The 226,930-nt window shown below is 41.1% G+C and overlaps 21 protein-coding genes across 36 annotated transcripts in view; 15 read left to right on the top strand and 6 right to left on the bottom strand.

Moving 5' to 3' along the window:
• Positions 1-19,087: 19,087 nt before the first annotated feature.
• LOC112564058 (low-density lipoprotein receptor-related protein 2-like) lies at positions 19,088-39,015 on the bottom strand. Its single transcript, XM_025238626.1, has 22 exons — positions 38,812-39,015; positions 37,653-37,766; positions 37,183-37,299; positions 31,619-31,735; positions 29,848-29,961; positions 29,273-29,392; positions 28,784-28,894; positions 28,128-28,272; positions 27,212-27,357; positions 26,197-26,313; positions 25,259-25,372; positions 24,683-24,799; positions 24,193-24,303; positions 23,710-23,861; positions 22,674-22,857; positions 22,360-22,473; positions 21,773-21,889; positions 21,392-21,508; positions 20,773-20,889; positions 20,333-20,446; positions 19,822-19,932; positions 19,088-19,394 (listed from the first exon to the last, which is right to left on the bottom strand). The coding sequence occupies exons 1-22, from the start codon at positions 38,924-38,926 to the stop codon at positions 19,240-19,242; spliced, it is 2,739 nt and encodes a 912-aa protein (XP_025094411.1). The 5' UTR covers positions 38,927-39,015; the 3' UTR covers positions 19,088-19,239.
• Positions 39,016-39,547: 532 nt separating this feature from the next.
• Positions 39,548-44,524, bottom strand: LOC112564557 (very low-density lipoprotein receptor-like). The gene is made up of 8 exons (XM_025239446.1): positions 44,320-44,524; positions 43,138-43,251; positions 42,712-42,828; positions 42,322-42,438; positions 41,216-41,329; positions 40,972-41,085; positions 40,506-40,616; positions 39,548-39,861 (listed from the first exon to the last, which is right to left on the bottom strand). The coding sequence occupies exons 1-8, from the start codon at positions 44,432-44,434 to the stop codon at positions 39,707-39,709; spliced, it is 957 nt and encodes a 318-aa protein (XP_025095231.1). The 5' UTR covers positions 44,435-44,524; the 3' UTR covers positions 39,548-39,706.
• An 893-nt stretch (positions 44,525-45,417) lies between these two features.
• On the bottom strand, positions 45,418-53,866 carry LOC112564057 (sortilin-related receptor-like). The gene is made up of 14 exons (XM_025238625.1): positions 53,644-53,866; positions 53,329-53,442; positions 52,836-52,952; positions 52,460-52,648; positions 51,937-52,053; positions 51,206-51,316; positions 49,408-49,611; positions 48,930-49,043; positions 48,213-48,329; positions 47,789-47,905; positions 47,314-47,430; positions 46,770-46,886; positions 46,293-46,402; positions 45,418-45,740 (listed from the first exon to the last, which is right to left on the bottom strand). The coding sequence occupies exons 1-14, from the start codon at positions 53,756-53,758 to the stop codon at positions 45,705-45,707; spliced, it is 1,695 nt and encodes a 564-aa protein (XP_025094410.1). The 5' UTR covers positions 53,759-53,866; the 3' UTR covers positions 45,418-45,704.
• A 655-nt stretch (positions 53,867-54,521) lies between these two features.
• Positions 54,522-66,983, top strand: LOC112564055 (low-density lipoprotein receptor-related protein 2-like). The gene is made up of 19 exons (XM_025238622.1): positions 54,522-54,718; positions 55,279-55,395; positions 55,636-55,752; positions 56,149-56,264; positions 56,557-56,676; positions 56,996-57,112; positions 57,377-57,410; positions 59,784-59,900; positions 60,149-60,265; positions 60,945-61,007; positions 61,367-61,471; positions 61,752-61,868; positions 62,358-62,502; positions 64,792-64,829; positions 65,136-65,258; positions 65,429-65,545; positions 65,655-65,771; positions 65,999-66,106; positions 66,672-66,983. The coding sequence occupies exons 1-19, from the start codon at positions 54,607-54,609 to the stop codon at positions 66,812-66,814; spliced, it is 2,043 nt and encodes a 680-aa protein (XP_025094407.1). The 5' UTR covers positions 54,522-54,606; the 3' UTR covers positions 66,815-66,983.
• LOC112564558 (low-density lipoprotein receptor-related protein 8-like) lies at positions 59,417-62,708 on the top strand. Its single transcript, XM_025239447.1, has 8 exons — positions 59,417-59,604; positions 59,784-59,900; positions 60,149-60,265; positions 60,945-61,060; positions 61,351-61,471; positions 61,752-61,868; positions 61,970-62,089; positions 62,358-62,708. Exons 4-8 carry the CDS (start codon positions 61,046-61,048, stop codon positions 62,504-62,506), a joined length of 522 nt encoding a protein of 173 aa, XP_025095232.1. The 5' UTR covers positions 59,417-59,604; positions 59,784-59,900; positions 60,149-60,265; positions 60,945-61,045; the 3' UTR covers positions 62,507-62,708.
• A 363-nt stretch (positions 66,984-67,346) lies between the features above and the next one.
• LOC112563675 (low-density lipoprotein receptor-related protein 8-like) lies at positions 67,347-71,062 on the top strand. Its single transcript, XM_025237908.1, has 8 exons — positions 67,347-67,559; positions 68,029-68,140; positions 68,365-68,481; positions 68,885-69,001; positions 69,153-69,269; positions 69,588-69,701; positions 69,958-70,068; positions 70,638-71,062. Exons 3-8 carry the CDS (start codon positions 68,442-68,444, stop codon positions 70,784-70,786), a joined length of 648 nt encoding a protein of 215 aa, XP_025093693.1. The 5' UTR covers positions 67,347-67,559; positions 68,029-68,140; positions 68,365-68,441; the 3' UTR covers positions 70,787-71,062.
• A 595-nt stretch (positions 71,063-71,657) lies between these two features.
• On the top strand, positions 71,658-75,144 carry LOC112563670 (low-density lipoprotein receptor-like). Of its 2 annotated transcripts, XM_025237893.1 has the most exons (8): positions 71,660-71,876; positions 72,120-72,233; positions 72,679-72,795; positions 72,973-73,089; positions 73,320-73,439; positions 73,823-73,936; positions 74,415-74,525; positions 74,810-75,144. In XM_025237893.1, the coding sequence occupies exons 1-8, from the start codon at positions 71,762-71,764 to the stop codon at positions 74,956-74,958; spliced, it is 957 nt and encodes a 318-aa protein (XP_025093678.1). In that variant the 5' UTR covers positions 71,660-71,761; the 3' UTR covers positions 74,959-75,144. The 2 variants fall into 2 exon arrangements, with proteins under 2 accessions (XP_025093679.1, XP_025093678.1); XM_025237894.1 differs by lacking the exon at positions 73,320-73,439 and having other exon boundaries at positions 71,658-71,876.
• A 456-nt stretch (positions 75,145-75,600) lies between these two features.
• Positions 75,601-79,111, top strand: LOC112563673 (very low-density lipoprotein receptor-like). 3 transcript variants are annotated; one of them, XM_025237905.1, is made up of 8 exons: positions 75,607-76,046; positions 76,392-76,505; positions 76,706-76,822; positions 76,999-77,115; positions 77,434-77,544; positions 77,870-77,982; positions 78,420-78,530; positions 78,791-79,111. In XM_025237905.1, exons 1-8 carry the CDS (start codon positions 75,968-75,970, stop codon positions 78,824-78,826), a joined length of 798 nt encoding a protein of 265 aa, XP_025093690.1. In that variant the 5' UTR covers positions 75,607-75,967; the 3' UTR covers positions 78,827-79,111. The 3 variants fall into 3 exon arrangements, with proteins under 3 accessions (XP_025093691.1, XP_025093690.1, XP_025093689.1); XM_025237904.1 differs by having other exon boundaries at positions 75,624-76,046; positions 77,431-77,544; XM_025237906.1 differs by lacking the exon at positions 77,434-77,544 and having other exon boundaries at positions 75,601-76,046.
• Positions 79,112-79,712: 601 nt separating this feature from the next.
• LOC112563672 (very low-density lipoprotein receptor-like) lies at positions 79,713-82,912 on the top strand. The gene is made up of 7 exons (XM_025237903.1): positions 79,713-79,913; positions 80,057-80,170; positions 80,452-80,568; positions 80,747-80,869; positions 81,105-81,221; positions 81,529-81,636; positions 82,402-82,912. Exons 1-7 carry the CDS (start codon positions 79,805-79,807, stop codon positions 82,548-82,550), a joined length of 837 nt encoding a protein of 278 aa, XP_025093688.1. The 5' UTR covers positions 79,713-79,804; the 3' UTR covers positions 82,551-82,912.
• Positions 82,913-83,694: 782 nt separating this feature from the next.
• Positions 83,695-86,886, top strand: LOC112563674 (very low-density lipoprotein receptor-like). The gene is made up of 7 exons (XM_025237907.1): positions 83,695-83,859; positions 84,233-84,346; positions 84,623-84,739; positions 85,033-85,149; positions 85,632-85,748; positions 86,113-86,229; positions 86,684-86,886. Exons 1-7 carry the CDS (start codon positions 83,745-83,747, stop codon positions 86,737-86,739), a joined length of 753 nt encoding a protein of 250 aa, XP_025093692.1. The 5' UTR covers positions 83,695-83,744; the 3' UTR covers positions 86,740-86,886.
• A 1,292-nt stretch (positions 86,887-88,178) lies between these two features.
• Positions 88,179-92,366, top strand: LOC112564054 (very low-density lipoprotein receptor-like). Its single transcript, XM_025238621.1, has 7 exons — positions 88,179-88,290; positions 89,254-89,370; positions 89,734-89,850; positions 90,444-90,554; positions 91,068-91,184; positions 91,545-91,655; positions 91,961-92,366. Exons 1-7 carry the CDS (start codon positions 88,179-88,181, stop codon positions 92,107-92,109), a joined length of 834 nt encoding a protein of 277 aa, XP_025094406.1. The 3' UTR covers positions 92,110-92,366.
• A 353-nt stretch (positions 92,367-92,719) lies between these two features.
• Positions 92,720-95,523, bottom strand: LOC112564053 (low-density lipoprotein receptor-like). The gene is made up of 3 exons (XM_025238620.1): positions 95,406-95,523; positions 93,543-93,659; positions 92,720-93,088 (listed from the first exon to the last, which is right to left on the bottom strand). The coding sequence occupies exons 1-3, from the start codon at positions 95,521-95,523 to the stop codon at positions 92,937-92,939; spliced, it is 387 nt and encodes a 128-aa protein (XP_025094405.1). The 3' UTR covers positions 92,720-92,936.
• A 1,109-nt stretch (positions 95,524-96,632) lies between these two features.
• On the top strand, positions 96,633-103,307 carry LOC112563669 (alpha-aminoadipic semialdehyde synthase, mitochondrial-like). Its single transcript, XM_025237891.1, has 12 exons — positions 96,633-96,857; positions 97,465-97,594; positions 98,033-98,143; positions 98,687-98,795; positions 99,242-99,318; positions 99,493-99,556; positions 100,162-100,335; positions 100,811-100,906; positions 101,489-101,598; positions 101,863-101,951; positions 102,206-102,400; positions 102,732-103,307. The coding sequence occupies exons 1-12, from the start codon at positions 96,773-96,775 to the stop codon at positions 102,845-102,847; spliced, it is 1,356 nt and encodes a 451-aa protein (XP_025093676.1). The 5' UTR covers positions 96,633-96,772; the 3' UTR covers positions 102,848-103,307.
• Positions 103,308-104,029: 722 nt separating this feature from the next.
• On the top strand, positions 104,030-108,092 carry LOC112564052 (very low-density lipoprotein receptor-like). Its single transcript, XM_025238619.1, has 8 exons — positions 104,030-104,048; positions 104,336-104,401; positions 104,741-104,854; positions 105,213-105,329; positions 105,947-106,063; positions 107,019-107,138; positions 107,239-107,349; positions 107,873-108,092. Exons 1-8 carry the CDS (start codon positions 104,030-104,032, stop codon positions 108,076-108,078), a joined length of 870 nt encoding a protein of 289 aa, XP_025094404.1. The 3' UTR covers positions 108,079-108,092.
• A 1,045-nt stretch (positions 108,093-109,137) lies between these two features.
• Positions 109,138-117,179, top strand: LOC112563671 (alpha-aminoadipic semialdehyde synthase, mitochondrial-like). Of its 7 annotated transcripts, none has more exons than XM_025237899.1 (12): positions 109,138-109,219; positions 110,276-110,461; positions 110,805-110,915; positions 112,264-112,372; positions 112,825-112,901; positions 113,101-113,164; positions 113,725-113,898; positions 114,199-114,294; positions 115,060-115,170; positions 115,446-115,534; positions 115,971-116,165; positions 116,496-117,179. In XM_025237899.1, the coding sequence occupies exons 2-9, from the start codon at positions 110,451-110,453 to the stop codon at positions 115,138-115,140; spliced, it is 723 nt and encodes a 240-aa protein (XP_025093684.1). In that variant the 5' UTR covers positions 109,138-109,219; positions 110,276-110,450; the 3' UTR covers positions 115,141-115,170; positions 115,446-115,534; positions 115,971-116,165; positions 116,496-117,179. The 7 variants fall into 7 exon arrangements, with proteins under 7 accessions (XP_025093684.1, XP_025093680.1, XP_025093681.1 ...); XM_025237895.1 differs by having other exon boundaries at positions 109,147-109,344; positions 110,276-110,405; XM_025237896.1 differs by having other exon boundaries at positions 109,147-109,344; positions 110,276-110,405; positions 115,446-115,580.
• Positions 117,180-117,367: 188 nt separating this feature from the next.
• On the bottom strand, positions 117,368-132,120 carry LOC112564048 (neural Wiskott-Aldrich syndrome protein-like). Its single transcript, XM_025238613.1, is given in 13 exon segments — positions 117,368-118,958; positions 121,996-122,107; positions 124,811-125,322; positions 126,871-127,045; positions 127,286-127,328; positions 127,641-127,692; positions 127,695-127,820; positions 128,193-128,240; positions 128,454-128,510; positions 128,513-128,552; positions 128,974-129,060; positions 130,498-130,638; positions 131,912-132,120. Coding segments are annotated over 13 exon segments (1,551 nt in total). The 5' UTR covers positions 132,008-132,120; the 3' UTR covers positions 117,368-118,896.
• A 552-nt stretch (positions 132,121-132,672) lies between these two features.
• Positions 132,673-164,688, top strand: LOC112564268 (NUAK family SNF1-like kinase 2). Its single transcript, XM_025238966.1, has 7 exons — positions 132,673-133,338; positions 142,593-142,713; positions 153,869-154,020; positions 154,377-154,442; positions 154,705-154,824; positions 159,275-159,407; positions 160,910-164,688. Exons 1-7 carry the CDS (start codon positions 133,108-133,110, stop codon positions 162,418-162,420), a joined length of 2,334 nt encoding a protein of 777 aa, XP_025094751.1. The 5' UTR covers positions 132,673-133,107; the 3' UTR covers positions 162,421-164,688.
• Positions 164,689-181,799: 17,111 nt separating this feature from the next.
• On the bottom strand, positions 181,800-190,187 carry LOC112565236. Of its 2 annotated transcripts, none has more exons than XM_025240592.1 (3): positions 190,140-190,187; positions 182,648-182,811; positions 181,800-182,298 (listed from the first exon to the last, which is right to left on the bottom strand). In XM_025240592.1, the coding sequence occupies exons 1-3, from the start codon at positions 190,153-190,155 to the stop codon at positions 181,894-181,896; spliced, it is 585 nt and encodes a 194-aa protein (XP_025096377.1). In that variant the 5' UTR covers positions 190,156-190,187; the 3' UTR covers positions 181,800-181,893. The 2 variants fall into 2 exon arrangements, with proteins under 2 accessions (XP_025096377.1, XP_025096376.1); XM_025240591.1 differs by lacking the exon at positions 190,140-190,187 and adding an exon at positions 183,292-183,722.
• A 118-nt stretch (positions 190,188-190,305) lies between these two features.
• LOC112565234 (N-acyl-phosphatidylethanolamine-hydrolyzing phospholipase D-like) lies at positions 190,306-199,133 on the top strand. 6 transcript variants are annotated; one of them, XM_025240588.1, is made up of 8 exons: positions 190,306-190,449; positions 190,808-190,992; positions 192,836-192,916; positions 194,245-194,486; positions 195,107-195,595; positions 196,210-196,358; positions 196,962-197,076; positions 197,596-199,133. In XM_025240588.1, exons 4-8 carry the CDS (start codon positions 194,277-194,279, stop codon positions 197,725-197,727), a joined length of 1,095 nt encoding a protein of 364 aa, XP_025096373.1. In that variant the 5' UTR covers positions 190,306-190,449; positions 190,808-190,992; positions 192,836-192,916; positions 194,245-194,276; the 3' UTR covers positions 197,728-199,133. The 6 variants fall into 6 exon arrangements, with proteins under 6 accessions (XP_025096373.1, XP_025096370.1, XP_025096369.1 ...); XM_025240585.1 differs by having other exon boundaries at positions 194,192-194,486; XM_025240584.1 differs by lacking the exons at positions 190,306-190,449; positions 190,808-190,992 and adding an exon at positions 191,922-192,482 and having other exon boundaries at positions 194,192-194,486.
• A 2,000-nt stretch (positions 199,134-201,133) lies between these two features.
• LOC112565237 (ras-like GTP-binding protein RHO) lies at positions 201,134-214,519 on the top strand. The gene is made up of 4 exons (XM_025240593.1): positions 201,134-201,279; positions 202,660-202,830; positions 206,750-207,128; positions 210,659-214,519. Exons 2-4 carry the CDS (start codon positions 202,675-202,677, stop codon positions 211,084-211,086), a joined length of 963 nt encoding a protein of 320 aa, XP_025096378.1. The 5' UTR covers positions 201,134-201,279; positions 202,660-202,674; the 3' UTR covers positions 211,087-214,519.
• Positions 214,520-218,002: 3,483 nt separating this feature from the next.
• Positions 218,003-226,930, top strand: part of LOC112565206 (forkhead box protein D3-like) — an 18,974-nt gene continuing 10,046 nt past the window's right edge. Inside the window, 3 exon segments of the mRNA XM_025240536.1 lie at positions 218,003-220,442; positions 220,445-220,555; positions 220,558-221,074. Coding sequence (XP_025096321.1) covers positions 219,344-220,442; positions 220,445-220,555; positions 220,558-221,074 — 1,727 coding nt within the window. The 5' untranslated portion in view covers positions 218,003-219,343.

Here is a 226,930-nt window from a genome sequence, read left to right as displayed (position 1 = left end):
TGCTGAACTTGGCTGAACTTGGCTGAACTTGGCTGAACTTGGCTGAACTTGGCTGAACTTGGCTGAACTTGGCTGAACTTGGCTGAACTTGGCTGAACTTGGCTGAACTTGGCTGAACTTGGCTGAACTTGGCTGAACTTGGCTGAACTTGGCTGAACTTGGCTGAACTTGGCTGAACTTGGCTGAACTTGGCTGAAACTTGGCTGAACTTGGCTGAACTTGGCTGAACTTGGCTGAACTTGGCTGAACTTGGCTGAACTTGGCTGAACTTGGCTGAACTTGGCTGAACTTGGCTGAACTTGGCTGAACTTGGCTGAACTTGGCTGAACTTGGCTGAACTTGGCTGAACTTGGCTGAACTTGGCTGAACTTGGCTGAACTTGGCTGAACTTGGCTGAACTTGGCTGAACTTGGCTGAACTTGGCTGAACTTGGCTGAACTTGGCTGAACTTGGCTGAACTTGGCTGAACTTGGCTGAACTTGGCTGAACTTGGCTGAACTTGGCTGAACTTGGCTGAACTTGGCTGAACTTGGCTGAACTTGGCTGAACTTGGCTGAACTTGGCTGAACTTGGCTGAACTTGGCTGAACTTGGCTGAACTTGGCTGAACTTGGCTGAACTTGGCTGAACTTGGCTGAACTTGGCTGAACTTGGCTGAACTTGGCTGAACTTGGCTGAACTTGGCTGAACTTGGCTGAACTTGGCTGAACTTGGCTGAACTTGGCTGAACTTGGCTGAACTTGGCTGAACTTGGCTGAACTTGGCTGAACTTGGCTGAACTTGGCTGAACTTGGCTGAACTTGGCTGAACTTGGCTGAACTTGGCTGAACTTGGCTGAACTTGGCTGAACTTGGCTGAACTTGGCTGAACTTGGCTGAACTTGGCTGAACTTGGCTGAACTTGGCTGAACTTGGCTGAACTTGGCTGAACTTGGCTGAACTTGGCTGAACTTGGCTGAACTTGGCTGAACTTGGCTGAACTTGGCTGAACTTGGCTGAACTTGGCTGAACTTGGCTGAACTTGGCTGAACTTGGCTGAACTTGGCTGAACTTGGCTGAACTTGGCTGAACTTGGCTGAACTTGGCTGAACTTGGCTGAACTTGGCTGAACTTGGCTGAACTTGGCTGAACTTGGCTGAACTTGGCTGAACTTGCTGAACTTGGCTGAACTTGGCTGAACTTGGCTGAACTTGGCTGAACTTGGCTGAACTTGGCTGAACTTGGCTGAACTTGGCTGAACTTGGCTGAACTTGGCTGAACTTGGCTGAACTTGGCTGAACTTGGCTGAACTTGGCTGAACTTGGCTGAACTTGGCTGAACTTGGCTGAACTTGGCTGAACTTGGCTGAACTTGGCTGAACTTGGCTGAACTTGCTGAACTTGGCTGAACTTGGCTGAACTTGGCTGAACTTGGCTGAACTTGGCTGAACTTGGCTGAACTTGGCTGAACTTGGCTGAACTTGGCTGAACTTGGCTGAACTTGGCTGAACTTGGCTGAACTTGGCTGAACTTGGCTGAACTTGGCTGAACTTGGCTGAACTTGGCTGAACTTGGCTGAACTTGGCTGAACTTGGCTGAACTTGGCTGAACTTGGCTGAACTTGGCTGAACTTGCTGAACTTGGCTGAACTTGGCTGAACTTGGCTGAACTTGGCTGAACTTGGCTGAACTTGGCTGAACTTGGCTGAACTTGGCTGAACTTGGCTGAACTTGGCTGAACTTGGCTGAACTTGGCTGAACTTGGCTGAACTTGGCTGAACTTGGCTGAACTTGGCTGAACTTGGCTGAACTTGGCTGAACTTGGCTGAACTTGGCTGAACTTGGCTGAACTTGGCTGAACTTGGCTGAACTTGGCTGAACTTGGCTGAACTTGGCTGAACTTGGCTGAACTTGGCTGAACTTGGCTGAACTTGGCTGAACTTGGCTGAACTTGGCTGAACTTGGCTGAACTTGGCTGAACTTGGCTGAACTTGGCTGAACTTGGCTGAACTTGGCTGAACTTGGCTGAACTTGGCTGAACTTGGCTGAACTTGGCTGAACTTGGCTGAACTTGGCTGAACTTGGCTGAACTTGGCTGAACTTGGCTGAACTTGGCTGAACTTGGCTGAACTTGGCTGAACTTGGCTGAACTTGGCTGAACTTGGCTGAACTTGGCTGAACTTGGCTGAACTTGGCTGAACTTGGCTGAACTTGGCTGAACTTGGCTGAACTTGGCTGAACTTGGCTGAACTTGGCTGAACTTGGCTGAAACTTGGCTGAACTTGGCTGAACTTGGCTGAACTTGGCTGAACTTGGCTGAACTTGGCTGAACTTGGCTGAACTTGGCTGAACTTGGCTGAACTTGGCTGAACTTGGCTGAACTTGGCTGAACTTGGCTGAACTTGGCTGAACTTGGCTGAACTTGGCTGAACTTGGCTGAACTTGGCTGAACTGGCTGAACTTGGCTGAACTTGGCTGAACTTGGCTGAACTTGGCTGAACTTGGCTGAACTTGGCTGAACTTGGCTGAACTTGGCTGAACTTGGCTGAACTTGGCTGAACTTGGCTGAACTTGGCTGAACTTGGCTGAACTTGGCTGAACTTGGCTGAACTTGGCTGAACTTGGCTGAACTTGGCTGAACTTGGCTGAACTTGGCTGAACTTGGCTGAACTTGGCTGAACTTGGCTGAACTTGGCTGAACTTGGCTGAACTTGGCTGAACTTGGCTGAACTTGGCTGAACTTGGCTGAACTTGGCTGAACTTGGCTGAAACTTGGCTGAACTTGGCTGAACTTGGCTGAACTTGGCTGAACTTGGCTGAACTTGGCTGAACTTGGCTGAACTTGGCTGAACTTGGCTGAACTTGGCTGAACTTGGCTGAACTTGGCTGAACTTGGCTGAACTTGGCTGAACTTGGCTGAACTTGGCTGAACTTGGCTGAACTTGGCTGAACTTGGCTGAACTTGGCTGAACTTGGCTGAACTTGGCTGAACTTGGCTGAACTTGGCTGAACTTGGCTGAACTTGGCTGAACTTGGCTGAACTTGGCTGAACTTGGCTGAACTTGGCTGAACTTGGCTGAACTTGGCTGAACTTGGCTGAACTTGGCTGAACTTGGCTGAACTTGGCTGAACTTGGCTGAACTTGGCTGAACTTGGCTGAACTTGGCTGAACTTGGCTGAACTTGGCTGAACTTGGCTGAACTTGGCTGAACTTGGCTGAACTTGGCTGAACTTGGCTGAACTTGGCTGAACTTGGCTGAACTTGGCTGAACTTGGCTGAACTTGGCTGAACTTGGCTGAACTTGGCTGAACTTGGCTGAACTTGGCTGAACTTGGCTGAACTTGGCTGAACTTGGCTGAACTTGGCTGAACTTGGCTGAACTTGGCTGAACTTGGCTGAACTTGGCTGAAACTTGGCTGAACTTGGCTGAACTTGGCTGAACTTGGCTGAACTTGGCTGAACTTGGCTGAACTTGGCTGAACTTGGCTGAACTTGGCTGAACTTGGCTGAACTTGGCTGAACTTGGCTGAACTTGGCTGAACTTGGCTGAACTTGGCTGAACTTGGCTGAACTTGGCTGAACTTGGCTGAACTTGGCTGAACTTGGCTGAACTTGGCTGAACTTGGCTGAACTTGGCTGAACTTGGCTGAACTTGGCTGAACTTGGCTGAACTTGGCTGAACTTGGCTGAACTTGGCTGAACTTGGCTGAACTTGGCTGAACTTGGCTGAACTTGGCTGAACTTGGCTGAACTTGGCTGAACTTGGCTGAACTTGGCTGAACTTGGCTGAACTTGGCTGAACTTGGCTGAACTTGGCTGAACTTGGCTGAACTTGGCTGAACTTGGCTGAACTTGGCTGAACTTGGCTGAACTTGGCTGAACTTGGCTGAACTTGGCTGAACTTGGCTGAACTTGGCTGAACTTGCTGAACTTGGCTGAAACTTGGCTGAACTTGCTGAACTTGGCTGAACTTGGCTGAACTTGGCTGAACTTGGCTGAACTTGGCTGAACTTGGCTGAACTTGGCTGAACTTGGCTGAACTTGGCTGAACTTGGCTGAACTTGGCTGAACTTGGCTGAACTTGGCTGAACTTGGCTGAACTTGGCTGAACTTGGCTGAACTTGGCTGAACTTGGCTGAACTTGGCTGAACTTGGCTGAACTTGCTGAACTTGGCTGAACTTGGCTGAACTTGGCTGAACTTGGCTGAACTTGGCTGAACTTGGCTGAACTTGGCTGAACTTGGCTGAACTTGCTGAACTTGGCTGAACTTGGCTGAACTTGGCTGAACTTGGCTGAACTTGGCTGAACTTGGCTGAACTTGGCTGAACTTGGCTGAACTTGGCTGAACTTGGCTGAACTTGGCTGAACTTGGCTGAACTTGGCTGAACTTGGCTGAACTTGGCTGAACTTGGCTGAACTTGGCTGAACTTGGCTGAACTTGGCTGAACTTGGCTGAACTTGGCTGAACTTGGCTGAACTTGGCTGAACTTGGCTGAACTTGGCTGAACTTGGCTGAACTTGGCTGAACTTGGCTGAACTTGGCTGAACTTGGCTGAACTTGGCTGAACTTGGCTGAACTTGGCTGAACTTGGCTGAACTTGGCTGAACTTGGCTGAACTTGGCTGAACTTGGCTGAACTTGGCTGAACTTGGCTGAACTTGGCTGAACTTGGCTGAACTTGGCTGAACTTGGCTGAACTTGGCTGAACTTGCTGAACTTGGCTGAACTTGGCTGAACTTGGCTGAACTTGGCTGAACTTGGCTGAACTTGGCTGAACTTGGCTGAACTTGGCTGAACTTGGCTGAACTTGGCTGAACTTGGCTGAACTTGGCTGAACTTGGCTGAACTTGGCTGAACTTGGCTGAACTTGGCTGAACTTGGCTGAACTTGGCTGAACTTGGCTGAACTTGGCTGAACTTGGCTGAACTTGGCTGAACTTGGCTGAACTTGGCTGAACTTGGCTGAACTTGGCTGAACTTGGCTGAAACTTGGCTGAACTTGGCTGAACTTGGCTGAACTTGGCTGAACTTGGCTGAACTTGGCTGAACTTGGCTGAACTTGGCTGAACTTGGCTGAACTTGGCTGAACTTGGCTGAACTTGGCTGAACTTGGCTGAACTTGGCTGAACTTGGCTGAACTTGGCTGAACTTGGCTGAACTTGGCTGAACTTGGCTGAACTTGGCTGAACTTGGCTGAACTTGGCTGAACTTGGCTGAACTTGGCTGAACTTGGCTGAACTTGGCTGAACTTGGCTGAACTTGGCTGAACTTGGCTGAACTTGGCTGAACTTGGCTGAACTTGGCTGAACTTGGCTGAACTTGGCTGAACTTGGCTGAACTTGGCTGAACTTGGCTGAACTTGGCTGAACTTGGCTGAACTTGGCTGAACTTGGCTGAACTTGGCTGAACTTGGCTGAACTTGGCTGAACTTGGCTGAACTTGGCTGAACTTGGCTGAACTTGGCTGAACTTGGCTGAACTTGGCTGAACTTGGCTGAACTTGGCTGAACTTGGCTGAACTTGGCTGAACTTGGCTGAACTTGGCTGAACTTGGCTGAACTTGGCTGAACTTGGCTGAACTTGGCTGAACTTGGCTGAACTTGGCTGAACTTGGCTGAACTTGGCTGAACTTGGCTGAACTTGGCTGAACTTGGCTGAACTTGGCTGAACTTGGCTGAACTTGGCTGAACTTGGCTGAACTTGGCTGAACTTGGCTGAACTTGGCTGAACTTGGCTGAACTTGGCTGAACTTGGCTGAACTTGGCTGAACTTGGCTGAACTTGGCTGAACTTGGCTGAACTTGGCTGAACTTGGCTGAACTTGGCTGAACTTGGCTGAACTTGGCTGAACTTGGCTGAACTTGGCTGAACTTGGCTGAACTTGGCTGAACTTGGCTGAACTTGGCTGAACTTGGCTGAACTTGGCTGAACTTGGCTGAACTTGGCTGAACTTGGCTGAACTTGGCTGAACTTGGCTGAACTTGGCTGAACTTGGCTGAACTTGGCTGAACTTGGCTGAACTTGGCTGAACTTGGCTGAACTTGGCTGAACTTGGCTGAACTTGGCTGAACTTGGCTGAACTTGGCTGAACTTGGCTGAACTTGGCTGAACTTGGCTGAACTTGGCTGAACTTGGCTGAACTTGGCTGAACTTGGCTGAACTTGGCTGAACTTGGCTGAACTTGGCTGAACTTGGCTGAACTTGGCTGAACTTGGCTGAACTTGGCTGAACTTGGCTGAACTTGGCTGAACTTGGCTGAACTTGGCTGAACTTGGCTGAACTTGGCTGAACTTGGCTGAACTTGGCTGAACTTGGCTGAACTTGGCTGAACTTGGCTGAACTTGGCTGAACTTGGCTGAACTTGGCTGAACTTGGCTGAACTTGGCTGAACTTGGCTGAACTTGGCTGAACTTGGCTGAACTTGGCTGAACTTGGCTGAACTTGCTGAACTTGCTGAACTTGGCTGAACTTGGCTGAACTTGGCTGAACTTGGCTGAACTTGGCTGAACTTGGCTGAACTTGGCTGAACTTGGCTGAACTTGGCTGAACTTGGCTGAACTTGGCTGAACTTGGCTGAACTTGGCTGAACTTGGCTGAACTTGGCTGAACTTGGCTGAACTTGGCTGAACTTGGCTGAACTTGGCTGAACTTGGCTGAACTTGGCTGAACTTGGCTGAACTTGGCTGAACTTGGCTGAACTTGGCTGAACTTGGCTGAACTTGGCTGAACTTGGCTGAACTTGGCTGAACTTGGCTGAACTTGGCTGAACTTGGCTGAACTTGGCTGAACTTGGCTGAACTTGGCTGCTGAACTTGGCTGAACTTGGCTGAACTTGGCTGAACTTGGCTGAACTTGGCTGAACTTGGCTGAACTTGGCTGAACTTGGCTGAACTTGGCTGAACTTGAACTTGGCTGAACTTGGCTGAACTTGGCTGAACTTGGCTGAACTTGGCTGAACTTGGCTGAACTTGGCTGAACTTGGCTGAACTTGGCTGAACTTGGCTGAACTTGGCTGAACTTGGCTGAACTTGGCTGAACTTGCCTGAACTTGGCTGAATGGCTGAACTTGGCTGAACTTGGGCTGAACTTGGCTGAACTTGGCTGAACTTGGCTGAACTTGGCTGAACTTGGCTGAACTTGGCTGAACTTGGCTGAACTTGGCTGAACTTGGCTGAACTTGGCTGAACTTGAACTTGGCTGAACTTGGCTGAACTTGGCTGAACTTGGCTGAACTTGGCTGAACTTGGCTGAACTTGGCTGAACTTGGCTGAACTTGGCTGAACTTGGCTGAACTTGGCTGAACTTGGCTGAACTTGGCTGAACTTGGCTGAACTTGGCTGAACTTGGCTGAACTTGGCTGAACTTGGCTGAACTTGGCTGAACTTGGCTGAACTTGGCTGAACTTGGCTGAACTTGGCTGAACTTGGCTGAACTTGGCTGAACTTGGCTGAACTTGGCTGAACTTGGCTGAACTTGGCTGAACTTGGCTGAACTTGGCTGAACTTGGCTGAACTTGGCTGAACTTGGCTGAACTTGGCTGAACTTGGCTGAACTTGGCTGAACTTGGCTGAACTTGGCTGAACTTGGCTGAACTTGCTGAAAACTTGGCTGAACTTGGCTGAACTTGGCTGAACTTGGCTGAACTTGGCTGAACTTGGCTCTGGCTGAACTTGGCTGAACTTGGCTGAACTTGGCTGAACTTGGCTGAACTTGGCTGAACTTGGCTGAACTTGGCTGAACTTGGCTGAACTTGGCTGAAACTGGCTGAACTTGGCTGAACTTGGCTGAACTGAACTTGGCTGAACTTGGAACTGAACTTGGCTGAACTTGGCTGGCTGAACTTGGCTGAACTTGGCTGAACTTGGCTGAACTTTGGCTGAACTTGGCTGAACTTGGCTGGCTGAACTTGGCTGAACTTGGCTGAACTTGGCTGAACTTGGCTGCTGAACTTGGCTGAACTTGGCTGAACTTGGCTGAACTTGGCTGAACTTGGCTGAACTTGGCTGAACTTGGCTGAACTTGGCTGAACTTTGGCTGAACTTGGCTGAACTTGGCTTGAACTTGGCTGAACTTGCTGAACTTGGCTGAACTTGGCTGAACTTGGCTGAACTTGGCTGAACTTGGCTGAACTTGGCTGAACTTGGCTGAACTTGGCTGAACTTGGCTGAACTTGGCTGAACTTGGCTGGAACTTGGCTGAACTGGCTGAACTTGGCTTGAACTTGGCTGAACTTGGCTGAACTTGGCTGAACTTGGCTGAACTTGGCTGAACTTGAAGCTGAACCTGAACTTGGCTGAACTTGGCTGAACTTGGCTGAACTTGCTGAACTTGGCTGAACTTGGCTGAACTTGGCTGAACTTGGCTGAACTTGGCTGAACTTGGCTGGCTGAACTTGGCTGAACTTGGCTGAACTTGGCTGAACTTGGCTGAACTTGGCTGAACTTGGCTGAAACTTGGCTGAACTTGTGCTGAACTTGGCTGAACTTGGCTGAACTTGGCTGAACTTGGCTGAACTTGGCTGAACTTGGCTGAACTTTGGCTGAACTTGGTGAACTGAACTTGGCTGAACTTGGCTGAACTTGGCTGAACTTGGCTGAACTTGGCTGAACTTGGCTGAACTTGGCTGAACTGGCTGAACTTTGGCTGAACTTGGCTGAACTTGGCTGAACTTGGCTGAACTTGGCTGAACTTGGCTGAACTTGGCTGAACTGGCTGAACTTGGCTGAAACTTGGGCTGAACTTGGCTGAACTTGGCTGAACTTGGCTGAACTTGGCTGAACTTGGCTGAACTTGCTGAACTTGGCTGAACTTGCTGAACTTGCTGAACTTGGCTGAACTTGGCTGAACTTGGCTGAACTTGGCTGAACTTGGCTGAACTTGGCTGAACTTGGCTGAACTTGGCTGAACTTGGCTGAACTTGGCTGAACTTGGCTGAACTTGGCTGAACTTGGCTGAACTTGGCTGAACTTGGCTGAACTTGGCTGAACTTTGGCTGAACTTGGCTGAACTTGGCTGAAGGCTGAACTTGGCTGAACTTGGCTGAACTTGGCTGAACTTGCTGAACTTGGCTGAACTTGGCTGAACTTGGCTGAACTTGGCTGAACTTGGCTGAACTTGCTGAACTGTGGCTGAACTTGGCTGAACTTGGCTGAACTTGGCTTGAACTTGGCTGAACTTGGCTGAACTTGGCTGAACTTGGCTGAACTTGGCTGAACTTGGCTGAACTTGGCTGAACTTGCTGAACTTGGCCTGAACTTGGCTGAACTTGGCTGAACTTGGCTGAACTTGGCTGAACTTGGCTGAACTTGGCTGAACTTGGCTGAACTTGGCTGAACTTGGCTGAACTTGGCTGAACTTGGCTGAACTTGGCTGAAACTTGGCTGAACTTGGCTGAACTTGGCTGAACTTGAACTTGGCTGAACTTGGCTGAACTTGGCTGAACTTGGCTGAACTTGCTGAACTTGGCGTAACTTGGCTGAACTTGGCTGAACTTGGCTGAACTTGGCTGAACTTGGCTGAACTTGGCTGAACTTGGCTGAACTGGCTGAACTTGGCTGAACTTGGCTGAACTTAACTGCTGAACTTGGCTGAACTTGGCTGAACTTGGCTGAACTTGGCTGAACTTGGCTGAACTTGGCTGAACTTGGCTGAACTTGGCTGAACTTGGCTGAACTTGGCTGAAACTTGGCTGAACTTGGCTGAACTTGGCTGAACTTGGCTGAACTGGAACTCTGAACTTGGCTGAACTTGGCTGAACTTGGCTGAACTTGAACTTGGCTGAACTTGCTGAACTTGGTGAACTGGCTGAACTTGGCTGAACTTGGCTGAACTTGGAACTGAAACCTTGGCTGAACTTGGCTGAACTTGGCTGAACTTGGCTGAACTTGGCTTGAACTTGGCTGAAACTTGTCTGGAACTTGGAACTGAACTTGGCTGAACTTGGCCTGAACTTGGCTGAACTGGCTGAACTTGGCTGAACTTGGCTGAACCTGGCTGAACTTGGCTAACTTGCTTGGCTGAACTTGGCCTGAACTTGGCTGAACTTGGCTGAACTTGGCTGAACTTAACTTGGCTGAACTTGGCTGAACTTGGCTGAACTTGGCTGAACTTGGCTGAACTTGGCTAACTTGGAACTTGGCTGAACTTGGCTGAACTTGGCTGAACTTGGCTGAACTTGGCTGAACTTGGCTGAACTTGGTGAACTTGTGAAATGTGGCTGAACTTGGCTGAACTCTGAACTTGTGAACTTGGCTGAAACTTGGCTGAACAACTCTGAACTTGGGAACTTGGCTGAGACTAACTACTTGAACTTGGCTGGCTGAACTTGGCTGAACTTGGCTGAACTTGGCGAACTTGCTGAACTTGGCATGAACTTGGCTGAACTTGGCTTGAACTTGGCTGACTTGGCTGAACTTGGCTGAACTTGGCTGAACGGCTGAACTTGCTGAACTTGACTTGGCTGAACTTGGCTGAACTTGGCTGAACTTGGCTGAACTTGGCTGAAACTTGCTGAACTTGGCTGAACTTGGCTGAACTTGGCTGAACTTGGCTGAACTGGCTGACTTGGCTGAACTTGGCTGAACTGGCTGAACTGAACTTGCTAACTCTGAACTTGTTTGAACTTGGGCTGAACTTGGCTGAACTTGGCTGAACTTGGCTGAACTTGGCTGAACTTGGCTGAACTTGGCTGAACTTGGAACTGGCTGAACTTGCTGAACTTGGCTGAACTTGGCTGAACTTGGCTGAATTGGCTGAACTTGGCTGAACTTGGCTGAACTTGCTAACTTGCTGAACTTGGCTGGCGAAACTTGGCTGACTTGGCTGAACTTGGCTGAACTTGGCTGAACTGGCTGAACTTGGCTGGCTAAGGCTGAACTTGGCTGAACTTGGGCTGAACTTGGCTGAACTTGGCTGAACTGCTGAACTTGGCTGACTGCTGAACTTGGCTGAACTTGGCTGAACTTGCTGCTTGGCTAACTTGGCTGAACTTGGCTGAACTGGCTGAACTTGGCTGCTGAAAAGCTGGGCTGAACTTGGCTCTGCTGAACTGGCTGAACTTGGCTGAACGGCTAACTTGGAACTCGACTGAACTTCGCTGAACATTGGCTGCTTCGAACTTTGGAACTCGCTAACTTGGCTGAACTTGCTGAACTTCGTGAAACTTCGCCTGGCCAGAACTTGGCTGGCAACTGGCTGAACTGGCTGAACTGGAACCGAACTTGATGGCTGAACTTGGCGCTCTGAACTTGCTGAACTGGCTGAACTTGCCTGACACTTGGCTGAACTGCTGAACTTGGCTTGACACTTGGTCTGAAACTTTGGCTGAACTTCGCTGAACTTGGCTGGAACTTCGCTCTGAACTTGGCCTGAACTGAACTCGCTGAACTTCGAATTGGCTGAACTTGGCTACTTCGGAAACTGCTGAACTGGGCTCTGTGGTGAAACTTGCTTGGCTGAACTGCTTGGCGAACTTTGGCTGAACTTGGCTTGAACTGAACTGAATTGGCGAACTCAAACTATGGCCTGCTGGGCTGACATTCTTAGTTTGGTAACTTGGCTAACTTGGCATGAATGACGTAATACTGTCTGAACTTATAAGAAAACTTGGCTGATCTTGGCTGACTTTGGCTGACTGTGAAGCTGGCTGAACTTCGCTGAACTTCGCTGGAACGTTCGCTGAAACTTCGCTGAACTTCGCTGAACTTCGCTGATTGGCTGAGCACCGAACTTGGCTGAACTCCTGAAAACTCGCAACTTCGCTGAACTTCGCTGAACTTCCTGAACTTCGCTGAACTTCTTCGATCTGAACTTCGCTTCGAATTCGTGAATCACTCTCCGCTGACACTTAGCTACTTTCGAACTGGTGCTTGAACTTCGCTGAACTTCGTCTGAACTTCGCATTGAACTTCGCTGAACTGATCGCGAACTTCGAAGTCTTCCGCTGAACATTCGCGTGAAAACTTTCGCTGAACTTCACTGAACTTCGCTGAACTGAACTTCGCTGAACTAACGTTATCGCTGAACTTCTGAACTTCGCTGAACAATCTTCCTGAACTTTGGCTGAACTTCGCTAGCTGACTGCCTGAACCCTAACATCGAAAACTTCGCTGAGTAACTTCGGAACACTGGCTGAACTTCGGCTAAACAACTGAGACCACTGAACTAACTTCGTGATCTGAACTTCGCTTTCGCTGAACTTCGCTAACTCGCTAACCTTCGCGCTGAACTTCGCTCTTCTGCTGAACTTGGGCTGACTGAACTTCGCTGAACTTCGCGAACTTCGCTTGAACTCGCTGAACTTCGCTGAACTTCGCTAACTTCGGAACTTCGCTGAACGTTAGCTTAAACTTCGAACTTTTGAAACACTTCGGCTGAACTTCGCTTCCGCTGAGACTTCGCCTGAACTTCGCTGACTTCCTGCTGAACTTCGCTGGGGAACTCGGGAACTTCGTGAAGCTAAATGTAAACACTTCGAACGAATTCCGCACGAATCTTCGCTTCGGTTCTGAAATGCACTTCGTCACTGCATACTTGTCGCCCTGACTTTCGCTGCGCTGAACTTCGCGCTTAAAACCCTTCGCCGGACTTCGCTGCAACCTTCGCGCGACTGAACTTCGACACTTCCCCTGAACTTCCCCTCGCTGAACTTCGCTGAACTCACCGCTGACTTGTCTGTGAACTTCGCTGCATTTCGAAGCTATGCTGAAAAGCCTACGTGAACTTCGGCTTGAACTGCTGAACTTCCGTCTGAACGCGGCTGGAACTTCGACTGAACTCTCAGCTGAACTCGTACTGACCTTGCCGCGGAAAGTGCTCGCTTGAATCGTTCGATCCTGAACTTGCCGTTCTTAAGAAACTTGCGGATCTGAGACTGAACTTCGCAATGGCTTTGGCTCCTGAAACTGAACTCGAAACTGGCAGCTTCAAAGAAGCCTAACTCAACCATTGAACAGACTACAACTATAAGACACCCCCTGTGAACTGCGCACGCTGACCTTGAAATAACTTAAGAGCGATATCCATGGACTGACCTTTATGGCCGGCTTGACACTTGGTGAACTGCCTGACCGCTCCTGAGCATACTTCGCACTGAACTAGGAACTGAACCTGGCCCTTGGCACTGTAACTTGCACTGAAAAAACTAGTGACGCTACGTTCATTTCTCTTGATCGCTGAAACTTCGGAACTTAGCTGAGAACTATCGCTCCGAACCTTCCGACGTTGACTCCAGCCTAACTTCGCTGAACTCCTCGCTGAACTCACAGGCATCTAATTGCGCTCGAATTCGCTGCATCGCTACCATTCACCTATGCGCGACTTCGCTAATGCATGCACACTTCAATGTTCATGCTGAAGACACACCAACTTCGGCATGACACTTCCCTGAGCACCAACACCAACTCCCCCTGAACGGCAAAAGATCCACTCAGAACCTTGCGCTTAACTTGCCTGACCCTGGATCACAACCGACGCTAGGCAGCAACTTCGAATAACTTCGCTGATACTTTCAAATAACTCGTGCCAGATATCCTCGCCGAACTATCGCATCAACCTAGCAATTCACAATACCTAAACAATTCTATTACACATCATCACCCTATCTTATCGATCATCATTAATCAACCCACTCCCATATATTCATATCAACCCACTCACAACAATTTACCTACACCATGTCGAGCCATCACTCATCAACCACTTATCAAGTAAGCATCATAACTATCGACATCAACAACATCAACACTCACAACACGTATAGATCATCAACTCATCTAATCAATTATCACATAACAATCTCATCATCATACAACCAACCATCACGATCACATCAGCCATCAACATTCATTCCACTATGCACAACTTAATCAACCAGTATCAACAAACACACACAGCAACGGTCAGCATTACCATCTCACCATCAAAGCCTCATTCACCAGCAATAACATCATTAACTATGACATCACATAATGTATCTAACAATCCACCACTCAACCGAACAATCCATCGATTGACATCATCTCACACTCAACTCATACTATCATCAACCAATCAACATCTATCATCACATAACTCAATCACCACTCAACTCAACTAACCCCAAGATCACCATCCCCTCCAGCCACACCATTCATCATGACATTCAGATTCCACACGCCATCAATACAGAACAGCAATGTGATCATCATCACACCCTTCAACATCCATCATCATGAATCATGACAACACAATTATCAAAACAATCAACCTTCAACAGCAACAACATGATCATCAAGAATAGTCAACTCACAGCTATGTATATGTATTTTCTATCAAAGTCAGCATCTTAACCACAACATCATCAATCTTTTGCATCAATTATCAATTTGCATGTATGGAGGGTCGCTATCAAGCATCATGACACACAACCATCCTATCACTCTCATCAACAACCACACACTTAACAACAATGACAACATTATTAACAAGTAACAATTCTATCAGCTCCGCTTTTCTTGGCAATGTCGCAGCTGGTCTGCTTGTTCTTGCTCTACTCCACAATTTCTATCATAGGACGACCGACACTGTGGCATTATGTAGTAGTCACAGCTTTACTTCTAATCCGTCATTTCGCCTTCTTTCCTACATGAGATCACATCACTACAGTGGCGGTCCATGTTGCAACCACAAAGATAGCAAAAAATAAAAAATAAAATCACCTACAATATCCATCATACAGTCGGACAGAAATGTAATCACATCATCAACACATGCCTTCACAATGATCTCGCAAATAAAAGAGGAATAACAATCCGAAGTCACCTACAGTGTAAACACTTCAAAAGGTGGTAAGCCTCGTCAAATCAGAAATAACAAGTAGGAAACAACTATACAATCATCAATCAATAGCAGTGAGTGTACACACATCTCACATCCAGTCCTCAGTAAACACAAAACAAGCCCACGCATGCAATTCCTGTAGAGATGCATAAACACATAGGCAGCCTCACGAGCAAACAAGAGGCAATCCAGTTCTTTAATGAAATGTGAACACCTACTCATCATCAAGATTAAAATCAATATAACGGTTGGGAACAGCACAACTTTCCTGGATTTAAAACAAAATGGAGTAGCTATGGGGACGATAATCCCCACACTCAGACCTACAAGCTCTTCCAAAAAGCAACACTCAGGGATAAGGTGAAGGAACCAGGGAAAGAAAGACAATGAATACTAGTAGAGACAGAGGCTAATGCCCTTACTAGACTTGCTGGAGCTGGAGGACCGGGAATAAAATGTAAAATTAACCATAAACATCAACAGATAAGACCGTGACTCCTCAAAGACAATCCTTCCACACAAGAACTGTTTAACAAGACAGACACCCTGCAATCTCTTCGGGGTCACCCTTGTCCACGGACAACCAGACGGGCAGAATAGATGATGGTAAGATGATGGCAAGTAGATGATAGCAGATGATATGGTAGTTGATGGTAGATGAGGCAAGATGGCAAATGTATTTTTAAGCTGTTCATGTCACAGTCATAACAACAACACAAACCCTCTGCCCCAATACACGGTCAAACACCAAAATAACTTACAGAGAGAAACTCAAAGCTAACTATACCAATCTCGCAATTCTTAGCTCTCGCCAATACAATGAAAAGTTTCTTCATATTGTCCTCACGTCTGTCTAACTTGCTGATTTAGAAGAATGGATAAGTGGTCATGGAACTATGTCTCCGATGACTAGTGGTCAAATTAAATAAATAAAAATAATAAAAAATTGAATTAAGAAAAATAGAAGTAAAGTCGAAATAACACTACAATTCTCGTCATCTGCAGTCCCGATGTAGGACACTCTCACACGATAACCTCAGCGCCATGGAATGCCTTCCCTCCACCCAATCACTGCCAGGCACGTGCCGGCTGTCTCACTAGCACCAATACATCCAAACACACTACTGCAATTTTCCATGGAAACAACAAATGCAGTAACACTCCAAACCCGCCAGGCACATTCGTGAACGTCGACAGATGCTCGATTCCCCCGACGACGACAGGGAGGAAACTCAGGACTACCCGGATCGGTTCGAGCTACCATCTCCTCGGTGACATCACCCGGGGGTGGTCCGGTGTAGGAAGAAGCTCCAGACACGTGGCAGACGTTTCCGAGATACCACACCGGCCAGACCCTGAACAGTGAGGGCTGACGAGGCAGACCACCTGACTGCTGACGAGCAGACACACCTGACTGGCTGACGAGGCAGACGACCACACCTGACTGCTGACGAGGCAGAAACACACCTGACTTGCTGACGAGGCAGACACACCTGACCTGCTGACGAGCAGAACAACCTGACTGCTGAGATACACTTCAGTAGCCCCAACCGCAAGGTGCGACGTCAGCTCCCCGGCCTGACGACGCATTCACTTCAATAACCAGCCACAGTCGGTGCTGACTGGTGTGGGCTGCGATGACACTCTTTCCAATCGTCGTTCCTTTCCTCTCATTCATCTCCTTGTCTGGGTAATCCCTCTCCCGGTAAATTCCTGAAATGCTACTTTGCTAATGAATAATTCATATTGAACTTTATCACTATACAATAACAAACCACAACTCCTCTCCATTATCATCACATTATACACACCGTGGGTCGTGTAAGGTAAAAGGCTGTCAGGCTCCTCCTGTAATCCAGGCGTAGTGTTTCTTTTTACCCAACCACCCCTCCCCCTAAATAAAACCCCCTTCCTGCGCTGCTTCGCAAACTAAAGTCCGAAAGCCCACCACTAATAATATGAGTAGCCGCACTCCCACTGCTGACTAATTTAGTCTACAACCATCGCTCAATACCTCACCGTGAATTTTTTTTATTGAACTTAAGAATTTTTCTCATGAAACAATTAACAATACCTTTGCCGTGACATCAGAATTGTAATATTCATGGACATATATAAAACAAATTTGTTTACCTTGTACACGGCATACGGAACTAATGCACAGACTCCCTTCTGTATTCACACCGTTGACAGGTAGGACCAAGCTGTCTCGGCGGCTGTGTTTGGAATGTCACTCAGTGTTCACGTGAGCGACAAACGTGGAGGTGAGCTGTCCGTCTCTAGGTCCACGTGTCGTCAGCATGTGCCTCTAACGGGGTGTTACGAATTCACGCCTTCATGTTCTTTTATTCTCACGCGGGACACACACAAAGAAGAAAAAAATTGTTAGCCTCCACACTGTTTTAAATTGTTTATTTAATTGTGTTGAAATTTTTGTTATCTTTATGGAGATGCAGTCCTGAGGAAACTTTTGTTGTACAAGTAAATCATTCTGGAAAAGGAAGGCATGCAACTAGTTGACTTTTTCTGTTCATTTATTCCCCTAGTGCTTTTCGTCTACATGTCCTGACGGCTGTTTCTGGTTGAAAGATGAAAGTTAGTTACCCAGATAAACGATGTTTTTAATTATAATTTATAGTTTTGATAATCGGATCGGTTATTAGCAGTGAAGGTGTGGGATAACCGTCACCGACAACCCAGGTTCTTAGTTTACACACACACACACATCAGCACACAAAACAAAGAATACAATATAGACAGAAACGGGAGACAGACGCAGAGTTAAATAGATCATTAAACGATTTTGTTTCGCTGAAATCTTAGGAGGATTCTTCACAGCATAGATAAGTTTTCTTTCGAATGGGAAACAAAAGCGAAATCGGATTGGTTCAGGTCTTTAATTTCGCAGACATGAACTGTTAAAGTATTGTGGTCAAAATAAACATGATTTCGTCGTCAAGACGTCAACTCCCGGAGCGAACAGCCAACAGACTGTTTAAGGCATGCGGGGCTTAATCGTGTATCTTCAACTATATAATAATTTGCTGGAAAATGCAGTATTATGTGAGCTGTTTCTATAAAACTTTCGTAAACCTAGGCTTTTACAACACTATAATTTGTTCATACCACACTAGTTGTCCCAGACCCACCACTACCACCGCGACTTCATTCCAAATACATTCACGCATCAGTCACTCATATCTCTGTCTTTCTCTTTATTAAATATTAATAATCAGATTTGTAAAACAAATAATTTGTGTGGAGGTGATGTCAATGCGCTGAGCACAAACAAACAAACAAACAAACAAACAAACAAACAAACAAACAAACAAACAAACAAACAAACAAACAAACTTTGGTGTAAAATATAATTATACCAGTCTCTTTGATAAGGTTTTCAAAGGTCCACCGGAATTAAAATGTTGTTCGATTACTTAGCTAAGCTACTAAAATAATACTCAAGCTAATAACCTGAGCTTTTTGACTATGTGCATAGACGCCACACTAAACATCTCATTCAAACTGGCAGAAGGATAAACTAATCAAAGGGACGTAAAAACGTAAAAAAAGGTTTTGCTTATCTCCCATCCTTCAGTGTTTCGCTTGTTACCTGATCCGCAGTGAAAAATTATTTTCTCAATATATGTAATCAAGTCTGTAAAAAAAGATAGAAGAAATTAATGTTTACTCAATTATTGAAATTGTTTATTTTATTTAATCTGTCAGTTTTTGTTTTCTTTAGCAAGATAATTTATTCACCACGATGACCTCTCATACAAATTTCAGTTCTTTTTCCCTTTGTTCTCTCTATCAGTACACTGTACGATTACCAACACCACACCTTGATCACCACGACAGCCTCTACTATCCACCCCACTACACAAATTATGACAATGTTTTGAAAACCTCTTTGTTTTTGTCAGTGAATTTTTACTTTATTGAAAGAAAGCGGTTTGAGCAGAATGAAGGAAGGAGCTTGTTTACATCTGTCATAATGTTCAATCCCTTCCAGTCACATGACGAATTATTTACTAACTGTATTGAAGGAGCGCTCAATACCATTTCATATTTTCAATCGTTCATTTCAACAAGAGACAACAATGAGTGTAACAGATAAGAAGAGGAGAAGGTGACGAAGTGAAATAAATAGAATAATACAGTATAATACTCTTTCAACCGCTGAATCATCCTCCAGGTCGGGCAAACAAAATGCACAAGTTAATAAAGTTCAACTCATAAATAGATCTCTTACGTAATCAATCAATTAATCAATCAATCAATCACAGGCAACAAATGAGAACAAGAGTAAGGCAACTTTAATCGCGAGGTGACAAAGCAAGGTAAGTAGGAAAACATGAAAGTGCTTTCTGCCAAGTCGTGATTACCAGAGCCCTGACAACGCTTTGTTTATTGAGAATAAGTGTCAGTGGAATGGAACTGCCCTCAGCTTAGTCTTCTGGGTTTTCCAAGCAGAGGTCGCAGAACCTGCGGCAGAACTTGAAGCCGAGGTCGTCGTCGAGGCAGATGGCGTGGGTCGTGTCGTTCATCAACGCACAGCCTCGCTGAGTCATCCGGTCGCTGCAGACGCTTGGGTGCAGAGTAGCTGATGATTTGATAATACGAAACAAACAAAAAATAAATTAGAGAACCTAAGGTTTAAGAGAATAATGGAAATAAATAAGAAAAGAATAAAAGATTAGATGGAAGGATAAGCTGAGGTCATATTGCTTTGCGTTTTGATGGACTAAAAGTGAACCCCGACACCAAAGAGTTTCAATGATGTCACTTGACAAGACATGGAGGTCTTTGTGTACCTCACGAGAGCAGTGTTTAAAGACTGTTTTACATCCTGAAATTTAAAGCGCAAACGATTCATATCATCAGTTCCTATCACTCAAACCTACATTGGCATTTAACTTGGCTTTTCCTCCATGAGGATCATTAAAATAAGGAGAGTGACTTGACATCACATGAGCTAACATGACCTTTAGGATGACACCCTGAGTACTACTGTGTCACGTGATACTCACGGCAGCCAAGCTCGTCAGAAAAATCCTCGCAGTCATCACCGTTGTCACATCGCCAGTTGATGTCAATACACCGTCCGTTGAGGCACTGGAAGTGAGTTGCCGGATTGCATTCTGTATGGACAGGTGTGAACGGCTTAAACAATAATAATGTGGCTTAAATAATAATAACTGATGATATTTTGCTTGTAAATGTTTAGTTTTGAAGCGAAGTAAACAGATTCCCATCCCCTACAAATCGAGACAGCTTTTCCATTTGAGACTGAGTAGATAACGGCATTCGAGCCTCAAAGCAACCTCTGTCTGGTTCGATACCCGTGTTGAGCAACGTACTTTTCCTCAGCTGTGCAATAGGCACGGGAATACTTTCATACAGACATACAGGCTAATACAGTGTAGAAGGAAGATAAAAACATTCATACGGAAATAGAGACGAAAACACACACAAGCGCGTGCACACACACACAGAGGCGGGTTGAGGCCGCTTGAGTACAGTTCAACATGCTATACCTACCACAGTGCTGCTCATCACTTCGATCACCACAGTCATTATTACCATCACAACGAAAGCCAATGGGAACGCACTTAGACTGGTCAGCGCACTGGAACTGATCTTGTCTGCACGACCCTGTAGACAAACACGCGATTTCATGCACCAAGCGCACCAATAATTGTTACTTAGTGAGACGATTTTGGGGCTAAGGATTGTCAAAATTCTTTACTAACAATGTTTATCCTACCTTTACTAACAATATTTATCCTATCTTTAATAACAACCGAATGACTCTTGAGTTGGTGGAACAGGTCTTTAAATTCAGAACATACTACTAGTGAGTCTGAGAGACCAACAGAGAGAGAGAGACAAGAAAAGAGAAAGATGGGTAAAATGGGTATTGTAAGATGAGAAAAATTATACGCTTTATAGCAGCTCGCTATGGTCTTATTAACACTCACCACAGTGCTCCTCGTCACTTCTGTCACCACAGTCGTTATCCCCGTCACACTCCCAGGTAGCAGGGATACACCTGTTGCCATTGGCGCACTGGAACTGGTCCAGTCTACACGTGCCGCCTGGTTTAGTTCATGTACACAACGCACATAATAATATTAGTGGGAAGGGAGTTTTTTTAAATTAATGAGTGGCACAATGTCTGGGAGAGACAGTATAAAAAAAAAACTTCATTAAATGTAGACTTTGAGAGCGATTAATGATTAGAGAACAACCAACCATTACCTTTACATTATGGCTTTTGATTAATTTCTTTATACCTAGCGTTGCTAAACTGTCATATGTCGACGATCAGACTTTTTCTATGGCCTTCAATGAATTAAAAACAGTTAAAATTAGAACAGCGAGGGTGTGCTCTTCCCGAAAGAAATTGAACATTAAAAACAATTTTCTTTCTTTATTATAGGGTGGAAGATGGCGGTTGAAAACTAAAGATAGCGCTTGGTTTTGCTACCTGTATCTGCAAATTTGAAAGGAATTTTATTTTCAATTTGGGCTTGGGCTTTAAAGCAAAAATATCCGGATAATAAGACAGTATACAAGGGCAGCAACTGTACAACCTACCACAGTTGCTTTCGTCCCATCCGCTGCGACAGTCGTCAGAACCGTCACACAGCCACGACTCCTCGATACACCTGTGGGTGTCACACTGCACCTGGCCAGGTCTACAGGTGGTCAGGTCTGCAGAAAGCAGAAGTTACAGCATTATTAGTGAGACAGCTAAAACACTCTGCCTTATCTGTATGGCTGAAGCCTAGACTACATGTAAAGTTGTCTTACTTACCTGTTGGAATTGTAGCAACACAGCTTTCATTTAGGTTCGAAATACAAACTTCATGTCTGAAAAGCCTAGATAAGTTGCATAAATACTCAAACATTTACTAAGAGGATGATTACACGAAAACAGAAGAAAATAAGAAAAAGTAAACTTGGAAAAGCACTCACGGCAATCAACTTCATCGCTGTTATCTAAACAATCGTTGTCTGTGTCGCAAACGTAGGACCGGGGAACACAGTTGCCGTTTTTGCACTGAAACTTGCTATCGCCTCTGCACTTGCAATCTACAAATAGATATGTAACAATGTAAAAATATATATTCTAAAAATACGTTTCCAATTAAAAAAAAATGTTTTTTAAAGTGACCTTAAAATAAATTAAAATAGACTTTATTCCAGAACCTTGGAAGTTTCCCGGAAAGGACACCTACAAGGGAATTTACCAACCAAGAGCATCTTTTTTTAAAAAGGGCATTTAAAATAATTTTCAATTTTCTTGATTCCAGACTCTTTAAGGGTCCCCAAAAGTGACACATACAATGGAATTTAACAACAGTCAACGGGTTAAAGTTTGCTTGGCGGTACCGGGATAAGGCTGAGAGAGTGTAAGTAAAACACTCCAGCTAGGTCAATGTATGATGGGGATAGAAGGAATGCAGAAAGACAAACATAAAAGCACGCAGTTTGCAGACATAATGGCTGATAGTGATGGTCTGGAAGTACAGAGTCTGTCTGGAAGACAAACAGTCACTGACCACATTCTGCTTCGTCGGATCCGTCGGCGCAGTCGGCTTGAGTGTCGCACGTCCACATTGAAGGAAGACATTCACCGGAAGTGCACAAGAACTGGTGTTCGCCACAGGTTGTTGCTGCAACAGTAGTCACGGTCATTGAGCTGGTGATATACACTGAGACACATCATAGATACAGACTGGAGGTATACACTGAGAATACATTGTACTTACAGAATGACGATATACAATATACAGTTCATCTACGGTTCTCTGTATACCAGCTGCTTGGTGCTTTTCATGAAAGTAAAGGTCATAAAAGACAAGAGCGCCCTCACCTTGTCGTTTCGCCATCTCGCTTCGTTTCTGTGCAAACTCTAATTTACTCTTGTGATATTTGACTGCCTGTGTGACTGTCAGCACCAGGCACACCAACAACACAAACTTCAACATGGCTGCAGTTTTACACTTTTGACGAGAGTTCTGAAGCGAAATTCTGAAGGAAGCCTTATACAAGATAAATTAGAATGTTGTTATCTTGGCATTAAGACGACTCTTTTATATTCTTGTTTTTACGTGACCTGATGGACCAGTTAAAATCCGACTGTGTGTTATCTCAAAGGATGGCATTTTTTAAAATGAAGACTTTTACATAGAAAAAGCACTTGCAGAGACCAATGCTGTTTAAACTGATATTTTTACAGTATTGAATCACAAAGAAAAGTAAGACAGGCTAACTGACGGCAGTGCTTACACGTGTACCCTCAAATATCCCGACATAGATGTATGTACATGTACATCAGTTTTAGGATACATTGATGTCTTTTGTAATTTTTATTGAAATATTAGACAGCGTACTCTTTGTGTTTTGCACGTAGTCATTACATTTTAACCTGTAACATGTTACTGTATCAGTATAATCTCTCACAGAAACTGTAATTCTTTCATCTACCTGTCATTATACCGAAACCACAACCAACATCACCTTTACGACAACGGTAATTCAACAACTGCGGTGGCAATCATTAACATCCTCCTCCCCCGGACGATCATCAGAACAATGTTTTCACGAAATCTTTCTTTGTCAACCCTTTTTATTTGGAAGAAAATGGTTGGAGCAGATGTCAGGAAGCATGTATATACCCTGACCCTTCAGAGGTCATTGGAAAGGCAATCATCATCATCATCATCTGAGTCATTAAATAGAGAATCCACTCTATTGGCACGCAGTTTTTATTCACAGAAAGACAACTGGCCGACAACTGAGGACAGAACACAGGTCACAGCGTGTCTTCACTTTCTTAAAATTCCAGACAACTCATGCTAAAAGAGGGACAAAGAGCGACTCAGAGTAAGCTCACTGCTGTGAGTCTAGTCCTCCTCGGTTTCCAAACACAGGTCGCAGAACCTGCGACAGAACTTGAAGCCGAGCTCATGGTCCAGACAGATGGGGTGCATCGTGTCGTTCATCAGGGTACACCCTCGCTTAGTCATGTGATCGTTGCAGACACTGGGGTGTAGGGTTGCTGGTGTTTGAAAGATGTAAGAGATAAGAATGTAAAGGTGAATTAAAATAAATAAGAATACTTAAGTCTTGAAAAGAAAAAGTGCAAAAAGGAAAAATAGAATTCCAACAATGTATAATTAATAAAAACAGTGATAAACCAATTTACCTTCAAAAAAGAGAAAAGAGTAAATGCAATAAATAAAACTTCAGTAAACATAAAGACTTTTGTTAAAAATGATGAAGATGGACAATAAAAGGAATGGAGCATGACTTCGCATGAATTTTTACCACCTGGTCGAATGTGGCTCCAGGTAAACTCCTGGTTTATTCATGAGTCACGTGTTACTTACGACAACCGAGTTCATCCGAAGAATCGCCGCAGTCATCGTCGTGGTCGCATCGAAATTCGATCCGAATGCACCCTCCGTTGGCGCACGCAAAATGGGTTTCAGGATTACATACTGTACAAACAATTGTATTAAAATAAAAATAACATAACATTCTCAGATAATGTAAGGCCTTTTTAGTATACATTGATAATATTTTGATAGTTGGTTTTTAATACAATTTTAAGCGCGGTAAGCTCCATTTGCTAAATCTGCTTATGATTTCGAGGCTATAAGAAAGTAGTCGGAACCCGAAGGAACGGTCACAAGCTGGTTGATACCCGTGTGACGCAGCTGACTTTCTAAAGGTCTGGAATGGGTATATAGCTTTTAAGGAAAGTAGGGTGGTAGGGAGATAAGAAGGGATATACCCTTACATAGAATTAGGTCCCCAAGAGATTGAAGGGCGCGGGATAAACCTTTTCTTTCATCACGATGTGCTACAAACACTCACCACAGTGCAGCTCATCACTTTTATCACCACAGTCGTTATCTCCATCACACTCCCAGTTAGCGGATATGCACTTAATCCCATCCGCACACTGGAACTGGTCTTCTCTGCACGTGCCTCCTGTTGGTGCAACATGGCGTTTTAATGAATGCCTTACACGTATCTAATCATTTCAATTTTGTTTGTACAACTTATTGCAAAATAAGGCATAGCTTTTTAACAAAGCTATTTTTAGTTAATAGTGCAGCAAGTCTTTAGCTGCTCAAGTGTAAAAAACAAGTCACCTCTATAATTTTGTTTCAAAAAACATGTAATCATTACATGGTGCGTGCCTTTAATGTGTTGTACAAGCAGATGCCGCTGCAAGTATAATTTCTTGCAAGGAGGTATTATATATCTACAAGACATATTTTGAAAGGATTTTGTCGAATCTTTCTTTAATTGGTTGATCACCTCTGTGACTTTAGAAAACACTGAGCCTTAAAGTGACTCAGAGACAGCAACAAATACAGGATATATATATAGATAGAGTAATTAAAAATATTGGTTTATAATAGCCCACCATGATGACACACTCACCACATGACTCATCACTTCTGTCACCACAGTCATCATCCCCATCACATAACCAGCCAGCAGGGATGCACTTAATGCCATCCGCGCACTGAAAACTGGTCGTTCGGCACGTGCCACCTGCACAATGAAACATGACTAAAGTGCATCTACAAACCCTCACTATTCGGGGGGGGGGGGGGGGCGACATTCTAAAGACCTCCTCTTTAAGTGGGAAAATCCGATGTAACAAGCGTTATATTATATAGTTTTCAGGATTATAAAGCCATTTCCCACACTGCTGTCTATCCGCCTTCTATGTTCGCCGCTCGTAATCAGCGTTCGCCGTGAATACAATATCATGTTGGCAAACATATGCCGCAAACGGAAGTGCATACAGTACATTCCCATTGTGGTAAAGTCTATTCTCATCCGCTGATGAATAAATATATTGTACACACTGTATTTTCTTTCGTTTTTGACTATTCTTTTTAATAAAAAACAAGGCTCTACACAGTTGAGCTTTCGTCCCATCCGTTTACGCCACAGTCGTCGAGACCATCAACACACAGAACTACATCGAACTCCCTCTACCCCCTGTAGTTGTCACACTGTGTGATTTCACAAGAAGCTGGCCAGGTCTACAGGTGAAAGCCAGGATCTGCAGGTACGAAAGCAGAAGGTAGAGGGACTAAGGATCGATTGGAGGGATTGCAAAGCCAGATGGCACTTAAAAATATCTTACTTATCTGTTGGAGTAAAGTCTAGCTGACATGTAAAGTTCTCGTATTTACTGTCGAAATTTTAGCAACATAACTTTTCTATCCGGTAAACCAAATTTACAATAAAAAAGCTTAAATATTTTTAAAGGTGGGCTAGCTAATATGCACAATAGTTAAAAATAGAAACAATTAGAACAATATAAGACGAAAACAGAATAAAATATTAAACAGGTAATCACTCACGGCAATCAACTTCATCGCTGTTATCACCACAGTCGTTTTCCGCATCGCAAATGAAGGACCGGGAAACACATTTGCCATTTTTGCAATGAAACTTGTGTTCGCCTCTGCAAATGCAATCTAGAAATAGATGTTTAAAGGTATGAAAATATATACTCTAAGAATGCATTCTGGTTACAGAGAACAGGTTTGTTTTCAAAAGTAGCGTTAAAGTAATTTGCAAGAGTCTCGATACCAGAACCATAAGGGTTCCAGACAGTGCACCACACAAGGGAATTTAACATTAGTCAAGGGGTTAAAGTTTTATTAGGATTGGTTTATAAGATCATAGATACCGACTGAGTTTGAGATCAACTAAAAAAGTAAGAGACCTAGATGAATTTTTGGATATATGATTATAAAGAAAGCATAAAAACGAAAACATGTAGTCTGCATCTTACAACTCATTGCTGTCAGTTTTGTGTGGGTAGAAGTCACAACAACTACAACAACAGTCACTGACCACAATTCCGCTTCGTCAGACCGTCGATGCAGAGTCGCTTGAGTGTCGCACGTCCACATTGAAGGAAGACATTTCACCGGAAGTGCCAAGAACTGCGTTCTCGCCACAAATGCGTGCTGCAAACATGCAGTCAAAATAAAAATTTATGATTTAAACACCTTTTATCTGCGCTGACTTTTCATTCCGAATATCTATGGAACACTTAACAATCGTGTGTTAAAATCATTCATTATCATCAATCAATCATCATCACAACAATTGTTAGAGAATTTTCCACCAGAAAGCGAGTCTAATGACCCTCAAGAACAGAACAGCGCACGAACAATCACAGCATTACAATTTTCGAACTAAGAAAAGAATAAAGACAGAGAATAAGAAGTGTAGAGAGTGAGAAAAGGAGAAGACTGTTAGCTTTTGACGAAATACAGTGACAGTCTACAGCTCTCCGTGAAGCAGCTGCTTCTTGACCTTTAAGAAAGCTAAGGGTCACGAAGACAAGAGCTCGTATCGTCTCACCTTGTCGTTTCGTCATCAAACTTCGTTTCTGTGCAAACTTGTTTACTCTTGTGGTATTTGACTGCCCTGTGTGCACTGCCAGCACCAGGCACACCAACAACCACAGAAACTTCAACATGGTTCCTGCCTTACACAAAGAGAATTTTCTGAGATGAAATGCTTGAGAAAGATAGCCTTAGCTACCAGACGAGTAGAATGCTGTTACATCTGAGCGTTAAGGCGACCTTTTATAGTCTATGCTGGGATTTTTTGTGTAGCCTGCCATATCTAGATGCCCTGATTTTGACAACTTGTACTTCATGTGTATGAAAGATTGTGCTTCTAGATGAAAAGTATTCACTATATTAACAAGATCAGATGACGAAAATGGATTCTACTCCTATAGCCAAATACCTTTGGTCTCGAATTCGTGTTTGTTTGCGGGACCCGTTGCGCTGTCTTGCATTGTTTGTGTAAAACATAAGTGAAAGGAAATAGTATATCCATGTGATTATGCAACTGTTCAAGATCGTGCCCGACACACTCAATTTTGGAAAATCATGAAACCCTTTTTTGCCTGTTACTCTCTCATATACATCATCTCATCCAGCATCGTCATCATAACAATATTTGATTAATAACTTTTGTTTGGTTATTGGTATAAGAATAGGTGAGTTTGTAGATCGGGAAGACAGTTTGCATCATCATCATCGTCGTCGTCGATCTCTCAAACATTTTGATTTGCCAAAAAACGAGGAAAAAAAAAGATTATTTTAATCGTTTTATTCACTAAACGATGTACAAGACAAAGGGATGTAAGTGCGAAAACATATCATTACTGACGATTTATGACTTTTGTAAAACCCCGGACATCTCGTTCACAAAGAGGAACTAACAACAAATGAGGTTAAGGAAACTGCCCTCGAATTATTTCTACTCGTTTTCCAAACACAGGTCACAGAACTTGCGGCAGAACTTGAAGCCGAGGTCACTGTCCAGACAGATGGGGTTCATCGTGTCGTTCATCAGCGCACACCCTCGCTTAGTCATGTGATCGTTGCAGACGCTTGGGTGAAGTGTTGCTGATGTTTGAAAGATGCAGGAAATTAAAAATAAAAGGTGAATTAAAGTAAATATTAATACTTAAATCTTTTAAGAAAAAGTGCAAAAAGAAAAAGAGAATTACTCAAAATAAAAAAGTAAATAAATTAAGGAAGCGATAAACCCATTTACCTTTAAAGAGAGTAAAAATAAATCCACGACTGTAGAGAAAGGTGAAGAAACATAATACATTTATACATATTTTTCTGTTCTCTAATGTTTACTGTTATTTTATTTAATTTTTTGTTTTGCAATGGTTCACAGAAGATCAGAGGTAAGATAGTGTCAGAGATTAGTAATGATTAGTATTGTAAGACTTTACTCGAACAGGTGATTTTTAACTAGCCATGGCTAGGTCGTGTTAGTAGTTATCATCTTAATCATCAAAAGCGCATGACTTCGCGGGAACGTCCATGACCTGTGCATTAACCACCTGACGGAATGAGGCTTCAGAACAGCTCCTGGTTCATTAATGGGTTACGAGTTACTTACGACAACCGAGTTCATCCGAAAAATCGCCGCAGTCATCGTCGTGGTCACATCGAAATTCGATGCGAACACATCTTCCGTTGGCGCATGCAAACTGGGTTTCAGGATTACATACTGTACAAAAAATTGTATTAAGTACAATTAAAATAAAATAAAATAACATTGTGTGATAATTTAAGGCCTTTTTTCTTATAAATTAATTATATTTTGATAGTTGGTTTATATACGATTTTAAGCGCGGTAAGCTCCATTTACTGAATCTCCTTACGATCTCGAGGTTAGAAGAAAGGTGTCGGAACCCGAAGGAACGGTCACAAGCTGGTCGATACCCGTGTGACGCAGCCGACTTTCTACGGTATGGAATGGGTATATACTTTTTGAGGACAGTTAGGTACTAGAGAGATGACACTCTTATATAGAATTAGGTCCCAACAAAATTGAAGGGCGTGGTATAAACCTTTTCTTACATCACGATGTGCTACAAACACCCACCACAGTGCTGCTCATCACTTTCATCACCACAGTCGTTATCTCCATCACACTCCCAGTTCGCGGATATGCACTTAATCCCATCCGCACACTGGAACTGGTCTTCTCTGCACGTGCCTCCTGCTGGTGAAACATGGCGTTTTAATGAATGCTCTACACGGATCTAATCATTTGGATTTTGTTACTACATCTTATTGCAAAATATGGCATAGCTTTTTATTTTACAGTGCAGCAAGTCTTTAGCTAGCTGCTCAGATGTAAAATAAGTCACCTCTAAAACTTTCTTGCAGAGAAGATGTCATCATTACACGGTGCATGTCTTTAATAATGATTTTTGCAAGGAAATGTCTCTGCAAGTATAATTTCCTGCAAGGAGGTATTTGATATCTACACAAAATTTTGAGAGGATTTTGCCAACTTTCTATTGAAGGCTTAAAAAGCATACCGCCAGCATACCACTTCAAAGCATACCGCCAGAGACAGTAGCAAAAAAGAGATATAAAAAGGTCGAGAGAGAGGGAAAGAACAGTGAAAATTATTGGTTTATAGCAGCCCACCATGGCAAAACAAACACTCACCACATATCTCATCACTTCCGTCACCACAATCAGCATAGCCATCACATAACCAGCCAGCAGGGATGCACTTACTCCCATCCGCGCACTGAAACTGGTCGTGTCTGCACGTGCCACCTGCAGAATAAGCTCGCGATTATATGCCTAAAGTGCACTAAGCTTGTTTATATATATACATATAGTTTATATATATAATTTTGTATACTCCCTGCTTTGTCAGGAATGCAGCTTAGGTGTGTAGGCGAGCTTGTGTCGTTAAGGTAAAAATCAAGCAAGTTGAAATAAACATTGGTCAAGGGAGATCACTCTAGCGAAATGACAAAAAGCGCAGACGACACTGGCTGACATGATTACAAGTGTGTGTTTAGAAAAGAAGTTCAGAAGTCACCGAGGAAAAATTCATTCCTCGCCTAGGCAAGGTAACGTCCGTAAACCTATTCGGTTGTTTTTTTCTACTTCTATGTTTTATTTTTGGCTTTGTTAACGATTTAATGTGGGAAGAAATCTGTGAAGCGATAAGACACAGTTGGCTCAGTGAACTGGTGCGTGAGATCGAGACAGTTGAGTGTAGCGCGAACGAGAAGGAAATACTATAGATAAAGAATTAATACACGTGAATTTCGTAGGAATTATCTAGGGAGAGAAATAAGGAGTTTGCTGCAAGCCAGGCGTGTATGGTGTTGGTGAGAGGCACTGACACCGTCTGAACTGATCAACAGTAGATCTAGACATCGTTTCTCAACAAGGATTGTCTCCCCAACACAAGTCAGTCTGTCGGCCCCCAGCTGCTGTCGTGGGCTCATTGGAAGATTCGTTTGGAATTACCAAGTATCAGGTGCCAATGTGTTTTCCAAATGGAATACCTTCGGAGAGAAAGATTCAGGGCGGAAGGATACTCCTAGGCCACAAACACAGCGTAAGGAGAAGTAACCTTCGTTCGTTGAATTCATCCGCCAGTTGAACCGCAGACCTGTGAGTCACTTTATATATTTTAGGTTTTAAATAAATCTTTAGGATGCCATTTTCTCAAACTCTCGCAGTAAAGGTTGACTCATCATTACAAGTTCTCAATGTTTATCATCAATAAGTATCTAGAAGCAGAAGTCAATGTGCTTCAGGAATAAGGCCTGCAGTATGTGGGTGGTTGAATATTCTCTGGTTTTCATTTTAGGACCAGGGTATTTTTCGCTCAAGGCTTTCACATCGAATCTTTGTGTGTCTGTCTTCTTCATGTCGCCGATGTCTAAGTATCTGTAGCTTAAATCCGAGTGCAAGTGTTTCCCCTTTAAGGTTACTGCCGAATGTAGAAATAATGCCCAATGACCGGGTTATTAACTTCTCGGATCATAAGCCTCTGAACATTAATCCCTACCGATGTTTCGCAAGACAGGTAACCCTCTATTTCCGTGACGTTGCAAACATTGATCAATTAATGCCTCATCAAAATTAATCATGATTTATTAACATCTAATTAAAGTTATTAATCAAACATCAAAGACTGGCTGCGGACTTCAGTGGCTCAGTAAGCAGTTAGAAATATCTCGGTCCAATCTGTAGTCTTCATTAAAAGAAACGATTCAAAATAATGACCTGTTTTTTTTATTTCCCTTTTTCATTCGGGTGAAGGTTTGAAAATTAATGATAAAAAAGCGCTCAGCTCTATTAGCACTACCAGCAAGATTGAGATTAATTTCATATTCAAATCGGGCCTGCCTTTAACAACTCAACAGGACGAACATACAACGGCGGTAACTTTACAGCCTACACTACCTACCACAGTTGCTTTCGTCCCATCCGTTACGACAGTCGTCAGAACCATCACACAGAGCCGACGCATCGATACACCTGTAGTTGTCACATTGCACCTGGCCAGGTCTACAGGTGGCAAGGTCTGCAAAAAGCAGGAGGCATAGGAATATTGGAGGGATTTCAAAGCCATATGACACTTAAAAATATCTCCCCCATCTGTTGGAGTAAAGTCAAAATGACACGTTAAACTCTCTTATTTACCTGTCGCAATTGTCAATGAAATTGTGTAAATGTTTTTAAAAATGGGCTAGCTAATATGCACAATTATTAAAATAGAAATAATTAGAGCATGATAAGACGAAAACAAAATAAAATATTAAACATAGGGAATCACTCACGGCAATCAACTTCATCGCTGTTATCACCACAATCGTTGTCTGCATCGCAAATGAAGGACCGGGAAACACATTGCCGATTTTTGCAATGAAACTTGTGTTCGCCTCTGCAAATGCAATCTAGAAATAGATGTTTAAAGGTATGAAATATATATTCTAAGAATGCAATCTGCTTATAGAGAATAGGTTTGTTTTCAAAAGTAGCGTCAAAATAATTTGCAAGAGTCTCGATACCAGAACCATAAGGGTTCCAGACGGTGACACAAACAAGGGAATTTAACATTAGTCAAGGGGTTAAAGTTTATTAGATGGTTTATAAGGATAAGACTGAGTTTGAGATACTAAAGTTAAATGAACGTATGATGGTATAATATAAGGAAAAGCATAAAAGCATGTAGTCTGTATATACAATTTGCTGTCAGTTGTGTGGTAGAGTACACAACAACAACAGTCACTGACCACATTCCGCTTCGTCAGACCCGTCGATGCAGTCGGCTTGAGTGTCGCACGTCCACATTGAAGGAAGACATTCACCGGAAGTGCACAAGAACTGGTTCTCGCCACAAATGCGTGCTGCAACATGCAGTAAAAATAAAAATTTATGATTTAAACACCTTTTATGTGCTCTGACTTTTCAGTCCGAATATCTATGGAACACTTAACAGTCGTGTGTTAAAAATCATCATCATCATCATCCGTCAAACCTCTTCGCAACAATTGTCAGAGCATTTTCCACCAGAAAGCGAGTCTAATGACCCTCAACAACAGAACAGCGCACGAACAATCACAGCATTACTATTTGCAAGCTAATAAAAAAAAAAGATAGAGAATATGTAGTGTAGAGAGTGAGAAAAGGGGACGACTGTTAGCTATTGATGAAATACAGTGACAGTCTTCAGCTCTCCGAGAAGCAGCTGCTTCTTGACCTTTAAGAAAGCTAAGGGTCACGAAGACAAGAGCTCGCTCACCTTGTCGTTTCGTCATCAAACTTCGTTTCTGTGCAAACTGTAGTTTACTCTTGTGGTATTTGACTGCCTGTGTGACTGCCAGCACGAGGCACACCAACAACACAAACTTCAACATGATTCCTGCCTTACACAAAAGTGAATTTTCTGAGAGACGAAATGCTTGAGAAAGATAGCCTTATACCAGACGAGTAGAATGCTGTTATCTGAGCGTTAAGGCGACTTATATAGTCCTTTATTTTTTGTGTAGCCTGCCATATCTAGATGCCCTGATTTTGACAACTTGTACTTCATTGTCTGAAAAATAGTGTTTGTAGATGAAAAGTATTCACATCATTAAGCAAGATCAGAAGACGACAATGGATCTTATAGCCAAATACCTTTTCGTCTCGAATTTTGTGTTTGTTTGCCCGTCAGCTGCTTTTCATAATATTAGGAGTAAATCATACTAAAAGGAAATAGCATGTCATGTAAACTGTTCAGGTCTTGCCTGACAAATGACTCTTTTCTCAATTTTTGAAAATATCAAACCCATTTCCCTGTTGCCTCTCCATCACTATCAATCCTCATTAGCATCGTCATCATAACAATATTTTGATTAATAACTTTTGTTTGGTTATTGGAAGGAAGTGGTTTGAAGATCGGGAAGACAGTTTGCATCATCATCATCGTCGTCGTCGTCGATGATCTCTAAAACATTTTGATTGGCCAAAAAACGAGGGAAAAAATAAAGATTATTTCAATCGTTTTATTCACCAAACGATGTACAAGACGAAAGGATGTCAGTGCGAAAACGTCTCATTACTGACGATTTATGACTTTTTCGGACGTTCGGACATCTCGTGCACAAAGAGGAACTAACAGCAAATGAGGTTAAGATAAATGCCCTCGAATTATTTCTACTCGTTTTCCAAACACAGGTCACAGAACTTGCGGCAGAACTTGAAGCCGAGGTCACTGTCCAGACAGATGGGGTGCATCGTGTCGTTCATCAGCGCACACCCTCGCTTAGTCATGTGATCGTTGCAGACGCTTGGGTGAAGTGTTGCTGATGTTTCAAAGATTCAGGAAATAAGAAAATGAAAAGTGAATGAAAATAAATAATAATAATAAATCTTTAAAAGAAAAACTGCAAAAAGGAAAAAGAGAATTTCACAAAATAAAAAAGTAAATAAAGAAGCGATAAACCCATTTACCTTTAAGACAGTAAAAGTAAATACAATACTGTAAAGAAAGGTGAAGAAACAAAATATATATTTTTTCTGTTCTTGTATGTTTACCAGTTATTTTATTTTATTTTTTTTTACGTTTTTGTTTTGCAATAGTTCACGAAAGATCAAAGGTAAGAAAGAGTCAGAGATTAGTAATGATAAGCATTGTAAGATTTTACTCAAGCTGGTGATATTATTTCGCGCCATGGCTAGGTCGTGTTAGTAGTTATCATCTTAATCGTTGTTATCAAACTGTAAAATTAAAGCAAAGAAAGAATAAATCCTATGTATTTTAACTTGACATAATTTTGACTTTTTTTTTCATTCTAAAACTTCTGTAAACATAAAGAGTTCTGTTAAAAATGATGAAGATGGACACTAAAAGAAAATGGGCATGACTTCGCATGAACTTCTATCACCTGTCCATGAACCATCTGACCGAATGTGGCTTCAGCACAGCTTCTGGTTTATTCATTGCTCACGTGTTACTTACGACAACCGAGTTCATCCGAAGAATCGCCGCAGTCATCGCCATGGTCGCATCGAAATTCGATGTGAATACACCCTCCGTTGGCGCACGCAAAATGGGTTTCAGGATTACATTCTGTACAAATTGTATTAAGTACAATTAAAAATAAAAATAACATAACATGCTGTGATAATAGAAGATATTTTTTCTTATAAATTGATTATATTTTGATTGTTGGTTTATATACGATTTTAAGCGCGGTAAGCTCCATTTACTCTCTTTATGATCTCGAGGCTAGAAGAAAGGTGTCGGATGCCGAAGGAACGGTCACATGCGATACCCGTGTGTCACAGCTGACTTTTTAATGTGTAGAAGGGATAGTTTGCTTCTTGAGGAAAGTAGGGTGCTATGGAGATGAGAAGGCATATACCCTTACACAGAATTAGGTCCCCAAGAGATTGACGGGCGCAGGGCGAACCTTTTTCTTACATCACGATGTGCTACAAACACTCACCACAGTGCTGCTCATCACTTTTATCACCACAGTCGTCATATCCATCACACTCAAAGTTAGCGAACATGCACTTTCCATTCGCACACTGGAAATAGTCTGGTCTGCACGTGCCTCCTGTTGATGAAACATGGTGCTTTAATAAATTCCGTAGGTGTATCTAATCTTTTGGATTTTGTTACTACAACTTATTGCAAAATATGGCATCGCTTTTTAGCAAAGCTATTTTTATTTTACAGTGCAGCAAGTCTTTAACTAGCTGCTCAGAGGTAAAATAAGTCACCTCTATAATTTTCTTATTCAAAAAGATGTCATATGTACATGGTGCATGCCTTTAATAATGTGTTGTGCAAGCAGATGCCGCTGCAAGTATAATTTCCTGCAAGGAGGTACTATATATCTACACGACATTTTGAGAGGATTTGGTCGAATCTTTCTTTAATTTGTTGAACTCCTCTGTCACTTTAGAAAACACTGAGCCTTAAAGTGACTCAGAGACAACAACAAATACAGGATATATATCTAGAGAGAGAGAGAGCAATGGAAAATATTGGTTTATAATAGCGTACCATGATGACACAAACACTCACCACATAACTCGTCACTTCTGTCTCCACAGTCATCATCGCCATCACATTGCCAGCCACCAGGGATGCACTTAATGCCATCAGCGCACTGAAATTCGTCCTTTCTGCACGTGCCACCTGCAGAATGCACATGCTTTAAGTGAAAATCCGCGAAGTAGCAGCGTTATATTTTATTTATTTATATATATATTTACGGATTTATAAATCATCCCCACTCTCCTTTAAATATCAGGCAATAGTGTGTCGTGTACAATATAATGTTGGCAAACATGTGCAAACGGAAGTGGCATACATTGTGGCGTTTCCATTGCGTAAAGTACTGTACTCATCCGTATTTTATTTCAATTTAATATTCTTTTAATATGTCTGAACTAACATTGTACATATATTTTATTGTTTTAAAATTTTTAGTAAAGCTAATTAAATTCACAAATTTTATATAAATATCTATATATCTGTATACCCCCAAATCCCGCGATTAGATATATACAAAATTAGATATATTTTTTAAAAAAACATGATAAAGTGAAGCCGCTAATAAGTGAAGCGTGATATAACCAAGGATTATTGTATATATATATAGTTTATATGTATAATTTTATCTCCTCTTTGCTAACAAAATTACAATCCTTGCCAATAATGTTTATATTTGCTTTAAGCCAGAAGTTTAGATTCCGTTTTATTTTATAGTTTAGCTTTTAAATAAATCTTTAGAAATGTAATGCTATAAAACTCTCGCAGTAGACGAGTCATCATTACAAACTGTATGTGTTTGTCATTAGTATATATATATATAAAGACACAATTCAATGTACTTGGTCGACGTGCATTCTTTTCTAAAACATATGATTTAAAGACACGACCCGTTTTTTCCGTTTTCAGTGGGGTGGAGAAAGTTTGAAAATTAATGATAATAAAAAAGCGCTTTGCTCTTTTAGCGCTACCAACAAGTTTGAGATTAATTTCATATTCGTCTCTGGTCTGCAACACAACAAGACGAACATACAACGGCGGTAACTTTACAGCCTACACTACCTACCACAGTTGCTTTCGTCCCAACCGTTACGACAGTCGTCAGACCCGTCACACACAGACGACGCATCGATACACCTGTAGTTGTCACACTGCACCTGGCCAGGTCTACAGGTGACCAGGTCTGCAGAAAGCAGGAGGTAGAGGATCATTCGACGGATTTAAAAGCAAGATGACATTTAAAAATATCTCCCTTATCTTTTGGAGTAAAGTCTAGATGACATGTAAAGTTCTCTTACTTACCTGTTAGAATTATAGCAACACAGCTTTTTTAAAACTGGGTCAGCAGAATTCACAATGAATTTGTTTGAATGTTTTAAAAAATGGGCTAGATAGTATGTAATATGATTAAAATAGAAACAATTAGAGCATGATAAGACGAAAATAGAGTAAAATATTAAACATAGGGAATCACTCACGGCAATCAACTTCATCGCTGTTATCACCACAATCATTGTCTACATCGCAAATGAAGGACCGGGGAACACAGTTGCCGTTTTTGCATTGAAATTTTTGTTCACCACTGCAAGTGCAATCTGCAAATAGATGTTTAAAGGTAATCAAATATATACTCTAAGAATGCATTCTGGTTACAGAGAACAGGATTTTCTTTCAAAAGTAGTGTTAAAATAATTTGCAATAGCCTGGATGCCAGACCCTTTAAGGGTGCCGGAAAACGACACCTACAAGGGAATTTAACGACAGTCAAAGGGTTTAACTAAACTAGGTGGTTTATTGTGTAAGGACTAAGAGATTTTGAGATCTTCAAGTTAGATGAACGTATGATTGGTGGTATGGGAAAAAGGCATAAAAACACGCTATTCGCAGACATAATATGCTGATAGTGATGGCCTGGAAGTATAGACAAGAGTGCACAACAGTCACTGACCACATTCTGCTTCGTCAGACCCGTCGATGCAGTCGGCTTGAGTGTCACACGTCCACATTAAAGGAAGACATTCACCGGAAGTGCACAAGAACTGGTTCTCGCCACAAATGCGTGCTGCAACATGCAGTAAAAATCAGAAAATATGATTTAAGCATCTTATTCTGCGCTAGTTTTCCATTATCATCATCAGCATTAGCATCAGTATCACATTTTTTCATCTGGCAGCGAGCCTCATGACCTTCAACAATAGAACAGCGCACGAACAATCACAGCATTACAATTTGCAAGCTAAAAAAAGAGAAAATTAGTGAAGCAGAAATGTACGGAGTTAGAAAAGGAGAAGACTACCAGCCATTGACGAAACTTAATTATCAATTTATGCACTTGTAACGAGCAGCATTAGGGCCGAGGTAGGTCGCACTGACCAGAGATGATAAAAGGAAGACAATGGAAGGTGAGACACACTGAACTTCTCGCAATCTTCGGTGCCTTGGCCAGCTTTGGCAGATAGAAATATTCCGTCAACAGAAGTCTTGTGAGATCAACACGCTAACGGTCATTGTAACCTGAGCTTCCTGGAGATAGCTGATGTCAGTCATGTCAGACTGGCCTGATGTCATTCATGTCAGACTGGCCTGATGTCAGTCATGTCAGACTGGCCGGATGTCAGTCATGTCAGACTGGCCTGATGTCAGTCATGTCAGACTGGCCGGATGTCAGTCATGTCAGACTGGCCGGATGTCAGTCATGTCAGACTGGCCGGATGTCAGTCATGTCAGATTGGCCTGTATTGCACGAAAAGCTTGTTGTGAAAGCTCGACATCAAATCTTTGTGAAGCAGCTGCAGGGAGGTAATCAGAGTGTGCAGTGGACACTGCCATGAGTAGATCTCAAATCTAAGTAATGGCAAGAGGGCGCAGAGGTAACAGTAGAAATAAAATGTCCAGAAAAAGACTGGAAGTTGCGCAGACAAAGAATTCATCACAAGAACGTAGTAAATATCCTAACAGATGTATTAATGAACATTAGACACAAAACTTCAAGCAGATCAACGAGCAAAGGGACATCACTCTCCATACAGCAACTACAACTCTCCAAGAAGCAGCTGCTTCTTGACCTTTAAGAAGGCTAAGGGTCACGAAGACAAGAGCTCCCTCACCTTGTCGTTTCGTCATCAAGCTTCGTTTCTGTGCAAACTGTAGTTTACTCTTGTGGTATTTGACTGCCTGTGTGACTGTCAGCACGAGGCACACCAACAACACAAACTTCAACATGATTCCTGCCTTACACAAAAGTGAATTTTCTGAGACGAAATGCTTGAGAAAGATAGCGTTATACCAGACGAGTACAATGCTGTTATCTGAGCGTTAAGGCGACTTTTATAGTCTGTATTTTTTGTGTAGCTTGCCATATCTAGATGTCCTGATTTTGACAGCTTGTATTTCATTGTCTGAAAGATAGTGTTTGTAGATGAAAAGTATTCACATCATTAAGCAAGATCAGAAGAAAATTGGTCTTATAGACAAGTACTTATTCGTCTCGAATTTTGTGTTTGTTTGCCCGTCATCTGCTTTGCATAATATTATGAGTAAAATATGCTAAAAGGAAATAGTATGCCATGTAAACTGTTCAGGTCTTGCCCGAAAAATGACTCGAACTTTGAAAATATGAAACCCCTTTGCCTGTTGCCTCTCTATCACTATCATTCCTCATCAGCATCGTCATCATAACAATAATATTTTGATTAATAACTTTTGTTTGGTTATTGGAAGGAAGTGGTTTAAAGATCGGGAAGACAGTTTGCATCATTATCATCATCATTATCATCATCGTCGTCGTCGTCGTCGTCGATCTCTAAAACATTTTGATTTGCCAAAAAACGAGGAACAAAAAAAATATTTCAATCGTTTTATTCACCAAACGATGTACAAGACAAAGGGATGTAAGTGCGAAAACGTCTCATTACTGACGATTTATGACTTTTTCAGAAGCCCGAACATCTCATGCACAAAGAGGAACTAACAACAAGTGAGGTTAAGAAAAATGCCCTCGAATTATTTCTCCTCGTTTTCCAAACACAGGTCACAGAACTTGCGGCAGAACTTGAAGCCGAGGTCACTGTCAAGACAGATGGGGTGCATCGTGTCGTTCATCAGCGCACACCCTCGCTTAGTCATGTGGTCGCTGCAGACACTGGGGTGTAGGGTTGCTGATGTTTCAAAGATGCAGAAAATAAAAAATAAAAGGTGAATTAAAGTAAATAATAATACTTAAATCTTAAAGAAAAAGTGCAAAAAGAGAAAGAGAATTCCACAAAATAAGAAAGTAAATAAATTAAAAAGCGATAAACCCATTTACCTTCAAAGAGAGTAAAAATAAATCCACGACTGTAAGGAAAGGTGAAGAAACAATACATGAACATGTACACATATTTTTCTGTTCTCTTATGTTTACCGGTTATTTTATTTGTTTTGCAATGGTTCAGAGAAGATCAGGGTTAAGAAAGTGTCAGAGATTAGTAATGATTAGTATTGTAAGATTTTACTCGAACAGGTGATATTTAACTAGCCATGGCTTAGTCGTGTTAGTAGTTATCATCTTAATCGTTGTTATCAAACTGTAAAATTGAAGCAAAGAAAGAATAAATCCTAGGTATTTTAACATGACATAATTTTGATTTTTTGTTCTAAAACATCAGTCAACATAAAGAGTTTTGTTAAAAATGACGAAGACAGACAACAATAGGAAAAGGGCGGGACTTCGCGTGAACGTCTATGACCTGTGCATTAACCACCTGACCGAATGTGGCTCCAGCTAAACTCCTGGTTTATTCATGGGTCACGTGTTACTTACGACAACCGAGTTCATCCGAAGAATCGCCGCAGTCATCGCCATGGTCGCATCGAAATTCGATTTGAATACACCCTCCGTTGGCGCATGCAAAATGGGTTGTAGGATTACATACTGTACAAACAATTGTATTATGTACAATTAAAAATAAAATAACATGCTGTGATAATGGAAAGCCTCATTTGTTAGAAATTGATTATATTTTGATTGTAGGTTTGTATACGATTTTAAGCGGTAAGCTCCATTTATTGAATCTGCTTATGATCTCGAGGTTAAAAGAAAAGTGTTGGAATTTGAAGGAACGGTCACAAGCGATACCTGTGTGACGCAGCAGACTTTCTAAGGTATGGAATGGGTATATACTTTTTGAGGAAAGTTAGGTACTAGAGAGATGACACTCTTATAGAATTAGGTCCCAAAAAGATTGAAGGGTGCAGGGTGAACATCACGATGTGCTACAAACACTCACCACAGTGCTGCTCATCACTTTTATCACCACAGTGGTCATATCCATCACACTCAAAGTTAGCGAATATGCACTTCCCATTCGCACACTGGAAATAGTCTGGTCTGCACGTGCCTCCTGTTGGTGAAACATGGTGCTTTAATAAATGACTCAGAGACAGCAACAAATACTGGGTGTATATATATATAGATAGAGTAATCAAAAATATTGGTTTATAATAGCGTACCATGATGACACAAACACTCACCACATAACTCGTCACTTCTGTCACCACAGTCATCATCCCCATCACATTGCCAGCCACCAGGGATGCACTTAATGCCATCCGCGCACTGAAACTCGTCGTGTCTGCACGTGCCACCTGCACAATGAACATGCTTTAAGACCATCTAATTTCTCACCTATCGTGAGGGCTACGGTGTAAAGACCCCTCCTTTAAGTGAAAATCCGTGAAGTAGCAGTGTTATATATTATGTATATATTAAGGATTTATAAATCATCCCCACACTGCTGTAAATATCAGGCAATAGTGTGCCGTGTACAATATCATGTTGGCAAACATGCGCAAACGGAAGTGGCATACAGAACTGCGTTTATATTGTGTAAAGTACTGTAATGACCAGCTGTACACATTATTTTATTTCTATTTAAATTTTAATGTTCTTTTAATATGTCAGAATTGACATTGTATATATATTTTATTGTCTTAAATTTTTTAGGTAGAGATAATTAAGTTCACAAATTTTATATAAACATCTATATATCTGTATACCCCTAAATCCCGCGATATAGTGAAAACTCCACTATACATAATTAGATATATTTAAAAAACCACGATAAAGTGAAACCGCAATAAATGAAGCGTTATATAAGCAATGATGCATATAAATATATAGCGTGTATATGTATCAATTTATATACTCTTTCCCAACAAAATTACAATCCTTACCAATATTGCTCATATTTGCTTTAAGCCAGACGTTTAGATTCCGTTTTATTTTATATTTTAGGTTTTAAATAAATCTTTAGAAATATAATGCTATACAACACTCGGAGAAGATGAGTCATCATTACAAGCTGTATGTGTTTGTCAATAGTATGTATCTTGAAACATAACTCATTGTGCTTGGTCAACGTGCATTCTTTTCTAAAACAAATGATTTAAAGACAGGAGCCGTTTGTTCTTGTTCAATGGGGTGGGAAAGTATTGAAAACTAATGATAATAAAAAAGCGCTCAGCTCTTTTAGCGCTGCCAGCAAGTTTGAGATTAATTTCATATTCGTCTCGGGTCTGCCTTTAACAACACAAGATGAACATTCAACGGCGATAACTTTGCAGTCTACACTACCTACCGCAGTTTCTTTCGTCCCATCCGTTACGACAGTCGTCAGAACCATCACACACAGACGACGCATCGATACACCTGTGGTTGTCACACTGCACCTGGCCAGGTCTACAGGTGACCAGGTCTGCAGAAAGCAGGAGGTAGAGGATCATTGGAGGGATTTCAAAGCCAGATGGCACTTAAAAATATCTCCCTTATCTGTTGGAGTAAAGTCTAGATAACATGTAAAACTCTCTTATTTACCTTTTTCTTTTACTGTGTAAACAGAATTCACAATAAACTTGTATAAATATTTTTAAAAAGGGACTAGGTAATATGAAAAATTATTGAAATAGAGATAATTAAAGCATGATAAGACGAAAACAGAGTAAAATATTAAACATAGGGAATCACTCACGGCAATCAACTTCATCGCTGTTATCACCACAATCGTTGTCTGCATCGCAAATGAAGGACCGGGGAACACAGTTGCCGTTTTTGCATTGAAATTTTTGTTCGCCCCTGCAAGTGCAATCTACAAATAGACGGTTAAAGGTGTGAAAATATATACTCTAGGAATGCATTCTGGTTACAGTGAACAGGTTTTTCTTTCAAAAGTAGCGTTAAAATAATTTGCAATAGCCTGGATCCCAGACCCTTGAAGGTGCTCCAAAATGACACCCACAAGGTAATGTAATAGAACTCAGAGAGTTTGAGAACCTTAAGTTATGTAGACGTATGATTGTTGGATTGAAAAAAAGGAACGCATAAAAACACGCTATTCGCAGACTTAATATGCTGATAGTGATGGTCTGGAAGTATAGAGTACACAACAGTCACTGACCACATTCTGCTTCGTCGGATCCGTCAGCGCAGTCGGCTTGAGTGTCGCACGTCCACATTGAAGGAAGACATTCACCGGAAGTGCACAAGAACTGGTTCTCGCCGCAAATTCGTGCTGCAACATGCAGTAAAAATAAACAAATAGGATTTAAGCTTCTTATTCTGCGCTGAAATTTCATCATCAATCATCATCAATCATCAATCATCATCAATCATCATCCTCATCATCATTCCATTTTTCACCTGGCAGCGAGCCTCATGACCTTCAACAATAGAACAGCTCACGAACAATCACAGCATTACAATTTGCAAACTAAAAAAAGAGAAAACTAGTGAAGGAGAAATGTACAGAGTGAGAAAAGAAGACGACTACCAGCTATTGATGAAACTTATTTAATTTATGCACTTGTAACGAGCAGCATTACGGCCGAGGTAGGTCGCACTGACCTGTAAAGATAAAAGGAAGACAATGGAAAGTTAGACACTAAACAGATGTTGCGAATGCCATTAGAAGGAATCTTCGATAAGTCAGTAAAGTTCTGCATCCACAAATATCTGAAAGTTATGATGACATTTGTATGGAAGCTCATCTCGCAATATTCGGTGCCTTGGTCCAACTTTGGCAGATAGAAATATTCCATCAACACAAGTCTTGTGAGATCAACACGCTAACGGTCATTGTAACCTGAGCTTCCTGGAGATAGCTGATGTCAGTCATGTCAGGCTGGCCTGATGTCAGTCATGTCCGACTGGCCTGTATTGTACCAAAAGCTTGCTGTGACAGCTCGACAGCAGGTGCAGGGAGGTAATCAGAGTGTAGGTGCAGGGAGGTAATCAGAGTGTGCAGTTGACAGTGCCATGTGTAGATCTCAAATCTAAGTAATGGCAAATGGCGCAGAGGTAACAGTAGAAATAAAATGGCCCAGAAAAAGACTGAAAGTTGCGCAGACACAGGAATCCTCACAAGAACGTAGTAAATATCGTAACAGATATATTAATGAACATTAGACACAAAACTTCACGCAGATCAACGAGCAAATATGAAAGTAGGGGAGAGCAGTCAGCCTTTAGCCAGTAAGACAAAGGGACATCACTCTCCATACAGCAACTACAGCTCTCCGCGAAGCAGCTGCGTCTTGACCTTTAAGGAAGCTAAGGGTCACGAAGACAAGAGCTCGCTCACCTTGTCGTTTTACCATCAAACTTCGTTTCTGTGCAAACTGTAGTTTACTCTTGTGGTATTTGACTGCCTGTGTGACTGCCAGCACCAGGCACACCAACAACACAAACTTCAACATGATTCCTGCCTTACACAAAAGTGAATTTTCTGAGAGACGAAATGCTTGAGAAAGATAGCCTTATACCAGACGAGTAGAATGGTGTTATCTGAGCGTTAAGGTGAATTTTATAGCCTGTATTTTTTGTGTCGCCTAGGTGCCCTGATTTTGACATGTACAGCATTGTCTGACAGGTGCGTTTCTAAATAAAAAGTATTCATATCATGAAGATCAGAAGAAGACCGTGAGTCTTATAGCCAAATACTTTTTCATCTCGAATGTTGTTTTTGTTGCACTTCAGCTGCTTTGCATAATATCAAGTGTAAAACATACTAAAAGAAAGTATAGTCTGTCAAACTCAGGGCTTTTTTTTGTCCAGTAGGAAGACATCCTGACCTCATTCGCATTACATAGCCGAAATATGAACTTTAATCTGTTTGTAACATGTACAAAAGTACTTTATGATTTTAAATTTTTACATTTTTAGCACCTGTTGTCGATAAACACATGAATTCCAAGTCCTGTTTGAAAGTTAAAAAGCACTGACTCGAGTTATTTCCCTTGATCGTTGTGGGCAAAATGTCCTTAGCTGACCTCAAGGTTCAGACCATTTGTTGTCGTAAATAGAATTTATTTTTCTTTTAAGGTTGTGTACCATACTTGAATTTTTTTCTGTAACCTTTAATGTTAACTTAAAGTGTTAGTTTCGCAACTTCGATGCAAACCAAATTTTCCGTTGACCTATTACGTTGCTAAGCATCCATAACAACCCCTTTCCCCAATAATAGCCCGCAATACACCTACCACAACCTAGTACAAATATTTTGATTTATTTTTTTTGTTCGGTTATTGTAAGGAGGTGGTTTGAACATCGAGAAGGATGCTTGTTCAGGTCCCGATGCTTTATCGTCATCGTCGTCGTCGTCATCCTCCCCCTCCTCCTCCTCATCATCATCATCCAGCCATCAATCGATCAATCTATCAAACATTTTTATTAGCCAATAAACCAGAAAAAAGTGTTAGTTTATTCATGACGTCACCAAGCGATGTACAAGGCAAAGTGAGGTGAGTTCGATTCTTGTTTCTTCCCATTCACGACTTTTTTTAAAGCCCGGACAATTCATGCACAAGGATGGACTCACAGCAAGTCAGATTAAGATAAGTGCTTTCAAATTATTCCTCCTCGTTTCCACGCACAGTTCGCAGAACTTGCGGCAGTACTTGAAGCCGAGGTCGTCGTCCAGACAGATGGCGTGCATCGTGTCGTTCATCAACGCACAGCCTCGCTTAGTCATGTGGTCACGACACACACTTGGGTGCAGAGTTGCTGATATTTCAATGATGCGGAAAAAAAGTAACAGAAAAGATAAATTATAGAACTTAAAAGATTAAAGGAAAAAAAATAAATAAAGGGGACCCTAAGTCTCTATACTATTATACTCTCATATCTTTACGGGATTGTAGAGAACGGTGCAAAATATAAAATATGTTTTGCTTCTGGTGTCTTTTGTTTTATCTTTGTTTTTTTTTAAAGTTTTGTAACAGGTTAGAGTAAGATATGGTAAAAGTTCACGTCAAGTCAGAGGTTAGGTATTGTCATTAGAAGATGTAAAGATTGCAGGTGAGTAGGTGTTCTTACGCATAGTCATTTTAGTTGTTGTTGTCAGTCTGTAAAACCAAAGCAAACAAAACTAAAGCCCTTGGTATGTTTCTTGCGTTAATTCAAACATTCTGCTACTTCAACAAGTGAGTAAACATGCGGACTGAGCTTACGATATGAGTAGGACTGGCGTGAGAGAAACAAGTTGGCATGATGACACAGAAATTACACCCACGGAAATGACCTTTCGCACAACTTCGTGCGTCACGTGCTACTTACGGCAGCAAGTTCATCAGAAGAATCACTGCAGTCATCCTCACTGTCACATCGCCAGTCGAGACTAATACATCTTCCATTGGTGCACTTGAACTGGGTTTCAGGATCGCATACTGAATGAACAGGTCAAAAACAGCTTCAGCTAAAATATCAAGATCACCCAGAACATATTTTTATAACATTTATTATATTTGGTTTGTTACTTTGTACAGTTTTGAAGCGCAGTGAAAGAGAAAATGGTCTGAGCACAAAAGTTCCATTTTCAGGCTTCATGTATGGTGGAGATATTAAAGCAACCGGTTTCGGACTGAAATGGACTCGGAGATGTAATCTCATCAATCTGAGGTTGTGAACGAATGGACTGAAATAAAGGTCGAATCGACCTTGACGAGAGAGTAGTCATGCGATCAAACAGAGACAGGATAAGAGAGGGGATGGAGAGAGAGAAACTTGGCGTGAGGTCATTCTATAAATACTCACCACAGTCCCGCTCATCGCTTTCATCATCACAGTGCCTACCGCCATCACACTTCCAGGATGCAGGGATGCACTTCGACCCATCCACGCACTGGAATTGGTCTTCTCTGCACGTGCCGTCTGAAGGTTGAACATGTGATGTCATCCACAGCGCACCAAATAAACGGTCCTAAGTACACCTGGTCATCATGCTTTTATGCTTTTTTTGTAATATCCGACAATCTTCTTGAACAAAATTTCATCCTACCTTTCAGCAACTAGCTGTCACTCCCACTTTCCCGCAAACAAAAATAAGTCATTAATGCAATTTTCCCGCATCCCTGGTGTATTTCCGTAAGCAGATGTCGCCACAAGTATTAACTACTTCATGTACAAGGATATACGCAGGGAGACTAGGTCAGCATAAAATGTTTGATAGGAGTTTGCCAGCGTGTTGATCACATCGGTCATCTTCTACTATCCTTAAGTGACAGCAACATAGAGTGAGTAAGGGGAAGAGAGAGAGAGAGAGACAAGACGAAAGACATCTTTGTTTTATTAAACTCACGACAGTGCGCTTCGTCACTTCCGTCAGCACAGTCATCATCATTATCACATTCCCAATGAATGGGGATGCACTTTGACCCATCAGCGCACGGGAACCGATCCTGCCTGCACGTGCCACCTGCAGATTGAACACGTGATTTCATCTCACACACACACACACATCAAACAAACTAAAAGGTCAGACAGCTTTTTAACGACATCAGAAACGTGAAGAACGAAACACAACCATGACGTCATAGCTATCGAAATCTCGGATTGGCCACGACGTTCAGTGACGTCAGACGTCAATATTTATATTGGTCCTCTTCTCATTTCGTCTTTAAAAATTAATTTAAAATATCTCCGACAATAATTAGTGTGTGATAAACTAATTATTGCACTGCCAATAAACCATTTTGTGATAATTTCATGTTTCTGGCTGGTCTTTAACAGTCAGCTGACACATGCGCACTGCAGCTGGTAACTTAGCAACCTACCACAGTCACTCTCGTCCCATCCATCATCACAGTCGTAGTCGTTATCACACACCCACGACTCATGGATACACCTGTATGTGTCACATTGCACCTGGTCGGGTTCACAGGTGACTGGTTCTGTAAAGAGCGGTACGTAATCAGTTCAAAAGTTATTTGATGATGTGAGGAACATTTACCTACTTCTTTGGTGAGACTGCATGATATTTCTCTTATTCACCTGTTGAAATTATGGTAGTAAGACTTCTCGCTTAAAATAATCCGACAAAATAATTTAAAATTCAAAATAAAATAGTTCGTCTTTTAACAGGGACTAGCTTGCTGAGAAGTATTTAAGTTGTACCTGGACAAAAAGTTTCGTGATTAAACAAAAAAAAAAAAAAAAAAAAAGAAGGAAATTTGAGATACGCCCATTGGAAACACTCACCGCAGTCAGCTTCGTCACTGTTATCGCCACAATCGTTGTACCTGTCGCAAACGGCGCCCCGGGGAACACAATTGCCGTTTGCGCACTGAAACTTGTATTCACCTCTGCAAACGCAGTCTGGAAAAATATGATAAACAATATGAAAACATTGTATCCTAAACTGAACGGCGATCTCCAGGTGTGAACAACAGGTACCACATGGGAGACGTAGGGGAGACGGAGAGACGAATACAACTACAGACGATAAAATGAACATGCACACACAAAAAGCGAGATATTGGAAGATGAGGACTTTCTGTGGAGGACCAGCCAGCGATGTATTTAGGACATACGCCGTACATATCTGTTTATGAATTGGAATGCATACATGTATGGATGAATTATGTGTGCATGTATGTCAAAAAGTTATTAGGCCCTCTGTATGTGTGTGTGTTTTATGCTCCACTTATTGTAAAAAGAATGTAAAAAATTCCTGGTTAAAAACTGGGTTGCGAGAGCGTTCCTTATCTTGTGTTCGTGCACAAGAGCTCATGAATGTAACGACCCTTTAGAAACCCAAGAGATTATTTAAAGTATGAAGGAGAAATACAACTTTCTCCCCAAACTATTAAAAAAAGTGGCGGGGGTCATAGAAAGAGACGAACACATACCAGCGCTCGAAGATGATTTTAATCATTAAAGCTGAACTAGAACTGTGATAATTATCATCACACTGACCACATTCCTTTTCGTCGGACCCGTCAGCACAGTCGGCTTGTGTGTCGCACGTCCACTCCGATAGGATGCACTCACCGGAAGTGCACAAGAACTGGTTCTCACCACAGATTCTTGCTGTAATACCCACACAACGGAATTTAGCTGGCATCAAACGTTATGCAACAGATTAAGTAAGAAAAGTGAACAAATAATGAAGGAAAAAAAGAAGGAAAAAATACAGTAACAGAAGCCAAAGGGCAAAGATAATTTATTAAGAATTGTCTTCGCTTATACTTTATTGTATGAAGGTCTTCAAACACTGTCACCTACAAACTAACTTTCCAAGTGAAAAACTGAAACAGTATAGTTCGAGAAGCTATGCGTTCATACAAGCTGAGCAGCTTGCAGTTTCAATAGTTGAAAACTTCGTTTTTTTCCCTCAAACAGTCGCCGCGTGATTTCCAGAAAGTGAAAGGTCAGAGGACAAGAGCTCGCTCACCTTGTCGTTTCGTCATTAAGCTTCGTTTCTGTGCAAACTGTAGTTTACTCTTGTGGTATTTGACTGCCTGTGTGACTGTCAGCACCAGGCACACCAACAACACAAACTTCAACATGATTCTGGACTTGCGCTTCTTCCAGAACAAATCACTGACAAAAGGCTGTAAGCAAGATGTGGTTATCTTACCAAGATGGCTTCTAGCTTACCTTGATGTAATTTTAAAAATCTCAAATGGCCTAATTTTTTTATAGCATTTGGATACTGCAGATTGCATTATCTTATAAAAGTCAGTATTAACTGGAGAGCCATGTGATTTAAAAGACAGAAAACAAGGGAAATACATGTAATGTCTGCCGGTGAGAGACATTTTAGGTCTTGAACCTTCCTTTTTGTGTTGATATAAACTCAATAGAAACCACTTTTCAGACAGAGAGAACCAAACAAATCTCTTTGTATTATAACAATACATGATTATCTTTGTTCTGGAGAAATTTAAAGCTTTGAGAAACCTAACTTTCTGTTAACCCCCAATTATATTCAATTATATGCGATCGAGACGACTGTTTTTTTAAATGTTCTCAAATATTGCCTCACGAGGGCGACAGAATGTTTGTCTACCAAATAAGAGAATCGAACCTCGCTGTGTATGTGTTTTATTCCAAGTAAACAGGCTTTGCTGCTCACCAGGGAGGGAGTGGTAGCTGCAGTTTGAGACAAAGTACTCGAGCAAGAATTTGTAAGAAAGCTTTGTTTTAGCTTTTCTACAGGCCCCTGAAAATGTTAACAGCACCACAAGTCTCGACCCAATCCACTTTGGATCCACAAGCAGTCCCACCTCAGTCTTTATTCATCCCTCGCTTCCTTTCAAGATCCACTCAGTTCCACAGTAACGGAAATCTTTGAGAAATCTGAGCAGACCAAACTTAGGATATTAATTACAAAATTAATGAATTAGTTTAAATCTATGAAGGTAACGTGTGATAGACATTCCGTTTTCCTTCTTTCCTCACTATTATCCTCACAGTCATCTACATCAACACCGGTAGCTCCATCATTATCATTAAGGTCACACAACCATTTCAATTTTACAATATCTTTCACTGAAGTCCCTGACTTACATGTGGAGTATGAAAAGGATGATTGCAGCTATGGTGGCTTGTAGATGAGTGGTATTTGTAATGTGTTTATATTTTATTTCTAATATTTATTGTTGTTATGGTCAAACTGGCGTTGTTCACAAAAAGTTCTCTGAAAAACCTTGCACACTTTTCTCCTCGAAATTACCCAGAAAGACATTCCTTCAATAAATATGACATGGCATTGAATGAAGGTTAATTTATCGAAATCATAAAAATTGTTGGTCGACCCGTCTCGTTGTCAGAAACCAAGGGAAACGAGCCACGAGAGTTTCAGTCAGGCAGGCAGAGGTCGCAGAACTTGCGGCAGTACTTGAAGCCGAGGTCGTCGTCCAGGCAGATAGGAAGTGACGTCTCGTTCATCAGCAGACAACCCCGCATTGACATCCGGTCGCTGCACGTGCTTGGATGCAGTGTTGCTGGAGACGACAATAAAATCTAGTAAACCTTCGGAGGGTTCCGCTGATCACCATCGCAATGACAATTGTTAAAACAGATTTTCCTAGCAGAGAGAGAGAGAGAAAAAAAACCAGAAAGATGGAGTTTGGGTAAAACTTGAACATTAGACCCCAGAGTGAACTATGACCTTTCCGTGAACTATAAACCGTCACCATTGTCAGTAGAACAATTTGAGAAGCAATCACGTGTCACTTGCTACTTACGGCATCCGAGTTCGTCAGAAGCATCGAAGCAGTCGGCGTCGTTGTCACACCTCCAGTCGATGTTAATGCACTGGCCGTTGTTGCACCGGAACTCGGTGGTTGGGTCACATTCTGGTCAGGCGGGTCAAAGGTCACAGATTTTTAAATTGCGACTACATATAAAGGAAGGTACCCGCAACCCGACCTGATCTTCACTGACATATTATCAACCCATTAAAAGGAGAAGGCTTGCGAATCTTATTTATTATCAATGTGATCCTCATCATCCTTAATGTAACCGTTGTTATTGCTGTAACAATGGAATAGGGTTATTTCGCGAAAATATTCTCAATATATTCACAAACATACAAATTAGGTAGGTCACAGATAGGCGTGCACACACCTAGAATAAAAAATAAAATAAAAGGAAAGTAGTCCAGGGACACTACGGTGGTAGGGGAGTGTAAGAACCCTCACTTTGTGAGATTCAACCTTTTTGTAAGACATCTTCCTCGCTGAGCTACCTTCCCCTGACATTTAAAGAGTAAGGTGCCAACTCTATAGCAGGAGAAAGTCGCTGCTTCATACGGGTATCGAACCGACGAGTGTGCATGTCTTCCGGTCCGGATACTGAATCTTTAACCATTAGTCTACCCGCTTCTGAAAGACTATGAGGAGAGAGAGATATATAAGCACGGACACAATGGCAGACACGTGGAAATAATCAGAAGATAAGACTTGAGGTTACCCACGGCAGTTCTGTTCGTCGCTTCCATCAGGACAGTCCACAGCGATATCACATTCGTACACAGCAGGGATACAATGAGACCCATCGGCGCACTGGAACTGGTCCTCTCTGCACGTGCTGCCTGCAGGTTCAACGGGTACACACACCAATAATAACAACAATAACAACAATGTGCGATACATAATAATGTTCAAGAAGGAACATGTCCTCTGCGCTTAAGACAAGTAAGAGACATAGACAGAATAGGAAGGATGGAAGGAGAAACAACTATGCAGACAAGTGATATAAGACAAACATAGAAGACACAAAGAAGAAAATCAGGGAAAAACAGTAAGGATGGAAAGGGTCATAAATATGGAAGACAAGTAAGTCAATTGACTATAATCACAACTATCGACAGCTATGTTAATTGATGTAAGAGTACTGCTCGTGGAACAGAGTATGTCAGACCTATACTTAGCCTTTAACTCCAACATAACTGTATGCTAGACCTATACTTAGCCCACTACAGGGTCTTCACCACCTACCACAGTTTTTCTCATCCACGGCGTCGTTACAGTCGATTTCCCCATCACACAGCCACGATTCCTCGATACACCTGTTGTCACACTGCACCTGGCCAGGTCTGCAGGTGGTCAGTCTGAAAACATTAGTGTGAGCCCACGTTTGACTAGACTGTAAAGGTAGACACAGTCGTCGAAGGAAGTCTAATTTACCTGAGTGTATTTGAGCGAAAAATTGCCCTGTACAAGGTACGATACTGTAGTCCATCAATTTTCGCAGTAAACAGTACGCTAAGGATTTGACCCAAGTCAACCAGTTCTCAATCTTCATGAATATAGCAACTACAGATTTTTTAACCGATCCACAGATGGAGTCGTCGAGGAGACTTGCAACACTCACCGCAGTCGATTTCGTCACTGTTATCGCCACAATCGTTGTCCAAATCACAAACGAAAGATGCTGGAATGCAGTGTCCGTTGTGGCACTGGAACTTGCGATCACCTCTACAAACACACTCTGAAAGACAGTTTGGTATCTTGAAACATTAGTGTCCATAGCAACAGATTATATCACAGAGTTAGATAACGTTGCCCATAGGAATATAGTGCTGTGCAAGTGTACTTTATAGGATAATGGGATTGATATTACAGTTAGCAGTTAGAAAGGGAGTGAGATAGAGAAAAAATAGAGAATGTGTGAGTCTCTGTATTACTAGAGGGAGACACAACTAGAAAGTTTCGTATGAAGCCTTAAATGGACCAAGAGGACAAAGCTCAAACGGCTATTGGTGTTTATCATTAGATAATGAACAGTTAACTTGTTAAAATCGTGAAATAAATAAACAAACAAAGGTAGCAATGAGGAACTAGGGAGGACCCCAGTAGTCACTCACCACATTCCTTTTCGTCAGACCCGTCAGCGCAGTCGGCCTGTGTGTCGCACGTCCACTCCGATAGAATGCACTCACCGGAAGTGCACAAGAACTGGTTCTCACCGCAGATTGTCGCTACAACATATGAGTAAATAAAAAACAAACTCACAAATTTCTTTTTTTAAAGATATTTTCTACTAATAACCTGTTTAGATTGTTGAGGAAGTGTCCACGATTTTGTTTACTGTTCCTGTTCTTCACCAGAAAAATTTAAAATTCAGACCTACTTCATGGCCTTCAAGAAAGTAATGGGTTAGAAAGCCCAAGCTCGCTCACCTTGTCGTTTCACCATCAAGCTTCGTTTCTGTGCAAACTGTAGTTTACTCTTGTGGTATTTGACTGCCTGTGTGACTGTCAGCACGAGGCACACCAACAACACAAACTTCAACATGACAACAGTCTTACTCTCTCTCTCTGAAGTACAGAAGAGTTGAACTGAGTGATTGACTCGCCTTTAACAGACTTAAACGACTACAGTATGGTTATCTTGGACTTTAAATAAAAGTTTTTAACTCTTGTGTGACACAAGTTTTGTATAGCCTTCGACAACACATAGTGGGTTATCTCTGCTGGTTAGTTGTAGAGGGCGTACTTCATCAAGAGGATAATCTTTTCAATTTTATTTGAATTTTCTTTGATACATCTTTTTGTGTGACAGATATTCCTGATTTGTCCTAGCGACTAGGCAATGGCCAAGGGTTGGAGCTAAGATTGACATTTCTTTATCTTCCAGCAAAATGTTTTTTTTTGACACAAACATATATCTATATATATAATATACTTGCATACAAAAAAGGCAAAGAAAAAGGTCAACCCCGACCATTTGAGGTGATTGGGGTGTAAAGTGCTAGAGATTTCACTTTCTCGGGGCAGCTTTACGTGGGGTTAGTTCAAATTTCATTTTTTTGCACACTGTCATTGCTGTGTTTCCGTGCCATGGTGTACATGTCTGTGTGGCTGTACACACACTGTACTGTAAGATACCAGTCACTCTGCTTGCTGTCTACAGGTTTCCCCGGGTATAAATAGTTGAACATCTCCGAAAAAAACCTCTAGATAGATAACCCAAGACTAAGTTTTTTTTAAATTTTGGCCCCAGGGACACCACGTGACACTAGAAGCAGGACTATAAGAGTGGCGCCATCTTGACAAGATTACCTCAGTTGACTCTTATCGTAGTTCCACTCATCGTCACACTTTCCATCAGACTTTCCAGGGAGTTGTTTCCCTCCAGCAGTCATGCTCAAGTTTATTGTCGCCCTCGTGGTGGCGTTGGCTGTCACGGAGGCAGTGAAGTTACATCCAAGCAAAATTAAATTCGCCAGGAAACAAGCTTTAACCAAACGGCAAGGTAAGATAACTCTGTCACCATGTTATGCAGCAGTTGTCTGACATTCGGCATGAATGCTCGACTGTCTTATCTTGTGAACACAAACACTTGTATCTAATGTCTAATCTGACAACAGCATTGACACAAATTGGTTAGGAACTAAAAGATTTAAAAATGAAGGCTCTTTAACCTTCAATAAATAATAAAGGCTATGACAAAGAGTCTTATACGCAGCCGTTAGGCAGTGAATATGAGTGGTTCACTGTATCTAGGACACGGAATGTGAACGTCAGAAACCAACCCTTCCTGTATCATTTACTTTCCATGTTATTCAGGCACCCATTCTATATATATAATTATATCCATGTGAGACCAATGCCTTTGACATTTGCTTTAGTTTTCAGCAATAATTGTAGAACGATTCCTGTATTTAATACTTATTGTTCCGCCATGATGATTTTTGCTGGCATTTCTCTTCGATTTGGCTTGTCGGCGTGATTTTCTCTGCAGTTTAAAAATTTATTGGACAAAGTGAATTGTGAAGATTGTTGACTAGCTTCCTGTGTGACATGTCATGACAGCTGGGACAACTTGTGCCGAAAACCAGTTTATGTGTGAGTCCGGGGAGTGCATCCTAGCGGAGTGGGCGTGCGACACTCAAGCCGACTGTTCTGATGGGTCCGACGAAAAAGACTGTCGTAAGTAACTAAGTCTGCATTGTTGTTGATGATATTATGTATTCAATATTTAAGATTGTCATGAGGTTTTTTAAAAAAAAATAATACACATTACTTGAATGTGAATGAAACAAAACAAACTCCTCTACTTACCCGATTGATTGGCGGTTAGAAGCTTCTCAGCAATGAAAGGGTTAAAACGATCATCTACAACTGCTTAACATTCACTACACTTCAAATTCTTATTATCATTTTTTATAGAATGCATGTGCAGAGGTGAGCACAAGTTTCAATGCAGTAACGGTAAATGTGTTCCGACGTCCTTCATCTGCGATGCGTTTGACGATTGCGGCGATGGAAGCGACGAGGTGGACTGCCGTGAGTCTTTTCTAACGTTTGATAATATTTAAATCTCTTGAAGCAAACTGCAGCATTTTGTCCGTTTTCAATTTTTAAGTAAACATAATGTATTTAACTCTATACCACGTGTGCTTATCATCACTTGTCTCAACAACACATTCAGGCACGTGACAGGACCTGCTTTTATTAATAGAAAAATGTTTCAAAATCAATAAATCTTAATTCAAAAAAAAATAAATAAATTAACCAGTTTTAAGTACTTCGTTCACTTTCTTGCACACAGGGTGATCTCAGCGGATTTAGCTTTATTTAACTGATTCATCTTATATTGAATATTATTAGAAGACATTGGAAGACAGACGTCCTGCCTTGTCCACTAAAAACCAAGATGTCCATTGTCTTTCTGACCTGCAGACATGAACACCTGTAGACCTGGGCAGGTGCAGTGTGACAGCCACAGGTGTATCGAGGAACACTACTTGTGTGATGGCTTCAACGACTGCGGCACTGGCTGGGATGAAAGGACTGTGGTTTGTGATATGGTTTGTTGGTCCACTTCTTTGTCTGACTGGTTATAAAATCCCTTGTTTGCGAGGTGTAATGATGTCCTGGTGAGCTCGTGCTATAATTTGTGTGTCTGACAAGTTATGATGCTTTTTAAAAGCTCGTTTGGTATTATCAAGATATTCGCGTGTCAGAACATGGTAAATAGTCTGAAATTTTTTCAATCTCTACATGAGACAGAGGTCAGACGATTTACTCACCAATCTGTAAAGTTTCATCAAATATCTGAGTATGATAAAATTTTCTCATTATATGCAGAAGCTACTGCCTGCAGACCCTGGCAAGTTAACTGTCCTGGCACCACCATTTGCATCGACCCCACGTGGAAGTGTGATGGCGACAACGACTGTGGCAACGGATGGGACGAGAGCGACTGTGGTGAGTTCAGTGTCCCTGTCCTAACTTGTTCTGGTCACGAGGGTCGCTCGTCAGTCGGGTGTGTTGTAAAGTATGTGGTAACCCCAGATATGGTTGGTTTACATGTAAAAGACATGTAACATCAGCCAGCCATGTTTTAATATCATAAAATACTGGTAATATCGGGTATAACACTCCCAAGATGCTGTATAACGCCGCCGAGATACGTTTGGTTGCCAACATTTTATCTTAATGTTGCAATCAACAGCCTTGCATCATCTTTGCTTAAGAACAAACACTTAGTTCAGACGATGAAAAAAAAATCTTCCGACTTTTGCAGAATCGTGCCCCAGAGAAGGTTACGTGCTATGTGCTGGCTCCACCAAGTGTGTGCACGAAACCTGGTTCTGCGACGGGTGGGCACACTGTCCGGGTGGATATGATGAGGCCAACTGTGGTGAGTTGCAGTCAGCCTCAAGTTCCAACCCCACCCACTCTTTTCTCACTTTTTATCACTATTTACAGGACTTTTCTTTCTTTCTTCTCACAACTTTCCTTTTAACTTCTCTTTTCCTCTACCTCGTTCTGATAATGACGAAGTTGGCGTATAAAATTGCTTAAATTTTATTACTAATGTCCGTCTGTGTGTTTGTTTATGTTTGTCCTAAAAAAAAAAAGACATCTAGGGATATGACAGTGAACTCTGACCTCTTTCCTACAGAACCAAAAAGATGCAACGAGACTACAGAGTTCACGTGCGACAACGGGGAGTGCATTCCTCTGATATTCCGTTGTGACCATGGCCACGACTGTGATGACGCGTCTGACGAAGCCTTGTGTCGTACGTATCCTGTCACGTGATGGTATCCTTTGATAGTGACGTCCCTTTGGTCCACCATGTTAACTTCCATCATCAAATTTCTCTGTAATTATGAAGTAGTTAAAGGAGTTAATGGTAATTTTTTTTTACTAGAAGTAATCAAACTTTTCGGTTTGGTTTTTAGTGATTTTCTTTTCTAAGAAACGCTACGTTGTAGGTCCTTCTAAGTTCATTCTTTCCGTCTTTCGATTTAGTTCCCTTCAATTCAAGTTATAACATCTTGTCCACATTCCTAGAGACTTGTAATAAGCATTGTAATAAGATATATTTGTCCATGTTTCCCAGCTGACCTCCCCCCTACCACGTGTCGTAACCGGATGACGTTGCGGGGTGCGTGGTGATGAACGACACCATCACTCCTATCTGTCTGGACGACGAGCTGGGCTTCAAGTACTGCCGCCATTACTGCAACCTGTGTCTACCCGGCGAGTGAGACCCCGGGTGTGGGAGCAACAACTTGTTTCACGGTCTCGCTCCTTCAAATCTTTCGATCTCCTTTATGAAGGAGCACAGACACACCTGACTACAGACATCGTGAAATATTTGTGGGACTGGATAGGGAGACTGTCTGCTGTCATCTTGATTGTCGTTTAAATGTCATCAGAAAAATGTTTGCATATTTGACTAATCTGTGGAATAAAAAGACATAACTGTTAGACTGCTTTCCTCGGTTTCGAACGTGAAGGATGTTTGAATTTTGTTAAAAATAATAAAGTATTTGGAAACAGCTGTTAGTTGGCGAGCTGGTGGTTAAAGAACTGCAGCAGTGACAGAGGGAGGATGATATGAACTCAACATGACATCACATTGACATGACATGAACTATTGAAGTCAAAATATTAAGATGACTTCAATGCCTTACCGTTGTAAATACATTAATACGCATATGTACACATACTTGTATACTTGTATACAAATACAGACATACCAACATACAGATGTGAATCATATACTGCTCAAAACACTGGAAAACCCAGTTGTCTAATCCATCATTGTTTAGTACCAATAAACATAGACAATAACATTAAATCAAAATATTTCTTTATTTAGGAAACATTATCAGCCAAATTCATTGAAACAAGTCACTTTAAGGAGAAGTTGAGCTTGGACTGACATAACCCATGTTATTAAAATTTAGAAAAGAAATATCAGAGGAAAAGAATGTGTGTCCACCAGTGGCCTGAATGCAGGAAGGCACCGTTGTCTCATGCATTGAACCAATTTTTTCAGTCCTCTGAGGAATAGCCTGCAACTCTTGCTGAAAAAACTGATTGAGGTCGACTGGTGGGGGGCTGAGTGGTTTGCTAAGTTGCTGGCCAGGACATCCCACAGACCTCAATGGAATTCAGATGTGGGGAACAGGTCGGTCAGTTCATTTGGTGGACTTGGTGCAGCTACAAGAAGTCACTGACGACCCTGGTTGTATGAAGTCTGGAATTGTCGTTAGTCTTCTGTTGTTTTATGAAGTATATAAACAAACATAAATACATGTATGCAGAAATTATACACGAATATAAGTCATCCTTGATCACAAAATGAGGTTGTCTACCTGTCTGTCAGTTTGTCTGTATGCCCATCTATTCTTCTGTCCATCCGTCTGCCTGCCTGCCGACCTGTGTGTCTGTGCTCATCTGCTACACTGTCATTGCTGTGTATCCGTGCCATGGTGTACACACCTCTGTGTGGCTGTACACGCACTGTACTGTAAGATACCAGTCTCTCTGCTTGCTGTCTACAGCTTTCCTCGGGTATAAATATTTCAAACAATATCTCCGAAAATAAACTCTAAGATAATCCAGAAACATTTTAAATTTAGGGCACAAGAAACACCACGTGACACTAGAAGCAGGACTATAAGAGTGGCGCCATCTTGACAAGATTACTCCAGTTATCGTAGTTCCACTCATCGTCACACTTTCCATCAGACTTTCCAGGGAGTTGTGTCCCTCCAGTAGTCATGCTCAAGTTTGTTGTCTCCCTCGTGGTGGTGTTGGCTGTCACGGAGGCAGTGAAGTTACATCCCAGCAAAATTAAATTTGCCAGGAAACGAGCTTTAACCAAACGACAAGGTAAGATAACTCTGTCACCATGTTTATGCAGCAGTTGTCTGACATTTGGTTTGTGATCTTTTCGACATTTTTCTATGATTTTGCTTGTCGCCGTTCTTTTTCTTTAAACTTTAAAAAAGGGAAGACATAGGGAACTGTGAAGATTGTTGACTAGCTTCCTGTGTGACATGTCATGACAGCTGGGACAACTTGTGCCGAAAACCAGTTCTTGTGCACTTCCGGTGAGTGCATCCTAGCGGAGTGGGCGTGCGACACACAAGCCGACTGTGAGGATGGGTCCGACGAAAAAGACTGTCGTAAGTAACTAAGTCTACATTGTTGTTGTTGTTGTTGTTGTTATTATGTATTGTATTCTTTTATCTTAAGGTTCTTGGACCTTCCTAAAATAGTGCACACTACTTGAATGTGAAGTAAAAACGAACTTAACCAACTTCCACTAACTTATTTTTCTTTTTCTTTTTACCGTAAACGTTTCGGTCAATCGACTACAACTGCTTAACATCGAATGCACTTCAAGATCCTTATCATAACATTTTTTTTCTAGAATGCATGTGTAGAGGTGAGCACAAGTTTCAGTGTGATAACGGTAAATGTATCTCAACGTCCTTTGTCTGCGATGCTCATGACGACTGTGGCGATGGAAGCGAAGAGGTGGACTGCCGTGAGTCTTTTCTAGAGCTTCATAATATTTAACTCTCTTGATCCTAGCTGTGGTATGTTGGCCATTTCATTTATTCCCAGTTTACTTTTATTTCACACTACAATCTCTGCTAAAATTTTGTCTTTGTTTACATTTTTCTGTTAGCTAAAAGACAGTCTGGCAGAAGCTTGAATGTATTTCAGTGTTGAAATATGATCCACTGAGACCACATGGTCTATATTTGAATATATGAGTGATATGAATATATGTGATCTGAAGATTGATGTGATATATATATAATCTGATCAGAACATCTATAAGATTTACTTACCAGTCTGCCAAGTGAGAATAATTTGGACTTTTTTTTCTAACTTCTGTAGAAGCTTCTAAATAAAGTTCAAGTCTGTAGGGATGTATTTCAAAAACTACAAGACATGCAAAGCTCTGCTGAAGTCGCTGTTACAAACACTACTTACACATCCTGAGCTCTCCAGCGTAGGAGAGTAATTTTCTTCTGCTTTTCTAATGACAGGGGAGCATGCCGATGCTTGAAGGCTTAAATTGGAAAATTAAGCGTAATTATGTAATCATACCTTGGCAATAATTATTTTAAAATGAACTAAACCCGATCATAAAGAAAAAAATGTTGCACTCGTGTTGCCCTTTAAAGCTAATTTCTTGTTTTCTTTCTGGTCTGCAGACTTGAGAACCTGTAAACCCGGGCAGGTGCGATGTGACAACCACAAGTGCATCGATGACCACCGTGTGTGATGGCTTCAACGACTGTAACACTGGCTTGGGATGAGAGGGATTGTGGTTGGTGGCCTTGTCGTTGTCCAGTTAAAACGATGTGTTGACAGCATCATCACTGTTCCTAGTCCCATACACTGTCTAGTTACAATGCTGTCAGAGTTTGTTAGTCGGATACATTGTGTGACAGACTGTGATGGCATCAAGCTGACACAGTGTCCAAGTGCTAATTTTTCGTTGATGCTGCTCCTTTTTTTTTTTACTTCTTTTTAAACCCTAACCCTGTCAAACTGCAGTTTGCACTAAAAGTGTTCATCAAATATCTGAGTGTGACCAGTTTCTTTCATTATACGCAGACCCCAATGCCTGCAGATCCTGGCAAGTACTTTGCCCGGGCACCACCATTTGCATCGACGCCACGTGGACGGTGTGATGGCGACGACGACTGTGGTAACGGATGGGACGAGAGCAACTGTGGTGAGTTGAATGTCCCTAGGCATGTCATCTACCTGGGTTGTTCATCAGCCAGGTGTGTTGTAACACCAGTAGTATGCGGTAATTCCAGATTTGTATGTTGTGATACAAGCTGCAACACTCGAAAGATGTAGTTATCGTCATCGAGATATCTTTCAACGCCAACTGTTTTATGATAATCTGTTCATCATTACTCTATCATCCTCTTTGCTTAATTACAAACATTGGTATAGCTCACTCTTAGTCAACAAAGACAAACAACTTCCGGTCTTGTGTCCCACAGAAACCTGCCCCAGGGTGGGTTACGTCCTTTGCGCTGGCACCACGAAGTGTATTCCCTCGGACTGGGTCTGCGATGGCTGGGCACACTGCCCCGGGGGTACTGATGAGGAGAACTGTGGTGAGTAGAGGTCAGGCTTTAAGTTCCAGACGAGGTTCTGTGGTTCAGTTCTCACTGAGTCTGGTCCTCTTTCTCACTGAGTCTGGTCCTCTTTCTCACAGGACCCAAAAGGATGCAACGCAACTGCAGAGCACACGTGTCCCAACGGAAAGTGCATCCCCTGAGTCACGTGTGTGACCATGGCGACGACTGTGATGACGCTTCAGACGAAAGTGGATGTCGTAAGTATCCCATCATGCGCACACTTGTGAATACCAAAAACACAAAATTTTATAGAAGTTAAGAGTAACTTTTTTAAACCACAAATATACAAACTTTTCGTTTTGTTTTTTTTTAAAGAAACGCTACCTTGTTGGTCTCTTTATTTCTTTTCTAACTTCTCTCCCAAGCTCTTGTTGATGCTGAGCTTGATGAGCTGTACAATGACATGTAATAAGTATTTGATGAGCTGTACTTTGACATGTAAGTATATTTGTCCATGTTTGCCAGCTGACCTCCACCCTACCACGTGTCGTAACCGGATGACGTTGCAGGGGTGCGTGGTGATGAACGACACCATCACTCCTATCTGTCTGGACGACGAGCTGGGCTTCAAGTACTGCCGCCATTACTGCAACCTGTGTCTACCCGGCGAGTGAGACCCCGAGTGTGGGAGCAACAACTTATTTCTTCCATCTCCTTCGTGAAGGAGCACAGACAAACCTGACTACAGACATCGTGAAATATTTGTGGGACTGGATAGGGAGACCATCTGCTGTCGTCTTGACAGCCTTTTACACAATAGAAAAATGCTTTGCATATTCTGGCTAATTTCTGAAATAAAATTATATATGTGTTAGATTTATTTTCTTTAAAGGGAAGGATGTTTCGAGTTTTGTTAAAAATAATCAAGTATTTGGAAAACTGATACTAGTTGTATTTAGTTGGTGGTAAAAACGTTGTTAACTGAACTGTCTCAAAAACTGCAGCACAGTGACAGAGGGAGGATGATATGATACATCACATTGACATGATATGAATTATTGAAGTCAACGTAAAGAGATGACCACAATGGCATGATATAAGCTCACTGCAATGAGACCAGGACAATAACATGACAAAACAGAGAAACAAAAAATTCCAGTTAATCTCGCGATGACGACAATTCTGAAAGCAGGCGACGAGAATGTAAAAAAAGAAAAACAAAAACAAAACAAAAAACAACACCCACCACCCAACCAACCAACCAACCAACCAACCAACCAACCAACCAACCAACCAAACAACCAACCAAAACAAACAAACAAACAAACAAACAAACAAACAAACAAACAAACAAACAAACAAACAAACAAAATACGGAAAGTATCATTATAGCAAAATTTGGATAAGAAAGATAATGTGTATGTAACAAGTATTACACGATTTCGGAGGAGAAAAATCAACAGAATACTGTAGACCTCATGCTATCTGCAGTGTCAGACGGGGTCACAAGCTGTCCAGGATCATCAGACGTGACTTTTCAGGACTGGAATAGAATAAGAGATAAAAAGGTTTGAAGAGGTGAAAAACTGAGCCGCATGCCCCTGGCCCCTGGACTGTCTGCAGGTTTCCTTCTCCCATGATGTTGATTATCCAGTTTCCATGGCAAATAATACAACTTATCACCATAGTGATGCTATTTTTGATTATGCAAGGTCCGGGGCGAGACTTTCTCATATACAGCCATCAGGTAGTTTTCATATGAACATCTAAATCCCACACACGAACAGAATGAAATAGGGCTACAGTGGTGAAGACTGTCATCTCAAAAACTCCTCGTGTCCTCCTGACTATCGCCTCCTTCATGATTCCAGTCACAGTCGACTGCGCATGCTCACCACGCCTGATTTTTTATTTTAGTTTTGCTTTATATTTTGTTTCTGGCAATAGTGGTTATTCTAATCGTAATAAAATTGCAGAGAATTTTGTCAATTAATTTATTTTTTGAACGTCTAAATTTCTTTTTGTTCAAGGGACAATGACACCAACAAAGTCCTCTCCCATCCTGTCGTTCTTCTCGCCAATGTCTTATTGCTCCACAGCCGAAAACCTCTAAGTTCTCAAAAGATAGGCACAAACTTTAAATAAAATACTTAGATAAAATGCTTGGTTTCCAGACTATAAATAAATCAGGTCATACATGTCTGCACAGTCGCAATCAGAAGTATCAGAGTTTGTGAGATAGCCGCCCAGACTTTGTGTGGCAGGTACATGTTCATAAGGTAACAGAAGACAGTTGACAGGAGCAGCCATGATGAAGTTAGTTCTCCTTTGTGTTGCCGGCCTGGCCGTCACAGGGGCTTTTAAAATGAAGAAGAGCAGAGACCTGGACAAGAAACCAGAGTTTGTCAGACGCCAAGCGACAACAAGTGAGTGACCTTCCTTCCTTCCAACAGAGAGGATGTCGTGAGGGTGTAGTGGCTATGGTCTGTGTGTGTGTGTGTGTGTGTGTGACAAAAGCTATATAGAGCAGGTGGACTAATTAGTTACACATACATGAATCAGAGTAGCATTTTTATTTTTTTTTTAATAGATTTTTGTGTTGTTTCCAACTGACTTTTTTCTCTCTCACACCCACCTTGAAGGAAGGGTTCGTAACTGTACACACTCCTACTGGCACAAGATGAATGATTACTGGGCAACATTATATCCAACCCAGAGCTCACCTTAGTCTATCTACCTGTCAGGAGTCTTTGTTTCATGTGGAACCCGCCAATCTGTCAGGTTGCCTATCAGTAAATCAATCTTTTATTTACCAATTAACTCCATTACCTACATCCTTCCATGTCCTTGTTTATTAACTACCGACTTCCCGTTGTTTGCAGCTGCACCCTGCCCCGATGGCAAGTTTCACTGTCCGTCAGGCGAGTGCATAATGATGGACTGGACTTGCGATAACCAGTTCGACTGCTTCGATGGGCGCCGACGAGCGTGACTGTCGTGAGTAGGTCAAGAGGTCACATCACTGAGCAGGCTGCTAGGTGATGCTCCTCTTCCAGTTCTCGCAGGTCAAACCAAAAAACCAACGAGCCTGACTATCTGATCTATCAATTAGTTAAATACTCTTATCCACCAGGACTAGGATGTTTTAAAGGCTTCATAAAGAATTGCAGGCAAATAAAGGAAAAGACAAAAAACATAAATAAAGATAAAAATAATTAACAGAAAAAAACAACAATAAGAAGAAAGAAAATAAAGAGAACCTTCTTTTGTTTTCTTGTTTGTTCTTTTCTTCTTTATCTCCAGCGTGTGAGTGTGGCGGCGAGCACCAGTTCAAGTGTCACAGCGGCCCGTGTATCCCCGCCAAACACGTCTGCGACGGTGACGACGACTGCGGTGACAACAGCGACGAGACCGACTGTGTTATAGGTTTGAGCTGAATTTTTTACATCTTCACATTTCATTTTAAGCAGTTGTTTATTTACCACTTTAAAGAGAACAATACCTAATAATGTACACAGCTTATTAAATCTGATTCCAGCACCCACTTACTTTATGTTTATATCTTGTTGATGGCTCCTCTTTGATGTTGCCGACAGACCCAGGCACCTGTGGCACTGGCCAGGTGCAGTGCGACAACTACAAGTGCGTGGAGGTGACATGGGTGTGCGACGGGGACGATGACTGCGGCGACGGGTGGGACGAGCGGGACTGCGGTGAGCGATGATGAAGAGGGTACAATATCTGTGAAGTAACTGGAAACACAAACATATTGATATTAAATGTTATTTGATGCTGATGCTGATGCTGATGATTTATCTGCAGGAGGAACGTGCAATTCCTACATGTTTCACTGCGCTGCAGGTGATCGGTGTGTGCCCTCCAGCTACAGGTGTGACATGATCAGGGACTGTCCTGACGGAAGTGACGAACTGAACTGTGGTGAGTGACCATGGCCTCGTCACGATCTGCTTGCCTCTGTTTCCCATGCGTGACTATATTATGTTGTGATAAATAATTGTGTGTGCAGTGCATGTGTGTTGTGTGTGTGAGTGTGTGTGTGTGTGTGAGTGTGTGTGTGTGCAATTGTGTGTGTGTGTGTGTGTGAGTGTGTGTGTGTGTGTGTGTGGCACACTATCATTCCTGTCCTGTGTCCTGTCTGTGAGCAGAGTGCGATGCCACCCACTGGCAGTGCGGCACCGGACGGTGTATCTTCCACACATGGCGGTGCGACGGTGCTGACGACTGTGGCGATAACTCTGACGAAGTTAACTGCCGTAAGTGTAATAAGGTTCTTACATTTTACAAGCTCAGTTTTAAGTTGCATTCTCATTATATTCCTTGAAGATATTCTCCCCTTACTTTTTTCATTAAAAAAAAACTTTTATTCCCACTATCTTCCACAGATTTTCTTCTCAAATCTCGGATCTTTTTCATTCTTTTATTTTTAAGTTAAAATATCCATTTTTATTATTTTTTCCATAATTCTACTTTCATCTTTGCTTTTAATTCATGTTCTATATAAAATGTTGATCTTATATTTTCTCTGATTAAAAAAAAAGTTTTCGTCTTAGTCTTCCTTTATTAAGACATGTTGTGCTTTAACGTTCTCTTCTTTAATTATTTTGAATTTGTTTCAAATTTTCCTTTCGATTTTTTTTTTTTTATTTTCTCACTCAAAATCTACTTAACATCTTTTAACTGCTTTTGTTCCGGTGTTTTCTTTCAAGACTCACATAACGTTTCGTGTTCTCAATTCTCGTTAAGTTACTGTTATTTTCAAACACTTCGCCTGAAGTTTGGGCAACCGGAAGTTGCATCACTTACTTTGTTATCACACAGCCACTATCCACCCCGCCCACTGCATCGACCATCTCTCCATCCGCGACTGCATCCTTCTGAACGAGACGACGAGGCCAATCTGTCTGCACGACGAGCACGGCTTCAAGTTCTGCCGCAAGTTCTGCAACCACTGCCAGGACTAGAGCGGTTGTCTCCCTTCGTCATCTCCATATTGCAGGACAACTACAGATGTTTGTGACAGTGAAGGCCGTGGTGGCATGAAAAAAGACCGTAGTTTCCAGCCTGTAGACTGCCTTGAGTTGCTCATTAAAACTCAAATGTTTAGTCCGTAGCTACAGTCGCGAAAAAAAATTGTTTGGGCTTTTTTTTAAGTTAAAGATGCGTGCGTGTGAAGATTGAGTGTGTGTGTGTGTGAGTGAGAGAGAGAGAGAGAGAGAATGTCTGTTTGTGGCCTCAAATTATTACTGATAACGTTTGACCATAGTGCAAAGTGAGACAATCACTATGACCATAGCGCAAAGGGAGAGAAGCGCTAACCAGGTGAGTCATGAGCACGCTCCGAAATGTTACTCAGCTGAACGAGCTGAAAAACAGACCGAAAGACAGACAGACACGAAGAAAATTCAAAAATTAAATGAGATAACTAAAATTCTAAACAAAAAATACAGGTCACACTTTACACCACGTGACACACTCGGTATATAAGAGCCCAACCGTTCTCGCAAGCAAACATTTGGCACATGTCAAGGGACAGAACTACAAGTTCCCCCTCCCTTTTGGTCACTTTAGGAAGAAACGAAGATTAACTATCATGCTGAAGGTGTGTATTTCTTCTTTTTCTGGTGCTGACAGTCACAGGAGCGGTGGAATCTCGCAAGGACAAAATAAAGCGCACCCTACAGCTTGGTCTGAAGACTAAAAGACAAGGTGAGAGAACCGTTTCTTTATCGCTCCCCTTGAAGAGAAAACTCATGTGTTTGACAACGAACGAGATGTTATAGACCGAGGTTACAACAACCCGACTGGTCACTCTTGTAAACAGGTGTCACACCCAGAGAGAGAAGGGTGTCAGAGCCGAAATACGAACCCTCTACACCCGACTCTCACTGTCGTGATGACAGACGCTTTAGCCACTGCGCCACCAACTGCACCCAACGCTCACAACGGACGAATGAAACGTGTGCACGCAGATTTTACTGTCCATAGACTTGTCCTGTGGCGTTTCAAACCTTAGTGAAGTTGTGTATGGATACAGAACAATTAAAAGTCATGTCAAAGCTTCATCATCTTCTTCTTACTTAATTTCTTTTTCTTTTCCTTTTATCTTTCTTTCCTTCCTTTCTTCCATTAACAGTTTTTTAACAAAATTTTTTGGCCTTCTGTCACACCATCGCAGCAAGAATCTGTGGTGAGAACCAGTTTATGTGCACTTCCGGTGAGTGCATCCTAGCGGAGTGGACGTGCGACACTCAAGCCGACTGTGGACGGGTCCGATGAATCAGATTGCAGTAAGTGCTGCTGACCACGGCGTTAAAAACATCCAGCTTCAGACACGCTTTGCACATCACCCTTACATCTCCCTTCTCTGCTGATCGCACACCTGATTCACGAGCTCATGTGATTCCATTACTGCGACTGTAATGTAGTTTGCCCCTCCTCCCAGGTAATTGTACACGGGGAGGGGTGAAAGTTCACCTCCATGACTACAATACTTTTTCTGTCATTTTGCCAGAGTGCATTTGCAGGGGAGAGCACAAGTTTCAATGCCCCAACGGTAGGTGCGTGCCCTCGTCTTTCATCTGTGATAATATGGACGACTGCGGCGATAATAGCGACGAAGCAGACTGCCGTGAGTGTTTCTCTTCATTTAAAATTCGTTTCTGTTTCACTTTTGCATCGTAACCCATTATCTAGTCCAGTTTGGTAAGTTTTACTTTTCTAGGCGTAAACATCGAAAGTGTTTTGTCTTTTTCAAGAAACTATCTTTGTTGACGTCTATGTGTTATCTCCTCTTTGGGAACTGGGGAATCAATCTTTATATTGTTACCTGCTTACACGAGTCATGGTCTTCTGCCATCAGGACTCTTTTTCTTTGTTTCTCTCTCCTGGCAAAGAGGAGAATATCCTTTTCGCTCTTGTCTCTTTTTTTTCTCGCGTTCGCTTTTTCTCTTTTCACTCTATTCCTCTCTCCCATTAAATTTTATTAATTCTCTCTCTTTCATTTTTTTGCTTTTCTTTCTTCTTGCTTACAGACTTGACCACCTGTAGACCCGGCCAGGTGCAGTGCGACAATTTTAAATGCATTCCGGAGCAATGGCTGTGCGACTTTTTTGACGACTGTGGCACTGGCTGGGACGAGAGAAACTGCGGTACGTGGTCTGTCGTCGCTGAGGGTTGACTGTCCAATGTTAGTCCAATGAATTGCTGCAATGATGATGATGATGATGATGATGGTGGTGGTGGTGCTGGTGGTGCTGGTGCTGCTGCTGCTGCTGATGATGATGATGATGCGTTCTGCAGACTATGGAGCATGCAGATGGTGGCAAGTCAAGTGCGACAACTCTGTGTGCATTGACGAACATTGGGTGTGTGACGGGGTAGATGACTGCGGTACCGGGTGGGACGAGAGCAACTGCGGTGAGTTGTGACGTCACTGATGTAGGTTGTGCTGGTCTGACTTGACAGTCGCTGTGTACGTATGGTCGGATGGGTGGATGGAGGAAAAAAAAAACTCCGGCATATGATTTACAGATTTATACATTCTTGGCGATTGATGGAGGAATCAAAGACAGTAATATAGCTTACAAAAATAGATAGTATTGGATGGACCGATGGATGGCTTTGTCCAAATCTGCATGTCGAGGTTTTTATTTTTTGATGTGTTTTCTCGGAGCCATGTCAGCACATCCAGAGCCAACAAACCATTCTCTTCAGATATATTTTTCCCCATTTCAGGGACATGCAGAGGGGACCACATCCTCTGTACCAACTCGACCCATTGCATTCCCTCTAACTGGTGGTGCGATGGCTGGCCTAACTGTGCCGACGGAAGTGACGAGCAGAACTGTGGTGAGTTACCTCCCCCCTCAACTGAATTTCTGAGATTGCAAGGTTACTAAGTCTCTCTCACTACATAATTTCAATCCATCCTTGGAAGTTTGTTTGTTTTTTTTTTAGTGCAGAATGCTTATTGTCATTTGTAAATGCCAAGCTCCCCGCTTCACACGACTGTCGCTAAAATGATAATAATAATTACAATATTATAATAGGATAATTATCAACATCAGTGTGAAGACCATTTATGTTCTGTTATTTCTGTTCCAAGAGTGCAACACTACCACCCACTTCCTGTGCACCAACGGCCAGTGTGTGCCCGAGTATTTTAGGTGCGATGACAACATCGACTGTAACGACGCATCCGACGAAACTGGTTGTCGTAAGTAGCACGCGCTGCTCTCTTTCTGCTTAAGTCGAGGTCAGGAGGTTAAAGGTTCTGTTTTCCCTGACGTCCTTGTGCAAAAGTTTTCTGAGCAGAAATTCCATAGTTGTCTTACATAAGTATGTCAGCTGTTCTTGACACAAATGTTACAAAATTGTTGGAGGAGTTGGAGGAGTCAGACCACAAGCTCTTACTCAGCGGTTATAGCTTGAGGAGGACGATGAAGATTAAAATGAGGACATGATGACTCGAGTGTAATCACGAGAGAAGCGGACGATGATGCCTCCAATGAAAGATATTGAAATTTATGAAATCTAATTAAAAACATCAATGGATATATTTACATACGTTTTGAGTCTGTTATGTTCCTCCATTTTTTTTGTCCTTTTTTTTTCCTTATTTCTTCTTGCTTTAACTCATTTCCATCCGTAATAGTTGTTAGTATCACATTTCAGACTTGTGTATAAATATTTTTTCCTACATACTCTTTATTTTATCTCTCGTTTTGTATGTCTTAAAGCCCATCATGGACAGAGTGATGGTAAAAGTTTGCTTTCTTCCCTTAGCTCCTCTGCATCCAAGTGTCTGCAGGGACCGAATGACAATCCACGGGTGTTGGTTGATGAACGACACATCGACCCCCGTCTGCCTCGACGACGACCTGGGCTTCAAGTACTGTCGCAAGTTCTGTGACCTTTGCTCCCCTGATGAATGAGAGACTTTCAGGGTAAAACAGGTGGATAGCCTCATTCTACACTTTCCTAAAATCATCGTCCCTTCGCGAACGACCATGAATGGCATTGAAAATGTAAAAGGTTGGAATTCTGCGAGGAGCTTATTTCGGACTAACAATTCCTTGCTTTTGTTCTCCATGAATTTTTCATGCTTCAGATGATCTGATGAATCTTCTTTCTGGTAATTTATCTGATTTATTATAAAGAAAATTATTTTGGCTTCCAAAAAGAAGATTAAATTTTGCTTAACTACGGAACTCACGGTTGTAATATATTTTCTATTGAAAGTGAACATGAGCTACTGGTGTCACTGCGCGTGTTTATTTACATGAATATACGAGACAAAAGAAGCAGAATCTTGCTTTAAAGTATCAAAAGAAATTCAAAAAACAATATATAGAGATAAACCGCCAGTGACATTTTTAGTGGGACAGTCTTATAGAGCCTGGAAATAGAGAAGGTAGATGCAGAGTTACACCTGGGTGCGGATATTGCAGGGGACAGGTCACAGTCAGATGATTTTTAGTGGGACAAGAAAATCTTGTCTGTCACGTGTGTGAATTTATAAGGCAACAGAGCCTCTACACACACACATAAAATCACACATTAACTCATGTTTTTACAAACCTTTTTTTAAGTGAAAGTCTAAGCTTTTCTTTTTGCCAGGAAGCCAAACATTTTTTCGAACTGTTACTCCGTGTGATTACTGAACACGCGGCAACAAACGACATGCTAAAGGATTCACTGTAAAAGGAGATAACACTGAGACCATTGTCTAAGGTCTATCAAGAAATGTTAATCAGGTCACGAGGACACAGCGTGACACACAATGAGTATCAGAGAGAAACCATGTTACACAGACAGCGACAGCTGGCAACCCGTGCGCAAAGGTCTTTCTATCAGTCCTTCCACTCCACTCTCTCCTTCATTCTAGGAAGACATTTAAACAAGGAGACATGTTGAGGTTTGCAATCCTCCTGTTTCTGGTGGTGACAGTCACAGAGGCAGACATAAACTATAAGAACAAAGTTAAACGAGATTTGAACCCTGGCACAATGAGGAAACGACAAGGTGAGTCGAACATGTCTTTCATCACTCCTTCCTACCTATAAAGGAAAAACAAAAGAGTGTTTAATGTAACACATGAACTTATTTTATAGGTGAACGTGTTGAAAGAAGGTATAAAATGGAAAGCATGTGATTCCCTCATGTGAGCATGCAGGTAAACAACAGTACAGATATAGAGCAAGGCAGTTAAAATATTTTCGTTGAAACCAATACCTTGCTGTGTGACCTTTGACATCCACTTTACAGTCACAACCTGTGGTGAGAACCAGTTCATGTGCAAGTCCGGGGAGTGCATCCTGGCGGAGTGGACGTGCGACACTCAAGCCGACTGTCAGGACGGATCTGACGAACAGGAATGTGGTCAGTGACAGGTGTTACTGTAACATCGGACTTTACCCAACATTTTATTATGAAACAATTAATACAGCTGTTTAAAATAGATATATAGAAGAACATCAATCTCGAGTTATTTGACACAAGACAAACAAGACAAATCTCACACATGCACTGTTTAAAATTTAAATTCTGACAAATTAATTTTTATTTTTATTGTTGTGTGCTGCTGGCATCAAATAACTTTTATCATGAACATTTTGGCTTATTGCAACAATTTTTTGAAAGTTTTTTTTGGTATCTTGGTGAACATTTTTTAAAACATTTACAATGTGTGTGATATTTGAAAATAGTTAACTGTCGTAACTTTTTTTTTTTGCAGCGTGTGTAAGGAGAATACAAATTTTATTCCTCTGTCAGATAGTTTCAATCACAGGATGCTTCTAACAATTAATTAACAATTTTTTTGTAGAGTGTGTGTGCAGAGGTGAACACAAGTTTCAGTGCCAGAATGGTAAATGTGTTCCGTCGTCCTTCATCTGCGATTCGGATAACGACTGCGGAGATATGAGCGACGAGACTGACTGCCGTGAGTGTTTTCTTGAAAATTATTTTGATAAATGTATTTTGATGATGATGATTGTCTCAATGTACAGAGTATACAGTAACTGTGAAGTAAAAACGATGTTAGGTGTGTCTCAACATCTTTCATCATCCACATGTCTTGTCTGCTATAACCTCCTGTCACAATGTCACGTGGCTGCAGACTTGGTCACGTGCAGACCTGGGATGCATCGATGCGACGAATTCAGGTGCATCAACGAATGGGACATCTGTGATGGTGTCGACGACTGCCGTGACGGTTGGGACGAGAGCAACTGCGGTAAGTTTTACTTGTTTGGTTTATTTGACTCTTGGCGCCTCGTTTTGAAACTCCAGCTCGTGACCTCTTGTTCCAGTTTTACACCTTGGTATTAGTCTTTGTATCTTTTGTACTGTTAATCACACTTTTAATTTAATTTGATTCTAAGGTGTGTCACATATGTAGCTCACTGTAATATGGAAGTTAAACCATGTGAGTTATTCCCCTCACACCACATTCCCTGGTTGCAGACGACACAGTCTGCAGACCGTATCAAGTGCAGTGCCCCAACACCACCATCTGCATCGACCCCACGTGGCTGTGTGACGGCGACAACGACTGTCGCAACGGATGGGACGAGAGCAACTGCGGTAGGTTGTAGTGTCATCCGTCTCGCTCTGGTGAATGGATGGCTTCATGGCTGGACTTGCTGATGGACCTCATACTGTTGAAAAATTTTGTGCCATGTTTTGAAGATTTTCCCTGAGAACGTAGCTCCATTGCCAATCAGATGAACATAAATATGTAAATTAAGCCACGTGGTAGGATGAAAGGAAGACAGAAATGTCCATTTGTCTCTCTTCTCGTTTGGTTACTTGCCATGTCTTGCAGCTCAGACATTGACATTCTGACCTCGTCTTCCGTGTCAGCTTGTATTTATTAAATTCTCTTTGGACTAGAATTTCTGCAATTGTTAAATTATTTACATTTATTTTTTTGTTAAGAGATTTTTTGTCTTTCTTTCTCTCTGCAGACACGTGCAACGACGGTTACATTCACTGCGCCAACTCGACCAAATGTATCCCTGATGACTGGAGGTGTGACGGTTGGGCCAACTGTCCCGATGGTAGCGACGAGCAGAACTGCGGTGAGTAGCATTCACCCCCCGTGATCCGATGTGATGTCAATGCCACACTCCCCTTGTCTCTCTTTCTCTCCCCTTTTCTCCCCTCCTTCTGTATTACCTCCCTTCAATTTTCTCCTCCTTCCCTCTCCGTTACCTACATTTCTGTAGTTCTGCTCTCTCTTCTTGTGTGGATGGACGCATAGTCCACGTGCAGCATAATATCAGACAGACTCAATCGTAAACATTATTTAAGAATAAACAGCTGAGACAATGGCCACTATAGACATGGGCACCTGTAATTATTGTCTGCATTGTGTCTCACCTGTAATTATTGCCTGCTTTGTGTCTCACCTGTAATTATTGTCCTGCATTGTGTCTCACCTGTAATTATTGCCTGCATTCTATCGTCACACCTGTAATCATTGCCTGCATTGTGTCTCACCTGTAACTATTGCCTGCATTGTGTCGCACCTGCAATAATCATCACTGGGCCTCGCAGTGTGCAACACCACCACACACTTCCTGTGCACCAGCGGCCAGTGCATTCGCGGTGACTACAGGTGTGACGGCAACAACGACTGCAGCGATGGCTCCGACGAAGTTGGCTGCCGTAAGTAACACTAGCTGACCTCTCTATCAGCAGGATAAATTAAAAGTTATGTTTGGCGGAAATTCTCGCCAAGAAATTCTACAATAAAACTACGCTCAACTATCTAAAACTGAAGATGAAAGGAAGATTAAAAGAAAAACTAAAGTGAAATTTAAAACATTGTTGTCTGTGTGTGTGGGATGGTTTTTGTTGCTGTTTGCATAAACTTTGTTTCTCTTTATTTTTCATTCGTAAATCCCTACTACTTGTGCTTGTATAGTGTTAAATCTCTTTATCTCCTCAAGCTCCGCCGCACCCCAGCGTCTGTAGCGACCACCTGTCAGTGCGAGGGTGTCTTCAGATGAACGACACGTCCACCCCCATCTGTCTTGACGATGACCTCGGGTTCAAATATTGCCGCAAGTTCTGTAACCTCTGCTTATCTGACGAATAAGTAGTAGAGCCATCTTGGATTCTGTTCCTGAAAATATTTGGCCTTCCGGTGCAAGAGCACACAAGATTACATTTGAAGAGGCCGAAGACTCACTCTACACGTGTATTTTCTCTTGTTACTCAATGTATAGGTAGAAGTTTTGCCATCATCCGTAACATCACGAATAAAAATTCTCAAAATCTTTTAGTGAAATGTTGTGAATTTTTTAAATGACATTTAATTACTAACTTCGTTAATTTATACTGCAGTGTCTGAATGTTGTCTTTCGCAGTTTAATTATTCAATTCACGAAGTCCTATGTTAATAGAAAAAGTTATTTATCCGCATTTTAATTACTAAATTTATTTACTTACATAATTATTAAAATCATTTAAAAAAATTCTGAATGGTCTTAACAGATTGAAGAGATTTTTCTCGACTATCACGACAATTATGGAGCCAAACACTTGTACACATACGCGACCACGAATACACACACACACACATACAGCCCAGTGAAGCTTTCATGATTCAGATAAGAACATGACACTTATCTTTCTCCTTACATCTGACAGGTTTATCAGAAATTTGTTTTTTCACCCCTCCCCTCTACTCTTTTCAGCATGCTCAGTTCTGACGACGAGAAATCCCTAATTCGAGACCCGCTTGGGTCTAGACACAGTGAACCACTTTTCATTGCTTTCGTGACTAGTGGATAATGGAATCCTTTACACTTTTGGTCTACCATGTGTATTTCTGGCAGTGCTAGGACTTTTTCAGCAACCATAAAAATATAAGCAATTAAAACACAAGAATTCCTCGTGATGTGTAAAGCTAGATGTCAAGTATGTCTGGTTGAGAGACTACACAAGACGATAAGGTCACGAGAGAAGATGTGCTGACAAAACAAGGAATTAAAAAAGTTGTCCAGATAACAACAGTGGACACGCCTGACATCAGACTATCACACAGCATACCGGGTATCAACCTGTAGACAAATATTTAAATCAGAGAGGATGTGGCGGTGTGCATGGCTTATGGTGTTCTGACAGCCACAGCAGCGGTCCACGACTACAGAACCAAAGTTAAGCGCGAACTAAGACGACAGGGTAAGTTCAAAGGTTTATTTGCACTCCACCATTGGAGTTCAAAGGGCAACAGGTGCAGGGTTCAGAAAATACGCTTTGAACATGCACAGAATAGACAAACTGCAGGACAGGAAGATGTGTTTTCAGTTCGGTTTGCCAAGGAAAGCGGGACTGATGGGCAGCCTTGACCCCAGTCGCCTATCACGTGAATGTTGGTTTGTACTTCCATGCACACAGACGCTCACACAGGAAATACAATCTACACACAGTCGTCCACATATGCAGACAGATGAATTCCCTCTTTATTTTTATTTTTCCTTTTTATTCGTCCATGCTTTATTTCTACATGATAAATTTAACCTGTAGCGAGAATCTGTGGTGAGAACCAGTTCTTGTGCACTTCCGGTGAGTGCATTCTATCGGAGTGGACGTGCGACACACAAGCCGACTGTGCTGACGGGTCTGATGAGCAGGAATGTGGTCAGTGACTGTTAATGTACTCTTGTTGTCTAACATGTTTGATTAGTTGAATTAACTGTCAGTGAGGAATGTCAGATGGATATTTTTCATCTGAAATTCCTGTGGCAGTAATGTATTTCAATTTCCTATAACTTTGGCTTTGGCATGCACTACAGAAGGAACTGCAATGATGATGATGATGATGATGATGATGATTCCAGAGTGCAGGTGTCGAGGCGAGAACAGGTATCAGTGTCACAACGGTAAATGCGTGCCTGCCGCCTTCGTCTGCGACGTGGACGACGACTGCGGCGATAACAGTGACGAAATCGACTGCCGTGAGTGTTTCCTCTCCTGGTTTGTCTAGTGTGTGACATGATTTGGTCATCACAGGGTCAACTGTCACCGCGCATGTACAATACTTTGGTGTGAAGCAATGGTGGACAGTTGTTTGACCTGCCAGCGATTGGCTGTAATTATGTCACGTGACCAGCATCCTCTCTTGCTCTTGCAGACTACGTCACGTGCCGGCCCGAACAGGTGCAGTGCGACAACTTCAAGTGCATCAATCCGTGGGACCTGTGCGATGGTGTTGACGACTGTCGTAATGGATGGGACGAGAGAGACTGCGGTAGGCTGTAAGATAATGTGTCATCATCATCATCATCATCATCATCATCATCATCAGCAGCAGCAGCAGCAGCAGCAGCAGAAGTTCTTGTAGATGATGTGACCTGTAAGAAACATAATTTTTATACAACAAATGTTGGTATTTGTGGCTATCGCCATCGTTGTCAATCCTGCATGAGAACTGCTTTATCTGTTGTCATTGTCCTCGTTGTCATGTGGTGGGTGTAAGATGAAAATCTCGCAAAATAAAGTCTGTAGCTGTCGTTAGCGCTGTCGTTAGCGCTGTCGTTAGCTGTCCGTTAACTTCTGTTTGTAGCAGGCGGCTGCAGACCTTGGCAGGTGGCCTGCGGCAACTCCGTGTGCATCGACCCCACGTGGATGTGTGACGGCGACGACGACTGCGGCGATGGATGGGACGAGAGTGACTGCGGTAGGCTGCAGTACCTCTGATGTAGGTTGTGCAGGTCTGACATGTCACTTGTCACTGTCACAGGCAGCCTTGGCCTGACAGCTTGTCATGTCACTGGCACGGAAGGGGGACCCTTCTACCCACTGATTGACCTAACATATCTTTCTTTGCTTACATGTAACTTCTTAGTTGACTTTTGTAGACACATGTATCATTTTATTATGTTGGCTCTTAGGGTTTGGGAATAACCGTCTTATAACTGTTTCACCTCTTTCTCTCTTGTCTATGTTTGTGTGTGCGTGTATGTGTTTCTTTCCATGGCACTGTCAATCTGCTCACCCATCAGCCACCTGCAGAGAGGAGTACATCCTGTGCGGTACTGGCACCCGCTGCATCCCTGCTACCTGGAGGTGTGACGGGTGGCCTGACTGTGCAGATGGAAGTGACGAACACGGTGTGGTTAGTAGTCTGAACATCTTTTCTCTATATCTCGTTCAAGTACTTAAGCTGAAACATGCCAAAACCGGAAACTGTTCTGTAAATAGCCTCGTTCTAGAAGTTAATTGAAAAAAAAATCGTCTGCAAGCCATCCAGATACAGATACATGGTTTGTGCTATGGAACAAATGCAGGTTTGCTAGTTTCGCAAATATCTATATGCGTGTAAATGTGTATGTTTACTTGTCTGCATGTGTACACGGACTAGAATAAAAGAAACCCTACGGAAATATTTTCTCATCGGTGTGAAGGCACATGTTACGAAGAAAAATGAATAACTTGAAAAACATAAAACTTACAGAACCTAGTTGACAGAACTGTCGCACGGGGTTTTATCCCAACAGACAAGCATTTTCAACTGTAATGAAAGCGTGTGTTGTCTCGCCGCTTGTCCATCAGTGTGTAACACCACCACTCACTTCCTGTGTAACAACGGCCAGTGCGTCCGCATGGACTTCCGGTGTGACGATGGCGACGATTGCGAGGACGCGTCTGATGAAATGGACTGTCGTAAGTAACCCTGCGATGTTTTCACTTTGGATAACCTAAAGGTCGATAGGTTAAGGGTCATATATATCTTCAATTTGCTTTGTTCTGACTTATCCTTGTCCTGTCTTTGTTTCACATCATTTAGTTAATCGTTGTTACTCTTTTGTTTTTCTGTTTGACGTCTCTGTTTTTTCTGATCCGTTCTTCTTTCTCTTGTCTTGAAACACAATGATTACAATAAGAAAGCCAGAAGAATATTAAAATGGCTTTATTTCCCTTAGCTACTCTGCACCCAAGCGTGTGCAACGACCGAATGACTATGCGAGGGTGCGTGCTGATGAACGACACGTCGACCCCCATCTGTCTCGACGACGACCTCGGCTTCAAACTCTGCCGCAAGTTCTGTGACCTTTGCTCTCCTGATGAATAAAACTGACAGCCCATTAAACTCCATGATCGAGACTGAGTGAATTTTTTTTTTTTGGCAAAGTCGGTCTGGAAAATGTTCACCGCTGTCTCAAACATTCTCAGACGAGTGGAAGGGATAGGCGTCCTGGCGTCCCTAGTCACGTGATTGCGAATAAAACCGGTTTCTTTCTTAATCTGTGTGGTTTCGTTATGGTTTGGAGTGCAACAGCTTGGTGGGTGGTAGTTCTTTGCTCATTCTGATGGTGGTACCAGTTACACTAGTGTCCGCAAGTGTCGAAACAAAATCCTTCAGTGTCTCCAGGGACACAATACAATTCAAAGCAACAAAGCAGGTAGAGGTTGATGTTTTTCCATGTCGCCTAGCATTTTTACCTACTCTTGCGAAATTCTGCATGCTGGCAGACCTCAGCTTATCAAAAGGTACAGAATAAGCAAGAAAACACATCAAAGATAAAAAATTCGAGACAGGGTTTTTTTTCAACTTAGCGACCCATCCTAAAAAAAGACAAGAGCAAATGTCACGTGGGGTGGGTGAACATAACAACACAACACGATTTTCTCAAACCTACACAACACAGCTCAAATGTTTTACACAGGATTCACATTATCATTAGTGTCAATGCTTCCAGATGGTTGGAGTCTCTATGAGGCAGTGGGAATAGGGAGAAAGTCTGAACATAGATGTTACAACAGATAATAATTATATTGTTCCGACATTGTTACCAGGTCAGGCCAAACCGGTGCGTGGTATCTCGTGCAGATAAGACAAAATGGATTTTACTTTAGATAATATATTTCAGAAATTTCTCGAGGAAAGGTCGCTAAAACGATTCCGTCTGTCGATTTAGAAATCTACAAGAGCAGCCATGTTGAAGTTGGTTTGTCTTGTTCTTGCTGTTCTGGTTGTCACAAAGGCAATCAAACTAAAGAAAAATAAAGATCTGACCAAGAAGCCAGAGTTTGTGAGGCGCCAAGGTGAGTGAACCTACCTGAGCACTGTCAGAAGACGGGACAGCAATTACTAAATTCGTCTGTTATTTTGTTGTTGTTTGTTTGTTTTTTGTTTTTGTTTTTTTTTTTTTACTTCAGCATGTTTGACTTTGAGTTTCATTTTGCAGCCTCGACATGTGGCGATGGCAGGTTCGAGTGCACGTCCGGTGAATGCATCATGTTGGACTGGACGTGCGACAATCAGTTCGACTGCTTCGATGGATCTGACGAGCGGGATTGCCGTGAGTACTCGGGACTTGAGGTTTTCATTGAGAATATACCCACCCTGTCAGTCCCTGTCTACACCCTGATCCTCCTTCTGTACATCCTTGACATCTTCGTCTCACTTTACCATCCATGTATTGTACTCGATGTTATCTCTAAAGTATTTTGCGTGCGAGCGAACGACCAAACGAATGAACAAAAGAAAGAATGATAGTTATAGAACACCAAGTCTTCATCTGCGCCATCGGGTGTGAAATTGGTTGCTATAGTAACTTGAGCACGTGCATTTTGTGAGCAGCATGCGAATGTTCTGGCGAGCATCAGTTCAAGTGTCGCAATGGTCCTTGTATTCCCGTCTCCTTCCTTTGCGACTACGATGACAATTGTGGCGACGGCAGCGATGAAACTAACTGCGGTGAGTGTTTGAAAACAACTCTTCACATCTTCCCTCTGTTTCTCTAGGTTAAATTAACAGGTTAGATTTTTAAAACTATAAGGTATACAATTAAAAATATCTCTAATACTAAATTGGAGATCCCACGATGCCTATGGACATTAATTTTGTTAGGCTCTTTGTTTCGATCTGTCTTCAGACCACGCCTCATGTGGACCAGACCAGATCCAGTGTGACAACATGAAGTGTATATACGAGACCTGGTTGTGTGATGGCGACGACGACTGCCGTAACGGGTTGGACGAAAGTGATGAGCAGTGCGGTAAGTTGACAAAATGCACATGTGGCGGAGACAAAGTCTTGCAAAGCTGCCATTGTTCTCAGGAAGATGTCATTGCAAACCTCGGAAAGAAATCGTCGTTCTTCTAATAAAGATTAAAAATTTTCTTTCTCTCTGTCTCTTACACACACACACATTAATTGAGCCAGACTTTGGGGAAATGTTCGCTGCTCACCAGACTGAAGTTTCCGTAGGTAAAGGTGTGTCTGGCCTACAGGTGGGACGTGCAACTCGCAGCAGTTCCAATGTGCTGACGGCTCGCGCTGCATCCCCATCCACATGAAGTGTAACGGCGACCGCAACTGTGCCGACGGCAGCGACGAGGCTGACTGTGGTAAGCGCCTTCAGCTTCTCCATCTTCACCTCTTGAAGACAGCAGACTACCAACTTTGCTTGTCCCTCTCTCTCCTTGTATTTGAATAACAATAGGATAACTGAAATCATATGTTAATTAGGTGGGTCATGATACAAAAGTGACGTCACACGTTTGAACTTTACCTGTGCCTGGTAACCTTGTGCACGTACATCTTGAAAATTGAAGTCAGATGCAGATCTTTCGCTGAACTTTATCCAGTCTTCAGAAAGGAATTATGCCTGTAACATTATATTAACACCTTGATGCCCGCTGGCTGTGCGTGCAGTGTGCAATGATGACCAGTTTAAATGTGCTGGCGGTCGCTGTATCCCGGGTTCGTGGCACTGCGACGGCGACAACGACTGCGGCGATTATTCGGATGAAATCGGTTGTCGTAAGTCCACTTAATTCTCGTGTCTTCTCTCCAGCCCACTTTGACCTTCTTTAATGTGGGGCCTCGGTCTTGTGAAAATATACCCAAATAATTGTTTTCGTTTGCTCCGATTACCTTAATTTACCACCAGCTTATATGGGTCTCTCCTTGCTTAATTATTAATTTATTGCAATCTGTTTCTTTAAACATTTCTTTGCAATCATTATTTTCTTTTTCTAAAGTATGGGATACTTTATGCCATGTTGATTTTTGATAAGACAGTATTTTTCAAGTGATATGAGGATTGTGTCTTAATGTACCATCTGAAAAACGTGTTATACATTTTATTCAAACTTTTCCTTTATTTTGTTTTGTTGTTGTTGTTTACTCAAATATCAAATATATGTTTCTAGTTTCTTTTTCATACTCTCTTTTCTTACCTTTCTTTTCTCCTTATCTTTCTGTCCTTTCTTGACTCCCTTTTCCTACTTGGTAAGATTATCTTATAACACTATCCTTATTAATATAATGTATCGTATAAAATTATGCTAATATTTATAATTATAATAATTTCAATATTTACAATCATAATACAATAATAACAACACAAAAATTGTATTTTTCATAATTTATTTTTATTTCTTCCCTCAAAGTGGATACTTTCGTTCTTCTTGACGAAGAACTGGTCATAACTTCTATATCTGGTCATAACTTTCTGTCGCTGACACACAAATATATCCGAGAATCATTAGCACATGCTAAGGTTGACTGATTGTGTGTCTCTAGCCACCCTCCACCCGAGTGTTTGTAGTGACATCATGTCCATCCGCGACTGCGTGCTCATGAACGAGACGGCGAAGCCCATCTGTGAACACGGCGAGCTCGGCTTCAAGTACTGCCGCAAGTTCTGCGACCTCTGCCAGAGCCAGGAATGAAGGGGGACAACCAGGGGAAGAGTTGTCTTTCTTAGTCGTCGTTGATGATTTTGAGAAGGATAAGTGTTTTCACCTAAAAGCGAGTTTGCGCTGTGTGATGATGGAGACCTGGGGTGTATGGAGGGGGAGGCGATGAGAGAGGTTAGCAGGTAGATGTTAATGTAGACCAGCGTGTTATACTCGTTACACGAAGACCTAGTCTTTATTTTTTTTATCCTGTCTGGATATTGGATCGAAATTTTTTAGAACTTGGGATTTGTAAAGTCGATCTGGAAAATATCATCTGCTATGTTAAGCTGTTTGTATCGTGTTGATGAATTATTTTGTATATGGAGAGTGATAATAAACTGTTTCTCGTTTAATCCGCGTTTCTTTTGAACGATGACGTGTCAGTTAGGAGATGACTGGGGTAGTGTGATGATGAGATGACTGGGGAAGTGTGATGGTGTCTGTAGTGGTCAGATGTTGTTGTCGTGGTAGAACGACGTGTGTTGCTGCTGGTGGTGGTACAATGTTGCTGATGGTTGGGAACTCTGTGTTTTTAAAGACTGGACTCGTTATGTACAAGACCTGCTCGCTATCACACAAAATAAGCATGAGGGGCGGACAAGAGGATGTAAACAGAACTAATGATGGTCATAAAACTATACGTAGACACATGCACTCACACGAATTTCAATATCTCACAAAGGTGACAAAAGCCCTGTACTTCTGGTATAGTGTGCATGTTAGGCAGTAGAAGTCTTTAATACAGAAGAATGAAAGAAGAGGAAAGTAAATATTCTAGGAAAACATCTGGCAGTACGAAAGACACATCAAGACCAGCATGTGGCAACCAACGATTGTTAGCAGACTGATCTGCAACTGGACATCAAGAACACATTACATATACACATATTTTTTCCACTGATGTTCACGGGTCAGCTGACCTCTGACGAAACAACTGAATGGGTGTGTACCCCCGCAAATTTTGAACTCTGAAACGATCCTTGCATCTAAAGATAATAGAATGTCAACTGTCGCAATAGTAAAAACAAAAAAAAAAACTTGTGTATATGGGTCAGCAAACGGTACAAAAAAATTTTAAATATAAAATAAATGTAAGTTGCCAAGATAACATCATTTTACTGGATATAAGCGTGTTTTCTTTCAAGGTTCTTTCAGAGACACCTCTAAACAGTTAAAACAGCAGTCATGCCGAAATCTGTTTTTCTTCTCTTTCTCCTGCTGGCAGTTACAGAAGCAGTGAAGCATCACAAAAGCAAAATTCAGCGGTTGAAGAAACAGGACTTGATGGCAAAAAGACAAAGTAAGTATAACTCTTGCTTTCGCCGTCCTTCTGTGTGTGATAACTCTAAAACGAAATTTCAAAAACTTTCTTTCTCCTAAATTAGTTAAGTAGACACACTGAGTACGTACGTAAATCACATCGTCGAACTATTACTTGCTACCCAACAGTTGATCATTTGTCAGCACATTCTTAACTTTAATTTCTTATATGAAAATAGATTTTTATGTCTATTTTTTCAATTCGTTTACAACTCTCCTTCTGCAGTGGACCGCGTGTTGTCTCCTTAAATCTCTCTTTCCCCGTTGTCTGGAATTTTCTTTCTTATTCATTGTTTACAACTATAGTTGTCCACTTGCTAGACAGTCACATATTTTAATATGCACTTTTGCAGCTGCAACCTGTGAAGCAGGTTCATTCGCATGCACTTCCGGTGAGTGCATTGACCAGGCCTGGACGTGCGACACGGAGCCCGACTGTGCCGACGGGTCTGACGAAAAAATTTGCCGTGAGTAGCCGCCCCTAAGGTGGAGCCAGCATACAGAAAATCACTTGACAACTCAAACAATCCCAGACTATCTCGATGATTAATATTAAAATATATAAATTGGTGTTTGTTTATTTATTTATATAGAGAAGTCATCGTTATATATGTTTATTGAGAGAATCTGAGAACATGTATATACAGTATATATCTAACATTTATAATTATATGGCATATAAAATGTTAGCTGTTGTCCTTTGTACACCCTCCCAAAGTCTTTATTCTTACTTTTTTTTTTAGAGTGCGTGTGCAGAGGAGAACACAAGTTTAAATGCAATAATGGACATTGTATTGCCGCGAGTTACGTGTGTGATCAAGAAGACGATTGTGAGGACAACAGCGATGAACTCAACTGCCGTGAGCATTTCGCCGACTTAGTCAAATTTTTATCCTTCTGTGTCATTTTTCCGAATCTGTTAGATTCTCATTTTGTGTCCTTAACATTTGTTAGCTGTGGTGGACATGTGGGAGTGGGAGTGGGAGTGGGACGTGACAGGGGTGGTATTACTTCTCCATGATATTTTACTGAAAAAGAAACCATTTTTGTTTATTTGAAATGTTTTCATAAAATCAGGAAATGAAGGTAATGATGAGTTTGTAATGAAATCCGGATTAAAGACATACAAAATATTATTTCCTGCCATCTGTAGACCTAAGGACCTGTAGACCTGACCAGGTGCAATGCGCCAACGACAGGTGCATCCACGACACCTGGCTGTGTGATGGCGACGACGACTGTGGCGATGGCTGGGACGAGAGTAACTGCGGTAGGTGATACACGTCATCGACAGTAGGTCGGACAGGCTAGGTTTACTTGGTTTACTAGGTTGTACTGTTAGTATGCTATGTTTACTTTGTCCAACAAGCTGTACTGTTGGTATTCTAGGTTTATTTGGTGTGATAAGTTGTTCTGATCGTATTCTAGGTTGAATACTTAGACTGATATAGTGTAAACTAGTGTTCTAGTTCTGTCTTATATCGTACAGTAAGTATTCAAGGTTTAGTTGGTCTCATATGTACCATTAGAAAAAAAAGTTTAGTTGGTATGGAATGTTACTGTTACTATTCATCTTTTTTATTGGTCTGTACACTGTAATTTTAGTGTTCTTGTGTCGGTTGGTGTGAACGTTTGTAATGTTAGTGTAGTGTAGTTGTGTGATAGATGGAATACTATTTGTTTTTTTATATAACTGTTCGTGTGTGTGTACGTGTGTGTGTGTGTGTGTGTGTGTTTTTGCACGGCTTGCAGGAATCTCGTGTAGCGAGGACAGCTTCCAGTGCACTAATGTCACTCGATGTGTCCTGACCGACTATTTGTGTGATGGCGACGATGACTGCGGCGACGGGAGCGATGAGCTGGACTGTGGTGGGTATCTGTAATCTTTAGTTCTCAGTCTGCCTCCCGCCTTATTACAAAACAAATTAGTCTCTCCATGTGTCTTTATATAAATATACAAGTCTAGACTATGGCGTCCTCTATATATATATATATGTGTGTGTGTGTTGGTGTGTTATCATGCGTGTTGTGTCTGCATGTGTGTGGATGCGTGTGTTTGGATTCCTTTCCCTTTGCCACCACTTATCGACGATTTTCTTCCTCTCTCAACTTCATTGTTGTTTTTCTTTTTTCTTTCTCTTTTCTGTATTCGCGTTTCTCGTCACGTGATCCTTCTGTATTGTTTACCTCTTGACGCTAATGGTGATGCATCTTTTTTGTTCCGCATGATGAGACCATGAGTGCAACACCACCGACAACTTTCTGTGCACCAACGGCAAGTGCATTCCCATTGCATGGCGGTGCGACAGCGACGACGACTGTAGCGACTCGTCCGACGAGCTTGACTGTCGTAAGTAGCTTGTGACAAGCTTGTGACCAGCAAAACTGTCTAGCACACATCATACCACAAGATTATTGCCCATTCGGCTGTCATAAAAGCTCACATCCTGTGCGATAATGATTGTGCAGTGATGAGGTTTATGATGACTGAAGTCTGTGATGATGATAACGAAAAGTAGTTGAGAGGAAGATGCCTCAATGCAGGCAGCTGCTGCTTACGAAAAAAATCCCTCAGATAACCTCTTACCTACTACACACGACCACAAACAACAAACAGGAAAATGATGAAACAATTTTTAATAGAAATAAGACTGAGAGTTACAAGGTTCTTTTTACTTTTACACTCACATTCTTCAAATCCAGCGATTCATGTATCGTAGTTTCCGATTTTACTTACTCGTGATCAAATTGAAGAATTATTTAACATAAAGACTGGAATAATTCTAAATTATTGTTTCTTCCAGCTACTTTGCACCCAGGCGGGTGTAGCGATGTCCTGACTCTGCGAGGTGTGCACTGATGAACGATACCTCTGACCCCATCTGCCTCGACTTTGACCTCAGCTCCAAGTACTGCCGCAAGTTCTGCAAAACCTGCACGGAGGATACAGAAAACTGAAAAATACTGAGACTACGCAGTGGTTAAATAAATTTTACTTATTTTAAAATTTTATTTCTTTGTTTTTTTCTTTCTTATTCCGAGAACTACGAAATTTTCACGCAACAATGCCAACAAATTGATGACTTTCCTCTATCTTAATTTCGTATCTTCTGTCGATTAATTGTTATCTAAGCAATGATCAAAAATAAAATCATTTTCGTCTTCTACAGAGTCCATCGAAATAAAAGTCTTGGTGACATTTTCTTTCTTTCCTTCTTGTTTTTCATGAGCGGATGTAACGAAAGTTGACTTTGGCAGACATATAAGCATCTTCGAAAGAAATGTCGATCCTGGGGGTAGTGTTATGGTGTCTGTAGTGGTAGGATGGTAACATCAGACATTTAGAAAATGGGAGGGGAGACTCTCCTAGCAAGGTGCCTGTAGGAGTAATGACATGCACGATCACTGTCTAGAACAACTTACTCTCTTTCCAATTTTTTACCTCCAATGATAAACAGATTTTTATAATTACTGGGTGAGGAGGGGAAGTTTTTCAGCAACAGGTCCGGTCAGGTCTCGAACCACCGACCCTCACCTCCATAACCAAGTGCAGTAACGACAGTTATGGATCCTACCAAAACGATGACCAGAATCCAAACTGAATGCTTTAAATGAGAGATAGAACGAAGAAGATACTAAAAATTTAATACGCCTAGAACCCACGCCATCATGCAGCTTCTTGGGAAAAAGTGAAGATAAGAAGCGAAACTTTGGACTTCTGCAGTGATCGAGGCCATCTTGTCGGAAGTAGGGAATGCAGGGTCAGGAACTGGACACAGTCATGATGACATGGCAATGTCTACGAGCGAATGAAAATACAGAGGGCAGCAATTAGTCTTTATATGTAACTAATGATAGGTCCAGTTTTAGTTGTTTCCACCGGTCAAATAATAGACGATCTTTGACAGCCATTGATAATTATTTGGTTGACCAAAGACTCATCTCAGACTTGGACTATCTGGAGTCCGCCAAGATATCATCCTGGATCTTTGTTTTTTTCTGCAACTGTTTTTCTGACATCGCTGTTTGGCTGAAAATCTGTCGGCTGGCATAAAGTGTTCAAAAAATGGTAACAAGTCCAAAATTTTAAAAAGAATTCAATCCTCTGAGAGATAATAGCCATGCATTGTTCTGAGACTGCTAAAAACTGTCAGGTCAAGACAGCACGTGACTTCAGACGTATAAAGGAGAAAATACTTTTCTTAAGATAACCATATTTTCGATAAGTCTCATTGGGGGTAGGCAAACATATCTGTTATATTTTCTACTCAAGGCAAGAAGTCGATCCGAGTAGCAGTCATGCTGAAAGTTGTGTTAGTTGTTTTGCTGGTCCTGTCACTCACAGAAGCGGTCAAATTAAAGAAGCAGAAGAATCAAGTGAGGAAACGACATGTTGTTGAAAAACGACAAGGTGAGTGACATCTTACCTTGTGCACACTTACCTGTACAAAATAGTGACTTCACAGTTGTACACATACACATAATTAACATATGGTCAGATTCTGCCATTTGCTGAGGTCTTCACAATATAAACATATCCATGTACAATCGTGATGTCTGTATTGTTGACCATCTTCTGTGTTTGTGGATGTTTGGAGGTGTACATCTCCAGAAAGGAAGGGAGATTTTCGCACATATTTTAGGGGAAGTAGTATCGTATACCAGCTTCACCCAATCATCATTAAAAAATGTTGTCCTTCACTGGAACTTTAAGAATGCCATTAAAAACCAGTAACCTGGACATGTTAGGATCTACTTGTCACATGAAAATATTTTATATTAGCTTTTTATTGCTTATTCAAAAGATTATGCTGTTAGAGATAAGTAAACAGGGTTATTCAAGACGAATGCAGTGTACATGAGGTCAGTTCATGACATGTGTTCAGATAAAGAAGCATGATACTAGCTCAGACACCACGAAAAGGTCAAAGGTCATTCTAACTTCGGAGCACTGTATGTATCAGAGCATAGATGGTTACAACGCCGTGTTCAAGTTTGTTTAAAACTTTGCTAAAAACCTTTGGGATGGGGTCCAGAACCATGTGGCAAGTCAGCAGGGACAGATGGTAGAAGTCTTCATTGTACCCAAAATTAAGAGATGGTATCAGGAGAAGGTCCGCCATTAACATAGTGTACCCTGGAGAAGGTGAATCACAAGCAGCGTTTCATTATTTGTAACACCATTAAGACTGTAATGTCTTTTTATTTACCTTTCAACCTTAAATACCTCTTTCACACAATATAGTTACCTACAATGAACCACTCCTCTTTTTTTGTTTCTTTCTACCGATTTTCTATTTTATATTATTTATCGAACAGATGGTCATTATGATCTTTCGATGTTCTTGTGAACACTTTCATTGCTGTTGTGTAGACGGCGCTACCTGCGGTGAGGGCAACTTCCAGTGCGCCTCCGGTGACTGCATCCCCCGGGACTGGACATGTGACACGCAGTTCGACTGTTACGACGGCTCGGACGAGAGGGATTGCCGTAAGTAGCCGAGGGTAATGCTTACCTTTGTTATCATTTGATGATGTTCATGAACTGTGTTTCTAAAGTGTTCACTCCTTCTCAATCACACCAGATCGAACAAGAAATAAATAAATCACAGGACGCTAAGAAATGATTATTAAAACTATCAAATAATCTCTGACCGGTTGTCATGACTAAAACACTAAAGTATATGTGCGTGTTTGCGTGTGTGTGTGTGTGAAGGGGGTGAGGGTGAGGGTGCGTGCGCGTGCCTACTGTGACGTAATGCAGTCATAACATCACAGTTACTGGAATGCCACACTTTCCACCCCACAACCCTTGACCCTCGTCCTCAAAGGTCACAAACGTTTTCCTTTGCAGAGTGCGAATGTCTCGGCGAGCATCAGTTCAAGTGTCGTAACGGTCCCTGCATTCCCGCCACCCACATCTGCGACGCTGAGGATGATTGTGGCGACAACAGCGACGAAACCGACTGCCGTGAGCACGTCATCCTCATTCCTGTCTTTGATAATTCAGACCTATAGAGTTAATAATTTGGCTTGTTGAGTATTTAGATATTTGGCGTTGTTGATCTACTTAGCTGAGCTTTAAAAAAAAAATAGAAATTTAACTGGACTTCTGGAGATAGCTAATTAATTAAGAATTTTTCATACCTAGTTATTTAATTAAGCTTTCTTAATATTTAGATAGTTAATTTGGATTGTTTAGATAGATACCTGCGCTTTTTAATACTTAGACATTCGGGCTTGATTAGATTGCTAATTTGTCTTGCGATAATTGAAATTATTTTCACAGACAAGGAAGTCAGGTTTAGGTCTTTGAAATATCAGTGCAAAAACGATCCATTATTGAAATATATTAAAATACAATCCGTCTCGGATCTTTAAGGCTTAATTATTCAATTCCCCCCCCCTTTTGTAGCCTAACCATCCTTTAGTTTATCTTACTTACCTCTGTTAAGGAAAGCTCAGACTTTCAGTATGATCAGTTGCATTTTTAGAGATTTTCACCTGCTGTTAGAGAGTTTACCTTATTTAAAATAATTGTCTCTCTCTACTTATAGACTTGGTGACCTGTGCATCAGGACCAGGTGCAGTGCGACAACTACAAGTGTATCCCCGCCAGCTGGGTGTGTGATGGCGACAACGACTGTGGAACTGGCTTTGATGAGAGCAATTGCGGTAAGATGAAATGAAGGAACGATATCTCTTCATAATGAATGAGTCAATCCCAAAAGTATATTTAAAGTAATAAAATAAACTATTTTTAAATGATGGATTGTCGTCGTGCAGCATTCAATTCAAGCTGAGAGAAAAGAAAACCAGTTAATATTTAGACATAAATGTAAATTGTATCTAACCAAAAAAAACACACCAAAGCTGTGTTGAGTGACAGACTTTACAACTTTTCCTCCCGTCAAAGTAAAGACCACCGATGCTAATTCGTGTCTCCGTGGAATTTCTTGTTGTAACTCTCTTCAGGCAAGAGCAATCCATTGGATGGTCTTGTCTCTAATGCCTGCATGTCACTAGCTGCCATTGTGAAACACTCTATGGCATCATAAGGTGCCGTGTCGCGGGCCGCTTCACCGCAAAAGAATGAGCCTTACCATTACATAGAGACACAAGTCGGGAAACTGAATTGAAATCGAAAAAAAGAAGCATTGTCAACAAACGACTTTCTTTGACCTACAGGGAACACCTGTAATTCGGAACAGTTCCAGTGCGCCGACCACTCGCGATGTATCCCGTCCACCTGGAAGTGCGACGGCGGCGCTGACTGTGCCGACGGAAGTGACGAAGAAGGCTGTTGTAAGTACCAGTAACTGTCGTGAGTACCGTAAGCTGATTTGATTCTGCACACAGAGACATCAACTGTTCCTTCTTCTCTCTCTTATATTTCCTGTGGATTTTTATTTCTCCAACCTTTCACTTGTTATTGTACAAGTCTAGCATCTACGTGTGCTTTATCATCGTCAGGGGAAACGTAAACAATATACACATTCTCTCGTCTGCCTATCAATATACAATACTCTTTGACATTGTCGGTGTGTGTTTGTGAGAGAGAGAGAGTCTATGTTTCTCTGAGCGCCTTTATACAAGGTTTACGTGGATGTGTCAAAGTGTTCCAAGCATTGCTCCACCCTGATTAACACCCTGCGCTTCTTGCAGCATGTGACAACAGTACCCAGTTCACGTGCCGTAACGGCCAGTGCATCCCAATCGCCTGGCAATGTGATGGCGACAACGACTGCGGCGACCTTTCTGACGAAACAGGCTGTCGTATGTCACATCTTTTACTGGAGATTATTTTTTAAACTAAATAAGTGCACATGTAAGCCATATCTCTAAAACCCTTCAAATATCTGTCACAATTCTTCAAATATATAACACTTCTCTTTAAGTATATGTCATTTCCTTCCGATATATTGTTATTAAATGCGTGATCCCTCCATTTAAATATGTGTCTTGTTCCTTCAAACATATGACACCCCACTTCATGTAGATGATGCACCTCTTCAAACAATCTCAGCTCGTTATCTCTCGCCACTCTTTTCATCCTATTTTGCTGTTTTGTTGTCCTTTAGCCACTCTGCACCCGAGCGTTTGCAGCGACATGATGCCCCTGCGAGACTGCGCGCTGATGAACGAGACAGCGACCCCTATCTGTGAACACAATGAACTCGGCTTCAAGTACTGCCGCAAGTTCTGCAACCTCTGCCTGAGCGAACTCTGAAGCAAGGGTTGTCTTTATGTACCCGCCTTTTGAAGCTTGTCCTCTTGAACTCGCCATAAAATGTTGTCTACTGTTAGTACTCGATTCGTTTACATCAGAGAGAAAGTTGAGAGGTTTACAACAAGGGGGTGGACTGCCTCATTCTATGTTTCTTAACAGTCGGTAATCTGTGTCGAAGGACCTATTGGGGGGCTTGACTATGGAAATTAATTGACAATCACCTCGAGAAATAAATGGTTTTATTTTCAACAATTAAATAACTTGCATGTTTTAATTAACAATTGAGTGTTTGTAGCTTACACTGCTGTTGACATGTGGACTCATAGCTGAGTCCGCCCCGCAGGTCCTACTACCTCTGAGGTACTTGTCTTTTGTTATACCTTCGGTCAGCAGCTGTTGCCTCATGCCGTATTTACATCAGATCATATATTAGCTTCGTTCCACTCATAAAGATTTTTGTAAATTTGAGTGGACAGAGTTGTTGGCAGGTAAATAGAATTCAAAAGCTCGTACCTCGTCAACCGGAACAGCTTTTGTTAAACTTTTTTTTTCAAAATTTAAAATAACTTTGCACTTGCTAATCTTAGACAATGACAAGAAAGCACACAGATAAGCTTACATCACCATCTTTAATTCAACACAACAAAGCAGGCTTTAATACATCTACGATCTCCGACGAGTTCTCCACCCCAAGAGCACATTATTTTCTTATCATTTACAAAGGATGAACTGTCATTTGAAAACCTCTTGGCGAAAACGCTCGTTCGTCGGGTGGCATCAACTTACGACATCGCAGATGACTTGTGCCAGTGGGAGGGCGCGTGTTCTTATCGGCCGCTGCCGGCTTTTACGGCGTCGCAGTTGGCTTGCACCTCGTCCCAGCCGTTGCCGCAGTCGTCGTCGCGGTCGCACATGTACTCCCTCTCGATGCAGATGTTGTTGGAGCACTTCACCTCGCCTCCGGAGCAGATGGCGATGTCTGCAAAGAACGAGATGGAAAAATGTACAGACAGAAGAGAGACTTGATCCTTTGTAGACCGTCTCGGCCACGTGTTGGGCTTCTTCTGGTCACGATCCGTGACAAGCAAATGTCATCGTCATCGTCGTCGTCGTCGTCGTCGTCGTCAAAGTCAGAGAGTGTATGTCGTGTTTTTATGTCATTATCATTTTGTGTCTTCGCTCAACAATGAGCGAGATCTTTCTGCTCCTAAAGTCATCCCCTTCATTGGCAACAACAGCGGCATAGCTGTTTCATTTACTCTTGACCACGGGAGCATCATGTTCTCTCCTTTTCTCTCGGTTGTTTGCTCTTCCCCGAGATCTGTTGAACGTCGGGCAGTCTGTTGTTTTTGGAACAGGAATATCGAGATAACATTCGACATTAAAACAGAGTTTCTGGACCTCTGCAGACTTCAGAGACACTGCTTACTCACCGCAATGAACCTCGTCGGCTTTGTCACTGCAGTCGTTGTCACCATCACAGAGATACTCGGAGGGAATACAGGTTCCATCGCCGCATTTGACTTGGTGGTTACCAGAACAGTCCGTTGCTGCAACCATAATTATATACACACCGTACATATTTCAAACCTTCTCCCATCCCCTTTTTTTTCTTATTTTCTTGTGAACACACTCGAAAAGAGTGTGTCGTCAGGTTAATCTGTTCATTACTGGCAAGCCTTGGGGCATGTGACCTCGTATAATTTTTTTTTTTATCTTTAGGGACTATCACAAACGCCATCTGCTTTAGTTTCCATGTTTCATGACGTAGGAGCAGCACCGTACTTCCAGAAGAGAACAAAACCGAAGTGTACCAAGTTTACAGAAACGAAACTCGATGATTGGAAACGTTATACATAATTTGAACTAATAAGTAGATCACGAAAAGCTGGTTCATATCTTCAAGACTCGCTGCGATTTTCTCGCCGGTATAATAATGTAAGAGACTTGGTATACTCTGTTAGAATGCTATAGACTCTACCATCCTTAGTATCTACATACTTACATGTTATTTGAACAATATCATCGGAGGCACGAGATTGAAAACGTGATCACGTAATCTTACGGTTGGTGGGTAAAGTGTTAAGGACCGTACATAAAGCTGATTTTGTTTGTTTGTTTGTTTGTTTGTTTGTTTGTTTGTTTGTTTGTTTGTTTGTTTGTTTGTAAGCTGTGCCATTTCCTCTCCTTTGCTGCCTTTCTAACCGTCTTAGTTTGCGCTCAGTCGACCGTTGATGCTGGAGCTCTATCTGCTTCAGTGTCGGGATTGCTTAGAGGCAAAGACCGTTCTCACCTGCAGTGTCTAGAGAAAACTAGTCACTTGGGGATTAACATCTACTCACGACAGTCGATTTCATCGCTCCATCAAACAGTCATTGTCGGTGTCACACGTCCACTCCTCCTGGATGCACCTCCATTTTTGCAGGTAAATTCCGAGTCTTCGCATTGTCCGGCAGCCCGAACTGGCAAAAAAAACAACCCCAAAACATGAAATCTCTCACACCCACACACACAAACTTGCATACGCATATATATATATACACACACCACCTGCCTAGCTATCTAACCTGTTTTAAAGAAGCTTTTTTTGTTTGTTTTCGGGAGCATTTCCGCAAGTCCAAACACCGCAAAGCAGGCAAAAAGCATCAGGAGATTTCTGCTCGCCATCATGAAAGCTCAGTGGGAGATACCTTGTACTCAGCAAAGCTATCTGTAAATCCCGGGAGGACCCTCGCGGCCCTTTAATACCAAGCATGAGACCTCCACCAGGCTGGACATTACCCTAGAGGTCACAAGAATGTCACGACTCTCCACAAAAATATACAAAATGCTTATCTTTAAGCAAGTGGTTGATCTGACGATTACCTATCTTCTAGGTCAAACGCAAAAAAAAAAAAACCCAAAAAACTTAACTTGTGGAGTAGTTCGTCCATTTCTGGGGTATACAGAGGTTGCTATTAATAACATTGATACATCACGCACTTTAAGATAGGAGTAGTCATATGGAGAAGGGGGAGCAGACGAGAAAGGATGAGGAATTAGAAAGAAGAAAGAGGAAAAGGGAGAAAAATAAAAACAATTAAAACTATGCGGCATAATTAACGAAAAACAAGTAAATAGCAATAATAAATATTAATGAAATAAAAGTATACAGCAGGAAATAAGCATTAATGAAAGTAGAGACCGTCTAGGTGCGATGCTGTAAAAGCCCTGTCATCGAAATGCCTGAGGCCTTAATTGTTTGTACAGATAAGTTTTTTGGTACATTATACACTGCATAGTTACATTGTGCCCACCCAATTCCCCAATACACTCCATGTGTTTACCAATGCAGTATGGCCATTTTACCAACCCTTTCTCGCAGCTGTAAGGTGGCATAGTCTGGTCTAGTTCGGCAATGTGACCAGGTGTCATGATCTCAACTTTCGCCTTTCAAAGTAGGAGCGCGTGAAGACAACATTTCTCAGGCTATTTAGAAGGCACAAATCTTGTAAATTATCCGTATCGAGGCGTTATGTAGTTAGTGGTTAAAACACTCGCTTGTCGCCACTGCAATGAGAAACTCAGGGTTCACATCTCGTCTGGCGACACTCTGTACGTGACACATGTCCACAGGGGTTGGGGGTTTTCCCAGGGTACTACAGTTTCCTCCCCCGGCCCTCCCCTCCCCCAATAGTGCGAAAATCACCTCAAGGTGGAAGCACTTTCCTACTAAATAAACCAACCAATTAGCCATATCCCAATCCTTTTGCGGATCGACATTCATGACGCAGATGAGGGCCGTCAGGTGCTGGAACTGGGCGGCTGTGGATAAGCTGCAAGGCTGTGTCACCTGCACTGACTGGAAAAGATAACAAGCGATGGAGAGGGGTAGTGTGTATGTGCACATGTATAGGATAGGCCTAGTTATTCTTACTTTTGTTTTGTCTCTTACATCAAGTCATATTCCGAGTGCAGTGTCACTTGACCTATTAGAAAATTCTTATTTTTATAGTGGCTCAAGATGAACTCCTCTCCCTTTGTGGTTTCTTTGAATGGTTAAGAGATGAGTCTCATTAGCACCGTTAGAGCAATGTATACAAGTTCGTGGTTAGAGCCACACCAGACTTCTACGGTAGAAGTATATGGGTAGATCACAAACTTGCATTACTGGACTGCTTGCGGACGATGTAACTACTAAAAAGAGGCTGTTGTATATAAAGCTTCCGGTTTAGTCACATTCATTATGTTAGGCTCGCCAAGACTAACAGCGGAACTTCGACGGCAGACGGACAGCAGTCCACCTGTACACGTCTGTGGTTAGATCGAGGTGGGATCGGATAGTATGTTAAAAAAACTCAACAACTACCCCATATAAAAAGTCTACATGACAGGTTATAATGAAATACAACCCTTGTCAGGAAAGTCCTTGTAAGAAAACGCCATAAGTATTTAGCTGAGAAGACGCAGAAGATTTATGTGATCAGTGGATACCCGACGGCCATTAATCCACTGACATGGGACATCACTCTTGTGTACGTTACGATGTCCCCCCTCCCTCCCTTTGGTGGTCTGAGTGAGAGAAAAAAAATAATAAAAAAATAAAAAGCCTGCGTTTGTGTGTGTGTTTGTCTCATGATAAGACCGTTCGGTAACACTGTTTTTTCACTGGACGTCTATCAGCATGGCTGTGTTGATTTTAGGAGCTGGTCGTGTCTCAGGCCCTGTATTTGAATATTTTCACAGGAAAGGCATTTCATTTTCTGTAGGTTAGTGTTTTTAATTACTTCTTATGCAAATATGCCATTGACTATAACTTTTGTATGCTTGAACATCTCGTGAGAGCTATAGGGACTGGCTTTAATTGTCGCTAGATATAATTGACATTTTAAAATACTTTGTATGATTTTTTTTTATATTTTGAATTAGTGGGATCGAATAATAAAATATGTTCAGAATTGTAATAACATCAGCATCCTGATTTCTTTGCCTCGGTCCGGCATACCATATGCTTATGGTCTATTACTTGACCAAACCATGACAGTGAGTGGCTTTCGGGGTCCCTGTAGGTTACCAATATATGGTTCTCTGCAGTGGACATAAATATGAGCTTCACATTCAGTCAATGAAAATAGTTTTATAGGTGAAAAGTATTGAGAACTTTATATATACAGATTTCCCATTATCACTCCTCTTCAAATGTTCAAATTCATTAATAGATTGTGGATTAAGAAAAAAAGAGCCATATTTTATAAGAAAACAGGGGAATTACGTCTCATTGTACTTTTGGCACTTTAAGATGAGTGATTTAAATTATATCTTTTTTATAGCCATTATACTATGTGTATGGTATTTGAAATAAACTCACAATTTCAGTTTCAGCTATTCAAAAGGAGCTCAACTCTGTAAAGAGCAGTTATGCGAGTGCACAGTGCTACAATCTGAATTTACCCAAAGATGTTGCACAGCTACCTTCCCTGATTGCACTACACAAAGTGGTATTACAGTAAGTGCTTTATTCAAGAAGCTCATATGAAGAATATGAAATACAATTAACTTGCTATAATGTGTAACCAATGAGCTTCAAAAATGTTTTTTTTTAATTAAAAAAGTGTAAATTAAGAAAAATGATCACACAATTTTGGTGTCATATTTTGGGTGTAAAATTCCTTACATTGCATAATTATTTTCGGTAAGAAAAAAACTTATTTAAATATTAGCTTCTTTCTCTTAAATATTTTAAACATTTGAAACTACAATATATTGTCTTACATCTTTCCAACAACTTCAGTTTATTGATCTATATGCATTTAAAGGGGACTATCTCGTGTACAGTTGTTGAAAATAATCCAGTGACAAAATGATCAAGCTTGTTCTTCCTCCTGTTTAACAGTAAAAACTGTGTCCATTAGTGCATTACTAAAATATTTTTCCTCTGTTCAAGTCTTTTGCCAGCTGACTTACTGCCTCTTGTCGCTCAGTCCTGCCTTGAGGCCAGATGCTCTCTGGTGTCTTGTAGCTATTTGCCAGAAGGGGTTCAAGAGCTACATCAAAGGTAAACAGGGTTAGCAGGATCTACATGTATAGTTCAATTTTGTGGATTTAGTACCAATTTTGGAAAAATAAGCATGTGAAGGCCAGAGTCTGTATGCAGACATTTGTATATGCATAAACACAAATGCAGATATACATATGGCTGTATGACTCATAAAAATAGGAATGAAGAAATTTGAAATCTTCAAAATAATAGTGTTAAGTTTTGATTTCCCATTCCCACTTCTCCCAAAACAAAAATATACAAAGTATGTGGGCAGTGTTAAGAGCTAAATCTATGAAAGTACAGAAGCTAACAATTTCTATCTAGATGTTGATTGTGAAAATTTAGAAATATATCTAACCTAAGGTGATGAGTACTACCTATGATAGAAAACTGGTATAGTCTGCTAACAGACTTGAAAAAAAACTCATGGTAAATTATCCCCATATAGTTAACTGTATCACATTGTATCAACTGTATACTGGAAAGTTTATAATTTTAGACAGACATTTCTTATATATATAAGATTCTGTCTTTTGAGTATGCTTTCTGCTATCTAAGGGTGGTAGATGCTGGCATCATATTTCTGTGTGAATGTGGTCTTGACCCTGGGATCGATCACATGCTGGCCAAGCAAGCAATACAAGATGTCAAGGACAGAGGGGGAGAGGTAAGGTCAGCAGATCCTGCTAGTATTTCCTGAACATTTCTGCACACCTCTGAACTGCGAAGTGGTAATTTTAATAATTTGATTTTAAGAATCTTGTCAGCTGCTGCATCCATGATGTCTCCTTCAATTACTTTTACACACTTGATATAGAATAGAGCTAATAATATGCAGTCTTTTGCTGGAACACCCATGTTTCATCTGACATTGGATGTCTCCAAGAACTGTTTCACTCCAAACAAAATAATTATTCTATTTTTTAACAATGCATAGACACAGAGGCCTGCACACAGATGCACATACAGTCTGCTTTATGCACTCACACACTTTAACACCAATGTATGCACAGTCTAGATGTTTAGAGATACGTACATTCAAATTTTTCATGTGAGAGTGTTTGCAAGTTTCTCTCTCATTGTTTGCGTCCTTTTGTTTTCTGTTTTCTTTAGGTAACCTCATTTATCTCATGGTGTGGTGGGCTACCTGCCCCTGAGTGTAGCAATAATGTTCTGAAGTATAAATTCAGGTTCGTTCAAAATATTAAATATTGAAATAAAATATACATCCTATAATTATCATTTGAGTACATGACCTACATCAGTACTTATAAAAAAAAAAATAAACATAAAGATCTCTGATGTGACAGTAATAAATTAAGACTATCAGGTTTAATAATAGAATAATGTTCTTGTTGTTGCAGCTGGCACCCAAAGGGAGCGCTTAAGTTATACCAGCGCAGTGCTGGATACCTGGAAAATGGAAAGGTCACATTGTCTTTGCATGCTTGCATATCTGGTTTCTTGTCGAAATGATAGATAATAAAACATGAGAAGATATTTTATTTCTTAGCTATAAAACTTTCGGAAGTTTTAAAGAATTTCTATAATTTTGTGAATCTAAAAACTGCTAACATTAACAGCATAAGTGCAAGACCACAACAGTTGTAATCTCTTATCGTGAAATATCTTCAGAACATACATTATAAAGGGAAATATTCCAGTCACTACTAGATTTTTATATTAACTTTGAGTAGCATTAGTGCTGTGTTGAAGAATCAAACATTAAAATACCTTATCTGTTCTTCTTCATACAGTAAACATTTGTGAGTAAAATTGAATCACAGACACTTAGCTTCTTTTAGTAGGAAAACTTTAAAGAAGGATCCCATCAGAACCTAGGTACCTAGACACAAAGTTTAGAGAGATTGTGTGTGTGCGTACTATGTAAAAGTGTTTTATGACTAGTTACATGTGTGCTTCCCATTATTTGTGCAAGTTTAGGATGCACGTTTTTTTTCACAGCCTTTAAAGAATGAAATCTAAGCCAGAGTATTTTGTAAAACAAAATTAGTTCTGACATTTTGTTACAGGTCATTCATGTTTCAGGTGAAGATGTATTATATAAGGCTCATCCTATAGACTTGGATGCAATCCTCCCCGGTATAAAGTTTGAAGGTTTTCCTAATAAATTTCTCTATCGATATTTGTCTGCTTATGGACTACAGTCTTGCAAGAATTTTGCACGTGGAACTGTACGATATGAGGTATTTTTTTTTTAAATTTAAACTAGTAAAAATGTTAGTAAACCCTTTCAAAATCCGTTTGTTTTCATAAATCCAAGCAATCTTTAAGTTCTGTACAGAGGTCTGTCTTTAAACAATGTAACATAGAGATGAATGCCAAACAAAGTGAATGAGATGTTAAACTGTAAGACCAGAACCAGCTGAGACTTATTGCTAAGATTGTAACTTGTAATTGCAAACACACACACTTGTCTACACGGTTTATGTAGGCATGGATAAAGTTGCCTGCCTTTGCTTGGCTGTTTCCCAATTTTCCTGCATGCAATAATCTGAGACTGCAATTATACATCTTCAGCGAGTTTTTTATCTGTACCTGTGTACGTGAATGCCAACTGCTAAAGCAAATGTTTTATATATATATATAGAAGTGATCTCTGTCATTGTGTAACAACTGTGTAGAGGCCTGAATTTACTGCTCTTATGTCCTCCTCTGCAGGGATTTAGCAACGCCATGCTTGCCTTGGTGCAGACTGACTTGTTTAGTGACATCGCGGTTCCTCAGCTTCAACCTGATGCTCCAGATATCACATGGGTAGTTTCCTCTTGCTGTCATTGTTGGTCATCACTTGCTTTATGCTGTATACTTGTAGCTTATGCTTACTACTGTTTGTTTCTGTTAAGCTATACACAACCAGGAAAACAGATGCAGAGACGAAACTTAGTGATGGACACATTAGGAATAAATCTCAGAAGTGAGGTCTCTGTAGATGCCATGGTTAAAAGCACAGAGCTTATTTACAACAGAGTGCTCTGTACATGCTTTAATATTCCTTTAAAATGAGATTTATTTTGAAAACTGATGGACAGCATTAGTTAAATCCACTTACACAGTGAACTGATATGGTACTTATCCTGTATTTAAAGGAGGGAAAAACAAAGGGAATTTGAGGTACATGAGTCACTTGACACCAGACCAGAATACCTATACAGTGCAATGTTACTTCTCCTGCACTTGAAATATAAGAGAAAGGGGGTGGGGGCATTATTGTGCTGCAGGTTATACAAAAAAAATAAAAACCTTCGTTGCTATGTCTGTTTTTATAGCCTTTGTATTAAACACTTTATCTTACTGTTCATGGCACCTAACGGCTCATCTGTCCTTTTCATTCACCAGAGGGAATTTCTCAGCTGGCTAGCAAGAGGGTCATATGATGACAAAGAACTGGAAAGTGTACTGCTTTCAAGAGTGGGCAACTCTCACAGCAGGCTGGACACTCTGAAAGAGTGAGCAATACAGCTAAAGAAGAAATGTACTGTTGTTTACGAGTAAAATCATGAACATTTTTAGTGCAGCAGATTAAGTGATTAATTAGTTTACTAGGAATAAACCAAACTTCAGTGAAATGTTTTTTAATTGACTATGGTAGTTATTATATTTCCCTTGAAAGTGCTTTCTGCACCCTTGAGAAAAGACAACTTGTAGCATTCATTGAGTTTTTTTTTTTTTTTGGTTTGCTTTGCCTTGTTTGTCATTTTTTTTATCTATAGGTTGGGTCTGTTGTCGGACACAAAAGTTGACAAGAAAGGAACACCAATTGATACTCTATGTCATTATCTACAGCAGAAGTTGAGTTATGGTGAGGTTACTGCAAAGAATAAGGAAAACTATTTTTGCTGTCCTATTGTATGCAAAGTTTGAATAATGATGAGACTGACCCTAAATCAGTGGAAAAATTCATACTCTTCTTTTACTACCAGAAATTATAGAATGTATATGATCTGATCATCTATACTCAGGCAAGTTTTGAATGGCTACAGTAACAAAATTCCACAGATTTGTTAGAGCACTGAATACTATTATCTCATTTTCTCGTGGATTGTTTCCTTGCAGCTCCAGGTGAGCGAGATATGGTGATCATGGTTAATGAGCTACAGAGTGAGTTTCCACGACAGTCTGATTCTGCCCACCAACAACAGGAAGTAACAACTGTGAGTCTCTTGGAATATGGAGACATTGATGGCCACTCTGCCATGGCTAAAACTGTGGGGTATCCTTCAGCTCTTGCTGTAGAAATGATTCTGAATGGTAAGAAAGCATTGCACAAAGAAATAGAGATTGTGTGCAAGTGCATAGACATCAATATAACTTCTATGGAACTATGAGGTTTTGCTTGCCACCTTTGCATCATAAATTTATTTTGCTAATGCAAAATGTTAAAGGCATACTGAAAATTATGCTTTTTTATAAATAACTTTTGGATTATTTTGCCTTGTTCTCACAGGTGATTCCACAGTAGCCAAGTCTGAATATCTAGACTTGAAAAATTAGCATAAGATGAGTTGTTATGAACAGGAAAACTCTCTTTTAATTAAACATATCATTAATTATCCCTTAAGTATACTTTGTGTTACTGCAGGTGAGATTCATGCAAAAGGGGTAATAATACCCACCATGGAGGATGTCTACAAGCCTGTTTTGTCCAGATTGCAGCAGCTAGGGATCATGGCAAAAGTATCCACTTCCTCAAAGTAAATGAAACTAAAATGATTTGACATTACTTGCAGCTTAGCCTGTAATTTCTCATTTTCAGGAAAAAAATGCAATCAGATTTTCTTTTTAATTTCCATTACTCAGTGCATTGATTTGGGTTTTCTTTAACTCCCCAGTAAAGGCTTAAAAATATAGAAATTTCATCCCATTGTGTCAGTGCATATATTTTAACAGACAGCAGCTACCACTGATTTCTTGCATATTTTTGTGTTTTAAATTCCTTAAATGCAACACTTTTGATATGTCTCCCATATATGTCATACAGTACACACACCAGCCTTTTTGTGCGATGCAGAAAGTATTACAATTGCATTCAAATTTGCAATTACATGTATTATGAGAACAGTTTGTTGAAACAAGGAAGTTATTTTATTGATTTCCAGAATCTTGCATATCTTTATTTAAGGACCAGTCTGAATAAAAGTGTGCTATCATTATTGTCTTCCTTTGGTTGCTTTGTTTTATTAAAATTGAATGCAGTCTCATTCTATAATTGTGTATTGTATATGATGTGCATTTCATTGTTAAGTTTAAGTTTGTTTTATGCTATCCATTCTCTGACGTCACTGAGACACTAATAACATTCGCTTGAAGGTAATTGTATGTGTGCATTGTTCAAACAAATAAGCTGGCAAGTGTTCTGAAACTTTTGCACAGATTGAGCAACTGTCATAACCTTTAATCATTTTATAGTGTTCCAGAAATAGCCACAGCCTAAGTTTACAGAGTACATTAAAAGGCTAAAACATTATATATAAAACTTTTTCATGAATTGTACAGACAAAACAAAATTGCTTAAAATCTGGTAAAGAGTAGGATCAGTTTGAATCTCGTCTATTATCATGTCTGTTCAAGTGGGAAAAAGCTGAACGTTTTACAGGATGTTGTGTTTAATAAGAGAAAATATACAGGGGACTCTCCTCCTCAATTTACATCAACTCGACACCAGTGTCAGCTGATGCAATCATATGGTTGGACATTGCTCATATAGCCATCTTGATGTTTATCACTAAAATATATCACTAATCCAACACCACCGATTACTTGAGTTCAAATCCTAACAATGACCGCCACTTTCCTGTCCCTCGCTGACGTCACACAGCAGCCACAGCCTTTACTATACCTTTAAGTGTATACTGGGATCAGTCATCTTCATCAAACAGGATGACATCAAAAGTTGCAAGTTATCGTCTACTAGGGTATCGATCTTCTCGATTGCTATATAACATATCATACAAACTAATGATACACATATAAAATCATCAGATATACTTCTCTAATCACGAACGGGCAAAAATCAGGCCAAGAAATCTAGGACTTTATATTTTAAAAATAATGGTCTGTAGAGTTCCTAAAGATAACTGTCCAGAGCTGCAAAAGTATTATCTGCATATTGCATTCGTTCTTGGGGGGTGAAGAAGCAGTCATGGTGAAGCTACCAATTATCCTGATGGTACTAACTGTTTACAGTGGTAGCAGTGCAGGGCAAAATTCCTCGTCAAGCCAGAGAGCGCATTTTCGCCGCCAAACGTCAAGGTACGTGGCATTTTATGTGATGTTTACATTATTACTACGATTGGGATACAAGCAAGGTGACCGATTTGGTAAAAAAAAAAAAAAAGCCATGTGCACCAAGAACTCATCAATTTTCTGGGTGGTCCAGTGATCTATAAAGTGACGATCGGTTGTCCTGAGTTCAGATTTCGTCTTGGGCACTCTATTCTTTCTGTGCACGTGTCACCTGTTTACAAGACTAGTGCTTTCTATACAACCTTAGTTGCTGGCTAGGATAATCCTTTATTTTCTTCTCTGTGATAGGCTATCAAAATGTTTACCTTGATCCTTTTTTTTAAATTTTATTTCTATGCTTTTCAGATACAACATGCCGGCAAACCCAGTTCCAGTGCGCTAACGGGATATGCATTGCGCTACGATGGAAGTGCGACAACGACAATGATTGTGGGGATGATTCCGATGAAGAAAATTGTCGTTCGTGTTTTTTCATTGTTATTTTTGGGTATTAATCAGAAGGGTTTGTAGTGCACGGATAGACCTAGTTAAGCAAATGCTTCCAATCTCAGTTTTTCAATACTACAACGATATCCCTCTCTTGGTCTGCGTCTGGAGCTGAAAAATGTCGGTATTGTGTGTGTGTGTGTCTTGAACGGAAATATTATTAATTCTCACAGAATTGTAACGTCTTTATTTTTACTGCACAGCTCTTAGCTATATGTGCGCTGATGGTAAGTTAGTTTTACTTATCGTCCTACTAGTCTGTAATTTTAATGCCAGTCTAAGAATATCCAACGCTTAATGACAATTCTCACCACCTCCCCTAACATTTCAGCCTCCGAATGTGTTGGTGAACACGTGTTCAAGTGTCATAACGCCCGTTGCATCCCCTTGGATTTTCAGTGCGATGGTGACAACGACTGCCATGATAACTCCGACGAAACAGGCTGTGGTGAGGGATTCAACAGTTTTGTTTATTTGTTTCAGAATCACTCTTCTTTCTTTTGCCTCTGTAGCTACTATAAGCTATATATCGCTGAAACCTACCTGTATATAATGCATGCTTATTATAACTATTTGCAGGCTGGTGTTTGTTGTGTTAGGTTACTTTTACTTTTTTTACATATCACATGATACATAACATGCGACAGCTCAGTGCTTTTCCTGGTGAGCAGGGGTGGAGGAAGGGGAGGGGTTAAAAGCGGGTGCACAGCCCCAGACAAGCCTCGAACCAAGAACCTTCTGCTCTCCGATCAAGCGCAAGAGAGGTTGCCCTGCTGACCTGATGCGCACTAAAAGTATAGAACAAACCCCGCCTGTCCTGACCTCGTGCCTCGATGGTTACAATTTATGATGCCTCAGTTTGCAATTAAAGCCAAGGAATTAGGCTTTTTGTCTGTAGTCGCCATGTGCGATTATTATCTTTTTTCTGTGAAGTGACCGAGCGACCACCATGCACCACATGTGCCTTTTTGTGCATGTCGAGGGCTGGGCCTGCGTTTTTTCTTTCTTTCTTTTTTGCCACTAAGCATGTTTCAGCTGATGATGATCCTGTCATGTTACACGCAGAAAAGAGGGTGTGTCCACCCGGCGAGGTGGCGTGTAACAATTTCGTCTGCATCAAGGACACCTGGGTGTGCGACGGCAACAACGACTGTGGGGATTTTTCTGACGAGCTTCACTGCAGTAAGTTCTCCACAAAATGCCACTATGTCTTTCTTCTCTTTATCTTTCTGACTCAGCAAACTGCAATTCATTCCTGACCCTCTATGCCCCTTCACTAAATTTAAACAGCCCTATGCATGCGTGCATTTCACTTCTTCCAGCTGCATTAAGGCCTCCTTAATTAGAGATGGTGGGTGGGTGCGTGGGATTGGTTTTTTTACGCCGAATCAGCAACTAAGACTATCTCACGACAATGCAGCCAGTCCTGTAATCATTAACTCCGCGTTTCCCAACCTTTTACTTATGACCCCCAGAAAAAAAAGGGTACGTCCTTCGCCCCCCCCCCCACCTCCTTAGCCAACTAGAGGGTCTGAGGGACTTGGAAGGTGAAAAGACGTCTCTAAATTTAATAATTTAATTTTTCAAACATTGGCAATAATGTTTTCACTTGATCAATACTCAAATATGGACCCCCTGTCACTCATTCAATTAAGAAAGACTTTCGCAGAGTCTTAACCCGGTTCTGGAATTTCCTTTTCATGTTCAAATATATTAACCACGCTTAGCCGAACCAAGTTTGCTAGCAAAATTAGCAACATAAGTGTATGCGTGATCTGAGTATAATTTCATTTTACAATGCAAGCTAATTTCACTAATACCGATATGAGATATGAGAAACTTTATAAAAATAAAAAAAAACTGCCCTCGCGCCCCACAGGTTGAGAACCTCGGCCTTTAACTGGACACGTTGTCGGTTGAGTGGCTATGTTTGGCACATTTTTTTTTCTTTCATAACACGGACATAAAATCTTTGTCAAACATAGTCACCTACTTCACAATATGTGGTGGGTCGTGAAGGCCTTAATGTTAAGATTCTAAAATCGACATTTAAGCACTACTCTGCAATTGTGGCCTGCAGCTACCTCGATCAACTAGGAGATTGCGGAAGTTACGTCAGAATCTATTTTTACTGCAGGCGGCACGTGCAGCTCTGAACATTTCCGGTGCGCCGACGGCTCTCGTTGCATCGACGCTGGCTGGAGGTGCGACGGCGACGATGATTGCAGCGATGCAAGCGACGAACTGACTGCCTGTGGTAGGTAATAAGCAACACATTAAGTGTCTGTCGTCCCACTCACCTCACGTTTCCAGGTGACGCGTTCTGCTCTGACTCGCCTGATATTTTGTCCCCATAGAGTGCAACGCGACCACCCACTTCCGGTGCCAGAACGGACGCTGCATTCCACGACGCTGGAAGTGTGACCGTTACAACGACTGTGGCGATGCTTCTGACGAAACTGGCTGTCGTAAGTGTCATGCAGCACGCGCACACACACGCACACACGGTCTCTAAACCTAAACAACGACGCTAAATCTGATTAAACGTCTTTGGGCAAACTCAGTCCATTGGGGATACGATCTGTAAACTCTCCATCCGAGCTGATCTTTAAAAAAATGTTAATGAGCGTTCTTATCTCATTCCCTTTAAATGCCTCTTTGATGCACTCGCTTTCTAAAATTTACGCTTAATTTTATGTTAGGAAAGGAAACACGACTTCTCTCTCAGCCATGTTGCCAGTATCCCCACTGATCATAACCTTGCCTTACACATCTCACTGAGGTTTCCCTTCTTCATTTTAGCTCTGTATCGTTTCTGGGTTTTTGTAATTGATTTAAACATATTGGATTTATTAGACGGCTCGAGAGTGCACAAAATAACACCTTCAGTAAATGATTCAGAAACGTGTCACATCCGTGAACACTATACTCAGCATCACGCTCAAATAAGTCCAGAATCCAATGACATGCCTTTTTTTTTTCTTTTTTCAGCAACACTACATCCAAGTCAGTGTTATGATGTGTTCTTGACATCAGAATGCGCGCTGCTGAACAGCACCTACCCACCCATCTGTCTGGATCACGTGATGAGCTACAAGTTTTGTCGCAACTTTTGCGGACATTGCGAGGGCAGCGCAGACGACCTGACCTGGCCTTTTCGTGGTCCTCTGCTAGGACTGGGGTTCTTGCGTCCTTGAACTCTCCCATGCGGTCTTCACCTGTGCCACTCAAAATCTGATGACATTTACTTATTACCTGTGTTTGCAACTGTCAACATTTTTTTTTAATGACATTAACATTTCTTTCTTTCGGTTAACTTTCAAATCATTTGTGTGTGTGTGGACTACGGTTGTGCCATGACTGTTACCCCCATGCTCATGTCCCCAGACCCAGTATCTGTATTTGATGAGAAACATTGTAACACCAGGTGTGTGACACAAAGGCAGCCAAAATATATTTAGCTGCAGATAGCTCGTCTTACTCGATGTCAGAAAGTGAAAGTGTACCTTACCTGTGTTATATCACTGCATACTACCTGGTCTATTAATAAATGTGCATTATCTCTGTCTTAGAGTGGGAAAGCAATGGCTGAGGAGAGAAATGTAACTAGAAACATTGATCATTTCTGAAGACTGTTACAGTTAAATTTACATCTCAAAACCGCCCCAATAGATAAAAAGGGAATATTTAACATTTCCAGAAAAAGTATTCGTACTTATCTGGAAAGTACAGCTTCTGAAACCAGATGTTCTGTGACATAATTCTACATCTTGAAATGTAGATCCATAGTTCAAGTACAAATTGTAGTCTATATTAAAACCTTACCTCTGGCTTAAATCTCTTTTTAAATTTGTTGTTATTGATAAAGTCTTTATATCCAATCTTACCAGATCATTGTACCAGCTCAGATGTACTAAAAATCAGATATATTAATAAATGTTCACCATGACCCCCTTCTCACGTTGTTTACATCTGCCTTCTATTGGGAATTTCCCATTTTTTGTAGGGGGGATGGGCATTTCTTTCAAATCTATGTGAATTTACACATAAAGCAAGAACTGTACTGCATTGTTAGCTCAACACATACATTACAAAGTGTAATTCATTTCTGTCATTCTAACGCATTTATGAACACGAAATAAATCACAGCCACGTCCTTCCATCGGTTCATTACAGCATGAATCTGTAGCCCTTTACGCATCCGTGATTAAAAGTAACAAAGGGTACATCATACCCTTGCCCCCCTCTGTTGTAATAGCATCGACCGTTCTATGACGTAGCCCGGCCGTGACCCTACAAGAAAGTTGTGTCTGGCTGTTAGTCTCACAAAACTGTTCGGTAAAACTGTTTTTTTCACTTTAGCTGGGCGTCTATCACTATGGCTGTGTTGATTTTAGGAGCTGGTCGTGTCTCAGGCCCTGTATTTGAATATTTTCACAAGAAAGGCATTCCGTTTTCTGTCGGTCAGTAAAAAAAAATACTCAACATTATTTTGTAAACAATGTTTATAACTTTGTTTACTGCGATGTGCTTGAACATTTTATGAGAGTTGGACCCCGGCTTTTCTCCTGCCGCGTATACCGTAATTTTTTTTTTAATCTATTGGGCACACCAGTATGTATATTAGCTGCACGCACTTTAAATTTTTATAAATCTCAACTTTTTTCCACAAATAATTAGCCGCACAGATTTATAAGCCGCAAATATTTACAACTTGAAAGCTGCATCGTCATCATTTCGCTTCCAGCATGGTGAGGGCGAGGGCTTCAGCAGCTGATCTGGATGCTTCAACTGCAGTATACGGTGTTGATTTTAAAGTGTGAACTGTTAACAGTGTAACAACGTAAACAGATAATTAACACTTCAACATGGAGCTCATCGAAAAATTAATCGGAATCAGAAAAATCAGGAAAAATCCACAAACAGTTATAAGCCCAATATATATCGCTATTTAAGCCACAGGGTTTAAAGCTGGTGTAAAAAGAAAAAGTCGGGACTTATGATCAGAAATGTATGGTAATTGACATTTTAAAATACTGCATTTATTATATCATTATTTCAAATGATCGAGTGGGATCGAATAATTAAATACGTTTTGCTTTGTATAGCATCCTTGTCTCTTTGCGTTCCCTGCTCCAGCGGACCATCGACTTGTGCTGCATTCAGTCAATGAAAAATAGATATGAAAATATATAACTGTTTGGTTTTACGGGTGTAAAATGCTGATTATTAGTGGGAGAATAACTTTATACAAACAGATTTCCCATTATCACTCCTCTTCAAATGTCCAAACTCCTTAATTGTGGATTGAGAAAAGAGTCACATTTTGTAACAAAAACAGTGCAATCATGTCTCATCGTATGTTATGTACTTTAAATAAATTTACAATTTCAGTTTCAGCTATTCAAAAGGAGCTTAACGCTGTAAAGAGCAGATATGCAAGTGCACAGTGCTACAATCTGAATTTACCCAAGGATGTTGCACAGCTGCCTTCCCTGATTGCACAACACAAAGTAGTATTAGAGTAAGTTCTTTAATGCAGAAGCTCATGTGAAGAATATGGAATACAATGTGGATGGAGTAAGCATCAACAAAGTTTTTTTTAATAATTAAAAAGTGTAAATTTAAAATAGTGCACACACCTTTGTTGACATCTTGGGTGTAAGGCTTCTTATTAAATTGTACTTCAAATATTAGCTTCTTTGTCTTAAATATGTTACACATTTAATGGTAACTACAATATTGTCCAAGTCTTACATCTTTCCAACAACTTCAGTTTATAGATCTGAATGCATTTAAGGGGAACTATCTTCATGTACAGTTGAAAATAATGCAGTGACATAATGAGCCTTTTCTTCCTCCAGCTTAACAGTAAACACTGTGTCCATTAGTGCTTTACTTAATTATTTTTCCTGTGTTCAAGTATTCTGCCAGCTGGCTTACTGCCTCTTGTCGCTCATACCTGCCTTGAGGTCAGATGCTCTATGGTGTCTTGTAATGATGTGCCAGAAGAGATTCAAGAGCTACATCACAGGTAAAAAGGGTTAACAGCATCTACATGTAGTTTTTTGTGGTTGTATTGCTAGCTTTAGGAAAAATAAGCATGTGAGGGCCAGAGTAACTTTGTGTACAGACATTTGGATGGGACATGCACATGCATAAACACTTATGAAAATGTACATATGGCTGTTCAACTATAAATCTGAGAACAAAGAAATTTAATAGTGGTAAACTTTTGACTTCCCCTAACCCCTTCTCTCAAAAAAAAAAAAGTATATACTGTGTGGGCAGTGTTAAGAGCTAAATCTATCGAAGCTAGCAATTTGCATCTAGACATACATTGTATCCAATCTTGTAGGTTACCCTAAGGTTATGAGTACTACCTATGACAGAAAACTGATAATGGATTTGGAAAAAAAACCTCTTGGTAAATTATCCTTAAATGATATTAGTCTCCTATCTCACTGGCAACAACATGCACAAACCAATCTGAATAAGCTAACAGAGAACGCAGAGAAAACTGACTAAGTGATGAGAATCAACAACAAGCAGGAGCTGCCAATCCAACATCAAGGAGAAAACATCCTGGAAACAGACTGCTTCACGTATTTTGGGAGCATTGTCAACAAGGACGGTGGAGCGGATGATGACATCAAAAGCCACATCAACAAGGCCAGGCATGATTTCAATAACCTACCCCTCATCTGGAACTCCCAAGCATTATCCTTCAGCAGTAAGACCCGCATCTTCAACACCAAAGTGAAGGCAGTCCTCCTGTATGGTTCTGAAACCTGGAGAGTAACAAATAACAAGCTCCAGGCCTTTACCAACCGATGCCTACAGCATATTCTGGGAATAAGATAGCCTGAAAAGATCTCCAACAACAGCCTGTGGAAAAGAACCAACCAGAATGCCACTAGCCAAGACATCAAAAAATGCAAATGGCACTGGATGGGACACACCCTGTGCAAACCAGCTGACATCATTGCCAAGCAGGCATTTTACTGGAATCCTCAGGGGATGAGGAGAGTTGGGAGACCAAAGCAGACTTGGAAAAGAACAGTAGAGAGCGAGGCAAAGGACATAGGAATCACAAAGACCCAAAACTGGGTCTGCTGGCAAGGTATTGTTGCGGCCCTATGTTCCTCGAGGAGCAACAAGGACTGAACTAAATTATCCCCATATTGTAACTGTATCAAAAATGGAAAGTATATAATTTTGAACAGACATTTCTTATGTATAAAATTCTGGCTTTTGATTATAAATACAAAAATGTTCTTAAACAATTTGCACTAACCAAAATAAAGGAAGCAGTTGATGTACTAGAATTTCTGCAACACAGTTCTAGATAACTGAGTAGGACTTTGTTTCTTCCATTTAAGGGTGGTAGATGTTGGCATCACATTTCTGTGTGAATGTGGTCTTGACCCTGGGATCGACCACATGCTGGCCAAGCAAGCAGTACAAGATGTCAAGGACAGAGGGGGACAGGTAAGGTCAGCAGATCCTGCTAGCATTACCTGAACATTTCTGCACACCTGTTAACTGCAGTGGTAATTTTATTCCTTTGATTTCTTAACTGATTATTTTGACAATCTTGTCAGCTGCTGCATCCATGAAGTCTCCTTCAATTACCTTTACACACTTTGTATGGAACTAGCTGACAATTTGCAGTCTTTTGCTGGGACACTCAGGTTTTATCTGACATGGGATGTCTCCGAGAACTGTTTCACTCCAAAAGTAAAATTATTATCCTCCTGTTTTTGAAAATGCATGGACTCGGAGGCCTGTACACAGATACACATACAGTCTGCTTTATGCACTCACACACTTTAACAGCACCAATGTGTGCACAGTTTAGAGGTTTAGAGGATACATGTGTTCAAATGTGAGAGTGTTTGCAAGTTCCTCTCTTATTATTTGTGTCTTTTTGTTTTCTTTAGGTAACCTCATTTACCTCATGGTGTGGTGGGCTACCTGCTCCTGAGTGCAGCAATAATGTTCTGAAGTATAAATTCAGGTTTGTTCAAAACATTAAATATTGAAATAAAATATACATCATATAATTATCATTTGGGTACATGACCTACATCAGTATATATAAAAAAAACATAAACATAAAAATCTCTGATTGACAGTAATAAATTAAGACTATCAGGTTTAATAATAAAATTATATAGTCAAAGCATTTAGTAACATAAATCATGTTCTTGTTGCAGCTGGTATCCAAAGTTAGCACTTCAGATATGCCATCAAAGTGCTGGATACTTGGAAAATGAAAAGGTCAGATCATCTTTGCATGCTTGCATATCTGTCTTCTTGTAGATAATAAAACAAGGAAAGATATCTTGTTTCTCAGCCATAAGCCTTTTGAAAGGTTTAGAGAATTTTTAGTTTTGTAAATTAAAAAAAAAAGGACTAACATTTTCAGCATCTTCAGAGCATGCATTATAAAGGGAAATATTCCAGAATCTACTAGCTTTTTATATAAATGTTTGCTAGCATTTGTGCTATGTTCAAGAATACAAACATTAAAATACTTAATTTGTTCTTCTTCATACAGTAAACACTTATGAGTAAAATTGAATCACAGACACTTAGATTATTTTCTGTTAATAGGAAAACTTTGAAGAAGGTGCGCATCAGAGCCTAGGTACCTAGACACACAAAGTTTAGACAAGAGAATGTGTGTGTGTGCATGCTATGTAAAAGTGTTTTATCAGTGGTAGCATTTGTGCTTCCCATTAATTGTGCAAGTTTAGGACACACGTTTTTTTCACAGCCTTTGAAATTTAAGCCAGAGTATTTTGTAAAACAAAAATAGTTCTGACATTTTGTTACAGGTCATTCTTGTTTCAGGTGAAGATGTATTATATAAGGCTCATCCTATAGACTTGGATGCAGTCCTCCCCGGTATAAAGTTTGAAGGTTTTCCTAATAAATTTCTCTATCAATATTTGTCTGCTTATGGACTACAATCTTGCAAGAATTTTGCACGTGGAACTGTACGATATGAGGTATTTCTTTTAAAATTTAAACATTTATTAGGAAAATGTTAAAAGTACTGTACAAAGGATGCCTTTAAACAATGTAACATTAAGGTGAATGCCAAACAAGGTGAATGAGATGCAAAACTGTAATCTTGGACACTGGAAGACATCTTCAGCTTAGGTTCTATATATGTACCTGTATACATGCATGAGCACTGCTAAAGCAAATGTTTTATATGTATATACATGTCCACAAGTCATCGCTCTCATTCTGTAACACCTGTGTACATGTGTGACTTCAACTGCTCTCATGTCTTACTCTGGCAGGGATTTAGCAATGCCATGCTTGCCTTGATACAGACTGACTTGTTTAATGACATCGCAGTTCCTCAGCTTCAACCCGATGCTCCAGACATCACATGGGTAGTCCTCTTGCTGTCATTGCTGGTCATCACTTGCTTTAGCTTTCTCTTGCCATTGTTTGTTTGTGTTAAATTTTACTCAACTAGGAAAACAGATGTAGAAACAAAGCTTAGCGATAGGCACACTAGAATTAAGTCTCAAAAGTGATATCACTTTAGATGTGATGGTTAATAGCATATAGAGCTTGTTTACAATCAATGTCAAGTACCTCATTATAAATATATATAAATAATAAATCAATTTCAGATTTAAGACTTCCTTTAAAATGATATCCACTTTCTTCCTTTACAAACTGATGGACAGCATTACTTAAATCTACTTAAACAGTGAAGTGATATGGTGCTTCTCCTGTAATTCAAAGTAGGGAAAAGCAAAGGGGATTAGAGGCCGTTACATGAGTCACTTGAGAGTGGACCAGAACCCCTGTTCCTAGCAGTGGTACTTCTCCTGAACTTAAAATAAGAGAAAGGGGAGAATAATCGCTCATGCTGGGGCGAGCAGGATATAAAAAAAAAATTTTAAACCTATGGTGCTAAGTCACCCTCTCCAAGGTCACTTGCCCAGCCCAAACACCTGGCCAAGGGGCAGGGAAACACAGTTCTGTCGGCAGTACATGTTGTCTTAGGCAAACATTCCTGCTACCATGTATTATTTGCACTTTCAGATGAGTGATTTAAGTTATATATATTTTCACAACCTTTATATTAAACACTTTATCTTACTGTTCATGGCACCAAAGTCTCATCTGTCCTTTTCATTCACCAGAGGGAATTTCTCAGCTGGCTAGCAAGAGGGTCATATGATGACAAAGAACTCGGAAAGTGTACTGCTTTCAAGAGTGGATAACTCTCAGAGCAGGCTGGACACACTGAAAGAGTGAGCAATACAGCTGAACAAGAAATGTACTGTTGTTTATGAGTAAAATCACGAACAGTTTTAGTGCAGGAGATTAAGTAATTAGTTTACTAGGAATAAACCAAACTTCAGTGAAATGTTTTTTATTAACTATGGTAGTTTTTATATTTCCCTAGAAAGTGACTTTACACCCTTGAGAATGGATAATTTGTAGCATTCTTTGAGATTTTTCTTTCTCTGAGGTTTTGTTGGGTTTTTTTAGGTTTGTTTTGCCTTGTTTGTCTTCTTATCTATAGGTTGGGTCTTTTGTCAGACACAAAAGTTGACAAGAGAGGGACTCCAATTGATACTCTATGTCATTATCTACTGCAAAAGTTGAATTATGGTGAGGTTACTGCAAAGAATAAGGAAAACTACTTTGTTGTCCAATGGTATGCAAAGTTTGAGTGATGATGAGACTGACCCTAAATCAGTGGAAAATTCAAACTTCTTTTTTTTTTTTTTAAACCAGAAGATTTGTATGTGATCTGATCACCCATACTTAAATATTGCTGTGAAGGATTGTAAAAGGGTTGAATATTGAAGTCGTAGTATTGTAAAAGTATTCCTAGAAAGGCTAAGTTACAATCAGTGAATAGGGATTTTTCCTGGTATTAGAGCAAAATCATCTATGCTAGAATATGAAACACCTTACACACACACATATATACATGCATACACATAGGCAGGTTTTGAGTGGCTACTGGAAAATTAAAATGCCACAGATTTGTTATAGTACTGAATGCTTGCATCTCATTTTCTTGTGGATCGTTTCCTTGCAGCTCCAGGTGAGCGAGATATGGTGATCATGGTTCATGAGCTACAGAGTGAGTTTCCACAACAGTCTGATTCTGCCCAGCAACAACAGGAAGTAACAACTGTGAGTCTCTTGGAATATGGAGACATTGATGGCCACTCTGCCATGGCTAAAACTGTGGGGTATCCTTCAGCTCTTGCTGTAGAAATGATTCTGAATGGTAAGAAAGCATTGCACAAAGAAAAAGATATTGTGTGCAGTGCATAGACATCAATATAACTTCTATGGAACTATGAGGTTTTGCTTGCCACCTTTGCATCATAAATTTATTTTGCTAATGCAAAATGTTAAAGGCATGCTGAGAATTCTTATGCTTTTTTTTTATTTTTAATGAGTAAGTTTTGGAGTATTTTGCCGCCTCCTCACAACTAATTCCTAGGTAGTCTGAATATCTAGACTTGAAAAATTAGCACGATATCGATTGTTGTGAACAGAAGAACCATTTTTTAATATATCTTTTATGTCTCTAATTTTGCTTGTTTAACCGCAGGTGAGATTCATACAAAAGGGGTAATAATACCCACCATGGAGGATGTCTACAAGCCTGTTTTGTCCAGACTGCAGCAGCTAGGGATCGTGGCAAAAGTATCCACTTCCTTAAAGTAAAAGAAGTTAAAATGATTTGACATTGCTTACAGCTTAGCCTGTAATTTCTCATTTGTAAGGCAAAATGCAATCAGACTTAAAAATTCCCATTATTCAGTGCATGGATTTGGCTTTTCTTTAACTACTCAGAAAAAGGATTTGTACTTATTTGGAAAATACAGCTTCTGAAAGCATAATTCAAAACCTTAAAATGTAGATACATAGTCAAATAAAAATTGTAGCATGTATTATAACCTTATTACTGGCTTAAAACTGCTTAAATGTGTTGTTATAGTCTTTGAATGCAATCTTATCAGGTCAGCTCAGTGCACCCACCCCACATCTCCACTTGCACTTTTGTTTTTGCTAAGTTCTATATTTGCATTTAAGTGAATGTATGGATTGATCAGATGATAGATGTGTTGACTTTTTTCAATTTACCTTGTACTTTTGATTGCATAAACTGATTGGATGAACAAAAGTGTTTGAGGGGTTTTTTTTGGTAAATGCCATAAGCCATTGGGAGGAGGAGGTAGCTATGTATATAATTATTGTTATTGTAGAACAATAAACTGGAAGCATAAAGCCAGTTTTGTATGTTAGATGCCATTATTTTAGAGCAAATGTTCTTTGGAAACTAATGTCAGAAGAACAGACTGGATTGCATGGAGGAGTGTTCTGGCAGATCGGCCCCACTTGCTCCAGGTCTGGCTGGTGGAATGACGGTTGTTTGTAAAATCTTGATGTGGACACGTGCACACATTTTGCAGACACAACTGCAGTGAAAAGATAATTTATTCAGATTGTTAAACTGAGACAATAACTGCACAATACAGCTACATATTACATAGCAAACAGTCAGCAAAACACAGTTCTTGCTTTACATAAGTGGATAACCTGGAAACTTCTATATAAAGTCATTTGTACACTGAATTTTCCTGTATCGACTTCCTTTGCCTAAATAACAAAGGCATACACAAATACCTTTATGCATCATCAAATGTACTCAAACGCAGGTTATTAGGTGTATTAAACTACACCATGTTTGCAGACACAGGGACACTAAGAAATGATTCTCAGCTCTCATCTGTTTCACCATGAACCCTGCTCACATTTATATTACATCTGCTTTGTGCATAAGGAATTTCGCATTTGTTAGAGGGTACAGGGGTGCACATTTCTTTCAAATCTGTGAATTTACCTAAAGCAAGAACTGTAACTGCATTAGCTTAACACAGACATTACCTGTGGCATGAAATCAACAGTTCAACTGGTGGGCAGTTAATCCCCACATCCTACTCCTTGCAACATTTCTGATGCACATCTACATTTGTCTTCAACGACTTGAAATCACTTTATTATTATTGTTCTTTAATACTGTTTTACATTGTGGGTTGCAGAATAGTATCGTATGGCACAAACACTGACCACATTCTCATTCCCTAAAGCAGGTTTCTCTGCAGGTATGATCCTATAGCCTGCACTGTCAGTGCTGCTAACCTACTGAACTTTTGGCAATAGTCATTTTCCCTAGCAGAAGATCTGAATATAAGAGGATTTTATACACATATATGTAGCAAGAACATTTACAAAAGAAAATGCCAAGCAGCATAGTTCAAATTTTCTCACAGCAACAATATAAATAACCACAGCAGACGTTCTATTTTTTTTTTAATTGACCTGACTGCAGCTACTGCTCATTAACTTACTCAACTGTGTAAATGGTAATATTTGCAAAAATGCTTATGCATGCATATAAGCCCAACTTCTTGTGACTCTTTCACCAACAGCCGATGCAGAAGAATCTTAAATTACAGAAGTGACAGGATGAGATTTTAAGAGTGCCATCTAAGAAAAAAGTTTAAAGGTGCCATGCTGCATAGGATTCCATTGTCTGTTATGGAAAACTGTTTAATGCCAACGTGTAACTGCTCTTTAGCGAAGATGCAGCAGTGACAGCTGTACGAATGGCATGCTTGAGAAAGTAAAATCTATGTGTGCACACCCACAAGGGCAGTGTGAGGAAACTGGGCAATTTGACACTGTTCTTTACAGATTCTAATGTCACTTGCATCTCACCCCATCTCACCACCCCTTTTACAAAATGTTTGACAGTGCACAAAACTGTTGCTTTGACAGTTTAATATTTAGTTTCACCATAAATATTAGAACAGTAAGATCAAGATTGGAGGGAAGAAAAGGAGTCAAAGCAGCTAAGATAAACTTGAGAACCCTTCAAGAGAAAATGACAGCGCTTCAAACAATCACAGGAAAGCACGTTTCATGATCTTGTCCTCAGGATCAGGTTAGTCATCCCACTCATCATCATCCTCCTCCTCTTCTTCCTCGTCAGAGCTCTCATCTTCATCTGCATAGAAAAAAACAAACAAATGTAACTCTAAAAAGAAAACAATATTTTGGGCTTAGCTTCTGGAATGAGAAAAAACGCATCAAGTGTCAAGTGATATTAAGTCATCGACTAAAAGCTTGACCTAAATACTTGATGATAATCTGCCTTTTGACATTTGATAATGCTGCTGATGATAATAATGCTGACCATGACAAATTATGTATGAAATGGAACAGAAAACTTTCTTGCATTAATTAAAATATGGCATCAAGACTTTTTAGCAAAGTGTGTTTTACAGTTAAAATAAAACTCATCTGGTCAAAGTGCAAATTACATGCATCTAAGTGCAAATTAAATGTCAGTTACATTTAAATGCACATTACATACATCAATTATATACATTAGGTGCAGATTACATACACCAAATTGTGAATGCATAATAAACATCATGAGGGTGTAAAATGGTGTTTTTGGTAACCACAACTGAAAAGTGTCAATTGTTTTTGTACAACTGATTCAATACACAGTTCACCTTAAGTTCCCTTTACATGCAGAAAGAAAATTGTTAGTCTAGAAATCTTTGAATCACTGAAAAACTCCCATCACAGACAGAAGAGGTATGAATAATTAATCTTTTTACTGTCAGCGGTAAAGCATTGCCTTTTAAGGCCTACGTTAGTACAAAGTCTCCAAGGATGCATAGGACTAATCTCTGACAACGTAAGCATACCCGTGTATTTATGTGTGGTCACAATGTCACCTCATCTTTATTGTTTATAGTCTTCTATCACAAGAAAGGAAGGGGACTTTTCACTTAAAATTCAGACAATACATTCTTACACTGAGCTCAGCACAGTAAGAAATCCTTTAAACTGCCAGCAAAAAAAATGCTTTGCAGGAGTCATTTACAAAGACTAGTAACTTAGTTACCTTCTTGCTTCAACTATCCCTTGACCTACACCAAGAAGACTTTCATTTTCCCCAATGAGTAGGGCTACTTGTTCATAACTATATAACTATGTTTAACTGTTGGTAAAATGTAAGCCGGTAATCTACAATATGGCACACACTTTGTGAATATAAGGTGTAGATGTAGGTTGTTGGTATCTTTTATTAAAGTGACTGGTGGTACCACCACCTAACAGAACAAACCATATGCTGTCCCCTACTGTGCTGCTGGTTAAGATGGTGATCCTACCATACCAAATTACCCTTTATCAGATTACTCATAGTTTGCGAATACTTGTAAAACTTAAGCAAACAAAAAATTATATTGGGCTCCATCTTAAGCATTAACAAAAATACTTAAATGCTAAATACAAACAAATGTACATTTCCTCCTTTAAAAGATGCCAAAACTTTTAACAGAGGTACTTGTATACTGATCTTTGAACATCAAGAAGCCAAAGAATATTTGTTATTTGTAAAGAAAATGAGAGAATAAAGAGTGAGAAGACAAAAGTGAATGGTTAATCTCAGTAGTAAACAAAATAATTAAATTGACAATGAGAGAGAATAAAAGTACTGAAAATTAGCGATAAGAAAGAAACAGATCTGTCACCACTTCAAGTAAATATCACTGCCAGCAACAAGAGACAGAAGCAGCCCGACACAATGTTATCTGCTCTTAAAACCTCTTAATCTGTAAAATATGACATGGAGCTATAGAGCATCAGCAAACGTAACAAATTTGTAAACTATTTGAGAAAACTTGCAACCATTGACAGGCGACAATTTGTGTTCAGAATAAAGCCTGTGGTTCAAAGTCCACAGTGGCTGACATAAGCAATGAATTGAATGCGTCTTGTGCAATCTGCTGGTGCTGATGAAATTACAATAATAAGCTGAAAATATCTGCCCTCAGTACAAGCTAGCATCTACTCAACTTTTAGAGGTTACACGAAATGCAATATTTTTTTAATGTCTGGGTAAACTCGGTGCAAGATACTATTTGCTCAGATCTGGGTGAAAGAAACTCTTCCAGTCTCAAGATACTGGCTCAGAACATCACAAGAGGTCATGATATCATGTTTGTTCACAGATCTACCAGTCCACAGAAGATGCACATCCTGATATCTGTATTTCTGACCTCTTTCTGTGAATAGTAATATTTGCAGGTGTGTAACTGCAAATAGCACCTGCATCTTGAACTGAGTTTACTCGGTCATAAGAAAAAAATTGCATTCCACTAGACCTTTAAACTCTTTACAGTTCATGGCCTCTTACTTAGCTGCAAGTATTTGAAGTTTTCAATTATACAAGTTGAATTAACTATCATGAGTCAGGGACGAAGAATTCTTTGTTTAATGTAAAAGCCACAAACTTATAACAATGACAATGAAATGTCACTAGCCCACTTTCTGCTGCAGGTAGAACTGAATTGCAATTAACAAACTGATTCAACACAGTGAAGGTACCATTTTACAGTAATCTCTACATTCATCAGCAAAAGGAAGCAATATATTATAAGCAAGATTAAATAATACCAGAATCAAGAAATTATCATCAATAAGTGAAATATGTTAGAAGCAGCTTTGTACAGGCAAAAGCCACCAGTAGTCAAGCAAGCATTTTCAAGCAGCCTTCTGCAGTCTGTAACCTTGACTCTAACCTTTGAGTGTAACACTCTGCACCACTCAGATGTACACAGTTAATGCCTCTCTGACCTTCAATGAGCTAAAGCATGTCCAAATGCCCAAGAAGGTCAGTATGGAAACATCATTAGAAATAGCAACCAGTGGCATATTGCTTATTTTTTTAAAAAGTTAAAAGCTTTAAAGCAGCAGCTTAGACCACTCGACAACAGTCAAGAGAAAAGCAGGAATAGCTAAGATAACTAAAAATCAACAGGCTCTTTTTTTTTTTAAATGAACAGTCTCCACTGGTTAGTGGTCAGTGTCTACAAGAAATAAAATTAATATACAAAAGCATTAAGAAAAGCAGGGTGACAGTAACTGTACACAGGGTTAACAGAATCTACAAGCATCCATGGCGCCAGAGCCTGCAGCAATAGCAGAAGAAAACATGTCTTCTCTTGTATTTCTGTTCATCTCACCACTCTCTACAGCTGGCCTTCGACTGGCCAGAGCACGAGCCAATGCCCCAACAAGTCCATCCTGCATGTCAGGTGAAACCTCCATAGAGCTGCGGACTTCTTGCTCATCAACCTGTTTACAAAGTGTTATTCGTTTCCGTCATTCTAGCGCATTCATGAACACAAAACAAATCTGAGCTGTGTCCTTACAGTAGTCTGTGGTGGGCTGCAGGGCTGCTGGGCTGCTGGCTGCTGTGTTGGTCAAAAAGAAATTATTAATTTCACGCACAGCATAGGACAGAAAAACCATGCTGTCCAAATGAAAAAAAGCTGTAAACAAAAATCCCACAAAGAATGAAAAAAGCCATTTTGCAACAAACCAACAGAAAATTCCATGCTCCATTACCAATCACACTGAAAAAAAAGCAAAATAATAATTAAAGCAAAGCTGTGACTATATTAGAGGTGGAGCCATACTCATATCCTTGGAAGCCAAACCATGCTTTTTTCCCCTAAAGCATGAATCAGCTGAACAGACTCCTGCATGTGTGAACCAGGCAGCAACATGAAGAATGGCTTTCTCAAACAAATCAGTGAAGTGCATGACAACTGTACCTCCACCATGGATCTGCTGATTACGACTCGCCAGGGCCCGGGCAAGTGCCCCCACTAAGCCTTCTTTCTCTGCTGGATCTGCCGCAGCAGGTCTCTCGGCTGACACATCCACCTTAAACAAGCCACAGCCTTTAGGTTAGCACTCCAGGTGCTTGGCAGTTTACGTATCACAACTCTTTACTGTGATTTTCCTATTTTTCCCTGAAGAAGGAACGTACTGAAGCCGCAGATTGCTTGGCAGCTTATGCATCACAACTCTTTTATTGTGATATCCCCACTGAAGACAGAACCTAATAATGCTACAATCTGAATGTATAACAGGATTATCTGTCCATGCTTAATGAGATCGCTACCAAATTACTTGTTCTATGAATTAATATGACATTCAACAAAAATTGAGCTAAATGATTTGGTACTAGATAGAATTTGTGACTAAATTCTTGTTACAAACAGCCATCTGAAAAGAGATCCTAGTTTGTGACCAGATCCTAACCTGTAATGAGATCCTTATTTGTCTATTCCAATTTTACAAGAGTATGGAAGACTCAAACATCAGAGTACATTTCTTTGTGCAGTGAGGCTTTATAAAAAGATTTATGCAAATTCAAGTTTTTTTAAACTTCTATTTCATATCTTATGTAGAGTACTTTTCAACTCAAAAAAAAAAGAGATTATGCCCCAAAAAAAGTACTCCAGAGGTTAAAACACTATCACTAAATGAAAATATTTGAAATAAAGACTTGGCTGGATGCTTGTGCATAACACTATGTCCATATCAAAGTCTGTTCCATGGCAAAAAAAAACAAACAAAAATATATATACAGTGAAATAAAACTTCCTTATAAGGAAAGTTTTGCAATAGTAAATGAAACACAAGGTAGTAAATCTAGTTTATAAGAAAGGGACAAAGTGTGAGAACAAAAGAAAAGCCCCTAGTGCAGTGTCAGGCCATTGCTGCCTGGCTGTAATGTGCAATTTGCTTTCAACTAACAAGGCAAAAAAATAAAAGCAGGATTATGCTGAGGTATCAGAGTGTTTCTTCTCTTTCTTTATGAAGCCAGTTCATGTATTTCTTCCCATCTTGCTATAGTTTCTTGCTTTGTATTGGGACTTGCCTATGACGAAAGAACTGGAAAGCAGTTATGGGCAAACAGAATGGAACTATTACTTAAATTTTGAAAATTATTACTTTGCAACAGACTTTTTTTTTTATATAAGTCAAATCAGCAATTTATTGTACATTTAAAATGTAGGAATGTTGACCTACCTGGACAGTAACTGTGTAAAAAATTTCAGACATGATAACAAGTGTTAAACGCAAGACTCAGATTCTCATCACAGACATTACTTGAAATGGAAATGATCACGTTCATGGTTGCCTACTTTCTTAATTTTACAAAAGAGCGACAATATTAAAAACAAATCATGGCAGAAATACAGGAGTTGAAAAAGACAATTTTTAACATCAACACTTTCATCTGCTGTACTGAAACTGGCCAAAACAAGAATATCATTGTTGTATGAGTAAGTACAATGCATCTAATTAGCATATGCTTCCAGAACTGTGGTACAGTGTCAGACTCACTTTTAAAAATAAATAAATAGTTTCTTCACAAAGCACTTGTAACATGTCTTCATTTGGTCTGGTCTTTGACTAAATGTACCTAAGTGCTGCTTTTCATGACTGAATGGTGGCTTGTTATGACATGTTTTGTGAATAGTTTACATGACTGAATGAGTGCACCTAGTACCTGTTGAATGAGTACCTTATAAATAATTATTATTTTTAAGTTATGTGTTAAAAGTGGAAAAATACTTACAACAAATATTCAACATTCTGGTGCCAACCCTAATAATTTTCTCTTATTTTTGTATGGAAGATCATTATAGTACAATATGAGATCTAGCTACATGTGTAGCATGATTTTTGTATTATATACAAATAGTTTATTCAGTGCTCTGGTATATATTGAAAGCACACATATAGCCCATCACTCAGCCAGCTTTGTTTAAATGCTCTCTGCTCTTGCACTTTTAACTGTTTCAGTGGCATCCATTTTCTTAATCTTTCTTTAGTTATATTTGAAGATTTTTTCCTGCTTGTTTAACTTGTTTCAGTATCATTCAGTCTCCTTCAAGAGTGTATGATTATGCCTGTTTAAATGTCTTTCCTTTTTGCTTTGCTGCTCAAAATTTTGCTACATCATAACATGAATCCCACCTGTCTCAGCTTGGCACCCTGTCGAATGGCATCCAAGAGTTGGCCACGAGAATCTGCAGGGCGACCTGCTGGCTCACTGGCATCTAGTGACTTGAGTTTGGTCCCTGCCTGAATAGCGGCCAAAAGTGCACCACGTCCTTCTCCGCTGCCGGAGCTCCCCATATCCATGCCTGGTCCAGGTGGTGGAGGTGGGGGAGGAGGTGGTGGTGGTGGTCCAGCTGCTGGGGGTGGAGGAGGAGGAAGAGAAGACCCCACGCTGGGTGGGGGAGGAGGTGGCACACTACGGCCGGTTGGTGGCACAGGGGGTGGTGCTGACCTGCCTGCAGCTGGGGGAGGAGGGGGCGGTGCAGCATTAGGGGCACGAGCTGGTCCACGATTTGGAGGAGGAGGAGGTGGTGCGCCTGCATGGCTGTTGGAAGGGCCACGGGATGGGGGAGGAGGAGGCACTGCACCTCGTGATGGTGGAGGGGGTGCAGCTGGCGTGCGCTGAGGTGGAGGAGGTCCTCCTCGAACTGAAACAAAGTGCTTTTGTGTATTGATGTGATAAATACAGACAACATAAGAGTACTTAACAATTCTTCCAATCTTTCTGATTAATAGCACACACTTATGTAGCTTTCATGAGGATGGCAGACAGTCCTAGACACTTTATCATGTACCTACCTTTTAAGAGTAGGTGCTGTAGAAAAGTGAGAGTAAGTCATTTCCCCAGGGCAAAGTGGGAACTCAAGAAAAGTCTTGTTTCTGAAGTTATAAAAACAGTGGCCAGATGCCATGGACACTACTTCCTGTTTCTTTAACCTATAAAACTTCTTCTACCTCTTTATAACTATGAGTCCAGGGATAAAACAACATCTTCAGGGTCTTAACACCGTCTTATAACCGGAAATAAGATGCAATTCCTTGAGTTCCCCACGTTGGCCCAGGGCAAAGACTTCACTTCACAACTATGGCCCCAGGAGTGGGGAACATCCAGCTTGTGAACCATATATACCCTATGAAATCATTTGGTCTGGCCCTGCCAAGGCAGGGAAACTAAGACTTGATCAAATATGGTAAGTCATTAATTTTCAGTCAGCAGCCCTATGCTCCACTGGGGGTGATTAAGAACAAGAAGAATTAATTTTAAATTGATAATTTTGTATGGCCTACAGATGATCTTATAAATATTAAAATGGAAATTGGATTTGAAAAATGTTTCCCACTCATGCTTTAGAGGCTGATGAAATTTCTCAGTCTCAAGACTTAACCTAAAAACTGTGAAACTAGTTGTAAAGGGCTAATTTTCTGTGTAACTGTCACTTTATTTTCAGCTAAATTCAGGATCAAAAGTGCCACACCTATAATTCCTGCATCAAGGCTGATAAAACTTCAAAGCAGTAGAATTTGATCTGAGCACTTAACACAGCTTTTGATACTATGCCACCTTTTTTCATAAAACAAGCCTCTGAAAAATGCAAACACATACTTGGACCGTTAAAGGGAAGAAACTCTTTCATTCAGAAGGAATGTCCCTTTTTTCCCCCCTCTATGCATCTTCTCCCCTTGTTCACCGAATTTGGCATTTAAAAAACAATCCTTTCCTCTTTGAAGATGATTGAAAATTACCCAACTGATCACAATGCTGTAGTAAACACATTAGTTGCTCATTTTGACATACAGTACAAACATTAAAAAGTATTGACAAGCAGTTATTTAATCTCAAAATTCGTGTAATGTGAAATATTTATATATTTCATTGACTTTGACTCCCCATTTTGTTATGAAATTCAAGCAACGTCACCATTTTTCCCTTATATTTATAGAAATTAAAGGAAAAACTCATCCTAAATTACATAATTTACTACAGTACTGCTCTTTAAAAGGTTGCATTACTCTCTCACTAGGTGTTCACACTTTTGCTCTAACCTCTTGGCATATACCAAACACCCAAAAGAGATGTTGGTCTCTAATATGTCTAAGCTAAAAATGGTGACCAAGTCTATTAGAAACATCGACGATACCAGCCACCGAGCTATTCAACACCAGCCTCTTAGATATTCAATGCAACGTGGACTCACCAGCAGGAGGAGCTGGAGGGGGTGCTCGCTTAATTTCTTGTCTTATTGCATCTATCCCACCATGTTTTTCTACAAAGTCATAGATGAAATCCACAGTATCTTTGTCCAGATCATTGTCTTCTGTCAGCCCTACTGATTGGAACAGTGTTCGCATATCAGGATCTAGATTGTTCATCTGGAAACATAAAACAATTAGATTGAAGGAAAGATGGAGCATCACTGTCCACATACTCACAAAGCATACATAAATGCATACACATATCAAAACATTTCCCTTTCTATCTTCATTACACCGAAGAAACAAAATAAGCTTTAAAAAACTGAAAGAATCATGATACTTATATCTTTCTAAATTTGTAATACTGAGTAAAACACATTTTTAAAAATATTAAATTGAAAGAATCAAGACTCTTACATCAAAACCCTTGGTTGGGTCCCAGCCTACATGACTGACATGTCTGTTGTTGAGAAACAAAATGCGTCATGATTATCAAGCTGTAAAATTAAAGTACTAAACAGTATTTCTAATGATCAAGCAGGATTAAACTGACTTAAAGTCAAGTCTCATACCATAACTCAACTATATTAAAGTCCAGAGACAGTAATTCTCCACAAATTGTTCTTTTCTAAATACCTGAACAACTATAAGGAGGGATGCAGCTATCTTTTAAAAGAAAAAGTGTTTGATGCAACATCCCATAGAAAACTCTATCACCTCCCCATCCAAAAAAAAAAAAAAAAACCAATAGCATGTCTTAAATGACCATTACCTGAACTCTGTTGGTGCTCCAATATCTGCTTTGGTCAATTTTTTGGCTTTATTTTTATTTTGTCTTTATCTTTTTTGTTCAAGACGGTTGTGCTTCCATTTTTGCTGCTGACTTCCAGGTTGCTTGCAGGTGGCTGCATTAGTGTACTAGCTTGTGAAGGGCTCTGATTTGGTGGTGGACCTGCCAGGTGATTAAAGTTTTTTGAAATTGCATTCTGGCAAACTTGTTTGGCAATGAGCTGCCAAGATTAACTTTATGTTTTCACATGAAATCAATATTTACATAAACTTTTGCAGTTATGGCAGTCATATAAACAGCCAAATAATCATCTTAAGATATAGAATATGTATGAATGATAACTTATATATTTTAATTTTAAATATCAATTTGAGCTGTTACACATACCAAATCATCAAACTTGCCTTATACATGAAACCACAAGATACAATGATACAGGCAGCTACTCATGGATATTCTCTAACATATACACTCACACTAGCACTTGCACTGTCATGCAACTGTACGTCGAAAAACTAAGAGGGGGTAACTCACGGTTAGCAAGAGGTGGTGGCTCTGCCTGGCCTGGCTGACGTTTCTTTTCTAATAAAATGAAAAAGAAAATTAAATCAAAATCACCTTTATTTACCCACCATCATCATAATTAAGTATCTAGAAATTTGTAATGAAGGTTTAGAAAATTACTTTCTATCACACATCTTCAAAAAGCAAACATGCCACATTTTTGTTTGTGAAAATGCAATCAGCTTAGCTCTGAGCTTTAAGAAAAGGAGAGACGAAAAAAACAAATGTTACCCCGCCGACGCAATTGTCTTTCATGAAGCTTTCCCTCCACAACTTTTTGGAACTGGCAGCCTCATCTTCGCTGGCAAAGTTTAGCCCAGCATAACAAGTCTAAATGCACACACAAAGATTAAGCACGCTGAAATGTATTCTATCACACCCACCAGCTCCAGCTCAAAACATTTGGTGTCTTTACAGTATTGTAAGATTTTAAAGGTACTAAATTTCAAACACTGCCTTTGACATACAATTAAATCCTTCAAATAAAATCTTCATTATGCCGCTGTTTCCCCCCCCCTCCCCGCCAGCTCCCTTTTCTTTATTATATCACATATAAGGTTACTAACAGGGATATCTGATCTCTGCAGAACCAAATTCATCAACAAAATTTTTGATATGAAAATAATTAAGTGGGTGTGTGATTTTGTGATTAAGCACCCGAATTTTTCCATTGTACAATGCAGACTGCTAATGTGGAACATAAATTTCTAACATAAACAGCTATGTTAACAAAGAGAAGAATTTTACATACATGAGCCTCAAAAGTGTGGAAATACTCCCGGGGAGTCTTGTAACGAAACTGATTATATACTTCTTGTTCCCATATCAGCTGCCCTTTCTGGAAACAGAAACATACACACAAACACATGTACATGGAACCGAGAAATATTTGACAATCATAATAACCAAATAAAATAAAAACCAATAAATTCTTTGCAAGACAAATAAATCATTGCACAGATTGTTTATATAAACAAGACTGATGCCAAGACTGTTTTGGGGCTTCTTTGTTCTATACGATCTCAAAGCAGCCCTAACTGCTTCCATTTAGTTGTGCTGCCAGAAGAAAAGGCACCAAAAACCCATTTTCTTCATGATTTTCTCAAGAAAAACATTTCTATGCCTAATTAATTTGGTAAAGAAACCAAAAACAGCTCATTATATTCAGAATGCTGAAAAGGGGTATGTCTATATGTTTTTACTTATAATTATTTTTACATTCAGCAACACACTAATGAAGAGCTTAGTGATTAGTGTGCTTGACTGTGGGATAGAAGAGCACTGATTTTCGGTCAGCTTAGGCCTGACTGGAAAACCCTTCCTGCCTAACGACCAGCTGTCCAGCAGAAGTGGGTGCCTGATTTATGAGGAAAGGTGAAAAAATTAGAAGGAGAGGTTGGGCTCATCCTTCCACATATCATGCTCTAGTCATAGCCAGCCACTTAATGTTCAATCATTTGATTTTAGACCTTTACCTTTTAATATATTAATGTAAAATTAAAATATCTGACATAAGGAGAAGAAAGTAAGAAATATTCACACATATTTTACAAGGTAATCAGAGAGTGAGAAAATTGTATCATCAACAGTGAAAAGTTAGTTGAAATCTAAAAATGAGAAAATCAGCAGGAGGCTGGAAGGCAAAGAAATAAGGAAAGGCTGAGGCAAACGTTTACAATGGAAATAAGAACTGAAATTAATCGGCATCAGGAAAAGACACGAGAAATAACTTATATAATCCTCTTATAGTGAAGCCTTTCCTTTTCAGCTAATGAGCTCTAGGTAAGCCTAAAGAGGAAAATGGGGCATGTGCACATACAGTTTACATACACACATACAGTATATGCATGTGCATGTGTGTATATATATTAGAATATGCTAACTGCTGGTTTAAATACACATGATTTACAACTCTGATTTTTAACTTCTTTTATATATTAACTGTGCTAGATAATCACTTCTATTTTCAGTAGGGCTTGAGATGAAGTAATGATCACACTATCTTTACAATGACAGCCTATTAAATAAAATTAGTAAACACACACAAAAACTAAGGACCTTAAATGTTCAGGTTGCTGTTTAAAATATCAATAAAAACAGATCAGTCGCCTATTTAAAATCAACTAAATAACTTAATAACCAGTGATTAAATATCAAATCTTTATTGCTACATCGCTCAATGTGTTTATAAAAAAAGCTTTATTTATATCACCCCAAACAAATTTTTTTTCTTAAATGTTCCAACATTTACAAACATGAAAATGCGTCCTCAAACCTTGATATCGAAGACCCGGATAAAGTAAGAACGTTTGGCATTATCTTTGACAAAACAAGCAACACCACAGCAACGTTTGTTCCACTTGTTTCGATCTGACCCATCAACAAGGTAGAGCTGCACAACACCTGAAGATAATGTCTGAAAATAACATTAACATAAAAATATATTACAACTCTATTAATCTACAACGGCAATAACAAGAGTTGCTCATAAGCTATCAACACATAGATAAGTACATACATACATATGTAGACTACAATAATAAGTTCTCTCTATATACCTATAGGTACACACACAGAGCAAAACGTACAGTTGGTACACTGCCTTAAGTCACCTCAGGCTAACACAACATCACAGCCTTGAATTTATCAAGTAAATAACACATGGAATAAATGAGTCATGACAATTCGTTCTGCATACAGGCATTCTGTACCTGCAGTCAGACCACAAGAGTGAGAACTCGCATGCCAACGCATGATCAGGAATAGTGAAGATATGGGATGCCTTCCTATTTGGTTGGTTTAGTTTATTTAGTAGGAAAAAGCTTCAACCTTGAGGTGATTTCACACTATGAGGGGAAAGAGGGGGAGAAAACCAGAGTACCCGTAGAAAACCCCCAATACTCAGCCCTGCGGACATGTGTCACACACACAGAGTGTCCCGAGACGAGATCTGAACCCTCAGTGAACCCTGAGTTTCTTACTGCAGTGGTGACAAGCAAGTGTTTTAACCACTATACTACCAGGCTCCCCATATGATGCCTTCCTGAGGGTTTGCTGATTACTTAAGACTGCAAGGTCCCTCTGCTTAGTTCCAGTAATCTTGGAACAGATATTAACAAGGGAGACAGGGGGTGATGAGAAACATACACTTCACAACTTTTAATAAATGTTTTTCTATGACTGTACTGATTTAAATTGTAACTGTTAAAGAAAAGGAAATAAAATACTATGTTTTATTTTTTTGTATTTGTAAGAATGCAGTCTGGAGTATGTTGAAATATTTTTATGTTCCCTTCATTATTATCCATCAAACCTTAAACATTTTCTGACACACACAAATCTATGATTTTTTTCAGTTTCTTATTAATACTGAAGATCTGCAATCAGAATAAAATTTCAATGTAACCATAATCTTGATAATGTTACTGGCAGATGGGTTACTAATTTGTACTTAATGAATGAATATTAATTAAGAATTTACTGTTTTCGCTTCTAGCACTTCGTTATAATATTGATTTGACAGAAGTTATGTCTGTTTAATCAATTCTGCTAATTCCGAAAATTGGCAGATGAAGATGTCTTATAGCTTACTAATCACAAAACCGTAAATTTCCTAAATATAATGTCTACAGTTCATTTGGACCTGACACTGGGTGCCAATGATATCGAGTAGCAATAATAAGAATTACCACACATCCTCGCCCTAGGCACTGGAACAATGAATCATTTTCTGTCGAGCTCAGCAACAGCGAGGAAACGTTTGTTGGACGAATCTTTTGGCTCATTGTGGTCGGTCTTTGCTTTAAACTGTCGACCTAAGCCTGATAAAGTTGCAAGCTAGCGGGTGGTTCACTTCCGTGATCGTGTCAGGGGATGCTACTCCCACAAGCAATCCTCATTTTGCATTGTTCTAGAATGTAGCGCCAGTGCACGAAACATTTTTAAAGCTCTTCTGGCAATCTTCTAAACAATTAACAAAAGTTCACTAAAAATAAAATTATTATATGTGAGGGTTTTTTTTTTTTTGTCTTTTATAAATTGCAAGTGTAGGCAATTCATTGTAGCGATATCTCATGGTTACAAGAACAACAGACGTGCGATTCGAGTTCGTGATAGATCTGAGAAACATAACCAAACACAAACTCAAAGAACCAATCGTAGAGCAGTTTACATCAGCCAGGTGTTTCCCCTTATGCCGACTATGAAATATTCCTACGCGCTATGGGATTTCCCAGCTGGTCGTCAGCCGTCATGCGTTTATAAATATAATTTGGAATACATTTCGATTTATTTATATATACTTTTACAAACGATTGATTTTGTTACTTGGATGCTTTCTCAAACTATCTCAAACTTAAACTAAATTAAAAGACACAGAGGAATCTATCGAGCACTACATGGCATTGCGAAGTAATCTTATTTGGAAGGGGAGCCACTGAAATCTCACACGATGTGCGAACGGAAAGCTCCGACTCGCTCGTAGGTTGACACAAAAATACTCTGCCACGAGGCAACCTGTCCTCAGCGCGGAGTACAGAGACCAACAGAAAGACGTAGGCAGTTGAACAGAGCAGAAGGAAGCGACGGGCGGTCTGCGGGTGACTCAAGGGCTGTGATTACAAGCATCGTAACACTTGTGATTCTCGTAAAGCACTAATTGTTCGCCCACGACCGTCAACTTCTCACCGAACTTTGACTTGGTGCCTTAGTCTGATGATAATAACCAAGATTTTTCTTTGTCCCACTGTTATGTTTCGGCTGCTTTGGCAACAAGGCGACGCTGTGTGAAGTGAAACCTACATGGAGTTACTGGAAGTCAGACTATAAATATCGATGTGTCGTATCAGATGATAGCAGCTTTGCAAACATCGATGCCTGTGTGTTCATGGTGGCATCAAAGCACAGAATGCCTGCCAAAGAAAGCGATACATATACAAGCGTGGCTTGTGCTGAACCGGTGGCAGATGACACGGGTGGCAACCCTAAGTCCGGGGGGAAAGCACTGATACACCCCCAGAGATACAACTTAAAGCACCGTTTTGAGTTAATGCGAACTCTTGGGGAAGGGACCTACGGGAAAGTAAAGCTTGCACTTGAGAAAGCAACAGGAGAACAGGTAAAGTCTTACTCAATTTTTAAAATTTAATTTTTTATTTAAATATTTTTAAATGTGTGCTGTTAGCAAAAATCATTTAGCTAGCATTAGTAATAAGATACCATGATTATGAATGAAGGTATAATTTTCAGCCGCTAATTGACTTCATGTGACCACACTGACATGTTGCATAATTGTTGGTGCAATTTCTAGAGGACCAACCGCAATTTTGGGGAGTTTTCACAATCAAAGAATCCCAGATATTACTGTTGTTTTAAACTACGTCTGTTTATAATCTTTTAAAATAGAAAAATTATGAATGTTGTTAATGTTAACTTTTAAGTGAGTACAAAGTCTTCTCTGCCATACTGGCCTGGGGCACTACTACAGACATTTTAATTTCATTTAGTCTTTGTTGGACATTTTCCAGAACATTTGTGAGGGGTGGAGGCTTTGCTTAGCTTTTAAATTTGTACATGTCTCCACTAGTTGCCAGTAATTTTTCTAGCAAATGAAATACTAGGGTAGAAGTTTGGAATAGAACATGTACATACTTCTTTTCACTGGTTTTCTTAACAAGATGTTAGATGCCGTTAGCATTTCTTTTTCTTTGATTGTGTTCAAATAAAGAGAAGCATAACTTGTAATGTACTTTATTTAAGTTTCTTTATTGGTAAGAATATTGCTGGCCATTGCTTTTTTTTTTTTTCCATTCTGATACATACTGTTATCCAGCAGACTTGCCCTGCATTTAGCTAAGTTCATCAGCAAAGTGCTTGCAATGTATCCAATAAGGCCATGCTTTTGAAACACTAACCAAAAGAGAGCATGGTATCTCTTTACTAGCAATAGTCACTCTTTATGTCTTACTGAGAGCATTTAACAGTTCTGTGCAAATACTGTTCTCTTTTCTGTTTGTTGAGACTTTTCAAAACTTATTTGTTTTGTTGTCTGCACTGAATCATCTGGCGACAGGATAACCGCCTGTGATGCCAGCTTGTTTGAAATGCTGAGACAAAAATGAAGTTGGACCAGTTGGCAGGATCAGTTAAACCAAAGCAAGAAGCGCACCAAACTGTTTCTTCTTTTTGTTCCTAATCACCCCCAGTGGAAGCATGGGGGCGCATGTTAATACAGCCTGAACTCGAACTGACCCTGACTGTTTTTTCAAGCACCTTATGACTCGTTTCTTTTTTGGGACTTGCCAGCTGGCTAGAACAGTTGCTCCTTTTTTAGAGCCTGTCCTGATCATAGTTTGCTTTTGAAACCGCTTTGCCTAAAAGTTTGCGTTCGCGTCGACCGGGGGCCTGGTGCTCGCCGCTCTCCTCCCGAGTTTAGCCTGAAACATACTCATTGCGCTGGCTACAAGACGACATTGATTCCATCACAACAATCACATCCTAAGGAGACAGGTGTCGCAAGCTCGGCAGGCAGGAGAAAAGAGTTTCCATGAAACCGTTACGACTGTTGCGAAGGGGAATGAAGAAAAGAGAGAGAGATGAAATTTGTGTTGATATTATTGTTACGGGTTACTGAAATAGTTTTTTCGTAAGACTATTTCTGAAAGCTGTTGAGGTTCGGAAATCCACTCGGGTAGAGAGGAGTTGATGAAGGCAAGTCACACGAACTTTTAAAAAAAAATTCAAGCGGTCATCGTTTGACACAGAAGTCGCCAAATAGAGGAAACCTTTGAAGTAAAACCGGTCTCCGGACGGATCCACTCACGTGAACAATTATTATAATTACTTCGTCCACAAAGAAAGGGATTTGTTTCTCCTCATATTGAATCAAAACAATACAGGTCCCGATGAGGAGATGGCTGGAAAATTCCACGATCGAAATTAGATGTCATCGTTGTTGCCGGCGGTGAACTACTTTTTCACCGTTTTAGTTGGGCTTCTTGGAAGCATCCCTAAACCCGCATTACCCACGAAAAAGAAAAGACTAGAATAACTAGGTACTTATTATTGCGTTCATGCATATTGCTACCGCCTCTTCCTGGTATTTAATCTGTCGTGACCTTTTTATCAGTTAACCTTTTTTTCTCAGGTATACTTCATCTAATGAGTAGGTACATCTGATAGGCCACCTGACCTAGGAATGCGTCACAACAGCTTGTTTGTCTTTTGTGAGGAAAAAAGGTCTTGCCAACAGATTTTAGTCTCATTATCCTCATTGTGTGTCTGCACTCAAGTTGCAAACACTTTTGTGCAAATTTGGATTTTGCAGTAAAACCTGCCAGCTGAAGCCCCAACAGCATACCGCTTTTTCCACAGTTGGCAGGGTTACACAAAGGAGGGTTGATGGCGGTGCAGGATGGGTGTAACTTGAACCTCTTTGCAGTCAAAACTCTAGGAAAAAAACTGGGACGTTTTTTTTTATCAATCCTGTTGTTTCCTGACCAAGAGAATGTCATAATGCCTTGATAAATTTCTTCCTCTGGTGGTGCTCTTGTGAAAGGAAGAGGGGGATGAGTTTTAACCCCTTGCTGGCTGGTCGCCCATAGCTGTGAGAGTTTCCTATCTCCCCCACTCCCCTGCTTTCCTGTTATGACCTGTTGTGATTGCACCTTCTGCAGCATGAACAATATTGACTTGTTTCCCATTGACAAGGTAACCTTTTGTGTAGTTGGGGCACTTTCCCATTTCTGTAATATTCCGTGATTGTATTGTAATGTTCTTTCTATTTTGTATACCCTTTTTCGTTTACTTATGATGTGAATTATTATTGTTAACAAGAAAGGAAATTAATAGGTGGGTTTTGCTTGAATGCGTGGCATAGAAACTGTTTTGGAAAATTTTAGTCAGTAATTCCTTTTCTATGCTTGCAACTTGCTTGAATAGCAAGGTCATAAGTCTGCCATATGTTTGCTTTGACTACTTATTTCAGGATCTCCCTTCCTCTCATGGGCAGGGAAGTAGGTGCAAAGCATTTGAAGAGAAAAGACAATGTGAGGGCTGGTGTGGGTGCTATAAATCAAAATGTAGTGGGTGGGAGGGAGGGGCCAGACTGACAATAAAATCCTGGGACAATGGCTAAACCTGACACATGCATTATTCCCCCTTCCCCACCCTGCTGAATTTTAAGCTGGACCATGTGTGTGCGAGATGCGTCATCTGCCATCTGCCCAAAATAGCTATGACAAGCATCAGGAGACAGAGTGGGTGGGTGATTATGCAGTGTGCTTCAGATCGGTTTTCTTTTTTTATTTTAAAACATTTTCGACCAATATTCTGTATCATGCTTAAATAAACTTGCACAATTAAATCAAGTCAAGTAATATTTTTTTCTGTCAAAGACTAACAATTTTTAGCACTTTATATTATCATTTAGCAGTAGTTTATCATTTAATAGTAGGCTTATTAGTCTCGTATTTATTTGTGGAACCTCGTGAGAAATTAGAAGGCAAGGCTGATTTCTGAGAGCCGACATCTGCTTGTTCATTATGACATTATAACCATTGACCATCTGTTAGTATTTGTATTTCATTTGTTACTATAACATTACAGTGTTCTGCAAATGATTTACCCTTGACTCTCTCTGAACAGGTCTGTTATCTGCCGCCCGATCATCTCATTAAATCAATTTTAGTAATACTAATTTGAAACCCTTAGTTTAGACTGTTAATTAGAAAAATGTGCAAGCATGAGAAATTCAAAACCAACATGGATTTTTTTATGTAGTAACTTACCCTAGGAAAGATAATTACATATGGTATTTTTTGTGTATGCTGGGCTATAAACCCTCAGTTATTTTCTAGTACATGAGTGTAAAATACTAGCGAGCTCAGTGAAACTTTCTTACTTCATTGTCTGTGTGTTTGAGATAAAATAACAGTGATGTAGACAGACCTCTTGCAGACCTCAGTGGGACGCATGCATGCGAGGGAAATTGTGATACTGTGATTCAGTGACCGCGAGAGCCACTATTTTCGGCCTGGTTGCCTGCCAAACAGATTAAAAAACCTCGGTCCGCCGTTTCGCTTGGAGCGCACGAAGAAAAGCACGAGATAAGAGACGAGAAGGCGCGAGATAGCGCGAGACGTCGGCTGCTCGTGGCTGTCGTGTTGAAGATAATAACGGGGGCTTAGTCAAGCCTCAGCGATTCTGCCCGATAGAACAGACATCGCTCTATCTTCATCTCCCACCTCCATCCGCCCACCCGGGGTCGTTACTACAAAGGGGTGAGTTGACTGGGATCAGCAAGGATGTGACTAATGATTTAAGAGCCAGCACTCCTATGACCTAATTAAGGTCAAAGGTTGGCACGCGCGTTCGTATCTCGCGTGGTAGACCTCGACAGCGGGGAAGCAGGGGTAAGTGTGTGTGGGGTGGTGTTCGTGTTCGGGGGATTGACAAGAAAAGAGTCGAAGTGTATTTATGCAAGATTTGCTGATACGATGTTAGTGACGATACCAGATCATTTTGAGTGACTGTGTGTTGATGGGATCAGACCGCCCTCGCTGGGTCAGCTCCATTTATCTTCCTGATCTGGCATCGAGTCGCGCAGGTTCTGGCACGAGGTTTTTCTAGTCAGCAGGCAGTTTGTTATCAGGGCTAAGCTTTGACGATAAGGGGTGAGCAGGGCTGGTGGCACTTTTGTACAACAAATCAGATAACCCTTAGTAACACTGACTTCGCGGCCGCGAGGACCGGAGGTTATGGAATCAAGTACAGGTTGTGCGGGCAATCGGGGTGTCCCAGCACCACCAAATTATAGCAGACCTTGCGTCAGCTTGGGGAAAAGCTGGGGGTGAGTAGGACTTTCGAACTCGAAATCACATGGTGGGGAGGTCTGGACATAGGAGTAGCGGTGTGTCAGAGCAAAAATTGCACAGGAACATTGCACGACAAAAGGCGTGTTTACAGCTTCCCTCAAGTATCCCACCGGGCACCAGAACTGCTTAGGGATCGTTTGAGTGGTGGAGAAGGGTAGGTGAAAGGCAGGAATAAATAATGAGTGGTTGAGTGGGAAGTGAGAGGTACAGTAAGTGAAAATTGCATCTGGAGGTCATCAAGCATCTGTCGTGAAGAGGAGTATGTCCAATTCGTACATATGCCCGAGCTCTTGATTATTTCCTCCCTCCCACCCGCTCCGACGGTTTCTAACCCGGGCTGTTTCAGCACCATCTCCGTGATCTGGTATCAACTCTGTTTTCAAGACGGGGTGTGTGTTTGCGTGTGTATGTGTGCGTGTGTGCGCGCGACCAAGCGTGCTTTTGCGCATGTGTGTGCAGATAGGAAGTGTCAGACCTGTTCAAATAGCTCTTCTACAGTTTCGCGACCACTGCAGGGTCAGCACATCGAGCCCTCGTGCGAATCCAACTGCCTACCGTTCCCTTTGGGCGTTGCACCAGCTTCAAAAAGGCTTCATGGGGTCAGGGGGCAACCTCGTCTACTCTTAGAAACGCCTATAAACAACGGGAATCTGGCTCGACTCATTTTGTGGGCGGTTCTCGGAGCTGGTTTCCATTCATCCTCGCTCGTCCACCATTTTACGAATACTTTGGCCTGCGTTACCGGGTTGGGTTTGTTCAAACGCCCTCAGCTTCCAACTATCGGCCCTACTGCCGCGCGGCAGAACTGGCCACCCGTGGTCGCCGCGCGGCTGGCGCGAGGAGGGAATCGATCACGTTGTTGCTTGTAGACTAGGTCCAACAAGTCTGGGCGTCGCGGTGGTGTCGCAGTGTTTGGTGGGCCCACACCTTGGGAAAGCCAAACAGACAGGAGAGCTAGATGTGGAAGTGTTTGCCCAGCCCTTGTCCGCCAGAGATTTGCTGCCCCTTACCCCCCTTTTCCCCATCTATGCTCCCTAAGCTGCTCTACAAATACGGAAGTAAGAGAGAAAGTTGGAGGGAGAGGGGATGACAGACATTTGTTTATCCAACAACCAATGTTCCATGGAAAAGGGTCGAGGTAAACAATAATAATTGTACCAATTTTGCAATCACTGACGGACAAGAACAGTTATAAATGAAAGATTTAAATGAATTTGTCAACTGGAATCATATCATTTTGATGTGAGTGTGTGTGTGTATATATATGCACACACACACACCTATTGTTCTAAGATCGTGAAGGTGGGGGCAGATTAATCAGTGGCAGAGGCCGATTGGATGTGGCCAGCTAATTTTCCAGCTGCAAAAGGAGGATTGGACGCATGTTTGTATGAGGGGAAGTGGTGGCTGGGTTCGTAGTGTTCATTCGTAACTCCTTTTTTTGTCGTCGTCATGTTTGATATGTGGGCTGGCTCTCTCTGGTCGCCGAGTTGTGCGCCTGTATACAGGTACACCAGTTCTTCTCTCCAAGGTAGCAGTGAGTCAGTCGATGGAATGCAATACGATCGTATCAAAATACCTCAAGCTTGCTAAGTTTAGCCACAGGTCTTTTCTTCTCCCGTTCTTAGTATTAATGCTGCACCGGCGGTAATGTTTGCTAAAGTATTGTGACACACTGCGCATGTTATCAAAACGGTTGGCGACGAAACTCAAATGAATCATCTTTACAGAAGAAATAAAATCAAACTATGCTAGTTCCCTGCCATTCAATGTCTGGTTGTAGTGTGAGTAGCGTCCTAAGGGTTCTTCCAGTGACACCACAATACCGAGTGGTTAGTGCACCTGGACGTAGACGCAGTTTAGGATTTCGTTCTTCTCTCTGTCAGCGGACCGTCTTGTTTTGTGTCTGTAGTTTGTAATATAGACTTTTTAATATCTCTGGTGTAAACCCGTTGCCGAATATTTGTAATGTTTTCTTTCTCCTTTTTAAAGACAGCGTTCGCTGGGACGAACATTTGACGAAGATTGGCAAGGATTTTATAGAACAGTCACGTGGACCTTTGTCAAATGTTTGTCCATATATTTTTCCGGTTAAGAACAACCTTTACTAGTATTTACAGTACTGAAAGAAGGTCTTAGGAAGAGAAATTTCTGTCTTTATAGCAAGGCGGAAATGTAGACTGACCTAAGTCATCCATCTTCTCACCACCATCCCACCCAACCCGTTTTCCCCGTCTCCACGCCACGTGTCGCTAGAACTACAAATCACTCCTGAGCAGATGTTGCCAAGGTTTTCCCAAGCCGCAAAGATGTGTGTAAGCATCGTGAGAGGGCTCCTAATCACGTAAATAACATCTACCAAAGAAGTCTACAACCGTCAACCGTTTGGCGTCAGGTGGTCTGACAACGTAAAGCCACGTAGGCCGGAAGTCACATGGCGTAGGACTTTGTGTAATAAGCTGGACATGAAATTGGTTTTCAAAACCTCCTGGTATATTTTATATGCTTAAAAACACGGCATCGATAAAGCTCACGATAATATTAACAAGTGCACATTTCTAATACTGATCGATAAAACCTCCAATATTATTATTGGGAGATAAGGACTTACACCCCGAACAATTTTAACCGGGGTCTGAAAAGCCTTTGATTGTATGAATGGAAAACATCTGATCTTGCGTTCAATTTGATGGAATAAAACTGATTTCTTTGTAAATTACAACATGCACTTAAAAGGGATTTTAAAAATGTGGAAAAGGCAAACACAATAATTGAACCCAATTGTTGTAGCAAAATCAACTTCTTATAAGATATTACTAACTTATTTCTGTATTGTGAATGACAGTGCTGAGTTTGTTGACATCTGCTTGTTCAAGTGCAGACTAAAAAGTTTCAGTTGTTTGAGCAATCCGTTATTACATGATAGCTCTTCGCCATGTGTATGTGCTTGTATTTCAGCTGTTGTTGTAATAACAACACAAGCTGTGATGCGCATAAACCGTTGCTGTATGACTAAAGGGAACAGGTGTAGGGAGTTAAAGGAGGAAGGAAGAACAGACATGACATCTTTAATGCCCGTGACTCATGGTCATTATGACATGGGGGAGATACAAACATGTTTACAATCCAACACAGCATGTTCAATGCAGTCTACAGGCAGAGTGAGCGGTTAGGTGTGTAGGGTACTTGCAAGTGCCCCCATCGAAAACCAGACAACAAACGATAGAAAGGCAATGAAGGAGCCAGCAGTGAGAACTGTTGCAATGGCAGTTGAAATGTTTGCAGAGAGGTGGCTCGGCTTGTAACTTTCGACATCATCACCAAGATGAGCAGATGGAGGAAAGAGGGGAAGTGTAGTTGGGTGGGAGTAAGCGTTGGAGGTGACGAATGCGCGGGGGAAACATCTTCGCCAAACTCGGAGGGTTCGCCACAGTAGGAAACAAAGCCGAGAGACTGGCTGCATCGCGCGCTGGTAAACACCACGTGGGTCACTACCCCACCTTCGCTACATCTCCTCGCTCCTTCCTCAACCCTTTGGTCCAAAAACAAGATAATTTGGTGTTTGTGTAGGAGTAAAGTGGGAGGGAGTAAGCGAAGAGGTGATGATAATGGAGTGCCACGTGTTTTCGAGTTATACGAGTACAAAATTACAGCTTCTATGTTTTTATTTGGTTTTGTTTTTAACAAGAATGATAAAGAGTTGATCGTTCAATAATAGGTAGGCAACAGTATCGTGGTTTGTACCTCCCAACCTTTTCTTTCTTTAATTTGTTTTGATCCATAATATTCAAATATAAAACAATACACCAAAAACATACAGACGATATACATGAAAATATTATAACATATATTGACATATAAAGTCATATTAAGCATCACAAATTAAAAATTCCACATACAAGGGAACGAGTCATTCAATACAATATGCACATACTTCTCTGTCAACCTGTCACCAGTGCAAGAGAAGTACTGATCTCAATCCTGGAGCTAAGCAGACAGCAGCAAGAAAGTATGTCCAACAAACACGTGACCTAACACTCTTTCAAAACAAGGAATCAGGACCCAAACAGTGCACGTGACCTCCCAACCACCCATTACTGTTACCAGTATCAACAAATTTATGGCTGTCCTCTACAACAATACCCCACCATATATTTCAAAATGGCTCTTATCAAAAAGACAAGATTGTAATGCAAAAAAAAAAAAAATTCAAGTAGCATGATGTAGAAGATATATTTGAGGCACCTTGGCCGAGGCAGGTTGAGAGCATTTCTTCTCTAAGCAATCCTCAGACCACCAACCTATTCCTCTTTCTTTCTGTTGTCTTTTTTTGGCAAGTCGTTGTTATCGTCAGGGTTGTTCGCTGTTTCTTCAGTAAAATATCCGTCATGTCTTCAGAAGGTTGCCATAAAATTAATTCTTTAGTACTTATATTTGTATATTCTGTAGATTTTCATAGAAATCACTCATGAACAAAATCTTTGTGTGTCTCGTGTAGGTTGCCATCAAATATGTCAAGAAGACGAAGATTCGAGATGAGACCGACCTTAACCGTATCCGCCGGGAAATCCGCATCATGTCGAGGCTTCGCCACGAGAACATCGTCAACATACGTCAAGGTAAGTCGGTTGCCTGGCAACCATTAAGTGCTTATATCTCAAGAGACTGCTGGTTTGTTTCTGTTTTTTGAGTGTCGATCCTGTATCGCAATATCGGTCGAGTGTAAGTGCTTGTCCAGACTATCAGCTGGCTTTAGATATTAGACTTTGGCTGCGATAAACCATTGTTGAAGATTTGCATGTGTTTATGGTTTAGATGTTTTTGTTTTGGCGTGTGTCTGTGAGCACACCTGCGCGCGCGCGATTTTGGCAGGTCTTCATTCGTTACATACGGTGGTGTTTATCTAGAGCCAATACAACTTTTTTTTTTTCAAAATAAGAAGTATCTCTGTCAAGTGCATTACATGGGGAAAGGAATGTTTACATTAGCATCACACCGACTCCAAGATGGGTGACCTTTTCGTACTTTCTAGAAGCAAACAGCGATGGGATGCCCGCTGTTAAAATCTCCTGGCACGAGAGAAGGAAGCAGGTTGGAGGGGCGGGGGATACATTTGAAGTACCGTACAGACTCACAGCAGTATGGAGTGTCCTTGATGCTGTGCAGTTCAAACAGCCGCCATAAATTAGTTTCTGGTGCAGGGCGTCATCCAGCTTGAGAGACGTGTGCAAACACCTTCCACACTCGCTGTCATGTGCAAACGAGCGGTCGTAGAGTGGACATTGTTTATGCACAGCTACGTGGGACATGAGAATGTCGGGCGATAATGACATCGATAAAGAAATAACATCCTTATTCTGGTTCTTTTTTTTTCAAGTTCTTAACATTCGCACGATTTGCACACGCTGTTTACTGAAACATTCTGCACCTTGTTAAAAAGAAGTAATAACAGTTGCACTTCATTTTCGCAGTTTTTGCGAGCGTATGCCAGGTTATCCCGCCCCTCAACTCTTGCCTGGAGGTGGCTGTGAGAGTGACATCTATCGTGTCTGCATGTTTATTCTGAGAAGAGGTTTTATGGAGGTTGTTGGGGGAGGGGAATGGGGATGAATGGTATGGAGGATGCTGTCTGTTTTTCCAGACACCATTCTCAGCCAGCTTCAGATCTCGTGGTTTCCTGTTTGGACGTCCAGGTGCGCTAACCGCTCGGCAGTAGAACCTCCGAGTACTGCACTGTGCCAGGTAGCACAGCTTAGAATGTGCGCACCTTGCAAAGATCATTAATGGCGTTTTTACTGCACCTGCCCTCGACCTGGTAAAAGTAGCTGCTGACGTAGGTTGTTTTTATTATTATTGTTTTTAGATCCTGGGGCGGTAGTTGTGAACCGAGGGTAAGTCATTCCGCGGGCAACATGGGTGAACTCAAGGACATGTTATGAGCACTAGCTCGAGCCAGCTGCATGTACGGGTAGTTGTGACTGGGTGAAGTGTTCATACTCAGTGTTCTTGACTGCTTATTTATCTGGCAATGGGGTTATCTCGCCTGTCATCGACAGAGGGCGATCACACCTTCCTATTCAATTATGTCCAGACTGGAGTGGTCTGTGCAGGACGGGTGGACGGACGGGCGGCTGGGTAATTAATAGCGTTGACTTTAAAGCTTAAAAACAAAAAAACTGAATTTTATGTGCAGTGGCGTCCTCTGCCGTCGACACTGGTCAAGGTGATCGCTCTTTGCTTTTTTTTCCCCTTTTAAATATATCCAAAAGGGGAGTTGTCTCTCGTTAATACGGGAGTCCTGTCACTCAAGGTAAAGAAGTAAAAATAGGTTTTCTTATTTGGTTGGTTTAAATGGAAGGGTGGTTTCTGTTCCCTATCACCCACCTTCTCTACGCCAATGTCTACTGCTGAACGTGTTCAGGGAGGATTAAAGAGGTGTAGTCTCAAATATTTCCCCCTTCCCCTCACCCTCTCCCAAACCCCGGGCCCAAACGAGGATTCGTTCTCGGCGGCGATTTGGCTTTCGGCAACGAAGTTGACACTCACTCGGTTGGTTTATGGGCAAGGGTGGGAAAAAATGGGTCCGGATGCTGGATGTTACCAGCAGCACCTCCCAGCCTGCTCCCTCGCCAACATGCCCACCTTTTCCGCGTTCTTTAGGAGGGGATGTTGCGCGCGCATCTGCAACAGAATGTCAGCTTGAGGCCGCCTTGTCCTCCCTGTCGTGTCATCCTCCAACGTTGGTCACGTGGGCTAGTCAGCTGGGTGTAGTGCCGTGACCTTTTGCCCTAACGGCAGTCGTCGATTTGAATTTGAGGTTCTTAAAAAGTAGACTTTGGGGGGATTTTTCATGTGTATTTGTCGAAATTTTAGACTAAGTTAAATAATGGATACTGCCAGATGTTGTGTCTGTTTCCCCCAAGACTTCTTTCTTCTGACTTTCTCGGTGTGTGTTCGCACGTGTGTGAGTGCTGAACGATGTTTGAAGTCCGAGACTTCATACCCTCCACTCTCCCTCGTGCTCAGACCTTCCTCGGTTACTTGGTCCAGGTGCAACCTTGTGGATGGTTGTGTGTAGACTCGACCGTCCGCAATGAAAATCTGCATTGCCGAGGGCAGGACACCTTTCTTAGTCTTGTTCCATTGACTTTCAGCCACGACCTTCCGACCGTGAACTGTATCGTTAAAGAAGTTATTTGCAACCGTCTGGAATAATTTAAACGCTTGTCACTTCTGATTGGACATTTGTTGTTGCTGACGGAGACATCTTTCTCTCTGGTGGCCAGAGAGTTAAAATTACCTCGTACAAGGAATTTTAAATAGAAGAATTAATTTGATTGATTTAATTTACCTGTTGCAGACAAATAACAATAAAAATTGACAATTCCAACATTAGCTTTAAGTCTTATTTACATATTCAGATAGTTTTATTATTTTTGGACTGAACTTTGCTGCTGGCACAGCTCTGGTGATTGAAACACAACCTTGAAAATGGCGGTAACTGTTCTGGGAGGACCGTAGGTGTTCGCAGATTTAATTAGGCGCCAGAAAGAAAGCTTTATTGCCAGTTGAAAGCGTTTGGAATGACATAAGAAAAGAAGAGACAAAATATGTCTGAGGTGTTGATAGAAGAGTGCGGCTTTATGGGTGAATAAAGAATCTTTAACACTACGAGTTACGTCCCATATCGTCGGGGGAGACGACAGTTAGGGGTGATGACTTAGTCTGTGGAATGTTTATGTTTCCGTCTTTCGGTCGTTAATTTGGCACGGCAGAGACGAAGAACGAATAGCTTGGGTTTACGATCGTGCCAACAAGCAGACTTTGATTTTTTTTTTAATTGCATAAACCTTTTAGTGAGAATGCCTGGAAGTTTTCTTTCTCCTTATGCAAATAAATTTGTTTAGCTGATCCCTTCATCCTCTAGAAATGTTCACGAGCTTTATCGGGTTTGCAACTTATTTTTCTCCAACGTGTACACAGCTGTCGCCTGTGTTTTCTGCGCTCATGCTCTTTGCCTGCTGCGTTTGTCAGTCTGCTATGCTCGTGCATTTGTGTCTGCGTTTGTCAGTCTGTTGTCTACGCTCATACACTTGTCTTCCTGCGTTTGTCAATCTGCTGTCTATTCTCACATTTGTGTCTGCGTTTGTCAGTCTGTTGTCTACGTTCATACACTTGTCTTCCTGCGTTTGTCAATCTGCTGTCTATTCTCACATTTGTGTCCGCGTTTGTCAGTCTGTTGTCTACGTTCATACACTTGTCTTCCTGCGTTTGTGATTATGTTGTGTCAGCTGATCGTTCACACGGACCAGACATCAGGTGCTCAGCAGGCGACACGCTAAACTGTTGCACCGCGTCCTTTGGGATGTCGATGCTGGTGAGATAATGTCGCTGACTCAGAGGGAGGCGGTTTGGGGTGTGGATGGGGGTAGGTTGACGGTTGGCATTTCACGTAGTATGACTAGCAGGGGATGGTGAGCTCAGCCAGCAGATGTTGGCCGGTCGGCTTCACCTCCTGGCTGCGTTGTCATGGGGATTGACTTTCTGTCACTCGGACTACGGGTCTGTCAGTCTCTCGGGTGATTTAACTTTGTCTCCTAGCGCAGTGAGAAAGAGTCCTTGGCTTCAGCTCACAGTTTTCGACGATCACCACGCACTCTTTGGGGGTAACTGCAGTAATTAACCGGTCAGGTTCTGTCCCTTCCCACCACAAAGCGTCAAGACACGTCTGTCAGAAATTGTATCGGGGCTTTGGGAGGGGGACAAAGGTCGTTGTTAACGGGTGTAAGAGGAAAGATCACTTGGTAACATGATAGGAAGAAAGGGTGACTGAGGTGGTCTTGGCCAGGTGAGATGAGGATGGGTATTTTTCCCGTTGTCGATGGAGCGGGAGAGGAGGGGGAAAAATGGTAAAGGTTCGAGTTTCTCCCACCCACCCTCACAAAGGTCGATAAAATCGCAGAAATCAGGAAAGTGAGAGAAGGTTGCCAGGTGCTGGTTGTCGAGGGGTCGACGTGGGCTAGGTACAAACGATTCGTCCCGCTATTCGATCCGAAAGATTACCGTCAGCCATTAAAGCTTTCTCGGGAAGTCACGTCCAACAAGAAAGTTTTTACCACGAGTGATCAAGGGCCTGGCGACCTTGCGGGGTGCTGGTGGCTGAGGACACGCAGGTAGTTGTATCCCGCAGTCACGAGACCTCGGCGAGGTATGCAGGGAATGCGCGTGGGCATGTGCGGTCACGAGCTTGGTCCTGGCCAGGAATCTGGGGAAGGGGGGAGGTTTGTTGTGTTTATGCATGCCTGCACATTGTTGAAATATCGTCTGTTATCGCGCCAGGTCGTTGTCCTTGGACGTACAAATCAATGGAGGTCAGATAGGGGTTAGCGTTAATCGACGACTGAGGTGGGATGAAAAAAAAAAACTTTCGTTCCCCACCCCCATTCATCCTGTCGCAGGTATGAAAGCCAGTTCTAAGGGATTTGTTAAAAACAAAAACAAAACAATTTACGTGTGCAAGTGCTGCAGCAGACGACTTTCTGTTTTTCAAGAGGAACTTGATTTATGATCTTTATCTGCTAGAAGTGATCTCGCTCTTATCACCTCTGACCTACTCTTAACTTTGTCGTCGGTAGACTGAGGACTGCTGAGCTCGGGAAAAAAAATCTGCTTAACATAAATTCGGATCATAAAACAGCCCCCACCCTCATCTGTTCACCGTTTCTCCCCAATACCCAGTAAAGCAGATGTACATTTGAAATGTCAGGTTTCATTAGAGCGCAAAGACACCATGCTGCGTCCAGGTTACATTTGTTGTCGAGGATATTAAATTTTATCTGGAGGTGTTGTGTACCCTGCGTCAGCCGTTACAAATCGATGGCTGCCCGATGTTGCAGGGTATTTTGGGTATTTCACTTTATCCCTCCTCGGCGCAGCATATGGCTACGATACTCCCTTTCCCTCTTTGTCACCTGGGGCAATCTACCTGACCATCCAGATTATGGTCGCAGTTCTTCTCCATTTAGTGGCATAACCGCCTTTATGCTTTATTTATTCTTTTTGGGGTGGAGAGAAGTGATATGGAGAACGGTTTCCACCTGTCCTTGACCCTATCACAGTTGCGTCACTGCATTTCTGAGAAACGCTTCGCCTCGCGCCTTCCACGCAACGCAGGTTCAAGGGTGATAACCATCGTCACGGGCATCGTGTCTGGTTATGGGTACACGGGTACAGCCCATGCGAGGCAGCGTTTCGCCAGAAGACCTTTTGACTAACACACTATCTTATCTTCAATCACCCAGGCTTCAGCAGGTCTTTTCATAATTGCTGCACCGTCAGCCTGCCGAATGTTGTTGTTGTTGTTGTTGTTGTTTTCCAGTGGGTTATTTTGAAGGCGATGGGTTTGTAGTAGGGTGGTGGGAACTTCTCCTTCAACAACCTGCTCCTTCATAGAGGAGTAGATGCATTTAGCTCTTTGGTTTCGACCTTTGACAGTACGCCCACCCTCACTCACAAAGACATGCAACACCAAACGATCCATTTCTCTACCCTTCAAATGGAAGTTGGACCAAACTGTGAAGGTATAAATCCTCGCGCTCTTTGGCGTCCAGTCGAGTACTTCTCTCATCCCTCACTCATCCACGTACGCACAAATGTTGATGCAGAGTAGTCCACTCTTCGGCGATCGCAGGAGCACCGCTACCATTCCGACCCCAACCGGAAGTAGAAATGCCGTGCACGGCGCATGCGCTGTCGTGTTCCTCTCGTCTGCTTCCTCGCAGCCCAACAAAGTGAGCACTAGCGATGTCGGCTATGTGAACGTGACCCTGATGGTTTTTAATACAGTTAGCGGGGGCAAAGGTCGTACAGCTCTGCTTGGTGGGGTGTGGGGAGATGCGGGGGGAACGTCTAGACTCTAGAGTCTAGACCATAATAGAGAGGGCTGCTTGCTGGGGTTCATTCTCGCTGCACATCATTTATTCCTATGCACCCCGAGGACGTCTGGTTCACACTGCAATTAAGTCATAGTCTTCTTTGAACCACTCTGGGTGGGTCACGGTGCCCGATTTACTCCCACTTCGTTGTGCTGCCTGGCTGGACGGAGTGGGGTGGGTGGATAGGTGAGGGTTCCGGTGGAGCAGGGGATCCGAACATTGCTAGAGGACTCCCAGCAGGTGGGGGTGGGGTGACAAGGGACGGGATGATCGTCTATTGACCACAGAGACGACAAGGATGTAAGGATTGTAAGCTGACGAACTATCGGCCCAAGACCCAGCTGCTGTGTCTGGCCATTTCCGTTAGCAGTCCCCGGATGATTTTTATCTCGACAAGAGCAATACTCCAGTTCCGCACAGCTGCTCGTGGGGGGAAAAGGGGGTTAAACTAATCTGAAGTCGAATGCTTTCATCCTCCCGTTCCACCACTACCATCTTAAGCAGACTGGCACACTCTCGGGTCATAAAGGTTGCACGCATGTTACCCGCGTTTGGGAGCCTCGCCTGGAACCCCGTTGTTTCCATTTGGCCGAGGACCGCGGGTCTCTTTAGAGCATAGACAAGCGAAAAACACTCTTTTTACCTGTATGTCCTAGCTCGTCTACGCTAGAACCTATTCTTCACCCACCTACTTCTGCTACGCACCGTCGGCCACTGATCCAAGTGTAATATTCTGTCGCAGCATGGGTCGGTGTTATTAAGCGCCATCTATCGGAAAGCCTCGAGTTTAGGCTCTGTGTATGTTGTGGGCGAGATGGTGTGGAAAGAAAATCGCACATCAGCTAGTGGTCAGGTAGCAAGCAGCTAAAGACATGAGAAATGTAATGTAAGTGGTGTTAGGTGTTATGGGGATTTTTTTTTTCGTCGTCCTTCTGTTCGTACTTCTCAGGCACAAAGAACAATAACTGCTTCTGCTGATAGGGCTTTCTGCCTAAATGTTAGCATGCTACCAACATGGCTGCCTGCCTGTAAGAAAGAAAAACGAAGGGATAACCTTTTGCTGGCTAGAAAGGACTATTTTTGCTAGAGCCCGTACAGAGACGGATACTCTTTGTTTACTATCACTAGTTTCATCTTCTTAAAGGTGACAGCATGGCTGAAGCTTTTCCTTGTCGAAGAGGGGGAAACATTTCAGCTGTCCTAATGCTTTTGCGGAAAACGTCAGGTTCAGAAATATCGAGCAGTTTAGTGTTTCCTTGTATCAGCATCGGTAGCTTGTCGACAGATTTTCTCTTTTTTTATTTGGGGGGGGGGGCACTTTGTTGGGGGGGGGGTATTTTTTATTTTAGCAGGAAAACAGGAAAAAGGGATACAAAAATATCCTTCTTGTTGTCGCTGCCTGGCAACGCGCAGGCATTCCCCCCTGCAATGGCAAGAATGTGTGTGCGCACGCGCATGACAAGCTGTCGTTTGGCGTCAGCAGCCTTTATAGATCATAAACGTCAACTTACTAAAGAGGACACGGTGTCCCTCACGTCGTTTTAGCCTAAACCCTCGTCAACTCCTGCTCGGGAGGGAAGCTGGGCATCGGGTTTGCATTCCAGGGACAACGGTCGCAGCTCCGTGTGGAGAACAGTGCCATTTTGGTGGCGATTAGCGTTTGCTCGAAATCAAGCCCCGGGGTCTTGGGGTCACAGCCTAGTCACAGACGGAGGAAATGTTAGAAGTCACATGCACGCGTGCGAGGGTACACACACACACTGCTGACACTTTTGGTCGTTTTGTTCTGGCTAAATGAGATGGTTGAAACTCTCTTCTGGCAGGCCGTGGGCAGCACCTCATTCGCAGTTTTCGGAAAGTCCAGAACTCGGTTGCTCCACTTGTTCTTCAAGCTGTCAAATGTAAACATGCCATACTACCACTCCTGCATGCTCCCCACAAGATCCCAATTAAAGCGAGATTTAACTGCAAGCTGTCAGCTGCCTGCATCGGAATCCTTGCTAGCTCATCCTTTTTTTTTTCTTTTTTTTTTTTCTAATCGCTAATCTGTCTACATTCCTTCTCGAAGCATCCGCTCCTTTACCGACTTTTGCATTCTATCTCTTCCAGCTACAAGGACAACATACCTTCTTATGCACTTTTAAACAAAAGAAACTCTGTCCTTTACCACATTCGTTATTTAAACATTTAAATGCCCAATTGAAAATTATTTCTTTAAAAATACTATCATTTTTAGCAGTTTTTAAAATGTTTTAATTCGTGTAAGGTACTAGATTTTCTTGCTCCATTCTCTTTTCTTGATTGAATGTCTTAAAGTATGAGTATGGTTTTTTTTTATGTATTATAGAGGGTCGTTGGTATTTGGGGATATCTATATTTTCTGCGTGTTTTTATTCTTTATTGGTTGGCTCTGGGAGTGCAGCCTACGTGGTTGTGATGCTGCGCGAGATAAATAAGGAAATATGTACTTCAAAACTTAGGAAAACATTCTTGTCTTTCCGCTGTCTCTGTTACAAAACAAATTCCAGTCTTTATCTCATCCCGAATTCTGAAATGGAAAGAATGTGTGAGGCAGTAAGAGTGCATATGTTTGTCGGTGTGGGCACCCGGATTTTTGTTGTTTTTTGTTTTTTTTTTTTTTTTTTTTTATCTGGGTATACCGTGGTGGTTGAGTGCGAAGCGAGGGTTGTTCGAGTCCTGTTTGGCACCTCCATGACATTTGCGTTCTGAGAGCCGGCGATCCTTGCAACTGGCGATCTTGTGCACACAAAGTCAGATTAGAGGGCTTGACGGCAGAGGTCGTAACATACCCGACACACCATCTTCTGATGTAGTAGGAAAGTCCTCCGCTCTACCTCACTATCCCTCGTGGCCTGCTTTTTATGATGTTTGGAGTCGAGAATTTGGAATATTATGGTCAGATATTTAACTATAGTTTATTGAAGAAAAATTTGTCATACCGCTCACTTTTTTCACACCCCTCCCCCAACCCAACTAAAAAACTCATAATGTAAGTTGTCGTCAGATGAGATGGGATTCCTATGAGAGAAATGAAAAATGAAAGGAGGTTGTCTGCAGGAGGTTTCTTTTCTTTATTTATTGAATTTTATTTTCTATTTTTTTATTTATTTTATTTATTTTGCTTCTTACCTTCCATTGCCTCCAAAATAAAGCTGTAAACGAATCGAGCCCAGGAATTAGAATTTTGTCTTCAGATCAGCAGGAAATTAGAGAAGTAAGGAAGTTGATAGTCTGGTGGCTCTTTTCCTACCTCACCCGTCTGCAACTTTTTTTTTTTTTTTCCATCCGTTGGAGATGGCCGTGGAGGACGTGCGGCGTCCCCGGGCCCCGAGTTACGCCGAGCAAACACACGATGTGGGTATCGGTCTCGCGCCGAACATGGCTGTCGGCTTTGTGCAAATTGTCGGCGGCTGCGGACACTCCAGGTCCACCGAGCGCCACTGCCTCGCCGGAGGCAAAGCTGGCCTTGGGATGCTCCGGGGAGGAGAGGAGAGAAAGCCTTGATGTGTGCGGGTTCCGCCGCCAGAGGATTATCTATCACAATGGGTTTTGGAGTGGCCGCGCAAAGCCTTGTTCATTGATTGCTGACGTGCACGACGACCGCTTGATAAGCTGACTGGCCGCTGTGACGTCAGTTCCAGGCCTTTGCGGCCCGCGTGCCGGAGGGTTCACGGTGTTGGTTCAAAGTTGAAGTTCAAGGACTGTGAGTTCAGAAGCGACATGAAAGAGGTTGTTTTTGTGGGTATTTTTTTTTTTTCTTTTTTTGCCTCATCACTTTCAAAATTCTTTGCCCCACCAACACTGCCCCCATACCCTAACCTTTTCTTTTCATCCCTCCCACAGTGAATAGGTTTGCTTCACCTACCCTCCAGTCACACATCAACTATGAGGGTGAAGTAGTCGTATTCTCTGTGGAGGAATAGAATTGGGAATGCTTATGGAATTGTGAAGCGTGGTAAACATGTGTAGATTTAAAGAAAAAATTGTCAGTAAGCATCGTAAAAATGTTTGATAACTGACGTGATTGTCAAGAAGAAATTTGGTCAATGGAACTCTTAGGAAGACGAACAGGACCCAGGGTCGTGTATTCCGTGTGAGGCGCCATCACTAGAATTCAACCTGTACAGGGCCCCACAACTTTTGACCAATCGGAGTTAATCATTCATTTAGATCTTTGCGTCACCGAGACACCGCTTATCATTGATTGTATTAAAATGTATATATTATGCATTTATAAGCGGTTTCGTATATTTATTTAAAAAAAACATAACTGTATTCTAACACTATTCATTGTGTGCATTATTTTATTTCTTATTAATATTTTCGTGCATTTGATTGGTCCTGTCGAGACTGGGGCTCTGTATGGGGTGAATTTTCCTTTTGGTGTCTCACCGTCTTGTTGCTTGTTCTTGTATCCCAGATCACCTGAGCATGGCGTAGGTCAGATCTCTATGTATATTTTGATACCTCTCTGGGCAGTCTGTATTGCTGGCCATCGTTAGACATGTTCCTTGTACAATGTCACGTGGGAAATATAATCTTATCTTAAATTCTTACCTTTATTCCTCCGTATTATTTAAATGTTACTATGTTGCCTATGTCGCCTCGCTGTGTGTGCTGTCAACTACACGTACCCTGGATCTCTCATTTCCAAATATCCTAGGTCACCTGTCTTGGTATCTTTGGTTATCTCTATCGTATTTCACCTATGTGTATGTATATCCTGTCTGTGTACCTTTGTCGGTTGTCTATGTGTAACCTAGGTCACCTGTATATCACGTGATTAGTTGACATGCTGCATGTTTTGTTTTTCTCGCAGTGTTCGAGAAGAAGGACCGCATCGTCCTCGTCATGGATTGCGCTCTCGGTGGGGAACTGTATGATTACCTCAACACCCGGCGCGTGCTGAAGGAGTCAGACGTGCGCCGCATCTTTCGCCAGATAGTGGCCGCCGTGCATTACATCCACCAGGTGAGTGCCCGCCTCACCCTGGCAACATCGTCGTGGCATTTTAACTTGTGTAACATGTGTGGCTGTGTATAAGGTAGTCAACCTGATTTCGCCACAATTTAGCTTTTTCACCTTTCTGACGACAGGTGTTTTGTTATCTGGTGAAACGACGGTCATTGTACCATCCTCGTTCTTGATTGACTGACTGACTGACCGTAGTTGTCCAGCCGGTGACCCTTTTACAACAAAAATCGTTGATGTTTAACAAAAGTTATAATTGTACATTTCATAGTTATTTTTATACATATTAGCAGATTGTGGAACCTTTTTCATGCCTTCGCAAAGAGGTGCTCACCTTTTTATGTAACCTGTTTCAGAATGGTATTGTTCATCGAGATCTGAAACTAGAAAACATCATCTTGGACAGCGAAGGCAACGTCAAGGTGAGCATTTTGTTGCATCCTCTGTCACTTGTACATGTCTGCCATCCCATGATACTTGTACATGTCTGTCATCCCATGATACTTGTACATGTCTGCCATCCACGTGATGATGATTTTATATTTCCCCTGCTATGGCCGGACTTAACTAGCAGAATCATCCCCATACAAAGAGCAGGCGCTATTCTTTGTTCATCTTTTATGCTGCACGTGTGACATCCGTGCCTGATGTGATGTTTGTGTGTGTGTTCCCTCCTGCCCACAGATCGCGGACTTCGGGCTGGCCAATTACTTCAGTCACAACGACATGCTGAAGACCTTCTGCGGCAGCCCTCTGTACGCCTCGCCGGAGATCGTCAACGGCAAACCTTACCACGGACCTGAGGTGAGGGCTGGGTGCGAGAATGAAAAGAGAAGCTTCTTTGCTCTCTTTCTCCCTCCCGCACATTCTCTCTCTCACACTTATTTTCTCTTTAGCTCTCTTTCTCTCTCCCTCTTTCATTTTGTCTAGCTGTCTCTAATCCTTTGCTTCCTCTCTCCTTATGCATGCACGTGTACCCGTATTTTATTATTGTGTTTTTGCTTTTTATTTACATTGCGCCTTATCCCACCTCTGAAAGCGGATTCGAAACCCGTTGACGCCCACGCATACACAAAAGTGCACAACAACACAAACATTAAGCAGGCACCGAATGCACCCTATGATCGTTCACACACTCACAGGGTAGAGGAAAGCACCCGGAGAAACTACAGGTGCCGCACATACACAGACGCAAGCGCACAAGTGAAAACAAAACTCGGGTGGCATGGAGCACTGCCAAACCACTCCTTCACCGGTCCGCTGGTCCTTGTCCTGTCACAGTGACTCACCCGCGATGCCAGGCAGGACTGTGTCATACATACGATATTTGTTTGCAGCCAGCGGATATTTATCAAGCTGCTTTCTCTCCCTCCTTCTCTCTCTCAGCCAGTGACCACCTCACTGGAGAACACCAAGTGGAGGGAGGATGAGGGGGATAAACCAGTCGGAATATGCACATTTAATTGGTGCAGAGCCCGCGGGCACAACTCCGGGCAGGTTTGTGTGTCCCAGTCGGCCAGCTTTTATTACTCTTTGTGCGAGAGTTAGCTGATGATAGCATCGAGCGGTAATTACCAATGTAACCTCCCGCTCTCTCTCTCTTTCATCTCGTCTGCACGCTTTGGGCCCGTTACGTGCAAGCTTCAGACGCTTCTCGAACCTTCTTTGCCTCCCCTGCTCCTCCCATTCCGTCTGTCCCCTCCCCGGGAGAGCTGCAGCTGCACGAATGTACACGTCAGCAGCTTGTGTCGGTCACATCCTCACATCCACAATCCATGCAACACGAAAGATATCCTGAACAAAGGAATGAGCAAGCGAAAATTGAGAAACAAAATTTAGATGGGCGTACACAAAAAAATGTGATAAGAGTCTAGCCGATCCTTTTAGCATAAATTATCTTAGTCACAGCGCTGAATTGGCTTCATAAATTAGGGCCAAAGTGCATGACAGTAGAGCCCTCGACATGGCCCGACGCTCAACTAGGTGGAGGAAAGAGTCGTGAACGGAGATGCGTTCGTCGTTCGTCATCCGGAGGCCACCGGCGCCCCTGCAGCACGCGCTGTTTTGTTTTTGTTTGGTTGGTTTTTTTTTGGTTTTTTTTTTTTGACTGGAAATGGTCGTGGCCAGACGGTCCTGCTTCCGTCCTGCGCGCGCAGCTACTGGGCACCATCCCCCATGTCGGTCCACAGTTCATCAGTTTCCCAAGCCCGGGCTTGGCGCGGATGACTGCACAGTGACGCCACTGCACGCGCTCGGGAATAGTTAAAGACCCACCTGAGTACAGCTGCTTTGTTTTTATTTGATTTTGACGGGCGTTTTGATTCGTTGATGGCAAGAGCTTATAAACCTGCCCGAGTGGAAGTATATTTTTAACGAGTTTAAATTCATGACAAAGACTTGAAGATGTCTGTGTGTCAAGAGGCTATATTAAAGTTTATTAGAGGAGCTGGGAAATATCTCACAGTGGACTAAATGCAATCATTCTGGAAAAGGAAAGGTTTTGTCATTTTGTGGGTTTTCAGAATTTCGCTGCTGATATGATGCCTTTTTGCAGACTCCTGTACCCTTTCCTTTATTTGGCAGGCGTGAAGGAGAAAACGCTTTTTGGGCTCTCGTGGCACTTTAAATTGGCATTAATATTTTTTTAAAACTCGTCCAAATGTCAGTAGTAATTTATGTGAGTCTCACCGATGTCATCCGTTGTTTTTGACTGGAATTTCATGTCACTTCAAATGCCGGAACGTGTGAAAAATGAACGGGCAGACAACACGGGCTGACGGATGGCTCGGAAGGGTGAGAGGAAGTGGGGAAGAGTTCGGAAAGATTTGTAAGACATTTCGTCATAGCAACCTGCACATACAGTGACTCAGGCACCGGGAATCTGTGATGGTGTCTCTCCATCTCCTGAAGACAGCTGGGCGCTGAAGTAGATGAAAAGCTGGGACCATTGTCCGCATCTGATTTTAATTTCAACAACTTCCTCCCAGACCGGTCTCTGCCCTTCTGGGTAGCACTTTAACCCCCCATTTCTGGCTTCTTTTCCTTGACTGTTTGTAACCTTCCGTTTGATGTCCCTGCGAGTGACGTAGGCCACATTTCCGGCAACTCTAGATCGTCCCCTTTTTCACAAAGGTCACTTCCGGTGCTAAGACCAGTATGTCGAGTTTGAAGGATTGGCTTTGTCCCTGAAGTGGCCATTTGTCAGTAATTATCTTTTCCTGTCGTTGTTCTCTCCCCTTGCCCATTTTACTTTGGTTGGCTCAAAGCATATAGTAGCCGCCATTGTCCTTAACATCGTTTCACCTAGAGTTGGAAAATGGTAGGTGGTTCGATATCCATGTGGTCAGACAGTTTTCACAAAAGACGGGTTGTGGCAGTGGTGGTGGTGGTGGTGGTGGTGGGGTGCAAAGGGAAGGTAAGTCTTGGTAACATGTGATTTAACAGCCTGGTGTCACCTGTTGTGAACTTACAGTTTATGATCAATCAGCAGTTGCAAACATTGGCGGAAAGAACTGATGTTTATCCTTGGACAATTTAAACGAACTTCTCCTCTTGTCTGGTTTGTGTCTGTAGTAATCACGAAAAGATTACGAGAGCTTGCTTAAGGTGCTTCGCTTGAGGCAAATTGAGTGTATCGGAAAGTAGTGTGGGGGAGGAGAGAGAGAGAAACAACTGGACTTCAGAGAGAGAGAAAACCCGATGTGTGTCCTGCCTCCGCTCCCTAACATATTAATTCACTTCGCCGGCTCTCTATTGGCACCCCGTCTTCCCGATTAACTCGTGTACCCTTTGACAAACTAGCTTTCGAGACGGGTACGTGTGCCTGTTTCAAACTTGAAACCGAAATTTTTATGATTGGGTGTCGCTGAAGAGGGTCTCCTTTTTTTATGATGAAATTCTAACAGGGCCATGAGCGCGGGTAGAGGCTGAAAAACAGCTCGTGCTTTGGCCCCTTGTTTGAATCTGTTTTTATTTGTTTGGAGGAGTTTGGGTTTTTGTGGGTTTTTTTTTAAGGAAAGTTTGACTGTGTCACACTCGCTGGCTGACTCCTCCTGCTCTCGTTTTCTTTCCTCCTGCACACCTGTTTCCCGCCTTTGGCTTGTTTCGTTGATCCCACAATCCACCTGCCATCTTCACCTTGTTGTGCCCAGCCCACCTACCTAGTCTTCTGCCTGACTGGTTCCCGCGGCACATGGGACAGGAAGGCAGCAGAAAGGGTCTTGGGGATGGGCAGGGATGGTGGAGCACCTGTGTTCTCTTTAGTGGATTCATTTGCTGTAAAGATCAAGGTTGACAGAGTGTCTGTGTCGGCTATGTTGTACACAGGTGTTTCTTCGTGTACATGTAAATGAAACATTCTGTGCTGTCTCTTTCTCGCTTTCCACCCTTATCTCTCACTCTCTCTCTCAGTCTGTGTGGGTGCATGTATTTAATTACGGGTATGTCTGTTAGGTACACATTTCACGACAAGTGTGTTATGTTAGCCACACACTCGAGGACGTGCTTGTGTGCTAATTAGCCGTACATTCCATGTCCGGTGGGCTAATTAGTTGTACATTCCATAACAGCTGTTCTTCGTACCTGCCCAGGTGAGCTTGTTAGCTACCTATTCCATGACGTGTGTTTGTTAGCTAGACACACTCGCGACAGACATGATGATTACAAATTCCATGGCAGGTGTGCATGTTAGCTACCCAGTCCGCCACAGGTGTGCATGTTAGCTACCCACTCCGCCACAGGTGTGCATCGAGCGTGCAGACACCTGTGTGTACTGGCAGTACAGACATAGGTGACATGTAGGTGCCACCTGCACAGTGGGTTGCTCTGAAGAGCTTGAATATACTTATGTTTGCAGTGTTCAGATAGCAATCATTGGCAGTACACTGCTCGCTACATCATGACCACTCACAGGACACGTGGCCTGGTGGATTTTCGCTCGGCTAGGAATTAGAAATGTAGGTTGGAGGGTGGGAGAAAATACCGCACCCCTTTGTTCTCCCAGCAGTATATTGTAGTACATTTAATTTTATGAAAAATGTTTTTAAAATAACAAAATGAAAGTGGATGTCGTCTTAATGAACACAATGAACCACTTGCATCTCATTCCCTTTACCTTTTACCTACTTTTTCTACCTACTGTATTCTTTGTTCGGGTGCGCATGTGTGGATATTTTGTTTCTGCGTAAGAAACGTGTTACTGTTGTTCAGGTACCCTTATAAACCCCAATGTGATGACATTCTTCTTCGTGTGCAGGTGGACATTTGGAGTCTGGGTGTCGTGCTGTATACTCTGGCCTATGGAGCCATGCCTTTCGAGAGTACTAACCCCAAAATTCTGCGAGAACAGATCTCCACTGGCGACTTCGCGGAACCGTCACAGCCGTGTGGTAAGTAACACGTGACCTTATCTGTGTTCCTCCCCCATTTATTTGTAATGTCAACACCATGAGGATTGAGTGTCCTGAATTCAGATCTCATCTCTCAATGTGGCATCTGTTTACAGGACTCGCCATCATATTTGGTCTTAGTTGCTGGCTCGGTGTGAACACCATTTCCCGCCTTCACCTCCTTTGCAAGTAGTTTTCACGGGAAAGATGGGGGGTGGGGAGAGGTTCCAGGATTCGCTTGAAAGGCAGTGAACTTGACACACAATGGTGCGGAACACGAATAAATACCGTATAGCTTTTAACCCATCCACGTTGGGACGAAAGTGGAACACCCTTCTTTCTCTTTTTCTCTGAGAGAGAGAGAGCGGTGCACAACACTTGAGTGTGTGCAGAGGTGCATGAAGATGACTTTTATTCTCACGGTAACTTGAGACGCCAACCCCACCACCACCACCACCACCACCACCACCACCACACACACCTTCATGGGTGGCTGGGGGTGTGTATAATACAGGGGAAGAGGGCCAACAGCATTCCGGCGATTTGCAACAGGACATGTCTGACAAAGTGAAAGTCGCGCTTCAAATCGAAACACGCGTGAACCGTCTGAACCTGTCCAGTCGCCAAGCTGCTCCCACCTGTCAGCTGGCTGCGACACAGTGTCATGACCTGCAGGTCGAAGATCAAAGGTCCTCTTCCGTGCACCTGTAGGTGCACCTTGGCAGCTGTGTGTGTGAGATAGAGGTGGGCGTACAGAGGATGTGTGTGAGGCAGAAAGAGAGCGTGGGAGAGATATACTTTTTTAATCAGGTATATATATATAATTGACAGAAAGAGACAGAGGGAACAACGACAAACTTGCACTCTTTTCTCGAAACCTTTATTGCGGATGGTATTTTCTACCCGGTCCCACCGTTCCCCACCAGGTATCGGCTTTTAATAGGTTGTCCTGTTGATGGCTGTGTACAGTTTCCGTTTTGCGGTGACGATATCTGGATCGTCCATCGCCGTTATCTTGTTATCGTCTTCGTGCTCTGAATAGACAAGGTGAAAGTCCTAAAAATGCTTGACCCTCCTCCCACCACCACCACCACTACAACCCTTTTCTTGCTTCTAGCGCGCTGTGTGTACTTGTGGAGGGGTGGCAAGGGAGGATGTGGTTTTGTCACAGTTGCTAACCCACATCAAAGTGCTGATACACGTTTCAAAAATGTATCATGTGATCCATATTAAAAAGGTTGAGCTTTGAGGGAAGATTTTGGTGGAGACCTTTTCGGTTTTTGTAGTCACGGCCTTTGATGCTCAGTATGACTAAGAGAGAGAGAGGCAACAGAGAGAAATTCTCATACGAACGAAGCAAATTGTATCAAAAGGGGGCATGCGCTGCACATACCAGTTTTTTATGTACATAATCCACTTATTCCTATTATCACACCTTTGCCTGTTTATGTACATACTATTCTTATGCATACTTGCTTATTTGCTGGGTGTATATGTTGAAGGTGCGGCTGGCCTCATTCGACACATGCTGACAGTTAACCCCGCCCGCCGAGCGACGCTGAAGGAAGTGCTCAACCACTGGTGGCTAAACATGGGTCACGACCTGACCCCTGACGGCCGCGTCTACGAACCTTCACCCCTGCTGGTGCGGCGCTCACATCGCCATCACAGTTCCTTCTCCTCCGACAGTGACCTGGAGCTGGACTCGCGCTCCCCGCCGCCCGGCCTCCGCCAGCGACCCGGAAGTCGAAGCAGCAAGAAGTCGGTGGAGACTTCCTTTGACGAAGACGAGGTGCTGTACGACATCGGGCGAGGGGCACCCCAGCCAGCGCCCTCCTCCCCCACGCCGGCCGAATCGGCTTCGACCTCGACTTCCGGTGACCTCGCGGAGGACGATGCCAGCCGGACGTCGGCAGGCGGGCAACCATGGCAACGGGCCATCGCTAGCGGAATAGAAGAGATTAAGGCGCGGGTCATCCAGAGTTTGGCAGCGGACGAGGCTCTGCGGCGGAACGTGGAGGTGGAAGGCAGGAATGGAAGAGGAGGAGTGGGGGAGGCAGTAGCTCCGGTGCAAGTGTCGGCGGAGAGTTTCGAGCACGAGAAGACCAGAGTCTTCCACTCGGACAAAAAGCCAAGGCGGGGCATCCTCAAGCGCGGTGGCAAGTTTTCTGGCGGCGACAGCGGCTGCTGCATCAACGAGACCAGCCCCAAGACGGCGGAGGAGGTGCTGCTGTCCCGTCGGTCCCTCCCGGCAGACCCGTCCGCGCTTCTGGCCTCCTCTCACCTTTACGCCAAAGATCTTACCTTCCTACCGCCCTCAGTTCCTGTCCCTGGCGACAGCCAGCTAGCCTCCTCAACTACCAGCGCCGCTGGCCTAGCTCTGCCGCAGGCGGACTCCCCCAACTGTCCGCCAGGGGTCGGTGCGGCCTGGCACACGTGTCCTGTTCACCGCCTCCACTCCCGCTACGCCGTCACCTCCGTCCCGCAGCCCCCGAGTCCGACCCCTAACACCGGAAAACAGGGGCTGTCGGGATTGGAGCCCCTCAGCAGCGCTCAGTGCACGTGCAGCTTTGACCCTGATCCTTCCAAGGTCGTGCGACGACGCAAGGGGATCTTGAAGACGACGGCGGCGACTGGAACAGGAGGGGCGAATCGAGGCTCGCTGATGGAGGACGCCCGAAAGCGCCTGAGCATCGGCAGCCTGAGCTCCAACTCGTCAGCCGACATCCTCGACCTGTCCTATGACAGCGGCGAAGGCGAGCAGTTCCTGCAGCAGCAGTACCATTACCACCACCAGCGGCCGCGCAGCCGCAACAGTCTGGTACTGGAGGCGGCAGCCAGCGACCTGCAGGCCGGAGATCGCTGCAGCTTCTCTCTGGAGGGAGAGTTCACAGCTCTCAGTCTCGACGGCCTGGCGTCGGGGCGCCACCTGGCGGACTGTGACAGACTTTTCGACAGCCATGAGGCCCACCAGGTGTGCCAGCAAGCTCTGGACATTTGCAACAGATGCTAAGTGAGCGGACATGTTGGTTTTTGGGGTGTTTTTTTTTTAAGGGTCGGAGAACGGTTTTCTGTTGAAAACTTAAGTACTCACCACTTTCTTCACTTTGAGTGGATGTGGTGGTGGAACGATCTCGAAAGATATGGTGGCATTATGAAACATTATGTTTACCTGGTGCTTGCAGTACGGCCTGGATGACGTGAGGGGAGGCTGATAAGGGACAAATGACAAAATACAACCACAGCAACTTATCTAGATATTGCAGATCAGCAGCTGATGATGATGATGAACCTTTACACACACACTTTAGGACCAGCTTAGTCACTGTACCTGTTAACGCTTCAGCTCACCTGTCCCACCTGGCGATGATGTGCTGCTGCCCTCGCATGCGGGCGTGCGACGCGACAGATATCCGATCCTTCAGTCTGCAGCCTGACAGCGAAACGTGTCGGACCGTCCAGACATCGAGCCCCACGCAGTCCTTTAGCTACAAAAACATTTCGCTCTGAATCACGGACCCGTGTTTCAGGAAAAACAAAACTGGTCGAGAAGAAAAAACAATAATATTTTGCCAAAAGACATTGTCACCCATCCGATGCCTCACCTCAGTGCTCACACGTTCTTCCGTCGCTTCTCGGTGAAAAGGTTGTGGAAAAATGAAACCCTCGTTCTGGGTTTTATGAACGTTCGGTTTAACTGTTCGTTAACGTGCTCACATCCTCTCTCCGTGTAACTTTTCGTGGTCTCTTGTTTGGAGATACGAAACAAACACTGATGCCTCGTTGGCTCCCCGTGGGTTGCATTTTGTAACGACTGGTTCTTAGACAACCTTGTGGACTAACTTGTTTGCTGTATTTTTTGTTTGTTTTGTTTGTAACCATCACTTCATCTAAACGCTTTATGTATGAATGTCAACTCGGTAAAAGTCTGATAAGAAACGACTTCCCACGTCCTTCTTCCAGCATATGCAATTTTGACATTGACATGTCCTGATAGGTTAAATCAGATTTTTAATTTTTTTTATGGGCTCCCCCACTTATTTATTTGGTGTCAGTTAGTCCATCACTTGCGCGCGCATGTTGTTGTCGTGTGAGAGAAAGAGAGGAAATGTCATACCCATGTATGCGTGTTCACTTCGTTCATGTATTGAGCCAAAGCCTGCTGATGGCTGTGTTGATGCCAGATTTGTGCATTTGTGAAATGTTGGCCAAAATGTCGATGCGAGGACAAGAGATGCACAACATTTGTCGACCACATCCAGTGTCCTGCCGCAGGGATGCTCCAACCCGTGGTTGAAGACAAATCTCAGTTTTACTGTATTTAGCCCGTGTTTTACCTAGCCTGATTGTTGTGAAGGTGCTGTCCTCCCACACTTCTTGCTATTTTACACCATACCGTAGTCTACACATTCAGTTTACACGTGTTCTTCCGTCATGTCTTTTACACTGTGACATAGTTCAGTGACATCGTGTATCAGTGTTCTTCCGGTCACGTGTTTCAAGCGAGCCTGCGAAATCCTTTCCTTCAGAAAGGTTTGCGTGTTTTTGCTCTGTAATAAAATTTCGTCCAGACGATCTCATGGCAAAAGTATTTTATACAGGTTTTTTTTATTCCTCCTTACTCTTGTCACAGAAAGGCTGATCTTCGAAAGGCCTATGATTGCCTGCAGAAGACGTGGTTAATCAGCCGTCGTGACCCAGGCATTTATAACCGAACTGGGTTTTATTGAGAGAAAAAAAAGAGGTTTGTAATGCTAGCATCTGCGTGAACTGTACTTTGCCGTTACACATGCAAATTCTTTAAATATACGCTGACACATTTTGCTCCCTCCTACCAGAACTACATGGTCCTTCTCCAGTCGCCATATTTATGCTGCTGCTGAAAAGCTGAAAGTAGACTCTTGCGACTAGAGACCCCCAGGTTGTCTGATCTTACCTTCACCCTCTCCCCTCTACCCCTGGTGTATGTTCGTCGTGCATGCTGGAGAGGAGGAGGGAGGGCGAGAGTGCCCTGTGGGTTCAACTCGAGTAAAATTAGTTTGTTTGCTACGCCTGCTTTTTGTCAGGTTTGCTTGGTGACTGTTTTGTCTATTTGTGTGTGTGGAAGCAGTAGAAAAGATGAATTTTGCCGGTAGATTTCAGTGTGGTGTTCAGTTCTATTTTCGCATGTGCTTTATTTGATGTGTAATAACCTGTCCGCTGCGTGTGAGAAAGCAGTGTTCACTCGCCATTGTGCAAATATCGTCCAATGTACGATTTCAAGAAAATATTTGAAAAAGAACTATGTTTGTTTTTTGTGTGTGTATGAGATAGTGTATGTGTTGAAATTCATTCAGTGGAGTCATTATCGACTCATTCTCGTGAGCTGACAACTTTTAAGCAAAACCTCTCTCTCAGAGACAGCAGAACAGATTAATGGCCGAAGAGCAAATATTTCCAAACTGAAAACAGCAAGTCATCTCCGCGGTCCTCAGACCAGCAGGAAGTTAACGCCCTTTCAAAAGCTCCACACAGGAATGCGGTAAACGACTCACTATCACCGACAGCAATCTCTGTTTACATTTACTACGGGTAGTCTACGGTAAACCAAGTATATGGGACTGAACTAAATTCACTCTTCCTGTGTCATAAGCTAATTTTAACACAAGAGCACGAGCACTTGGGACGTTTCCCTTGTAACGAGAGCCGATGTCTGGGTATGGTAGGTTTTCTGGGTTAATAAATGGCTGATCATGAATTGTCGGATGTTTGCTGAGTGCGAATGCTGTACCCAGCCGGTCATTCATGCCCACACCCGCTCTGGTTACAACTAAAAATCCTTTGTGACATTTTGGAAAATAAGGTTTTGGTCTCTAGTTTTGAGAATTGCTGTGCTTGAAGAGAACGAAACGGTTTTGGGACTTTGTATCTCTTAGTCAACTAAACCCACTCATATGAATATATTTTTGGGGCTCGTGTTGGCCTTTAAGAAAGGGACAGAATGTTCGACCCTATGCACACCATCAAAAACTCGGACATTTGCCATCTCATTAGCTACTAAGTATGCGACTCCTTTCGGTCCTGCTTGTCCCGGAGATGGCGGTAAGATATAAAAAAAAATTGTCATATAACAGGTACATCAATATCCAGATGGATGTATGTCGATTGGCTACCGGTATTATTATTCATAAAGTGGTGGATAATTTAATAATCATGGTTATAGCCTCGGCAAGGTAAGGACTTGGCGAGGTTTATTATCTCTAAAACAAGGGCATTAACCATCAAATTATGGCTGATCCACAATAGCGAGGAGGTATTTACCTGTAATCGCGTGGAGAATGAAACCTCGCCACCTAACCTCTAAAGTAATTCGGACACGCTCTCTTGTCGACTGATCGATGACCTCCGACCTCACATCGCATACATTCAGACCTGTTCAAATTGACGTCACTGGTCTCTTCGCCGTTGTGAAGAAAACTGAAAAAGGTTGCGCCCCCTTCTCAATCTTAATCAAACAGGCTTAGTAAACAAACAGCCTGTTGAAAGTGTTCTTTCTCTGTTCTTCTGTCCTTCTATCCTCAATGTCTCCACACACAGAGAGAGAGACTTGCCAATGACGATGATGATGAAATTTTGTAAGTCGGAGCAGAGAGGGAAAGAGACTTGCAAATGATGATGAACGAGAAGTCTGTAAAGATATTAAAATCGACTTATTGCACACACATACACAGGAAAAAGGACTAGTTGATATTTACTGTTTCCTCAAATAAGAATGTTGTCATATGACTGGGGTTGCTTACCTGGCGTCCTGTTTGTAGAATTATTTTTCATACCCTGAATGAAGACCATAATAATAATAAAAAAAAATACGACAATGTGTCACACATGTTTTGCCCAACTGGACCATAGCGAGACCCACATTTTTTTTCACAACGAATAACAAGAAAAGTTCAGGTAATCAAAACATCAAACATAACAAGAAAGTGAATAAAAATAAATGAATTTGTGTTTGTAAAGATTTCAATATTTCATATACCCGTTATTTCTGCGAGGGTAAGCTCTATTCACATACCCGAACCCTAAACCAAACCTTTCATTGGACATTAACTGTAACACTGACCCGGACCCTAACATTAATGACTACTGCGTGTGCGATAACGAAAGCCGAATCCGTTAGCATCGCCCCTGGACTCGTAAACTCGAACCCGAGTGGAACAAACAGCGGTTAAGTTTCGAATTTTACGTGGTTATACAAGGCTGGCTTTTAACCTGAAACTTCTCCAAGATCACGATATGCGGCCTGTTTACAGCTAACATAAGACCAATCACCCATCCATCATCCACTCTGTCATCGTCCTTCTCGCTTTCCTTGTTCAGCCAGTGGCGTTCCGAGGTATTGCGGGCCACCCGGGAGCAAACGACGCAAAATGCCTGAACTCATCCGTTCTCTGTCGGTTACCCTGCAGCCCCCAACCCTATCCCACCCCTTCAGTAAGCCCTTGCTGTTCACTAGTTTCAGTTCCTACCTGTTGGCATCAATAATGAGTTCGGCACCTAAGAGGTCAAGCAACAACCACCACAACATTATTCGTCAACAGCTCTTGACACAGAAAAGGTAAAGGTCGTCCCCTTTAGGGGCTGGGGGATGAGGTGGGTGGGTTCTTTTTTTTAGATCGTTGTGGGGTGTTAGAGACTTCACTTTCCTCGGATTAATCTTTATGTGAGTGCGGTATCCATCTCCTCTCCCTCGCTGCATCACTTCCCCCTCTTAGCTGTGTAGTCAGGTACAAGGTACTCATTTCTGACAGCTGGGTGGACTGGGGGAAAGCTTGCTGCGCCACACGGGTATCGAAAGATGCGCTTCTCAGAAATGGTTAATTATGACACACCTGATGATGCAGAGGTAAAGACTACAAGGGAAGTAAACAACGACTAATCATCTTTTTAAAGAAACCTCAACCCTTTCTTTGCGCATTGCTTGAGCGGCCATCTTGCTGCCCTGAGCCCCAGACTCAAACGACCGTTGCACAGGTTTGCTAGCAACTGATCAATCATCAGTCAGATTTGAAATAAAAGGACTGGATGAAGTAACAGGCCGCAACTTACAAATAAAAGAGAAAATCTGCTCCAAACTGGGTTAACACTTCGTCAAGAGGTTCTCAGGTAAGACAACTAGCAATGTAATTTTACTCCTTTTTTTTTTTTTTTTTAATCCTGATTCGTCCTGTTAGATGAAAACTGTTTATAAAGGCTATAGAAAGTGGTCATAAAGGCTTGTGCAGTGCGTTTTGTCAAGGGCGAGATAATATTCCCCTGTAAAAGACTGCTCCGGAAGCTATACACTCGAATTTAGTTCGCACGAGCGCACGTCTCCCTCCCACTTCTATACACACACACACACAAACAAGTGTGAATAAACTCGAACACAAACACAAACACCTAAGCAGAAAAAAGGACAGAGAGAGACGCTTATTTAACTATACTTTTTTAAAATTCAAGGTACACTGCTTTGTCTGATACAGCTCACTGACCCGACTTGACCCTAGCTGTGACGTCAGCTGGAGAGGGTCTTGTCACCTCGGGTCCCTTAAAGAGGTTTTTGACAGCTTGATTTTCGTGCTTCGTTCCACATGAGTTCGTGTGACTGTCAAGTGTACAAGTGGGTCAGACGGTGCTGGCCAGGTGTGACGAAGAATTTATACCAGAGAGAGAATTTTTACCCACCTGTGTCATGGAAGTCTTGTAATTCCCATCCCCCACCGTCATACTCTCCCCCTACCCCATCGTAACACATGTGACAGGGTGGTAGGACCTATCTGAAGCCTACCCTCACTGTAGTGGGGTGGTAGCTGTTGTTGTTGTTGTCGTCTATGAACAAATACCCGATGAAATACTAGCATGATGCAAGTCTGGCTGCTTGAAGCTATAAACCGTTGGTCAGGAAAGAGTGAAGGACGGCTTTAGGAGGATTACATTATGTGCCTTGAGAGTGTCCTCAGGTTATCCCATTATTCATTGCCTTATTTGGATGTGACGACTGCTGAGGCTGCGAGATGTTTGATGACTGCACTGGCAGGTTTATTACCAGCGTATTCATAAGTCGGTCACAACGGTCTTCTTTCTTTATTCATTCCTGTGTGCGAAAAAGTGTGTGTGTATGCGTTCGTTCATGTGTGTTTTAATTGTTTAAGAGAGAGAATGGATCTGAACAGAGCGGCGCCTGTTGTCCCAGCATCTTGTGTGTTTTTATTTGTTCCCAGATGTCTAGTAAGAAGTTTTATATTACTCTTCCTCGCTTTTTCTCTCCTCCCGTTCTCCAATTCAAATTTGTTAGCAAACGAACAATGATCAGCGATAGTTCATTAAACGATCCGTAAATTATGCCATCAAAGTTTTCTACCTTGTGCAGGTAGCAAAGATATAGACGACTCTCACCTGCACGAGGAGGCTCTCGCGAGTAAATGAAAGTGCAGGGGTTAATCGGGTATACCTATTCATCCTCTCCCTTCTCTCTCTTTTTCTTAAAAAAAATTAAGTATGTTGACTCTGGATAACTGACTATAGAATGTTGTCTGTATTTACTATGGTTGAATGTTCTGTTCTATTGTATAACCTGTAAGTATCGCCGGTGGCCTCGTAATGAATATTCAATTTTCTTTCTGTCTTATCTGTCTCCCTGTCTCACTAATTGCTTCTCTATCTCTCTTCCTGTCTCTGTCTTCTTCGCTCCATTTCTCTGCGACCAGCAGTCAGTCTGTCTGGCTGGCTATCTCTCAGTCTCTAATTGCCTATCACATATACATAAAAGAGCCTCGAGACACCGATGCACTCATGTCTGAACGAAAACGCTTCAGGGAGGAAATAAGTTGATGCAGTTATTAACTGGTTGGCTGATGGATGGACCACAAGCCCCAGAGGTTGAGAGCAGCCAGCCAGCCAGCCAGCACCTGCGCCAGCCGACGACAAACACCTTGCATAACAACAGACGGCGTGTTTTCGTGACCCGGAATCTACAAAGCTCTTGGCACTCGCTCAATCATCCTGGTTCCTTGACTGACAGCTCGGCGGCGCTGTGTTCAAGCCAAGTAATACCTACACCTTGGTCCCGTGAACCCCACAGCCCTGTGCTTCGCGGAGTCCTATGAAACCGCCACCTACTGGCGTTTCCTGGCATGATAGACGAGTAAATCAAATTTCATTAGGGATGGGTGTGGGAGGCTGGGAGGGAGTTGTGGGATGTCACGTGACATGTTTTCTTGTTGGGGACAGTCTTTATCAACACCTACACATCACTGCAGACGTCTGTCACGTGGACAGTTAGAATGTGGCTGAAAATAGATTATCCAGTAACACGGTTTTGAATTATGTGCAGGGATGATAGCGGACTCTTTTACCTGACAGAACGAATACAGGTGCAATTTTATTTTAACTGAAGAACGAGTCTCCAATTACTCTTAAAATGATATATGCAGTGTATTTGTTTGCTTGGTTTAAGAAGATAAATTTGAGCCAAAAAGAAATGCGCCGAAGAGATTAGTGAACCGATCAAATTATGTTTAGCTAGGTTTTCTTATCAAGTGACCGATATCACGCAGTTTAAAAAACTTAACTTTCCCCTTTCCCCTCTCCCTATCCCTTCCAGGAGGTGTGATTTATTTTTACAGAAAGCTGCCCTCGACCATGAAGTGTACATAACGGTCAGCAACAACCCTGACCGAGAGATGACGTCACGAAAATTCAGTTCGGTCCTGCCATCGATCACCGCGCGTCATCTGACACCACCAAATGACCATCGTTGCCGTCCTCTCCTTTGTCGTCATATGAGGAATCGGACTCAAGATGAGCCAATCATTCATTTCGGACCTCCCGTTGGCCCACTTGTGTAACGTAAACTCCGACGACAATCTCATGCTAGCGTTTGACGTCACGACTGACGTCAGGCTGTCGTGTCCATCCTTAACTGTCACTGACGCTGACGTGAAGAGGCCCTCTGACCTCGGACATGTATAGGTGGACTGCTGTCTGTCTGCCGAGACCAACGCTTAGCCTCTTGCGAAGTTCTCCACTGTTAGTCTCGGCGAGCCTTAACAATGAATGTGACTAAACCGGAAGCTTTGTACACACCTGCCTCGTTTTAGTAGTTAACTGTAAACAAATCGTCTGCCAGCAGTCCAGTACTACAAGTACCGATCCCATCATTTTGGGGTCACGGGGTCTATGGTAGGTGAAGTGTGGAAAGACCATCTAGTTCGCGGAATTCTGTGAGCACGAGAAAAGAGTTCAGTCCCTTTGCTCCCCCACCCTCCCGTGCTATTTTCTGTCATGATCATGGCTGAGAGGGCCTGGTGGCGATGTTTGCTGTGCAATTAACTGCACAAATGCCCGCCAGAAAGAAACCTGCCAAGGACTATTATTTTTCAAATTTACATCTGACGAGAAAAGATAATATTTTATTTAACGATTTAAAAATCAGTATTTCAATTTAATCGATGTATGCAAACGTGCCCACAAACGTGGATGAGATGACAAGATGAAAAATCTGAAGATGCTACTGAAAATAGCAAAGCAGTTAAAATGTACAATAGGCGACATTGTTGATGGCTTGAATATTTCAGTGTCAAACGTTTTATAGGAATTAAAAGATTAAAATGTTGTCGTTATTATTCTTGAATCTTGATCAGACTAGGAATTGGGGATGTATCTGTCAGCACTTCACATCAGTGGTCGGGAGGGGGATTGGTATTTGATGATATCAACTAAACGAGCTGACACATGCTAGAATGTTATAATAGGATAATAAAGAAAGCAAATATATTTTCCACCTTTTCCTTTGTGCATCTTCCTGTTTTTTTTGTTTTTGTTTTTTTCCCTTTTGAACATAAAAATTTCTATAGTCACATTTTAGACCCACATCATGGACACGTTTTGCTAATTTTTTTATTTAATCTTCTATGCTTCATGAATATTACAGGACAACAGCAGTGAAATGAATGCAGTTTGTGGTCATGCATTTTTAGGTCTGCTATAGAACAGGAATTGTGATTTAATAATCCTGTTGGGATAGTTCCGAGCTCCCCAGCTGGTTTAAGTGAATGATTATCATTATTTGAGATGCGGAATTTGGGTTCGGAATAGCCGGTGTCTAGACTTAATAGGAAAAATTACCAAGGTGCTTTCTGTTGGGGGCTACCATCTGGGTAGAAAAGAAAGAAAAAGGTTGGTTACTTTGCATTTTGCAAACATTTGCCCGCAGACCAGTGGATACAAAAACTTTCATGTCTTCCTCACGTCCCCACGCCGAGTGGATGTCCACCTACCATTTACATGACATCAGAGTTTGCCAACAGACCAGTGGATACCAAACTGTCATGTCTTCGTGACATAAAGGTTACAAGCTCGACGGGAATTGCCAGCGGTGCTGAAAAACTCCGCTCTTTCAAACCGCCTCCAGCAATGAATGATGGGAACATACTTGCCTAGTCAGATCGTATCTACCCTTATGTTTTCTGTATTGATGTCTTTGTTCCCCGCCGGGGCTTTTTACCAAGCCGTGAGAAAAAAGTCCAACGACAAACGCTGACGTCAGCGAGTGCCCTTTGATCTCTTACTGTGACGTCACGCATGAAGGCAAATGGCACGTCATGTGATTGGCTGTCCTGACACGAGTGTCAGAGGGTTTGCATTGGACTCAATCTGTTAATTGTTTTGTAAAAATAAAAAGATGTGGATTGGAGTTTGATTTTTTGTTGTTGCAAGTTCTATATCTCATTTGATGAGATGTGGGATATAAATCTCATATTACTGTACAGGAATAGGTCAACATAATATTCTATATATATGCTTATTGTATACACGCATACATTCAGGTATGTGAAGAAATGAATAACTTTCAAAATGACAAATCATAAACATTTAACCTCCCAGCTTACTTATATTCTGATCACGTGTCGGAAAGTTTATTAGCTATCTGACGACGAAATAGTCACGAGCTGCAGGCCTGGGAAACAGGCTCACCATGAGCTGAATACAGATTGGTCTCACTCTCCGGAGCATGCCTCCCTTCCCACCAGCTTTCTCCATTCCACGCACGAGGAACAGCGGAGGGGCAGGCAGGTGACTGGCGATGGTGGGGGACCGGGGTCCTCACGCACCATGCCGCCCTCGGGGGAAAAACCCAGCAGTTGCATGCAAGGCCACCAAGGTATAGCGGGCAAAAGATAAGCTGTGATTAAGAAGTGGTGTACATAATGTGCCCAGGGGACCACCAAGACTCGAGTGGTGTCGTGCTGTGAGGAGGATCCCGACAAAGTCAACTACAGTTAGAAATGTGACGCCCAGCCCGTCCAGTTCCTGAAAGTAAAGTTTCAGTTGTGTCGACGGTCACAATTAATTCTCGCGAAAGGAAGGTGGGACTCAGAATTGGGTGGGCCTAGCGGGTGGAGAGAGAAGAATTTTGTCTTTTGTCTGTATTTTATTCGTTCATCTTTTTAAATGTCAAAGATGAATATTCATGCATGTAGGCGTGCACGTGTGCGTACATAACCTATAGTACAATGAACAAGCATCATACACAAACGGACACAACAAGAACAACACTCAGCATATAAATACGCTCATACAAACACACAAAATGATAAATACAACACCACAAAACATGGACTTATATACATATAAACACACGTTTCATGAGAAAACAACAGCATGTTGTGCACACAAGCTCACGTGCGTTTTTTCAGATAAAGGTAAACACGGTTGTGTAGCTACCTGCAGCCATGGACTCACACAAAAAAACTATCTTTTTTTTTTTTATATGCGCGGCTCTTACGCAAAAGCACAGATACTGTGAGTCTGTAATATTGTACTCAAACATGTCGACCATCGATAAGAAATCGACTGCCTGTTGTAGCCCGGCAAACGAGGTATTTTCTTTACTTGGACTTGGCCTGGATCTTCCATAAGACACTGTGCAAAAAAAAAAAAAAGGGGGGTGGGGGGTGGGGGGAAGGAAGGATATGTGCAGAAAGCAAGTTCAAGCATTCGTCTACCTTGGTCTTAATCTACCCTTACACTAACAGTCACCCCAAATCAGGATCCCCGTTACCTGGGCTTATAGCTCTGATGTATGGCCTCACCGAACTGCCGGCCAACCATAGTACAGATCTTTATTTGAACTTTAACCGTTTTCACCTCTGAACTAATACCTCGCAGCAGGTTATCAAGACACACTTCTCCCGACCCTTATCTTTTTAAAACTTTATTTAAGTCATTGCGGAAGTGTTCTGCTTCGATTTAAGCGTTTACTTAGCAAACAAACAGAAAATTAGTAATATTATTGGGAGAGAAAAATTCTTTTCATGACGTTCCACTTACCAGCTAACTAGTAAATAATATTTCTAGGAAACCAGCAAGCCTCAGAAATAAACTGTCACAGCTGATTTGCTTAACAGGATGTTGTGAATGCGCCAAGAAACCAACCAATGGACCGACCGCACAAACAATACTAATCAAAACTTTGGGTGTGTGTGTGTAAGGTCTCGGGAGATAATCTTGATCACCTTTTTAAATGAAGTGCACAGCCCTTGACAGATTATCTGACCCCGAGGTCGTGCTCTTGGTATGGGAGGTGAAGTAAGTGGGTGGGGGAGATGAGAGGTAGTACCCGCTCCATTTGTCTCCCAGCCAGACTTCTCGGCTTCGCATGCTCTCTCGGGATAAAGGTTTAGGATCAGTTTGCATTCGACTCCGAAATAAGGACAGCAAATGTAGCCATAGCGTAAGCAACAGTCGTGTTGTTTGGTTTTACTAAGGGAGATTACCCCAGCAACAAGGGGGACACGCACATGCACACACTCACGCACGGAAAGTAAACAGTCTGGCAGGTCAACGGGTAAACGATCTGACAGCGATCCCCTGATGTCATAGAATGTAAACATTTTAAACTGCATTTACAAGGACTCAGGAGATTTCTCTCCCCCCTCCTACTTCCTTTTCCGCCAAGGGCAGACAAATCCAACACTCAGACTCAGACATACAATAGTTGAGAGAAAGCGAGTTGTCGGCTCACCCACCCGAATTCTCTTTACATCTGTAAGAGGGTGCGGGTAACCTAGAGTAAAAACACTGACTTGTAACCACGACAAAAGCTCTGGTCCTAGGTTCAGACCCCGTCTCGGGGCATCAACGGTATCACTGTCTTGCGGCACAAGGGTTCGCGGGGCATGGATACCCATTTCTTAACTACTCTATACCCTATAGTGCAAGCGCATCATGGGTAAAAGTAATTTCCTATCAAATAAACAACAAAGCACAGTTTATTCTATCGCTTTCCAAGAAAGATCTGAAAGGCCGTGAGAGTGTGGGTCCTCCTTCAGACCACTGTGGGTCCTTGTTCAGATGGCTGTGGGTCCAACACTTCCGTTTTGAAGTTTGAATCCGTTTAATTAATTAACGGCCGAGGGCTCAAAACACATGCAAAATAAGAAGGCGGAAGAGTAAAGAAAATGACTGAATAAATACATTTTTATTTTGCTATCAGGAACGTTTTATTTACGGACATGCCATACCTGTTCGTCATTGCTACCAGGGAAGAAAGATAAACACATAATGAACTGCATGTTCTGTTCATTTTCATGTTAGCCGCGCAATAAACTTGTAGGAATGTTTGCGATGTAGACGAGGGTTGGGTGAGGTGGGATGCTGTAGTAGATAGCTCACACGCGGATGTATCAAATCGGGGGTTGGGTGGCTGTGGTAGGATTTTTATGTCTGGATTAAAATAAACATTCATAAGACATCTATCTATCTATCTATTCCTCTTCGTGCATCAGGTTGCACATAAGGCCTCAACCAGAGTCCGCCACCGATGTCGATCGGCTGAAACCCGCTCTAGGTGACCCCATGTCCAGCCCTTTCCCTTCATCTCCCTTTCCACTGTTCTTCTCCAAGTTTCCTTTGGGCGGCCTCGTTTTCTTCGGCCGTCTGGAGTCCATCGTAGGGCGACTCTGGAAAGGTCTGCTGTCTGCTGGCGGAGCACATGTCCAATCCATCGCCAACGCCTTCGTTGAACCTGCGTGGTGATGGACTCGGTTTTCAGTTCTTCGGTGGAGTTCTTCGTTGGTGATGGTGTTTGGCCAAAAGATGTTAAGTATGCGCCTGAGGCATCTGTTTTGGAAGACGTCAAGCTTGTTACTGATGGTTTTGGTCATCTTCCAAGATTCTGATCCGTAAAGGAGGGTGCTGATCACATTTGACTTGAAGATTCTCAGCTTGATCTTCTGGCTGATGTTTTTTGCCTTCCATGTGCTCCTGAGTGAGGAGAAGGCCTGGCTGGCTTTCGCCAGTCGGGCTCGAATCTCCACCTCCGCATCCCCGGTGTCTGACATTTTGGACCCAAGATAGGAGAAACTGTCAACTTCCTCAATCTATTCATAAGACATGCTTCCTTTTTTTTAAGAACAATATACTCTGCACTCCAAGGTAGAAACCACGTCATGGTTTGTTTGTTGTTTTATGAAATATGTTGATAAGACCGACGAGAGCACTACGTGTGAGCTATTTATAGACATGTATGACATGTCTTTGTGTGTGAATGAGAGAAGGACAATTGTATTTGTTTCCATCCTCATGGCTATACATACATGTATATACGATAAAGTGTGTGTGTGTATATATATATAATATAAAAGCAACATGCTGAAGATAGAATCTATTATATAACCACTTTTATTTCCACTACCATGTCCCACACACAAAGGGAGAAAATCCCGTTCACCTCACGCTTCTCACCTGTCACGAACAGACCCTGCGGGGTGCGTGTCTAATTTAGAGGTGACGGCAAAGGTGCTAAACTTAGCCTTTACCTGGGGGATGGCGGATAACCAACGGTAGCGGATCAAAATTCCTTGACTATGATTAATTAGTGGAGCTGCTGGGAGCCTGTATGAGGCAGTGTAGTTTGTTTTCGATATGAGCACCTTGGCATGCTGCAGCTTGCATCACATTCCGGGAGACCTCGAAATGTCAAGCCCTAATTTTTTGTACACCAGTGAAAGGTGCTGTGGGGCACAAGGTAATTAAACAGGCTTAAAGCATTGTCACAGTCATGTTTTAAAGGTTTAAAATAAAACGCCCAAGAGAGAGGAAGTTTGTAAACTAAAGACATTAATACTTAGTTTTGGTAGGGGGTCAAACAACATATGCATCGGACTCAAGGGCTGCAGTATGGTGTTCCTCCAGCTTTCATTTCTCATCCTTTATCACCCATAAAAATTAAGTTACTATCAGCAAACCTTTCTTTTCCGTGGGTTGGGGGTGTGGGACACGGTGCGATGGAGAAGGAATTAAATATAAGGTGAAATGTGAATCCTCGTTGTGTGTACTCTAATAAGTAGTGAAGAAACTTCACGTTGACGTGAAAGATTAAATCTCCAATGTCTACATGTCATGTAATGATATATTTTCCGCTATTTTCGTGTGTATCACCTGTATAGTAATATCGTCTTTTTCGTCGTCACGAGAAATGAGTAAGGCGAGATTTTTTTTTTTTATTCGCCTTCAGCGTTTTTCGTAGTTTTCAGAAAATGAGTCTATGAAAAGTGGTTCATGGAGAAGAAGGGAGGAAGCGAACAACTCATCTGCTGACGTCAACCATCCACCTCACTTCCGGCAGAATTTCCGTCCCTGCTTGGGCGAGCAGGTGAGAAGTCACAGGCTTTTCCGCCGTTTAACCTTTGTCGGAGGTGCTTGCATGATGATTGTCTATCCAGGTTGACGTAGACACCGCTCACCGAAGATAACCCTCTGCACGAGGATTTTAATTTTAGCCCAGGGGAACATGGGAACATTACTTATGATGGACCAATGACGCGATGGCAGTGGTAGGTAGGGCACAAAAAAAAAAAAAAACTTGCAAACTGAAAAGTCGTTCTGAAGATATTCGACACTAACATTTTAGAAAATACTAGTTATATTCGGCATTCTGACTTTCATATTGTTATTTATTCTTGTAAATTTTTGAAGAATTTTACCTTTCACTTTCTAATTCCTGTTTCTGCATATTACTCTGCAAAATTACAATTAAAAAAATTAGTCAGCAGGCTACCTTTAGTTTGCTTCTCATTCCAGATTACAAGAAGACAATAAGATCTTACGGTTTCTAGCATTGAAGTGAAACTGATGTGTTTCTGTGTATTCGTGCTTATTTCTTGAAAGATGTGGAAACTAGGAATTTGGCCATCGCCAATTAGTCACCTGCTGTCGCTAAAAGCGATCACTGGAAATAAATGAGTTATTAATAAAGGGAATTTATAAAGCGTTTTCCCCACCATCAAAGGCTATAGCTGCAAGAGCTTTACAAATAAAAACATTTGAACTCACAGACATAATAATAGTTATGGTATCAAAACAAAGAATTCATTGTGTTCTCGTGTTGAGAAAAAGGTGGATTCTATCAGCATAGGTGCAGTCACTACAGCTCAGTGCTTCTACCAAAATATCCAGTTGTAGCATTCTCTTTGAGTGTTGACTTGTGGCTGTGATTTGTGTCAAAAGTAATGGTGGTAGTGGTAACGACAGCGACAACACATATAGCTATATATTTTTGCCCATACATGACTGCCACGGAGTTGACATCAGCACAATGGCATGAGGAAAATGAATGAAGCAGGGTTGTAAACAAGAGGTCAGAGGGTCAAGTTCACGCTTGTTGACTCACGTCGATCCACAATGTAAAGGAGGGGGTAAAATGTCGGGAGTAAAATGTTCAGCTGACAATTTAACTTATTGACAGTTTAACATACGGGTGGATCCTGCGCTAAAAATACTGTAGAGGAATAATTTCGTCATCTCTTCTACTTGTTGTGATAGTTGTGAGTTTATTTTGTGATGGGTGGGAGTTAAGACAAAGTTTGTAATAGCTGTTAGGTCGAACAATATGTTGCATGCTATGAATTTCTTTAAATTGAAATAAAAGATAAGGTTAGAGATTCTGAGAATACCCCTATTGTCATGTACACTTTGTATCTCACCACAGCCATTAATTTATGTTGTGTGTAGCTGCTATAGACACCAGCATATATCCGATTCCGAGTTTGGGGCACGACAATCTGCAAATCTTGTCAAATAATTTGCCACATTGCCGCGAGGTGCAGGTCAGGTCAGGTCGCTATCGGGATAAAAAGATCTGCCATTGATGCACATGATAGTATGTACTTCCACATCGTGAACTACATCTTACGACAACGAAGTACAGTGGAACCTCGGTTAACGAACTTAATCCGTTCTGGAAAATGTTCGTTATTCGAAATGTTCGTTATCCGAAACAATGTTTTCCATAAGAAATAAAGGAAATAGATTTAATTGGTTCCCAGCCCCTGTTGACTCGGTATTATTTGAAAGTTACAGGCTATGTAGGTATTTGTTTTAATGAGAACAGTTATAATGCAATATGAGTGGAGTTAAATAAACATAGAAACATCAACCAAAGCAGTTAAACATCAGAAAACTTGCCGTTTTGACGGCGTGGTTGGAAGCAGGTGTGGGGAGGAATGGGTGGAATTACTGCTTGGATTCCCCCTCCATGAGCACACGTGACATTATAAAATCGGGGGTGACTTCGCTTTTCTGTAGCTTTGAGGTTAAAGGAAAAATCTTGTCCAGTGTCTGTTGCTTCTGCCTTTTGTAAAACTCTTGGGTAATACGACATCACATATCCAACAGACGCATGCCACCTTCATACTTTGAAATCATTTCCTTTTTCAATTCATTATTTGGCCGCTTCCTTGTCATTACCTCACTGCTATTAATTGCTCTTAATCTTCTTTGGAGCCATTATTGAGGATTATCTTATTAAAATAAAGCACAAAAATCACTAGATAAGAAGGATGCTCATAGAAAAGGAACGACTGATCGTAACTGTGTCTCGAGCGCGAATGATTACATGCTGGTCGGTCACGTGAGGTTCACGTGGCTGTTCGTTATCCGAAATTTTGTTCGCTATCCGAGACAAACTTTTAACGAAATTTTTGTTCGTTAACCGAAATATTCGCTATCCGAGGCGTTCGCTAACCGAGGTTCCACTGTAGGTGGAAAAGGATGAGGCAGAATGAAAATGCAAAAAAAAGGCCGACCTCGTGAGTAAGAGATAACGGCGGGGTCACAGACATCAAACGAAATCTTCTATCAGATCTTCTGTGCTTTTATGTATCTGAAACAACATCTATAGAATATTGTATGTGTGTGGTGCGTGCGTGTATGAGAGAAGAAGAAAAAGTGAGAAAGTGAGAGGAGTGTGTGTGAGACTACAAGGAGAGAGTTTGTATGTGTTTGTGTGTGCGTTGGTGTGTCTGTGCACTTTCAATACCCAACATCTATCTCAGTTCCAAGTTTGTTTTTGTCAAAGAGGTCAACTCGTTCGCTCCAAGTAATCTTCATTTGACTTTGCATCAAAGTGATGCGCTGCCATTTGCCAAAGTCACTACCCGCGTTAATCCCGCCAATCAGCAAGCAGCGGGCAGACTGCTGACGTCATAGTGGCCGCCATGTTGACAGAAGGAAATGTGCCTGCCGTTCACAAACAGTTGACGAACTTCTGTTCAAACGTAAACGGTTTTCGAATCAACATTAAATGCAAACGACAACACATGCCCACATCCAGTTTTGGCTATGAATCAGGCTAAGTTTGATACAAAATTAGAATCCTGGTCAAATACTGACTTTTTGAAAGCAAATGGCGGACTGCCATGCACTTGATCACATATAATGATCCGCGAAGGCCTAGTACATCTTGGTTACATGCCAATGCCTAGTTTTCTAAGACGTTTCAAAAATCAGAATGGAAAAAGTAAGAGTTCGTCTAAAGAAATTTTCAGGATTTGAATGCACATTTCTTCTATCAGATGAGTCACCAAGAGGTCTTAATTATTTATTGTCTGCATGAGAGAACAAAAAGCCAAAAGAAAACACTTTTGTTCATGCCATGCAGTTGGTTGATTGGTTTGGCAGGAAAATGATTTCGGTTAAGGCAGGGAATGGTAATGATGATAATCGAACTAACCGCAGAAAACCCGTTACCAGTCCCCTTGTTTTCCCTATTGTCTGGGGAGAAGTACCCTTGTGAAAATCAGTAGGGACACATAGATAGCAATGACTGCTGCTCTGAAAGACCAGTATTTGAAGGAAGATGATCATTTTGTTTAAAAGTTTAAACTTCCTTATTAAGTTTAAAGTTAGTTATCCCTGTAGTTTCATCCATATAACTATAAAGTCTTTAATCCTAGAAACACAGGAATGACTTCATGATCAATCAGTAAAAACTGAAAAAAGTGTGGTTGTGTGCACCCGCATATTCATTTTATATAATAATAATTATTCAGTTTCTGGGAGGCCATCTGGCCCATATCAAGGAGAATTAAGATAAAAGAGTGGGAAATATATCTATTACATAGGGCTGTATATTTAGGGCATGTCAGAAAAAAATGGTACAGGTCTTCTACACTTTGACTTTCACACTGTTCACACTGAGGTTTGTTGGCGAGTGATTCCATTAAGCGATAAAAAGTTGCTTCTTAACAAGCAAAGGGCACTTCTGTTTATGTAGTTGCTCTAATTAGGTCTGAATGGTAGTCACAATAATCAGAGGTAGACACTAAATTGTGCCATATTTGACCCAAACAATCATTGAATCTTTCTTTGACTATGGAAATGAATAAAGAAAAATTACCAACAGTCTGCCATTCCCATGCATACCTAAAACCATCGCTGTATAGTAAAATTCTAACTTGAGAGCCCAGTAAGATCTGCCTGCATTATCTTGTAAACATAATACATTGTTTTGGGTACCTGTGTTCAGGTAGTGTTAGTAATCTGCAACGGTAATGGATAATTCTTATAAATAAATCAGATACAAGAGGAAACCTTCCCCATTTGCCCAAGGCTATATCATTTTTCACATCCTTGCCAACATTTAAAATTAATTTACAGAGTTTTATTTGAGCTTTGTCTATATCATTGTATTGTTTCCATCCCCAAATTTCAGATCCATACAAAAGAGGTTTTATTTTTATGTAAAATTTTTAAAGATTATGTCTGTTGGATGGTTCTCTAGTCTATAATACATTTTTTGACTCCTGCAAAGGCTTTCAATGCCTTTCCAGATAAATTATCAGTACATTTGACCCACTTTAGCATCGATGTAAATGTAACCCCTAAATAATTATAGCTAGGTTCTTTAGTAATCTTCTTTCCAGCATAGTACCATTTTTCACAATCCTTAATAAAGCCAACAATATTTATTTTATCTTATGGTATGTGTTTGTAGGATGTCAGGTTTTTTTTTAAACAAACTACTCTCAATATACTATACTAGCACATCAGTGATTCATTCAATCAGACATAATGAGAAAACTGTGACTCGGATTACAAACAGCATAAAATGTCTTTATTTCAGTCGAGGTCATGGACGCATAGGCACATAAAAAAACAGAAATTAATTCTTTCAAGTATAGAGGTCCTAGTGGTCCTTTACTAGGTTCTGTCTTAAAGCCTTTGACACCAGGTCATCAATATCTAGTTTTATAAGCTTTCTTTGCTTAATATCTGGTAACTCTGAAATTCTTTGAATGAGATTTTTGGCCCAAATAAATTCAGGGTCCTCTTTTGGTCTCTTTTTATTTCTGCAATAATCTATGATACACTCAACCAGCTCATCCTTCTGATCTTTTTGTGGTCTTTTTTCTGGCCTTTTGCCTGCACCTGGGTAGTCACTTCTTAACTCGCAAGGGCTTGAAGTGAGTGAAAGTACTGGGTCATCCTCTTTAGCCCCTTCCGGATAAATTTCGGTGAATTCCTCTTCTGACTGGCACTGGTAGAGATGATCTTCTTCGCTTTGCTGTTGGTGATTCATCACATGTGTTTCCTAAATGTAATGCCAAATAATTTATCATAATGGTTGTGTAAAAGGTACTTTCTTGTTCTTACATGCATTAGTATAATTGCAAATGTTTCATTCATATTTTGTTTGCAGTTTTCCAATACAACACAAGACTGGGAAGCCATTGCAAGAGCTTTTGAAGAAAAATGGAATTTCGCACATTGTACTGGGGCTATAGACAGGTAGTATGCTCACTATTGTTAGACCTGACAACAAAATTTGTATCAAATTGTTCACAGTAGGATAGACTGAGCCACCTTAAACAACCTTTGTGACAAGATGTAATAAATGTATCGTTGTAAATATATATATATGTAAAAATCAGTCTATTTACCAAGTTTGAAGATGCTGGCAACAGGAATTTCAAATGCTGAAAAAAGGGCCATGAAGAGAAGACATCACGTGCGCCACCCCCAATCATTTTGGCTTTATTTATTTTACGTATTTCCCTTGAAAATGTGTTTCTGAGGCTAGCTATCTTTGCTTGGATATGGCCAACTGCAACATAGTAGCATATAATCTTATTAAATAAATAACCAGCTCTCTAAATTAACGTTATGTGTTTCTCATTTGTGATGACTTTTGTACATGTGGTTTTGAATTTGATGTGCTGAATGTTGAGTTTTATGATGTACCTTTAATATTTTATGAAAATAGTTAAATTTAACAGTTTTCCAGTACTGTAAAAATCTGTTCATGTTCTGCAGAATGTAATTTCAGTGGCAAATTTTTATTCTTTCAACAAACAGTAACCAAAAACAATAATAACAGTCACAATGTGCGCACGTGGGTCGTATCAGCTGATTCTTAATTATAATTCTTTGAGCTGACGCTTATTTCAAAATAAAACAGTTACAGAACTAGCACACTAAAGAACTACTTGGAGTTAGTTACAGAACTAGCACACTAAAGAACAACTTGGAGTTTAATAATACGACCACGAAAATTAAGCGATCATCATTTAAAATTGGAGCATACCTGTGCAGTCGATTCCTGTCGTTGACGAGAAAGAAATCTGCATGGAAAGCCAAAGACTATTTTTCAATTGTTTGTTGCGATATTGTGGTATCCTGAAATCCCACAATTCCTTGTGGCTTTCAAATAGTTCAATTAAATAATAGGTACTTCCCTCAGTTAAATTTCCTAGCGGGCCTGTGGCTTTGGTGGCCATTTTGTAAAACCGCTCTCCAAAAATAGAGGAAGTTCTTATATAGCGAACACGAGGAAAAACAGTTTCCCAAACGGTTTGCGGTGTATGCCACACGGCAAAAGGAGAAAACAAGGCTATTTCAAGAAAAAAATGTTTGCCAAACCCCGTGTGGCAGTAACTTTAGTCACTCGCGTTATGTTTTAACAGTATCATAACAATCAGTACTAATTAATAACATTCTTTTCTTTGCATTCGTCGGAACGTATGCAAGGGAAGTAACAATGTATAATTCCCATTGCAAGGAAATTTAGAGTTGACGCCCTTCCAACTCGCGGGCTCTTCAGGGTTGTGTCCAAAAGCGAAGACTACAGTGTCGTTAGCTTTGCCTTAGGATTACATTTTATTTATCATTATTTTTTTTTTTTACAAAATTTAAACTAAAGAAATTGCTGTCAAATGAATTTTTCAGAAATGTTTGCACCAATAACTATAATTTATGTGTGCGTGCGCGCATGTAACTGAGTGTTAGAGATGCAAAAAACTGGATATTATTGTCTTCGATGGTTATTATAATCAGAATGAAGAACAGAGATGAGTATTTAATCTTGCTGTTAGACTGACTTCGTCAAGAGAAAGATTTTAACCCTCAAAGGCTAGCGTGCATGGGCTTTGGGTGTTTGAACGGCCCCTATAGGGAAGTGAGACTTTGGGATGGGAAGCGTGTAATTCGATCCTAAACGGACGCGTCCATCGCGCTTTTTTTCTTCAGCCGCTCTCGATTTGGTAGCCACGTGATCGTGTCGCATCCTTCCACCCGCTGTTACCCTCCCCCCTCTTTCGCCATCGCCGCGTGTAGGGTTAATCAGAGGTCACATCGTCCGGTTCAGCTTTGACCGGCACGCAGACATTTTGAACTGTACGTCCATCTTCAAGTGAAACACCGCCGATTTCTGAAGTAAGTCTTAATAAAGTTAAGTGAAAGATGCCATTAAAACAACTATACTTTATAACAGTGGATAGTCATGAATAATTTATGATCATATATAAGTATTGTAGTGCTTTTTGTGAAATGTTTCACGTGTTGTACCCGGCAGGTCTCACACATACATCCACTGGCAACTCGCTTTTACATGACGCTGTCTTCTATATGTGCTGTAAATAATTTAAATGGTTTAACCATATCCTTCTTGTTGTAAATAATCAAATTGCTTAATCGTATCTCTTGCCTACTAATTGCACGTATTTACTAATTACAGAAACGAAATGTTGAGCGCGAATACGATTGGCAGAAGCAAGAGGACAGTGCATGATGGGTTCAAATTAACTAGTCAAGAGGTAAAGTACACACACACAATCTCTCGTATCATTGATGATTAACTTCGAAGTTGAAATCTATGACATGAACTCATTGAGTCATGCTTGAAATTCGTCGTCTGCTTTCTCAATAACAGCGGTGCGGCGATTACCAAACGTTTGTGTCCGTCTTGGTGCATTCTAGGGGAAAGCAACAAGACAATCACATTGCTTTCTGAACAACTAAATTTTTGGAAATTAATGCAAAGCAAAAGAAAGAATTTTATTTTTGTACTTATACACTTTGAAATTAAAACAAAATGTATTAAATCCAATGCTATGCAATGAACTTTGTCAAAGTCTGTCATTTTTCTAACAATCACTTTATCTGATCACATATATTTTCTTTGTCTTTAAAATGCTGCATGCCATTTTTTCAGTTTATTTTACATGATTTACAAAAAGAACTAATTATAACAATCTTTAATTGCAGATCACACTGACTAGGTCTGGCTCAGTGAATTTTACCAGTAAGTTTATTTGTCTCCCTCTATGATTTCATCAGGATCACTATACAAGCACAGGTTTTGTGTTTTTAGTGGTCTACATGCACATCCTTATTATATCCATCTAAACATTTTCTGTTAATTAAAAAAATTGTCAATAGACTTGCATCCATAGTTTTGTTTTGTCATTACTTTTAAGACTAAAAGTAATATTTTGATTTCAAATACATTTTTGAACAGAGTTCTCAGCAAAGTTGATGAGCAGAGCAAAACACTACAGAATGTAGTTCACAAACTGAATCAGGTCACCCTGCTTCTTCAAAATATGGGGAAAGAGGAGCTGATGAAGAAAGGAATTAGAACAAAAGTGGTATGTCATTTAAGTATAATGTGTTAGTACTAGACACCCTTTTTTAAATGTTACCTTTAGCTTTAGCTAATATATATCAGTTAATATGTATGTTATGCTTTACAGTCTTGATAAACCATTTAACAAAACAGGCAGGCATAGCATCGGCTTACAGGTTAACTCTCCTGACAAGAATGTGTGGTCAGTGTAATATTTGCATTAAAAATAATACACATTTTATGAAGTACAAAATAATGTAGTATTTTATATGCATAGATTTTATTTATAAAATAATTCTGTCACTTGCTTTTCATGGTGTCAAAATGAGCAGTCTGTGTGTCTATTAACTATGACCACTAAAATTGTTCTACTTTCATAAAGAACAGCTTTGATTAAACTGTTAATTAACTTGGTGATTTGAGTCACTTAATGCCATTATTTTCTCTGAAGTCCCACTAGGGTTTATTTAAGAGACTGGGTCTGGTTTGTAGCTATATTCATCATGCAACCATTGATCCCTCATCAGTGGAGTAGGGTTCAGCATTATATCTTAAACATATCCAATCCAGTGAATTAATTTATTTCGCATTTGTATTGTAGTATTTTACATGGTGGAAACAACTAAAGATTTTTTTTAACAGGTTCAGCACCTCTCGTGCACGGAGAATTTTAAAACGGCTGCTATCTTCAGAGTTGGCTCAGTGGAACCAAAGGGGAAAAAGTTTCCAGTCACTTCAGCTGAGAAGTATATTAATTGGTGTGTAGTTTTTGTTTGGTTTTGATTTCTTTGAGGTGTACGTCAATATGAACTTAAAAGGACAAGTTTCCGAACAATTTAAAAAAAATAGTGAATCTAAGTATTATTTTCTCTACATTTACAAATTTATTATTGTGTACAATAGCATTTAAGTCAGGGGTGGGCAACATACGGCCCGCGGGCCGGATCCGGCCCGCGACGGGATTTTGACTGGCCCGCAGACTGTTTCTGGTCGTACATGATAATGTGGCCCGCGGCCACATTCTGCCGCAATCTCCCACTACATGTACTAATTACTAATTACTCCGTCGAATAATAGTGACTGTTAGTTATTTTTTGGTTCTTTGTTTTCTTTGTTTTTTGATTCTTTGTTTTCAGTTAAAATTAGATTTAGAAGTCGGCAAGAAAGCAGTATGTTTGTTGTGCAGTGAAAGTGTTGCCGTGATGAGAGAGTAGAACGTTAGCCGCCATGATGCGACGACACATGCAGGTTATGGCAGTACTATGGCAGGCTAAGGCAGCGGAACGGCAAACAAGAGCAACAGAACTGGACAGAAAACTTGTAAAGCAACAGAATGTATTCGTAAAAACCAAAGTAGCCCAGAAAGCTGCTACTCATGCCAGCTTTGTGGGCGCATACAACATTGCCAAGCACAGCAAATCGTTTAGTGATGGTGAATTTGTCAACAAGTTCATGCTCCATGTAGCTGATCAAGTCTGTCCACAACAAAGAAAGAAGTTTGAAGAAGTCAGTTTGTCGAGAAGAACTGGGGTTCGCCGCATTGAAGCAATTGGTGAAGACCTGACATCACAACTGAAAAGGCGGGTACCTTCATTTCAACTGTTTTCCTTGGCATTGGATGAAAGCACTAACATCGATGACGCTGCACAGTTGCTCATCTTTGTACGAGGCATTTCAGAAAACTTTGAAATCACAGAAGAATTGCTGTCAATGGAATCAATGAAAGACACTACTCCCGGGGAAGATATTTTTGAATGTGTGGAAAATGCCATGTATACAATGCAATTACCATGGAACAAAATGGTCAGTACACATGTATTACTACGGATGGTTGTCCATCTTTGACAGGAAAGAAAGTTGGTCTACTGAAGAGATTGGGTGACCGTGTTGCAGAGGTCGCTTGCACCATGGAGCTGCTATTTCTACATTGCAAAATACAACAGGAAGCGCTATGTAAAAGGGTGCTTGACATGAAACATGTTGTGACTTCCAGACACTTGCTGCTGAATTTGATATCTTGTCATCACCGTTTACAACTGACTTTGAAAAGGTGCCGGATGTTCTACAGCTGGAATTGATTGACCTGCAGTGTGACTCTACCCTGAAAGAGAAATTCCAACCTGAAAGCATTGACAAATGTTATGATACACTGAATGAGTCCAAGTTTGCCAACCTGAGAAAAATGGCCATGAAACTACTTGTTCTGTTCTGTTCTACATACATTTGTGAGCAAACATTTTCAACCATGAACATTAACAAGACAAATCTGTGTTCCGATGTAACTGATGTTCACGTGCAGTCGTTACTGAGGATTTCTATGTCCGATATGCAGCCAGAGTTCAAGCAACTTGCTGACAACTGTGATCGACCGCAGCTGTCTCATTGACTTCAGCAGCTATTGAAGTACATTACCTTAACATCATTAAATACTGTTTCCAGTCTCTATGCTTTAAAATTAAAGTTCACGAGTTTACATTAAACACGATTTATTCCTTGCATAGGTAGATAAATACGCGATTAAGGTATTGATCCAGTAATCTGGCCCGCCAAGGACTTCATTTCCCCATATCCGGCCCGCCGACCGGAGAAGTTGCCCACCCCTGATTTAAGTCTACCTTACAATTTCTATTTGTGCACAGCTGCAGTCCAAGAGACATGGATTGAGGAATGATTCGAAGGGTGATGCCATCTAATGGTGAGTGGAATTACAAAATGAGTTTGTCAAGTTAAAATTATTAATGTGAGCATTGTTTTATTCTTCGTGGATTTATTCAGTAGGCCTATTTACTTTACTTTTTGTAGTAAAGATTAATTGGTTACTTTCAGATATTATCCAAAACTTCTTATACACACAAATGGCCATCAAGACATTACCGTTTAAAAATCTTTTTATTCCACTCTTGTTCAAGTTCTTGTAATCTCACTAGTAATTAGTAGATTTATGAAAGCTTTAACTCTTTCTTTACACAAGGCTAAAGGCGGTCAAACCCCCCTGTACGCATGAATTTACCCTTTTTCAAAAAATTATTAAAAATAACTAAACAAGATAGAACAGAAATTTAAATTGATTATGACAGATCAAAATGTGTAGAAGTGGAACAATTTTACCGTAATCTTGCTCGTGAACTCACTTTTATGATAATCCAACCAAAATTAGGTATATTATGTGAAGTTTGGAAAATTTTTTTTTTTTTTACACATTTCAAACAAAAAATTCGGGAGCAGATGAAAACCATTTTTACACCATTCGTGGTCAAATTCTCCTTCATCTGAAGCAGGAATATCCTCTGGGATGTTCTTTCTTTTGTTATTCGACGTTTCAGATGCATGATGTTCGCAATGTGTACCATCGAAAAGGACAGGTAGTGTAGAATATCGGCGAGACTTTCGTTCAAACGTACGTCCTTCGTCATGTAAGGGAGATAATTGTGTTCATAAAGGCCTAAACTATCATATTTATTAATTTTTTCTTTTAAACCACGAGCTGTAAAGGCCTAAAAAATTACAACAATGCATAAGCCCAATGTAAATACTGCGTAACAAGTGAGCAGGGCAAAATCGGCCACCCGTGTTGAGTGCATAAAGGAAGAGTTAAGCTTTCATCTATGTGAGAGGTTAGTTCTACTTACATAGCAAAAATCAAAATATGTAAATGCATTGTAACTTTTTTCTTTTCTTCTACAGGGATTCCACCACTCATGGATCGATTTTTGGTGTCATATTTTTCTATCTTTTATGTAAATTGTTTGACTTTATGTTATAAATAATTATTTCAAAAATAACTTTCATGGGGTAAAAAATTATTGACTGCAATTTTTATGTAAATAATTGGATGAATGCTTATGTTCAAAAACAATTTTAATGCTTTAAATAATGTAAACTGCTAAAATAGTTTTTTTGGTGTAAATAATAAAATTGTTTAATGATATCTCTTGCCTACTATTTATGCGTTGTGAGGAAACGAGATTTTGAAAAGCTGTTGAATGTTTTCTTCATGGTGTGCAAGCCTGTGTACCAGTGTAAGTAAAAGTGAGAAAGGGTGAGGAATGCAGCAAGAGGGGAGTGGGAGTTTGATGGGAAAACACGACTTCTCATGGGCGATCGGTGGGTATGCAATGGTTTTTTGGTGGGAAGGTGGGTGGGTCTTTCGTGGGAAAACATGGCAACCCGTGGGAATTCCCTACGAGGTCCCCTTAGGGTCCCGCTTCCAAAACCCGAGAGGGACCCAACTTTCTTCCCGAAGAGGTCCCATGAGGGACCCAAGAGTTCTTGCAGGCTGGGTCCTGCATACAGAGTGTATGGTCTTAAAGCAGATAAGTTTATAGTCTTTATTTTCAATAACGTATAAGTGATGCTTTCTGGGCCATGGCAGTGATCGAGCCCGTGCATGTCTGGTTATCCAGATATATAACTCAAGCGCAACTGTTAAAGGAAACACGAGTGCAACATTTTAAAGATCAGGTTCAGTTTATTTTAAAATAATAATTCTCAAAATGTGAGAATAATTATGTTTGATTTTCAAGATAAACCTTCAAACGTCGGCATATTCACCCGCCACAAGGAAAGCAGAAGAAGACTACTCTCCTACATGGGAGAGCTCCGTTGCGAGCAAGTAGCATTTGTAACAGTATGGTTCAGTGTAATATGTATGTCTTCGAGTCACAAGAGGAAACATCGCACAGATTGTCGTGTTCAAGAAGCGATTTTTTTCCCAGAAAATGAAACGCTGATTTTAGAATACAGCCCTACAGATTTGAACTTTATTTAAAAGTTTCCACTGAAGTCAGAAAAAAACCCAAATTATGTAAAAGGTCAAAACCGAATTCACTCCACAGACTGGTAAGCAAAATCTTCTCCAGATCAAAATTTAACGGGCAACAATTGTGGTCAGGATCGATAGATGGGCGCATTTCAGTTAATTTGTTCAGGTGTTCGTATTGTTAATAAAATACAAACGCATTTCAAATGTGCGTTTGTCTAAGATAAACTGTAATTTTTTTTATTTTGGATTTTTATTCTAGAGTTACAACGGACTGCTGATAATGACTTTCTAATCCTGCATTAAAATATAATATAACATTATAAAAATTTGATACATATCAATCGATGTAAAAACATATTTCTTCCTCATGTAGCTGCATGCAAAAATTATTTTATTAATTTACTTCCCGCTGAAGCACCCTCAATTCTTTTTTAGCTGTTTCGTGCATGTACATCAATAGTGCCGTCATCCTGTCAAGTTACACGTCAACTGCTGCGCGCTTGTGGCGGCCGAATTTGGCCTGGAATGTTCAAGTGAGCGAGTACGCGTGCCTGAGTATAAGGTGTCCTGTCGCAGTTGTTTTTAGCTTTGTGCTGGACAAGGATCACGTACGTGTACAGGTTCGTTGATTGACCATGTGTTTGTGACTGTTTCACGATGTTTTATACTTGTAGACCAGATTAAACTTGAGCAGCTCAACTATGTCAATGACTCGATAGGCTGTCCCTTAACTGAAACTTTGTCTTTAAGATCATATTTAAGATCATATTAGCAGACTATAAGCTAGATTCGGAATTGTATATCTTTCTCCTTTCCCATGTATTGACTTGGAAGCATTGCTATCACTCATAATCTTGTATAATTGATTATTATTTAGTGAGATATTACCAGTCATTCCCCTTCGAATTCTATCACACACACACACATATGCAGATATATATGTTTATAAAATTTATTGTGTACATTATGTATTATAACCTTCTTCCGTCCAAGAGACGTTTTATTGTTCCCAGAGCTTCCACTGCCCGTTCTAGGAATAGTTTTATACACCGCAGTCTGTTGTCTTACTGAATAAGTGTTGGAAGGATTTGTGAGTGTGAGGGTGTGGGTGTGTGGTTTTGGGAATATAGTTTTAGTGTTGTTTCTTATTTAGTCGGGTATTTACATGAACTGTAGGTGTTTGTGTGAGATGATAGTTTGAGTGGAATTAAGTTTTTATTATAAGTTTTATTATAAGCCAGTTGTTTTACCACGTCTTGTAATTTCTCCTATAGTGAGATAATAAAGTTAAATTGAATTGAATTGAATATATTAATAATATTTCTTTTGGACAAGCAGGAGCTTGATGAAGTATTGCCCACCATCAAACCACCAGATATAGCCAAATTTGATAGGCCACCGTTATTGGGAGCTCAGATGATGGACGTTTATTAAAGGTGGATTGCTGTCTGTCTGCCGAGACCAACTCTTAGCCTCTTGCGAAGTTCTCCTCGTTAGTCTCGGCGAGCCTTAACAATGAATGTGACTAAACCGAAAGCTTTGTATACACCTGTCTCGTTCTAGTAGTTAATCTGAAATATGGCTCAAGCAGAAGCTTTGTACACTCCTGCCTCGTTTTAGTAGTCAACTGGGAAAAAAAAATCGTCTGCCAGCAGTCCAGGAATACACGTGCGAGATTTTATATGTCACAACTCTCACCGTGCTCAACCATAACAATTAAGCCATTGGATGCTGTCCCTTTGAGAGGCAATAGTTGTTACACTAGTAAAGGGAGAAATTTCAGCTACATTTCATTAAAGACTGATGTAATTTCTTGCTTAAATGATATTCTGATAGTGATATCTTTATACCATGTCTGCTCATGTGCGGTGATATATTTATAGACGTTGTGTAATCCATGACTTGCATGTCAGTAGCGAAAAGAGATCTGTGTATGTCGGGTGCCGTTTGGTGTACGGCTCAACGAAGCTTTGTGCTACTCCAGAATATTTCGTCCGTAAACGTCTAGACATTTGACAGCTACAGAATAACTATAAATTTAATAGGTTAAGGAAGGCGCAATCGTCAATTTATTCAACCATTTCAAGGAACACAGCGCGGAGTCATACAGGTAACATCCGTAGCACTTGAGCTTCAAGGTTGAAGCATTATGAAAGCTTTTATTGAAAATTCATTAAACTATTTTTTCCGCTATATTTTGTGGTTCATAAGTTAAAAAAAAAATGAGATAGATCAGATAATGTGGCGAGAAGATCAATAAATTCAAAACCGTAGATTGGGATAATGTTAGTTTATCTGCATTTGTATAAAAGTCTTGTACGTCTTACAGTATTATGTTCCTTCTATTCATTTTTGTAGCCTCAGTCCATTTTAAAACACATAATATGAGTGGAGAGATATTTTGATATAGAATTTGTTCATAAATTGTTTAAATATTATCAAAATATTAATGTTTATCTGCAGTCTGACCATCCAAATAAGTAACTGCATGGTGGAACAGATGAGGGAGCTGGCTGTGCTATCTGCTGGTATTGTGTCAACATTGTAAGAAACTTTAAAAGAAACTGTACTGGGTATTTTTTTTTACCTGATCATCAAGATTTTAACAAATTTGCAAAAGATGTTGGTTTTGATGGGAATCTGTTATGTAAAAGTGGATGCATCAGCATAGTCACAAATTGTAAGTGTTTCACTTTCAGCATTCAGTCATCAGCATTTTGATTATGTTGTGTATTTCTAGGCTGAAATTTTGTTTTTTACTTATTGTCTTATTCACTTTTATAAATACTTTTGGCAAACATCATGAGCTTGTCCACAGGACCAGAATATGTCGCTATATAAATTCACTACAGTATTATTTATTATTACTCAAACTGTGTATGTGTGTTAAGCTAGATCCATTGACTTTAAATGTCAGCGTAAAGAATCCAACAAATTATAAAATCATAAATCACTGTTCTCTTCCACATATGGGGAAATGCACTCTACAAATTCAATAATAATTCTTTTAATAATAATAACAAGGTCAAATTTCAGTTTCTATTTTTTTTTGATAAGATATATATAGCTTAGGGAAATCAGGATGAGCTGGTTTTGAAGAAAACAAAGGGTGGTGTGGGACTGCCAAGTGGGGTCTACGCATGATAAGAACAAGGGAGTAAAAACAAAACCGAACAACACTCGCATCAAAAGTGTCACTTTTTAAATCCAGAGATTCTGAGCAGCATTAATGAGTACCTTGATTTAAACAAATTAATCTGAAGGGCATTGGGATGTTAATAAAATACAGATGGTGTCATTAGTTTGTCTAAACATTTTATTTCTTTTTGACTTGCGGTAATTTTTATGGCGGAAGAAGGTAGGAGAATATCACTCCATGGACCTAAATTCTAACATCTGATACTTAAAAGTCACAAGCAGTATAAGATCTTCAGGAGTCTTAAGACACATGCTAAAGTGGTGTAGTCATAGCTGCAAATCTAACTTTTGCAACATTATAGCAAGTGAGGTCTTCACCTCTTTCTTAAATGCAGGTGAGAATTGGATCTTTCTTACAGAATATAGTAATCAGCTGTTAGAATCAGAGATCACACTTCACTAGGTTAGACAATCTATTAGGATTTCAGCTTCTATTCATTTTAAAGGCACATATTCAGCCATCAAATGAGTATAAAAAAGAGGTTTCTCTTGTTACCTTCAGCTATGTTTATTGGTTGGTTTTTTTGTGTGTGTGTGTGTGTGTTTTGCTTATTTGGTACGGAAATTTTTAAAATATGATAATGCATTTTTCTTTGCTTGAATTTATTTTTGGTTCCTTAGGGTCATTGCCTACAACCAGTTATTTAAGGTGCCAACTGTAAATCTTTCCAAAGGGGTGATAGAAACCTATGGTGATCAAGAAATAATGGCAGAATCTGACGAGGCTTCAAAAGACTCTGATGGATGTTTGCAGCAAACACGATCTCTTGGTAACATAGAGGAGGAATACTCTATGCCAGTAATTAAAAATGGTAAATTTCACAACCCATGGGATACGTGGAGACAACCTTCATTTTCTGGTATTATGAAGTTGTTCATAACCACCAAGAATGAAACTAATTTGCCCTCAGAAGAGGTAAGCAAATATTACAGGTAGGAAAATAAAGATTAGATGTTCTGTGTAGGGTTTGTGTTGGTGCTAATCAGGTTACATTGAAAGTATTATGGGAGGGCATTGTTTTCAACCATGTTCTCTTCTGCTGAATTGATTAACCCTTCATTTGAAGACATGATTTTAGGAGAGTGTAAAAAAAATACAGAAAAATTATATAGTCAATTAGTTTTTAAACCTTATTATTTCTTCTCTTTTTCTTACTGAATCTTTTTCTTTAAAATGGTTCTGCTTTCATTTCCAACACTGCCATTGGTATATTAATTCTTGACTTAGAGGTATGATTCTCTCAGGTTGTGAAACAAATAGCAATGACTTTATAGTTTTTTTTTTATGGAACAGTCAAATGTGAATGCTATATATTAAAGTCACACTCACAATGGTTAAGACAGTAAAATGGGAAACTGAATACAAAAGTTTTGCAGTTCTCATTTTTTTAAATATTTACTCAGAATCTAAAGGGATTTGAAAATAGGCACATACTGTATAACTATATATATATACAAGTGATGATACTTGTATTCATGCCTTATTTGTGTGTGTTGCCTTTCCTAATTAAAAATTATCCTATATTATTTAAATAGGACCTGGATGAAATTCTTCCCATTTTCACACCAGACATCAGAGAATTTGACAGATCACTGATATCAGGAGTTCGTATGTTGTGGATTGGCCATGCAACAGTTGTTGCTCAGCTTGATGGCTTCACCGTCATGACTGACCCTGTTTTTAGTATGAGGTCCTCTCCAATCCAAGCAATTGGTCCAAAACGTATCAGAAAGCCACCTTGTACCATAGAGGAACTTCCTAAAGTTGATGCAGTAGTGATTAGCCACAACCATTATGATCACTTGGATTATGCAAGTGTTGTGGCTCTCAACCAAAGGTTTGGCGAGAATCTACAGTGGTTTGTGCCTATGGGACTCAAGGGGTGGATGAACAATGCTGGCTGTGAGAATGTTGTGGAGATGACTTGGTGGCAAGAACATGAGGTACAGAGTCACCCAGGTGTGAAAGTGGCTTGTACGCCTTGCCAGCATTGGTGTAAACGAAATGTTTCGGACACTAATGAGGTATGTTGATTTTCTTCTTTCTTCAATACATATCTTATATATGTTATACATCTCTTTGCATTTTTTAATTCCTGGTAAAACATTTATTAAAAATATATAGATGCAGTGCCTTTATTTTGTAAATGGTTTTGACAGCTTCTAACCTGCAGTCTTATCTTCAGACTTAAGAAACACATCTTTATCTAAGACAGGGATATATTTTTTATATTACTTGGCTTGCCCAATTGTTTTGAATCCCTTTTTCTTCCAGATGTGATTTTATTTTCAACTTTCAATCTATTGCTTCATTTAAGTCAAGTGTGTTCATGTGCAGTGCTAGTAAAATAGTGACAACGTTAGACTCTTGGTGTTCTTTAATGTGATGGGCTGACAGTATATGTTCGGTACAAAGTTTTGAGTGAAGGAGGCGATAAAAATTGTGTTGCCCGCATCTCTTATGCTTCCTCTTCTATTTGTCTTTTGCTGTTATTGGATGTTCATATTATGATGTTGTCTATGTTCTGTGTATTGCACCTCATGTCTTTTGCATAACATTGTTTCATCTGGAACCAGAAGTAATATTGTATTAAAATTAACTACTGTTGATGAATCTCACCTTTGGACTATACACTCAGGTTCTTTGGAGCAGCTGGTGCATCCTAGGGCCCAAAAATTCTTTCCATTTTGCAGGCGACACAGGCTACTGCTGTGGTTTTAAGCAAATTGGCCGCAAATATGGTCCTTTTACTGCAGCTGCCATTCCCATTGGTGCATATCATCCTAGGTTTGTTATTAAAATAATCTCTTATTAATAAAATATCATTCTAGGTTTGTTGAAATACCATCCTATGTTTACTATTGAAATGGTGGTTCAACATAAGTGTAAAAAAAATGATTGTCCATAAGAAGATGAAAGAATTTTAGAAATACATTTCTAGCAGAAGGTACACAACTAGATTAAGAATCACTGCTGTAGATCATTACTCTACAACTTTTCTTCCTCCCTTTCCCCTAAAAAAGAAAAAAAAATTGAATATCTTTTTAAGAGAGTTGATAAATATTTAGAAGTTGCTGAATTTGGAATTTTAGATGTTTCAAAAAGAGATAAGTAACTGGCATTCTCAGGATTTGAGAATACCACAGTTTATTACACTGTATCTGAATTTAGATGATCTCTGTCTCTGTTATGAAAAGGAAAGTTGGACAGTTTCATAAATGAATACTTCAAGACATCATTTGAAACATTCACAAACTTTTGTCATGTTTTATAGGATTTCTGTGTAGGTGATGTGGGGATGATAGAAAGTGATGATGGGTAACTAGTTTTGACAGCTTTCCAGTCATTTGCAACATCTGTGTGTGTGCATGCACATGCAATCTGTTACAGGTGGTTTATGAGTCCGCAGCATGTAGACCCCCAGCAAGCAGTGGATATTCATCAAGACATTCAGTCCAAGAGTTCCCTTGGAATCCACTGGGGTACCTTTATGCTAACATATGAGGTAAATTTAGAAGATGTTACCTTTTTGTTACAGAGCAGTCTTAAGTTAAAATGGTCTCTTGGCCAAAGAGAGCACTTACATCATCAGTTATTGTGTTTCTGAGCCCTTATGAGCCATCAAAGCACACTGAATATCTTTTCCACCATTTTCTTGGATCTGCTTGATGACAGACAAGTCCACTCTTGGACATTGTGTGTTTACTCAGCTTTCTCTTTTACCTCCCCCCTGTACTGATTCCTGCAGAATGGTCATTGCAAGTTACAGTATCATTTGCTTCTTTTCACCATGGCTAGAAGGTTTTTGTTATAATTTAGTAACCCATTTTAATAGGACCCAAATAGTTTTCACACTTTCTCATGGGAGATGGGGATTTCCCTTTGTTAGATATATATGACAAGACCAGATAGCACAAAATTTATAGTCTAAATTTTTTTTTTTTTTTTAGATTGAAGGACAAGCTGTTTGCATGTCTGTTCAATGCTCCATTAGTACATTGCTCTGCTCTCTTTTTTATTTCAGCCTTATCTTGAGCCCAGAGAGCTGCTAAAACTGGAACTAGAGAAGCGTGAGATGAATCCTTCATCCTTTGTCACTGTCAACCATGGTGCAATTAAAGTGTTTGGGGCAAGTGACTCCAAAACTGTTGACTGAAGCAGATTTCTGTAAATAAATTGACCTGTTTGTTAACTGTTTTTAGTACTAAGAATAAGAATTTGTTTGGCCAGATGTTTGCTCTCTCTTCCACACTCTTTCTATCACTGCCTCACTGACTGCAAAAGGACATATTCATCTAGTACTGGTCTGGGCACGAGCTACAGTGGAGCGCTACAGACGAGTCTATACCTGACCCCGAAGGGCATGAGACAGAACAGACCATTGGCCGGGTGGGCAGCATCCACCACAACCTAATACAAGTTATTGCAAGTTTTAGTTATTGAGTGTTAAAAATTGACTTTGAGATTTAAGTTTGAAAAGAAGTAAAAACATAACTATAAGAAAGAGTAAAAGTTAAAGGGGGTGAGAAAGCAAGAGAGAGAATGTAAGTATACTGCTTCAGTTTCCATAACCCAGATTTTAGTGAGTTTGGCAAGTGCATAGATGTATATATATCTATGAGGTAAGTCAGAGTAGTCTATTTCTCTGCCTCCGTCATTGATCTTAGTGATGGACAGATGATTTCATCTAGACACAAGGTTATTTCCAAGTCTAAATTAATCTTTTTTATCACATTCATAATGAATGTAGATCTGCACTACAAAATCTGTAAACATGTGCTACAGCCCTTCATTTACCATTTGTGACTATTGTTGATTTGTTGCTCTAGAAAAATCAAAGCAAGCAAAAACACACTATAGTGATCTGTGATTTTTTTTTTCTGGAAGTTTCTAGTGGTGTTGAACAATTCAAAAAGCACAATATATGAATCACCTCTACATTTGTGTCTCATTCTTGGTAATGAGAATTGTGTATTTTGTAAAAATTATATTGGTGGATTTGCACCACTTCCCTGGCTTGTGAGCTTATTGGATATTATGGTTCTCCAAGAAGCATTTTGCAAGCTACTCTACGAGCAGGAAAACAATAACAACTCATGTCTGTTTGGTTCATCCTGACCGAAATTGTGGTGTGGACATTTACGGCCTTGCTTGCAGTTTTTCAACTTGATTGAGAAAGCTGAGAGTGACTACGTACTTATGTGTTTCATCATCCCATTTGTCAGTCTTTAAACTTAACATTTGCATGTTGTGTTGTGTGCATCCATATATGTGTTCTTATTATTGTCTGTGTTCTTATTATTCTTTCTCTCACCTGCGGGTGGTGCACATATGATCTATATATGCTTTGACCCTTTATTACATTGTAATTTGTTTTTATTTGTGTACAGCAGATTGAGACTATTCTGTAGTAGAGGAATGTGCTGTATAAATATGCTTATTATTATTATATCTAATGCAATGAAACTGCAACCGGTGTAAAAATATAAGTTGTGCAGTAATATAATACACGAGGCAATCATATGATCTCAAATTTTTATTAAAAAAATCTTTGTAATTCTTTACTTTTGTTTGATATTTTCCAAGATGTAAATGCATTTCTGCTGGGATAAATGCACAGGAACATGAGGAGAATAGAAGCCTGTGTGTTGAATAGTTTCAGCTTTAAATACACAGGATTAAAAAAGAAATACATCCTTTTTATCTCAGTAATGTTGCAGTGTTTATGAGCATATATGTGCATGCATGCAAAAACATGCACACTTTTCCTCTCTCTTGCATTGAATATTCTATGATGAAACATCACCGTTAAATTGTAAATTGGAACATTATTCAAGACAAAGCAGAAAGCATGTCATTTCTGTGTGATTCATAAATCCTGTGTCCATATATTGTTATGGTGACAGGAAGAGTAAGATGATCATCAAACGAGGCCACCACCAAAAGGTGCAAATTATCTTGTAGTGGTGTGCGGGCCTTGTCGATCCCAGAGCTATGTTGGAATGAGCTTTGTGCTCCAAGCCGAACAGGTCTGTTAGGGTAGAGGCCAGATTAAAATGTTGCACCCTGGCCCTCCAGTTTGGGGGTTTTGCTTTGGACTAACGACCCACTCATATATTGTATATTTAAAAAAAAAAAAATAATAAAAAAGCTGTTTCAGAAACCGCAACAGTACCATAACCTGGTTGGAAGATTCCTGTCTAGAAGAGATTATGTGCGGCCCTGTTTCTCAAGGAGTAGCAAGGAGTAGACTAAATTAAAGCATCAAATGAGGAGCAGTTCAGAGAAATGGTCTACCCTGTCCTTTTTCTCCATGCTGTCTCTGCATTCCTTCATGTTCTTGGCATTGTTGACTGCGCATGTGAGCGTGTTTTGTGTGATTGTGATATGGCCTCATTCCCTACTGCCCTCTGTCTCTTGTAAAGCACACCAAGCTTGCCTGCATGTGGGGAAATACATTACATAAATAATAGGATTATTACTAATATTTGCTTCCAACTCTCCTTTAGGCATGCTGACTGACAGTACATACAACCATGTCAGATTTTGCATAAACTGATACTAATTCTGCACACTGCAGGTGCATTGTCATATTGATCACCTAATTGTAGACCATACATTGTGCAGACAGGAAGCCCAGTCTTGGTTCCTGAAGGGGCTTATATGCCATTTTTTGAATGGTCAGACAATAAATTGTGTGCGACCAATTTAATGTGCCACTATGGCCTTTACTTTTGATAGTGTGGTTCCCCCTTTCCCTCCTCTAATTGTGTATATTATTCTGCCTTCACTAGTTGCATGAGCTCTCAGCCAGATAGTACAAACTGCACTATCCACCAAGTTAGTGCCTTATATAGTCTGTCCCCCCCCCCCAAGAGTAATTTGATTTGGACATATAGCTACTGCTAAGTCTTCTGTTTCTACTTGGTTCACTACTATTTTAATGAAATTCAGTTTGCAAGGGAGATATAAAGCAGAGCATAATATAAAAAAATAGTTTAAGTAATTATCATCTATATTCTCATCATACCAAGGGAAACCTGTTTAACTTGCTGTTGTAAGGGTCGTTTTAGGTCCCGATAGAAAGCACGTCGATCAGCTTATATATGTTATATTCCGACTCCGATCGATCTAATTGTGAAGGTTCAAATGCACTGATCATATGTAAAGCAGTACAGTTTTAGAAAACTTCTTCCATTTATTATTTTCTTAAAACTTATGTTCTACAAACCAAATCATCCATCTGCCACCATTAGTTATTTGTAACGTCGAAAGATTTAACCTATAAATAACTGTTTTACTAACAATTAGAGTTATTGACGTTTTGAGATTGTTTTGTTTGCTAGTGTTGTTTTCGCTTTCCAATTAATTATTCTCCTGAATTTTAACTTGTTAGTTTGTGCAATAACGTACAATAACTGTCAATAGTTTTCTTGTATCCGATCGTGCATTGACAATGATGATTTTGAGGGACATTTTGCTTCCTTGCGATAGCCACAAACACTTCACTTTCGCTTTTGTAATGGTGCTGTTTCATTGGATGTTTCCCCGGAAGTATATCCCAGTATCCTATTTTGACGTCAAAATTCCGCCCTTTATTATCAGATCCCCCTCTACTGACTAATGAGGTGTGGTTGCCCGTTGATGTCTGACATCTCAAAAGAAAGCAGTAGTTTGATGCTTTTTATCAGCGAACGAAGGATATAAGGTAAAGAGTTGGTGTAGTTTTCTGTTAAATAAAATATAGTAGGTTCTAAAACATTTTGGCTAAACGATTTATTATTCTCTGCCGTTTGCAGAAGCTTATTTTTGTTTTTTTTCGAATGTCTGCAGCATAGATGTGCGGATTTTGTTATTAATGTATTTAGATCAAGCTTTGTAAGCCTGCATGTTACACAGTCGCAGCTTAACACGTTTAGTGAATGTTTCCAGACTGTTTCGATTTAAGAATAAGTTTCGAGGAAGACTGGCGAAAATTTAAGATAAACCCGGTAGTCTTTTGCCAGCAGACGTGCGGTCGGCGCCATTTTGGTGACATCATCGCCGGTAGCCTTTCGCTCAAATTCCTGTCGGTTTTCTTCAGTTCATGTTTTACCTTTGGTAATCCATCATATCCTGTGCAGTCCATTGCACACATTCTTTCAGATTTGAATCGCTGGTAAATTTGAGACGTTGCGTTCTTAGTGATAATCCAGAGATAGCTGGTGAACTTGCACTTGCACAAATTGCAAAATGGCGACCTCGCATACAGTAGTCAAAAGGATTTAACTGCAGAGGGACGTAGTAAACTGTTGTCGTGTGTTTAAAATGTAACGTTTAATCCGACAGTAATTAACTATACCTCTGCTATGGGCGTCTTTATTTGATATCTTTACATATCGTTGACTGTAGGTCGAACTTATAATTATTATAATATAATCTACAATGGTACAAGTTCGCCCCACCCATCGATGCCTAGAAAACGATTGGATGAAGATGTAACATTTAGATCAGCCTTCCGATTATGAGTCATTAACACATTTTCAGTAATTAATATAAAAAGTCACCAGCAACTGTCTGTCCTTTCAGTTTTCGCTGTGGTTTCCTGTATAAAATTAAGCTAACATTTCCTATAAGACTTGATTTAATGATGGCTTAGTTTCTTAGCATAAAAATCTGTTTTTGAATTGCTACCTGTTTAGTTGTAGAAGAAATTACATTAGTCTTTTGCTTGTGTTAGGAAGACTTTAAAATATTTTATTAGTCAGCTGACATTAGTTTGTAGGGCAGAATGTAAGTTTTTTCCCATAAATTCTAAAAATATATATTTTACTTTACAACCATATTTAGTCTGTAACAAAGTTAATGATAATCAAATTTGCTGAGAATAAGTAACTATGAAAAATGCTTGCATGATCACCAACAAATACTCTTTGCAAGTAGAAAGGACTTGCTATTCCACCCTATCACCTCCAACCTAACCCTCGTTTGTTATGTTATTTTCATTACTGATTTCACAGCAATTTTTAGATGAAACAGTCAGATGAAGATGAGTACTATGGTAGTAGTCAGTAGAAATGTGTTAATTTGTTCTAATTTCTGTTTGCAGTGTCAGTAAGTAGCAATGGCTGCAATAAGGAAGAAGTTGGTAATAGTTGGTGATGGAGCCTGTGGCAAAACCTGCTTGCTCATTGTGTTCAGCAAGGACCAGTTCCCAGAAGTCTACGTACCAACAGTTTTTGAAAATTATGTAGCAGACATAGAAGTAGATGGTAAACAGGTAAATAAACTTTTGAGGTATTTGTATTTTTTTGTTCAAACATATGTTAAATGAAATGCTTTCTTTTAGGCCATTTCTTGACCAAGTCTCTGCCACAGTAGGTTAGATTTATGTGAGTAAATAAAAGGCTACTGGCATATTGTCTATTTGATGTGCACTGTTAGATTGTGTTGTTATTGCTTGTACAGTGGTATGTGCAATGACAGAGATCGTGTTTCAAAAATTAGACAATCCACGAAAGTGGCTGTAGATTATGTCTGTCTGCACATGTTTGTGTTTGACACTAAAAAAAAAGGTTTATTGGGCTCAAAAGCCCAGGCCATGTGGTGGTGTCACAGTTCGTGTCGTTTCCTTTTGACTCCATATGTGAGCGAGATATCTCGTGCTTTCGGTGGCTTGTTGTCAAGAAGATGGTCGTGTGAGTTATTTTCACCGAAATCCGAAGCGGCCCACAAGCTTGGTGAGTTTCTTTCTCCTGCATGCCTTGAGTTTGGTGTTCTGTTGCTCAAATATCTTTGCCTGTTGTTTTCTGTCCCATCTATTTTGCAAAATTTCACCATACCCTGCTTACAGATCGTCACAATTTTATTTTGCAGTTGTTCAGTGGAACTCACAGCTGTGACTTTGATTCCAATTATGTTGTGTTTCCCAGTTTATACTATTTGAATGGATTGTGCATGTTATGGGAGTTCATTCTATTTGCATGGTGCATTTGAGGAAGGTCATTAAAAGAAGTATTTGAGGATGCTATGTTTTATTGGGAGGGTATGAGTTATTTGTGCATCGGGTAATAGCTGAAAATACAGAGCACATAAATAGGAGAGAACCAAAACAATGTATATGTGTAACTTTCATAAATGGACACATCTTGTGGAGGGAAGGGCTTGAATTTGAGAATTGCCTTTTAGACATTTAATGATTTAGCTGATTTGAAACATTTCCTAAAAGAATTGATTTTATTTGTGGCTTAGTTTCTTAGCTTAAAAATCTTGATCAGTTTTTAACGAATTTCTGCCTGTTTAGCAGTTGAAGAAATTACATTAGTCTCTGAGCATTAGAAACAGCAAATACAAGCAGCAGTTGTGAATACCTTTTGTCCTACACTGCATCAAAACAGAGATACCTAGATCTTTAGCAGAAAAGTGTGCTTGGCATTTAACATTAAACACTAGAAAAGCCTTACTGCCACAGATTAACAGACAAATATATTTTAATAGTAACAGTTAAGAACCATATTTGGGATGTAAAATTTGGGATAGTGAAAGACAAATCATTATAGGCCACTTGTCAGACTCTGTTTCTTACTATATTTTATAGTTTTTATTGACATTAGCATTCTGAAGCCCTCATCAACAGTTTTTTTTTTTTTTTTTAAATTTTGATGGGAAGAAATACTTTTTCAAAGGGTTCTTACTTAGATCAGAAAAATATTGCTATGGCTTAATGGTGAGATAAAATGTAATAGCTGATGCTTTTATGAAAAATCTTGTTTTTCCTCTATGCAAACTTGCCATTGCAAAGATAGTATGTCGATTAATATGCACAATAATATGCTTTTAAAGACAGATATTGCAATTGTGTGGAATATCTATATTGGATGTAAACTTTGTGGAACACTACAACAGGTCCTTAGGCTGGCATGACACAAAGAAACACTTTATGTGGCTAACACTTCAAACACTTTATGTAGATTAAAATAAAAGATCATGACTTTTATGGTACATTGACTTGTTTTGCCTATCTTGGCTGCAAATACAATGACATTTGATGGTGTTATAAGGTTCAACCTTGGTGATAAAAAAGTAAAATTAAAATTTCAAAGAGATTCTTTTTCTAAATTTAGTGATTGGTGTATTTGTGAATACTTTTTTAAAGTCAGATTTAAAAAGATAACTTTAGTTTATTTGAGAGAGACTTTGTAATTATTAAATATGTGACCTGTTCTCTAGTTCTCGTAAATTTAAACCTTTTACTATGTAACACAAATCTGGTATTCTCCTTTGCACTGGTTTTGTCATGGATGATGCAAAAATAGTAAGTTATCCCAGATCGAAGTAACAAAAGGTTGGAAGACAATTTTTGCGACACATTTGTAGATGGTAAGCAAATGCTCTTAAAATTCAGTGTTGTGATTTTCAAGATACCTAAAGCATAGATAAATAGTTTTTGTGTCTGTTCAGTCCAGTAAATGGCACAATATTGAGCAGACACATTCACCTTAACACTAGTGTTTAGCAAGTCTGGTATATGGTTAAGCAAAGTGCACATCAGGTCTCAGTTTGCTAACAGAAGGCTATGTGACAAGTGTATTTGTTACATTCTGTTTGATTAGAGCACTGGCTATTATGTAATTAGCAGATTCTTAATTGGTTATATTATTGGTTTTGCCACATAGTTCACAACTCCTGAATAAACAGTGCTTTGGTTAGAATAGAATCTTAAACATGGGGCCATCATCATGATGCTTTATGGTCACATAGTTATTTTATCAAATGAAAACATGCTGGCAGGTGATGCCAAGTGCTTAGTTTGATGTAAAAAAAAAGGTGGTAAGGGGGAAGTAATATTACAGTGGAAAGCATTAAGGATACAACTGACCACTGATGTTAGTAATATTTGAAAAGGGTTGGGTAAGAATTTAGTGATATACTAAGATTTTCTTAAAAGACTCTAAGCATATAATATCCACAGCAGTTTTCATGAAGTTATGTAATGGGCTTGCATTAGGGGCATGAATTTATAAAGCCTACTACATACCTTATATTGAGCTCAAATAATGCTGATAAGGTGATATGCTACTAGCAGCATATACTTTCATGGCAGTCCCACATCTTTGATATTACAACAATGCAAGAGCATGTGCACCTGCCACATTGACACTGAACCTCAGTGACAAATGATTTGTCATAATTGTTTTTGATTGTGTTACACCTTTTTCCACTTTTTGTTAGTGTATTTTGAATTGAAATTGTGTGGCACATACCTGAGGGTTCTTGCTAGCAACATGCAGCATTTCTGTAACTCTGCCAAGGTGGTTGCAAGCTTGCTATCATCTTGGGAGTCTGTGGTGTCACTTGAAAATTATAAGAAAATTCTACAACCCATAATTTGTGTTGAGTTTGGCTTCTATCTTGAGTGACAAACTTTAGGTGGGGATAGAATATTTTCTGCATTGTTTTCATAGTGCAGGTAATGATTATGGGTGTCTTGCACCTGATCTTTACCTTTATACATTGTTCCCCATAAAATTATAGTTCTGTATAGGAACATAGGTATTTTCTTTAATAGTTTCTTTTGCCAGTGGCATAAATCCCTTTAAAACATTGATTTCAGATGAAATAGACTGGCATCTTTGCATCCATAATAACTGGAACTTGTTGCTTTAGTAGTAGTGTTTGTAGTTGCAGCTTATTTTAAAGACTGCTCATATTAATTTGAGCAATTAAAAGTGTGTGAAGTATATAAAGTTCTGATGCATGTTACTGAAAATGCTAGCATGATGATTTGAGTAAAAATAATACCAATACAGTCTGTAGAAATGGTTTTTGCTATAATCACATGTAACAAGAAGTGTTCAGCATGCATGTCTAACAAGAACCATTGTGCCAGACTTTGAATGGAGAAGGTGGAGAGCAGTGTGACTGGTGTTAAAAATAACTGTATTCCAGGTGTACAATTTGCATTTAATTCAGATCTAAGTATCTGTCTGAGAGTAGGGTACGCCATTTCTTGAACAAAAAAAATTTAAAAAGTATTGCCAACTTCATATTTAAACATTTGAGTGAGTTGTATGCAGATTCTTTAATTGGTCCTAAATGAGAAATGCTAATGATAGTTTCCTTCCAATAGAAAGAACTATTGGGTCTAAAGTGAAAGTTCTTGGTCATCAAATGATGTAAATATTTATGCTTTGTTTCAGGTTGAATTGGCATTATGGGATACAGCTGGCCAAGAAGATTATGACAGACTACGGCCACTGTCCTACCCTGACACAGATGTCATCCTCATGTGCTTCTCCATTGACAGCCCGGACAGCTTAGAAAACATTCCAGAAAAATGGACTCCTGAAGTTAAACACTTTTGCCCTAATGTTCCTATTATTCTTGTGGGCAACAAGAAGGATCTGAGAAGTGATCCCAACACTATTCGAGAGCTACAAAAGATGAAGCAGGAGCCTGTCAAACCAGATGAAGGCCGAGGTATGGCTGAGAAAATTGGAGCTGCAGCATACCTGGAGTGCTCAGCCAAGACCAAAGAAGGCGTACGCGAGGTGTTTGAGTGTGCTACTCGGTCAGCTCTCATTTGCAAGAAAAAGAAGCGCAGTAAATGCACATTACTCTAAGGACATGGCTTACTTCATGTCCACGAAAGGCATAAGGGGCTCTGCACTGTTTGGGCTACCTACTAGAAACCATTTTAAAAACACAATGGCTGTCACCACAACAGTGCCGAAAGGTTATTTTATGCTATCGGCAGGCGTTTACAAATGCCTTTTCAGGCACTGTCCGTAGCTCTGCACTGCTCGAGTGGACAGAGAAGTGCCCACCAGCAACTGGATTTGGTTCTCTTCCTCTTCTCCCTTCTTGTTTTGCAAATAAGGAGATGCAAAATTTAAGTTGCCTTTTGCATCCGGCAGAAGATCTGACAATGATCAGATATGTTATTTTCATATTCCACTAGCCACAGCTCCTTGTTAGTATGCTCGATTCTTTCTTGGTCTGTCTTCACCAACACAAATATCAGGTGCTTGAAGAGAAATCTCATTTTATGACTATTCTCATCTGTATGCTCCTCATTTGTTGTAGTATTGGAAGTGTACGTGTAACAAACTGGATCCAATACTGGACATATGCATGTCTTGAATGAGAAGCAATGCAGTTTGATAAATACTTGCGCTAGTCTATGTATTTCTTTCAAATGCTTTAGATTGTAAATGTGCAGGAAACTTTGTTGTACTTGTCTGAATTTTCCGTTCTTCTGGACAGATGTGTACGACTGAGAGCTGAGCTTAATGATAACTTTTTGTCACCATTTTAGATTGTGAGGAGTGTTTTCAAGCGAAACATAAACTGTTTGTACCGTGCAAAATGAGATGTCTGACATTGTCATTAGAGACTTTTAGAGTGTTACCCAGAAACTTTACTAGAAAATTTAACGAAGGATCTTTAGGGAGGTAGCACTACTTTTACTGTGTATTCAGTTTAAAAAAAAATATAATTAGTTCGGCCATCGGCAAATCATCTGGCAAGTATGTAATTATACATTTTTCTTCTCGACACCTTGCATACATTCACATACATGGTTCGCTGATGCATGATCTTACACAGTGCATATTTTATTTACAAGGGTGCAGGCAGTAAAGTGCAATAAAAAGTAAGTTCACTTTTTAAAGTATATTCTTGCACAGCTAGCACATTTTATTTATGTACATCCCATTTACTGGAATTATTTTAAATAAAATTTATGAAGGATGTTATAACAGTAAGGTACTAGGTAGGGCATACAAATTCTTAGTCTTGTTTCTAGTGACATTTTCTCTGCCACTTTAGATTATTCAGATGTAAACCTATGGAAAAAACCTTTTTTCATGGCACGGTTTAATGTTTTGGTAGCCTTTATTGATATATCTTGATAATACTGGACATCTGTTGTCTAAAGTTGTCACTTTGCTGTGCTGCAATTTCTCTTTTTTAAAAAAAAGCATTCCTAATATAAAATACCATTTCAGAATAAATCCATTGTTTGACTTTTTTCCTGCTTATTTCAGTTATGGCTGTAGCTGTGAAACACAGTTAAAACTGATTAGGTATTATTGACTAGGGCTGAACATCTTGATTCGAAAGACTATGGTGGGATGGGGGGAATTTGTCAAAACCTTAGTTTTGCATGTTTTTGAACCACAGCATTATTGCAAGGTGAATAAAGTTGAAGTTTCAAGGAAATGGAATGCTTGTCATGCTACTTTGTCTTAAAGCACAGGTTGCCGTTTCCATTTCTAACAGCATATTTCCATCTGCTTGTCCTCATCTATTTAAAACCCTCTACATGTCAACATTATTGCTTGACCCACTATATACATCATTGGAAGCACAAACACAAATCTGTACAGGTGCACACATGCACGCATTCATATATAGTCTTGTGTTTTCATATTTACATCAGAGAACTTACTAACAGGTGAGAAACTATGGATGTGGTTATTGTGGGCGTTTTTCCATGGATCACTTTAGGATTTCAAAGTCTCTGAGGAAGTGTACATGTGTGTATCAACATGGCTTGAGTTTTTTGTTATGCTGTACTACTTGTACATGACTAATTATCATTAAGCATGTCCTGTAGTACCTGTATCATTGTTGTATCTCCATTGCCATCACAGCAGTGGATTTTACGTTAACCTTAACAGAATAAATCAATTTCGTATGGTCTTTAAAAAGAGTTTGGTGGTGTTCTGCCCAGAATGTCTTAATGTTTCTTATGCATTGGTTTTGAGAGACAGGTGGTGAATGCAGCTTAAACTAATTTTTTTTTAAACTACTGTTTCTCACCATGCAAGTCAAAATAGTTGAAGTAATGCTCCTACCTTAAAGTAGGTAAAAAAAAAGAGAATTTGGATAAGACTGGAATGCCAAAACATTGCATGAATTTTCTACCTGAAAGTATAATTATGACCATTTACTTTATATAACAATAATAGCTTGTGTTTTCTTAAAAACCGTCACACGGTGCATGAAAAAGTATTGCAGGTCACACATTTGTATCACTAGTTTAAACTTTATTTACTGATGTCTTAAATTTGGATGTCAAAAGCTTTGTCACCTTTCATTCCTGTCTCATTTAGTCATGACATGACCATATTCCAGCTTATAACTATAACCCACAAACATAGTCTATATAAATTGTGCAGACAATAGTTGTTAACCTGAGTGATTCTTGGGTCTAAGATGCTTGGTTTTAATGTTGGTTCTCCAAGTTTTGGAAACAGTAGGTACAAATGAGTAATATATAAATACATCTTGGAAATGTTGACTGCAGTTTTCATCAGTGTAAACAATTATAAAGCCAAAGAGGAATGATTCTTTAGCTGTGAGAGTCAAATCCTGTGAAGAATTTCTTGGAACAAGTTTAGTGCAAAGGTTTTGCAAACAAGTTATTAGGAGCGAATAGTTAAAATAGAAGAAGAATTTTACTGCAGTTATTTAGCTTGAACTGCAAAGAAATGGACTAAGTACATATATGAAACAAAATTTAGGATATGAGTGAAACACCTTATTTCAGTGAGGCAGTTGTGTGCTAGATTTACCTTCAGGGGGATTGAAACAAGGGCATTAAATTTTTGTCACACACAGTGAAAAGTAATGTTCAGTCTGTAAAGGTTATCTTTCATGTGGTAGGCAAAGTTATAAAATATTTTTTGTCTTTAGTCTTTATCAACTTTCATTTGTTTTCTGGTCAGTATATCACCAGAACAAATCTTTTTTAAAAAATCAGTTTGTACCATGGTTGCCCCTGCTAGTGGTAAATATAATTTCAATTTAAGATGTAACAAAGTAAAATGAGTTTGTTGACACATGTTAAATTGTAAGCTTTTTAAATCAGACTATCAGTCAGATCTCTGTACTTAACTGTTTGGTAGGAAGTCATAATTTTGTTTTAATATCTTGATGTAATTTATCATCGGGCTTGAGCCAGTTTTGTTTTTATTTATGCAGTCAAATTAAAATCTCATCATTTTCAGAGAGTTTTAATTGTTGGCAGTTGTCATGACCCTACTTTTGAAGCCAGCATTGCATTCTTAATTTGCTGTAAACCTGTTGAATGTTTTCTTTTATGCAGGTTGAGCTAGCATTGTGGGACACAGCAGGGCAGGAAGACTATGATAGATTGCGACCACTTTCTTACCCAGACACTGATGTCATCCTAATGTGTTTCTCCATCGACAGCCCTGACAGTTTAGAGAACATCCCTGAAAAGTGGACGCCAGAGGTTCGCCACTTCTGTCCCAATGTTCCCATCATATTAGTTGGCAACAAGAAAGATCTACGCAACGATGAAAACACCAAACGTGAGTTGATGAAGATGAAGCAGGAGCCGGTGCGTCCAGAAGAAGGGCGTGCAATGTCAGAGAAGATCAATGCCTATTCCTACTTGGAGTGTTCAGCCAAGACCAAGGAAGGAGTGAGGGAGGTTTTTGAAACAGCAACACGAGCAGCACTTCAAACCAAGAAGAAGAAGAAAGGGGGTTGCATTGTTTTGTGAGCTGGGTAACTTCCAGTGGTCGTAAGATAGAAAGGCAGGCAGGACAGGTCTTACACAGATTGGGACATAGAGCATGATGTCAGGTCTGGTTTAGGTATCGAGGCATCATGTAGTCAACTTCTTGAACACCCCATATAAAGTCACATTTTTAACTGCTGCTCACTGAACCAAATGCACTTCATGCTCTTTGACCCAGATGTAGCAACAGTCACACAAAGAGTGTGACCTGATCCTGCATTCATCCTAGTGGCGGGACTGAATACACACATTACCGAACAAAGCTAAGTCAGCTTTTGTTCAAAAGCTGTATAGCAGCAACTTGGCTTTTTAACACCTGATAACCCCCTCCCCCCCTTTTTTTTTTTGTCTCCTTCACTCACACTGTTCTAGTGTGGGAGACTGTGGGTAAGCATAGGAATACGGGGATTTGTTGGCTTAGGTGCAGGGCACAAAGTTGGTGCATAGACAGAAGAATTTATTCCAAGGTCTTAGACAAATAATTTGCTTTTTTTATGGGATGTGCAGTAAGGTATTAAAAGTAACTTGAATGCATAATTATGATATCTTGGACAAAAGTTGCTTTCATTCACAAATTTTTCCTCTCTTTATTAGTTTCTTTTCTCTTCACATCTTTCTGGGATCGGAAAGACTATAGGCTTTTTTTTTCTCTCAAAGATTACAATTGTGCATGGCTTGTGAAAGATATGATGCCTCTTTAAGACATCCACATCTGTGGAATAAAGTACTGTATGCTTTTTTCTTTTTATTGTTGATGCTTTCATGAAAGCTGCCTTTCTGCTTACATCATTTCAAATTCTTGTTTAGCTTTTGTATTGATACCTTTGTTTATGCAAGCTCAGGATTACCAGGCGCTGGTACTTGCTGAGTGGAGATGACAAATGAGAGATGGCATAATCAGTGTACTGTCATTTATGTAAGACACACATAATATAAAGTACATGCGGAATGTGACGTTTAGTGTTTCTTATTTCGGCATCATTCAGGGTCTGGAGAAGTGTTTTCTAATTCATTCACCGACTAGATGATTTAAGGTTCAAACATTGAATAACACATTCTGAAACCTTGGCATTTCATCATTGCATATTATGCGCGATTAAAAATTTTCTGCACCTTTTATCACAGTTGACCTTCACTTAAAAATGGTGTTTGTCCCTTTTATATATCTGTAAACAATGATATTTTAGAAACAGAACAGTATGCTGCTAGAGGATATTCAGTTTAATAAAGAATTTTTTTTTATAGTGGTGCAGGGGACTATGCTTATTGAAAAATTTGGGATGTTAGGCAAGAAAGAGTATCAAAGGACATACCACTGAATTAAAGTTTTCGTGCAACAGGTATCAGCAAAGTGCCATGTCTACTGATGCCGTGCTTATTGGTGAATTTTTTTTTTTTCGATTCATCTTCAGCATGTTTGAGACTTCATGGATTTCAATCATGCATAGTGTTTGTAAGCACTCCATAAGGTAGAAATTGGCACAGTATTTTAAGCAAGTATTGAAGCTGAGATGCTGACAAAAGTATTCGATCTATCGGCTGAAACAAAGGGTAACACACAAGTTGTAGGCTTTGTCTTTCTCATATTTGTGTTTCATTGCTGCTTATTTTTTTTATCAGATACGATCCATCCCACCCATACGGTTTTTACTAAATTAAAGCAGAATATCAATTTCTCTGAAAGCACCCTATCCTCCTTGTAGGTAGTCCAGATTGCAGTTCTTTAAGAGTTTAAGACGTGCATACAATTGTTAATACTCAAGAGTAATTGCGTTTTTACTTTTATCTTTTTTGGGGGGTTGGGTGGGTGGGTATAATAACTTAAGTCTGCATACTATACCAAGTATCAAATGAAGAATGATTAGTTGGACTTACAAAAAATTGAACTTTCTTGTTTGTATAAAGGCTTGCCTTGGTTTCTGGACTGGGCAGTTTTTGTTTATGACTGCAACCAGTATTTTCATTCCTCACCAAGTATTAGGCTTCGGCTAAATTATTTCTAAAGAGATAAGCTCTGGGGTGACTTTGTCGTGATCGTGTCTTGCAGCAAAATCGAGTGCTCACACAACTCATTGGCTATTATGTATTCTGTTTCTTCGTGATTATTGGTAATAGAACTTGCTATGCCTGGTGCATTGCCTGTCAACTGGCGGCCAAAGACTTTTGGGCCGTCATAATTTCATTAGGAGTCTTTATCAACAACTTTTGATGTTGGGATTTCCATTTTCTTTTCATTTTTGTACTTCAGAGATGAGGAAGAGTTATAAAGGTTTGTTTGTGGTTGTGCTCGTCACTCGATTGAAACTAGTGATTACCGTCATCAGCTTGTCGCTCGTAGCGGAAATCTTGCATTGTTCGCTACCGAAATTCTTTAATCGTGTGTGCATGTGTGTGCAATACATACTTTGGACTCTCACACTCATTTCCTCTCTGTTGCCATGGCTCGCCAGGATAATACCTTAGTTGCTGGCATGGCGTACAACTAATCAACTTTGTTGCCATAGCAAGGAAGCCGTCATGGTCTCACACTCGCGTTAAAAAGAGTGCCGCTGTCTCCTTTCCATACATTTGCAGGTCAATTTACACAGGGATATGGACATGTAAATTTATGAATAAGAAATAGGATGCAAGCACTTCTGCAACAAACTTTCAGACAGCGTGAGGGATGTATGTTTGATTGGTCCTCGGAGAGCTCGCCTTTGTTAGTTGTCCTGTGAGTACATGTACTCGGTAAATTATAGCTGGCAGGGGACTTGACTACATGTCCTGGTCATGTTTAGTCTTATGCTGTTATCTCCCTTCGACGAACGTGAATTTGAGGGTGAATGAGTGTTTTTTTCACTGGGCAAGGTGCTTCTTATTAGAAATGAATCTAGCAGTTTACCCCTTTTGCTTTGCCTTCGATGATATGTGCATAGTATGAGGTACTTATAGTTTACATCTTATCAAAGAATTTTAGCATGTTGAACGCTGAGGGGTTACTATTAACCTTAGATAATCCATCTTGCATCTTAATCGCCTCTATTTTCCTCCCCTCTCACTCCTTAAAAAAAAGGGGGGGGGTAGTTTGTTTCTTAATTTTTTAGAGAAAAACATTCAAACATTTCACTTGAAGTAGTTCACGGATCCCAACAAAATCAAGAGTGTGGATAGGGGAATGGATTCTGTTGAGAAAGTCGGGACGAATGTTTGTATATATTTTTCGTGCGCTAGTGTAGCCATTCCTGCTTGTATTTGCAATTATATTCGGCGTCGGAGTTTCACATCCTATTTTGCTTATGTTTTTCTCCCGTACGTTTACTTAATCATGCTTTTTTTTAAAAAAAAAAAAATTCTCTTCTGTTTGCCTGTTCTGTATCTTAACCAGTACATAATAAATAAGTTATGTCGGCATAATTTTTTGTCGAAATTCTAAGATTTGCCTGATGTTATTGATAGTAAATGAATGATTGATGAGACGTGTCATTTACAGATGTGTGCGTTCTAAAGGCAGATAAAACTATTGACGTTATCCTTCCCCCCCCCCCTTAAAAACGCACGCAAGCGTGCAAATGTGGTCCGGTGGCATAACACTTAGCACTTATTGCCAGTATAGTGAGGAGTGGCTGTTCTGGGTTCAGATTTTCTGAATGTGACACCTGTTTACAGGGCGGCTGCTTGACTGTGATGTAGCCTTGGCTCGGGGTAAAAATGTGAGGTTTGGTGAGGGTTTTAGTGGGATGCGTTTGTTTGTTTGCCCTAATGACATAAAACTTAGTTAAAGATGCCATTTTTAGAATCTGGCTGATTCCTTTACCCTCTCCCTTTACGTTCTCGCGATACTCGCCTACAAACAATAGGTCAATAATATGAAGCGAGAGTAAGTCGTTTCCCCAGAAGTGGGGATCTACAGGAAAAAGCATATTGTTTCCGAAATTATAAAGCAGTGACGAGACCCAGCGGACACTACTTCATGTTTCCTTTTCCTATGAGACTTTTGCACCGCGCCAGAGTTCAACAGGATCTGAACACCTCGAAAAAATGACATTTGTTCTTCACTTTCCACGTCGCCCCAGGGGAGAGACTTACCCTTGCTTCATAAGTAAGATTGAACACAAGTACTCGTATGTTGCAAAGACTACAGCCAATGGAAAAGCTTGGATCCCTTAACAAGTATCTGTGAAAAAAAACCCGATCTGGATTTTCTTTCTTTGATGATCATCGTAGTATTTTACCGAGATACTTTCGAGAACACTGTCGCATTCATTTGCTCACAAATAGAGTATCTTTCCTAGACTGGATGTGCGCAAGACGATAATCTTGAAGCTCCATATATCAGTGATGAATGGGTCGCTGAAAGAAACTACTTTAAATATCAAACATTTGACCAAACTTAGCGAAGTTGAGGGTCACAGGAAACCAATGGTTTTGACACGATTGTTGAGTATATCGGAACTTTGATAACTCGCTAAGTCCAATTTTATTTTCAAAAACATATCTTTGAGGCACTTAGGAGATTAGACGGTTTGACACTTTCCCTGATTAAGAATGGCCATGATGCGGTTTTTTCACCCAAGTAGGCCACCACTCGGTTGATGTGAAATTGCTACCCCACTAGGGACAGTATTAAACGATAAAATATTGAGTTCGGGCATCTAAATGTACAACAGGTGCCCTTTCCTCTGGACCGCCTTGGTTAAGTGTCAACAATTACCGAGAGTACGAGACCGATTGTTACAATGACCCCCAATTCAGTGGAATCGTTGCAATAAGAACCAAACAAATCAGAAAACCACGTGTCGGAGAGAAGTGCTGGAAGTTTATAAAGACATCGCATTCAACAAAAAACGTCTCAAACGTCTCTGGGAGCTATTGTATATCAACGATAAAATTGAATTTTGGCAAATAAGTTATCAACTGTAAAACTTACCCACACAGTTATACATGTATATAATATTGTTTACCAAGAACTTATTTTGTATAAACAAAAAAGAGATGATAGGCAGTTACCTGCACGGACTGAGAAATATGCTCAATGGGTTTTATAATTAAAAACAATATACTCTTTAAAGGTAGAAAATCATTACTGTTTCTTAAGGTTCTAATACAAATAACTAGATGGAAAAACAAAGGAGTGCGAGTCGAGGAGTGCGGCATGGGCAAAGAACAGTAACTGCGCCTCGACTGGCCGATAAAAGAGGCGTGAGTTACGTCCCCTTCAGGGACTGGCAAGCCCACTGCCAAATCTGCGAGGGCCCAGCTATGGCACACTATATTGTCATCAGTGGGGCAAGACAACCTAATTTATAGATTCATATCAACAAGCTAAGTACAAACTAGATAGCCTTAACAACCCAATAAATACCAAAACAAAAAACTGATTAAACCATACAGTAAATTTTAATATTTGAAACAAAGTAAACCGTAGGAAATATTAAGTTCCTCCACTCATCAAAAACCAGAATTATAACCAAACATAAGGTGGGATAACTTAATAAAGTATTAGTCTTAACCCTAAAAAAAAACCACACAGAAACTTTAAAGAAGATATCAAATCATACAAATACCAGGATTACAAAGACAATAAAGAAAACTAAAAGTAGATGTCCTTTAACGGTAAAGACTAACATAATATCTGAAACTAAATAGAAGTCTAGAATAAGGAATACAAGGAATATGGCAACCCGTGCAGTACATCACTGCGGACATGGCAGGCCTCATGAACACCAAGAGCATGAGACAACAACAGAAAAAAGAGGGCTGTAGCAGCAGTAAACAACACCTACAGCGTCTATCTTCACACACCAACCCAAACCTCGCCCCTCTTTGTTCCTCCCATCACCCACTCCCATATTTCCCCAGAACCTCATACACTTAGGATGCGGAATCGCCATAAGGTGGAGGCACTTTTCCCTCCAAAACAACAACAGCAAATTCGGCAAATTCTTGGTGAGTGTAACGTGAGTTTGCCATGTAACCAGTCCATCCATCCATCACCCGAATAAGGATCAACCTGATTTTTCTGCTGGACTGTATGTTTACAGATATTTGCATGAGTGTAAACGTCGTTGTGGATGGATGATATGGCTGAGCAAACTTGTCTGGAAGGCGACGTAGCCTAGCAGTTACCTGGGTTATCGGTAACAAGAAAACTCCCCCCACCGACAACACCCGGGTACCTGATTCATCACGAGATGTAAAAGACGACAAAAGAAAAGCGTTGGGGATTATCTTATCCACGACGAAGCACTTTGTTCTTCATTTCTTCGGACACCAGGTCAGGGGGTATCCCCACTCTTCCTTAAGAAAAAAAACCTATTTAAAGATTCGCCAGTGTGACATGCCTACCTGAACATTCTCACGGTACACTGATCTGTCGTTCCCATATGTTTATGATGCACAATACGCTGTCATATGTAAGAAAACTCATGTGAGAAATTTAGCTTTAGCTTTTACATCAGTTCCCCAAAACAATGCTTAAGCAATTGGTATGATGTATCTTCTTTGTTTTCTTCAATAGACAAGCAGTACACCAGTCTACGCTGATGACTTATTGATCAGTCAGATGTTTATTCTACAGCCAGATGTTTATCAGACTGTCGTGTATTTATTGGCTAATGGCCAGTCAGGTATTCATTGGTCAGTTAAATGTTTATGCGAGCATCAGATGTTCATTGGCAAGTCCGATGCTTGACACAAGTTTTTTAAAAAGTCTGTATATGCGCACCAGGTAGAAGAAGAAGAGGAGGAGGAGGAGGAGGAGGAGGAGGAAGAAGAAGAAGAAGAGCAAGAACAAGAAGAAGAACAACAACAACGAAATAGAAGCACTTAAGCTAGAGTTACTCCTATTACCAGTCGAAAGTGAGATACTAGAGATCCCCCTTATCTCGAGGCCAGATTTTGTGTGCGCGAGGGCGATGCCATCTTCCGTCCTCCACAGCTTCATAACCATTCATCCGCACGAGCACTTTGGGGTGGGCATGAAAAAATAAGTGCACTTCGTCACACGGGTATCGAACCGTTAACTAATCTCGCCTTCGAATGTGGACAACAATTCTTTTAACCAGTCGGGTATCCGGTTTGGTCTAAAGCGCTGTGAAATGTGTCCCCGAGCGGGATGAGCTCAACACTAATCCCTGTAGTTACATAACATCGACATCAACGAAGTTACCATCGCCACTTCTTGATTATGTGTTGTATGCGAAGCATTTATTAGCCGATATATAACAGAAAAAAAATGTTTCACATCATCAGCTGTTTCATTTTTTTTAGCCGCATCTTCATTTTGCGCATTAGCTGCTGCTTCATTCTGAATATTAGCCTCATGTTTATCCCAAGCTCACTCTGTGTATTAGTTTAGTGTCTGCTGCATATTACCTTCCCGCGAGACGTTCCTTCAGTGCTTCGTTGACTTCCAGACGCGTGCCTTGCCGCCTCAGAATAAAAATGGAGGTGATACAGGTGATATCTTATCGCCCTCGTGTCACTAAGGACACCAAGCACGCCCTCCCACCTGCACAATCTTTGCTGCCAGCCAATCAAATCGTTTCCTCTCCGTTCTAACCAGTTACTTTACGAAGTACCCGGGGCACCCCACTTTCCGGGATTGGCTGTCTCCATCAAATGCAAGGCCGAGGAAAAGTCGAAGGGGTGTGCGCGGTTGGGGAGGTGGGCAGGTTTCTGGACCTGGGTATTGCACGACGAGTTACCCGGCACCCGACGGCATGCATGTCAACGCCCACCTCCCTCGGAACGGTGGCGGCGTGCCGTTCGGACTTGTTTGAATGGCGTCCGCTCAAGTTTGGAGTCGGTTAATAACAGTTTGGACCACCCCAGGGGAAGACACTCGTCTTGCGTCTGCTGCTAAAAGGTAGGAGATAGTCCAGCCGTTAAATCGCCGAAACAGCACTCGCCGGTTAATCCCCCTTGTTGTTTTCGCCAAACAGATGGCAAAAACTGGCTCCCCAACTGGTCCAACACGCCGATAGTTGGACAACTGCGACTAAGGTTTGGCTGCTGGTAGGACGCTGGCCTTTCGCCGCTTTGACCTAGCGGATTCCATGTTGTTACACTTGCTTTTCTCACAAGGACTTTTTGAGTGATTATTTTCCTCTGTCGAATAACATACAGCGCTCCATTTTGAGCTGAAAACAATTTGGATGGTTATGGACGCGGTCAACAAACCGCAGCGGAAGTCTAGAGCGTAGGACAAACACCTTGTCTGCTTTTTAAAAAGGACCAAAAGAAAAAGCCTGTCGCCATGCAGACTTCACCTTTCGACACAGGATACCCTTCCCTTCACCATCACCAGAGCAGCGGTATCTATGGCACCGTCCCTGGTTTCGAACCGGGCGGATTCAAGTTTCATCCAAGCGGTTACCCTGAAAGTTCCATGGACGCTGCTGCTTGCTACCAAAACTATGTCAACTCCAACGCCATGGTTCCTCAGGGGTACGGCCCGAGGGAGCCACCCTCTTACGCGGAGTCGACAACAGCTCCCCCGTCGTCGACAATCTTCCACTCGGGCTTCATGACAAACTCTTCGCCTGGCTACTACAAAGTGTCTGGCAGTGGTACCAGTGGAGGTGGGAGTGGGGGTGTTATTGGTGGAGGGGGAACGATCCGCCAGATGGACATGATGGCGGACTATGGTGCCTCGGTCAGGACTAGCGCCGTTGCGGACAACTTCCTCATGAAGCAGGAAGTCAATGGAACAGGAGCTACCTCATGGACTACGGGGAGGCCCGGTACTCCGAGGACGATCACCAGCAGCAACAGCCGCCACAGCAGTATGTTCAGCACGGGTCGTATCATGCTCACCTGCAGCTGCAGCATCAACACCAACAACAGAAGCATCACGTCCGTGGGGGGAGCGAGCTGGGTGCTGAGGTGGGTCCGGAGGGCCTGCAGATGGAGACTGATGTTGCCCACAATGAGTACAAGATGCGCACAGATCCCAGTCTCACCGCTAGCGTTGCCATCGGCGCAGGGAGTTTGCAGCAGACACACCAATCTGACAAACAACAACAACAACAAGCCACAACAACAACAGGGAACAGAAGGTCATACGCCGGATGAGAACACTAGTTCTCCTCGCGACGACGAAGCAGCGGTGGAAGGAGACGATGTTTCCCCCCAGGACAACACCAGCAGACAAGGCGGCGAGGCCGAGACCCCCCCGCACTCACAGGACGGCGGCGGGGAGGAGCAGGGGAAGGTGACGGGAGGAGAGGTGAAGCCAACCTTGTCGTACATCGCTCTCATCGCCAAGTCCATCCTGGAGTCGCCGCAGCGGCGCCTGAACCTAGGCTCCATATACGGGTGGATCGAGAAGAACTTTCCTTACTACAAGAACCGTGGCAGGGCTGGCGGAACAGCGTGCGGCACAACCTGTCGCTCAACGACTGCTTCATCAAGGCCGGGCGGTGCGAGGACGGCAAGGGTAACTACTGGGCCATCCACCCGGCCAACATGCAGACTTTCTCCGCGGCGATTTCCGCCAGCGGCGTCGCTCTCGCCGCCGCAATCGCAAGAAGGACTGCGACCTGGGCATGTACCACCACCACCATCATCACCACCAGTTCGCCAACGGCTACCTGGGGGCTGCCGCTTCCGGTGCCGCTGCCGCCGCCGCCGCTGCTGCTGCCGCTGCTACGGGAGGAGGGCTGAGCCACCAGATGACCTTTCCGCCGACGGCAGCAGCGTTGTCCACCATCTACTCGCCCTACACGGAGGCCGAGCGGCGGGCCTACCGCCTCGACGAAGCACTCCTGCGGCAGAGCATGAACAACCCCTTCATCAAGTGGTACCACCAGTCCTCCGCCTATCCCTCCGCGTCAACGCCGCCTTCCGCCTGCAACACTGGTGTGTACAGCGGGATCGGGGGAGTGGGTGGGGTGGGCAATGTCAGTGGGTCTTCCCCCCAATGGCCTCAGAGCTACTCGGACAATGGTTCCCAAGCCGTCTACCAGCTGAACTCTTCTTTTTCCAGGTAAGCTTTTTATTTTTGTTTGTTTTTTTTTTGTTTGTTTGTTTTTTTTTGTAAATTATTGACGACACGCCCGAGAACATTCAAGCATACCCGACTGTCAGGGTTATGACTGTGCCCTCCCCCAATTTCTCTCCTGCGTTTGATCAGTTTAAAAAAGACCATCAACTTCTTTTCCCCTCAGGTAATTACTGACTATGTCAAGGGTTGAGACTTGCATGGACAGGTGTTACTACTAGAACTGTGGAATGAAAGTGCCGAGTGACATTTCATTTAATTCTTGACACGAGAAGTTGCTGGTAGTGAGGCAGATTATTTCAACTCTTACTTGGAAATGGCTCAGATTTTTTTTTCTCTCTCTCTCTCTCGTACAGCCTGGGTAATTTTATTTCTTCTCTGACTCATCAAGTCAGACTTAAATATGTTATGTGAAGTCGGCTCTTTATATTCGCTGAGGTCTGCAAGCATTTCTAATTTTTCTACCCCACCCCTCCCTCAAGAACTCTAATGCTGTTCACCATATTTAACCCACCAAAAAGTAAAACAATACAGTATTTTGCTAGATGTACAAATTAAAATATTCTAATTCATGTACTTATCACTGACCAAACTATTTTTAAACAAGTTTTTCCCATTTTCTATCCTGTGCGTGTCGTCTGCAATTTTCCGCAGTACTGTAAGTCTCAAAACTAATTTAAAAAAATAATTTTATTGAATTATTGACAACAAACCCACGATTAGTCAAAACCACTGAAACGAAACCCACGAAAGATAAAAGTCCACAACTTTCACAAATACCTCTAGCTTGTCTCCTTTTCCCTCCATCGCTCTCTTCCTCTTCCTCCCTCATCCCTTTGTTTTTGTAGCATGCGAAAGTATTTATTTTCATGTTGCTCACTGAACTCATTCTCAAGCCAATAAATGCGCTATAATTATATGCTATTATTGTTAGTATTATCATTACAACAACAACAAACAACAACTACAGTTTATCGGAAATCTTGAGTGGCATGACATTTTATTTCAATACTGCGTTTGCCAGTCAGTCCTCCCCAGTTGAGGCGATTATTCGACATTTATTACAGTGTGAGTCTTGAGCTCTGCACAGACCGGTACTAGCCCCACACTCCGAACCATTTTTCTCTGAAGAGTTGAGAGGATACAAAGATTTGCAAACTGATAACCGAAAGTCAAATAATTTTCCAAAAAGCAATTTTTGTGTTTGGATGCGTGCGCGCGCGCGAACAGAATGGCCATCTACTGCGGACGATTGCCAACACATGCTTTAGTTCTATTATTATTTGTCTACTTGATAAGGCCCAGTCATCAATTTTTGTTGAAGATGTTTTTTGTCCCAACTTTTGCCTCACATTTTCCCATAAACGTTGGTATCGCGTTAAATCGCGTTGTTCCCATCGAGCACCAAACGACCGAGTGCTCAAACTTATTTTTATTGCCACATTATTGTAACTGTATGGTATTTTATATATTTTTTTTGCGCCAGACCTTTAATGGCTTACTTCCATTTTACATCAGCTAATTATTTGTTATTTTTGTTCTCTAATGACTTGCTAGCTTTTTGTCATTTAATTTCGTGTCGTCTGATTACTTACTAGTTTTGCTCGTCCATACAGAATTAATTTTAATGTCTATTTTAAAATTTATTTTCAGTTTTCTCACTTTTGATCACATAATTGCTGGTTAGTTTTCGGCTTCAGTATATATTAGACAGTAAATTATAATCTCTGCCGCTTATGATTATCTAATTACTTATTAATATTGTCGATATCGGAGGCACGAAGAAAAACAGTGTAGATGTCAGGTGAAGCTGTGCGTGGGAATCTGTCCTGATTGGGAACTGAGAAAAATATTAACATGTTAAAAATTCTATTTTATTAAAGATAGATGAAAATTAAGTTATCACATTAAATATAATCGGTGAAATTGTACATCGTGGCATCCCGGCCATAGCCAGGCTCATTGCTCTAAGAAAGACAAAACCACGAAGTAAAAAAAAAAATCTGCCGCTTTTTTCATTGCAGACTGTTATTTTTCTGTTGGATGAAATCTTCTTTATGGACCAAGATGTCTAAATACTTTTATGTGAGGGAACTTGCGCCTACCTGAACATATACACCCCGATATATATTTATGTTTAAATTGTGAACGAAAGCATGCGTATATGTATACGTGCTTGCGTGTTTGTCCATCCGTACAAATGAACAGACATATATATTCATGTTTGAAAGGAGAACGCGAACGAAAAAAGTGCTTGCGTGTTTGTCCATCTGTGTAAATGAGTCAAGTCCCGAGTGGAACTTTGATCTCTGACATTCGCCTTCCGAACTCTTCACAGAATAAAGTGAAGAAAGTGGTATTGACATTAGGATAAAAAAAAACTTTAAAAAGATAAACTCACGTATTTATCCCTTAACAAAAGCCAGACTTTCAAAACCTCCTGCCAACTCTCAGAAAAGCGAGCAAACAAACACGGAAAATAAAAATCTGATCGACTAGCTTTCATATCCATTTTACCAGTCGTGATGTCAATGGAGGGTTGTTGGGGGACGAATCTGTGAAGGGGGAAGTAAGAATGTGCCGTTAGAAAAAAAAAAAATACAGATAAGGACGGGATTTTTTTTGTGGGGGGAATGGTCTGGCTGATATTGAACCTCCCCGGTCTGAGGTGTGGGAACAGTTTTCGCGATTTCCGAACCTCCTTCCGCGGACACTCCACCTGAGGTTGTGCCGGCAAATACACCGCAAACTACACCTTTCTTTGACTTCAAACAATGATGTGGACGGCCCGGGGTAGCCGGCTAATTAGCTGCACTTCTCTACCCGCAGGCTGTCAAGGTAACGGCCGGTGGCCATGGGACTTCCTGCAGGCGCGTGCCATCGAGCTCACGACCGTGGCGCCGTCTTGTTGGCCATGGAGTAAACACTTGCACTTACACCTGATTAACCTTTCTCTCGCCCCTCCCCTGCCGCCAGACTTCAAAGAAATCCCTGTGCACGAACCTTAAATCCGTGATGTCGGCCGACCTGTCTGCAGTCGCCATTCTGAACAGGACGACGAGAGTTAAATGCATGTAAGATGGATGCCGGGGTGGATGGTCAATTTATTTCTGTTGTGTCGAGAGGTAGGAGAGTGCTTGACGAGGCACGAACCCACTTGCCACTGCATATCTCGGGTATCTTGGGTACCTGATTTCGTTTTCGCTGATGGAGAGTTCTTCAATCAGAGGGCGGGTAACATCGGTCTATGGAGCCGGCGACGTTAGATAATCCAAACCTGAAGTTATTCTCTCAGTTGACTCAACACCTTTCGACTACTGATTAGATAGTTGTCACCCGGGTAGCGAGGCTTCCTCCCTTGAGGGCTTGCAGTTTACTTACACTTAGCAAAGCTTTTAGGAAGAGGAGAGAGAGAAAAAAAAACCCACCCTTGATGGTCGATCATGGGGAAGGACATGTATATAACAATGATATTTGTATCATAGATGTGGGTAACATACTCTAGTGTAAGTTAAAATGCGATACTTCCTGCCTTAAAACATTCTAAATTGATCTTGATAATAAGGTACCCGTTCCTGTGATGGAGGACGCAAATGGACCGTGGGTGCAAATAGACAATAAGTAGACAAGCATAAAGGACAAAGGGCGGTAAAGTCAACCTCAGTCAAACATGAAATTAATCTGAAAGCTGCTTCTAAGTTAACAGAACATTCGGCTGTCATTACTTTGTTACAAAATTGCGAAATAAATTATTTTTTTAAAAGATGGATCGTGAATTAGCCTTACAAATGACCTCAGTGTGCGTAAGCTCTGCTCGGTCACTGATTTGACCTGTGGGATGTCATCGGAAATGAAGTCTTGACCTCCCCTCCAAAAAATCAGAATCAAAAACACAAAATAACAAACAAACAAACAAACAAGCAAACAAACAACAAACAAACAAAAAAAAGCAACAAACAACAACAAAAAACAAAAAAAAAAAAAACAAAAAAACAAACAACGCCTGTGATATTCAAAGATTTGTATCTTATGAAATGGACACAAATTTGTTCTCAGATTTTGATAAATAATATTTTTAACAAACTAACGGCATTTATTTCATAAAAATTTTGCCCTAGATATACTTTTAAAAGGTAAGCACAAGCCTTAATAAATTTAAATAAATCTATTATTTAAATACTTTTTATAATATTCAAATAAAAGTAATGTTCTAAATGTTGAAAGCCTAACTAGAGGGGCACATCACCAAAACTGCCTTATGAACAGTCTGTGAGGTCTTTGCTACCACAGGATGTCCTCCCTCTCTCGGCTTCATTGAGATTATCTTATCCTGAGATCGCTGCGTTCGATTCCAGCTGTGGGAACATCAAGCGTGACCACAGGCCTGCCAGGTACACAACACCTTAACAAACAAGTTGTTACAGGAGAACTCTCGGGCTTCTACAGGATGCTATCCTCGTCGCCAACATTAAGATAGTCTCACGCTTGTCAGAATGCTATCTTCAGTCCGGCAATCAGCCACCCGCCTTCCCTGAGACATTCCGCCATCACCTCAGGTGTCACGTGCTGACCAGCCACAGTGGCATCACCACAGGATGCTGCTGCTGATTGCCCGTGTTTGTCTTAACGGTCGTTGCCTAACGGGTCTCAACGTCCCGCTAACCTCACCTGTGGTCTCAGGAGGCTCAGAGCAACCTCAACCTCTCAGTTTCAGGGACGGAGGAATGCAAAATGTTTGGACAATCAGTCAATTATGTTATTTTTCTGAAAATTGGTTTTTGTAATTAAACGTACGCTGTTATATACGTAGGAGCAGCAATTATTTCATTTATTCATTCTTTCTTCTTTTGTTTTTGCTACAAACGGTCCTAAACAAAATTTGTATTTTTTTAACAGTTTGTAAAGGAAAAAAAAAATTCAGATGTAGTCACATGTTCGGCAGTGTATACCGGTTAAGAAGACTGAAGCGTCTCCATCTAAGCTGACGAGAAATAACTGTTGTGTAGCTAATTTGCGAGAAGCAGGATGAAACAAGTTTGTTACTAACAGAACATTAAACTAATATGAAAACCACAGTTGAGGTAAATTAAGATAAATCAACAAATACATAAATTATAAATCTAATTTTCCTAACAACAAAATTACAAACACCTCTTGTATCCGAAGCTATAAATCACTGTCCACACCCCGCGGTCACTACTTCATGTTTGTTTACTCCAGGACACCTTAGTTACCTCTTTATAACTACTGCTCGAGGAGTAAAACAACATCTACTTGTCCGGATAGCAATTTCCACTTTCGGAAACAAGACACTTTTCCTTGAGGTCCTCATGGCTGCCCCCCAGGACAACGACTTACCCCCAGGGGTAGCTCGATGGGCGCCAGGAGGATGAGGGCGAGGGACAGAGAGGCAGAGATAGGAGAAGAGAGGATAATACCGAGGATAACACCGGCTATCTGTGAAATCTTTGACAGGCTGACAGTGTGCGCACTTTGACAGGGCATCGACAGCCTCGACACTCCAGCCTCCCAATTATCTTCCCTCACTCTCTAGTAACTGTTTATTTGTTCACTGGGAGGTCCATTGTTCACTTAGTGCGAGCCGAGCTTGAACAGTCCTCTCAAGGTAGCACGTGCAGTTTGTCATACACAGAGACTGACAGCAACGAAGTATTGAATATGAGAATAATTGTCCAATAATTATATTAAGTAGATGACCTGCATGATGGTGGCAAAGTCTGAGAGTTCGGCAACTAGTTGCTGCGTTCGAAACATTTCCGACAGTCTAGAGATTTCTCTATAAGAAAAAATGATCATATGATTAAGATACTTATTATCTTT

Source organism: Pomacea canaliculata, linkage group LG5, assembly GCF_003073045.1.
Source record: "Pomacea canaliculata isolate SZHN2017 linkage group LG5, ASM307304v1, whole genome shotgun sequence".
NCBI lineage: Eukaryota > Metazoa > Mollusca > Gastropoda > Architaenioglossa > Ampullariidae > Pomacea > Pomacea canaliculata.
This window is presented reverse-complemented; position numbering and strand designations above follow the sequence as displayed.

Coding starts and splice junctions, on each gene's coding strand:
- LOC112563671 (XM_025237895.1), top strand. CDS start 109,260: ATGGCTGTGTTGATTTTAGGAGCTGGTCGTGTCTCAGGCCCTGTATTT. Junction 109,345..110,275: donor AGGCATTCCGTTTTCTGTCG/GTCAGTAAAAAA, acceptor TTACAATTTCAG/TTTCAGCTATTCAAAAGGAG. Junction 114,295..115,059: donor ATGCTCCAGACATCACATGG/GTAGTCCTCTTG, acceptor TTCATTCACCAG/AGGGAATTTCTCAGCTGGCT.
- LOC112564055 (XM_025238622.1), top strand. CDS start 54,607: ATGCTCAAGTTTATTGTCGCCCTCGTGGTGGCGTTGGCTGTCACGGAG. Junction 57,411..59,783: donor AACGAGACTACAGAGTTCAC/GTGCGACAACGG, acceptor ATGTCATGACAG/CTGGGACAACTTGTGCCGAA. Junction 61,008..61,366: donor CAAGTGCATCGATGACCACC/GTGTGTGATGGC, acceptor CAATGCCTGCAG/ATCCTGGCAAGTACTTTGCC.
- LOC112563669 (XM_025237891.1), top strand. CDS start 96,773: ATGGCTGTGTTGATTTTAGGAGCTGGTCGTGTCTCAGGCCCTGTATTT. Junction 100,907..101,488: donor ATGCTCCAGATATCACATGG/GTAGTTTCCTCT, acceptor TTCATTCACCAG/AGGGAATTTCTCAGCTGGCT. Junction 102,401..102,731: donor TGTAGAAATGATTCTGAATG/GTAAGAAAGCAT, acceptor GTGTTACTGCAG/GTGAGATTCATGCAAAAGGG.
- LOC112563674 (XM_025237907.1), top strand. CDS start 83,745: ATGCCGAAATCTGTTTTTCTTCTCTTTCTCCTGCTGGCAGTTACAGAA. Junction 83,860..84,232: donor CTTGATGGCAAAAAGACAAA/GTAAGTATAACT, acceptor GCACTTTTGCAG/CTGCAACCTGTGAAGCAGGT. Junction 85,749..86,112: donor GAGCGATGAGCTGGACTGTG/GTGGGTATCTGT, acceptor CCGCATGATGAG/ACCATGAGTGCAACACCACC.
- LOC112563670 (XM_025237893.1), top strand. CDS start 71,762: ATGTTGAGGTTTGCAATCCTCCTGTTTCTGGTGGTGACAGTCACAGAG. Junction 72,234..72,678: donor ATCTGACGAACAGGAATGTG/GTCAGTGACAGG, acceptor ATTTTTTTGTAG/AGTGTGTGTGCAGAGGTGAA. Junction 72,796..72,972: donor GAGCGACGAGACTGACTGCC/GTGAGTGTTTTC, acceptor ACGTGGCTGCAG/ACTTGGTCACGTGCAGACCT.
- LOC112565234 (XM_025240585.1), top strand. CDS start 192,861: ATGGTGGAACAGATGAGGGAGCTGGCTGTGCTATCTGCTGGTATTGTG. Junction 194,487..195,106: donor CTAATTTGCCCTCAGAAGAG/GTAAGCAAATAT, acceptor TTATTTAAATAG/GACCTGGATGAAATTCTTCC. Junction 195,596..196,209: donor ATGTTTCGGACACTAATGAG/GTATGTTGATTT, acceptor CTATACACTCAG/GTTCTTTGGAGCAGCTGGTG.
- LOC112564054 (XM_025238621.1), top strand. CDS start 88,179: ATGCTGAAAGTTGTGTTAGTTGTTTTGCTGGTCCTGTCACTCACAGAA. Junction 89,371..89,733: donor CTCGGACGAGAGGGATTGCC/GTAAGTAGCCGA, acceptor TTTCCTTTGCAG/AGTGCGAATGTCTCGGCGAG. Junction 91,656..91,960: donor TTCTGACGAAACAGGCTGTC/GTATGTCACATC, acceptor GTTGTCCTTTAG/CCACTCTGCACCCGAGCGTT.
- LOC112563672 (XM_025237903.1), top strand. CDS start 79,805: ATGTTGAAGTTGGTTTGTCTTGTTCTTGCTGTTCTGGTTGTCACAAAG. Junction 80,870..81,104: donor CGAAAGTGATGAGCAGTGCG/GTAAGTTGACAA, acceptor TCTGGCCTACAG/GTGGGACGTGCAACTCGCAG. Junction 81,637..82,401: donor TTCGGATGAAATCGGTTGTC/GTAAGTCCACTT, acceptor GTGTGTCTCTAG/CCACCCTCCACCCGAGTGTT.
- LOC112564268 (XM_025238966.1), top strand. CDS start 133,108: ATGGTGGCATCAAAGCACAGAATGCCTGCCAAAGAAAGCGATACATAT. Junction 154,021..154,376: donor CCGTGCATTACATCCACCAG/GTGAGTGCCCGC, acceptor AACCTGTTTCAG/AATGGTATTGTTCATCGAGA. Junction 154,443..154,704: donor ACAGCGAAGGCAACGTCAAG/GTGAGCATTTTG, acceptor TCCTGCCCACAG/ATCGCGGACTTCGGGCTGGC.
- LOC112564053 (XM_025238620.1), bottom strand. CDS start 95,523: ATGACACCTGGTCACATTGCCGAACTAGACCAGACTATGCCACCTTAC. Junction 93,660..95,405: donor GGAGTGTATTGGGGAATTGG/GTGGGCACAATG, acceptor TTATGGTTGCAG/CAACGGACTGTTCTGGTAAC. Junction 93,089..93,542: donor AGCCGACGAGGTTCATTGCG/GTGAGTAAGCAG, acceptor CGTTCTTTGCAG/ACATCGCCATCTGCTCCGGA.
- LOC112564052 (XM_025238619.1), top strand. Junction 107,139..107,238: donor CGACGAACTGACTGCCTGTG/GTAGGTAATAAG, acceptor TTGTCCCCATAG/AGTGCAACGCGACCACCCAC. Junction 107,350..107,872: donor TTCTGACGAAACTGGCTGTC/GTAAGTGTCATG, acceptor TTCTTTTTTCAG/CAACACTACATCCAAGTCAG.
- LOC112563673 (XM_025237904.1), top strand. CDS start 75,968: ATGGCTTATGGTGTTCTGACAGCCACAGCAGCGGTCCACGACTACAGA. Junction 76,823..76,998: donor CAGTGACGAAATCGACTGCC/GTGAGTGTTTCC, acceptor TTGCTCTTGCAG/ACTACGTCACGTGCCGGCCC. Junction 77,983..78,419: donor GAAGTGACGAACACGGTGTG/GTTAGTAGTCTG, acceptor CTTGTCCATCAG/TGTGTAACACCACCACTCAC.
- LOC112565237 (XM_025240593.1), top strand. CDS start 202,675: ATGGCTGCAATAAGGAAGAAGTTGGTAATAGTTGGTGATGGAGCCTGT. Junction 202,831..206,749: donor TAGAAGTAGATGGTAAACAG/GTAAATAAACTT, acceptor GCTTTGTTTCAG/GTTGAATTGGCATTATGGGA. Junction 207,129..210,658: donor GTGTGCTACTCGGTCAGCTC/TCATTTGCAAGA, acceptor TGTTTTCTTTTA/TGCAGGTTGAGCTAGCATTG.
- LOC112563675 (XM_025237908.1), top strand. CDS start 68,442: ATGGACGACTGCGGCGATAATAGCGACGAAGCAGACTGCC. Junction 69,002..69,152: donor CTGGGACGAGAGAAACTGCG/GTACGTGGTCTG, acceptor TGCGTTCTGCAG/ACTATGGAGCATGCAGATGG. Junction 70,069..70,637: donor ATCCGACGAAACTGGTTGTC/GTAAGTAGCACG, acceptor TTCTTCCCTTAG/CTCCTCTGCATCCAAGTGTC.
- LOC112564557 (XM_025239446.1), bottom strand. CDS start 44,434: ATGTTGAAGTTTGTGTTGTTGGTGTGCCTGGTGCTGGCAGTCACACAG. Junction 42,829..43,137: donor ATCCGACGAAGCAGAATGTG/GTCAGTGACTGT, acceptor GTCTATTTGTAG/ATTGCACTTGCAGGGGCGAA. Junction 41,330..42,321: donor ATGGGACGAAAGAAACTGCG/GTAGGTAGTGTA, acceptor TTCATTGTGCAG/GTGGCACGTGCAGACACGAC.
- LOC112564058 (XM_025238626.1), bottom strand. CDS start 38,926: ATGTTGAAGTTTGTGTTGTTGGTGTGCCTCGTGCTGACAGTCACACAG. Junction 29,962..31,618: donor ATGGGACGAAAGCAACTGTG/GTAGGTAGTGTA, acceptor CTTATTCTGCAG/GTGGCACGTGCAGACACGAC. Junction 22,474..22,673: donor CGAGATGGCGAAACGACAAG/GTGAGGGCGCTC, acceptor CTACTGTTGCAG/CAACAACCTGTGGCGAACAC.
- LOC112564558 (XM_025239447.1), top strand. Junction 61,472..61,751: donor ATGGGACGAGAGCAACTGTG/GTGAGTTGAATG, acceptor TGTGTCCCACAG/AAACCTGCCCCAGGGTGGGT. Junction 61,869..61,969: donor TACTGATGAGGAGAACTGTG/GTGAGTAGAGGT, acceptor TCTTTCTCACAG/GACCCAAAAGGATGCAACGC.
- LOC112564057 (XM_025238625.1), bottom strand. CDS start 53,758: ATGTTGAAGTTTGTGTTGTTGGTGTGCCTCGTGCTGACAGTCACACAG. Junction 49,612..51,205: donor TTCTGACGAACTCGGATGCC/GTAAGTAGCAAG, acceptor TTACATCAAGGT/AAGCTAGAAGCCATCTTGGT. Junction 46,887..47,313: donor AAGTGACGAAGCGCACTGTC/GTGAGTTTAATA, acceptor TTCAACCTTCAG/ACGGCACGTGCAGAGAAGAC.
- LOC112565236 (XM_025240591.1), bottom strand. CDS start 183,484: ATGGCCACCAAAGCCACAGGCCCGCTAGGAAATTTAACTGAGGGAAGT. Junction 182,812..183,291: donor GACAGGAATCGACTGCACAG/GTATGCTCCAAT, acceptor ACTATGTTGCAG/TTGGCCATATCCAAGCAAAG. Junction 182,299..182,647: donor TGCCAGCATCTTCAAACTTG/GTAAATAGACTG, acceptor CATTACATTTAG/GAAACACATGTGATGAATCA.